The following is a 288358-nucleotide window of genomic DNA, read 5'->3' on the forward strand; positions in this document are numbered from 1 at the left end:
ACCTGGCCAGGGAAGGCAACCCAGCCAGAGACAGAAAGAGACAGAAGGGAAATCAGGGCCCTGTATAAGGAGCAGCTGGCCCAGAACGCTGGGGGGGGGGGGGGGCCCGCGGGGGGGAGGATAAAAAACAAGCCTTGTTTTTAAATCACTGCAATGACCACAGTTTTGAGGCTATCCTGACCCAAGTCTCCACTCTAAAACTCCAGGAAAAATAATGTTAAGGCTGGAGAGGGTTGGGGGTGGGGGGAGGTAAGAGATCAGCCGAAGGACTAGCATGCATGCATATAAGCATAACCAATGGACGCAAGACACTGGGAGGGGGGTGAGGGCATGTGAGGCTGGGAGAAGGTCAATTGGAGGGAAAGAAAAAGAGAGACATATGTACTACTATTTTTAATACTTTAAACAAATAAAAAAAACCCCACAAATATCGAACTGTCAATTGGATATCCATTTGAAAAAGCAGTTCCTACAGCACAGCTAACTCGGATCTAGATTTTTAGACCCACATGTGAACTGAGCACCATACGATGGTTTCCCCTACCCTCATCCTGGGGGGGGGGGGGGCACATTCCAAGGCCCCCAGGCCATGCCTGAAGCCACGGACAGGACTGAACCCGATACACAGGCAGTCCTCGGGTCACGTCAGACTCGGCGTCCGTCGTTTCGTGGTTATGTCGCCATCTCCCATTTATTTATTTAAAAAAAGTTCCGTCATTTCCACGTATGTACATATGTGCTTTATGTTTTTTTTTTTAAATTATTTACTGTATTTACCACAAGTAAAGGTCAGGAATTATTATATTTCTTTAAATTTTTTTACTGTTTCACTTCATGACTGCTATGTGTGTGCTCCACGTGAGTGACGTAGGTGCTTATGTAGGTGGGTTTCGACTTAGGGCAAAAATCGCCTTACGTCGCAAGCCGTAGGAACAGATGTCCGACATAGAGGACTTACAGTATTCTATATTTTCTTACACAGACATACCTCTGAGAAAGTTTAATTTATCAATTCAGCACAGTAAGAGATGAGCAACAATAATTTTAAAAAAACACAGAATAACGCTATGCTGCCATACAAGTTACGCGAATGTGCTATTTTACAAAATATCTTCTTTTCCTGTACTCACCTGTGGGGAAGCCTCCAGGGTGAGATGATATCAGGTGACGGACCCAGCGTTTGGCTGGTACTTGACCTTCTGAGGGTCTCGGGCCCTCTGGGGCCTGGGGGGGGGGGGGCTAGCCGGACTGCCAGCATCACTACCCTGGCGCTTTAAGGCCATTTTTAAGTAAAATAAGGGTCACTTGAACACAAGCACTGTAATATGGTGACAGTCCCCCCATAACCACCGGGCCGGCCTCTCAGGAAATAACCTGAAAAGGCCAGGACGCAATAACCGCGAAGCCGGAGGGGAAAACGCAGACGTGGAGGCGCCAGCCTACGCAGCACGCAGCACGTCGTCCCGCGAGATTTTCTCCCGGCCGCTGCATCACGCGAGATTTTGTCGTGAGATTTCTCACGCGGGATTTCATCCCGTTCGCTACCCAGAAGAGCGTGGGTATCAAAACCTGCGCGTTGTTTATTGAATTGCTTATTTCTGCAATTTTATTTTCTTTTGTTGTTAATTCTCACCCGAGGATATTTTTCCATTGATTTTTAGAGAGAGTGGAAGAGAGCGGGAAAGACAGGGAGAAACATCGATGTGAGAGAAACACGTCGATGGGTTGCCTCCTGCATGAGCCCCGACCAGGGCCGGGGCGAAGGAGGAGCCTGCAACTGAGATACGTGCCCTTGACAGGAATCGAACCCGGGACCCTTCAGTCCACAGGCCATCGCTCTGTCCTCTGAGCCAAACCAGCCAGGGCTATTTCTGCAATTTTCCGTTTAATATTTCTAGACCTCAGTTGATGGCGGGTAACTGAGATCGGAGAAAGCAAACTGCCTATGAGGCGACCACGGTTAAGCCCTGAGACAAAACACAGAAAGTCTTCATGACTCCAGACCAGTGGTTCTCAACCTTCCTAACGCCGCGACCCTTTAATACAGTTCATGTTGTGGTGACCCCCAATTTCATTATTACAAATTGAACATAATGAAAGCATAGTGATTAATCACAAAAACAACATGTAATTATTTCTGTGTTTTCTGATGATCTTAGGCGACCCCTGTGAAAGGGTCTTTCGACCCCCAAAGGGGTGGCGACCCACAGGTTGAGAACCGCTGCTCTAGACAAAAATTCCTTAAGCAAGGTGCACAAAGTACATTCAACCGAAAACTTCTTTCTGTTCAAAGATACCATTGATACAGCACAAAAAGCAAAAAGGCAATCAGACTATGGGGGGAAAAATGCTTGCAAAACCTCCACCATTGGGGTTCCGTTATTCCTATTCTAGAAATAAAGAAACTGAGGCTCCGGGAAGACCAGTGTGTTGACGAAAGACACTCAGGGAATTGTATCCCAGTACAAATCTTGGACTTGAACGGGTCTTTCTGGCTCCGGGTCACTGAACTCAGCCAACTCCAAGCCAGCAACAATCAAACACGAACGAACAGCAAGCAGGCGGAGAAAGGAGACCTGGCTTTGATTTCGGCATAGTCCAAATTTGGGGTCGACCAGTCCTCCGAGCTTTCATTCTCCCCTTTTAAATGAGGCCTATTTAGGACCTGTAACGTTTTTGTTGCTTTCGAATTAGAGAACGGGCAGCTATAACAGAGAGAAAGTGGGTAAAATGCAGATAGAGGATCAGGATATGGGGAGAGAAGTTGGAAACTCCCAGGGGTGCAACGTACTGGGAAGTGTTGGGACCACAGGTGAATTGCGTGCCTGCATACTCCCTCAGGACTATGACTAACCCAAATCGCGGCTGAAAACCAAGGTTAGGAGAAAAGGGGGCATTCATTATTAAAACGAAAGAGGCACTTCATTTGGAAACCATTCACAGAACAGCCAAGATGAATACTCAGTAGAAATGGGCCGCTTGACCAAGTAACCATGTATAGCAGCGGTTCTCAACCTGTGGGTCGCGACCCCTTTGGGGGCCGAATGACCTTTTCACAGGGGTCGCCTAAGACCATCGGAAAACACATATATTATTACATTTTGTTTTTGCGATGAATCACTGTGCTTTAATTATGTTCCATTTGTGACAATGAAATCGGGGGTCACCACCACATGAGGAACTGTATTAAAGGGTCGCGGCATTAGGAAGGTTGAGAACCACTGCTGTATAGGAAGCAAGGAAAAGGACTCTGGGGGGGCGGGGTAGCCTCATCATTTAAAAGTCAGTCGTCCTAAAATTGCTCAGACCCAAGAGTATTTGCCCCCACGCCCTGGCCCCCCAAACCGTGACTCTTTGAAGGGGTTCATGTAAAAATCAAGAATTGGAGCACAGGTCAAAACCTTCGGCCCAAACAGACCCTGTTCATTATGCAAAACATCTTTGTAATGGACGGAAACGATGGTTTCCCGAAGTGCCTTGACTATAAATGACCATCAGTAAATGGTACCTACTGGGAGGATTGCCTCTAGCAAACGAGAGGCCTGGTGCACGAATCTGTGCACGGGTGGGGTCTGGCCAGTCCACCCCAATTGGGGCTGATCCTACAGGGCCGGCCAGGGGGAGGGGCTGAGGGCGGTTGGCCGGCCGGCCCCGCCCCCTGGTCAAACTCCCCCGTCAAGAGGATAATTTGCATATTAGCCTTTTATTATATAGGATAGGAGTATATGGGATATGCTACTACAAATGATGAAGCTTACCCTTGAGAACAGTTGAGTGGAGGGCGGTTTTTCTAGAAATAACCGTAAGATCTGTTTGCTGTTTAAATATAATTTGTGCCAGATTCAGCGGGATCTCACGAAGTTCCAAGGTTAACTCTGCTGGAGAAAAACCGAACGGGTAGGTCGCGAACCACTTCTGTTTTTGAAGGTGGTGATAATGATAGCTACTACCGGGTCTAGTTCAAGACAGGTGCCTGGTCAGTGGGCAGATGGGACCAAGGTCGTGTGCTGTCCGGTTTTAGCCTCTTAATTAATGATTCGGAGGAGAAGATACTACAGCACAAATATTTCAGGTAATTTTAAGTGAAATTATCTACCTATCAATGGCACAGACACTATTATTCTCATATAATAAGGGGCTTTTTTTTTTTCTAATCAGAGACCTATGCTAGGTAACACTTAAATCAGTCTGCTGTCAAAGAAAGTTCTGCTTGTCCTTTTTTTTTGGGGGGGGGGGGGGGCTGGACCACTTCGGCTTATGCAGGCCTTTTGGGAGTAAAAATACAAAAAAATAAAAACAAATTCAAGGCAAGCCTTAACCATTAAGTAGGTCAAAATTACCACTGCCAGATCGAAATCTGATGGATGCATACAAAATCAGTCAGGCTAGAGCTATCTGTTATGCAGTTCAACAAATGATTTCATGTGTTTTAACTTTCCCCAACCATTGTTTTGATCTAGTAAAAACAATACATGCAAAGGCAGGGCTTGTATGTATTATCATAATGAATTAAAGGAACAGGGAGAGAAATGGAAACCTCAGGGTTTCTCAGCTAGAAAGACAGGCCTAATAAAATATTTCCCAGAGAAAAGCTGGATTAAATAATAAATGAGTGAATTCTGGGAGGGCGCAGGCCACTGACACTGGGCTTTCGGGAAACGTTCTTTCTTCACCCTGAGGTTTCAAATGCAGCAAGAGGCAACGTTGAATGTTTTGCCTGAACCCACAGGTTTTGAGTTGGAGTCCGTGGACCCATTTTGAGAGATGTTATGTAATTTTACAAACATGTATGTGTGTCTGCAGACAGGGCTTATGGAAGGAGTCCAGAATATGCCACTGTGGCATGAAATTATTTGGAGCCGAAAGCATTTGAGGATCAACAGATAGCGGAATCCCCTCCCCACCCCGAATTCCTTTATCTGGATAAAAGTAGAGCCTCCCAGAGGAACTCAATTGTTCAAATTCCCTCTCCAACAGCAACCTGGGAAGACAGACTGTCATCACCTGAGACAACAAGAAGACATTGCACCTAAAGAGATATTGCCTCGCAGCCATCCTCTCTGTATTCTAAGGACACACCTGCTTTCTCTAAAAGTCATTTTCGTTCCCATGAGCCATTGGGACCTCCTTCCCTTTCTAAGAAGCCATTTCTCTTCCTGTTATAAGTGCCTTTCTTCTCCTGTAAAGACAGCGTAGAAGCCTTTTTAATGCTTTAGTAGGTGACCAGTTAGTACTGATAAAAAAACAAATCTTTAAAAGCTGACGATTGACTAAACTGAATTTCACACATAGTAAGATGGCGTGGGACCCGTCTCTTTTTGGTTTATTGTGGAAAATGACTCCCAGCTCTTACACAATTTTAAGTGTTTATTTTCATTGGTTCTCTTTCCTGTTTTTTTCTTTCTTATGTTTTTATTGATTTCAAAGAGTGGAAGAGGGTGAGAGAGAGAGAGAGAGACATCGACGATGAGAGAGAATCATGGATCGGCTGCCTCCTGCACGCCCCACACTGGGGAATGGAGCTTGCAACCGGGGCAGGTGCCCTGACGGGGAATTGAACCCTGACCTCCTGGTTCAGAGGCCGGCCCCACACAAATTCCTGGTGACGTACAGAAACCCTCGCATTGCCCTTACAACTCCCATTCCGCTTTTGCGTCCAGTGTCTACTTAATCGATTAACAACTGTTTTCCACAGGCAGCTTTTAAGGGTTGATTTGGACCAGCGTCCCAGTGGCGGGTGGTGGCCTCAACTTGACGCTGAGAATTCCAGTCGGGGGGCTGCAGAGGAAGCAGGTCTAGCTGACGATGCCTTCTGGTCAGGCAGTGTTATTTCATTTTGAAGTTCTATAGAAAGAGAACAACAATAAAGCATCGGTTCCGCGTTTAAATAAATACGGGGTTGTTTTGCCGCGGAACGTTTTCCTTCCAATGACTGATCCGATCTCGCATGTCTGTTTAAAAACGCCTGACTGGGGCCCTTACGAAATGATAGACGGGGACAAAGGAGATGATAGCTGGGAGCGAGACAATGAGGCATTGTTTACACAGAAGGCTGAGTAACTGGTTTCACAAAAGAGGTTCTTGGGTGTCTATTGTATGTACAACTAAGAGATTTACTGGAGCTTTTATAATTTCTGCAGGACTCCTTGCCAGCCAGCGTCATTAACGTGAAGTAAATCAAATCATGCAGAAATCTGGCTCGGCCGAAAGCAAACCCGGGAAGATCTAATCCGAAGAAAAACAGACACGGGGGATGATAAGGTTTAGAATCTTTGGCATGTTTCATAAACATTTTGTTTGAAGATTATTAAATTACAACCCAGAGGGGGAGGATGGGGGGGAGAAACACCATAGTAAAACTCACTATTAAATCTGATCTTTTCCCCCCTCAAATTTCCTTTACAATATATATATTACATATACATATATATATAACGGCACATAGAAAGTATGTGTGGACAAATACAGTCTTTACAACTTACATGTCGCTTGAGAAGAAATTTTCAGATCATATATGTGCACAAAGTTGGAACTTTTACGGGGGGAGGTTACTGTGAAATGCCGGGGCCGGCAGGAATCGGGGACTCTTGATGGAAGTGGTACTTTTCTAGGAAAAGGGCTGAGAGATACATTTTTATCTCGGGTAACTTACTGTACCCTTACGAGGAACAAATGATCAGCTGGGGCTGCTCAAATATCTTCACTTTCTGCTAAAAAATGCGAGCAAATGAGGTGATGATGGCCCTTGGGTAAGCAGCCTCATGTATTCATCCCTTGCTCCCAGGCCTTGACCTAAGTACTCTTGAGTTCATTCCTTCCTTCCTTCCTTCCTTCATTCAGTCCCTCCCCTTTCCTGAAGCCGTCACGTGGACATTTTAGTTTGGAAATAAGCACAAGTACAATCGGAAGAAATGGTGCTTTAGGACACCCAAATACTTGCAGGAACCCTTCACTTTTGGGACGAGTGTTCCCTTTCGACCTTCCTGGCACCCATTGCCAGCAATGGGCCCTGAGGCAGGATGGCTCCCAGCGCCGGGGACTTGACTGAGATTTGGCATACAGATCTTCAGGAATCACGGCTGAACCCTTCCCCAAGGATCGGGGCTAATCCTGGTCATTACTGAAAAATCTATAATAACAAAAGCATAATATGCTAATTAGACTGGACATCCTTCCGGACGTCCTTCCGGACGTCCTTCCAGACCAAGCTGGGGCTGTAGCCGCCTCGGCTGTGAGGGAGGGATCGCGGCAGCTGCCACAGCTGGGAAGGCCTACTCTTGCACAGATTTCAGGCATCGGGCCTCTAGTCTGTTGATAAGATGCGTTCCTTGGGTAGATGGTATCTATCAAGGACTTGCTAGCTCAAAGGGGAAAAAACCAACAACAACGGGCTCACAGGAACCATCGTGGGAAAGGAGCGTGGGGGCGGGGAGCGAAAATGAGGGAATCCTCACGGGAACCGGCCGCTGGAGGTGTGAGCACGAGTTCAAAGTCCCTCTCGGATGCGAGGGGTCTCCTGGCTGTTCAGTCCGGCGGCAGCCTTGCTTTCTCTCCTCTAGGAGAAGGGATGTGAGTCTTTCAGTCTCCGGATCGCCTCCCCCTGCTGGGCTGGCCGCTGTGCAGCTAGGACCTCCACGCGTGTGCACGTCCCCGTGTGCGTGTGTGCATCTGTGCGCTTGAAGAAGGGGGGAGACGACAGGCAGGGCACCACACGACACGTGTGTCCGAACGGCACTGACCGCGGTCCCGCCGAGAGAGCCATACCCTGGGCCCCATCGCCCAAACCCAGAACGGGGTGCTGGCGGCCACGGGCGGCGCGGGTCCTAGAGCCCACTGCGCTTCTTGCGAAGGGGGCTCTGGCTGCTGCAGGGCTTCAGCTCCGCGTACTGCACCTGTGAAAACAAACAGACGTGACGCTGGCGGTTCGGTAACCCTAGCTCCCCGCACCGTGTGCTAATGGCTCCCCCGGGGGCAGGCCGAGGCAAAGGAAGGAAGGTTCAAAGGTAATGAATCATTTTCTAAACACAGGAACATGGGGGGATTAATTACAGGAAGGATTTGAGGAGTCATGCATCATTTCTGGAAACCAAAATATTAAAAGCAGATTTTTAAGATTTTTTCTAATGAGATGCGTGGGGTTCTTCTACCTGCCCTGGGCACTGCTGGGGGATTTCAGTGGTGTGTGCGCGCGACCCTTCTGCACCATAAGCAAGCTTCGTAACAGCCCTTTGGGAATGTCTGTCTTAGTATATGATACTTACTACGAGTTATTCATTTAAAAAGATCTAAAATCTTGGGTGGGGGGAGAAATATCTGCAAATGATATACCATTTATTTTGCCAGAGAGGGAAATAATGTTGAAATTGATACTGGCCCCAGACTTCTATAGATTTCTCTTAAAAAATGAATTTCATTTCCAATGGAATGGCTAAAACATCTGTGATAACTATGAACGGGGGTGGGGGGGGGTGAGTGCTTAGTGGCAAACTGTCTATTGTGTTATTAGAAAGTGCTCTTGGCGCTACACGGAGGGTCTCATTGGCGAACTATCTTCCTGGGACGTTCTTCTGTTGTGTTTCTGTGTGTTCCTGCCGACGCTAACTGGATGACCGCTCTGAGGGCTGCTGTGTGCGCAGACAACCCCTGACCAGGCTCGATGGCAACTGGCATGCTCCAAGGATGTGGGCAAACCCTCACAGTGCCACTCAAGTGCCCGTTCGCTGCAACCCTGCTGCTGTCGTGTGTGAGCTTGCACAGGCTGATGGCGGGATGGCTTTATGTACAGGACTGCAGGGCAGACCACCTGTGCTCACCGCCTGGAGCATCTGTGCCAAACTCTCCAAGGGCAGCAGGACCCATGACATAAGCTGAGCTACAGTAGGTCAAGAGCAGATGCATGAAATACCAATAAAGCTCGATGTCCTCACAGTGCTTTGTGAAGGTGCCCTGGGGGACGGGGGGGGGGGACATACCTGTTGATCTTCAGTGCAGAACAAGCAAGGGCTAGGTGACTTTTTTAAAAAATTTTTTAAATTGATGTTTTACAGAGAGGAAGGGAGAGGGATAGAGAGTTAGAAACATCGATGAGAGAGAAACATCGATCAGCTGCCTCCTGCACACTCCCTACTGGGGATGTGCCCACAACCAAGGTAAGTGCCCTTGACTGGAATCGAACCCAGGACCTTTCAGTCCGCAGGCTGACGCTCTATCCACTGAGCCAAACTGGTTAGGGCCCAGGTGACTATTTTATAATCGTGCACTGCAAATGTCAACGAGTAAATTCCTATTTTGTAGAATACATTTTTAAAAAATATATGTTGACTGATTTCAGAGAGGAAGAGAGAGGGAGAGATAGAAACATCAATGATGAGAGAATCATTGACCAACTGCCTCCTGCACGCCCCGGACTGGGAATCGAACCCACAACCTGAGCATGTGCCCTGACAGGGAATTGAACCAGTGACCTTTCGGTTCCCGGGTTGATGCTCAACCACTGAGCCCCACCTGGCTGGGCTGTAGAATACATTTTAATAGAGAACTATTTCAAAATGAACGTTAAAGGGATATAGCATCACGGAGTCTGTTTTAATCTCTAGAATTTGGAATGAAGGGGAAAGAAATGCTAGGGCTTCCCAGCCCTACATCCTGAAAGCCACCCAGCGTTCCCGAGCACCATCATGCCACAGTGGCCGGAAGATGAAAGTCGATACCTGCTCTCAGATGCTAACACACTGTGTCTTCGGTCACCGTGATGCCGTTTCACGCCACGGCCTCCCGTCTACCGGCTCTCTGATCCCTAATTCTCCATTACCGAGACGGCTGCCTGCCCCCTGGGCTGACAGCAGCCTGATCGGTGGGGGCCCAGATGGGGCCACTTGAGGGGACTCGCTGGTATTGTTCCCGTAGCTAATCTCTGTGTCTCCACAGAAACAGGACGCCGCGGGCCTAAGTGGCCATTCCCTGTGGATAATACTTCTGATTGATCTCAAATCATTTCCCGCGTCTCTGCCTCTCCGCGCATTCGAGTAAGTCTGGGCTTTTGCCCTAAGCAGCCCTCAATCTTTACAGGGGACGAGATACCAGGGGGGCCTAGGGGATCATCAGAGCCAACAAGAATAAAGAGAGTAATCCTCCTCTCCCCTACTCCCCATAAAACGCCGGCCACCCCTTTTCGGACCTCCCACTCGCCCACGCACTGAGCCCATCTTCTCCTCTTTGGGGGCGGCGAGCGATCCCGACAGGGACCGAGACCCCAGCGTGAGTTCCAGACCGTTCTTAAGTCGCTCTTTTTCAGGATAATTTCCCCCAATCATCTCATGCTTTTGGGACAAAGGTTTCCTGGCCGCCTCCCTGCAAGCCAGGCCTCTGTAAGCATGTTTCCGAAGCGTGATCGCAATTACTCACACGCTGGCACAGCCTCGGGCTCTGGGGCTGGCCAGACTCCCGGGGAGGTGGGGGGGGGGGCTGGGGGGGGACATTGATGGTGACCCCGTTTGTTCATTACATACCTTTTGAACATCAGATGGTACCCTGGAGAGGAAGTCTAGTAGCTCGTTATTGTCGATGGCATAGGGATTTCGGAACTTCTTAGTAAATTTATTGATGCCTGAAAAATAGAAGAGACACAGGTTGATCTCTCGTCTGTCTGTCTGTCTTTCCAACTCGCCCGACTGGGGGAGGAGGGGCCTTCGCAAGTAAGAAATTAGTGTGAAAACAATTCCTGGACCCCCAGCCAGGCCCACGCTGCCGTCATGCGGAATCCTTCACAAACGCCTTTTCTTGCAGGAAGGATCCAGGAGGGACTGCGGGAGTGGGGCCCTGCCTTCCCCGGCTGTGAAAATCCCATTACGATCCCAGCAGCAGGGCGGCAGGGACACCCACGGAAACCGGGGAGCTCATTGGCGTTTCGGGGCGACACTGATTCACAGCCTCCTCTGCCAGGGAAACACGTGTCCCAGGTGGGAAAAGACCTTCACCAGCCCAAACAAGTCACAGCTTGGGGGCCACGGGCCCAGCGCGGCCGTGGGAGGTGTGAGGCCCGAGTTGTGTGTGTGTGTGTGTGGGGGGGGGTAGGGGCGGGGAGGGTTGGGGGGGGTTGGTGTTGTTAAAAAGAAGCTGCAGAAATCTATCTTTTCCTCCCTCCTCCAACTCATTTTCACAGGTTTCGCCTCTCTCCCTGCAGAACAGAACTTGACATGTTGATTGTACTTCGAGGCGGCAGGAAACTGTGAAGAGTTATTATTGGAAAATTACCTTCCCAGGGCTTGCTAACTTAATTTATGGACGGCAGCCCGGGGGGTGTGGGCTGGTCTAGGCAACGGAGTCCATGCTCATTTCAGCCGGGGCCGGGGCGACTGGGAGGGGGCTCTGTCCATGGCTTCCTCCTCATAATGGCGCTCCTCGAACCCCCTTCTGGCTCCCAGGCTGCTCCTCGCCTGCACCCACGACGCAGAAACGATATTCTTTTCAGCAAATGCCAGCGCTCTTTCACGCTGAGTTTGAGAGGGTGAAAAATTAAGGTGGCCTTCTGAGGCTCTGCCACCGAGAGCTAGTGTAACAAGGGCCGTAGCGGGAAGTCTTGTTAATTTCAGCGACGCTGAGTGAATTGTCGCCTGAGGTGTGCACCTTGACTGGCTCCTATTCCCCAGCCCAGGTCACGTTTCATTGTATGTGTTTGTTTTTTGTTTGTTTTTACTTTTTATTGATTTGAGAGAGGAAGGGAGAGGGAGAGAGAGAGAGAAACATCAGTGATGAGAGAGAATCATTTGATTGGCCGCCTCCTGCACGCCCCTTACTGGGGATCGAGCCTGCAACCTGGGCATGTGCCCTGACTGAGAATTGAACCGTGCCCTCCTGGCGCTCACCGCTGAGCCTCACTGGCCAGGCACACTGAACTGTTTAATGATCCCTAACACAGACACGGTTTGATGTTTTTCTAATTTCATTGATGATTACTTTACGTTCATCGAAGGGCGGGACTTCCTGGATGACCCTGTACCTGACACAGTGCCAACCTCGAGGCAGTTCCTTAGAGCAGCGGTTCTCAACCTGTGGGTCGCGACCCCTTTGGGGGTCAAACGACCCTTTCACAGGGGTCGCCTAAGACCATCGGAAAACACATAGATAATTACATACTGTTTTTGTGATTAATCACTATGCTTTCATTATGCTCAATTTGTAACAATGAAAATACATCCTGTATATCAGATATTTACATGATGATTCATAACAGTAGAAACATGACAGTTATGAAGTAGCAACGAAAATAATGTTATGGTTGGGGGTCACCACAACATGAGGAACTGTATGAAAGGGTCGCGGCATGAGGAAGGTTGAGAACCACTGCCTTAGAGAGAGAGGGTCAGGTGACCATCTGCTTTGCAAATGGCGGCCAGGCCACTGTTCACGGGTAGATGGAAGCGGGGTGGTTGGGCCTGGGAAGACGTCTTACAAATGATCCCTTTTCTCCCAAGTCAGAGCTGCACTGTCTTTCTCCCCTCTACCCCCACAGAAGCCTGATGTTTCTAGCTAAAACTACCCCCTCCCCTTCCCCCACCCCCTCTCCCCTGCACGTTCCTTTAAACTAAAATCCACGGGCTGTGTTCCTCTAAAGGCATTAATTGTAGCATGGGCTCTTTGGCAAAAGGAAACAGACGAGGCAAACCGACGCAGGGAGACAAAGACACGCGGAGAAAGGGTATATCTTCTGTGGTTAATTATATACAGTGTGCGCATCTGGAGTCTTTACAATGAACAGCCAGGCAGGGATAATACCCCAGCCGATCAAAACACCACATTCTTAGTTACTGAGAAGATTATAAACCTGCATCGTCGCTCCGATGCACCAGAGAGGGCAGGGGTAGCCCACAATGCACTGAGACTGACTACGGAAAACTTAGCTGGAATAAAAAGTTATAAGGCACTCAGATTGCAAGCTTCAAAAGCACGCCTTTGAAAAATATATATATAGCCCTAACCGGTTTGGCTCAGTGGATAGAGCGTCGGCCTGCGGACTGAAGGGTCCCGGGTTCGATTCCGGCCAAGGGCATGTACCTTGGTTGCGGGCACATCCCCAGTAGGAGATGTGCAGGAGGCAGCTGATTGATGTTTCTCTCTCATCGATGTTTCTAACTCTCTATCCCTCTCCCTTCCTCTCTGTAAAAAAAATCAATAAAAATATACTTAAAATATATATAGTCCACTCTGATTTCAGAGTGGAAGGGAGAGGGAGAGAGAGATAGAAACATCAATGATGAGAGGGAATCGTGGATAGTCTGCCTCCTGCACGCCCCCGACTGGGGATCGAGCCTGCAACCCGGGCATGTGCCTTGACCGGAAATCAAACCATGACCTCCTGGTTCATAGGTCGATGCTTAACCACTGAGCCATGCCAGCCGGGCCTGTCTGAACGCCGCAGCAGTCATAGGAGCCAAGTAACCGCAAACCAGGCCTGACACAGACTCCCGTGGGGAAAGGTGGATGGCTTCTCCCACTTAATTTCCTGCAATGCACCCTCCCGCATCAACTCACAGCCCACCCAGCGACCATCGCGAATTCTCACCAAGCTGCTCGGATTTTGTCCGACTGCTGGCCGGGGTAGTAAATCAGGTCACGCAATTTACTTCCAGTTTGCCATTTTGGTATCTGCTTTTTTAAAAGCAGCTAACCTGCATATGGGCGCACCATTTCCCCTGGTAAATTATACCTTCCTCTCCTCCTTGGCCCTCCCGTACCCCCACTGCTTCTGGGTTTAAGTATTGGGTTGGGCTGTTTTTTCCCTCCAGGAGAGATGAAGTGCCAGGAGCAACATGGCTACTTTCACACGCTACGAAGGGCGAGGTGCAGGTGTTCGCTCACTGTTTGAACAACAGTGCAAAGGCAAGGCTACGGGACCACAGCCATATATTATTCCAGGGGATTTATGGCTACGAAGGCCGAAGGGAAGTCACACGCACGATCCCATTTTCATTGGATCACAGTTATGCAACAGCCCTTTCAATAGCGATGCTGATGGTTCCCCCAAGCTGGTCTTTTCAGGGAGGTCCTGGATTCCTGGTCGCCTATATGCGCTCTTTAAGCTCGTGTTTAATTGCCGGCAGGAGCACACTGAAAGTTTACAGTCACACTTTAAAAAGTGAAGAATAATTGGCCCTGGCTGGTGTGGCTCAGTGGATGGAGCATCGGCCTGCGGACTGAAGGGTACCAGGTTCGACTGCAATCAAGGGCACATGCCCGGATTGCAGGCTCGGTTCCCGGCGGGGGGCCAGCAGGAGGCAGCCAATCAACGATTCTTTCTCATCATTGATGTTTCTCTCTCTCTCTCTCCCTCTTCCTTCCTCTCTGAAATCAATAAAAAATATATTTTTTTAAAAAATGAATGAGTAATTGGTTCTTACCTGGAACGGACTGCTAGCCAAAGGACCGGGCCACACTTACCCCAGATCAACACGAGGTACCGAAGTGGGACGAAGTATAAAGTGACGGTGGCGACCGCCAGCACCACACAGGCCAGGAACGAAAGGAACGGCACCGTCCAGTTAAACGTGCTGCAGGCAAACCACAGAAATGTCCATTACTGAGGCGGGAACAGCTACAGCGATTCATTGCTCATGTTAACTTCTTAGTCACACAAGTGGAAACGGTCTATGGCAGCGGTTCTCAACCCGTGGGTCGCGACCCCTTTGGGGGTCAAACGACCCTTTCACAGGGGTCGCTTAAGACCATCGGAAAATACATAGATAATTACATATTGTTTTTGTGGTTAATCACTATGCTTTCATTATGTGCAATGTGTAACCATGAAAATACATCCTGCATATCAGATATTTACATGACGATTCATCACAGTAGCAAAGTGACAGTTATGAAGTAGCCACGAAAATAATTTTATGGTTGGGGGTCACCACAACATGAGGAGCTGTATGAAAGGGTCGCGGCCTGAGGAAGGTTGAGAACCACTGGGCTATTGGGAAAGTTTCTTTGAAAACCCGGAGAGAAAGTCTGCCGGAACGACTGGGCACCGGAAAAACGTTCTTCAGGAGAAGGTCACCAGACCAATGGCCACTGAGCTTCCCGGACCCGGCAGTTCCCAGGAGAAGCTTGGCTCTCGAAAGTGATTAAAGACTGCAATACTGCCCGGCCGGCGTGCCTCAGTGGATGAGCATCGACCTAGGAACCGGGAGGTCACAGTTCGATTCCCGGGCAGGGCACAGGCCCGGGTTGTGGGCTCCATCCCCAGTGTGGGGCGTGCAGGAGGCAGCTGATCTGTGATTCTCTCCCATCATTGATGTTTCTCTCTCTCTCTCTCTCTCTCTCTCTCTCCTTCTCTCTTCCTCTCTGAAATCAATCCTATATAATAAAAGCCTAATATGCAAATTGACCAAACGGCAGAATGACCGGTCGCTATGACACACACTGACCACCAGGGGGCAGACGCTCAACGCAGGAGCTACCCCCAGCTTGCAGGTCCCAGGCCAGCCAAGCGGGTGCCAGCGGGGGTCCTCCCCCTCACCCCCTTGATCACCCCACTGGTCGCCCCGATCACCGGCCAGGCCTAGGGACCCTACCCATGCACGAATTTCGTGCACCAGGCCTCTAGTAAAAATATATTTAAAAAAGAAAATACAGACCATCTTCTGTAAATGCAACCCCATAAGGAGAGCCTCGCTCTCGGGGTTTTATGCAAGTCGTTTATGTGCTGGTTGCCAATAGCTGGGAGAAAGTCTTCCGTGGTCCCTAAGCCCCGAATTACAATGGAATTCCGACAGAGTTACCCAGGACAGCCCCCTGGAGTGCCCAGCGGGGACACGAAGGTCACTGTCCTCATGAATGGCCCAAGAAATGAATAGGAGCCGAGCCTTCCTGTGTCGCAGCTGGGCGGAACAGTGCCCCGTTCATGGCTGAAAATATGTCCTGGACGTGGCCACCGCAGCTGTAGCCGCGGAAGCGCTGCAGAGAGTGGGGGCCTGTTCCCGTCACTCTGCCCTCGTCTGCCGTCAGACACATTTCCTTGCTCATTAGCAGCCACACAACAGCCACGTTTGTCTGCAAGAGACGTTTAGGCACGGAGATGCTTTCACCAAACATAGGGCCTTCCTTCCTCGGGCTTGCCCCGACTCCACAGCCTCTCATCCTCACTCAATTTTTTTTAAAAATATATTTCTATTGATTTCAGAGAGGAAGGGAGAGGGAGGGAGAGAGAGAAACATCAGTGAGGAAAGAGAATCATGGATCGGCTGCCTCCTGCATGCCACCTATTGGGGTGGAGACCACAACCCGAGCATGTGACCTTGATCAGAATCGAACCTGGGGCCCTTCAGTCCTCAGGCTGATGCTCTATCCACTGAGTCACACCAGCCAGGGCTCAATTTTTTTTTTCATTGACTTTTGCAAGCCACTCAAGTCCCTGAATGACCCGCCTCACCTCCAGGCATGCCAGGACCATGGCCTATGGCACAGGCACGCTAACTCACCTACACGTCCCTGTACCTAGCACGGTCTTGGGCTCTCAGCCTTGGCGCAATGGTCTGCACCGACTGAAGCCGCCAATCAACGGTTCTATGCCCAGCTGTCTGTCTCTCCCCATTCTCAGAGAAGCTGACAACGTGTGGCATCCTCAGCATAGCCCTCTGTCTGTCTCTCTCGTACATCTCTTTCTGGGCGGGTCCGATCTCTCCCCTAACATCACGTGGTTCCGACAGAAAAGACTCCTTTAAAACCTATCTGCTTCCCTTTTTATTTGTGAATAGGAAGTTATTTTTTTTTAATGTAGTTCATCACCCAATCTAAGGTCTTTTTGAGAGTGAGCGGGACACTATTCATCGTTACGCTGGGCCATCTGGTCACCCCAGGTCTGAGGCATTGCCCAGCTGTGAGACTGACAAGCCCAAAGGGCACACCAGCCAGAGTTAACAGGGCTTGCCTGGCACCCTGGCGGCAGTTTTGGGGTTCTGGGTTTTCTGACCTCACGCTCCCCACCCACACTCGCCCTAGTGGATGGCCACTCTAATCCAAACGCCACGATGCAGAGGTAGGACTTACTTTTTAATTCTTTCTCCAAAGGAAGCTACTTCCTCCAAGATGTTCTGAACTGTGGAAACGATATCCTGTACCATGTAGATTCTTTCGATGATGCCCTTTTTCTCAGATTCCTAAGAAACGTAAAAGAGAGATTGGACGCAGTTACACTCTCGTTATTGTTCCGGTATAGAAAGGAGTATGGCCAGATTATTATGACCGGCCAGATTATTATGACCACCCCATCAGTACAATGAAGTGAATTAGTTACACAAATAATAATAATAATAATAATAATAATAAAACCTTGAGAGTATTTGCCTAGGAAGTTTTCAATATTCAGTATTTTGGGGAGTGTCAATGAGGTACTGATGGGGTGGTCATAATAATCTGGCCAGTCATAATAATCAGTGTGTGCGTGTGTGCGTGTGTGTGTGCGTGCGTGTGTATACACCTGACATTTGTAGGCAAATTAGTTATAATTTTGCGCTGAAGTTGCTAGAGGGCCAGATCATTATAAATGTCTGAATAGCACAATATACCTAAGTATCGTTGCTGATCAAGTTCATCTTATCATGTTGATGGCGTATCCCAATGGAGATGGCTTCTTCCAACAAGACAATGTGCCATGCCACGGTGCTCATATTGTGCAGGAGTGGTTTCAAGAACATGAGGGAGACTTTACCTTGCTTAGGTGGCCCCCATAATCTGGCTACTCAGTGTACGTGTGTGTGCATGTGTGTGTGTGTGTATATGTATGTATGTGTGTATATATATACATACACACACACACACACACACACATATATTATTGATTTCAAGGAAGAAGGGAGAGGGAGAGAGAGAGAGAAACATCAATGATGAGAGAGAATCATTGATTGGCTGCCTCTTCCAGGCCCCCTACTGGGGACCAAGCCCGAAACCCAGGCATGTGCCCTTGACTAGAATCGAACCCAGAACACTTCAGTCCTCAGGCTGACGTTCTATCCACTGAGCCAAACTGACTAGGGCTACATATATATTTTTTATTATTAATTTCAGAGAGGAAGGGAGAGGGAGAGAGAGATAGAAACATCAATGGTGAGAGAGAATCATGGATCGGCTGCCTCCTGCATGCCCCACGCTGGGGATCAAGCCTGCAACCCGGGCATGTGCCCTGACCGGGAATCAAACCATGACCTCCTGGTTCATAGGTCGACGCTCAACCACTGGGCCACACCAGCTGGGCCGTAAGTATTGACTGAATCCACAAAATGTCCTGCCCATCCATCCAGATGCAAACACTCTCGGGGTGCAAGCTTCCCGTGCTCCCACGATGAATGGAAGCCGCATGGAGCCAAGACCTTCGTCTCCCCGTGGAGGCGATGCGTCTGCCAGGGAACTCTGTGATTCCCTTTGGCTGACCCTGGCTTCCTCTTTGTCTTCACCAGGCTATCGGCCAGCTCCCCTGCGCCCACCCCACCCCCCGTCACAGTGCTTCAGAGAGGGTTCCGGCAGGGAACAGCATGGCATGTTGGCTATGTAGACACTATGGTTTCCTAGCACTGTGGCTTCTTAGCCAAACGCTGCTGCATTTAAAAAACGTATATTTTTGCCCTGACTGGTGTGGCTCAGCAGATAGAGCATCAGCCTGCTGACTGAAGGGTCCCAGGTTTGATTCCGGTCAAGGGCATGTACCTTGGTTGCGGGCACATCCCCAGTAGGAGGTGTGCAGGAGGCAGCTGATCGATGTTTCTCTCTCATCGATGTTTCTAACTCTCTATCCCTCCCCCTTCCTCTCTGTAAAAAATCAATAAAAAATATTAAAAAAATATATGTATTTATTGATTAACGCTGCTCTTGTGCTCTCCTTGCTCTGTGATAAGGCAAGTTCCTGATCCCTTTCTGAGTTGCAAATTTGTTATCTAGAAAAGGGAGATCACAGGGAGCCCTTGGAGAAGTAAACAACACATCAGCACTTGGTATACTAGGCACTTCACACACGTAAGCCCGTCCCCTGCAAGAATGCAAAGAGCCGGCCGGTGTGGCTCAGGGGTTGAGCCTCGACCTATGAACCAGGAGGTCACAGTTTGATTCCCGGTCAGGGCACAGGCCCGGGTTGCGGGCTCCATCCCCAGTGTGGGGCGTGCAGGCGGCAGCCGATCCATGATCCTCTCTCATCATGGATGTCTCTCTCGCTCCCTCTCTGAAATCCATAAAACATATAAAGAGAAAACAAAAAGGAATGCGAAGGGACAAAAGGCTGAATAAGCAACTTTCGGTCCAGCCAAAACAGCCCTGGGGTTGATTTAAGTTTCAGAAGCAATGAACTTCCAGGACAAGCCTACTCATGTCGCCCGGCGCTGCCTGAGCTTATCTGGCAGCTCTCTCGGCTACACGCTGGCTTTATTTACACGTTTCCGACGGAACCGGGGAATGCGGGGGTAACACAGTTTAGCAAACACAACGTTACATCTGCGGCTGCTACCCATTCCCCAGGAGGCCTGGCGGGGACCCATTCAGAAAGACAGACCTGCCGCCTCACGCGCTGATGTTTTCCTTAGCATAGGACGCTTCCAATTATTTCAGGGAAATGAGTAATAAAAATTGTGATAGCCGCTGGGGCCGTTCAACCAGCAAGCCACGTCACAGCGGCCGACAACTTTTTTAGATTTCGAGGGAGAGTGGATTTTACCTCTTACGGATTTGAAAGCACACAGGGGCATGAGTAAGAGTCACATGACTTAGGGTCTCGTTTACGGCATGATGGGAGAGACGAGAGCATGGAACTTTCCGAGACCCAGGCTTCAGATTTCATAATGCTCCTCTGTTCTGTATAAAGCAAGAGTGGCACTTGTCGTCAGAAAAAGAATGAAAATGCCAACTCTATAACCTAAACATAGAGACTACATACAAATAAAGGCAAAATCACCTTTTTTTTTTTCATTGTCCATTTGTTTCTAAAATGTTAAAAAGAAACACACACACACACACACACACACATGCACACACAAAGAAAACCGGAGTCTTTAGGCCAGCCGTGGGCAAACTACGGCCCGCGGGCCGGATCGGCCCGTTTGAAATGAATAAAACTAAAAAAAAAAAAAAGACCGTACCCTTTTATGTAATGATGTTTACTTTGAATTTATATTAGTTCACACAAACACTCCATCCATGCTTTTGTTCCGGCCCTCCGGTCCAGTTTAAGAACCCATTGTGGCCCTCGAGTCAAAAAGTTTGCCCACCCCAGCTTTAGGCTAAGTTTCGGAAGCAGCTGAAATAAGAACAAAGAGTGGACCCGTGTGTAACAGAGTTGTTGTGTGTGTGGTTTTTTTTTAAGAACAAAAATGAAATAAATCAAGAAGCAAATATTTCGCCCTAACCGGTTTGGCTCAGTGGATAGAGCGTCGGCCTGCGGACTGAAAGGTCCCGGGTTCGGTTCCGGTCAAGGGCATGTACCTTGGTTGCGGGCACATCCCCGGTAGAGGGTGTGCAGGAGGCAGCTGGTCGATGTTTCTCTCTCATCGATGTTTCTAACTCTCTACCCCTCTCCCTTCCTCTCTGTAAAAATCAATAAAATATATATATATTTTAAAAAGAAGCAAATATTTCCTTCAAGGCTCCATTGCCTTTCCCATGCCTCCAATGACTAGAGCAGTGATGGCAAACCTATGACACGCGTGTCAGAGGTGACACGCGAACTCATTTTTTTGGTTGATTTTTCTTTGTTAAATGGCATTTAAATATATAAAATCTTTGTTTTACTATGGTTGCAAAGATCAAAAATTTCTATATGTGACATGGCACCAGAGTTAAGTTAGGGTTTTTCAAAATGTTGACACGCCGAGCTCAAAAGGTTCGCCATCACTGGACTAGAGGATTGTGGGAGAGAACTAACACCATCACAATCCATTTACAACTAAGAATTAATTATATCATCAGTATGTGACTTTAAATCTTTCCTACCTGTTCTGATTTAGGAAAACTCCTCTCTCTCTCTCTCTTTTTAGAAATATGTTTTTATTGATTTCAGAGAGGAAGGGAGAGGGAGAGAGGGAGAGAAACATCAAAGATGCGAGAGAATCATGGATCGGCTGCCTCCTGCACGCCCCCTACTGGGGATGGAGCCCACAAGCCGGGCACGTGCCCTGACCGGGAATGGAACTGTGACCTCCTGGTTCACGGGTTGACACTCAACCACTGAGCCACACCGGCCGGGCGCACCTTTGTCTCTAATTACCTAAGCAAAACCAGAGACATAGTCCTGAAAGTTAACCACAGCAGGAAAAACCTTTCTGACACGCTGAGACATTGCGTAGTATTTGTCACAGGATGCACAAGGTCCCCGAAAGCCATCCATGCCTCATTTCTACCCCAAGATCTCCCCAGTCATTTCAGCCACGCAGAGCAAAGAGGCAAACATGGAACGTTAGACTGCAAAGGGGGGTGTGTTTGGGCTGTCTCCTCCCACTGCATAGTAAAAGCCTGCCATTTGAAGACGTGCAAACACGATAAACATCGGAAATAGATGGAGTGGCATTCAGCAGGAAAAAAACACACAAAAAACAACAAACCCCTCTCAACATCTGTCATAACAAAGACCAAGAAGCAGTATTTCTGATAACACAAGATTAAAAACGGGTCTTTCGGAAGCCAGGCTTACTGACTGGGAACTGTCTTCAGACACAGAACCGATGAGATGGGTTGTGTGTGCACGGAGACAGACAGACAGACAGAGACACACACACACAGTCAACTCCACGGTGCACGCTGTTTCCAGGAGGGAAAGAAAATCATTGCTCTTTCCGGAGAGGCATCCCGCTCCAGTAGTCCATTTGCTTTGGGGAAATGAACAGAAAACAGACTGTTTGGGTTTTGAGTCAATAGAATTCCTAAGTGGATTTAAACGGCTCTCCCTGTCTGCTCACTGCACACCGCGCTCCCACGCTGACAGGTACTTGCCGGCGTGTGCTTCTGGCTTCAACATCTCATTAGGAGTTTCTCTCACCCACTGACAGATGCCAGGCCTGCGACCACCAGGCAGGGCTGAGGGCTTCCTGGCCCTGGAACTACTGCAGCTCAACACGCCAGGAGCCGCAGCTGCTGACTGACCAGGGTGCCCTTTCGTGTTGAGGTGGGGAAGTGAGGCGGGTGGAAGGAAAAATACGTGTGTGACCAAACAATGCAATAAGAAATTCTAACATGTTGGAATTAGAGAGAGAAACATCAATGATGAGAGAGAATCATGGATCAGCTGCCTCCTGCACGCCCCCCCACTGGGGATGGAGCCCCCAACCCGGGCATGTGCCCTGACCAGGAATCAAACCGTGACCTCCTGGTTCCTAGGTCGCCGCTCAACCACGCTGGCTGGGCTCAAGTTCATTTCTCTTAATTCGGGTTTAATCATTTGTAGATGGGGGAGGTAGCTAATTTAATGGTTTATTTTGAATGCTGAGTGGGCTGAAACATATAAACACAGCCTGGAAATTGTAAACACTCTACAAATATTATTTTTTAAATCTAATTATACTGAACTAATTCTTACTGCAAATGATGTTGTTTTAAATTATTACTCTTGTGTCATTTGTTACTTATGTTATTTTCCCTTGAGGAAAAAAATGGTGTGCGCCCCCCCCCCCCCTTTCTTGTAAATTATCAATTAGCTTCTAAACTCACTGGATAATTGGGAGTTAGTGCAAATCACACTGAAACAAGGGGTTTCATGAGGAAAGACAAGAGGACTAGCTACTACCACCCTCAGAAAAGCAATGACCTGTGGGTAATGGAGAAACAATGTCCAATGCAGTCCACATCAGCATGATGTAAAAATTTTAAGCAATGGGAAATTAAATATCTAGATTCGTTATCCTATATAATATAAGCCTAATATGCTAAGTGTCCAGTCTTCCGGTCAGCCATTCAACCAATCAAAGCGTAATATGCTAATGATATGTTAAGGCCACTCAACTTCTCGCTATGACGTGCACTGACCACCAGGGGCAGACGCTCCAACCGGTAGGTGAGCTTGCTGCTGGAGTCTGGCCAATCAGGACTGAGTGAGACGGGCTGGACATGCCCTGGAGCCCTCCCGCGGTCCCTCCCCAGCTGGCCAACCTCCCGTGTCCCTCCCTGGCCCCCATCATGCACCAGTGGGCTCCCTCGGCCTGGCCTGTGCCCTCTTTGCAATCCCAGCTGAGGGAACTCCCCCCACCACCACCCCGGAGTGCACGAATTTCATGCACCGGGCCTCCAGTATTCTATAAAATCAGAGCCTCTGACTGTATTCTGTTAGACAGTGCACATTAGCTAACAGAAGGATAGATAATCCATCTGATTTAGAGTCTGGTATATCGTATTTCACAATATTTGGGAGTGAGATAACAAGTATAATCCTTACAGTAGAAATATCAAAGCAAACTCACAAGTGCCAGGGTTAGTGAGCCTGATAGGAAGTAGGATGAATACTGCCTCAAAAGGTCAGATTATGAACATTCCAGGATTACCTCTCAAGGCAATGAGGCCAAACCCTCTTGAGAACGGAGGTTTCGTGTTGAAAATGGGAGCTAGTCAGCGTGTCAGGGAAAAGCCTGCAGGAAGTAAGGAAGCCAATCCCTTCTCATCGGAACATGCATAAACCGATCATTAAGAATTGGCTGGAATCCATTTTTAATATTAAAGTCTCAAAGCTAAGCTGGGATGGTAGAGATGCTAGCAATTAAATGACTTCATCACTAAAATTCATATTAAATCAAATTAAAAGCAGTTACATCAGAATGGCCATTTACTTCATTCCCCTGAAAATCATCCCTGAGCAGGTCCTCTACATATCGTTCCCATAGGCCCTGAAATGTGTAGGAAGATATTCAATTATTGTTCATCTTTCAAAGGTAGTCTTTGACTTTTTTATTTTCTTTTTTTAAAATATCTATTCTTATTGATTTCAGAGAGGAAGGGAGAGGGAGAGAGAGAGAAATAAACATCAATGATGAGAGAGAATTAACCAAAAAAAGAAGAAAAAAAAAAGGGGGGGGGGGAGGCAAAATTGTGGAGTCTAATTCGGTTCCTAATACAAGTCACTTCCATGGACTTTTAACAATGAGGAGGGAGCACGAGGCTATGGTGATGTCATTTTACAACAATCCCTGACGGAGACAATAAAAGGGTGACAGAGCCCAGGCCTGGGCCTGGTCTGTGCACGGGAGACAGGCGGGAACATGGGAAAGCGTCGGTCTCCCCAGAGAGCCGTGCCACGGGGGCCGGCCCGCTTTCATCTCCCCAGTTGTCTGCGATGGTATTTGGTGGGAAGGGGGTGCTGGCAATTAAGGGGTGTCACTTGCAAGATGGATAGTTTGGAGAGAAAGGAGTTCCCTCTCTTCTTCTGGTGTGGAAGGAAACGACCGTGTGTTTACCATTTGTAAACAGTTCCCGTCTCGCTGGGTGTGTTACAGTTCCCAGAAGCGTGGTCTGTCATGTGTAACACGCACCAGGAGCCAGAAGGGCCACGAGAGCGACCCCTGTGATACAGCCTGTGCGTGCAGCTCTATGAGCACAGCTCAGCGCTGGAGGCTGACAGACATGGAGAAGAAATAATGGATTGTAACATGGGTGCGAATGATGCGTGCTCCGGAGGCCTTACTGTTGAAAATCCCCCTAGTTACAAATCTCTGAAAGAAGTGACAGTGAGCCTGGCTGGCGTGACTCAGTGGTTGAGTGTCGACCTATGAACCAGGTCACAGTTTGATTCCTGGTCAAGGGCACATGCCCGGGTTGCGGGCTCGATCCCCAGTAGGGGGTGTGCAGGAGGCAGCGATCCATGATTCTCTCTCATCATTGATGTCTCTATCTCTCAATAAAAATATATTTTAAGAAAAAGAAGTAAGAGTGAGAAGATATGGAAGAGGACTGGAAAGTTCACCAGGCTCACCAAAGACTGTGTTAAGCGGAAGAGGCATAAACAGTTACATTTCCATTTTAGACGAATTCCTCTAGAACAGCGGTTCTCAACCTGTGGGTCACGACCCCTTTGGGGGTCGAACGACCCTTTCACAGGGGTCGCCTAAGACCATCAGAAAACACATATTGAATATATAATTACATATTGTTTTTGTGATTAATCACTATGCTTTAATTATGTTCAATTTGAAAATACATCCTGCATATCAGATATTTACATGACGATTCATAACAGTAGCAAAATTACAGTGATGAAGTAGCCACGAAAATAATTTTATGGTTGGGGGTCACCACAACATGAGGAACTGTATGAAAGGGTCGTGGCATTAGGAAGGTTGAGAACCACTGCTCTAGAAGATTTCACAGGAATATGAAATTGAGGTAGCAAAACAACCATGGCTGTGCTGAGGCTATTAAAGGCTCTATGATGTGGAATCTAATGAACAAAATAAACTGATGAACAAAATAGATCCAGAGACACAGAAGCATGAACAGCCTGTATAATCTCAAAGGGAAGGCGGGGGAGGGTGGGTGGGAAGAGATCAACCAGAGAACTTGTATGCATATGTGCATCACCCGTGGACACAGACAGTGGGGTGGAGAGGGCCTGGGGTGGGAGGTGGGCTAGATGAGGTCAATGGGTGGTGGGGGCGGGGGGAGGGGGACAGATGTAATACTTTCATCAATAAAGATTTAAAAAATAAATAAATGAAGACCCTCTGAAGATACTACACTCAAAGGGTCTCAAGAACAAAACTGCCCAGGAGGCAATGGGGGGAGACCGAGCACAAGGCTCTCAGTGTGGGACAGGCTGACACCACAGCTCCACGGCTCATCCCTGTAGATCAGTGGTTCTCAACCTTCCTAATGCCGCGACCCTTTCATACAGTTCCTCATGTTGTGGTGACCCCCAACCACAAAATTATTTACGTTGCTACGTCATCACTGTAATTTTGCTACTGTTATGAATTGTCATGCAAATATCTGATATGCAGGATGTATTTTCATGGTTACACATTGAACATAATTAAAGCATAGTGATTCATCACAAAAACAATATGTAATTATCTATGTGTTTTCCGATGGTCTTAGGCGACCCCTGTGAAAGGGTCGTTCGACCCCCAAAGGGGTCGCGACCCACAGGTTGAGAACCGCTGCTGTAGATGCTGTGGTTCGACTCAGTCATCCTCGCCTGGAAAGGCTAGAAGCGCAGCCCCGATGACTCTGCCTCCAGACCCTGAGTTAGACCTGGAGACACCCAAGAGTAAGGTTTGACCTTGACAACCCATGGCCTGTAGTCCAAGGGCTGAAGTTGTTGCCTCTAGTTGACTGACCTCCGACGTCTCACTCATTGCCTTCCTGTCCCTGGGTGGGTCATTTAAAAAGGGCTGGCCAACGGGAAAGAAATCTTCCTCACTTTCAAGCCTTGGTTAATAAAATGTAGGCTAGTTCCTAGTACAGATTTAAAATAATTTCATTAAAACGGAAATTTTCATTTAAAACTGTGTTTCCGCCTGGCTGGTGTGGCTCAGTGATTGAGCATCAACCCAGGAACCAGGAGGTCACAGTTCCATTCCCGGTCAGGGCACATGCCCAGGCTGTGGGCTCAATGCCATGCAGGAGGCAGCTGATTGATAACGTTTCTCTCTCATGGATGTTTCCATCTCTCTATCCCTCTCCCTTCCTCTCTCTCCAAAAATCAATAAAAACATGTTAATGAAAAAAAAAAAAGACTTGTTTCCTTTGAGAAGCCTTCCCAGCATGCACTGGGGCTTGGCTATCTCTGCTTCTAATGTTCAAAGAGCTACGTCACCTGGCAGCCACTCAACATCAATTCATCAACAAGAAAGTTGCATCTGTGTGACCTTTTTTTTTTCTGAAAAAGGGCAATTTACTTAAAAAACATATTTTACTACTTGATTTCATTATTTTGCTACGAATGGTCATTTTAACACCACAAGTAAGGTTTACTCTGGAATCCCCTCACTGCGCTACGAATGGGCAAAACCACCTGCCTCTCTCGATTCGTTTGAAGGCCCTCTGTGTCACGGAGCCAGTGTTTTTATATTCATTGCTATTTCCTGGGCATTTTATATTGGATTCTAACTGTTAAGACCTCCCCCTCCCCCTCAAGCATCCGAAACGCTATACCATGCGTCTCTCCCAGCACCCCCCCCCCCATACCCACAGGTTCTGGGGACTGAAGTCCATTAAGCTAGTAGCATCGCATTTGGCATGTCCCTTTTTTTTTTCATTTTATTCCAGAAGGTTTGTCTGAAAGCGTAATGACAACAGAAGCACCGGCTTTGAGAGCCTCTCCCAGGAGAAGGGAAAGGACAGATGTACCCAGACGGAGAGCTGCACGCGCTGCCAGCAACAGCTGGGGAAGTGACAGCTCTGAAGTGGGTGGCCAGCCCGCAGCGCGCGGGCTGGAGCCTGAAGGAGGAGCAGTGTCACTTGATTTACTTGTGACTTCCCCGGCGACCCTCCGTCGACCTTCCAGACGCCATGGAGAAGCGCACCTTCGCCCGCAGCCAAGGACAGCCCCCCTCCCGCTCTGCTGTTTTATCTTTTTAATATATTTGTATTGATCTCAGAGAGGAAGAGAGAGAGAGAGACATCGATGATGAGAGAGAATCATGCATCAGCTGCGTCCTGCACACTCCATACTGGGGATCGAGCCCACAACCCGGGCATGTGCCCTGACCGGGAATCGAACCGTGACCTCCTGGTTCCTAGGTCGATGCTCAACCACTGAGCCACGCCGGCTGGGCCTACAGCTATGCTTTTTCTACTATTTCAATTATTTCTCACATTTTGCCCCTTTTCATCCTCATTTTTACAAATGAATGAAAAGAAACAAATAGATATATCTTAGAAAGGGATATTCTTTGTAAATGATATGAATATTAATCTGCTGGTTACTCTATAGTCCAAAAAAATAAAAGCATCTGACACAACCTGGAAGGAAGCTATCTGCTGAAAACATGAATGTCCCGCCCTGGCTGGTGTGGCTCAATGGATAGAGTATCGGCATGCAGACTGAAAGGTCCTGGGTTTGATTCTGGTCAAGGGCACGTACCTCGTTTTCAGGTTCCCCGGCCCTGATGGGGTGCATGCAGGAGGCAACCAATCACTGTGTCTCTCTTACATCAATGTTTCTCTCTGTCTCTCCCCCTCCGACTCTCTCTAAACATCAATGGACAAATATCCTCGGGTGAGGATTAACCAAACAAAACAAAATAAAAGAATGACCCCTCCCTGTCGAGAGGTTCCGTGGACACTCACCTTGTCATCTTCATCCTCCTCGTCATCGACTTCCGTGCTCTCCTGAAAGGAAGCCCCATAATTAGTTAATAAAATATCAGCTGAAATGACCAAAGGCAAAATAAACTCATTCACATGAAAGAAAAATGTCTCCAGCCCTGGCTGGTGTGGCTCAGTGGGTAGAGCATCAGCCTGCAGACTGAAGGGTCCCGGGTTCGATTCTAATCAAGGGCACATGCCCAGGTTGCTGGCTCCATCCCCAGTAGGGGGCGTGCAGGAGGCAGCCGGTCAGTGATTCTCTCTCATCATTGATGTTTCTACCTCTCTCTCCCTCTCCTTCCTCTCTGAAATAAAAAAGAAAAAAAAAATGTCTACAGCCCTAGCTGGTTTGGCTCAGTGGATAGAGCATCAGCCAGCGGACCAAAGGGTCCCGGGTTTGATTCCGGTCAAAGGCATGTACCTCAGTTGCAGGCTCCTCCCCAGCCCGAGTCCTGGTCAGGGCGTGTGCAGGAGGCAACCGATCGATGTGTCTCTCACACATCGATGTTTCTCTCTGTCTCTCCCTCTCTCTTCCACTCTCTCTAAAAATCAATGGAAAAATATCGCCGGGGTGAGGATAAAGAAAAAAATGTCTACAGAATTTAAGCGGTCATCTTTTTAAAATCCAATATGCGAAAACACGCTTAATGAGAACGCTTTGAGAGTTCAGGGGCACCAGGGCAACAGCGCACACAACATGCCTCATCTCCGTTAAACTTCGCGATAAACACAGCCATGAGGCGAGCGGCCTTGGACGGCGCCCAGCTTCCAGGCGGCTCTGCTGAGCTGAACCTCCCCTAAACAGTTCCGTTCTCCTGACAGATGAAGCGGCCGCTACGTTAAGGCGGAGAGGACCGCTCTCCGTTTGTGCGGGGTTCACTGTGAGAGCGATTTCTCAGCTCCTTGGGGGCCATTACGGGAACATCAGACAGTAGATGTGCGTGAGTCTGGGTATCATCCACCCCGAGAGTAAGTTAGAGGTTTCTTTACGGTTTCACTGTCTTCCTAGGGCTTCGGGTTTGGGTGGGAGAGCAGGTGAGGGAGGGAGGACAAGGCCTTGATCTGGCCTAAAGGGCGCCCCGCTTTCGTTTGGGGGGTCACAGCACCGGCTGAGATGCGAGCAGGTTGGTTCAGATTCGTTTTAAAACCTTGTCTCTAGCCGAAACCGGTTTGGCTCAGTGGATAGAGCGTCGGCTTGCAGACTGAAAGGTCCCAGGTTCGATTCCGGTCAAGGGCATGTACCTGGGTTGCGGGCACATCCCCAGTAGGAGATGTGCAGGAGGCAGCTGATCGATGTTTCTCCCTCATCAATGTTTCTAACTATCTCTCTCCCTTCCTCTCTGTAAAAAATCAATAAAAAAATATAAAAAAAAAAACAAAAACAAAAACCCTGCCTCTAGAACAGGTAAATTTCAATCATACCGCTGCACTATTTATTCATTTATTATTTTATTTTTTAATTGATTGCAGAGAGGAAGGGAGGGGGAGAGAAAGAGAAACATCAACGATGAGAGGGAATCTTTGACTGGCTGCCTCCTGCACGCCCCCTACGAGGGATGGAGCCTGCAACCCGGGCATGACCGTGCCCTCTATCTGGGAATCCAACTGTGACCTTCTGGTTCAGGAGTCCGCGCCCAACCACTGAGCCACACCAGCCGGGCCGGAGATGATGTTTTCCATCACGAGAACCTGCTAAGGGAAACTCTGTGAAGAGGGTGTCCTTTTGCGTCTAGAAAAACCCAATGTGACGCTGATCTGCTACCAAGTCTCAAAGCCTTAGACTTTTGTTTAAAAAACTGCTGGGTTTTTGAACCTGGAATGCCAGGATTGTACCATAAAAGAAGCCAATAGATACAGGTTCCTGCTCACGGGGGGGGGGGGGGGGGGGGGGGAGGGGCGGGAGTGGAGGCGGGGAGGAGAGAGCCCCTGGTGTGCGAGGAGAGAGCGAGGGAGGGAAGAGCTGGGGAAAGAAGGACAGGGAGTGGAGGCCGGTGTCTCTGAGGGGAAGCCTTGCGGGCAAGTCTGAGAATCGCAGCAGAAACATGGGCACAGGAACAGAGGGACACATGCCCACACAGGCTGGGCCTTCCCTGGGAGTCGGCAAGCCTCCGAGAACCCCCTGCGCCTTCAGGCCGGAGGTGAGCACTGAAGGGGGAGCCTGGGCGGAGGGGCCGAGGCAGCCTCCAGATGCTCTGCATCCCCTGGAAGGACTTTTCTCTCGTGGCTGACAATGTTCTTCACCTTAACCTCACGGAGCACAGAGGTGCCCGCGGACACGTGCTGCTGGCGCGGGACAGATGACCGAGCACCACAGGGCTCTCTGGACTCTGAGGAAATAGCCCAAGACTCAGAAACACAGAGGAGACCCCAGGCGACACCTGATACAAGATCTCTACTACAGCCCTGGCCAGTGTGGCTCAGTGGGTTGAGCATCATCTCATGCACAGAGAGGTCGCCGGTTCGATTCCAAGTCCAGGGCACATGCCCGGGTTGCAGGCTTGATCCCCAGGCATGGGGCATGCAGGAGGCAGCTGACCAATGTTTCTGTCATCGATGTTTCTCTCTTTCTTTCCCTCTCCCTTCCTCTCTCTCTCAAATCAGTAAAAACATATATTTCTAGCCCGGCCGGGGTGGCTCAGTGGTTGAGCATCAACCTATGAACTAGGAGGTCACGATTCGATTCCCAGTCAAGGCACATGCCCGGGTTGTGGGATCGATCCCCAGTGTGGGGTGTGCAGGAGGCAGCCGATCAATGGTTCTCTCATCACTGATGTTTCCATCTCTCTTTCCCTCTCCCTTCCTCTCGGAAATCAATTAAAAAATTAATATATATATTTTTTTCTATAAAAAAGATCTGTGCTATAACATGGACATATGTGCAAGGTGGATCCTCCAGGATCAAACCAAATGGACTTGGGCCATGATTTAGTGGTGGTGCTGGCGGTGCTGGCTTATCATTGTTAAACACCTTTGTCTCGAGTCAAACATCAGAGCTATTGGCATCTTGGCTTACCTGGGAGTCGTGGGTACTGCTCGCCTTCCCCTTCGTGGGTTCGATGAAATTGTAGGCAAAGAGCAGCAGCAACGCCAGGGGGATCATGTACAGCTCAAAATTCCACACCGTGACCAGGAACACCTGAGGGGAAGACAAGACCAAATCACTGCTTGAGAACATGGAATGGCAACCATCTTCCATGCCTCCTCAATGACTTCAGGGAATTAAATCCAGGACTCTCACTACAGCAGCTTTTAGAAACGGTTACAAACAGGCACACACACATACACACACACACACACACACTGATTAATGCAGTTGTAGAACTGGTAGAATGAGGAAGAAACGATTGGCCAGGTACACGCTGGAGCACACCGATATGGCCCCATACCTGGAAACCCCATTCCCTATCCTATCGACTCAGCTGTCTGCTCCTAGCTGTATTGTACCAGAGCCGAGGGACGGTCGTATGCTAACACCCACGGTCCCCGAGAGGCCGGACACATGCCAAATTTTGCCAACCATAAGGCTTATTTTAACTGGAGAGGGGATTACTTTTTAAATTGGCTTCCAATATTTTAAAATCCAAGTATTTCAGGTAAGACATTCCAGATTTTCAAAGTCTTTAAGAATCTTAAAATCGTCACCCTAGCAGGTTTGGCTCAGTGGAGAGAGCACTGGCCTGTGGACTGAAGGGTCCCAGGTTCGATTCCGGTCAAGGGCATGTACCTTGGTTGCAGGCTTGATCCCCGGCCCTGGTTGGGGCAGGTGCAGGAGGCAATTAATCTGTGTCTCTCTCTCACATTGATGTTTCTCTCTCTCTCTCTTTCTCTCCTCCTCCTCCTCCCTGCCACTCTCCAAAAATCAATGGAAAAATATCTTTGGGTGAGGATTAACAACAACAAAAAAACCCATATCTTAAACCCATATATATGTGTATATATATAACATATACATATGTATACACACATATATATATGTATACACATACATATATATATATATGATAGAATTTAAAAATCTTAAAGTCTTCCAATATTAAGGCTGGATGGCCCCAACAAAATGATGGGCCGGGAATGCCTACATCAGACAAGCTATGCACGTCACCTGCCCAATTTCTATCCGCCTCTGAACTTGGGACCCTCCCACAGGAAGGACAAGCGAGAGCTTGGGTTTGAACCCAAGTGCCTATGCCGCCATGGTCGCCGGAAACAAGAACGCCACGAAGACACGGCCCTGCCTCCACGTAACACGCGGGTTAGCAGGACAAAGAGGAAAAGAACACTTGGCAATTATTTCACGAGGCAGGAGTGACATCTCGGGCACATTATTTCCAGACCTAACGCCCCACTTTCTTTTCAAACTCACAGGTGGTCCCACACGATGAAATACGGTAACTTGTGGTTATCAGCTGTCAGCTCGCCAGGGCTGGAAAAAGTCACTCATGTAACTGATCAACTTAGAACAAATTAGAGACTTTCAGGCCGCATTCTTTAAGGATGGAGTTTCTGCTGGTTTTACTTTCCCCTTTTGCATGTACGATAGGATTCAAGAAAAAACAACAGGAAAAAAACGCTTCTAATCTGTATTTATACACAAGCTTCTTTCCTAAGTACATAATCTGTATTCTCATCTGAATAGGAAACGTTTATTAAAATCCCGTGGTTTGCCCGGCCAGTGTGGTGCAGTGGGTTGGGTATCTTCCCATGCACCATGAGGTCACCGGTTCCATTCCCAGTAAGGCCACATGCACCAGTTATGGACTCGATCCCCAGTAGGGGGGTGCAGGAGGCAGCCAATCAATGATTCTCTCTCATCAATGTTTCTCTCTCTCTCTCTCTCTCTCTCTCTCTCTCTCTCTCTCTCTCTCTGCCTTCCTCTCTAATAAAAACCCAATCAATACAAATATATTTTTAAAATCCCCATGGTTTGCATCATGCCAACTGGCCACCCTCTACATTTCTTGATGACTTTATTTAAGTGGGAAAAGTCAACCGCTCATCTATGGCCTAATAAACACCCACACCACTCATCAAGGCAGAGCTGCTAGTTGAAAAAGTTGAACAGCTCAAAATGAAATAAGAAAGAAGGCATTTAGTATGTTGCAACTGTTGGCTCTTTCCCTCCTAAAATGATCATAATTTCTGGTCAAGGATCAGACAATGAATTTCTCATTATGTGCTTTTTTGTTTGTTTGTTTTTTGCAGAAGCTGGTAATTGAGCAGTTGAAAGTCCGATTTGGGTAAATACATCTTCCAGAGCCATCAGCAAATTCTCTGCTCTGATTAAAGGAAGGAAGGAAAGAATCCTCACACATTTATTCCCCATAAAGCTGGGTATCCTGAAGAGGTCAAGACAAAAACAATTCCATTAAATGTACCAGCAAGTGTCTCACTCATTTCTGAAGCAGAATTGTTGGCACCGGAGCCACCCTCTGTGGTACAAGTCTGATGGGGCTCTAACTGTCCGCTAAGTGGACAGAACGTTCTAGAAAAGTGTTCTCTGGCCCTAGCTGGTTTGGCTCAGTGGATAGAGTGTCGGCCTGCAGATGAAGGGTCCCAGGTTCGAGTCCAGTCAAGGGCACATGCCCAGGTTTCAGGCTCGATCCCCAGTAGGAGGTGTGAAGGAGGTAGCCAATCAATCAATGATTCTCTCTCATCATTGATGTTTCTCTCGCTCCCTCTCCCTTCCTCTCTGAAATCAATTAAAAGAAAAAATAAATACACACACACACACAAACAAAATACACACACACACACACACACTCACACTCACACACTCCCTCACGTGAACCATCAATGGATCACCAGAATAAAAGTTTAAATGCAAACCCAGCAACTACCCGTTCAAGGTTTGGCCCGTTCTGTTAAAAAAAAAAAAAAATCTGTTGCACCATGAAAATAAATGTACAACCGAAATACACGTGAAAACAACCACCACCAGAAAGAAATCCCCGAAACAACATTTCTGTCTAATTGTAAACCCCCAAAATGAAGAGTCAGATGACGTGTAGAGAAGAGAGTCTCCCTCCACTTTTTTTTTCTAGGATCCGATCCATGTAGGCACGGAGGGGAAATATTGGCAAAGGCCCTTGAAAAACCAGGAGGCAGATGTTCAGGTAACCGCGAAGCCAGGAAACGGTTTATTTTAATAAAGCTATTCTACGCGGCGCCCCAAATCGGGAGTGGCAACGAGGCTGGGGCAAGTCTGAGCTATCACCACCTGTTAGCCCTGAAAAACCAATTAAAGTCACACTTCCATCGAGAGTCCCTTTCCAGCCAATGAAAGTAGCTTCGCCCTGAGACTGGAGTGGCTGCGGAGAAATGTACATGAAACCTACACTCTAGGTCTTGCATTCCTGCCCTGCCCACTTTCATATAAACTAACCACTGTAAGACTAGCCTTTGAGGGCAGTGGTAGAAATGGGGGGGAAGGGGAGAGGGGGAGAAGGAGACAAAAAGAGAAACGAAAAGAGAGAGAAATCCCTGCTGCTATCCGTCTCATCCCGAGAATCATGTCTCCTTTTGGTGAATTCCAAAAATTTCTTCAAAAGCTCTCTCTTTTTTTTCCCCCCACCCCTCCTGCAGAAGACAGGGCTGTGCTCCATTTTCTGTGCAAGAGAAGAGATCTGACTTTGCGAGTTGAAAGCGAGGGCAGGGAAGCCATCCCAAGTGTTTTAGTAATTAAACGAATATGCATAATGAACCATATGCCCAGAGGGCCTGTTCTTCATGTGGGCCAGATTTTTGTTTGAATTTTTAATTTTTATATACAGATGAGACATCCCGTGTCGGCGCCCGACAGCGTGAGGGAACATGCCATCGGAAGCAGAGACGGGGAACGGTCCGCGCAGGGGCCGGAACAGGAGACGCGAGAGAAATTCGCTTCTGAAGATGTGGGTTCGAATGGGTCCCCCCTCGCCTGCAGCCCCCCACCCCCCCGCCCCCCCTCTCCCCGCCCGCTCTAGCAACTGTCATCTGCTCAGCGGCTGTAGGAGATTCGTATAACGAACACACTGACAGCTCTATACAGTTTGAATAAAATACAGTGGCGTCAGTTGAAAAGTGTGAAAATCCCAATATATTTTTATTGATTTCAGAGAAAAAGGGAGAGAGAGAGAGAAATATCAATGATGAGAGAGAATCATGGATCGGCCGCCTCCTGCACGCCCCACACTGGGGATCGAGCCTGTAACCCGGGCCTGTGCCCTGACCGGGAATCGAACCATGACCTCCTGGTTCATAGGTGGATGCTCAACCACTGAGCCACACTGGCCGAGCAAGGATTTCTTTTTTTAAAAAATACTTCTACATCCATCATTCCAACTGCCATCTTGAATTACAGGAAATCCTCCCAAAGAAACTACATAAATATGGTATTGGAGGCTCTAGGCCAGCGGTCGCCAACGGGTGGTCCCGGACCACTGGTGATCCGTGAGGTCCAAAAGGTTGGCGACCGCTGGTTTGAGGAAACCTTTGGAGCAACCAGTCTAGGCCACATATATTAGCGATGAGAATTACAGGAATTCATACCTCTTTTTAAAATACATATATATATATATATATTATTGATTTTAGAGAGGAAGGGAGAGGGAGAGAGAGACAGAAACAGCAAAGATGAAAGAGAATCACTGATCGGACGCTCCCCGCCTCCCCCACACTGGGGACCACGCCTGCATCCGGGCATGTGCCCTGACTGGGAATCAAACTGACACCTCCAGGTTCATTGGTCGATACTCAACCACTGAGCCACGCCGGACGGGCGAGGAATTCAGATCTCTCTATGATGCAACTGTGCACAGTGGGTAGAAAATTCTCAGGGTGAAATGCAGGCTTGGCCTCCTCATTTCTACAGCAGCATAGACTGTGACTTAAAGGGATTCAATATCTCCTCTCACACGTACAGATCCCCAGTATTCCCCAAACCGCCATGGTAAAGGAAGAGGTACAATCATCCTTGAAGCTTTTCAGTCTCATTTAGAAAGTACTCCGTTATAATCAAAGCAACATAAGACGTACAGAGTCTGATAACATTACTGCCATCGCCCCTGCTAGTGTGGCTCAGGGGATAGAGCATAGGCCCGCAAACTGAAGGGTCCCAGGTTCAATTCCGGTCAAGGGCACATACCTACGTTGCGGGCTCGATCCCTGACCCTGGTAGGGGCGAGTGTGGGAGGCAACCAATCGATGTGTTTCTCTCACATCAATGTTTCTCTCTGTATCCATCTCTAAAAACCAATGGGGGGGGGGGGAAAACAAATAAAATAAAATAACAAAAAAATTACGGTGTCATCTCTGGACACTCAGGATCCAATAATCATTCTCTAACACAGAGAAGAGCTTTTTATTTTATTTTAAATATATTTTTATTGATTTCAGAGAGGAAGGGAGAGGGAGAGGAACAACGATGAGAAAGAATCATGGATCGGCTGCCTCCTGCACATCCCACACTGGGGATGGAGCCCACAATCTGGGCATGTGCCCTGAGTGGGAATCGAACCGTGACCTCCTGGTTCGTAGGTTGACGCTCGACCACTGAGCCACACGGGCCGGGTGAGAAGAGAGCTTTATAAAAAATGTTTTGCACAACATTTGAAATATACAAGGATGATCTGGACAAAGTTAGTAAGTCCTACATGTGGGTCAGTCTTGCATATGCCTAGTTCAGGATCAACATTTCAGAATGCAGTGACTTTGTGTTTGTCTGTGAGTGTGTGTGTGTGTGTGTGTGTGTGTGTGTGTGGGTGTATACATTGGTGGGGGAGGCAGCATAGAGGAAATGTTTCAAGTCCACTCTTCCCAAAGTCTTTTTTTTAAATATGATTTTTACAGAGAGGAAGGGAGAGGGATAGAGAGTTAGAAACATGGATGAGAGAGAAACATCGATCAGCCGTCTCCTGCACACCCCCTACTGGGGATGTGCCCGCAACCAAGGTCCATGCCCTTGACCGGAATCGAACCCGGGACCCTTCAGTGCGCAGGCCAACGCTCTATCCACTGAGCCAAACCGGTCAGGGCTCTTCCCATCGTCTTTAACCAAAATAAGTGAAACGGGAAACGCCCCCATTGGGCATTAGGGCCTTCAGAAAAGACTATGAAAACAAACATGATGGAAAGTCAACGTCAACCCCTGGACTCTGTCCGGCCCCCCCTTCCGAACACAGATACGCCCCCGTTTCCACAACGTAAACACCAGAACGGAATGCAAAGTATGTAGAGGGCAAGTCGTCATGGAGCTGTAAATAACTTCTCCCGCCTCCCTCCTCTGTGCGGCGTGGACGCCTCTGATCCTGGCGGGGCGACTTGATCTAGTGGTCTCAGCGGCCAGACAGATAAACTCCCACGGCAGGCCGAAGACAAAAATTGACAAGGAGAGTCACCTTCCTGGCTGTTTAAATCCTTTAAGGAAGTGTGGGAGCAATTAGAGAGGGAGGGTAATCTTTGCAGAGTGCATTAACACTCTCCGACCTCTGGGACAATAGATCAGGCCGCAGACACATAACACTTCCCTGAGGCTTTGCAGCCAGTGCCTGTGATCTCTTGTCACTGGTGTGTGACCACAGGTGTCATCTACTGAGGAGGCATCATTCATGAGCACTGCTGTCCGCTAGCTCTGGGGCTGGACCGCAATCAGGAAAAAGCAGGAAGCCCTGGCTGGTGTGGCTCAGTGGATAGAGCGTCGGCCTGTGGACCGAAGGGTCCAGGGTTCGATTCCGGACAAGGCCATATGCCCGGGTTGTGGGCTCAAGCCCCAGTAGGGGGTGTGCAGGAGGCAGCTGATCAATGGTTCTCATCATTGATGTTTCTCTCTCTCTCTCTCTCTCTTTCTCCTTTCCTCTCTAAAATCAATAAAAATATTTTTTTTTAAAAAAGAAAAAGCAGGAAAATCGCTATAATTCTCAGCAATGTTTCTTGTATCTTTAAGATGAGGGCAAAACTGCTGGGCCATAGTCTTTCACAACTGTCTTATTTTTTATATATATATATATATATATATACACACACACACATATATATACACACACACATATATATACACACACATATATATAATTTATATAAATTATATGTATATATAATTTATATAAAAATATATATATAATTTCAGAGAGGGAGAGGGAGAGATAGAAACATCAACGCCCCCTACTGGTGATTGAGCCAGAAACCTAGGCATGTGCCCTTGACCGGAATCGAACCTGGGACCCTTCAGTCGGCAGGCCGATGCTCTATCCCCTGAGCCACACCGGCTAGGGCTGTCTTACTATTTTTTCAAGCTACAACGTCCATTCTGAAAAAGTGACTCAGTCCCGTTACTATGTGTAGGTCATTCGATGAGCAAGGGGCATGGGGTGGGGGACATTTTCAAAACATTGGATGCTTTTTGTCTATAAAATGAGTCACCGAGGGAAGAAACAACGCTGACATATATGCAAAAGAAAGCCAAGAGGGGAAATCAAATAAACTCCTCGCACTGCACGCTGTTAAACCTTCATTTATCCTGCAGGCTACACGGCAGGACACTCTGCTCAGCCAGTAACCTACTTCCTGACAAACATCCTGTCCCAACGGCTAATCTCACGGTGGAAGCTTGGCCTTGACCATTTATCATAAACATTTTCAAGAACTGCTTACCACGATATATATATATTTTATTTTTTTTAATGGATTCGATGTTGGTCAGCTGCTAACAGAGCAAGAACTGAATATTCTTTCTATGAAGGCAGCGAAATAGGTTTTCTGAGGGTCTGACTTGCTTTCTACTCTCCTCCCTCATGAGTAATTGGAATAGCAATTGAAATAGGATATGAGAAGGCAAGGAGGTTTCGCTGTTCTTTTTTCTTTTCTTTTTCCTTCTCTCCTTCTTTAATTATCAGAAATTCTGGTCCGACAGACGTGGCTCAGTGGTTGAGCGTCAACCTATGAACCAGAAGGTCACGGTTCAATTCCCGGTCAGGGCACAGGCAAGGATTGAGGGATCGATCCCCAGTGTGGGGTGTGCAGGAGGCAACCAATCAATTATTCTCTCTCATCATTGATGTTTCTCTCTCTCTCTTCCTTTCTCTCTCAACCTTCCTCTTTGAAATCAATAAAAATATATTTTAAAAAAAATAAGAAATTCTGTATCTAACAATATGGTATATACGACCTTACTGGTTTTTAACTTCCCCATAAGACTTAGTGAAATGTTCAGAAGAGAGACAAGACTGAAATAATTTGCTCCAGGCCATCAGTCGTCTGTTGATGACACTCAATATCTAAAGCCTAAAGCATTTAAACCAAAATAATTATATTTTCTTAGAATCAAGGCAGTTTCCCTCGCAAATGTGCACTGCAAAGGTTTTTAAAATGAGACGACAAGAAAAGAAGAGAGCTGAAAATTAGCTTTATGTTTAAGCAAAATCACTTTCGCCTTAGCATTTTCAGACCCAAACGTAAGAAAAAACTGCAAGTGAAAACAGATATAGTCAGAAAAAGCAATTCAAGAACTTTTGAACCTTAACTAGCAGCAAAGAAACATCTACTGACTGCTTCAACTTTGCTTTGACCATGTCTAATGTCCAAAATAAAATAACAAAAATAATTGAATAAAATGTTATCATAGCCACTATGCCTGGTCTGGTATTTTAAAAGAAATTGTGCATGTTGTACGTTTAACTCTGGATACAATGGCTTTCAAGAAATGTGTGATCCTGCTCCGATTAAAACTAACCTTCTACAAATTAGCTGTGGGATGAAATGTCCTCTGGATACAACTGGATTGGACACTTTGATTTGAAGATGTGTCTGTGTGCGACACACACGCACACATACACACACACTCTCACTGAGCACATTGCCTAAGCAACTTAATACTGAATAGCAAACCATTTCATAAACCTTATCAATGGCATAGGCACCAAATTTTTTGGCTATAGGCTAAGTAAAAATAAAAGGGGGGGAAAAACAGGCTTAAAATGGTAATTTGTGCCTGGCCAGTGTGGGTCAGTGGTTGAGCATCGACCTATAAACCAGGAGGTGACAGTTCGATTCCTGGTCAGGGCACATGCCCGGGTTGCGGGCTCCATCCCCAGTGTGGGGCGTGCAGGAGGCATCCGATCCATGATTCTCTCCCATCATTGATGTTTCTATCTCTCTCTCCCTCTCCCTTCTTCTCTGAAAGCAAATATATATATTTTTAAATGGTAATTTGCCAGAGAAAAGCTGTACCCACTCGGCTAGATCTTCCCCGTGCAGAGAGATGAACACAGCACAGAACCGCTGAGAAAATTATTATAGAAACAGAGGAACACTGCACAACATGAGAATTTCATTTTTTCACTAATGATTTCTGCATGGAGATGTCTGTATCAAATTAAAAATAAATTGCTGAACTTAAAATCCCCAGGCAGCAGTCCACAGGAATGCACCTTCTGGATTTTCGTCATTTATGAGTCTCTATCGCCACCTGCAGGACTATCTTGAAAGTGAACTTGAGCAATGGGCAGGCTATTTGCTGTACATATTCCTATCTTTTTCTTTTCTCTTTCCCTCTCTTCCCTTCTTCCTCCGTGTGTGTGTGTGTGTGTGTGTGTGTGTGTGTGTATGTGCGCGTGTGCAATAAATTTCCAGGAAAATATTTCTTTTTCTTTTGAAAATACGTACACTAGTAAAAGTTTAAAAATCCCCAATAAAATGCAAAGTGAAACTCACAGAAAGAACTGTAGTTACTTGATGGAGGCCACCAGCAGCTAATTTTTTAACAGCAAAACCCCCATCGCACTGTCCATTTTGCAAAGCTGCATGCTGAGGAGGGAATGAGCCTACAGGGATTTCCTTAGGAAAAATGTGAGGGTGGCAATCCATGGGTTCCAAGGAACGCAGCTTTGGCTATGGAATCGCTTGGGAAAAAGTTTATCATTGCATGTACGTGCCTTAAACTAGAGCAGGGGGGGAAAAAAGGCTGCTATCAGTAAATTCATACTGAGTATACTGTAGCTCTTCAAATAAACCAATGTAAGATAAACCAGTTTGGTTCAGTGGACAGAGCGTCGGCCTGCGGACTGAAAGGTCCCAGGTTCGATTCCGGCCAAGGGCATGGACCTTGGTTGTGGGCACATCCCCAATAGGGGGTGTGCAGGAGGCGGCTGATCGATGTTTCCCTCTCATCGATGTTTCTAACTCTCTATCCCTCTCCCTTCCACTCTGTGAAAAATCAATAAAACATATATTTTTTAAAAAAAGAGATTATTTCACTACAAGTGCCACAAAACACAGACTATCAGCAGCAGCAGCATGGTCATGCCAGGCACCTGACTTATTCCTCCAGGGTGTATCAACCCTGCAAAGCAGTCCCTCGACAGACTTTTAAATATTCTCCGGCCCTAGATTGGTTTGGCTCAGTGGATAGAGCGTCAGCCTGCAGACTCAAGGGTCCCTGGTTCGATTCCTGGTCAGGGCACATGCCAGGGTTGTGGGCTTGATCCCCCGTGGGGGGCGTGCAGGAGGCAGCAGATCCATGATTCTTTCTCATCATTGATGTTTCTCTCTCTCCCTCTCCCTTCCTCTCTGAAATCAACAAAAATGTATATTTTAAAAATATATACATGTTTTCCAAATGTAAGACTGAAGGAAAAAAAGTGTTTTTAACTTTTAATAACAAAATGCATGGGTACTGTGTGGATGCAACTCATACGCACAAACCCAGGATTCCAGAGTTCATGGCCACAGGTCACACACTGCGGACACGGTGGAGGGGCTGGGACGAGCCAGGAGGCCTCGGGAGATCACGTGACAAAGCCTTCAGTTTCTCCCCTGATGGGCGAACATGAAGGCCCCTCCGATTTCCCATTCTGACGGCTCTGTGCATTTCCAGACTATAAACCAGCGGTTCTCAACCTGTGGGTCGCGACCCCTTTGGCGGTCGAACGCCCCTTTCACAGGGGTTGCCTAAGACCAACCTGCATATCAGATATTTAGATGACGATTCATCACAGTAGCAACATTGCAGTGATGAAGTAGCCACGAAAATAATGTTATGGCTGGGTCACCACATGAGGTACTGTATTTAAAGGGCCGGAAGGTTGAGAACCACTGCACAGTTGCCGCGGGGTTTGGTTTTAACCCCAACCGAGCAAAGCAGTGTATTTCTCTCCTTTTCCTTTCTATTTTTTTTCTTGGCAAAACGAAGCATCTCTGGCAACGAGTTGGAGCAAAAAATTTGAAAAAGCTTGGGCAGAAATAGAAGTCATTTTAAAGGGCCAGAAAAAGGTGGACTGGGGGTTTGAGGAAACTTCCAGGGAGATTAAAATGTCAGTAAACACTGGGGGAGGGACGACCTTTTTTCTGCCAAAGGCCATTTGGATATTTATAACCTCATTTGTGGGCCATACAAGATCATCAACTTAAAACATTACCCTGCTCTGTATTCCGTCAAACCTTTAACTCACCCCTAATGCCGCGGCAGGGCTGGACCAATCGATTTCTCAGGCCTGATACGGCCCGGGGGCCAGACGTTCCCCACCCCTTCTGCAGACAAACATGGCTTAGTCAGTGGTTCTCAACCTTCTGGCCCTTTAAATACAGTTCCTCATGCTGTGACCCAACCATAACATTATTTTCGTGGCTACTTCGTCACGGTCATGTTGCTCCTGTGATGAATCGTCATGTAAATATCTGATCTGCAGGATGGTCTTAGGCGACCCCTGTGAAAGGGGCGTTCGACCGCCCACGGGGTCGCGACCCACAGGTTGAGAACCGCTGGCTTAGATGGCGAAGTCTTCAGTGGAATTTCGATTTGCCTTTGTACCTCTTTTTCCTAAAAGTGAAAGCTAGGCTATCAGGCCAATGAAACACGTCCCCCCGGATTAGACCTATTATTGAAAAAGCCGACGACACAACCCCAGGATAGCAGGCGGGAGAGCAAGCACACATCTTCCTAAATCATAAATCAAGCGGCAAAACACTAAACCCAGCGCAGTAAACCCTCACCAGACCACAAAGAAAAGAGGGTTTCTCTCCATAAACATCGGAGCGGGCGGGCGGCCAGAATGGCTGCCAGGCTCCCTTGGAAGTGTCACCCGGGGTGGGTCTAATTACAGGCCCCCCAGCCAGCGCGCCTGCCTCGCACAGCAACGAAAGGGCCATCGGCTCGCCAAGCCCAGCCCGAGAAGGGGGGCACAGGCCACCTGATGGGGAGCCCAGAGATCAGCCGGGTAGGCTAACGCAAGGACAGCTCAGAAACAAATGACACAGCTCGGACTGAAAAAAAGAAAAAAAAAAGGCCGTATCAAATTAGCCAGAAATCAAAGTGCTGAGCATGTTGTTCAACAGGTCGAAACTGACGCAGGAAATTGGTTATAACTGCTTTCTCACACACCAGCTGCCTCCCTCCTCTCTCTCTCTCTCTTCCTCTCTCTCTCTCCCTCCCTTCTTCTTCTTCTGTCTCCCTCCTTCCATTCCGCCATCTTTTTCATTTCTAATATTCTTTTCAATTTCTGTACCAGACAAAATGCTTGCTCATTCCCAGTATCCCATACACAAGCAGATGGAAAGGGAAGGGAAAGTACTCAGCTCTGTAAAAAATACGAAATTAAATCTCCCCGGATCCGGGGCCTGTGGATCAGGGTTAGAGATCTGCCAGGGCCCTCCCTCCTCCCCCAGGTCTCCTTCTGCTGGTCACCTTTTGGCCACTTGGCTCATGGGCACCAACCCCAGGGGAGGGGCAGGATTAAGAAAAAGCTAGGAAAACGCACGTCCAAACGATGATGATGATGATGTTGTTAGTTGTCTATGGATTTTGCCCTCTGATGGGGTCCACAGGCGGTCAGAGAAGGAGTTGGAATAAAAAGAAAGCAGTGCCCAGCCCCCGTGGTTGAGTGGTTGAGCATCGCCCTATTGGAACCAGGAGGTCACAGTTCAATTCCTGGTCCAGGGCATATGCCCAGGTGGCAGGCTCGATCCCCAGGAGGCAGGCGATCCATGATTGTCCCTCATCATTGATGTTTCTATCTCCTCTCTCTCTCCCTTCTGCTCTGAAATCAACAGAAATATAAAAAAAAGCAAGGGGTGTAATCTCTGTCCACCCCCTTCTTGTGTTTCTTCGGCACTCAATTTGACCACAAAGTGGAGAGAAGCTGGAGGAAAGATTGGGGGAGGGAGGGCGAAGGAGGTGGGAATGGGTGCTGGGGAGAGAAGAATAGAGGGAGACCATAAGATTGATGACTGCTTATATGAAAATGTCATCTCTGCACCTCAGTGTCTCACAGTGTATGAGACGCTGGACAATAATGGTTGTGGAAAGGGAGGGAGGGAGAGGGCAGAACCTGAGGACAGTGGCCAAGCATTGGCTGGGTCAAGGAATGGCATGACTTCCCAGGAGTCTTCTCTTCATTCTCTGAACTTCAGGATCAAGTTCAGATCAATAGTCGCGATTCTCGGCCCAGCAGAACCAGACTGAATGAATCCACTGGAATCTGCAGAAGGCCATGGCTCCTCACCAGACCACGCACAGAAAGCAGAAAGTGTGCTGGCATCCCAACAGAAAACTCAGGGTTGGCATGGCTGTGACAGAGGGTCCCATATAGGGCTGGACCTACAGTACACAACGGGGCATTAGCCATTCACCTCTTATCTAACGGGGCCATGTGAAGATCGGCATGTACCTAGGATTAAAAAATCCGGGGTTAAAATAAAATAAAGATCTAACGCTTGCTAGTCAAAATCAAGATGCTCCCAAAATGCCAACTGATTTTACTCGGTGGAGCCACGATTCTGTCCGGAAGTAAAATTTAATTATGGAGCTGAAAATATAAACACGAAAATATGCTCAAATAGGTAAGACTCTCCTTTTACACTTTCAACAGATAGTCTTTTAATGCAATTACTGTAATTTTATTAAATGGCATAATTAGTTAATGCCTGAGAAGTTGTCAATGGAAGGTGCAATTATGTTGTAAAAATTATAACCACAATTTGCAATAATGGATTGTTCGTAGAAAAAAATGCTGAGAAAAACCTTTAACATATTTTGAAAAGTATATAATGTGGTCCTTTGTGGAAAGGAAAGTTTGGGAAATCATCTGAAATGTTAAATAAATCAAATAATAAGCTGTCAAATAGTTTAAGCATTTTATGTATTTATATATTTTGCATATAAGCATATAAAGGTATGCATTTAAAAATATTTTGCCCTAGCCGGTTTGGTTCAGTGGACAGAGCATCGGCCTGCGGACTCAAGGGTCCTGGGTTTGACTCTGGACAAGGGCATGTGCTGGGGTTGTGGGCCCGATCCCCAGTAGGGGGCGTGCAGGAGGCAACCGACCAATGATGATCTCTCATCATTGATGTTTCTCTCTCTCTCTCTCTCTCTCTTCTTCTCTGAAATCAATAAAAATGTATTTAAATATATGTATATATATTTATATCTTCCCAGCCGGTGTGGCTCAGTGGTTGATCCTTGACCTATGAACCAGGAGGTCACTGTTCAATTCCTGGTCAGGGCCCATGCCTGGGTTGTGGGCTCGATCCCCAGTGTGGGGCGTGCAGGAGGCAGCCAATCAATGATTATCTCTCATCATTGATGTTTCTATCTCTCCCACCTCTCCCTTCCTCTCTGAAATAAAAAATAAAATCTTCTCCTCCAGGGAAAGTGATTATTGTAACTTTTTTCAGCTTCAGGGAAATCCTGTGAGTCTTTGAGCTACAACTGCACAAACACCTACCAAACAGACAGTGAGGTCTGCTCTGCACATGTGACTGTGACTTCCGGTGGACGGAGAAACAGCTGCTGAAATTTAATCATAGGCAGGTACATCTAGTTGCGAATACACTGGTGATAGGACTTAAAGAAAAGGTACATTTTTTAGACACAGCTAACCCACAAATATCTAGGGCTTCAAAAAAAAATTGTGACCAGCACTATGTTAATAGTCCATTTGAAAACAGATTTTCAATTAATGTTGAAAATTAATGTTGTCATTAATGTTCCTTGGGCCACGGAAGGGATCCTAGACAAGCGATCCTTAAGATTTCATATTAAAATTGTTCCTAAACTGTACTCACAAGATGTTACACAGAGAAATGTTTTTGTTTCCCAAATGCCCCCTGCTTGTGTGTGTGTGCGTGTGCATGCATGCGTGCGTGCATGCGTGTGTGTGTGTTGGAAGGGTTAGTTCTGTTATTGCTGCTCTTGCTTTTAAGTTATTTTTACTCTTTTTAAATATTTCTTTCATTGATTTCAGAGAGGCAGGGAGAGAGAGATAGAGAAACATCAGTGATGAGAGAGAATCACTGATCAACTGCCTCCTGCACGCCCCCTACTGGGGACCAAGCCCACAACCCGGGCATGTGCCCTGACCGGAATCGAACCCTGGACAGGCCAATCCTCTATCCACCAAGCCCAACCAGCTAGGGCTAAGTTTAATAGGAAATCATTTCTCAAAATTCTGGGATCTCTACACACGAAGATTTCTGAATATGCTAAATATGGGATACCACTAAGAAAGTCGAGAATTGCATTTTTAACTTTATTGGGGTGAGTGGGGGGGGGGCGTGATTGATGCTTTAAATTAAGCATCATATTACAGGCCCTGTCAGCTCTGAAGAATACGTTCTTCATTTTTCTGCACTCAGAACATTCAGGGAAAAGTCACAGATGTGAGAAGCCCAGCTTTATGAAGATGCCCATTGATATATGGCAGATTTAGATTACTTCTTAACATCAAACGTCCAAGAAAAAATTTAATAAAACAAGGAATCTATCAATGCCCCACAGACTTGCCGCCCTGGCTGCAACAGGTGTGGGCCTGTGAGGCTGGCAGGACAGCCAACTACACAAACGCAGCCCTTTTTTGCAGCATGAGGGGGCCTTTGGGGCCTTAAATAATCTTCTGAGGATGCCACCTGTCAAATGAAGGCTGTATTGTCCTATGAAAAAATTAACGCATTTATGCCATAATGTATCTTTGGGTCTTTTAACATATAATATTGGGGTGTGAGAAATTTAAGTACCCGATAGAAAACCAAACCAAACCAAACCCAAACACCCACAGATATAATTGATTCTATAATGCCCATATCACAATGCAACATTACCTTTTAAGAACAAATTCAGCCGAAACCGGTTTGGCTCAGTGGATAGAGCGTCGGCCTGTGGACTGAAAGGTCCCAGGTTCGGTTCCGGTCAAGGGCATGTGCCTGGGTTGCGGGCATATCCCCAGTAGGAGATATGCAGGAGGCAGCTGATCGATGTTTCTCTCTCATCGATGTTTCTAACTCTCTATCTCTCTCCCTTCCTCTCTGTAAAAAATCAATAAAATATATTTAAAAAAAACAAAAAAACAAATTCAATTCGTATATATATATATATATATATATATATATATATCCCAAACACCCACAGATATAATTGATTCTATAATGCCAATATCACAATGCAACATTACCTTTTAAGAACAAATTCAATTCATATATATATATATATATATATATATATATATATATATATATAACTTATTTATTTTATACCAAACCAATAAAGCTCAGAAAAGGACATAAAAATGTCTAGAAAACGTAGAGGAAAGAGAAAGACTTAAAAAACCTAATGAGCAAACTTTCCCATCGTCACTCTAACAAAAACACGGAGCCAGCAGAAGCGTGGTCTGGAATGCTCTGGCCACTCTAAGAACGCCCAAATTTAATTTCTTACAATAACAACGAATTCAACAGCACACAGCAACATCCACACTTGTAGTGTATTAAAGAGAATGCGAGCGAACTTTCTTCGCTCACTATTGGGAACACAACCCCAATGTCTGTGTGGGTAGGACTGACCCCCCCGGTGGGGAGGTGTATGCCTGGACCATCCAACAAGATTAAAGTTATTTCATGTCGGCCCATCCGCTTCGGACCGGCCACCACGTGGACTAGGTCTTAACAGACTGCTTTTCTGCAATGCCTGCTTTCATCAAGCTATGATATATTCATACACACATCCAAAGGAATCTAGAAGACGGATGGTTTGCGTGCATCAAGTCTTTAAAATTAACAGCCAGAACATACGAAACGTGATCCTGTAACATTCTTGCTTTGTGTCATCTGAAAACAGAGACATTAACATGATATTAACAGGCTCTTGCATGTTATCGGACAAAACAGAAGGGAGAGCGAAATTCCTCCACCTTTGCCCTTCGCGTGTGGGGCTCGTGGGACTCCCAGGACCTGGAGGAGAAGGAACGGCCTCCTGGGGACTGCTTCACCCAAAGGGTCCTCTTCACACCTGTGGAGGGAACCCTTACACACCGAGCCCAATCCTACAGAACGGAAGCCTCATATGCAAATCAACCATTTTGCAGAATGACCGGTCGCTATGATGTGCACTGACCACCAGGGGGCAGACGCTCAATGCAGGAGCTGCCCCCAGTCCGCAGGCCCCAGGCCAGCCAAGGTGGGTGCCAGCAGGGGCCCCTCCAAATGCCCCGCACATCGATCCTGATCACCAGTCAGGCCTGGGGACCCTACCCGTGCACAAATTTCATGCACCAGGCCTCTAGTTTCTAATATACAAAGGCCTCCAGCCAGGCCAGTGTGGCTCAGTGGTTGAGCATCAACCTATGAACCAGGAAGTCATGGTTCCATTCCCAGTCAGGGCACATGCCTGACTTGTGGGCTTGATCCCCAGTGTGGGGTGTGCAAGAGGCAGCCAGCCAATGATTTTCTGTCATCATTGATGTGTGTGTGTGTGTGTGTGTCTCTCTCTCTCTCTGCAATAAAAAAATATATATATTTAAAACTGAAAACAGCGTGTTTAAGTGAGCACTTTCTACCCCAGTACCTTCAGCACAACCCAGAGAGAGAGGTTATGCCTGCATCATTCCTACTTGATTCTGTACTTTTTTCAATGATGTCCAATGGAAACTACCTCCCCCCCACCCCATAGAGTGGGGCCTCCCGCAGTCTCATGAACCCAGGGATCCTTGCAAAATCACAGTCTGGAGCCCAGCACGAAGTGCACCCCTTTATCTTCTGTCCCGCGGGCCCCCGAGATTTGAGGACGACATGGCAGCCTGCGTCCGCACAGGGAACGGCCCAGCAGAGGGAACAGACCATGCACCCCCCGTCCAAGCTCCGCTCCCCACCAGAAGTCCCCACACAAGACAACCTGGTCCTCCTCCTGGGGTATAATCTTTCCTCAGATCAGCCCGGCAGCCCATTAATCATGGCTGTCATTCTCCTGCATGACCCCGGGCAACAGAGCTGTTTTGCTACAACTTCTGGTGCCAGAAACGAAGCTCAAGAGAGAGGAAACGCTCTGCTCCTGGCAGAGGCTGGCCGGGGTGCCCACTGGAAGAAGCCACCAATGGTGCTGACTTTCCTTTTTTTGCCCAGAACATTCCATGGAAAGTTTGTAAGAGAGCTCGGGTAGGAAGCGGAGGTAGAGAGTCTGAAGAGGAACCCAACATGTGACCGAGGTGCGTGCCCTCGCCCGGAATCGCACCTGGGACCCTTCGGTCCCCAGGCCGGCGCTCTAACCACTCTCACCCATTTAGGTTTTTCCGTTTCCCGCCAGGTGTGAACTGCTACGAGGTTCTGTGTTGCATTTTGCTTCCTGCCCGTTAACATAAAGCCCGTGTTCTGCACGTGAACTTGGGCCCCGTAAACGAACACCACGAGCCCGAGAGAGGCCGCTCACCACAAACGCGATGGAGCTCCGCAGCGTGGACTCCCACTGGAAGCAGCTTTTCAGGAACTGGAGTGTGTGCCATATCGCCATGGAGATCCTTTTCACGCGGTCCACATCTCTGGATAAGATCTGGTCGGAAGACACGGGAAACAGGGAAGGAGATTTGAATGCTCCACGTATTCCCTGTGGATCAGGCAGCCTGGTCGTCTCCATTGTATTCTGTATGGCTGCCCATTAGAAAACAGAGGGGAAAAGTCCTCGTGCTTCTTCTAAAATTCTTTTTAAAGTCCGATCATCCAGCCCTAACCGGTTTGGCTCCGTGGATAGAGTGTCAGCCTGCGATCTGAAAGGTCCTGGGTTCGATTCCGGTCAAGGGCATGTACCTTGGTTGTGGGCACATCCCCAGTTGGGGGTGTGCAGGAGGCAGCTGATTGATGTTTCTCTCTCATCGATGTTTTTAACTGTCTATCCCTCTCCATTCCTCTCTGTAAAAAATCAATAAAATATTTTAAAAAAAGAAAGTCCGATCATCCAGACAGGAAAAGGGGAATGCGATGCATTGGATGGCACCTTTGATGGAGGAGGAGCTGTTTGAATCGTGTTCATCACCAAACCGAGCTAGAAGAAAATGACAGAAGCCAGGCACTTGGGGGGTGTGAGTGTGTGTGTCTGTGTGTGTGTGTAAGAGAGAGAGAGAGAGAGAGAGAGAGAGAGAGAGAGAGAGAGAGACAGAGAGTGGGAACAAGTGGCTACCTATTTTGTTTAGAAGGAAATGGACTATTTATAATAGCAATGTACAGGCACTTAAACCAATCGGGTCTAGAGGGAAAAGTCTATAGGAGTCCTAGCCGGTTTGGCTCAGTGGATAGAGCATCGGCCTGCGGACTTAAGGGCCCCAGGTTCAATTCCGGCCAAGGGCACATGCCGGGGTTGTGGGCTCAATCCCCCCCACCCCCCCAAGTAGGGGACATGCAGGAGGCAGCTGATTCATCATTCTCTCTCATCATTGATATTTCTCTCTCTCTCTCCCTTCCTCTCGGAAATGAATTTTAAAAAACGTCTACAGGCAAGGCTACTCTGGCAAAGGAATGCGGCTCTCCCATCTCCCCGCTGTGGCTGGTTTCTTAACCTCTCTCTTAGGCCCTGGACCAATCTTGGCTGTGGAGAGAATTGACGCACTTGCGGGTGCCTGTCACATAGTTAAGTGCTTTTAAGCATTTGCATCAGAAGCAAAAGTTCCGATCTTATGAGAAGGAGGGGACACCTAGTGGTGAGAGGTACCTGGGGAGGATCCTATCAGACCCCAGGACCCCAGGACCCCAGCCCCACCCCTGGCGCTCTCAGAGCCCGAAGCCACCCCACCACGCGGTGGCCCCTGTTTGGCAACGGAAATGTCTTTTCTCCCAGTTGCAGGCGGATTCATTTCGGTTTGTTTGCCAAAGCAGCTACCCCACCTCAGGGTTTAACGTTCAAGTAAACAGAGCCCGACAGGCAATACTAATACTAATAAAAATAAAAAAATAAGAGGTCGCCTCGGATTACACCAAGTAAACATGACAGCCCGCGTTACTGCAGACGAAGCAAAACCCTGGGACGTTCTCTCCAGAGGGTGGCAGGGGCCTGGCCCGAGTGCGCCCAGAAGTTCATGGGAAACAAAAGGACGGTAAGACGCCCTCTCTATGTAACGGCTTTATGTCATCCACAGCTGCTCACCCCACAGGACGCGGGGGAAGCCATAAATACTTTGAAAAGGGGACACTTTGTTCTGCGTTGCAGGACGACAGAGGGACAATAGGGACAGAGCGAAACCCCGAAGGTTGTCTGCACAGGGCAGGGAGGGGCCCGGAGATAAATGGGAGAGTCACGCCTGACAAAGAATGTGCCACTTCCCTTCCTGGGCTCCGGGCCTCACTTTTGGTGGAAGTGAGGACAGAAGAATTCAGGGCAACAGACAGAGAGAGACAGGCCATTCCGAACGGGGGGACGTGGCAGCGCCCCCCGAATTCGGACAATACGAACGTGGTAGGAGAAGCTGTGGGAGTCCCAGGCTAGAGGTCTCTAAAGATCCACTGGGTTAATCTCTTTATGGCTGGAAAGGCCAGAATATCTCCCTGAGACTCTGAAGGACGGGGACAGAGGAAGGTGGGCAGGGCACGCAGATCTGGGGAAAGCGTACGGGGGCCTGAGGCTAGGAATTCTGTTCATAGGATGATTCAGGAGGTTAACGGGCGGCTGACACCTTCTATCTCATCCAACAGATATCGGCTGCGTCTTTCCCTTCTTATTAAGCTGACTGAAGTCCTTGTTTTGGGAGAGAAGGGGGGAAAAGGAGAAAGGAGTGGAGAGGTGGGGACTGAGAATGATAGAAGAGATAGAAATAGAGGTAAATTAGATAGAGATATAGAGGTGCAGAGATAGAGATGGTGATAGAGATAGAAATAGAGATAGAGATAAAGATAGAGGACAGGAAAGAAAAGGAGGAGGAGGAGGAGGAGGAGGAGGAGGAGGAGGAGGAGGAGGAGGAGGAGGAGGAGGAGGAGGAGGAGGGAGATGGGAAGGGGAAGGGGAGATGCGAGCATATAATGACAGCCAGCACTCCAGGTCCCGCCTGCTGAATGCACCCACAGCCAGCTCACCACAGAGACCTACCTTTTTGGACAGCTTGCGGCTGTCTTCCACAAAGCGCTTTTCCCTGGGCGTAAAGGTCCTGATACTGGCTTTGACCTAGAAAGACATCCTTGTTAAAAAGGGAGGCATTTCTGTGGATTTCATTCCTCTCCTTCTCCTCTTCTTCATGAACCGGAAGGACCGGGAAACCAATCTGTTATACCCCTAAGGCCCTGGCGGAGAGTGGAGAACGGCGGTCCCCCCCCCCCACGCTCTGCATGTGTGTGTGTGTGTGTGCGTGCGTGTGTGTGTGGGAGGGTCTCATTGCATGAACTTCACTTGGGTGGGGGAGACCAGAACAGGTCTTGGAAAGCGACAAGATGTCTGCAAACCAACGGAGATATTTAAACCACCGCAGAGATCAGCTTCATGAAGTTCTCAGGCCAAAGTCTCTGAATAGGAAAACCTCCCTTCACGTCACAGTTTTGAGCTATGTTTTCACCAGTCATACCTGGCATGTGAAAATGAGCTTCTGGGTTATAAACCTATTTTGTACAGAAAAATCTCATTTCCTCTCCGTGATCTGGAAAAACAGGATGAATACCAGTTGAGAACTGGAGTGTCCAGCACGGATTTAATGGTTGAAGGGTTTTTTTTGTTGTTGTTTGTTTTAAATATGTTTTTGTTGATTTCAAAGAGGAAGGGAGAGGGGGGGAGAGAGAGAAACATCAATGATGAGAGAGAATCATGGATCGGCTGCCTCCTGCACGCCCCACATGGGGATCAATCCCACTACCCAGGCATGTGCCCTGATTGGGAATCGAACTGTGACCTCCTGGTTCATAGGTGGACGGTCAATCACTGAGCCACACTGGCCGGGCAATGGTTGGGTTTTAAAACACTGTTCTCTTTCTCTCTCTCTTTCCCTCTCTCTCTGTGCAAACCTTCTAAAACATTTTACATGGATTTGAGTCTCTCTTAGGCTGGCCACCTTTCCCATTAGGTCTATGACCCAGCTAGACTTACCGGATTATAGATGAGATCCATCTCCAAGTAAATGACCCCTTTAAAAGCTTGTTCTAAATCTTTATTCTTCAATACGTAGCAATTCGTTTGTCCATCTCGAATCTGTTTTAAGAGATAGATAAAATACAAACGTTTGCTGGGGTTTACACTAAACAAACTCACAGAGTTGAGGATGCAAGACGCACACACAGATGAAACACCTATTAGGCAAATATTAACATCATCTTAAATCAACTTGTCATCATAGAGTGCTCTTACAGTCGATTAAAAGCTAAAGCAACAATTACCTGGTTGATACTGATGATCTAAATGGAAAATTAGTGGCCTGGATTACGGCATCTCCATGGGCTTTCCTTCAAAAATCTCAGAGGTTATACATTTCTATTTATTAAAACAAGATAAATATTCTACAAAATCCCTGGCCAGTATTCCTCAAGACGGCCAAGGTCATGGGAAAACGGAAACTCTAGGGAACTGTCACAAATCGGAAGACTTTGGAGATAAGACGACGAAATGCCAAGTGTGGCAGGTCCCCTGGGCTGGATGCTAAAACAGAAAAAGGGACATCATTGGAAAAGCTGGTGGCATTCAAACAAAGGCCACAGGTTAGTTAACAGAAATGGACACTGTCGGGTTTTGTGGAATTTTAGTTTTTGTTGTTGTTCTTCTCTTTCTCGTTGTTGTTTAGTTTTGACCAGTGCATCATGGGCATAAAAGTTGTCAACATTAGGGGCAATGAGGAGAGAGAATCACGAATCGGCTGCCTCCTGCACGCCCCCTACTGGGGATGGAGCCCGAAACCCGGGCCTGTGCCCTGACCGGGAATGGAACTGTGACCTCCAGGTTCATAGGTCGATGCTCAACCACTGAGCCACGCCGGCCGGGCCAAGCCATATTTTCATTGACTATCGCTGTCACTCCAAGCGTTCGGCACAAGGGTTCTTATAAACAGCGGTGGAAATGAGTCGAGTAAGTCAGGGCGGGAAACAGAGCCATTCCACTTTACAAGGGCGGGGTCACCTTCCTTCCCGAAGTCACCCCACCTCTCCAGATTGAATGGGTCCTCCGTAGAGAGATGGCTTTCCTGGCCGGCGGCGAAGAGGAAGGGGGTGCCCCATAAAGACCTGGTTTCCTTCCGAAACGGGTTCCAAACAGGATTCGGAGCTTCCTCTTGTGTCCGCGGTCTCACTTAATAAATTGTGGGTGTGAAAGTTGAAAGAAATAAATATAAAAGCGGCGTGACCGTTTGCCAAGCTGACTGGCGTCCATGTGAGCTCTGCCTCAACTCACAGGCATTGTACGCTGTTATCTTAAAATTTCCATGATTTCTTTAGGGTCAGGGGAGGTCAAACAGAAGAACAAGAGGTATCAGTATAAAAAGAAATATTTTATAGTAAAAGAAGTTTTTTTGTGGGTTGTTTTTTTTTTTGGTGTGTGTGCATGTTTTTTAATTTGGTAAATGATCGTTTCCTCTTTCTCAATGTCCTACCATTGTGTCAGCAAAACACAGACTCCACCTAGGGACATTAAAGTAATCAGACTGTCCATTTCCTTGGAACACTGGGCATTTTTATTTAACACACAGCAATTCTGCAGTAATAAAAAGGCCTCAGATATAATTAGGGCTATTCCTGTTTGGCACTTGAATATCCTATTACCTCAAAATATATAGATTACAAGGTGAAACATTTTTTTTTTTAAAGTTTGAAAAATAACGAAAAAAAAATGAAAGTTTCTCTGAACTTTCAGAGTTCTTCCCCCCAGATGGAAACTAGATAGAAATTTGGCACAGATCCTTCCTAAGTTTTTATTGAGACTTTACATTCATAAACTATATGGACTTTGCAACTTCATTTTAGCATCTGTCAATATGATTCAGATTTAAAAGTTTATAGTAGTATATGGATCTGCCTCATTTCTTTAAATTGCTATGTAATATTCAAAATATAAATAATCCACACACTTTCTGAATTTTCCTGTTGATTCCACTCTTTCTGGCTGGCTGCTGGAAGGAAAATCTTCGGGGAAAAGGTCGCGTAAAAGGGGAAATATGCTACTTTGTATGTGGAATAGGCTGGGTTTAGGAGTAGATCCATGTGTTTAAATATTTAGTATTATAATTAAACACTGAAAAATAATAACCTATTATTACAATGGGGAATGTTTCCCATATATTTTTTAAGCATAAATGATTTTCTGTATTTTGATCAAACATTTTCTAGGATAGAGTCCAAGAAACGGAATGTAGATAGTTCATGAATATGATCTTTTTTTTTAAAATTTTATTTTATTGTTTAAAGTATTACAAATAGTAGTACATATGTCTCCTTTTTTTCCCCCATTGACCTTCCCCCCGGCCTCCCCCACCCCCCATCACATGCCCTCACCCCACCCCCAGTGTCTTATAGTATCTTTTAAATTCAAAAGATAAGAGAGTGAAAATATATACCTTAACATAAGACTGAAACCTAGGTGTCATTCACAAGCCATTTCTGTGTACTTGTCACTGTTTTCCCTGATTATTGCACACCCACCTCTGAGACATATAAACTTTTTAAATTCACATTTTACAGATTAGGAAACTGAAGAACAGAGGAGTTATGCATCCCCAGAAATAAATCCCTAGAGGTGGAACTGCTGACTCACAGGATATATCTATTTTGATGGCTTTTCCCTCCTACAGCGCTGTATCCATTTATACTCCTAGCCTCTGTGAACCAAACCAGCCATTTCCTTACAACGCTGGGCACCTTTATTTCATATAGAGCAATGTCACAGGAATAAAAAGGCCTCAGGTTGTTTTAATATCTACTCTTTTTATAACTAATGAGACTGAAGATTTTCTCTCCTAAGTTTATTAACAGTGGGCCGTGGTAGGGCTGGGAGACCAGACCAGACTTAGATTCAATTCCCACGTCTGCAATTTAGCATCTGTGTGGCCAGGGGTAATTATATCTCGTCAAGTCTCGGATGCTGCTCTACAATAGATAGCCAGAATACAAATGCTCCAAGATACGTGTATGTTACATCTTAGTCCATTTTATCAAGGTGCCTTCTACAAGGCTTGTACCAAGTCATGCTCTCTCTGATAGTATCTGAGAGTCCTTTTTCTCTTTAAAATATATTTGTATTGATTTCCAAAAGGAAGGGAGAGGGAGAAAGAGAGATGGAAGCATCAATGATGAGAGAGAGTCACGGATCGGCTGCCTTCCGCACGCCCCTCACTGAGGATCTACCCCGAAACCGGGGCGTGTGCCCTGACTGGGAATGAACCGTGGCCTCCTGGTTCAGAGGTCGACGCTCAACCACTGAGCCACACCTGCTGGGCGAGAGTCTTTTCCTACACTTAGTGCTCACTCCTAGTGAAAAATCTTTACTATAGGTGTCAATCTGACTGCTTAAACTAATTTAATGATTTGATGTAAAGGTGATGAAAGTGATAGCTTACACTGTAAGTGCTTACGGGATGCTATACAGCAATCACTTTACATTGGCCAAACTATGTAAACCCTCACCCTAAACCTCCAACGTAGGTATCATGATAATTATCTTCATCTCATCAAGAAGGAAATAGAAACAGAGAGGTATAGCAACCTCAAAAATCACACAGCCCGATAAGGAAAAAGACCGGATGCCAATCCAAGTGGCCTGCTCCCTCGTCTATTCTCCAAATAATCATAATCTCGTCTGAATAAAGCACAAGCCATTCATGATTATTAGTTTAACTGTTCTGATCCCTACCTCTTCAAATTAATGTTTCTGCTGGGTAGACATGTCTTTTCTTTATTGATGAAAAAAACACACACCTTTTCTATGTTGGTGATATTATTCATTTTTTTTTTAAGTTTCCACTCATACTCCTCAATAAAATTTAGGTGTGTTATTCCTAGTGATCCCTATATTTCTTGTTCTTTCATAATTCCTAATGTGTTTTTCTCTTTTTTTTCACAGCCTTGTAAATGGCTTGCCTGCTGAATTACATTTTACAGAAGTAATCACTTGGATTTGTCAAATACACCATGTACATATTTTACATGTTGCTCACTTTTTCATGTCCATTAATTCCTTTCTAATGTCCTTAGTTTTATTTCCTTTTGCTGAGATGCTTAAATGATTTTCAACCTTTGTTGTTTAATTATGAAAACATTCAAGTTAAGAATTTCCTCTGAATAATACTTTTGGCCCTTCTCCGCGGTTGTTTGGTTTTTTTTTTCATTGTTATCTTTTTATTTGTTTGAGGAGAAAACATCCATTTCCAAGTGGGACATAATGTAATCGGGTTATTTTTAAATTGCTCTGAATGAAATCTGAAATTAGAAGGACCGTACTTTCATTCATTATTGAATTGAAATATCACACGGATACCTAAACATACATATCCCTTGGAAAGTTTGGTGTATTATCACAAAGGGAACATACCTAAATAGCCTTTAGGAATCCTCATGGAATTACTAAGTCCTCTTTCCTTTCCCAAGGTAATTCTCCACGGTTTTTAAATGTACTATTGCACTGTTCTTTTCTAGAGCTGCAGTTTTGGTATCTACATTAGCTACTTGGGATTTTTTCCTCCCAACAAGTGTTTTGATACTTGTTTCACTTTTGTTATTAACTTCTATTTTCCCAGTACTGTGATCACAGTAAAGTCTCTTTTTATTGAGGCATTTGGGACCTACAACATGATCAATACATGAACGTGTCCAATGGGAATTTGATCAGAATATTTTACATATTTACGTGTGTGTATGCACACACAGGCATGAATTAAGCTCACTGCTCATTCTCTAAAGTTGGAGACCGATCACTTCGGTACGCCTAAAATGCATCTGAGAACTTGCTAGAAAAGGAGACTGCAGCCCGGCCGACATGGCTCAGTGGTAGAGCATCAATCTATGAACCAGGAGGTCATGGTTCGATTCCCGATCAGGGCACATGATGCCACGTTGCGGGCTTGATCCTCAGTGTGGGGCGTGCCGGAGGCAACCGAACCATGATTCTCTCTCATCATTGATCTTTCTCTCTCTCTGCCTCTCCCTTCCTCTCTGAAATAAAATATATATATTTACACATCTATTTATTTTTTTATTTTAAAGGAGACTGCAGCATCTCATCCCCAGAAATTCAGTAGCTATGGGATGGTGTGGGGGGCCTTTCACTATTAACACACACTGTGCAACTTGGACTTTCAAAATTTGGGCTTTCAAGAAATATCACAGCCTTATTTATTTTTTCCTTCTGATATTTTTAAAGCTGAATAGATCATATGTGTGATCATTCTGTGATTCTAATTTTGTAATATTTCCTGTATCTCTAATACCACACACACATTTCTATGCAAAATCATTCACATAGACCAGTGGTTCTCAACCTTCCTAATGCCGCGACCCTTTCATACAGTTCCTCATGTTGTGATGACCCCCAACCATAAAATTATTTTCATTGCTACTTCACAACTGTAATTTTGCTACTGTTATGAATCATAATGTAAATATCTGATATGCAGGATGTATTTTCATTGTTACACATTGAACATAATGAAAGCATAGTGGTTAATCACAAAAACAGTATGTAATTATATATGTGTTTTCCAATGGTCTTAGGCGACCCCTGTGAAAGGGTCATTAGACCCCCAAAGGGGTACCGACCCACAGATTGAGAACCGCTGACATAGCCGTTCAAATGTGTTATAACCTTATTGATACTGACATTGGCTCTTTGAACCCATAAAACAGCCTCCTCTGTATGTCTGACTTGTATTTACAATTATGTCATTGCTTTTGTTCACCCATTTCTGTGTTACCATGTCGAGGTGTTCCACAGATGTGTAGCAGTTAGGTTTCCTCTTTGAATCACTGTAAGAGGTTTTTCCATCTAATAGAAAAGTTTAACCCATTCAGCATTTACCATCATGCATGCTATGTTGAGATTTATACACGCCATCTTCTTGTTATAGGACATTAAAGAAATCCTACTGATTATTCATCTTCCTCCCTTAGCTGTCTATCCTAATCACATATCATCCACCCTATAAACTACACACACCATATATATTACATATGTTTCGTGGTAACTCCAGCATGTCAAAGCTACGCTCATAGTTTGAAGGGCCAATAGAGAAATTTGCCTTACTGTATATCTTTGTTTATGTATTTCAATGGACATATTGAACCAAAATTAGGCAAGGAGGAGAACTGAACATCTGTGTTCAAAATTCACCATGTCAGCCCTGCCTTGGGACTACTTTTAATATTTTTTTAAATTTAGTTTCCCATATATAAGTATTAACACAAAGTAAAAGATCAATGTTATTTATTTTAATGGCCAAGATTTCAGCATTAACCACAAAGCAAAATGATGGTGTAAATGTGTCCATTCTAATGTGCAAATCTCATCACAGGTGCACCGTGGGCAAATACGCGATTGGAAATGCAAATGGGGACTTGCATGGACACTTACTATTCGGGAGAAGCAATTACAGGAAATTTGTCCCATAAAACTAATTAAGGGAAGCTGTTGCTGGTGCCGCTCGCGACCGCGCACATGGATTCACAGAGGAAGCTGAAGGCTGCGTGAGGCGTGCGTCGGATTACAGATTCACATGCTGGCATGGATTGCACCGAGAATTAGAATTTGTTTCGAAATGTAGGGCCTCATCATGCCGCAGACATTCGGAAATAATAATAAAGAGATGGTCTTCTTATTTTACAGAAATCTGATTCTCAAAGCCTTCCTAGGTTGGCCCATTAGATCATTCTGAGAGGGTAAACATATCCTATATAATAAAGAGCTAATATGCTAATTAGACCAAACAGCCGGACGACCTCAGGATGAAACCAGGGCTGCAAGGGCTGGACAAGACTGCGAGGGGCTGTGAGGGCCGGCCAGGGCTGCGAGGGCCAAACCCACTGCACGAAATTTGTGCACCGGGCCTCTAGTATTTAAATAAAAAAGAATGACCTAGATCGATGAGAAAAATCCAGCCGGATTTTCAGGACAGAATTAGGACCGCTTAGTTGAAGATAGACATGTTAAATAAACCTACTGAATCAGATAATTATTAGGAGATGGTGTCTAGCCTGGAAATGTTTTAAAACTCTCCAATGGGTATACTATTTTCCAACGCATATTTACTATGTTATCGATCAGGAGATTTAAGGAATAAAATGTTTCTTGTTAGAGATACTTAGCATTTTGGCATATTTTTCATTAGAATTATATCTAGACCAGTGGTCGGCAAACGGCGGCTCGCGAGCCACATGTGGCTCTTTGGCCCCTTGAGTGTGGCCACGAAGTTTCAATCGCACTGTATGTGCGCACCCGCACGTGATATTTTGTGGAAGAGCCACACTCAAGGGGCTGCAGTTTGCCGACCACTGATCTAGACGTTAGGTAGAGAATTAGTTCAGTTGGAGAGCGTGTGCTGCAGGAAGAGCCCCCATAGACCCTCTGAGGAGCTGATCACTTCCCCAATTTATTGATCAAGGAATCAGAAATCAATCTGAATAGCAACAGCCACACCTTGCCTGACCCGCGTGGCTCAGTGGCTGAACACAGACCTATGAACTAGGAGGTCATGGTTTCAATTCCTGGTTGGGGCACATAACCTGGTTGTGGGCTCGGTCCCCAGTAGGGGGCGTGCAGGAGGCAGCCGATCAATGATTCTCTCTCGTTATTGCTGTTTCTCTCTCTCCCTCCCTTCCTCTCTGAAATCAGTAAAACCATATTTAAGAAAAAAGAAAAAAAATAAGGCTGGTCAAAAAGCTTTGGTTGGTTCAATCATACTGGCCAAAGCGAGAAAATGATGTCACTTTATATCTGAAACTACTGGAATGAAACAGTTGTTTCCGGCTAGAGTTTAAAGTGTTCTCCTGGCCCAGGTTGAAAAGATGAAGCAGTTTAGACCATAGAAAGTTGTCAACCGCACAATGACTCACAAACTGTGTATTAACAAAGGCAACTTACGGACAGCAAGGGAATGGAGACTCTCCCAAGGAAATCCGGGGGTTTGTCGCCGTCCTCATCAAACACTGTCACTTCCAAAGCATCGTGGACGTCTTTAACACGGCTGCAACGAGAAACACACCGCGGATCACATACAAACACACACACACACACGCACACAGGCACACACACGTGGAGTCGGTTCCGTGAAGATCTGAAAACACGGTTTCACTAATTAAGTCTGCACGTCCTCAGAGTATAAAACTACCATTTAATTAAACTCCAAAAATTAAATCAAACTGACGATATTCCCAAGCCTTCCATCAGAGCAGATTCAGTCATCCATACGAGAAAAGGCCAACTTTCTTACTAGGTGACATTTTCCGTGTCTGCGTGCACGCAGGGTGGGGCTGTTAAAGAAACAGGATGGAGAGGGAATGGGAGACAGAAGGAGGGTAGAAGGATGGTGATTTCAAAGTCGCTTCCGAGTAAGAAAAGCAAAACTAAGATTCTTTTTAAATGAATGAAGAATTCACTTAAAAATCAGTGGCTATGCCGAAACCGGTTTGGCTCAGTGGATAGAGCGTCGGCCTGCGGACTGAAAGGTCCCAGGTTCGATTCCGGTCAAGGGCATGTACCTGGGTTGCGGGCATATCCCCAGTAGGAGATGTGCAGGAGGCAGCTGATCGATGTTTCTCTCTCATCGATGTTTCTAACTATCTCTCTCCCTTCCTCTCTGTGAAAAATCAATAAAATATATTTTTAAAAAAAAATCAGTGGCTAAAATCACTGTTTGCTGCCCTCGCTGGTTTGGCTCAGTGGATAGCGGGTTGGGCCTGTGGACGGAAGGGACCCGGGTTCGATTCCGGTCAAGGACACAGGCCCGGGGGATGCAGGCTTGATCCCTGATCGCGCAGGAGGCGGCTGATCCATGATTCTCTCTCATCGTTGATGTTTCTGTCTCTCTCTCCCTCTCCCTTCCTCTCTAAAATCAATAACTTTTTTTTAAAGATGCCCCCGGATAGTCCAGAGGCTAAAGGACTTACAACGTGAAAACTTTGTTCCACTCGGGGTTGAGGGTCTTGTAGATGGTGTGTGTCTGCAGCCGGTCGTTGCCCAACTCCAACAAGCAGAAAGGGTCGCTCTTCCCTGGAAGGAAAACACAGACGTCGGTCAGAGACACAGGGATCTCAGACATGACAGAGGCCAGTGAACCAAGGCCACGCGCTTCCCTGACGGTGCCACTGTGCTGGCTGAGAGGTGAGAGCGAGCCGTCTCCCCCGCAAGCCGCGTGGGAGCCGTGGGTCCTGCCAATGCTGCAAGTGTGGCATCGTCAACAGGCTGGCACTGACACGCAACCCGGTGCCCGGGACCACACAGGTGGCATAGGAGCAGGTGGTAAACTGTCACGTGAGCGAGTCCACTTTTGTGTGGTTGTTTTTACATGTTTATTGATTTCAGAGAAGAAGGGAGAGGGAGAGAGAGAGAAACATCAATGATGAGAGAGAATCATGGATCAGCTGCCTCCTGTAAGCCCTACACTGGGGATCAAGCCCACAACCCGGGCATGTGCCCTGACCGGGAATCGAACCCAGGATGCGTGAGTCTGCAGGCCAATGCTCTATCCACTGAGCCAAACCAGGTAGGGCAGGTGTTTTCTTTTAAATCAGAAGCTCATCTCTGTTCCCTTTTTAGATTCTCTTAGAGTTACTATAGGTCCTTATTCTTCTATAACGGGAAGCCTATGACAGCTCACAGGCCTCCCATGGTGTGAGGGAAGCGGGAAAAAGTATAAACATGGCTATTTAGGAGTTAAAACAGCTTTGCAGGGAGTGGCCACACACATATAGGATCCTATATATGCAATACATTGTGAGCACATATGCTATATGTTTGTTGCTTGCAAATGAGCAAAACTTCAATCCCCAAAAGTCAGTTCCGAGTTTTTGCCTTAAAAAAAGAAAAGCTTGCATGGCCGGGGTGGCTCAGTGGTTGAGCGCTGACCTATGAACCAGAAGGTCACAGTTCGATTCCCGGTCAGGGCACATGTCCCGGTTTTGTGGTCTCAATCCCCGGTGTGGGGCGTGCAGGAGGCAGCTGATCCATGATTCTCTCTCATCATTGATGTTTCTATCTCTCTCTTCCTCTCCCTTCCTCTCTGAAATCAATAAAAATATATTTTAAAAAATAAAGCCCTAGCTGGTTTGGCTCAGTGGATAGAGCGTCGGCCTGTGAACTGAAGGGTCCTGGGTTCGATTCCAGCCAAGGGCATATGCCCAGGTTGCTGGCTTGATCCCCAGTGGGGGGCGGGGGAGGAGGCAGCCGATCAATGATTCTCTCTCATCATCGATGTTTCTCTCCCTGTCTCCCTCTCCCTTCCTCTCTGAAATCAATAAAAAAAAAATATTAAAATAAGTAAATAAAAATAATAAATGAATGGCCCCAATGTTCCCCAATGGCACGGAGGAGACACATACACGCTCAGGGCGTGTCACCTTGACAGTTTCAAGGTGTTTTAGCACCTTGCATGCCATCGCCTTTGCTCCGTCCGACCCCACTTGACAATTCATTGACATGCCTCGAACAGCAAGCGGAGGTGTCTCATTTAAATGATTTTACCTTTATATGAGTTACAGAAGTAATAAACGGATTTTAGAGGTCATTTCATTCATCTGACAAATATTTATTAAGCGTCCCCTCGACGTCTGGCGTGGGACCAGGCCCTGATGTACACAGACCACCAGGTCGTTACCTTTATGGAACCCTCATAAAATCTCGCCTTTTTTTTTTTTTTTTTTAGCAAATGTCACCTTTTCCATGAAAACTGCCCCCATGTTCCCGGCCAGTGGGCTGCGTGCTCCCACCTTTGACCCCTGGCTGTGTATTTTCCCTGTGTCTCCTACACCCCACATCTATGCATCTCTGTTCCATAGTGAGCCCTGTATTTCACAGAAGCAGCCCGAGGCAGGCAAACCCAACATATGCCCACATGGGCCAGTGACGAAGGACAGCGGGGACGTTGCTGGCTGCTGGGGACGGGTGTCGGCTGGAGAGAGCTATGCGTCACGCGGGTTCTCATTTAACCCTCCAGGAGGTAAGGGATGTTGGTGCAGAAGAGGAAGCTCAAGTTCAAGGAAATCTAATCTGGTTGATTAACGTCTACACGGAATTCACAGTGCAGGTGAATTTTAACCAAGGTTTGGGAGGGGGCTGATTTGTTTAGCAGAAACGGGTAGGTCTTTCCTAATGAGACAGGGACAGATCAGAGCCTTAAAATGATTAACAAGATAGCCTGGCCGGCCTGGCTCAGTGATTGAGCGTCAACCTATGAACTAGGAGGTCACGGTTCGATTCCAGGTCAGGGCACATGCCAGTGTGGGCGCGTGTAAGAGGCAGCCGATCAATGATTCTCTCTCATCACTGGTGTTTCTATCTCTCTGCCCCTCTCCCTTCCTCTCTGAAATCAATAAAAATATTTATTTAAAAAGGCACAGAGCACCTCAATGGAATAAAGGCAACAAGTAGATTCTGTTTCTATGGCGGTACCAGAGAAAAGTCTTACCAAAAGGTTAATTTAGCAAAGTCATGACACTAAGAATCCATAAATATCCTGGAAGCTAAACGCTCAAGTACATTATCGAATCACAGCACAATTATTTGAAAAATAATAATTTGGTGAAGAAATTGTTCCTTCCGTCAAAAAAATGGCTTATCTGCATCTTATTTTTTTCTGCTCCTCTATTTCAGCAATTTTTCAAATGAAGTGCCAGAAGAATTTTTAAAACATGCAATACTATGTAATCAGGGGCCCTGACCTCTTTTCCCTGAGATTATCAAATTTTTAAAAATGACAACAGCCAACACAACAATAGCCAGCTGGTGTGAATTCCCTGTATTGAGCCATAAACATATAGGTCATATAACGGAGCTGCATCTTATTGGTCATGTCACCTAATAAAATTGTATCTGACTGGTTAATTCCTGGTACCAGAAATCCTCATATACACAGTACAAATATAGGCACCTGATTTTTTTAAGAAGTCACTTTGGAGCAAAAAGGAAATCAATTACTATCATTTTTCCCTGTAAATCAATCCAAACTGTACCTTTTTTGTGTGTCAGATCAGCAAAAGGTATAATATACTTTTTGAATTTCAGGAAATAGTTTACGTGTGCCGTGAGATGAAACAGGTCGAAAACCGCTGCTTTATTTGGAAAATGCATGATTGCTGTGTACATGCTTCTAATTCAGCCGTGGGCAAACTACGGCCTGCGGGCCGGATCCGGCCCGTTTGAAATGAATAAAACTCAAAAAAAAAGACTGTACCCTTTTATGTAATGATGTTTCCTTTGAATTTATATTAGATCACACAAACACTCCATCCATGCTTTTGTTCCAGCCCTCCGGTCCAGTTTAAGAACCCATTGTGGCCCTCGAGAATCTAATTATTAAAACACTAGAGGCACGATGCATGAAATACATGCAAGGGGCTTGGCCCTCGCAGCCCGGCTTCGTCCGGAAGGTCGTCGTTCCGCTGTTCGGTCTAATTAGCATATTAACTCTTTATTATGTAGGATTTTGCTTTGCCATAAGGTGACATCAACGAGGGCGATAAATAAAAATAAAAATGCAGCCCTAACCGGTTTGGCTCAGTGGATAGAGCGTCGGCCTGCGGACTGAAAGGTCCCGGGTTCGATTCCAGTCAAGGGCATGTACCTTGGTTGCGGGCACATCCCCAGTGGGGGGCATGCAGGAGGCAGCGGATCAATGTTTCTCTCTCATTGATGTTTCTAGCTCTCTATCCCTCTCCCCTCCTCTCTGTGAAAAAATCAATAAAAGATATATGGAAAAAAAATAAATGAAAATGGTTCCTACCTGAGAAGTCAGCCGCTAAGAGGTCCACAGCCTTTAAAACCTTCACTTGTAAAATGCCGATGTCCTTCATGTCTTTCAGGGAGTTCTGCAAACACTGAGGGGAAACAACAAATACACACGTGGATCACAGATGACGCAGCTTTCTCCTACCCCCTCAGGCCACAGCGCCCCCGGGAAAAGCTTTCTCCACGGACCGCGGCCTTTCTCACGCAACCGCCCGGAAGCCTTGCACGGTGCACCGTATCCGTCACCGGGACACTGAGGCATCGACAGCAACCAGATGACAAGCGCCGGAGGGTTAATTAACTCCAGCTCCGAAATGAACACATTGCACACACAGACAACCGGCTTTTAACACGGCCCCGTGGCGACAGCGCAGGCATCCCGCCGGGAAGATGCGTGTGGAGCGGCAGCCCTCCTCCTCGTCTCCGTCTTTCGCTGTAATGAAACTTTTCAACCACCTGGGAAGGCACCATTACTCTGACCTCGTTTGTGCGAACTTTATGGAGAACCAGAGGACAGCACGTGGACCGTCTGTGGATGCTCATTACCGCGGGAAAGAGAGGAGGGATGGAGATGGAGAGTGAATTTTCTGGCCCACGCTTTAGCTAGTTCATGGCATGGGAGAGGGAGCATCCAGCATCGGGTTTGCATTTGCATTTATGCTAATTTTTCCTTTGCCGAGACTTCGACACGGGGTGGGGTAAAAGTAGGTTTATAGTTGTGAGGATGCGAAACACATAGTTTATTCTTGCATTATAATTCATTAATTATTGTAGTAGTTGCAATATAAACAACTGTTACCCTATGTTGGCCCACCCGGTATATCTACTGATATACGGCATTAAGTAAATATCTATCCAATATACCGTCTAATTCTTAAGCATGTACACAGCCAATATTCAGAAGTCTATGTACATTACGTCCTTCAAAACGTGAGTATCAAAGAGATATAAGCAGATAAAATCATTCAAATGCTTTCAGCCACACTCACTGAACAGGATGCCGCTTTCAAACCTTTGGATATAGTGTTTGTGCCATCATCAAATAACTAAAAACCTGCGATAGGTTGATCCTGGGGGCTTATGACAGGATTAAAAAAAAATCCTTGTCATTGAAGCATTTCAGGGTAGAATAATAAAAGCTTCATAATAATTAAGGTTTGCTTAACCTCACATGCACTGTTGCTAAGAACTTTCTAAAGCTATTTCTGATCTACATTTTCAACAACAACAAAATAAAAAAAAAGACTAGCGTTTAAGCTTAAATGAAAACATATTAAGTGAAATAATTTTCAACTTTGAAGACTGTCTATTCTGACGACATAAAAAAACAAATCCAGCCCAGCCCAGCCAGTGTGGCTCAGTGGTTGAGCACAGACCCATGAACCAAGAGGCACTGGTTTGATTCCCAGTCAAGGCACAAGCCTGGGGTTGCGGGTTTGATTCCCAGTAGGGGGCGTGCAGGAGGCAGCTAATCAATGATGTTTCTCTCTCATCAATGTTTTTATCTCTCTATACCTCTCCCTTCCTCTCTCTCGAAAACAAATAAAAACATTTTATTTTTAAATCCAGGTGTCTGAAACTTGTGTCTTGTAATACAGCATTCTTTTCTGAGGCAGATCAGAAACGGCTTTAGAAAGTTCTCAGCAACAGTGCATGTTAGGTAAGCAAATCTTAATTATTATGAAGCTTATATTATGAAGCGGCTCACTAACTAAAAAAAAAACTGTAGCCCTAGCTGGTTTGGCTCAGTGGATAGAGTGTCGGCCTGCGGACTGAAGGGTCCCGGGTTCAATTCCAGCCAAGAGCACGTGCCTGGGTTACGAGCTTGATCCCCATTGGGGGGCGTGCAGGAGGCACCCGGTCAGTGATTCTCTCTCATCACTGATGTTTCTATCTCTCTCTCCCTCTCCCTCCCTCTCTGAAATCAATAGAGAAATATATAAACAAAAAAATTAAAAATAAATACTGTATCTCTCTTGATCAGCCTTTTCAAATCTCTTTTCAATTAGTACTCTGGAAATCTTGAGGCATTACTTACAGCAGTCATTATGATCTCGTCTAGTGCCACCTTACAAATATATGACACACCTCATGAATTTGGTAAAACTTCCAAGTTATCCATGGGAAAATTGGAGGAAAGTTTTATTTTTCATCACCAATCCTTCACTCGTTTACCTAAAGCCATCCGAAAAAAATATGAACAGTGGATTGTGTCGAAACGTCTTTGGAGGACGCCAACCTTGCCTGCAGAATGCGTGTTAACAATAAGATGTCTGGCCACAGGTTTTGTACTCCCGAAGACGGAGAATTTTTCAATTAATCAATACACCTGCCCGGGGAAGGGATGGGAGGCACTGAAGTTTATGCCGAGAATAATATTCCCATTAAATAAAGATTCGTCTTTGCTTCATTTTTTATGCCACTTTCCTAAAGCGTGTCTTTCGTGGGTGGCAACAAACATATTGATTTACCCAGAAGATGAGATAAAAATGGAATGCAAATAAAGACACCGAGAAAGCCAGAGGAGAAAACAATAGATGAAGAGGACAGAGCCACCTGATTTAAAAGTGCTGCGTGGACTTCTAAGCACATGGCAACGACTTAGACAAAATTCTCAGATGCCAGTATTATCCCGGGTGGGGTAGCACAACAGTCCTCCCTGCCTGTGAAGGGCTTGGCTTGGTAAGACACAAGCACTGACTCACTTGCATCTAGAAGGTTCTGGAAAAGTATCTATAACACTGTGACCATGAATAGTCGCTTAAAAAAACAGCTATTTTGTGATGAAGGTGTATTAAAATTCCCATACACCTGCACAGACCTGCTAAACAGTAGTTTGTCTACTCGAGGACTTCAATTTCCTCCAAAGACTTCCTACAAGCTGCAAATTCAAAATCCGTTGGTTGGCCTGTAGAATAGCAGGAGGGTGAATTCTAACCTGCTTCCACCTCCTCACAAACACATCAACCTCTAGGTCTGATGTCTTGTTTTACGGGACACACCAATAAACTTTGGACAAAGATCTCTTTCTATGCAGTTTCTCAGTTCATGGACTTTGGTGCGACTTAAAAGTGGGGGTGGGCTGCCCGGCCGGGGTGGCTCAGTGGTTAAGCATCAACCCATGAGCCAGGAGGTCAGAGTTCGATTCCTGGTCAAGGGCACATGCCCGGGTTGCAGGCTCCATCCCCAGTGGGGGGCGTGCAGGAGGCAGCCCATCCATGATCCTCTCTCATCACGGATGTTTCTATCCCCTCTCCCCCTTCTTCTCTGAAATCAATAAAAAACATTTTTTAAAAAGTGGGGGTGTGGCCGGAACGGTGTCGCGGGGCAAAGCACTCACATAGCGCTGGGTGATCTGCTTCCTCTCGCTGGGGTCCGCCAAGGGGCACACACACAGGTCGGACATGGAGACCCCCCCGCAGGGCGTCAGCGTGATCAGCACCAGGAGGGCGCCCAGGCAGCTGTCCAGGGGCAGCTCCAAGCAGTTGGCTTGCTTGAGTGGGAGCGAGGCGATGTCCACTTTACATCTGCAAAAGCGCACACCGGGGAGAGGAGAGTGAGGAGCTAACCCATGGCTACTTGGGGGCCTCCAAAGAACCTATGTTTACTTATTACCCGAACCACATTCTACGGGGCCTGGGTTTCCTGGGCAGGGAAGGTCGAGAGGGCTCCTCTGGCTTAGAATACTCACTCCTAGTCCAACACACTCTAAAATGAAGGAGAGGAGCCCGGCCGGTGTGGCTCAGTGGTTGAGCATCGACCCATGAACCAGGAGGTCAGGGTTCGATTCCCGGTCAGGGCACATGCCCCGGTTGCAGGCTCGATCCCCAGTGTGGGGCGTGCAGGAGGCAGCCAGCTGATCAATGATTCTCTCTCATCATTGATGTTTCTATCTCTTTCTCCCTCTCCTTTCCTCTCTGAAATCAATACAAATTTTTTAAAAAAAATAAAGTGTAGGAGAGGAAAGGTAAGGAATGGAATGGCAGATGGAAAAGAAGAGTCGGATCCTTGCCCAGTAAGGTCTGCAGAAAGACAATGAGGTCAAGAATTAGGGAGAGCCCGGTCTGCGTGGCTCAGTGGTTGAGCATTGACCTTTGATACAGGAGGTCACGGTTCGATTCCCGGTCAGGGCACATGCCCAGGTTGCAGGCTTGATTCCCGGTGGGGAGCGTGCAGGAGGCAGCCGATCCATGATTCTCTCATCACTGATGTTTCTCTCTCTCTCTCTCTCCCTCTCCCCTCCTCTCTGAAATCAATAAAAATATATTTTAAAGAAAAACAGAATTAGGGAAAAAGGACTTTACAAGTTCAAGTATCATGGCTGTATGGGGCTTTTCTGCACCGCGTCTTTTTCCAGCAAAGAGAATAGAGGGTTCAAAAACAATTTAGAAAAGACCAGAGACGCGTAAGTGGGAGAGGGTTAATGAAAAAAACATTTTCTTCCGGCTGAACGCCAGCGGGCAGGCGCGTTTTTATTCGCACCCGACGTGTTAAGGTGCTTTCCTAACAGGCGGGTTCCACGGGGCTTCCCCAGGCGGGTCTCTTTCTGGACAAATGGAGCATGAAGTGCTGCTGATGGATGCCACTTCAGCCGCGCGGCTCGCGAAGGCTGGCCCCATCTGCTATAAATTGCGTGTTTTCCGTCTCTTCACAGCCAATGTTCTGGGCTGTTGAAAACCTCAAGCACATTTAAATACGGGAGCAAACACCACGAACGGGGGGGCTGGGTGCTAGGCGCTGATTTGCTTTAACACTGAGAACTCTGGGCTTGCCTGGGGGTGGGGCTGGGACGCCTGCTTTGTTGATGCTTAGAAGGGCTGCGGGGTGGGGGTGAGGGTGGGGGTGGAGGCAGGAGGGAGGGAGGGAGTGACCTGTTTGGAGTCCCAGGGGTCCTCACACTTTTTAAACAGGGGGCCAGTTCACTGTCCCTCAGACTGTTGGAGGGCCGGACTATAGTTAAAAAAAAAACAACAACTATGAACAAATTCCTATGCACACTGCACATATCTTATTTTGAAGTAAAAAAACAAAATGGGAACAAATGCAATTATTTGTATTTGCATGTGGCCCGCGGGCCGTAGTTTGAGGACCCCTGGTTTGGACAATCATTCAGAGTATGCTGCATTCAGATCTTAGAATATTTAGTCAATGACAGCTCCAGGCCTGGCCAGTGTGGCTCAGTGGTTAAGTGAAGACCCATGAATCAGAAGGTCATGGTGCAATTCCAAGTCAGGGCACATGCCCGGGTTGTGGGCTCGGTCTCCAGTAGGGGGTGTGCAGGAGGCAGCTGATCAGTGATTCTCATCATTGATGTTTCTCTCTCTCTCTCTCTCTCTCCCCCTTCCCCTCTGAAATCAATTAAAATACACACACACACATATATATAGAAAGGAATATAGGTCCCTCCCATATTGAAAAGCCCATGGTTTTATTTGTCTAAAGAAAACAAGGCTAAATCACTTATTTTTTCCTCAGCAGCAGGCATATATTAAAGCTATGCTCTGCGGCCCGCAGCCAGTTAATGTGCTGAGATAGCATTGTTTCTGACCTCCTGCGCACGCCTTTCTCCATTAATCCCACCGCATTTTATTGTTTTAATTCCACACATAATTTTACCGCATCCGTCAGCCCAGCCTGCTCAAGTGTCCCTTGCCATGATAGCTTTTAACCTCTCGCTCATTACCATAAGTCTATGTTTTATATTTCAGGCTGGCCAGCTTTTAACTTAAATGCACGGGGCAGGAAAGAGTGCTGTAGTTTTCGAAGCCGTAAATCTCAGAGGCTAAGGAAGGGGGGGGGGGGGGTGCGGTGAACAGGAGAAAAATGGGGAGTGTGTCAAGCATGGCTGTAAAAGCAGGTCAACGACATGGGTGCCATTTGTCCAGGGAAATACTCCATCCCTGATTCTCCACGGATAAACCGGTGGAATGTCAGGGCCCCGTCCAAGTCACCCTGTGGGACTCGGAGGCAGCCCGGGCTCCAGCATCCTCCTTCTTGAGTTGCCCAAGCAAAAGTAAGTCTAGAAGATTCCATAACGAGTTCATCTCTACAATCGCCTTGAAATGTAAAACACGTGTCAAGAACACGATTATTTTGAACAGTTGGTAGCAGTTTAAAATGGGAGAGTCTACAATCTATAGTCTTGCCATTTTGTTTAAAAGTTGGAGCAGGTGAGACTGGCCGGTGTTACTCAGTGGTTGAGCGTCGACCTATGAAGCAGGAGGTCATGGTTTGATTCCCGGTCAAGGGCATAGGTCAAGGTCAAGGGCATACACCTGGGTTGCAGGTTCCACCCCTGCTCCACGGTTAGGGTGCGTGCAAGAGGCAACCAATTGATGTGTCTCTTTCACATTGATGTTTTTTTCTCTTTCTCCTCCTTCCCCTCCTTTTCACTCTCTCTAAAAATCAATGGGAAAACATATCCTCAGGTGAGGATTTTTATAAAATATACATTTTTATTGATTTCAGAGAAGAAGGGAGACAAGAAGAGAGATAGAAACATCAGTGATGAGAGAGAATCATTGATCAGTTGCCTCCTGCAAGCCCCCCATTAGGGATCAAGCCCACAACCTGGACATGTGCCCGTGACTGGAATCGAACCTGGGACCCTCCAGTCCGCAGGCTGACGCTCTATACACTGAGCCAAACCGACTAAGGCAGGTGAGGATTTTTATAAAAAAAAAAAAAAAAAAAAAAAAGCAACAGAGAAGACTCAGGAGACTGTTATGACTGACTCTCACTGTCAAAGGGACTCCTGATGCGAAAAGGTGTTTCCCAACATTTGGGAGGTCCGATAACTGAGCCCTGAAATGACAACAAAGAAAAGAAAATGGAAAAAAATAAGTGAAAAATGTAAAATAAAAAACTGTAAGGAGCGTGTGTGTGGTATGTACACGCTCGCACCATCTCCCCGTTAACTCTGAGGATCCGTCTGCATTTCAGGGTACGTCTCACCCCACTCGGAGGTTCGCTGCAGCTAATGCCCTGTAACCGGCTCCCGGGAGACACTTTTGTGATCTCTTTGACTGCGGGAGAGGAAAAAGGAAAAAGATACAAAAAAAAAATCCTTTAAAATCCATAAAAAGGAAGGACAGAACGGCCTCTAGGACAGGCACACAAACAAGAAACAGCTGAAGTCATAAATAAACACCCGGGTGACAACACCCGGCGTGAAAGGGACATCGGAAACGAGCGTTTCTGTCCGAAGACACCTCGCACTCACAGGAAAGCACTTCCTGTGACGAGGGGCAGCCGTGACAGCACAATGCATGGGGCGGGGCGAGAGGGTGTTGCTCTTTGTACCGACACAGCAGGTCGGCCGTTCATCACGGAGGGCCTCGCTCCCACCACTCGGAGGACAGGTCGGGACACAGAGTGCTCTGCGGCTCACTGACGTAGCGGATCCCTGCCCGGGGCTAGCACAGCGTTTCTGATCCCCCCGTGGACGGGTGTTGGCGGGACACGGGCGTGTCACAGCGGTGCCCAGGGTCAGGGGTAATGACAAGTGTCTGAGGTGTCGGTCACCCCGAGTAGGTGAAGGAGGGGGAGAAGGGGCCAGACTAGGAATCGGACCCACAATATCCTGAGAGTATGGCAGGACCTACTTTCTTCTGTTTTGATCAGTACTAAATGGCTTGCCCAGCTGGCATGGCTCAGTGTCTGAGCGCCGACCTATGAACCAGGAGGTCACGGTTGGTTTGATTCCCCCATCAGGGCACATGCCCCAGTAGGGGGGCTCGATCCCCAGTAAGGGGAGTGCAGGAAGCAGCTGATCAATGATTCTCTCTCATCATTGATGTTTCTATCTCTCTCTCCTTCTCTCTTCTTCTCTGAAATCAATAAAAATATGTTAAATAAATAAATAAATGGCATAGGATTGCATAAAACGTAACACTGCCTTGTTCAATTCAGAACATATACAGATGTAATGTATGTGACAACTAGAGGCCCAGTGAATGAAATTTGTGCACGGGTAGGGTCCCTAGGCCTGGCTGGTGATCAGGGCTGATCGGGGCTTTCTGGCTGCCGGCCAGGGCCTCCCTCCCCAGCTGCCAGCTGCTGGCCAGGACCTCCCTTCGTTCAACACCATCCCCTGGTGGTCAGGGCATGTCATAGCAAGCAATCAGTCCCCCAGTCAAACTCCTATGGGGGTAATTTGCATATTAGGCTTTTATATATAGAGATAGGACAAAGGATGGGAAAGAAATGGAGATAGATTGACATTTCTTTTTCTTTTTAAAATATGGTTTATTGTTTTTTTGCAGAGAGGAAGGGATAGGAATAGAGAGTTAGAAACATCGATGAGAGAGAAACATCGATCAGCTGCCTCCTGCACACTCCCTACTGGGGATGTGCCCGCAACCAAGGTACATGCCCTTGACCGGAATCGAACCTGGGACCCTTGAGTCCGCAGGCCGACGCTCCATCCACTGAGCCAAACTGGTTAGGGCTAGATTGACATTTCTAATCTCTTTCTCTCCCTTCCTCTCTGAAATCAATAAAAAAATTTTTTTTAAAAAAAATACTAAATGCCACTGACCAATAAATAAATAAAAACTGCCCCCAGGGGAGGTTCCAGCGTGCTTCTGGCTCCCTGGGGTGGGCAGGTGCGGTCTGACCCCCAGCCCAACAGACAAAGACCAGCCTCGTGCAGAAGGCGCGGTGCACGCTCCCACCACGAGAAAGCAGAGCGGACTCACGTGCCCAGTCGCTCCTCGTGCTTTTTGCCGTCCTTTCCCCAGACCTCAATGTCCAAGATGCCCATCCTGTCAGAGAAGTAGTGAAAGTCAAACTCTTCCCGCCACTGCGGATGTGCACTCTTACACAGTGTCTAGAAAACATGCGGTTACAACGTTTATTGTCTTCGCACTGCCATGCGTCGCCACAGCAGCTACACATTTCAATTCATCGTTCTACACGGCAGGGGCAGGAGCTCGGGGTGACGTGCCTGTCTGTCCCTTTCCAAGTGAAACTTTTCCCCTTTGGGGAAGGAAAGGGACTTGGAGGTGCTGGGGAATTGGCAAGAACATCACCACTCTTTTAGCCGACCCCCAGATGCAATAGTGGATCCCACCAAGTTAGAAAGAATAGTTACCCCACGAGAAACCATAACTTTTATATATATATATATATACTAGAGGCCCGGTGCATGGATTTGTGCACCGGTGGGTCCCTCAGCCAGGCCTGCGGGAATCGGGCCAAAACCGGCTCTCCGACATCCCCCCAAAGGGTTCTGGATTGAGAGAGGGAGGTTCTTGGGTGATGCACCCTGGAATCGGGCTCCCTCCTCTCTAGTTCCTAGTGCATCACGAGAGAACTGCAGCTGCCAAGTCACCGAATTTCGGCAGCTTCTGCGCTGAGCGTCTGCCCCCTGGTGGTCATTGCGTCTCATAGCTACCAGTCGGATGGTCGCTTACACTTTTATATATATAGATATATGCATGTATATGACATATCTCAATGGATGTTTTACAGCTGTCCAGTGTTACAGGAAATATATTCATTGGTTCATGAAATCATTTTATTGGCACATCCATTCGGCACTGGCTTAAGAACCATATAAATGAACAGGTTGGGGTCCTGATTACTATCTGTCAGGTGCATTTCACAAGAAAACCATGAGTTCAGTCGTTCATCGCTGCCTATTTTTTTAAATCCCAGTTTGCTGACTCCAGTCCCTAGAGCAGTGGTTCTCAACCTTCTGGCCCTTTAAATACAGTTCCTCATGTTGTGACCCAACCATCAAATTATTTTCGTGGCTACTTCATCACTGTCATGTTGCTCCTGTGATGAATCGTCATGTAAATATCTGATATGCAGGATGGTCTTAGGCAACCCCTGTGAAAGGGTCATTGGACCGCCAAAGGGGTCGCGACCCACAGGTTGAGAACCGCTGCCCTAGAGGGAGAGAGAGAGGCTAGCCAACCCCACTGCCGCCACATTTGAATATGAACGAGGGTGGTTTGTGTTTTCCAAGCGGGACTCCAATAGGCCCGAGTGTTTGAATCCCTGGCAGGGTTTATCTCTTCTGTTTCATTTACATAGAGATTCAATTTGTGGCTTAAAAAGTGGGCAGGAATGCTGGTCCCTGAGTACCAGCCTCAACGAAGGGCACAGCATCCACCATTAAATCTTAGTGCCCGCTAGTACCGCATGGGCAAACAGGGACCAGCCAGCCCTGCCTGGAGCCAGCATCACATCACGAAACATCACTTAAGCTGGTGGTCACATTGGACTTAATATGCCAGGTCACAGAATTTAGCAACCACGAAGGAAAAAAAAAAAAAAGGAACTACTAGACCACAAATTAAATGCAATGTCCCCCAAGAGGGGACAGAGCAGATATCGGACTAATTCTCCACTTCACCTTAGCTCCACAGGGCTAAGTGTACCCCGTGATGAATAATTTTTCTATAAATCCTTCGCCCGGCCCCGGCTGGCGAAAGGGATCTCAGCCAGGGATGTGGTTACCCTGGATACAGTCTCTGGGAGGTACGGCCTCGGACTACCTGGCGAGTAACATCTGCCTATGTCTGCCGGAACTCGCCCTCGATTTTTCACATTTTTTTTTTATGAACTGATTCGTCAGCGTGAGCTCCGATTCTCTAGTCCTTGTCCTGGTGGAAATGACGCCTCATGTTTGATTTTGCGCTGAAATTTGTTCAGCAGAGACAAACTCTTGGCTACTAGAGCATTTGCCAACGTGTCTGCGTCTGTTATGCCTTCCACGCGGCAGAGGCCGATCTGCAAATATCCTGTTTTTGAAAACCTTCCCCTGATGTTTTTTTTACGATGTGGCTTTTGGCAAGGGGCTAAACTTTCAAGGACCCCGCTTCCCTCCATCCATAAAACATAGAACAGACTCCTGTCTGACACTTATGTAAAACTAATTAATTACCATGGTTTGGAGACTACGGTTTTTGAAATAGAAACCACACCAAATTAGTAAGATTAAAAATTAAATGGAATTCGGATCAACAGAATCAGATGACTGGTTTGGAAAGGCAGCTAAAAATGCCAGGGTTTTTGTTCATAACAAATCACTTTTAATACGTTAGATAGTTTGGTGTGTTTTTTTAAATCATAGCAAAAAAAAACCAAAACACCCCCCCCGCCAGCAGCACTCAAAGTCTATTTTTGCTGTAAAAACTAACAAGAAAGAGAAAGAAAATTGTCTATAATTTTGAAAATACTTTTAGTTATTGCAAAACTGTAACCCAAGTATAAGATATATTACTCGTTTATTTGAAAGCGTTTCTTTCCTTTTCCCGCATCCTATGAAACACGGTTTTTGCTTATTTTCAAAACACAATAAATCATGCATTCAAAACTATTATTTAATGAGCTTTCTGCAGCTCTAGTTACTGGATGGAACTAAACTCAGCAAATACTCCTACTAATTGACTGCATCCGTACTGTTATTTTGCTTTCTGGAATAATCCGAACATAGTCAAGAGAAGCGGTTCTCAACCTGTGGGTCGCGACCCCCGTGGCAGTCGAACGACCCTTTCACAGGGGTCGCCTAAGACCATCCTGCATATCAGATATTGACATGACGATTCATCACAGGAGCAACATGACAGTGATGAAGTAGCCACGGAAATAATGTTATGGTTGGGTCACAACGTGAGGAACTGCATTTAAAGGGCCAGAAGGTTGAGAACCGCTGGTCAAGAGGATTAAAAAGAAATGACTTCTATTCTTGTAGACATGGAGCGTGGGGAAACCATTTTTTTTTCAAAGGAAAAAAATAAATCTTTTTGAAGATGTTGTTCTCCTTCGGGAACGGCCAACTCACCTTGCTTTTGTACCTCTGATCCCCCAGTTTTAGCAGGACAAACATCTCTGCCACATTTCCCACCGAGACGTTCTTTCCTTCCAGCAACGCGATGCTTATGATCCCGTTCCAGAGCTGGTTCTTCCTCAAGGCCTCTGAGAGCCGGAGGCTGCGGATCAACGAGGACTAGAGCAGAAAGCGAAGGGGAGAGATGAGCTCGCCGGTCATCCCTGAGTGCGACGCTGGCCATCACAGGCGTTCCCGCTGTCAATATTCAATGACAGGGAGCACGTCTGCCTGGAGAAAGGGCTGTTACTCCTCACTGGCTGTGCAAACCTGCAGTCACAGTTACGGGATCTCTTTCTCCAGCCCTGGGCTCGTAGCGAGACAGGGAGAGATGAGTGTGAGCGGCACTGGCTTTTGGCACTGGCCTGTCCTCCGACCCAGCTCTTGGAAAGGCTTCCTTCACCTGGGCCTTTGGCTATTTTAACAAGAGGAAGGGAAGAGAGGCATTCTGGGAAACAGGTATCAGAACAAGGCATTGCTTTGCAGGGAAATGAAATATCTATGGGCATTCAGAAATAGTGGTGTGTGTTTTTTTAAATATATATATTTCAGAGAACAAAAGAGAAGGAGAGAGAGAGAGAGAGAGAGAGAGAGAGAGAGAGAGAGAGAGAGAGAGAAAGATCAAGGATGAGAATCATTGATCAGCTGCCTCCTGCACGCCCCCTACTGGGGATCGAGCCCGCAACCCGGGCATGTGCCCTGACCGGGAACAGAACCGTGACCTCCTGGTTCCTAGGTTGTTGCTCAACCACTGAGCCACACCAGCCTAGCAGAAATAGTGGTTTTTGAATTTATCCTTCACACTTGAATCTGTCCCCACTCCCCTTTGTTCCTTGGGCGACTACTAAAGAACTCATGACCTTGCAAGATTCCTAACTCCAGACAGAGCCTGGGATTGGCCAGCCAGATGAGCTTTGCAGATGGGGGGGCGGGGGGGGGGAAGGAAATAATGTATAGAGGACTTAGCACAGGGTCTGGAACCCAGGACAGTTCAGTGACTATTAGCTTATTTTGTTCCTCTTCTAAATGATGTTACTCACGCCCACTCATACACACCTTAAACCGAATGTAGAAAAAGGGCAAACATCCCCTACTAGTAAATTATCAAGTGGACAAGCACACTTTAATTCCCATTATGTGAGTTTCCAAACATATACAAAGGTGGAATGGTCCATGAAATCTCCACGGATCTATTCACCAGAGTCAACGATTTGCCAATCTTATTTCATCTATCCCTTCACTACTCGCTTCTGGCTGAAATACTGGAGAGCAAATTCCACATTTGTGTTTTTCTGTTGTTGTTTTTTAAAAAATATATATTTGTATTGATTTCAGAGAGGGAGAGGGAGAGAGACAGAAACATCCATGATGAAAGAGAATCATAGATGGGCTGCCTCCTGCACGCCCCCTAGTGGGGATCGAGCCTGCAACCAGGGCATGTGCCCTTGACCGGACTCCATCCTGGGACCCTTCAGTCCGCAGGCCGATGCTCTATCCACTGAGCCACACCAGCTATGGCCCACGTTTGCTTATCTATAAGCACGATGCTCACAAAAGCAGCCATAATTCCCTTCATATCCTTAAGTACCTAGAGCCTCTTTACATTTCCCTGACGGTCTCAACCTTGTCTTTTTTGCGATGAGTTGGTTTGGGTGCGAATCCCAGTGCGACCCACAGACTGCATTTAGTTGGCGGAGTTCATTTATGCTCTCCGCTCAATAAATGAAGTGGCGCAGGCACACACGGCTTTCTCTGAAGGAGAAGTAAATGGACTGAGGAATGTAAATGGCGCCGAGTATCATAGGAAAGCAATGAATTTCTAACGCTATAGATTCATCCTGTCACCGGCTCCATAGATCTTCCAGGTCGTTTAGACACCGATTTGCTGGGACACCAGTTCGTCACAATTTATCACAACAAATGGTACGTCAGGGCCGTATTAATTACAGACCGGCTTACCTCATCCGGCACAGGTGGCTCTGCCACTCCGAATACAGGATGCAACGAGGCCACACCAAGCATTCGGCTGATCGTTTTATAACCTCCTTAAGCACTGAGAGAATCTATTCTCCCAACTTCATATCGATATCGCTGTTCTCATAAAATGCACACACATGCGTACACACACACACACACGCACACGGCTTGTGGAGGTGCTGAGACAGAGAAGGGAGGGCAGACAAGAAAAGAATTAATTTTAAAGAGAAGAAAAATCCCTCTCCGCTGGAGAAAATAATAAACCTTCTTTGGTAACTTCTACCTGCCCTTGGGTTGTGGATCGAATATACTCAGAATGAAAGCTGATAAAATAGCTAAAAGCTAAGTTGATAAAATAGTTAAAAGCTAAGCATATTTTTTTAAAAATATATGTTTTTATTGATTTCAGAGAGGAATGGAGAGAGTGAGAGAGATAGAAATATCAATGATGAGAGAGAATCATTGATCAGCTGCCTCCTGCTCACCCCCTACTGGAGATCGAGCCTGAAACCCGGGCATGTGCCCTTGACCGGAATCGAACCCAGGACCCTTCAGTCCACAGACCGATGCTCTACTCACTGACCCAAACAGGCTAGGGCAGCAGTTTTCTCCTTGTTAAGAACCACAAACACCATCACAATCTCTAGACAGACAGACAGACACGTATATAAACATCTAAGTGTATGTGTTTCTACGCCTATAGGTGTCCGTACAGATGTAGCGGCACTGAATACACGATAGAGCTTATTAAGCACGCGGGCTGCGGTCCTCTCCGTTTACAAAGGAAACGGGACTGTGATTCATCCGCCCCGCTGCCATTTCCTGTTTTTGCGTGTGTTTTTCTTCTGAAACTCTGACTTGCCAACCAGCACGCTAATGCATGAGCTGTCCCGTGGCCATGCTTCAAAGCCCCGACAGATACATTCCTCCCTAAACACTGAAGCGATTTCAAAACCCTTTTTATAAAGAAGGGAGGCATGTCCACCAGAGATCAAAGGGCATCCCTACAGTCTGGCAACAGGCTAAGAAAAATGGCCGCGCTCCCATGAAATATGCCCTTAAAATAATTCCGGGGCTTGGTATGTCCTAGTTTCAAATGGGTTGTTTATCTTGGACGGGCTTCTATCTAACTTGTCCAGAAAGCAGCCCCACTTAGCTCGATGAGCTCTGTGAAAAGGGGATCCAAAGCCGGTCGTCAAGGGGGCTGGGAGAGAGGTTCCATCTGGCAGGACAGCCTGGGAGGGCGCGGAGCAGGCCTCCAGCGGGCGCGGCTTGGCTGGGGCTCCCGGGCCGGCCCGGCCGCGGACACCCGCTGCATTACAGCGTAACATCTGGATGATTGCTCGCCGCGTCCCTGGGAAGTATCCGCTTTCCATCAAAGCCTTTATCTCTCTCTCGGTCGGACTTTGAACATTTCGGTCTGTAACGCAGTCGTGTTGGATGTGACGGACTCGCTCTGTGCTGTCCAAGATTTTTTTTTTCTCCTTCCCCTCTTACTAAAGGCAGGCTAGGAAAAGAGCCGTATGCATTGCACAGCTCAGAGAGAGAGAGGAGCATAAGACCTTGCCCCAGCCGGTGTGGCTCAGTGGATAGCACGTCGGCCTGCAGACCAAAGGGTCCCGGGTTTGAGTCCGGTCAAGGGCAGGTACCTCGGTTGCAGGCTCCTCCCCAGCCCAGGCCCTGGTGGACGAGGCTTGTACAGGAGGCAACCAATCGATGTGTTTCTCGAACATTGATGTTTCTCGAACATTGATATTTCTCTGTCTTTCCCTCTCTCTTCCACTTTCCCTAAAAATCAATGGAAAAACATCATCGGGTGTGGAATTAAAAAAATCACACCTTTATTCTGCGTATTTCACCCTAAATACTCCCGCCCACTCTAAGGTTATCTATAATAATAAAAGCGTAATATGCTACTTAGACCGGCCAGAAGCCAGGGCTGTGAGGGCCGAGCCCCTTGCACGAATTTCGTACATTGGGGCCTCTCGTGTCTAAATTAAAGTTTCATCTGCTCCCAACGCATTCTGGGATATGTGCACGGGCTTTTTTAAAAGTTTCTTAATTAACTGAACATTTCTCTTCCACCCTGGAGAGCTGCGATGAAGCTTAGAGCCGTCCGGCCATCCCGTGTGAGCCGCGGGGCACAGCCCGGCTTGCCAATGCCTTTGTGGTCTTCAAACGCCCTCTTTCCCTCCCCAGGATAAATCGACTCCTCTGCACTCACTCTGTTAGCTCAAAGGCTCAGGTTTGCACAGCCGAGCCTGGGAGTGAAATTTGTCATCTTAATGCCGCCTGGAATGTGAAGGGAGAAAAGGAAATGACCCATCAAAGCAGAGGCCGGCCCCACCTGCGCCGAGACAAACACCCCGAGATGCAGCAAAGTTTCTGGGTCCTGACCCTAATTTCTCAGCAGACATAACGGGTAAAATATGGGGCATCGGGGTTTTGTTATGTTTCTCCTTCCTCCCCAAGGATCGGAACCTTTTACTATTTCTATGTTGATTCATTCATAGGTTCTCTCTCTCCCTCTACCCCCCTCCCCCCGTTGCCCCCACAAACCCACAGCATTCTTCCAGATAGTGACTTCCCTCTGAAACACACGTTATTACTGGTGAAAACAAGGTGTGATATTTAACTTTGACATATAGTGACTTTCATTAAGAAACCAGACAGTTTGGCCCTAGCCAGTGTGGATCAATGGATAGAGCTCCAGCCTATGGACTGAAGAGTCCCAGGTTCGATTCACTTCAAGGGCACATGCCTGGGTTGCGGGCTCGATCCTCAGCAGGGAGCGTGCAGAAAGCAGTCCATCTATGATTCTCTCTCACCACTGATGTTTCTATCTCTCTCTCCCTCTCCCTTCCTCTTTGAAATCAATAAAAATATGTATTTTTTAAAAAAAACGAATAAATGGCTCTTACCTGGAATGGACTGCTAGCAAAAGGACCGTGCCAGACTTGCCCCAGATTGAAACGATGTACCGAAGTGGATTACAGCTTGACCAATATCAAAGTAATCCTTTGGGTGTAATAAAATACCAAAAATGTTTTTTTTTTAAAGATAAAAATTAAAGAGGGGCAGTGAGAAAAGAGTTTCACGAGATTTTGCTGGTAGGTACCAAAGACTCGGTGGGTACGTTTTATATCATCTCACTCCTGGAAATATAAAAATGTGCTCCAATCTCGCCCATGCATCTTATGGTATGACGCTCATTATTTTGTCTACATCGTTGTAAGAAAGCAAGCAGTCCATGAAAACAAATGCATGGAAAGATGAACTTGGTAAGTAAAACGACAGGAAAGCAAGATTGCGGCTATGTCGGCACTATTTAGAAACGCTAAGAACCCTGGGTGTCTAAAACGTTTCCCTGAAATATTTCTGTCGAGTGTTTTCAACATGTAAAACTACTGCTCATTGTCAACAGCTTTTATAGCGTGACATGAGGAGAGCCATACATGCGAGCAGAACACCGCCTACCCACAGTCCCTTATATCATCTGAAGAGGATCCTGTAGGCATAAATCCACCTAGAGCTACACACAAATCTGCGTAAGAATATGAAGAAAGCCTTTTAAATCCCCCACATGGACATGGACAGGAGATGAGATTTATATCTGCAGATGAAAACGGTAACACAGTCCCAATGGTAGGAGCAGTCTGTATGTACAAAAAATATTAGCTCTGGAAGTTGGATATTCAGTTGACTATTTTGTTTTAAGTATGAGGGAATATCATCGCTCAATTGTCACACTTAAAAATAAAAATTACGCCGAATTACGGTGTGGCTCAGTGGATAGAGCGTCGGCCTGCGGCCTGAAAGGTCCCAGGTTCGATTCCGGTCAAGGGCATGTACCTGGGTTGCGGGCACATCCCCAGTAGGAGATGTGCAGGAGGCAGCTGATCGATGATTCTCTCTCATCACTGATGTTTCTCTCTCTCTCTCCCTCTCCCTTCCTCTCTGAAATCAATTTAAAAAAAAAGAAAAATGCCGGAAGCTAGGGCTTGGTCCCTCTAATTTGTACTGTGATCCAACAGGAAAAGAAAACTATTTCTGGTATTGAACACGGAGGGCACACAACAGAGAGCACTGTTTTCACAGCTGAAGGGGACGCTGAGAAGCCAAACAGAAATCAGAAAACCTCGGGGAAGCACAGTAGGGAGCGTCTACGACTCCTTGGCTGGGCCAGGGGCGGTGGCCTTTTCCTGTGACGGTCCGGACAGTCAGCATTTAGGCTTGTCGGCCACTAGGTCTCTGTCCCAAAGACTCCACACGGCCACTGTCAGCCCCAGACGGTTTAATACATATATTTTTATTGATTTCAAAGAGGAAGGGAGAGGGAGAGAGAGAGAGAGAGAGAAACATCCATGATGAGAGGGAATCATGGATCGCCTGCCTCCCGCATGCCCCCTACTGGGGATCGAGCCCACAACCCGGGTATGTGTCCTTGACCAGAATCGAACCCTGACCTCCTGGTTCATAGGTCAATGTTCAACCACTGAGCCACACTGGCCGGGAGCTCGAGATGGTTTATACATCGATGTGCGCAGCTGTGTTCCAATACAGCTGTTACTTGGGAAAACAGACACAGGGCTGGGTTGGCCCGCAAGCTGACATTCTAATCCCCTTGGGCCACAGAGACCAAAAAAAAAGTAAATACTGAGTCTCCCGGTTGAAGCTGAAAACCAGCTGGTCTGGCTAATGGGAGATGCAAAACGTAGACACACCCGACCTCCCCCTCTCCCACCCTAGGATCCTGCCGATTCCTCCCACTGCACACAGCCAGCTGGAGGCCAGCTGACAGGGTCCCGGGAAACCCTATCTGCGGAGATCAGCCTCTGAACTAACAGAGGAACAGAGATAAAAGGATGTGCAGTCAAACAGGGCAAAGGTGGCACCGCTAGTCAACTAATTTCATACAGAAAAATGTTAGACCAGGACGGGCACAGCTCTTACCTTGGGATCGCTGACATATGACTGCATGAAAGGGTGTGGGTTGAAAGAGGGGCTAGGAAAGAATATACACTTATCTCGGTGCGAATTAACCGAAAGTGAGGGAACACGTAACTAAAGGGGTGCTGTACTCGGCCATCGTACCGGTACAGACTCAAATATCTCAAATGATAGCAGGCGGGTGTGTGTGTGTGTGTGTGTGTGTGTGTGTGTGTGTGTGTACGTGCGCGCAGATTTCTGAATACACTCAGTAATTCATCAATTCCATTATTGCTTTTTTCCCAATAGACTCTTGCTGTAAAAGAAGTGACTGCTGTTCATTATTTATCTCTATAACTGTTGCACACATTACAAAGAGAGAAGCGAGGTTTAGAAACAGATGGATTCACAGCGAAGATTATATGCAGCCAATATTCAAAAGGAGCCCTGACCGGTGTGGCTCAGTGGATAGAGCGTCGGCCTGCGGACTGAAGGGTCCCAGGTTCGATTCCGGTCAAGGGCATGTACCTTGGTTGCGGGCACATCTCCAGTAGGGGGTGTGCAGGAGGCAGCTGATCGATGTTTTTCTCTCATCGATGTTTCTAACTCTCTATCTCTCTCCCTTTCTCTCCGTAAAAAAAAAAAAATCAATAAAACATACTAAAAAATATTCAAAAGGAGGTAGGCACCTGGTTCAGGCCATCTTACATCAAATTCTCGATGCTCATCTTAACATGCTCATCACAAGATAAACGAGGCTGTGGGGGACACCTGACCCTATATTTGAAGACAATCTCTATATTTAGTATATTAAAATCAAGGTCGGTGTAGGCAGGAAACTCTTTAGTAACGACTCTAAAAAGACTGCTACTCTGGGTTCCATTGGAGGATGCAAACTTATAAATGTATGGATTTAAGAAGCAATAACACTAAAAAAAGTTATTCTCAGAATATGACAGAAGTGAAAAAGTCAATGACATTTTCTAGGTAACACATTACTTAGAATTAGTACCTGTTTAGATACTCATAGCTAAGTGATAATCTTCTTTATATCACACTCCTACTACCTAATTTTTAAATAGAACATGGAAATCTTCAAAAATAAGCTTATGGGGGTGGGCAAGAATAGCTTTACAGTTGTAATACAAATAAACAACACAATCATTAATAAGTAGCCCTAACCGGTTTGGCTCAGTGGATAGAGCGTCAGCCTGCGGACTGAAGGGTCCCAGGTTCGATTCCGGTCAAGGGCATGTACCTTGGTTGCGGGCTCATCCTCAGTAGGGGGTGTGCAGGAGGCAGCTGATCGATGTTTCTCTCTCATCGATGTTTCTAACTCTCTATTCCTCTCCCTTCCTCTCTGTAAAAAATCAATAAAATATGTTTTTTTAAAAAATAAGTAATAATACAAGGATACATTCTGTTTCATATACTCGCAACTGCAAACCCTACTTTTGCCAACCCCTGTAGTTTAAAAATACCAAGAAAGGTTCATCAGGGTACCTTTTCTTTTTCTTTTCTTTTTAATCCTCACCTGACGATATTTTTTCCATTGATTTTTAGAAAGAATGGAAGGGAAGGGAGAGACAAAAGAGAGAGAAACATCGATTGGTTGCCTCCTGCACCGGCTGGGGATCGAGCCTGCCACTGAGGTACGTGCCCTTGACCGGAATCAAACCCGGGACCCTTCCGTCTGCAGGCCGATGCCCTATCCACTGGGCCACACCGGCCGGGGCTCATCCGGGTATTCCAACAACTCTTACAGAGGAATCATCACAGCATCTCTAGACGTTCCCAGGGACTCATTTTCATGAGCCAAATGAGAAGCCCGTCGCATTCGCCTCTCCAAACTGCACACGCCAAGTCGTCAAGAATCAACCGACCAGTTGCAATTCGTCACCAATCCTAGATCAACTGCATCTCAACTAAAGGTCATAAGCCGCTTGCAGAGAGCTGTGTGCCTCTGAGGTTTTATGAAACACAGCTACGCGCTCTGGACATTTACGATGTCCCTGAGCCCAGGGCACTGAAGTCCAAATTCTAGAAACTATCATGGAAGGGAGGGAAAAAAAACACCAAACACCAAAAAAAAAACAGACAACAGCTCAGTGTGAAGACACAGCTCTGGAGCCGGGAAATAAATACTGCTCTCCGGGCCCCTGTGTGGCTCCCATATTTTTGATATCTTTATCCGGGCCGTCAACATTTTCTCTCTCCTCCTTCCTTGCTGGGCCCATTCTTCCATAACCTCTCCTGTCCTCCCCAGCTACACTATTCCCCAGGCTCACAATTTCTCCTCCCAGCCTTTATGTTCTCCCACAAACTGCCCGGGCTGGTCCGCAGGCCGGGGCTCCCTAACTACACATGGTTATTGATGTCCAGGCCGGTGTTTTAGTGCAGCACAGAATCAATAAACTGAGAAAATACTGCTTTGTCAGGCTTCGCCGGGGCATGCCGGGAACTTTTACTGCCTGGGATGGTTACAGCAACTCTTCAGTGCGGGAGCGCCAGGGCCGGCCTCCCTTCTGCGGCCAGAAGTGAAGTTCTTCTCCCCTCTAGTGACTATAAAGGGAAAAGACAAGAGCGTGGAGGGAGTTCTGAGGCGCTTTCACATTATTTATTGGCCCTTCGTTTCGAACAGGGAGCCGGAGGCTTGGGCACCGAGGGAACTGGCAGGGGGACAACACACCTTATCACGGTTCTTTCTTAAAGGGCTCAACATGCAAAGGGGATATGCTTTAGGAAGCATCGGGACCTGGGATGCCTTTGAATTTTATTTTATTTTATTGATTTTTAAAATATATTGATTTCAGAGAGGAAGGGAAAGAGAGAGACAGACATCAAGGATGAGAGAGAATCATGGATCGGCTGCCGACTGCACGCCCCCTAGTGGGGATCGAGCCCGTAACCCGGGCAGGTGCCCTTGACCGGAATCGAACCCCGGACCCTTCGGTCTGCAGGCCGATGCTCTATCCACTGAGCCAAACCAGCTAGGGCTCTTTTGAATTTTAAAAGGCAAGGTTTGTAAAGTGTGCCTGTCTTCCTAAATGACTAGGGCTGGTCAGGTTACAAATCTCTCCGTCGCTCTCTCTCTTCTCTCTCTCTCTCTCTCTCTCTCTCTCTCTCTCTCTCTCTCTCTCTCTCACACACACACACACACACACACACACACACACTCTCTCTCTCTCTTATAAATTCACAAAATCTTTGTCTCATTCTCCTTATTTCACACAGGAGGAAGCGGCTGAAACACAGTGAGGTCAGAAATCAGAGCTGGCATATGTATTTGTGCAGGTGTTTGTGTAAATAAATGCATATAAGTAACTGACACAGCCTCCCTCCCCCTCCCATGCACACATAAACCACCGCCATTCCCATGTGGGTTATTTCTCTTTAACAAAGCAGCCCGGCTGCTAAATGAAGTTTTAATTTTTAAAAATGTCTTGTTGGTTTCATTTCACACTCATTTAGGCATGCAGTCACTTAAGTTGCGAGGTGCTAATTTCCTAACCTGATAACTCAGAATGCATTTCTACCTCGGTACCGACACTTTTTTACAAATTGGACAGCCGTGGACATAATTGCTTAAGTATAAACTAACCATGTAAAAAAATCACCAGTATTGGTATTAAGAAATACCTAAAGAATCTCACCAAAAAAGCAATAAGTGGTGTGTTGTTTTTTCCCCCCAGAAATTATAAAACACGTAAAATCCTTTTAATGTATATTTTCTTTGTCCCTGTAACACCAAAGCTAATCTCTACCTAACGGTAAATAACTTCCTAAAAGACTCCATCTAGCCGCGCGACACCCCGAATAATCTAAACTTAATGAAGTGGAACGTTCCAGCGTGGCCGGGACATATAAAATGTCAACACCAGAGCAAGGGGGCGTGAGTTCCAACATCTGGCCGTGCCCTGATTGAGTGAAATTTTAAAAGGGAGGTTGTGTCCTCCGGCCGAACAGCAGGGAGAGGAACAGAACCGGCTCCCTGGGAGGGGTCGGCGGTATGACTCACGTGTGCGCTTGTGTTTGTAATGAAGGTGAACTCCTAACCCAAGGATGTAAATAACACATTAAAAAAAACACAAAACAGTGGTATTTACCTTGCCTCCGCTTATCCGCTTGCGATTCGACCAACGCTGAGGATGGAGTCCATTGAATGGTGAAGGAGGGCAAAAGGAAAGAGAGAAACAGAACCGTTAGCCACACAAAGATAGCATTCTACTAGTCAGATGGTAAAAATGACTGGGAATGACGGACACCCCACCTTTGTCTGAGGTTACAGAGAAAACACGTGTGAGCAAGGAAACAGTTAGAAACAGAGAGAAATCACGTATCTGTGGCCGTTACACCATTTGTTCACAGTACTTTCAACAAGGAACGGCCAAGGTCATAGAAATAGTGCTCAGTCCGTATAAGTCCATTTACGCGTATGTTCTGCAACGCCTGAAAACAGTACAATTTCACCTCGAAAAGGCAGAGTTCTCCTACTTGAAATATTCAGGTGAGGTTACAAAAATATTTAAAGAAATTCAGGGACAATGTGTGTTCATGTTTAGGTTTCCAGAGTTTTAGGTACTAGAAAAATAATTCCATTTACCTCCACGGATTAAGTCTCAATTTAAAAAAAAAAAAAAATGGAGTCATTCCTACACAATGAAGAAAAATCGGCTAACACAGCTCTGAGGAGAGAAGAAAAAATTTCTAAACAGCAAGGAATTTCTCCACCGGTCTGTTTGGCGCTCTCATGGGTCCTGCTAAAACTAAGGCTGCTGGATTGCGTAGACAGTTAACATTCTCTCCTAGCAAAATCCTCTCGTTCCCTCCATCACTGCCCAGGACTGTGGCTGGTTAGCCACCTAACTGGATGTTGATGTTCAAACTCGGATAAATTTGGGAGATTACAACTCAATTATGAGCCTAATGGAGCAGCCCACATTGATTATTATTGCTTAAGGAAAAAATACCTTTAGGCAAATGACCCGTCCATGTCACCAACACATCTTCCCAGTAAATTATAAACCAGGCAATATATAGTCTTTGGGGGAAATCCACTTATATTCTAGTGACCAGCAACTAGAAACGTGGATACGGAAGTGACTTGAAAATATTCTTTATTTAAAAACACTTCTGCTGGTGCAACTGTGAGTTCAGCATTTAAGCACGTGACATGGGTGCTAAAATCAGTTCTTTTTCGTATTATCCCAGTAACACAATGACATGTATTTCAACCCAAACATACATCAAAATTAATTACCATCTTAAAGGTACACAAGGCTATTTAGGGCCTGTTGACGTATGATTCTTTTGATCTCTATAATGACCATAAAAGACATATAAAATGGATATGGATATAAGTGCAGAATGACTGTTACTGTCTGCTTACTACAATACGAAAACTACCATATAGAGAGTGCCTACCCCATGCCAAACTCTGCACCTGATCATCTCAATCTTCACAATTTTGTAAAATAACCTTTTTTTTTAATCCCCATTTCACTCATGAGGAAATTGTCGCTGAGAGGCGTTGGGTTAGTCTGTGAATTTGACCTGCTCGCTTCATTCTCAAAACTCGAAAATGTGGGAGCCGGGATTCAAACCCAGGGAGTCGGATGACAGGGGCTGTGATTCTAACTCCAATCCTATTTTTGCCAAGAAAAAGAGATGCCAGGTTGGTCAGTTTTCCAGCCGTTCACTGCCTTACCTTCTCACTGTGCTCTGCCCACATACACAGCAACCCGCGCCTAAGGGTCAATTCATAGACATTTTGCACAGGTTAAGGTTTTTGTCATCTTGGTTCTACAGCAACAGCGATTGCCTCAATGAGGATGGTAAGAAATATGGGTTCAACACTGAGAATTCAAACTGAAATCTCTCCATCAGACTTTAAAAAAAAATTGAATTTATAAACAAAATATTCCCTATCAATAAATCACCGTCTTCCCAGTTTCGTGTTATTACTCCCATTTAAAAAACCTAATATAAAACTTTAGTAACTTAACTCAATTTTAAAAAATCCTCAAAAGGGAAAACACTCCATGAAAATACCTCCCTAGGTTCCTGGACCATGTGTAGAGTCATCATTCATCAAAAACATCCGCATCTTTGAAATATGGGTTGAAACTGTTTATTGGAGACAAAGAGGACCCCCATAAACAACGTGCCATTGCTGACAGACTGAGCTAAAAGAATTGACTAAGGAGATTCAGAAACATCTGACTCAAAGATCAGTAAAACTATGTGAAATTGTCAGAGTTTCCCTATCAATTGGTTCAATAAATATTTATTGAGTATATTTTATTTTTAAAAAATCCTCAGACATTTCCTTTTATATCCAAAAGGTCCCCGACAGGCACTGTGAGTCGAGTAACTACCCATGGCCTGGGATAAATTGTTCCTTGCAGGGGTACACTTTGGTCAAGTACAGAAACAGAAAAATAAAACTGCCAGTTGGAACGAATGAGAGCAGGCGGGGGTTTTTCCCTGCATTATAATACCCACAGAAAACATATACAAAATAAGTATTTTGCACACTAGACCTCTGCCAGACAAGCAAAGAACAAAGAAAATGAGAAAAGTACGTGAGCGAGCACATATTCAGCCTGAAAATTTCTCAAAAACAGCAGGTGGGGCCCGGCCAGTGTGGCTCCGTGGTTGAGCGTCGACCTATGAACCAGGAGGTCACGGTTCGACTCCTGGTCAGGGCACATGCCCGGGTGGCGGGCTCCATTCCCAGTGTGGGGTGTGCAGGAGACAGCCGAACAGTGATTCTCTCTCATCATTGATGTCTCTCCCTCTCTCTCTCCCCCTCTCCCTTCCTCTCTGAAATCAATAAAAATATAATTTTTAAAAAAATTGGAAAGCCAAACCAAATAACATGACAAGTGTGGCTACTTTTAGGACTCTGGAAAGATATTCCTTGAGATGCTTTATATAAAAAACAACAACTACAAAAACTCAAGCTGTACTGAATATTAATATCTCTGCCATTTGAAATAATTTCTTTTTAATTCTTTATTAGTTAAGGTATTACAAATGTGTCCTTATTGAAATAAAAATTTTAACTAAGGTAGCATTACTTTCAAACTCCAAACTTTGGCAATATTTAAATATATTGTAAGGGTCAGTGTCACTGCTAAACATAATCTAATCTGTCACAGGAAAATTTACAAGGGGAATAAGTATGCAGCTAGTATGCTGCTTAAATATGCAAGTGTTTTCATGGGGAAATTATCCAACTTTACAAACCCCACTTACACATGTAAGAAATTATTGGAACCTATCAGCTAGCAATTGCTCACCCATGTGGCAAACGATACTGGCTCACATTCATGTATCTTAACCCAGCAACCAGCTCAAGTGACTGGTCGCCTTCTGCTCACCGTGACACTGACTCAAGTGCCAATACTGTCAAGACTAAGAGAAGCCGCAGAAAATTCCTTCTTCGTGACGTTAGCTAGAAAAATAGATTCATTTTCAACAGCAACTTGAAGACATTTCAACATCCAAACGTCAGCGTTAAAGAGGCCTCAAATCTGAACGCTGACACTTTTTAAAAAATCGATGGATTTTTTTTTTTCTCCGTCATTGACCAGTAAATCCGCGTACGGTTTTGAATTAAAAATAGCAACTATTTAGCTGACCCTCTGGCATTTGAAAAGTCACAGTGCTGTGTTCCTGCTTCCTGAAGCCGTTTTTCTCAGGTCACCAGTAAATCAGTCATGATTTTCATCGTGAAAATAAGTTACAACGACAAGCAAAGATGATGTCAAAATGAAGAATACTCTTGTCGCCGACCCCAGTGACTCAATTCGAGAGGCATTAATGGAGGCCTAATTTATAAACAGGCCCGATTTGAAACACGCTCCATTTTCACACAGCTTTGTCCCTTTTCGAGAAGGTATTTCGGCTGGCTTCAAAAATACCTTTCGAATAAGTGACAACCAAAGATGCTTTTTGTCCTTATATTAATTCTTGGAGTCTCATTATATGCTCTGAATATAAAATAAGATTACTATTTGCATTCACATATGTGCTCAAAATGACAGAACCCCAGCCATAGCATCACAAAACCCAAAGCTGTGCTGGTATTACAGGAATCTGCACCAGGTTGTGCATTAGCTGGAAATTTCTATATAACGGACCACAGAACATTAAAATCTCTATCCTCCCAAAAGTATTCTCCGTAGAAAACTTGGTGGCTAAAAGAAACAGAAACGGAAATGCTTCAAATATATACTATACTTGGTAGCCTTAATAATGTACAACGCAGTAATTAAATCCTGGAAACTGCTTTTCGTAACTGAACAATACCCAAGTTCTCTAGGATCTAAGGAGATGGTAAGTAAAAACCTGAACACGTAGTAAAATTGTATTTCAGATGATCTGCTAAGAGCAAACCATAAGCCACATACACATTTTAGTCATAGCAGCGCTATCTATATCCCTAGTCCAAATAGGGAGAATTCTTTTTTTAAAAATATATTTTATTGATTTTTTTACAGAGAGGAAGGGAGAGGGATAGATAGTTAGAAACATCATGAGAGAGAAACATCGATCAGCTGCCTCCTGCACACCCCCTACTGGGGATGTGCCCGCAACCAAGGTACATGCCCTTGACCGGAATCGAACCCGGGACCCTTCAGTCTGCAGGCCGACGCTCTATCCACTGAGCACGATAATTCTTAATTGATTTTCTTTCCAGAGATCCAAAAGAGAGGATATATATGTATGTATGTATGTATGTATGTGTGTGTATATATATACACATACATACACACACCACAGATAGGTTCTTTAAGTCTCTGTTAAATTATTTGTTTCCCCCCCAAAACAATTACAAAAAAGATCAATCCATCTGGTCGCCCAGTGATCCAGGGACGAAGGCAATGGAGGATTTCAAGAAGAACAAAGTGGGGATACTCACATGTCTCTTAAAGTCACCCTGTTTCACGACGAGGTTCAGGTTTAACACAATCACTCCCATGTCGTCTTCTAAACTGTTTGGGTCTTCCAATTTTAAAATATGTTCAGTCGTTCTACAAGCAAAAAAATAGAAAACCAACAAAAAAACCAACAAATAATGTGAGCACTTCCTGGCCGTCCTGTGTAGTCTTATAATGCATCAGAAACCCATGGTAAAAGCCTCCTAGCTCCGAATAAGGGTTAGACACAAGTTTAAAAAGCACCAAATTCAGGAAATAAAACAACCGCCTTCAAGGCAGAGAAACTGTGTGGTATTGCCTCATTCAACAGCTGGTTAACTGCTTCTCACCTCCCCCCCCCCCAATAAAATGTAAATACTTGTTTTAACTTCAAGTCAGGTAGGTGAACAGAAACCTGAATATTAACAAGTGAGATTGAAAAATGCACTGCACACGGTAGCATGTATTATGGAGGACTTCATATCTGACAAGTGCGTTTGGGAACTGAAAAGCAGAAATCATTCATCTAAGACATGTTCAGCCCTCTTTCATAGATGCAGACTTTTCTGTCATTTGATCTAAGCAAATGCCAGTTAACATGATCTCGAGTTCCCTCTAAAATTCATTAATAGCTGTTAGAAGGTAAAAGTACAATACCTGTTCAGCTCAAGTTCGCTGAGGATGACAAACGCAGAGCCCATGAAATCAGATGTAGTTAAATCTCGATCATATACCTTTAAAAGCGGGCCAGGAACACACGTTAATGCGGTAAAACCACGTCTCTCAGATTATTCATACATGTAATAGGCTGAGAACTTTACATTCAGTCTTCTAGCTTTAAAAATAATTTGCATAGTACAGTTCAGGAGGAATTTCGCCAAGCCGATGGAGAGGAGAAAATTATTCTAACTTGCCCATTTTGCCCGAAACAGTAGCAGAATATACTTTTAAAAGGCAGTGTTCATATGCATTCAGACGTTATGCACAATGGACTACTCTCCGTCGTCTCAAACGGGCTCTCATTAAAATTTAGTATTTTCCATGGTGAGTTAGGTCTGCCAATTAAATAGAAATTTGCTAAATATTCTCTAGCAATCTCCTCCTGCACTCAACTCAGGCAGTTTTCACCCAGATGTTAGAGCAATTAATGCTTACAACCAGGAGCTTAAAGCTCTATTAAGTATAAAGTTATTCCTAATGAGAGAGGCTGTAGGACGCGTCGCTCCTGAACTGCTGGTAATAATTCTTCCACATCCGGTAAGTTTAAGTACAATCAGTGGAGATGTGGTTTCCACGCGGATGTTCTGTACAGTCTATATCTCATGGGTCGGAAAGAAATAACACATTGTCGGCGAGGCATATAGACAGCCCTATCCCTGCTGGTATTTTTAACCCAGCGCTTAAGAACAATAAAAGAATGAATTCAGGGAGGCTCATTTTGAAGAGGGTAACGATCGGCCTACAAGAGCAGATCTGAAAGCCATCTGTGATTGATTACCTTCACACGGAGCTTCTGATCAAGGCTCTGTATTGGCAAGACAACGATCTCATCCCAGACCGGGTTCAAGTTCTTATATATGACTTTACTTTTGTACAGCGTCTTCCCGTTCAGCTTAAATTTCACGTAGGGATCGCTGGTGCCTTTAAGAGAGAAAGAGAGCGAGCTAGACAGGTTTGTGGTTTTTTTTTAAAATGTACGCGAACGCCTGGGTGATCTCTCCATTAAGTAAAGTTTCTTTCCACACTCCCGGAGCTCAAAGTATTTCACCACGCGCACCCAGGACGGATCTGTCCCTGAGGAACCCCGAAGGCCCAGAGGTGGGGAGCAGGGACATACGAAACAATTTGGGGTAAAGGACGGATTCGTCTCTGCCGTCTGTGGCGGAATATAAATGGGCTCCTTGAGCTCTTTCTGTCTTGTTTCACTGGGGGCATGTCATCACCACACTGCCCCCCAAAACTCCCGCAATCAAATCCACTGGCGACGTTGGGAGTCCTGGGGAGAAGCCCACCTCTCTTTAAGAAGGGCTGGGAGGCAGTGAAAAGGGAAAGAAACCACTTTTTGGTGTGTTTTTTGTTTTGTTTTGTTTTTTTTCAAACATTTGGCCAGATGGCGGACTTGACAGAACCCTGCATGTCAGAACATAATCATAATAAATCAATCAATCTCTGGGACCGCTGGCTCAAAAGATGGGGCGAGGGGATGGAGCCTGGAACCAGGGGGAGGGGGAGGGGGAGGGGGGTAGAGATTAAATGGACAAAGTTGCCATTCTTTGCTGCCTCCCGCACCTGCAGGGAAGCAGGGAGCATTGTTCGGCCCCGGCCAGCTGAACGCCACACCAGCCAGGCCCTCCGTGGGCCGGGGCGGCACCCCTGACCTGCCCGCCCCTCCGGGGAGCTTTGAATCGGACGCCAAAAGAAATGAATAAGGTCCCTCCAGCCACGGTGTCCAAAGCAGAAAAGAGGGCCGATGACGGGCCCTCGTCCACACTTCTGAGATCAATGGAGAAGGGGTGGGGGGGGAGAAATGCCTGCCAACATTATGCCTGGGTTATGTGTGGTGCATGTGGGTTACATGCATGCAAGTATGCCATCATGCCTAGGACACGTAACAGAGACAGGAACACATGTGCATTAATACCTGGTGAATTACGACTAAAGAGGGCTTAAACGAACAGCCAGCTGGAATGGCTACAAAGGAAGAAAAAAAATCGAATTTGGTGTTATATTATCGTAATTAATTGTGAAACAGCCCGAGCCGGTCTGGCTCAGTGGATAGAGCGTCGGCCTGAGGATTGAAGGGTCCCGGGTTCGATTCCGGTCAAGGGCATGTAGCTGGGTTGTGGGATCGATTCCCAGTAGGGGGCGTGCAGGAGGCAGCCGATCCATGATTCTCTCTCATCACTGAAGTTTCTATCTCTCTCTCCCCTCTCCCTTCCTCCCTGAAATCAACAAAAATATATTTGAACAAACAAGAACTATGAATAAGTACACCAAGACCCCGATTTACCACAGTACACCCCTGCTATGGGTACTGAAGTGAATTCCTGATATTAACAGCGAGCCAAAAAGCCGAAGTGTATTCAATCACAAATTAAGGAAGTTACTCTGTCATTAACATGGGCCAAGCTGTTAATACCCATCATGAATTACTTGAATCCGTTACTTTTTTAACTCCATTTTTTCCCCACGTTTCTATTTAGCTGCAGAATTAAAAACTAGTGAAAAATGAAGGTAATACCTTTCCCAACTATTTTCACCCAATGCCACGTGCCTGGAAAGCAGTGGTTCTCAACCTTCTGGCCCTTTAAATACAGTTCCTCATGTTGTGGCCCAACCATAACATTATTTCCGTGGCTACTTCCTAGCTGTCATGTTGCTCCTGTGATGAATCGTCATGTAAATACCTGATAGGCAGGATGGTCTTAGGCGACCCCTGTGAAAGGGTCGTTCGACCGCCCAAGGGGTCGCGACCCACAGGTTGAGAACCGCTACTGTAAAGCAAGATGTTACGTGCATACTGTATCACGAGCCTTGCCAGGCAGGCACAGGGATCATTTTGATGTTCGTCTTCTAATCTCGCAAGGCTACGAACTTTAAAACAAAGAAAAGAGACGACAAGGACCCACGCAGACGTATCAAGTGTCACACTGTGAGTTTGGCAACACGGGGCGGGCAGAAGCCCAGCTGCCTTTAGTTGAAACACGGACACACACACACACACACACACACGCACACGCACACACGCACACACGCACACACGCCAAGTTAAGTGCAGTTCTGGGTGGGATTGTAAAAATGAGCCCATTCACAGCCACTACCCTGTGAGCAGTCTGCCCCCCACACCCCACCCCTTGCAAGCCGGACTGTAACAATCATTCTGGTATCTCTCTCTATTTAAATAAATAAAAAGTGGGGGGGAAACTATAATAAAAAGAGGCCCTTAATTAAATGGAAGTGCCACTGTGGGATCAGGGCTTCATGCTTGTCAGCACACTCTCCAAATAAACATCTCAAGCCCAGGCCTCGCTGTACCCCCTGCTCCCCGGCAAAGCACCCTGGGTAATCCCCAGGCACCCTGACAGCCACATAATGTCCAAGCTGTTTCACGGGTGAATGGCGGCCGTCGCGTGAAAGGAGATCTTCATGTCTGGGATTCGCCGAAGGGGGGGCCTGGCCTCACGGAGCCCGGCGAGGAAAGGGGGGGTCAGGTCCGTCCAGCGCGGCGTTAATTGTTCGGGAAAATCCGAGAAAGGGGGGGCAGTGGGGTGATCTTTTTTTTTCTCTCTCTCAGAGCCTAAGTGCCTGGCTGTCAGGGATGAAACATCTCAACTAGGCAGGCTCTACAAAGGGGTCGGCCGCTCCGAAAGGCAACTCCCAGATTATACAGATGACGAGATGACACCTGAATGGGTGGACTTTAACCTTTTTTCACTGGGAGCTTCTCCATCTACAATGAGGCTCTTGGGAAGGAGGAGGCAGGGTGGGGCCTGGGGAGGGGAAGGATGCTAAGAGGCTGGTGACGGTGCCTCCGGGCTGGGGTGCCACTGATTCTGCCATGTGGACCCCATGGAGTGACACAACCTCCAATTCCCAATACCAAGGCCGCCCCCGTGGGTGTGCTCAGTGGTTAGGGCGTCAGCCTGAGGACTGAGTGTCCCGGGTTCCATTCCGGTCAAGGGCATGTACCTCGGTTGCAGGCTCCTCCCTGGCCTGGGCCCTGGTCGGGGCATGTGCAGGAGGCAAACTATTGATGTGTTGCTCTCACATCGATGTTTCTCTCTGTCTTTCCCTCTCTCTTAAAACAAAATATCAATGGCCCTAGCTGGTTTGGCTCAATGGATAGAGGTCAACCTATGGACTGAAGGGTCCCTGGTTTGGCTCAGTAGGTAGAGCATCGGCCTACGGACTGAAGGGTCCCGGGTTCGATTCCGGTCAAGGGCACATTAGGTTGCGGGCTCAATCCCCAGTGTGGGGTGTGCAGGAGGCAGCCAGTCCATGATTCTCTCTCATCATGGATGTTTCTCTCTCTCTCTCCCTCTCCCTACCTCTCTGAAATCAATAAAAATATATTTAAAAAATAAAAGTAAAACCAACAAAAAATGAATAATGGTACTGCCTGTTTTTCTCTATTTCTAACATTGGAGTAAATCATGTTTTAGGGACCTACATTTCTAGTTCTTGGTCAGGAAAATTCTTGTTCAAATCCCCTGCCCCTTTCCCTCTGGGTGTACAGTTCACGATTTGTTTATGAATTTGAATGGGTCCTTCATTATGGAAATCAGCCATCGGCTATAGAGATCACGTCAAAAACTGTTTAACTTTACGTGACTTCTTGCAATAAGTAATTTTCATTTTTATTTGGTCAAATTTTGGCCAAATTTACGGCACTGTAGTTTGACATTCTGCTTAGAAGCAATTTTCTCTACGAGATTTTAAATGAGTTCCACCATGTTTCTTCCACTGATTTTGTAGTTTTTCTTTCTTTGTTTTTTACACGTAAGCCTTCGGTCCATCTGGAATGACTTGAGTGTGAGGAGGGAAGGGAATTCAGGTTTGCTGATGAGCAGGAGAGGAAAGTGATGGGCGCCAAGCTGCAGAAATATAAATCTGGCAGCAGCTTATAACTCAGAAGGCAGAAGAAACCGGCAGCAGCAGGGGAACCTGGGAGTTGAGAGAACACAGCACCGGGGCACGGAGCACGTGGAAGAAAGGGGCCCCAGGCCCCAGACGGGAGAACCCGGAGTTTCACACGGAATGTTCACCTCGAGACATGCTCCTTCGTGGAGGGAGAGGGTGACGTCCCCGAAACCACTGGGAAAGGCACTTGACCATTTTCTCACTTAGAGCTTCGCATCACAGACTAAGACATTCAACTCTGCAAGAGCCGCATTGAAGACAGACAGTCACAACAACAAAAGCTGAGAACTTTTCTACTCTGTATCTCATAAAATTATTATTATTATTTTTAATCCTCACGCGAGAATATTTTTCCATTGATTTTTATGAAGAGTGGAAGCGAGAGGGAAAGACAGAGAGAAACATGGATGTGAGAGGAACACATGGATTGGTTGCCTCCTGCAGGCGCCCCGACCGGGGCCCAGGCCGGGGAGGGTCCTGCAACCAACGTACTTGCCCTTGACCAGAATCAAACCTGGGACCCTTCGGTCCGCAGGCCAATGTTCTATCCACTGAGCCTAACCGGCTAGGGCTCTCATAAAGTTATTTTAACATCGAAAATGTTTGGCTGGGACCATCTATGAACATAATATTAAACTTCTCTGATTCAAAGCTCTGGAAGGTAAATCTTATGCCCAGAATTGCCTGCTATGCATGGTGGATGTACCACAGATAGGTGACGCTTGAATGGATGAACGCTGAATGAAGATGGGAATGGTGGATCTAAACCCCAGACCTCCCTTTAAGTGACTGTATCACCTTTGGCAACTTAACACATAGCGGACCAGTAGTTTCATTGCTAGCTTTACCCAGTGGCCAGATAAGTTTCTATTGAACGAGTACAAAAAACTGAAAACCAGCCCTAGCTGGTTCGGCTCAGTGGATAGAGCGTCAGCCTGCAGAATGAAGGGTCCCAGGTTCGATTCCGGTCAAGGGCACATGCCGGGGTTGGGGGCTCGGTCCCCAGTGGGGGGTGTGCAGGAGGCAGCCGATCAATGATTCTCTCTCATCTTGGATGTTTCTTTCTCTCTCTCTCTCCCCCTCCCTTCCTCTCTGAAATCAATAAAAATCTTTAAGAAAAAACACACACCTGACAATCACTAAGTATTCATAACCCTTGGCCACCACCCTACTCCAAGCCTATGGTGACGCACTGAGGATTCCCGAGCACTTTGCCACTTAAATTGGAGATGAAAATAACAGGCAGCTCAGTGAGAAGGCCACACGACAACTCAAATCGATCCTCAGGAGTCATCAGGAACCATATTATTTGACCATTTTGTTCTCATCTGGAGATTTTTGGAGCAGCTGCTGCTGCCCTCTAGTGGCTGAAGCAGTAAGTTCCAGCCCGCACAGCGGCCAAGTGCCTGCCTCATTCTAAATGGACGGACCCCTACAGAAACCACAGTGGGCATTCTGGAAATTGAGAGGGAATTTCTCCTGGGTCACATGGGGAAGAAGAAATTCTGTTTTTCTTTGTCGAGCAAAATCTCTCTCCCTCTCTCTTCCTCTCTGAAATGAATATATATATATATATATATATATATATATATATATATATATAGTCCCAAAATTCACGCAAGATTTGAATTTTGCATGAGCATTAACAACAACAACAACAAATAAAAGCCTAATTTTACTTGGTTTATTGAATCAGATCCTAATATCTGTTGCCCTTTGATTTCAATCCCTTCAATTTGATAAGCATCACCAAGTACCAATGATGGCCCAGGAGCAGGGACCATGAAGACCAATGAAGACCACAGCTTTGCGTATGTGCCAGCAAAGCCATGGAGGCCATTTACCCGATGTGCTATTCCGTACATAACCCTATACTGTATTCTTTAGGAATCAATAAAAAAATTTACAATTTTTAATTATAAACCTGTGTTTTCTATCAAAATTACTTCTTGCGTGAATTTTGGGACACCATATATACATATATAAAGAATTTTCCAGCGCTTCTTTCAGAAATTGGGTTTTGGTCAATTACTCGGAAATTATTACATTACAGGGTCCACCCGTGGGCAGGGCTTGTTCAAGGTGCCTTTGGGGTTCTACACATGGTGGTCCATCTGGGGAGGGGGGGTGCAGTCAGTTGTACTCCGGAAGTTCTGGAATATTTCAACCAGGATGGCAAAACGGAGAGCGCAGCCTGCAGACTGGAACGAAGAGATCCTTTTATATCACTGTGAGTGCAGAGGAGCTCCTAGAAGCAGCAGCCACCACGTGCAGAACACGGCCAAGGGAGAGCCCAGGCCAGCCATGCCCCCTTCGTGTCAGGTCAGGGGTGCCACCTGGCGTGGAAATCTGCTAGAATCGAACCTACTTTGCCTTCCCTTCAGGAACAGAGACTTTGTCACTGACCGCGGACCACCGGTTGGCGACTGCTGGTCTAGACAGCAAGCGAGCTCCAAGACCTTCTCATCAACCCACCAGGATGCTCAGTCCCAAAGCAAAGCCCAACTACAAACATCTCCCGAGGAAAGACCTTGGTTTGGGGACACGCTGAAGGCTGTGAGGACAGACATGGCCGATGGGCGGTGATCGGTACCAACGTGGGAAGAGAATAAAGAGAAACAGGTTTCAAATGCCAGCTCCCCTCGCGTGCTGTGCGCCTGAGCAGGCTACCAAACTCAACGCGTGGAGGAGAGCCCACCCCCACCTGCGCTTCAGGGGGAGCGTCTGCACCTCTGAACGCTTCAGGTTTGCTCTGGAATGACCATCTTTCAGAGACGCTGGCCAGCTGTGGTCGGATTGCTCCCTCACAGCACCCAGTGGTCTCACGCCACCTGGTGTTCAGAGAGGGTACTCCCAGGTGAAGCAAACCCCAGATTTTTTGCAAAATTACCTTTCTATACAATTAAACTGTGGTGTGGTGCTGGCACCTGAACAAAACAGCACACCCGTGGGAATCAAAGAGAAACCCTAGTAAGTATTGCATGTTAATGTGCAATTAAAAAGTGGCAATCGAATCATTGGGGAAAGGAAAGTTTAGTCCTAGTTAATTAAATAGCCATTTGGCAAAAAAAAGTAAAACTAAGTCCCCACGCTGGGCCAGAAATCAAAATAAACTCGAGCAGATCAAAGCGATAAACGAAAACTGTCAAACCGCGCAGAAAAGAGAATAAATACTAGGCTAATGTGCCTCTCTCTCGAGACACACAACGCCTTTCTAGGCACAAAAACAAAGAGAGAAACTCTTTAGAACAGAATGTAAGACTCGAAAAGATTTTAGCAACAAAAAATGCATAAACAAACTCATTGTATACTAGAGGCCTGGTGCACGGATGGATTCGTGCAAGGGTGGGGTCCCTTGGTCTGACCAGCGATCAGGGCCACAGGAGGCTGGCTGGCTGCGGGGAGGGGCCCCGGGAGGTTGGCCGGCCAGGGGGAAGGGCCGCAGGAGGCTGGCTGTGGGAGCGCCCTGACCACTAGGAGGCAGCTCCTGCATTGAGGGTCTGCCCCCTGGTGGTCAGTGCGCATCACAGTGACCGGTTGTTCAGTCGTTCGGTCGTTAGGGTCATTTAGGCTCTTATATATATAGATTACCATGTGACCCCAGACCCCACACACATCCTCACAAGTCCCCACAAGCACGCACACTCCAGGTGAGTCCTCAGCCATTGCTACCTGGTATCCGAGCTGGTATTCACACCTGGGTGGTCTGTGTCCAGCGCCTATGACCCTTAGCTGCCGCCCATCATTCCCCGACCAAATGATTTCGCGGGCCAAGACCCGCAGGCCGACATTCCCCACCCCTGGTCTACACCAAACGGGAAAATGATTTTTTCCTGCCCGTGTATTCTTCCTGGAAAGTGTTCTAGAAACAACACTCAACTCTATCTGTGCCGGGAACGGAGAGGGAGAACAGGCTGCGGGAAGCATGGTCCCCAATCTCCATCGCCTAAAACTCACATGGACCCTCGACCTTCCCGCCACAGCCAGGCGATGATGTTTCTGGCCCTGGTCAGGTCACATTGAACGCCTTCCAAAGAACTTCGCTTTCCCTTCTGCGATACTGCAGTGTGGCCACCAGAGGGCACCAGCAGCCCAGCCTTCCACAGGTCTATAGTAGGAAGCTGCTCTCTCTACCTGTCTTAATAAGGGAACACATATGCAAGGCTCGTTTTCCAGGAATTAGTGCTCTAGGATTTAAGGGGAGCTGAGCATCCTTCCCAGAAAAAGAGGCCTGGAAAACAGGGCTGCTGGCATGAGCACTACCAGCTCTAAGACACACTCCCAGTGGCCAATAGGGTAGGTCAGTATTACTGTGAGGTCAAGGATTTGGGGGCAGGATGTGGGGGGGGGGGCAGGCACTCAGAGGGCATTGCCATCTACCTGCATGCTGGAAAACTTTATAATAAGAATTATTCACATCTTTCTCATGGATAATTGAAGTAGGACCAAGGGAACACTTTCTTGTGTGGCTACTATAGGCTGGGCATCAAGCCGTTACAGTGAGCTTAGTTCAATTCAAACAACTGTAAGTATATGGTGGTGATTATCATTATCACTAGAAGCCCAGCGCGCAAAATCGCACGGCCCCACCCAGCCACACACGCCTCGCCCCGCTCACAGCCCCGCCCACCTACGTCGGTCTTTGGTCATTACGACGTTGGGGCCATGGGCTTTTTATATATATAGATTATTCCTAATTTGCTACTAACAAAGGATAACAAGGTTCAATATGTTCACATAATTTGCTGCAAATGTCTTGGTTCCTGAGGAGGCTTAGATTTGAGGTCCTATGTGTTGCAAACCATGCTGGGATAGAAAGGGGTGGCTGCCTGTCCGGCCGCCGGCGTGGCTCAGTGGTTGAGCATCGACCTATGCACCAGGAGGTCACGGTTCGATTCCCAGTCAGGGCACATGTCTGGGGTGGTGGGCTTGATCCCCAATGGGGGCGTGCAGGAGGCAGCCGATCCATGATTCTCTCTCGTTGTTAATGTTTCTGTCTCTCCCTCTCCCCCCCTCTCTGAAATCAATTTTAAAAAGTTGAAAGAAAAAGGCTGGCTAACCACATTGACACCAGGGTGGAGAGAACAAGGCTACGAAGAGAGATGTGGGGCCGGGCCTTACCGCAGCGGTCCCGGACGACCAGGTTCCGGCCCTCCTTCAGGTGGATGGTGAGGAGGTAGGCGAAGGGGCTGGGCAGGCCGCTCAGGCCGTCGCTGGCTTCCCCGGGGGTCTGCAGAGGTGGAGAAGTAAGGTCAGTGGTCTGGGGAGAGAATTTCCGAAACACTCCTAATTGTAACAGGGGGAAATGGTCACTCCAATGGCCAGTGTTCAAGACTGAGATCCCACTGGGCCCCCAGCGTGGCTCAGTGGTTGAGCGTCGACCTATGGACCAGGAGGTCAGGGTTCGATTCCCGGTCAGGGCACAGGCCCGGGTTGCGGGCTCGATCCCCAGTGTGGGGTGTGCAGGAGGCAGCCGATCGATGACGCTCTCTGATTGTTGATGTTTCTCTCTCCTCCCTCTCCCTTCCTCTCTGAAATCAATAAAAATAATAATTAAAAAAAATAATAAAATCACTTCTTTTAAAAAAAAAAAAAAGAGTGAGCTCCCACTCACTTGGAGAACTTGGTAACACTTGCTTGGTGATCATGTTCTCTATGTTTCTCCCCAGTGGGATTCCGTCAGAAGTCAGAGGCAGCCAGGGTAACATCCTCACAATGTTAACTGTCTGAGAAGGATGAGGTCAGTGACACCTGGATCACCCTCCCTCCATTCACTGAGGGCCAGGTGCTTTACTCAGTCACTCACAGGGACGCCCAAGAGAGGAAAGCGCACTCAGAAGTGAGGCTATGCCCTAGCTGGTGTGGCTCAGTGGGTAGAGCGTCGGCCTGCGGACTGAAGGGTCCTGGGTTCAATTCCATTCGAGCGCACATGCCCAGGTTGGGGGCTGAATTTCCAGGGTGGCGCGTGCAGGAGGCAGCCGACCAATGATTCTCTCTCACCACTGATGTTTCTCTCTCTCTCTCCCTCTCTCCCTTCCTCTCGGAAATCAATAAAAACATATTAACAAAAAGAAAATCATTTCGGTACATAACCACTCGGCTGACAACCCACTGAGCCTGCCCGTCCATCCGACACGTGGTCCTCGTCTGTGTCCACATGGGACACACGGTCTCTGTCCAGTGACCCCCCGTCTTTTACATGCTTTTCTTTCATTCCCTGACCCCCACTATGGCATCTCTCCCACTCAGCCTCAGTCTCACCTCCCCACAACACTGCTCACTCCCCTCTCTGGGACTGAATGCTTCGACCCTTACAGGCCACCATGTCCAAGTCCAGTCTAGTTTTGAATATTTATTCGGTGGATGCCATTCAAGTTTGGAACGTGAGTTGTGCACTAGTTCAAATGTCTGCCATTCCAAAGAGAGAGGGCAGACGCAATGACTTCTTGTTCACCTATTTGACCTTCAACTTCATCGAGCCTGTGGCTAAGGCCCTTGCCGGTCGGTCTTCTTTGGAAAGTGTCCCCACCCCTGCTTCAAAGCACTTTGAAAATGGCTTTTGTCTCCTGTTCTGTATCACCCAATTTCATAGCTTCTCTGTATTTTTAGAAGGATCTATCCCAGGCTCCCAAATCAATAGACACTGAATTAATCTCTTCCAGCTATCATCTGTAAGGCCCGTCTTGGTAAGGGAATACCGTGGAGCATTCTTTAAAAAGAAATGAGGCCAAGCAATGCAGACCCGAACATGCAGTAAGAAACACGGATAACGGGGACGTGTCGGGTTTATTGGTTCTAAAGGAATGTCACTCACAGACTGTTCTTCAAACTGCTGGGACGTTGTAGACGCATTGAGATCGCCACTTCCACACAGCTTCTGTCAATAAAAAGAAAAGATAACCCTGCTTTAAAATAAAATAAAATAGAATAGAATAGAATAGAATAGAATAGAATAAATAAAATAAAATAAAATAAATAAAATAAAATAATTAAATAAAATAAATAAAATAAATAAATAAAATAAAATTAATAAAATAAATAAAATAAAATAATAAAATAAATAAAATAAAATAAAATAAAAATAAATTAATAAATTAATAAAATAATAAATAAAGTAATAAAAATACATAAATAAGTAAATAAAATAAAATAAGTAAAATAAAATAAATAAAATAAAATAATAAAATTAATAAAATTAAATTAAATTAAATAAATTAAACAATATAAAATAAAATAAAACAATAAAATAAAATAATAAAATACAAAAGAATACCAACCCCCAAGGAAATCCTATGTCAGGTCCTTCCCTTGGGAATCTGCCATTTGCATGCCCGGTTTCAGGTGTGTGGGCTGCCTCCCTGCCTGGCAAGTCCAGAGTGACTCAGTGAAGTCCCCTGGCTGGGCCTCTGCCCGCTTAGTCACTGATCAGAGCGGAGATACGGCCCAATCTGCTTTCCCACTGGCCGCTCGCCCACCCCTCCTTCATCCAACAGGGCCATTCTCCCGGGTCCTGCCCAGGGTGGGCCTGTCCGCCCCCAGCCATCAGGGGGAGCGGGCAGCGCAGGAACCCGAGAGCCAAGCTCCCTAATTAGGTAGAAAACATTTCCAAATGGGATGGGAAAGACCTTCCCCAGAACAGACCCTCTTGGGTCTGGCACCTGTACAACCAAAAAGTAGGAAACGCAGGTTCTTTTTTTTTTTTTTTTAATACATTTTTATTGATCTCAGAGAGGAAGGGAGAGGGAGAGAGAGAGAAACACCAATGATGAGAGAGAATCATGGATCAGTTGCCTCCTGCACGCCCCTTACTGGGGTCGGAACCACAACCTGGGCCTGTGCCCTGACTGGGAATAGAAACGTGACCTCCTGGTTCATAGGTCGACACTCAACCACTGACCCCTGAGGGCTGGGGAGTTCTTTTCTTAAATGTTACATCTCAGAAGCGGCCTTTCCTAGCTGTTCTGTTAAAAACTGAACACCTCGCCCTGGCCGGTTTGGCTCAGTGGATAGAGCGTCGGCCTGCAGACTGAAGGGTCCCGGGTTCGATTCCGGTCAAGGGCATGTACCTTGGTTGCAGGCACATCCCCAGTAGGGAGTGTGCAGGAGGCAGCTGATCGATGTTTCTCTCTCATGATGTTTCTAACTCTCTATCCCTCTCCCTTCCGCTCTTAAAAAAATCAATAAAATATATTTTTTTTAAAAAAACTGAAAACCTCTGCCCCAGCACCCCCAATCTCTTTTCCTGCATTATTTTTCTCCATTGAATTGATTGCTCTGAAAATATCTGTAGCCTGCCATCGCTCCAAATAGGGTCTTCATGAAGAAGTGGGTTTTTGTCTGCTGTTGACGGCTGTGTCCCCAGGATCAGCACATAGTAGGTGATCAACAGCTGGGAAGGAGGGAGGGGAGCAGGAAAAAGAGGCCAGGTGCTCCGAGGAGGGGACGGGGGGTACGGCTGACACGCCTGTGGCAGGAACACCATGAAGGTGAGTGATGATTTCTGAGCTGGAACAAAAATAGTCAAAGAACACGTGATTGACGTGGGGAGCGAAGGACGTGCCGGTCTCATTCCGCGCGCGGCAGGCTGCCGCTCCTCTGTGGTTTGTCATTCTGCGTCTCTGTGGTCACTAAACTGACGCTCTGCGGTTGCCAAGCAGCTTCTAGAAATATCCCACTAGGGCTCTTTTCTCAACCGCTCAACTCATCCACAGAAGCGAGAGCGAAAGCTAGTCGTTTAAAACTCTGACTGCAAGTAAAACATGAGGGGAGGACGTGCCCCAGGGGGAGATGGCATGGGGAGGATGGAGAGGCAGTGATCCTTCTTTTCATGATTATTAGTTATTGATCATGATGAAATGCCCATTCAAACATTACCATTATCCCTGCTTTTATTATTTTATTTTATTATTTTTTTTTACTGATTTTAGAGAAAGAGGAGGAAGGGAGAGAAAGAGATAGACTCATCAATGATGAGAGAGAAATATCATCCATTGGCTGCCTCCTGCACGCTGCCCCCCGCACTGGGGATCAGCCCCCAACCTGAGCATGTGCCCTGACCAGGAATCAAACTGGCAACCTCTTGGTGGGTAAGTCAACGCTCAACCACTGAGCCGCACCGGCCCGGCTTTCCCTGCTTTTAAAAGGGCACAGTGGACACAGAAAAATAATGTCTTCTTTTGATGACCAACTTTGCTTTGATCGCCAGCTGTGGATTACAATTGGAGGTTGTTAGTACATCTCAGCCAAGAAGCCCATCCTATATAATAAAAGCCTAATATGCAAATTTTCTCCTCAACTGGGAGTTCGACGGGGGGAGGGGAGGGGCACGTCCAGCAGCCAGGGGAAGGGAGGCCCTGGGCAGCAGCTGGCAGCCACTAGGAACCCTACAGGTGCATGAATTACGTGCACTGGGCCTCTAGTTAAGTCAAATGTAACAAGAAGCCAAGATTCACGTAGGTCCACTATTCAACCTGTTACCTCCTTCCTACTGACCTAGTTTAATAATTCACTTAATTTCTATTTTGATTAGTGGAAACACATATTTCCAATGTATAGGTACAGTAACAAGCATAAAATTGTTACAGAAAGGATTTCATAAGTGTTGATGGCAATGAAAAAAAGTTAAGTGAAGTCATTTAATGGGTAGTGGTGTCTTAATATAGTAACGCTTCCAAGTGAATCAAACCACAACATCCTCTGAAGAGCCACGATGCCATTCCCCAATTAAAGTAAAATAGATGGCCCTGGCTGGTGTTGCTAGGTGGTTAGAGCACCTGACTGTGCAGGAAGGGTCACGGGTTCCATTCAAGGGCATGAAGCTGGGTTGCAGGTTCGTTACCAGGCCCTGGTGGGAGTGTGTGCAGGAGGCAACCAATCGATGTGCCTCACTCACATCCATGTTTCTCTCTCTCTCTCTCTCTCTCTCTCTCTCTCTCTCTCTCTCTCTCTCTCTCTCCCATCTTCCCTCCCACTCTCTCAGTCAATGGGAAAAATATCCTCTGGTGAGGATAAAAGAATAATATTAATAAAATAACATAAAGGGAAATATGACATAATTAACAGGCTTTGGTTCCAAAAGTAAAATCAAAAATGCCAGTGGAATAACCAGCTTTCTATGCAGTTATCACAATGACCTGGAATAGAGAAAATTTAACCCCTTTCCTCAACATTGCAACCTACTTCGGTGCCTTTCATGGAGGAATTTTTCAAAATCTGATTAAAGAGATCATCAAACCATGACTTAATAATCTGGTGATTATACTTACATTAAACTCTTCTGAGAAATGTAAGATTTGCCTCATAATTCTATTTGGCTGTTTTAGCTTATTGAAATACTGAGGCTTTGTAAAATCACTCTATTGGTAAGAATTTGTTTCCGTTGGGTTTTTTTGGTTTTTTTTTTAGAGAATGCAGGTGAAGTTGCCCACAGGTAAGTGCACACAACATACACACACACACACACACACACACACATGCATGTACATGTATGAAATAGAACAGAATTCAAACTCCTTGGAAGTCAAGGGGAAACATACATCCATACATTTCTAGGAGTAGTAATGCGCATGTTTTATCTACATTAGGACTAGGCAATGGTGGGGAGAGAGAGAGAGAGAGAGAGGGGGGGGGGGAGGGACGGACAGACACACACTCAGCAAATTTAGAGGAAGAGTGATGTTCTTACTTTCTTTGCCAGGAGATGGGAAAAAAAGGAAAACTCATCCAATAGGGCTTTTAATGCCTTAAAGTGTCCGAGAAAGGGTTTTTGTAATAGTTTCAAAATACACAGAGGTCAACCCCAAAACTGATGGGAACACTTGGTGCGATCAATACACCGATCATTTAAATTCTTGTAAATGACGCTGTCTGCATCCAAGCTAACCACGGAAATAACTCCTCATCTGGTTTTCCACCAAGGGCACTCGGTGCAATGAGAAAGAGGAAAAAAGCACACAGATCATTGTGTGGTGTGGGCCTGGGCAGGGAGTGGGGGCGGGGGCAGGCTAGAAGGGGTTACTGGGGGGAATCAGGGGACATATGTACTACTTTCACCAAGAAAGATAAATTTACAAATAAACAAGTATAAAACTAGATAAATAAATTGATTAAATTAAACATAAAAATAGCCTGGCTGGCATGGCTCCGTGGCTGAGCATTGACTTGTGAACCAGGAGGTCACGGTTCGATTCCCGGTCAAGGGCACATGCCCGGGTTGCGGGCTCCATCCCCAGTAGGGGGCGTGCAGGAGGTAGTCTATCAGTGATTCTCGCTCATCACTGATGCTTCTCTCTCTCTCTCCCCCTCTCCCTTCCTCTCAGAAACCAATAAAAATATTTTTAAAAATTAAATAAATAGCTCTCTATATAAAAGCCTAACATGCAAAGTGTCCCCGCTGGATTTCGACCAACTGGGAGTTCCATCACTCGCTATGATGTGCACTGACCACCAGGGGGCGGCGGGGGACGAAGGAAGGCCCTGACCAGCGGCCGGCAGCCACTAAGGGACCCTACCTGTGCACGAATTTTGTGCACTGAGCCTCTAGTAGATCAATAAGAAGGAAAAAAGCAGTGAGACGGATGGTGCTGGCCCGGCCTCACCTCTGGATCCTCCGAAGCATCCTCTCCCAGGGGCGCCGCCTGGAGCAGATCGAAGAGGCCACTGCTGGAAGCCCTCCTGCCCGCGGCCGGCGAGGCGAAGGTCTCCTCAGAGTCCGTATCCGCCGCGTGCAGGGGGCCCGCCTCTTCCTGGCTCCAGTCCAGCTCTTCTTCCGACTGTTTCAAGGAGCTGCTGCAGCTCTTGGAGACGATCCCTGCCGTGGACAGGCTGCTGGGCACGGAGGTGTAGGACGACTGGGCCCCGGAGTACGGCCCACCCACCGGGGCCAAGGCCTGGGCCTCCAGGAGGTCAGGGACCGAGAGGCTGAGGCGGCGATCCAGGCGACGCCGCTGCCCTAAGCCTGGGGGTTTGTCGGGGTGCTTCTTCACCTTCTTTTTGCTCAGGTTGAGCAGCAAAGGCCTGGTCCGCTGTTTGAGGGAGCCCCAGACGGAGGGTTTATCCAGATCCATGGCTGCATGAAGACCCCGGAAGTGGCTCCGCGAAAGAGGCCGCCTCCCCTGAAAAGCTCAGTGGCACCTAGAAAACAGAACATAAGGAGAAGGGACATGAAACGTCTTTGTGGCGTCAGGGCCCAGGAAAGTGGGAAAGGTGACTCAAAAATGGTACCCTTTCCAGTAAGTGATCGAGATGGAAGAAACATCTGATTGGTCACATCTACAGAGATCAGGAAAAGTTTAGAGAACTGAATTTTTAAAGATTTTGTTTAGAACTGAAGAAGTTATAGAAAAGTTAAAGCAATGAATGAAATGATCAGGTTGAAACACACACATACATATAAATGCTTCATAGAAAGACGGCTTATTTCACTCAGCATAATGCCCTCCAGGTTCATACATTCTGTTGCAAATGGAAGAGTTCCCTTCTTTTTCATGGGTATATAATATTCCACTGTATATACAAGGGAGGGCAAAAGTAGGCTTACAGTTGTGAGTACGCAAAACAGAATTTATTCTTGTATTACTATTAATTATTGTATTCTTCTCCCTATGAACAACTATAAACCTACTTTTCCCACCCAGTATTTGTAACACATTTTCTTTATCCATTCATCCCTCGATGGACACTGAAGTTGTTTCTGCATTTTGGCTACTGTGGATAAAGCTGCAATGGACAAGGGAGTGCAGAGATCACTTCGAGATACTGAGCTCATTTCCTTTGGATAAAAACTCAGTAAAGGGGGAGCTGGATTATACGGTATATGTACTTTTAATTTGTTATTTTTTAACTTTTTTTAAATCCTCACCTAAGGATATTTTTCCACTGATTTTTAGAGAATGTGGAAGCTAGAGGGAAAGACAAGGAGAAATACTGATGTGAAAGAAACACATGGATTAGTTGCCTCCTGTACAAACCCTGACCATGGCCCAGGCCAGGGATGAGCCTGCAACCGAGGTACATGCCCTTGACCAGGATCGAACCCGGGACCCTTTGGTCCACAGGCTGATGCTCTATCCACTGAGCCAAACCGGCTAGGGCTAGCTGTTAATATTTTAAGGAAATCCCGTACTGTTTTCCCTAATAACTATACCAATTTATATTCCCACCAACAGTGTATAAAAGGGTTCTCTACTCTCCTCACCCATCAGCACTAGAAGCAGAATGTCTCTACAGAACAAGAAACCTACGCTACCGGTTTTCATTTATGGAGGGACAGTAAGCAATCCCCTTCTTCAAACCACCGAGGGCGGAAGGAGGTCTCTACAGGAAGTGGTCCCAAGCCACGGCGCCTAATGGGAGTTTCAATCCGTATGGTTCTACCCCAGACATCCTCCCAGCAGGCTGCTCCCAATGGGCCAAACGGGAGAAGGAGAAATCTTTTCAATACCAGCCCACGTTTCTGAGAAAATCTGGTCCACAACCACCATCTGAGCAAGAAACTCAAGAAAGGGGAGGGGTCAGGAAATAACAGCTTAAGCCAGTGGTTCTCAACCTTCCTCATGCCGCGACCCTTTCACACAGCTCCTCAAGCTGTGGTGACCCCCAACCATAAAATTATTTTCGTGGCTACTTCATCACTGTCATGTTGCTGCTGTTATGAATCGTCATGTAAATATCTGATAGGCAGGATGTATTTTCATGGCTTCAAATTGAACATAATGAAAGCACAGTGATTCATCACAAAAACAGTATGTAATGATAGATGTGTTTTCCGATGGTCTTAGGCGACCCCTGTAAGAGGGTCGTTCGACCCCCACAGGGGTCGCGACCCACAGGTTGAGAACCGCTGACTTAAGTTATGTGCACTGGATCTCTTCAGTGACACAGATGCCTATGATTTTATTCATTGATTTATGTTCTCATTTTTACCATTTGTTTCTATACTCTTGGCGTTGATTGGCTATTCTTTTTTAAAATTCTTGACATGGAGAATTAGATACTGATGGTCAGACAGTATTATTTTCTCATTTATGAATTTAATACTATAAATTTCCCTCTAAGTACTAAGTGTGTTTACAACTTTTGATATGTCGTATTTTCATTACCATTTAGTTACAAATCTTCCCACCTTGCCCTAGCTGATTTGGTTCAGTGGATAGAGTGTCAGCGTGCGGACAGAAGGGTCCTGGGTTCCATTCTGGTGAAAGGGCAGATGCCGGGGTTGCAGGTTTGATCCCTAGTGGGGGGTGTGCAGGAGGCAGCTGATCAATGATTCTCTCTCATCATTGATGTTTCTATCACTCTTTCCCTCTCCCTTCCTTTCTGGTATCAATGAAGATATATTTTTTTAAAAAATATTTCCCCCTAGATGGTGTGGCCCAGTGGTTGAACATCAACCTATGAACTAAGAAGTCATGGTTCAATTCCCAGTCAAGGGCACATGCCCAGGTTGTGGGCTCAATCCCCAGCAGGGGGCGTGCAGGAGGTGGCCGATCCAGGATTCTCTCTCATCATTGATGTTTCCATCTCTCTCCCTTGCTCTCTCAAATCAACAAAAATATATTTTAAAGAATATATATTTCCTACATTTCATTTTGAGTTCTATGGGGCATACAGGATGTTTGTTTGTAGTGCTTAATTTCCCAAACATAACGGATTTTCTAGTTATGTTCATGTTTTGACTTCTAATTTAGCTCCTAAGGATTAAGTCAGGGAGGGAAAATCCCTAAGTCTTCATTCCTCTGCAGTTGGAGGCCTTTTTTCTGGCACAGCTTACAGTTACCTCTGCAGCCGCTGGGCTCTGTGCATGTCAATTAATTGAAACTGATTGACTGTATTGATTAGATCTATGTTCTTCAGCTTCCTCCTTGTTCGATCAGTAAAGAGGACAGGTCTGAGAAACAGCCATGATGTTGAGTTGCCAGAACTCAGTGAGGAGAGTGAGAGAGAGGGAAGTGTCCGGATTGAGCCCAGCTCCACTGACGAGCAGTGGGACCATTTGCTCAGACGCCCGACTGAAAGGGCTATTCTGAGCTCCGCGCTGGCTTCTCTGTGTTGGGGAAGTTCAAGTGGAGAAGCCGCGTTGGCAGCTGGGCACATGATAGCAGAGCTAAGAGGGAGGTGGGGTCTAGAGATAGACTTTGCAGAGACGGGACTGGCATTCAGACGCTAATGGGGGGGCGTGGAAATGCCGAGAAGCACATAAAACTGAAGAGACAGGTATGAGCTTGAAGGAACTCCGGCACCTCACAGTCTGCTCAAGTAGGATCAACTTGCAAAGGAGACTAAAAAAATTTAAAAATAACTAACACAGCTAGAGAGCGGGTGGGAGAAGTGTGGTGTCACCTTAAGACAAATAAAACAAGACAAAGGAAGGGCGTTCTGTAAAGGAAGTGGTCAAGAGCATGACATGTTTGCAGGTTAGCTGCGATCAGTCCTGAGCCCACCAGAGATGATTGGTGATCTCGGTATGACCTGTTCCGGTGGCTTCAGGGGCTAGAGAATCTGACTAAAATCGGTCCAAAAGGGAGGGGGAAAGGCAGACATGGAGGCCACAGATGAGATGACTTCCTAACAGTTGGGCTGGAAGAGAAGATGGATGTAGGTTGGTCATGTTAAGGGGGTTTGATCAGGGTTAGAGTTAGGCAGATGCCATACTCTGGATGCTAAAGGCACCAGCTTCTTGGGTGACAGTACTCAATCAGTAACTACTTGACTGGCCCAGCCGGTGTGGGTCAGTGGTTGAGCATCAACCTATGAACCAGGAGGTCACGGTTCGATTCCCAGTCAGGGCACATGCTAGGGTTGTGGGCTGGATCCCCAGTGTGGGGCGTGCAGGAGGCAGCCGATCCATGATTCTCTCTCATCATGGATGTTTCTATCTCTCTCTCCCTCTCCCTTCTTTTGTGAAATCAATAAAAATATTTTTTTATAAAAAGAAACCGTTGCCGAAACCGGTTTGGCTCAGTGGATAGAGCGTTGGCCTTCGGACTCAAGGGTCCCAGGTTCGATTCCGGTCAAGGGCATGTACCTGGGTTGCAGGCACATCCCCAGTGGGGGATGTGCAGGAGGCAGCTGATCGATGTTTCTCTCTCATCGATGTTTCTAGCTCTCTATCTCTCTCCCTTCCTCTCTGTAAAAAATCAATAAAAAAATTAAAAAAAATGTTAAAATAAAAAAGAAACCGTGAAAATTCATACTGAGAGATCAGTTTTCAATCAGTCTGTATAAGGCAGGCCTTGAAAAGATATGACTCAAGATACTCAAAGCTGTAGGAATAAATCTATGTTATTATCTAAGATATTAATTATGCTTACGATTGAATTTCGTCAGAACTTGAAAATTTGCAGAATTTGAAACCAAGCCCAAATCAGAATGCCATCACTGAAAAGATATGACGCAAGACAACCCATGCTGTAGGGATAAATCTGTATTATTATCTGCCTCAAACAGTAATTACAGTAAAAACAGTAATAGCATGATTACAACTGGATTTGAAGAGAACTTGAAATCTGGCAGATTTTGAAACTAAACCCAAGCAAGCCTAATTGCTTCAACAGGCAATTCAACAGGCTTTCGATGGGCACTTTATAAACAGCATCTGATCCTAAGAGAGGAAGGCATGGCAACGTAGCTGGAGATAGTAAAAAAAAAAAAAATTAGCCCTGGCCAGTTAGCTCCGTGGTTAGAGCATTGGCCCATAGACCGAAGGGTCGAGGGTTCAATTCCCAATCAAGGGCACATACCTTGGTTGTAGGTTCAATCCTCGCCCCAGTCAGGGCACAAGCAGAAGGCAACCAGTCAATGTGTCTCTCTCACATCAATGTCTGTCTGTCTGTCTGTCTCTCCCCCCCCCCCACTCTCTCTTTAAAGATCAATGGAAAGAATATCCTCAGGTGAGGATTAAAAAGAAAAACAAAAATGTTTTTATCCTAATCCTATATAATAAAGAGCTAATAGGCTAATTAGACTGAACAGCAGAACGACCGTCCAGAAGACCGTCCGGACAACCTTCCGGACGAAGCCGGGGCTGCGAGGGGCTGAGCCCCTTGCATGAATTTCGTGCATCGGGCCTCAGGTAGCTTCATGATATTAATAACAGTGTTCCAATCGATCCCTGATTCAGTACTGAAAATCCATCAAGTGCTGAAAATCCGTCAACTAGACCTCTCTTAAATCCTAAAAGTACAACGATCCATCACATCTATATAGAAAACGATGCCATATGTGCATCTTTTAAAAATAATAGTCATTTTCCCAAGGCTGGCTCCACGAAACCAAGTCCCTGAAATCAGGGGGCATTTATGCTGAAGGAGGAGATGGATAAACCTTGTAACAAAAATACAAACCAAGGGCAGGGTATGCACGTGCCATCCTGGAAGCTATCAGGAAGAAACAGGAAGCCAGCCGAGGGCAGACACGGGGGTCCTCCCCAACCTGTCAGCCAATCACAAGTCGTTTTCAGCCACTCTGAGGGCGACATGGAAGTTTCACAGTAGAGACAGGTGGATCTTGGCCACGTGATCTCAGAATCGTCCAGGTGTGCTGCCCAGGGAGAGACCTGGAGGGAGTGTGTGTGTGTGTGTGTGTGTGTATGTGTGTGTGTGTGTATGAGCACCCATGTGTGTGTGCCTGCATGTCTGCCTAAAGAGATTTAAAGATATTATCTAGCTTAACTGAAAGAAATCCTTGCAAAGAAACTGTGGACAGAAGATAATCCTAACAACGAAAAATGGGCAAACGTATTAGAGTGGTAATTATATTCCTACAATGGGCTTTATTTCACAAACAATGAAGGGCTTTAGAACGTTAGTGATGACATGCTTAACCACACTGCCTTAGTAAAAATGAGTACTTGATTATTAATAAATTGGGTGAGAGCAGAAGGTTCTTAATAACCATAATAGGTTTTTAAATGCTTATATACTGCTCATTTCAGCTCCACCTCACCCTTCCTATTTTAATCATCTTTATTAAGGCATCATTTACATACCCTAAAATGTACCCATTTTACGTGTGCGAGGGAATAGCAACTTGTAAATTTCCTGAGTTACGCAACCACCTCCACAGCCTACTTTTACAAGTCATCCTGCCCTTTCAGCGTCTTGTTTAATGCAAATTAGAACGTGTGTGTGTTATATTCGCTCTGAGCTATGTGTATGCAATCTCCAGGTAAATAAACGCATACACTTACAAGTGCAGACAAGCGGGGGATGTGTGTTTAAATATTTAATAAGAGAAGCGTGGACTAAAAGATGGGGTCTGCGGCTTTGCAATCACAACATCCCCTCAAGTCCACGTCCCCCCTCCTAGAAGCCACACTGTTCTCCGTTCCCTTATCTGCCTCTCCAGTGCTTTCGCTATCGTTATGGAAAACTCAAGGCCGCCTTCTGCACTTGGAGCTGCGGGCATGTGATCCCCGATAAAATCAGAGAGGCAGCAAACACACAGTCCTTGTGGAGACAAGTGTTTTGGCAATCACATCATCAGAGAGGAGGCCCCAGCAGAGTTAGTGCCTGGAGGCTAGACATGCAGACTTGAAGTTCAAGGAGATAACGCACCATCTCCAAGGCTGAACGACAGAGGACAGATCAGCCTACATAACTAAGTACCCATCAGTAATAACCTTAAATGTAAATGGATTCAGTGCTCCAATCCAGAGGCACTGGGTAGATGAATGGATACAGAAACATGACCCAATTATATGCTGTCTACAAGACACCCACCTCAGGACAGAAGACACACACAGGATGAGAGTGAAGGGATGGAAAAAAATATTCCATGTAAATGGAAATTAAAAAAAAATGGGGGAAAAAAGCCGGAGAGCAATACTCATACCTGACAAAACAGACTTCAAAATGAAGGCCATCACAGAGACAATAAAGGCACTACATAATACTAAAGGCATCGATCCAACAAGAGGATATAACCCTGGCAAACATATATGCCCCCAACAGAGGAGTACCTAAGTATATTTTTTAAAAACCTTCTACAGGACTTTGGGGGAGAGATCGATCGCAATACAGTCACTGTAATCGACTTTAACACCCCACTGACATCACTGGATAGATCTTCCAGACAAAAACTTCACAAGAAAACAGAGACTCTAAAGGACACACTGGATCAGATGGATTTCATTGACATTTATAGAACATTTCACTCCAAAGCTGCAGCATATACATTCTTCTCAAGTGCACATGGGTCATTCTCAAAAATAGACCACATGTTAGGAGACAAAACAAGTCTCTACAAGTTCAAGAAGACTGAAATCATACCAAGCATCATCTCAGATCACAATGGAATGAGATTAAAAACCAACCACAGTAAAAACAAACCTCAAAAAACATTCAAACACATGGAGGCTAAATAGCATGTTATTAAACAATGAATGGGTTACCAATGAGATCAAGAGAAATCAAAAACTTCCTGGAAACCAATGAAAATGAACACACAACCACCCCAAACCTCTGGGACACAGCAAAAGCAGTCCTGAGCGGGAGGTTCATAGCACTACAGGCCCACCTCAAACAGCAAGAAAAATTAACAATAAACTATTTAACCCTATAAAAGGGGGTGTGGTGAAGGGGGGTTGGAAGAGGACAATGGGGGGGAAAGGGGAACATATGTAATACTTCCAACAGTAACAATTTTTAAAAAATTACAGCCCTAGCCGGTATGGCTCAGTGGATAGAGCATCGGCCTGCGGACTGAAGGGTCCTGGGTTCAATTCCTGTCAAGGGCACATGCCTGGGTTGCAAGCTCGACGCCCAGTAGGGGACGTGCAGGAGGCAGCCGATCAATAATTCTTTCATCATTAGTGTTTCTATCTCTCTCTCCATCTCCCTTCCTCTCTGAAATTAATAAAAATATATTTAAAAAATAAAAAATAAAGAACAGATCAGCATAACAGGCATCTGAACATCAAGGGGTCCCATGAAGCAGCCAGAAAAAAAAAGGCTCTGTCCTAAACATAGCAGGCACACTTCCTAAGCAATTGCTTTTATCTCAAAGATAGTGAGAATCAGGCCTTGCTTTTTTGGAGCTGGTTGGAACTCCAGCCAAACTGAGAGTCCGTCTCTCCCTAACCTAGTGTAACAGGGCCTCATCTCCACCTTTTCTTATGAGAACTTGGCGCCTTAATTATTTTCCTTACCTGCTGGGGGAGAGTTTTGTTGTTGGTGATGGTGCATAATAAAAGCCTCAAGTAAAATAAAAAGGAAAGTTGAACATGGATAACTGAGTTGCTTACTATTGTGGGCTGATGTGTGGAACTCTGCCTTAAATACGTGTATGTAAGTCAAGATTCAGCCCCAAGTCCAAGGGCATATTGCATCCTGCCTGCTCCTGAAACAGGCTTATGGTCACAAAGATTGAAATCAGAGCCCATTTTGCACCACAAAGAAGAAATAATAATCTTGGTTTCTTTTCCCATAAAGGAGTTATACGCACAATTCATTCTGCAACCAACGGAACATAATACAAACCTTTTCAAATATGTTTTATGGAGCCGTAAATATCTTAAACGCATACTAAATGGGGCATTTAAACAAGGCAGCTTGCCCTTTTCCCGGTTCGTTTTTATTGAGATACTACAAACCCATGAGTAGGCTGGGAGAGGGTGTCCCCAGGGAGGGGCCGGCACACCACGGGGATTGCGTAGAAAATACTGGAACTTCCATTCCGACTGACCTAACGCGCCCTTTGAATTCCCATTTTTGCGTCTGTTTAATAATACATGTCATATCGGTACCACCGCACAGGTGCATAATTTATAAGGGAGGATGTACACTCACACTGGGTGTGCCTGCTGACTGGATGTATTATGAAAAAAAAGAATGGGGGACATTTCAAAAGCGCTTGGCGCATTCAACCCTTTAATCGGCTGGAAATACAATACCAACCTGCGACGCCAAGAAAAGATCAGTGTTTCCCCTCCAGGCAACGACTGTTTTCAGAACCGCGTCTCTCCTTTCAGAAAGAAGTAGCAGGGAATGAATATAATACACACCAGACAAGCTGAAATAGGCAGGATGCTTGTTTTTAGGAGGGGAAAAAAAATTGCAAGTGTGACGTAAAGAGGGATTTCGGTAAACACTGCCGTCACCGCCCCTAAAGGGTGGTTCTCTTGGGGACCCGTTAAGCATTCATTTCAACAATGCTCTCATTTGTCTCAAGTTTATTCTAACATTTACGGACTGCATTATGGTGCTTCCTCCGGCCCGTTCATTTCATTTGCATTTTCAACAGCAGACACACAGAACTTCCTGTGCACATGCCCCGGTGAGGAGGCAAAGGTAGGAGGGGAAAAAAAAAAAAGATCTGCATCCCCTTTGAGAGCGGACTCCCTCACAATTAGAGCCCGAATTCACACTCACAACATTAAAACTGAACCCATGTAGCTGGTGCTGGGAAGCCGTGATTTAGCGGTGACATCATAAATAACACCGGGGGAATGGACGCGCTCAGGGGACCGCAGCACAAGGACAGGTCAATATGCAGAAATGACCGTAAATATTCTTCAAGTGGCAATGCTGCCAGAAACGAAACGGCTTTTCCTTTTTGGTGCTCCCGGGTCACCATAGTTCTTCTGCCCAGGGCTGCAGGTGCAAAACCTACAGGAGATAAGGTTGAGTTGGGCCCGATCTGTCACCAACCGGGCAAGTTCCTCTTCTGAATGAACTCCCAGGGTTGGCTTTCCACTCCCAAGGTTGGATTCCAGTCAAGGGCACGTGCCCGGGTTGCGGGCTGGATCCCCACTGGGGGGCGTGCAGGAGGCAGGCAATCAATGATTCTCTTTCATCATGGATGTTTCAATCCCTCTCTCCCTTCCTCTCTGAAATCAATAAAAACCTATTAAACAAAAAAGCAAAAATAACCCCAAAAGACACCTTTTGGATGACATTATAATTATTGGTGCATTAGAGTGGAAAACAGCACAGAAAAATACAAAGGTTCATTAGAAAGTCATGGGATTTAAATATCCTATGAAAGAAGTACCCATAATACCCAGAAGCGATTAGAAAGGAACTACACGAACATCTAAAGCTGTGGAGAAAGCATTTGCTGTCAGAGATCTGCCATAGGGGCACTCAAAGCTCTCTCTCTATCCCATCACCTGCCCCCGCCCAGGTCTCTGTGCGCACATGTGCAACCCTGATTGATTTCTACAGTTTGAAACTGGGGCTATTAAAGGTGAAAGTCAACAGCGTCCTTCCTTCCGACCATAAAGAACCACATTCGAAGCAGATGTTGATTTCAACCCTCCCAGGAGCTAAAACACCAGGTTTTTTTTTTAAGCTGCTGAAAAAAACGATCATTTTCCATCCTGGGATGTTAATGGTTCTAATCGTACGAATATGGCAAATAAATCAGATCTGTGACATAGAACCTCAAGGAACTTTCGTACTGCTCATGTTTTTTATGAATTTAAAAAAAAAACCCACAACCTCACAAACAGTAATGAAGGAATAGAATAAAATACACAACACCCATTCTCCTAAGGTACGCAGAGTCCAGTAGGATGAGAGATAACAACGCAATCACAGTACAGCACAGTGTGAGCTGTGAGCTGTTTATGAATGAGAGCGTCATGGAGCACACAGTAGGCACATTAACCTAACATAATAAGGGCCTAGACCAGTGGTTCGGCAAACCGCGGCTCGCGAGCCACATGCGGCTCTTTGGCCCCTTCAGTGTGGCTCTTCCACAAAATACCGACTTCTGCGCATGGGCCACAAAGTTTCAATCGCACTGTGCATGGGCGCCCGCACGTGGTATTTTGTGGAAGAGCCACACTCAAGGGGCCAAAGAGCCGCATGTGGCTCGCGAGCCGCGGTTTGCCGACCACGGGCCCGGACCAAGGAAGGAGCAAGCAGAATGGAGGTGCGGAGACCGACTGAGAAGGTGAATTATGTAACCTCCTGATGGTCTGTGTTGGGAGGGTAGGGTGAGGCAAAGGAAAGTGTGTAAGGTTTCCAGATGGGAAGCCGGGAGGAAAAGCGAGTAAGACCAAAACAGCTGAGAAAGGGAGACGTTCCAAAGAGGGAGTAATCATTTCAAATCCTCCAGAGAAGCTGGCTGAGGAAGGCGGAGGCACATCCCTTGTTTTTGACTGTTGAGAGGGGAGTGGAGACCTTGGGGACCCCAGAAGCCAGAATGCAGGGTGCTGGGGAGGCAGGAAAACAAGATATGACAAGAGACAGCTTTTTAAGGCGCTTGGCTATGAAGAGGAGAGAGTCCTATGCCAGTGGTCATACCATAAGTAGTATCATCTGACTGAGATAGGTTACATTTTCAAAATCAAACCCATAAACTCAAACTAAGTAGAAGTTGTAAATATGTGAGATTCGGATTTTAATGTCAGACCCCTCAAAAAAAATCTCCCAATTGCCTTTCCCCTGGCTATCATCGTTTCCTTGTCTTATTTCGATGGCAGGCAATTCTACCTAGTTAGAAGAGATGCTGGCTTCTACTTACAAGCTTAGATTATAGATTATAGGTTGAAAACTTTGGAATTAGAAAAGATTTAAGCTTTTTTTTTTTCACTTTCAGAGACAAGAAAACTAAACAAGAGACATGAATGGAAAAATTGTGGTTTATACATTTCTCGTCTCTGTGGCACCCATTGCAGTGATCGGCTCTTAGTAGAGGCCTAATTAACATTTATTAAATGGAACTAAAGGCCAAATGGCTAATTAGGAGAGATACACGGCTAGAATCTAGATATTTTGACTCTCCAGGAAACACTTTTCAATGACAACTCAAAAAGTTATGCCTTGCATATGCAAACTTAAAAGAAGAAACTATACTCAATGTCATTAATCATTAGGAAAATGCAAATCAAAACCACAATGACATACCACCAGACACCCGTTAGAATGGTCACTATGGGAAAAAAAAAAGTGTTGCCCCGCCACCGTGACTCAGTGGTTGAGCGTCAACCTAGGAACCAGGAGGTCACAGTTCAATTCCCGGTCAGGGCACGTGCCTGGGTTGCGGGCTCCATCCCCAGTGTGGGGCGTGCAGGAAGCAACAGATCAATGATTCTCTGTCATCACTGATGTTTCTATTTCTCCCTCCTCTTCTCTTCCCCTCGAAATCAATGAAAAAATATATATTTTTTTAAAGTGTTGGTACTTTGGAACCCTTGCGCAGTGTTGGTGGAGTGGAAATGCAAAATGGTGCAGTCACTATGGAAAACAGTATAATGGCTCCTCCAAAAAAAATCAAACATAGAATTACCCTATGTTTCAGCAATTCCACGTCCGGGTATACACCCCCCAAAAGAGTAACAGCAGGGACTCACAGGTATCTGTGCACCCATGTCTGTCAATCAAACAGAAGTCCTCCAAGGGCCACTATTTTCAAATCATTTCCCAGAGCCATGCTTTGGAGGCCCTTATATACAAATCAATGCACTGCTTCTCATCTGGATAAGAAACTTGCTAAAACCTGACCCTGGAGACATTTCCTTCTGCTTCTCACTCTATACATAACGGATCCCGATTCACACTGAATGATACAAGGGGGGTTCTTCGCCCGCCCCCTCCCCCCCAGAACAGATCATGTTTGTGCTAAAATTGTGGGGCTGTGCTGTCCCCTTTGCAGTCTTAGCCCCTTCATGCTGAATTCTATAAATAAGCGTAAAATCCAAAATGTATTCTTCCAGAGTCCACTTTTCTCTTAATTTTATGATGGTTCCCTGAGCGATTTCTCCTTGCAGAGCTCATGTCATTTAATACAAAGACCCTCACCGAGCTAATAAGAGGGAACACGCACAACTCTCGGTCTCCGTAGCGAGGTACAAATTCACTTCGATAAATTTCTTGTGAAGGTTATTCCATGGTGTTAGCTCTTCCGAGAGCCCAGTGATCTGCCTTCATGTATTTAGAGTACTTTAGAGAAAATCCACACAGAAATACATGGCCCACTGGCTCCAGGGCTAACTCCCAAAACAAGCTCACGGGGTGAAATATGAAATTATTCCAGGTGAGGAACAGCATGTCTTGCCGTTTGCACAAGGTGACAATTGGGTTAATGCAAACTACAATGGCACTCCTAGGCTAGGAGATTTAGTGCAGAATGCTCACTATTCAGTGATATATTATTAGAGATATACACACATCATAAAGGGAAATACAGAAATATACACACATCAGAGAGGGAAATATAGACCACTAATCCCCATTAATGCCGCCATTAAAATTTAAATCTCCGATGCTGGATAGCCACCCAGAAAATGATTTATGATATAACTGTAAATGGAAAACACACAAACTATAAAATGGCACCTAAGCTATGCTTACAGTTCTATGAAGTTCTGTGTAAATATGGACTAGAACAGTGATGGCGAACCTATGACACCTGTGTCAGAGGTGACATGTGAACTCATTTTTTTGGTTGATTTTTCTTTATTAAATGGCATTTAAATATATAAAATAAATATCAAAAATATAAGTCTTTGTTTTACTATGGTTGCAAAGATAAAAAAATTTCTCTATGTGACACGGCACCAGAGTTAAGTTAGGGTTTTTCAAAATGCTGACACGCCGAGCTCAAAAGGTTCGCCATCACTGGACTAGAATATAAGGACCATGGAAACACTTTTTTTTCCTTTTAAGTATATATATTTTTTAAATATATTTTATTGATTTTTTACAGAGAGGAAGGGAGAGAGATAGATAGTTAGAAACATCGATGGGAGAGAAACATCGATCAGCTGCCTCCTGCACATCTCCCACTGGGGATCTGCCCGCAACCCAGGTACATGCCCTTGACCGGAATCGAACCTGGGACCCTTCAGTCTGCAGGCCGACGCCCCATCCACCGAGCCAAACCGGTTTCGGCCTTTTAAGTATATTTTTATTAATTTCAGAGAGAGGAAGGGAGAGAGAGAGAAACATCAACGATGAGAGAGAGTCATTGATAGGCTGCCTCCTGCACACTCCACACTGGGATCCAGCCTGCAACCCGGGCATGTGCCCTGACTGGACATCGAACCGTGACCTCCTGGCTCATAGGTGGAAGATGCTCAACCATTGAGCCACACCGGCCGGGCTGGAAACACTTTTCATGGTTGTTTTTTCAAGGCAGGGAATATTTGATTTTTTTCCTAAATGTTTTATTTCTGTTCCCTTTAATACTGACATCATGCGCTTGTGTAATAAACAGCCATAAAAAATCAAGGTAATGTGTGCAGTGGTATTTTCTGTTAGTGTATGTTTTCCTCCAGCAGGAAGGAAAAATCCCATCCAAGACGTTCTTGGATGAAACGAGGTTTCCGATGGCCAGCTCAGCTCCACTGAGGCAGCTGCCTGAAGAGCCCTTACTGCCAAGGATCGGGAGGCTCAGTGGGAAGCGTGGCGCCATCAGCCTGAGTATGGGCTCTGGGCTTCCGGAGGTAATGCCCAAAGGAACTTCCCCCCGTTTTCTACCATCTCTCATGCCCTGCAGATCAGCTAGGGAAAGACTCGGAGAGAGCAGAACCATCAGAGCAAATCTCCCCACTGAGCTAAAACACTGCCCGATGAAGCTTTTAAACATGAAGGAGCATTAGGTTCTGTTAAGATAGGCAAGTTCATTAAGGCCAAAACGAAGGGTTTCAACCCTGGGACGCACAGAGCAGCGGCTGCAACTCCAGCATTCAGAGACTTTCCTGGAATTTCGGTTGAAATGGTTCTTGGGGACCATCTCGTGACTCTAGTCTTATGTCTGAACACCTTCCCTGGGAACCTGGGCGGAGTAGGATGGTTAAAAGGAGACGTTGCATGGCTTGGAATGCAACAGTAAGGGGGGTGGGGGGAAGGTAAAATTCAACGGGGTGACCTCGTACAAGCGACTCCACTTCTCAGAGCCTCAGTATTCCTTTCTATACAATGGGGATGAGTTTACCTAGCAGATTCCTGAGAGAATCAGGCATGACTTAGCGATTTAGGATGTTGAGCGCATGCTGATAAAGCTAGACACATTGACCCGGGCTGGACGCTGGGGAGGAAACAGTTAATAAATATCTGAACACCAATCGGGGCCACACCTATGTGTTCACACTTTTTTTTTTTTAATGTCACATAAAGAGTTCATGATATTTAAAAACAATTCATCACTGGGGAGGGGGTGGGAGCGGCCAGGGGTGCTCTGGGGGGGTGGGGGTTTAGAAGGAGACTCACGTAACACTTTAAATAATAAAGAATTTAAATTTTTTTAAAAAATAGCTTTTGTGCCCGAAGATTCAGAAAAATGAAGGGACATCTCGCTTATAACATTGTGCAAAGGTTTAAATGAGAAGCTGGGAAAAGCAAACAAGATGTGTGGCTGAATTATCAAAAAAAAAAAAACCCCAAAGAATTCATCATGGACCGGCTCGGTTCTGCATGCTTCCTGGTTCAATGTTAGCACAGGGGCCGTCTCTTATTCCTGGCTCACCCTGCAAGTCTCCCCGCCAGCTCGGGAGGTGTGAGACAACGAAGGAAATGTCGGAGGAAGCTTACCTGTTTAGACAGGCCTAAACAGCTGCAGGCAGCTTCCACTGAAAACTCCCGCAAAGTTCAACACACGAAACTATGTCGCAGAAAGTGCACACGCACAGCAGGGAAAGGGAAGGAGGAGCATGGAGGCGGCCAGGAGCGGGTCAAGGCTCCAGAGATGGAGAGACGTCTATGTTCCAGCAACAGACAAGAAGATTCCAGAAAAACATGGCCCTGTAGGCCAGGACGTGCAGACACATTTGACTGGACAGGCTGTGTCACCAACGGACCACGTGGGAGGGTAAGCCGGCCTTCGGCGCCTTTGGGCTCCAACTGGTTCCATCAGAAGGTTGAACAGTTGACCCCAACAGTCATTTTCAGACTACAAGGCTCATTTTTTTTTAATCTTCACCCGAGGATATTTTTCCATTGATTTTTAGAGAGAGGGGGGGGGGGAGAAAGAGAGAAACATCGATGTGAGAGAGACACATCAAACTGCTTGCCTCCCACATGAACCCAGGATCGAGCCTGCAAGCAAGGTATGTGCCCTTGACCGAACTCAAACCCGGGACCCTTCAGTCTGCAGTCTGATGCTTGATCCACTGAGCCAAACTGGCTAGGGTGAATTTTGTAGATATAAAATATTTTGCATTGGGCACAACACTTCTATCTATATAAAAGGCTAATATGCAAAGTGTCCCCGCAGGAGTTCGACCAGGAGATGAGAGTTCCATCGCTTGCTATGACGTGCACTGACCACGGGGGCAGCACGGAACAAAGGCAGGCCCCGGCCGGCAGTCGGAAGTCCCTGAACGGCTCTGATCGCCAGCCAGGCCTAGGGACCCTACCCATGCCCAAATTTCGTGCACCGGGCCTCTAGTATAACAATCCTGTTGGTTGTTGTCATTTAAGTAATGGTGTTCTTTTCTGATCTATTACCTAAGTCCGCAGACTCAACCCCACATCTTTCATAATGCTAAAAATAGTTCCCCAACCACCACCAAAAAAAGAAGAAGAATTACACAAGAATTATTTTTGTTTGTTTCTGGTTTGGTTTGGGGTTTTCTGTTTGCTTTTCTGCTTTATGCATCGTCACCTCGGTTGCCACTCAGACCTGAACATGGTCACGGCCACACAAATAGGTTGAATCCTTTCTTTTTAATTTTCCTGACCAGTTTGCAGACGAATATTCTCATGAAAACTCCTGTTTATCAGCTGCCTTTCCATAGACAAAGTTGAAACAGGCTATCCTAAGCTTTCAGTTCCTCCAAAGCAACCACCCATCAATTATATATAGAAGAATAGGGTTAATTTACGATGAACATAAATGATAAGTGAGTGTTTCTAATAAAATACAAAAATGAAGAGGTTCACCCTAACCGGTTTGGCTCAGTGGATGGAGCGCCAGCCTGCGGACTGAAGGGTCCCAGGTTCGATTCCGGTCAAGGGCATGTACCTTGGTTGCGGGCACATCCCCAGTAGGGGGTGTGCAGGAGGCAGCTGATCGATGTTTCTCTCTCATCGATGTTTCTAACTCTCTATCCCTCTCCCTTCCTTTCTGTAAAAAATCAATAAAATATATTTTTTTTTTAAAATGAAGAGGTTGGATAGCAAGCATTTGACCTTGTGACAATGATATGGGCTCAGATTCTAAAAACCAGGCCCTGTCCAGGTAGCTCAATTGGTTAGAACGTCGTCCCCATGCAATGAGGTTGTGGGTTCAATCCCCAGTCAGGGCACATACATACAAGAAGCAACCAATGAGAGATCAACCAAAGGACTTGTCTGCATGCGTATTAGCATAACCAACAGACACAGACACTGGGGCGGTGGGGGCTTGTGCTGGGGGGCGGGAGTGGCCGGGGAGGGGTCGATGGGGGAACAAAGGAGACATATGTGATACTTTAAACAATAAAAAAAGAAATTTAAAAACAACAACCAATGAACGCATCCATAGGTGGAACAACAAGTCTCTCTCTCTCTCTAAAATCAATCAATAAATTAAAAATGTTAATAATTCTGAAAACCAGCTTTCAACAAGCCCCTTGCCAGGGCCCTACCCGGGCCTGTAGTGTTTGCTTTTGCAAGTTGAGAGCTGCCTCCCACACCCGAGCTGGGCAATCAAAGGCATGGAAGGCCAAAGGGAGTGGCCATTCCTCTCCACCCTCTGAAGAATGAGCGGAAGTCAACCTTCCCACCTTCCCTCTCCCGCTGCTGCCGGGCCGGGCACAATGTCACAGGTCCCTTGTGACCTGCTTCTCACCTACCTACCCCCGCTCCTCGAGAGTCCGCAACATGCAATTGCTGATATTATTCAATTCATTGACTCATTCAGTTGTCGTGTCAGCTGTCTTATTCAACCGGTTGATAGTCAGTTATTCAAGGACCAACCCAAAGACGGGCTCCCTCGGATCTCTGTATGGCCAACCTCCTGCCTGGGCTGCAGACCCTTAGCCCAGCCAACTGTCCACCCAACACCTGACATTTCAAACCTCCAATGTCCACAAGACTCATATTCCTCTCTGAAAACAGCCTCCTCTCGTCCTGAGTTGTGTTACTGGCACCAACCCAGGGGCCCAAGGCAGACTTTATCCTGATGGTCCCTCTCTCTCCTCACCCCCCTCCACCTGGTCACCTCGCATCTCCCAAACCCTCCCACCCTCTGCTTCCTACTGCCTTCAGCCGAGCACTGTAACTTGCACCTAAACTAAAACTCCTTTTTTAAAAATATATATTTTTATTGATTTCAGGGAGAGAGAGAGAGAGAGAAACATCAATGATGAGAGAGAATCATGGATCGGCTGCCTCCTACATACCCCCCACTGGGGATGGAGCCCGCAACCTGGGCATGTGCCCTTGACCAGGAATCCAACCGTGACCTCCTGGTTCATAGTTCAGCGCTCAACCACTGCGCCACACCGGCAGGGCTATGGTAACTTCTGAACTCCTCTCCCGCCACTGCACGGCCAGAATCAGGGCATCTAACCCAGTCACCCAAATCATTGCCCAGCAGGCAATTCCCTGTTGCTGTCAAGGGATCAAGTCTATCTGGTTACCACTGTGTTTGCTCTGGTGCCTAACAGTTAACACTCAGCACAGCGAGGCCAGCGACAAATGACCCCATGAATGAACGACTGAACGGACGAGACAGCTGGTACTCCCAGAATTAACTCTGCCTCCGGCCATAAGCTCAGATTAATGTTTGTCTAAACATTTGTCAACCGAAGTAGAAGACACGGTCACCTGAGGTTCTCAGCCAAAGGCAAGCCACCTCTGAACACACTCACATAGATGCTGGTAGCCACAGCTGTATCCTCTTAACTCAGGCTGCCTGACAGGATGGGGCTACTCTGTGATAAATGAACAGACTCGGGGCGGTAATTATTTCTTTCAGGAAAAAACAAAACAAAAAATAATTACTGGAAATGCAAGACAGTTCTCCTAGGTTCTTTCAAAACACACCGTCGCCGCCCTGGCTGGTGTGGCTCAGTGGATAAAGCGCCGGCCTGCGGACTGAAGGATCCCGGGCTCGATTCAGGTCAAGGGCACATGCCCGGTTGTGGGCTCGATCCCCAGTGGGGGGCGTACAGGAGGCAGCCGATCCATGATTCTCTCTCATCATTGATGTTTCCCTCTCTCTCCCTCTCCCTTCCTCTCTGAAATCAATAACAATAAAAACTGTTTTAAAAACACACACACCTTCACCTTCAAGTCCCCTGTGCGGTGGGCAGGGGGTTGGCCTTTAGCGTGAAACCCCAGCGTTCTGAAACAAGGCCACGTCCATTGCCACCCACTGGGGAAACCCGGAAGCCCACAGTCACGCAGGGAGGGAGGCAACTCGCTGTTGTGCAACCGGCTGTACGCAATCGTGTCCGTTCCCTTGCGAAACTTTAAACATTTGCAGGAGGAGGAAATGACATAACACCCTTCCCCTCCAAGATTCTGGCAGCTCGTCCCTAAAGAAAAACGAGTGGCCCTCACCGGTTGGCTCAGTGGATAGGGCGTCGGCCTGAGGACTGAAAGGTCCCGGGTTCGATTCCGGTCAAGGGCATGTACCTTGGTTGCGGGCACATCCCCAGTAGGGGGTGTGCAGGAGGCAGCTGATTGATGTTTCTCTCTCATCGATGTTTCTAGCTCTCTATCCCTCTCCCTTCCTCTCTGTAAAAAATCAATAAAATCTATTTAAAACAAAAAAACAAAAAACGTGTGAACCCCAAGAGGTGAGCAAGGGGCTCTGCCAGCTGAGGACTGCCTTTCCCATCAGCCCCTGGCCTGCCTTCCAGACCTCCCCCGAAATACCAACACAGGACAGGGACCTCCTGCAAGCTGCCCCTGGGGAGGCTGCAGGGGAGACCCCGCCTGCCTGCACTGGGTCCTTACAGCCCTGGCACCTGGGACACGCCCCTCCCGTCTCTGTGCCTCAGTTTCCTCAGGCTGAAATGGAGGTGATCAGAGCCCTGCCGGGTAGGACTGTGTTAATGATTAAAAGAGTTAATAATGATCAGCACACGGCCAGGCCAAGCCCAGTAAATGTCAGCGACAGGAATGTAGATGTAACTCAAGCACAATCATGACACATTAGCCCATATTCATCTTCTTCCCTCCCTTTCCCTCTCCACGGGACAGGACAGGACGGGGCGGGGGGGGGGGGGGGGGGGGGAGGCATGCCCTCCCAGTTCTCTTAAACGCTAGGGGCGTTCCCATTCCCCATTCGTTAGCTCCAGAATCATCTGGAAGGAAGGCCTCTCATAGGTGGGGCTGTGACATACATTTCTAACCCGGTGACCTTGGGTGTGTGGGTGCTGAGGGTTTGCAAGGCACATTGAGAAACACTAAGGGCCTCAGTGCATCCGTGGAGGGGGTGGGGGTGGGGGTGGCCCCAACCTCCAGGGCCCTCCACTCACCCGGGGCCTCTCTGCACACCCCGGGGGCCCTCCACACACCCCACCCGGGGGCCCTTCACACACCCAGGGCCTCTATGCACACCCAGGGGCCCTTCACACACTGGACGGTGCTCAGGGAAACCAGCTCCGTGAGCCCGGCTGGCATGGCTCAGTGGTTGAGCCTGGAGCTATGAACCTGGAGGTCAGGGCACAGGCCCAGATTGCAGGCTCCATCCCCAGTGGGGGAAGTGCAGGAGGCAGCCGACCCATGATTCTCTCTCATCATTGATGTTTCTCTCTCTCTCCCTCTCCTTCCCTCTATGAAATCAATAAAAATAAAATAAAATAAGATAAGATAAATAAAATAATAAAATAAAATAAAATAATAAAATAAATAAATAAATAACATAATAAAATAAATAAAATAAGAAACCAGCTCCGTGAGACCAGGAGCCCCCTGGCAATCGGACTGGCCTGCCTCCGTGCCCAGGACACAGAGAACCCTCCACAAATGGTGCCGGAAAGGATGACATCTGAGAGCCCAAGGCAGCCCTGGAGAACCAACCCCCTGGAGACCAGCCCAGGGGCCTCCATCTCAGACTGCTGGCCGGACTGGAAGTGCCCCAGCCCCCATGGGCCCAGGACCCCTGGTCCCTCCGCCCCAGCGAGCAGTCTCCTCCATGTGCCCTGGGCCCTGAGTCCTTTGCCTCCAGGTACCTGTCACTCTGGGAAGGGGATGGAGGTGGCTTCTGCTTCTCCCAGCACAGGCTGTGGCCCGCCGAGTGCCCTGGGGGCAGGGGAAGCCAGCTGCCATCAGGAAGCCCTTGTTCGTAAGCATTTCTGGTAAATCGCCCACAAAGATTTCAGCAGAGACAGAGCCCTCTGGCGAACTGTCATCTCTCTTTCTCTTCCTAAAGAAGGAGTCCCACACCCTGTGCTCCAATGACAGCATCTTAACCAAGCCACCCACACTTTTTTTTTTTTTTACTATATATATCTTTTATTTGATTTCAGAGAGGAAGGGAGAGGGAGAGAGAGAGAAACATCAACGATGAAAGAGAATCATTGATAGGCTGCCTCCTGCACATCCCCCCACTGGGATCGAGCCCACAACCCGGGCATGTGCCCCGACCAGAATCGAACCCAAGACCCTTCACTCTGCAGACCAACGCTCTATCTATCCTCCGAGCCAAACCAGCGAGGGCCCAACCACACCTTTATAAACACCTTCCAGGCAGGGTTTTAAATGCTCCTAAACAGGAGTTCAAGGTGTGTTATCAAGGTCACGGTCAAAAGCAAGACCCAGGCAGAACAGCCTGTCTGATCCTCCCAACACAGGCATAAAAACTTGCTTCAACAAAAACCACTCTCTTCAATTCCTGCTGCGAATCCTATATAATAAAGAGCTAATATGCTAATTAGACGGAACACCAGAATGACCGTCCAGACTACCTTCCGGACCAAGCCCGGGCTGCGAGGGCAGAGCCCCTTGCATAAATTTCATGCACTGGGCCTCTAGTTTAAGTATAAAAGCCCTCAATTTTTGTGTGCAATCAGCAATGATTATAAGGAAGGATTTAAGAAAGCAAGTGTTCTCCGGATCAGGAGATATTAATTAAAATGCTAAGCACTATTTTCATGCTCATCCCATACAACAGTGTCATTTTAATTGGAAAATCACTTTTGGGGTGTACACACACATAAAGAAATTGTCAGCTGTTACAGATCCGGTACTCACAGACTAAATTAGGGATCTCAGGATTTCTTTCCAAATAAGTTGTAGCAGTCTACCTTTCCAGAGACAGACTTAAGGAAAAATAGATACATCTTTTCATATAAATATTAGCGATAGTTATCGATATCTGATTATAGATTTTTACATAAACACTACGTCCTTCCTAGGAGACACTGTTCTCTATGCACTTGGAAGCTATGGAACAAATCACGCTGAATTATGTAAAGTCAAGCTGATTTATATAATTTATATACCTACAACTTATGTAAGTGTGTATAAATTATAATATATATAAATATACGATGTAAAATCAAGCTGACTTATATATAGTATCTAAGAATTGCAAATGTATAGATATTATATAAATCAAGCTGAATTAGATAAAGCACATGAATAAAATGAAAATTCACTGTGACTTCAATGCATGATCCACAAGGATATATTAGGGAGCCATGGGCAAACTACGGCCCGTTTGAAATGAATAAAACTAAAAAAAAAAAGACCGTACCCTTTTATGTAATGATGTTTACTTTGAATTTATATTAGTTCACACAAACACTCCATCCATGCTTTTGTTCCGGCCCTCCGGTCCAGTTTAAGAACCCATTGTGGCCCTCGAGTCAAAAAGTTTGCCCACCCCTGTATTAGGGCCTTAAAAATATGTTAAGGAAGACACAGAATAAATCTTATTAAAAACAGCTGTTCTTCTTAGCCCCAGACTGGTCATGGTTTTAACCTCACGAGTAGAATGAAAACAGTGCTCGTTTTATTCATGAAGTTACTTTAACTCCCAGCATGCCGACTGTGGATGAATGTGAATTTAAATTCTCATTGCCGTGCAATCGTCCAGATGTGCCATCTCACAGCGGCATGGGTTCTATAGCCAGAAATATCCACAATGAATTCCCAGGTCTACCAGTTACCTGGAACCAAATGCCAGCTTCTTCCCTGCCTCAGTTTCCCTTCCATACAGGGGGAGTAATAATATCTGCCTTGCATATTTTATGCAACGAGATAAAGGGCCTAGTGAGGGCCCTGGGCAAAGGGCTGATGCTTAAAACCTTATTTAAGGGTGGTTTGGGTCCTCCTTGTCACTTTAAATGCCAGGCCAGGCCGATGACCTTCTTAGCTGTGCCTTTCAATGCTTCTGACCGTCCATTCTTGCGACTTTGAAGCAAATGCTCAATGAACCCTTTCTAGGTCTCTCTAAACCTCCACCTGCCCGGAAGGAGTGTCCTGACCCTCCCTTGTGTCAACACCTGCGCACACCTGCCCTGCTGGCTCAGAGGCCCCCCCCCCCCCCCCAACAGACGCACAACAAATATTTGCTCAATGGAGAGGCTGCTGACCCCGGTGGAAAATGGATGCGAGTGGAAGTCACACTCCACGGCCCTGTTTGCGACTCGGGGTGTCGCTGAGGCAGGTCTTCCTGGTCCCTGGAAGTGCCCTCTGCAAAGGTCACCCCCGCGCACGCTCCGGGGAGCCTCTGGCCACGGCTGCAGCCCTCCACCTGGGCGCAGGAGCCGGTCCGCAGGTTCTCACCCGCTTTGGAGAAACGCGACCATTTGTAAAAGCCACCTGCGCGCTATTTGCCTAACAAATGGCCATTGCGCTGGCGAACTCGCAATTTCCCCAACTTCACCACCATCACTTTTTTCTTTCTTTTTCTTTTCTAAAGTGACGACGCATCGGAACCCCCGCAGCGGCCAGACGTTCTGCTTCGGTGGCGCCGAGCCCAGGTCTGCGGAGGGGACCAGAGAGGAATCTCCGGGTCCCCCCTGACCCCCGGGCACCGCATCGGACCCCGCCCCAGTGAGGGGCTGACCTCTGTAGAGTGTCCCGACGGTGGAGGTGGCGGTGGCGACCCCGCAGCCCGCCCCGAGGTGTCCTACTCAACGCGGGCAGGTCCCCACCACCGCGTGCGCTCCCGGCACCCGCGCCTGGGGTCCCGCCCCCGGCGCTCCGCACCCTCAGGCCCTGAGCCAGCTACTCCCCGGCGGTAGCTCCTCCGGGTCCCCTCCCGCGTCCCCATGTCGGCGGAGAGGGGAAGCCCCCCCGCAGGAGGGAGCTGGCAGGGCCCCCCGCGCCCGCCCGCGCGCACCCAGGTGAGCCGCGCCCCGCGCCCCGCGCTCACCTGTCCGGGCTCCGAGGCCGATCCCGGCTGCGCTGGGGGCTCCGTGCGCCCCTCACGTGCCCGGGACTTGCGCCGCCTTCGCCTCCGACGCCCGGACGCAGCGGGGCGGGGGCATCGCCGGGGCCGCCCCACTTCCTCGGCCCCCGCAGGCAGCCCCGCCTTCGGAGGGAGGAGGCGGCGCGTCACCTGGCAGCCTTTCGCCGCCCAGAGAGGAGGGCGCGCCCGCCTGCGCTCCAGCTGATGCCACAAGCGCCATCGCTGGGCTCTGGGCGCTGGGCTGGGCGCTGAGGGCAGGATGATGGGAGCCCTGTGGTCTGGGTTGGCTCCTTGGAGAAGGAAGGTGTGTCCAAAAGGTATGGCCATGACTGGGAGTGCAGGTCACCGCGCTTTAGTTCAAAGGCAGTGGTTTGCACACTTTACAGCGCTTTGGAGTTTGCCTTCTCTGATCCTCATAGGTCTGTGCTCCCATAGGTCCCGGAAGGGTCCATGGTGACATAGCAGCCTCCTTTGAAAAAAAAAAAAAATATATATATATATATACACACACACACACACACACACACACACATGTGTGTGTGTGTGTATATATACATATGTGTGTGTGTGTGTGTGTGTGTGTGTATATTGATTTCAGAGAGGAAGGGAGAGGGAGAGAGGGATCAGTGATGAGAGAGAATCACTGACTGGCTGCCTCCTGCACGCCCCACACTGGGGATGAGCCTGCAACCTGGACATGTGCTCTTGACTGGAATCAAACCAGGGACCTTTCAGTCTGCAGGCGGACACTCTATCCACTGAGCCAAACCGGCTGGGGCTAGCAGGCTCCATTTTTACCACCATGATCCTGGCAAGAGGTACAAAGCCAGGCAACCCCTAGAACTGGTGCTGCGTGCGCACATGGCATATGACATGGTCATATTTGATTTTCAGACATGAGTGAGGCAGTTCATAATACCCCTGGTTTCAGAGGAGGAAACTAAGGCCTCAGCAGCACGAAATAACCTGAATTAGGTTAGCAGCGGACTCAGAGCAACCTGAGGCCTATGACACATCTAGATTTTTCCACTGCTCCGGGAAAGGCCGCACCTCCTACCTTATAGGTAACGGGGGGAAATGAAGGAAAGAACCCGGCTGGTGTAGCTCAAAGGATTGCACGTCATCTCATGGACCAGGAGGTCCCAGGTTCGATTCCCCATCAGGGCACATGCCAGGGTGGTGGGCTCCGTCCCCAGTGTGGGGTGTGCAGGAGGCAGCCGATCCATGATTCTCTCTCATAGATATTTCTGTATCTCCTCCCTCTCTGAAATCAATAAAAATATATTTAAAAAAAGAATAAAGGAAAGAAGAGAATGAGCCTTAAGGAGAAACAGCAACCACACCTTTAAAGCTGACTAACAAGTGAATTAAAATAGTAAGTGAACCCACAATAAAAGCTTTTTCCTTTTAACTCCGCTGCTGGGCAGTTCCTGTTCTGTGGCAGCCCAACCGCAAGTCAACATTGACTAACAGCCTTTTTCGATCATCAGATGCTACGGAAAGTGAAACGTCTACAGACACAGAAATCTAAGGCCAGGCCTCATTCCCCTCATCGCCACACACGCCACCTTCCTGGAGGACTTTGGTTTTTTTTTTCTTAATCGTCCAAACATGGTACCTGCCTCTTTCTAGTCTGTTTTAGCCAAGGAAGGGTGGAATAATGCTGTTGCTTTAACTAAGTTAACTTCCCCCCTACAAAACCGCAAGCTGCACTTAGAACAGTAGTGGGACTCACGGGGTGATAAAATGTTCACTGCTCTGATGTTACATTCGATTTCTTCATTTAAAAAGGTTCTGAACCAGGTCTTATGTTATAGACACTGTCAATGATGTCTTAATTGTTACTTTTTAAAAATTAAATCTGCATTTTTTAAAACATTTTTTAATTGATTTTAGAGAGGAAGGGAGAAGGGAGGTAGAGAAACATCAATGATGAGAATCATTGACCGGCTGCCCGCACGCCTCCTACTGGGGATCGAGTCCACAATCGGGGCATGTGCCCTGACTGGGACTCGAACCGTGACCTCCTGTCCATAGGTTGATGCTCAACCACTGACCCACACGGGCCAGGCCAAAATCGGCATTTTTAATAGGTGGTCTTCTCTGTCTTGCCTTCTGAATTTTCCACTTCCTAACAGGTATTTGGCCTCTGAAAAACAACTCTATTGTCAATATGATGAGGGAAGTAGAGATTTCTCACTCTCCATGCCTCTATTAGTGTCCTACCAGATACAATTGTTTTATGTCTTAGACAACACGTGCATGGCTGCATGGCAATCTAATAATTTAAAAAATATGTTTGTATTGATCTCAGAGAGGAAGGGGGAGGGAGGAAGAGAGACGGAAACATCAATGATGAGAGAGAATCATGGATTGGCTGCCTCCTGCATGCCCCCTACTGGAGATAGAACCGAAGACTCCTGGTTCATAGGTCGACCCTCAACCACTGAGCCACACGAGCCGGGCACAATCTAATAATCCCACCTGTGTTTTGAGATCTGAAATGGCAGGGGTGCCTTCTGTGGGTCCCACATGCTCCCTGGCTGTCAGAGATGATGACACACATTCAGAAACCGCAGTGCAGGTATGCTAGCAATGTCACTGCGCCTGCTGTGTGAGCATCAGCAGTTTATATAGGATGCGTTGCCATGGCTGTAGGCACCTAGGATCTAGCGCATACGTGCAAGGAAACTTCTCTAAGAGAAGACTCTGTTTGCCAATGCTTAGAAGCCAGAGCTCCGACCCCTCTCTGGCCCCAGGGAAGCAGGAAGGGGTGCCTGTGTCACCCTGCCTGAGCTGGGCGTGAGTTGGTCCAGGCCAGAGCTCGGGGCGAGTCTTGTGAGGATAAGTCTCTCCAATGCCCAAGAGAAAGGCTTCTGAGATCTGCTAACAAGGGCAGGCGGCGTTGGCACCTGCATCCCTCATATTTTCCTCCATTGCTGCTGCTTGTCACTTCTGGGCCAATAAAAGCTAAATAGAAAAAAAAAAAAAAAAAACAACCGAGTCCAGCCGGTGTGGCTCAGTGGGTTGAGCATCAACCTATGAACCAGGTCACGGTTCGATTCCCGGTCAGGGCACATGCCCGGGCTGCAGGCTCGATCCCCAGCAGGGGGTGTGCAGGAGGCAGCCGATCCATGATTCTCTCTCATCATTGATGTTTCTCTCTCTCCCTCTCCCTTCCTCCCTGAAATCAATAAAAAATATTTTTTTTTAAAAAAAAGAAAGAAAAACAACTGAGATATAAACATGTAGGTCTAGACCTCGCAGGGTGTGAGGCCAGCGGGATGGTCCAGGTAACAGGGCGTCCATTGTTCCAATGGCAGATGGCGAGTGCGTGTTATCAGGAAGGCTATGTGCTTGGTTCACGGCGTGGAGGAAGTGGCATGGCTTTTATTGTTGGTGCAAAGAGTTTTGGTTATTATCTTGGCATTTTCCCTGCCCTATAAGCGTCATTATGGAAAGCACAGCCCCTTTTTATAGTAGCAGGTGTGGGGAGACTACATTTAGTGACTCAGTCCAAACCCAACTCGGCCACTTACTGTAACGAGCTGTGGGCTTTCTCGCAGGTGGCTGGTAGGGATTCAGGTTGTTGTTTTTTTTGTTTGGTTGGGTTTTTTTAATAAAGGAGTTGCCCTGACAGAAAAGGAGTCTTTCTTCCCAATTGTTTAGAAAGAAGACTCAATATAGAGCCTTTCTTTGGCAACCAACACCAGCGTTTCATTGTCTTATTAATAATAGCCCTATGTGGTAAGTTTTTTTCAAGTGCCTAGACGTATATTGAATATAAGCTAATTAGCTGGAAATGTTCACAATTAGTAAGTTGTTCAATGTTACACTTTATGGGCATTGGAGCTTTTATGGGTAAGAATTCCATGGTCAGGATGGACATCTGGTAATCATTGCTTTTAAAAAGTTAAAATTAGTCCCAGCTGGTGTTGCTCAGTGGATAGAGCATCGGCCTGTGGACTGAAGGGTCCAGGTTCAATTCTGGTCTTGATTGCAGGCTCTATCCCTGGCTGGTTGGAGTATATGTGGGAGGCAACCAATCGATGTGTGTCTCTCACATCGATGTTTCTCTCTCTCTCCTTTCTCTCTCTCTCTCCCTTCCTCTCTGAAATCAATAAAAACTAAAATAAATAAAATGAAGTCCTGGTGACTGTATTGAGATGATCCAGGCAGAGGTTCATTCTGCCCCGGAAGGCAAACCCAGGCCTCCCCTCACAGCAGCTGGAGGGTTTACGGCCTCCGGGTTCCAATAACACCACCGACTTTGTTTCCGTCTCTGATTTGACTCCCGGATGCTCGGACTGGCTGCCGCTGTCCCAGATCCAGGAATGCTTTTTGGTCCATTGTGTAACAGAGGTGTCTTTTTCGACCTTGTTTTCCTAAGTCTGAGATGAAACTGAAGGGATTGCTCGGACCAGAATATTAGGATAATGACCAGTTCTCACGCAATACGATATCCATTCAGCCTAGCCGGCGTGGCTAAGGGGTTGAGCATACACCGATGAACCAGGAGGTCAGGGTTCGATTCCAGATCAGGGCACATGCCCAGGTTGTGGGCTTGATCCCCAGTGTGGGGCGTGCAGGAGGCAGCCGATCTATGATCCTCTCTCCTCATTGATGTTTCTCTCTCTCTCTCCCTCTCCCTTCATCTCTGAAATCAATAAAATATTTTTTTAAAAAGAACGTGCCAAGCTCTACGGTAAATATCATGGCAATGAGACAGGCCCTGCCTTCCGGGACCTCACATTTCCGCGAAGGGCAGAGACATGGAAACAGTAAGACAGTGTCCGAGGGGGAGGAGCTGACAGCGGCTCCTGCAGGCCCAGCCGGCGGAGTAGAGTCAGGGACAGGAGGGCAGGTGGGAAAGGGACAAGGCAGCCAGCAGGCACAGGGACTCCACGCAGCCCCAAGCTGAGGAGGGAGATCCCCAGGGGTGACCTGCGCTCACGTCACTGGCAACAGCACCCCCTCAAACAACGGGAGAAGATCCATCCGAAGCCAGACTTGTTTAGAGCTATTTCCATAAATTATTCCCGCAGGCAATCAGAAAATTAAAATATAGCTGCACAGGGAGCAATCAGAACAAGACTCCGGGTGGAAGACGCTAACGCATTTTGGACTTGCCGTCTCCAGTCGATCATGGTGACTGCCCGGGACGTATAATTGGAATAAGGTTTCATTCTTCCGGCCTCCGGTGATGGCTATAATGATGACCTACAAGGACAGCACAGAATCACTGATGAATGGGTGGAGGAGTCGTCAGGACACGCACGGGGCTTTATTAAGTGCATAATAACCATGTTCTCAAGCTGGCTTCCCCTACAATTACCTGCTTTACAGTTTGGGTTTTTTTTTTTGGTGCATCTTGATAATGACTATTGTTGATACTTCCTAAGAAAATGTGGACCCAAAATAAAAATAAAAAATGCTAGTAAGGAACATGACTTTAAAACTAAATGAGCCCGGCCGGTGTGGCTCAGTGGTTGAGCATTGACCTATGAACCAGGAGGTCACAGTTCCATTCCGGGTCAGGGCACATGCCCGGGTTGCAGGCTCCCTCCCCAGTGGGGGGCGTGCAGGAGGCAGCCGATGCATGATTCTGTCTCATCATTGATGTTTCTATTTCTCTCTCTCTCCTTTCCTCTCTGAAATCAATAAACAAATATATTTTTAAAATATATTTTATTGATTTTTTACAGAGAGAAAGGAAGAGGGATAGAGAGTTAGAATCATCGATGAGAGAGAAACATCCATCAGCTGCCTCCTGCACGCCCCCCACTGGGGATGTGCCCAAGGCCAAGGTACATGCCCTTGACCGGAATTGAACCCGGGACCCTTGAGTCTGCAGTCCGACGCTCTGTCCACTGAGCCAGACCGGTTAGGGCTAAAAATATATTTTAAAAAAATACTAAATGAATTTTTTAATTTCCAGTCCACAAGTGCTCAACCTTTTTTTCTTATTGGGAAACACCAAACTAGACTGAAAAGTATACATTCTACATAGGTCTTGCTCTTTTCAAAAATAACTCTGCTTAGTCTGAACTTCCTATTCAGCTGATTTTTAAGACGAAGAATGGGGAGGCTAAAACCCAGTAAAATGCAGAATAATATTTTAGGTCATTTATAGGGAAGGGGGTTTCTCAGCGGGTGCTCTCAAGGTCAGACATAGTTGGGTGTGGTCTTGAGCTTTGACAATGACCTTTGCACCCACCCTCGGAATGGCTTGTGACCCGTCTCCTTATGGCCGGTGGTGGCTGGGGAAACTGAAGAATTTGCAAACTGTGGCCCTATTTCCGGTCCCTCTCAGTTCCAAATCCCAGCCTTCTATTGCAGACTGAGTATGTTTTGCCAGGGGACGTCATTGGTAACATGCCCCAGATTTCCAAAAGGGTAAGACAGGGATCCGATTGCAGGCTGACTCAGATGAAAACATTCTGTGGTTTTGTGTTTGTAAACCCTTCTTTCTTTTTTAAATATCTTTTTATTGACTTCAGAGAGGAAGGGAGAGGGAGAGAGAGAGAGAGAAACATCGATGGTGAGAGAGAATCATGGACTGGCTGCCTCCTGCACGCCCCCGACTGGGGATCAAGCCCACAACCTGGGCATGTGCCCTTGACCGGAATCGAACCCTGGACCCTGCAGTCCCCAGGCCGATGCTCTATCAATGGAGCCAAACCGGCTAGGGCTACACCCTTATTTCTATGGACTCTCCCTTTTTTCCTAAGTTATAAAAACTCATCACTTTTAAGAATCAAGCAAATGCCAACATCCTGTTACCTCACCTGTACAAACTGGATTCCAGTAGATTACGCGAGTTCCAATTTTGTTAAAGCATCTCTCTCTCCCTTGCTGGTGTGGTTCAGTGTCGAGCCTCGGTCTGAGGACTGAAGGGTCCCGGGTTCGATTCCCCGTCAAGGGCATGTACCTCAGTTGCAGGCTCCATCCCCAGCCCTGGCCTGGTCGGGGCGGGGCGCGTGCAGGAGGCAACCAATCGATGTGTCTCTCTCACATCTCTCTCTCTCTCTCTCTCTCTCTCTCTCTCTCTCTCTGTCTCTCCCCCTCCCTTCCACTCTCTCTAAAAATCAATGGGAAAATACTCTTGGATGAGGATTAACAACAACAAAGTTTATCACTCTGAGAGTGAGAGTCAGAAGGAGGAGGCTCGGAGGGGACCGGCCCTGTTGCCTGCTAGTGCTTTGTGTGGCTCTGAAATGCCATGTTAGCAAGGGGGGTGTCGGGGGGCTGTGTCCCCAGCGTGCTGGCAACTTCCACGGTCACCTGGTGGTGACACGTGGGAGCAGAATCAGCAACACCATGAAACATACGACTGACAGGTAAAGGGTGGAAATTAGAAATGGAAAGGCAAGTGATCGATGAAAATGTGGAGAAGCAAATTGGAGTTTAAATCGGCGAGGCAGCGCTATAAACCATCAGGACCATAAAATCAGAAAGTCTAAGTGTAACTAAAATGACACATCAAATGGGCCCGGTATAATCCAAGTGCCTACTGCATGTAGCTGTAAATCAGACCAGAAAACGGACTTTTCTTTGTGGTAACATCTCTCTCTCAAGACATAGCTGCCACTGCTGTTGGAAACATAGCAATATTTGTCTGTTTTCTTTTTAATATATTTTTTATTTCAGAGAAGAAGAGAGAGAGAGAAACATCCATGATAAGAGAGAATCATGGATCGGCTGCCTCCTGCACGCCCCACACTGGGGATCGAGCCCGCCACTGGGGCGTGTCCCCTGACCAGGAATCGAACCGTGACCTCCTGGTTCATAGGTAGACGCTCAACCACTGAGCCAGGCCGGCCAGGTTGAAGGCTACATCTTTGAAAATGACTCCCACGGTGGGGACAGTGGGCAGAAGGTACATTCCTGGGAAGCAGAGAGTCTCTGATGGCCTGGGCCCAGCTCAAGGGATAGCCGGTGGTCACATTCTCTCACTGACTTTCTCCGACAATGGAGTCAAAAAGATGTGGAAATGAACTTGCAAATAGATGCAAAACCACCTTTTCTGATGGGGGGTAGGACATATTTGTTCCTCCACTGGACAGAAGTAATTTGCATAACTCTTCCCAAGAATTATGTGGCGTTGTTACGAATCATCTAAATCTTACCAAGTAATTGCCCTGGCTGGTGTTGCTAAGTGGATAGAGCGTCAGCCTGCAGACTGAAGGGTCCCGGGTTTGATTCCGGTCAAGGGCACATGTCCAGGTTGCAGGCTCGGTCCCCAGTAGGGGGCGTGCAGAAGGCAGCCGGTCAATGATTCTCTCTCATCATTGATGTTTCTCTCTCTCTCTCTCTCCCTTCCTCTCTGAAATCAAAATATATTACCAATAAATGAATACGTAAATAAATTTTACCAAGTTATAATATAGTTCAAAGGCAAGGAAAGGCTACAGTCAGGCAATCTGGAAGGTTGTGTTGTAGACAATGCCTCGTTTTCCATGGAAGTGCTTATGTTTCTCTGCACCTTAATGAGAAAAGATATTAACAGCCCTCGCCAGTTTGGCTCAGTGGATAGAGCGTCAGACTGTGGACCGAAGGGTCCCGGGTTCGATTCCGGTCAAGGGCACGTACCTCGGTTGCAGGCTCCTCCTGGCCCAGGGCCCTTTCTCTCACATCGATGTTTCTCTCCGTCTTTCCCTCTCTCTTCCACTCTCTAAAAATCAATGGAAAAACATCCTTGGATGAGGATTAAAAAAAATAAGGTAGTAACATGTATCGAGTACCTATGTGTGGTCACAGGGTTAAACGCTATGAAAGCCTCCTGCCCACCGCGGAAGATGAGTGATTAGTACCCGATGTTATCATTAAAACACGCCTCAGGTTATAGGTTTTATTTAGATTTCTTCCGTGTTCCCATGAATGGGCCTTTTATCTTCCCAGGATCCAGACGCAGGTACCCATCCTATGGTCGTCTCTCCGACCTCCTCTGGTCTGTGACGGTCTCCTTGTTACCATGACCTTGACGGTGCCGAGGCGTCCCAACCAGGGGTGTTGGACAAAGTCCTCCCATCCGGGTTGGCCTGTTGTTCTTCTTTGGATTAGAAGGAGGTCTGGGTTTTCAGAAAGATGCCTCTGGGTGAAATGCCTGTATTTTCACATCCGATCGGGGGTTGCACGAGGGTCCATGATAATCAGATATCCCCGGTGATGTTTGTCACGTACTAGAAGTTCTCTGAATGTTTAAGAATACATCTTGGGTCTTGTTTGGGTATTTTCTTGTTGTTGTTGTTTTTTAATACTTTTTAAATTTATTTTTATGTTTCACATCTGTATTGTTGAAAGTATGACAGATGTCTCCTTTTCCCTTCCATTGATTCCTCTAGCCCGCATCCCCCCTCCACCACCACCGCCCCAGGCCTCCACCACCCCATTGTCTGTGCCCATGGCGTATGCACATATGCACGCAAGGTCTCTGGTTGCTTATCCCCCACCCTCCCACCCATCCTGGGTCCTTTAGATGTGGGGAAATTTGGACTAGAAACGCCTGGTGATTTCCCAGGCTCTTTGTCTGCTGGAGTTGAAGAATGCAATCACAGAGGAAGGATGGTATGGCAAAGGTGTAAATTGATTGAGAAACAAGAACAGACTCCCACGTGGGGAGGGGGAAAGAGAACCGCTAAGTCCCTTTCTCCATGGCTTATAGGCTGCAATTTTTTATGCCTTGATATCCCCTCTGATTGGTCACTATTCCCCTTTGATTTGGTCACCATAGCAACTCCTGAGCTCAAGTGTCACGTGAGGTAGGTGAGGTTCCCTCCTTCTTCTCAGATTGTTCTCCTATTCCCTCTGAGCTTTTCTTCCTACCTCTTTGAGTGAGGGGCTTCCTTCCCTTTATTCTGTAAATGTGTACCTTCTGCTGCCCCCAGCTCCCTTGTCTTACGGAAATGTACCCTTTGCTGCCCCCAGCTCCCTTGTCTTATGGAAATGTACCCTTTGCTGCTCCCAGCTCCCTTGTCTTACGGAAATGTACCCTTTGCTGCTCCCAGCTCCCTTGTCTTATGGAAATGTACCCTCTGCAGCTCCCAGCTCCCTTGTCTTATGGAAATGTACCCTTTGCTGCTCCCAGATCCCTTGTCTTACGGAAATGTACCCTTTGCTGCTCCCAGATCCCTTGTCTTATGGAAATGTACCCTTTGCTGCTCCCAGCTCCCTTGTCTTACGGAAATGTACCCTTTGCTGCCCCCAGCTCCCTTGTCTTATGGAAATGTACCCTTTGCTGCTCCCAGATCCCTTGTCTTACGGAAATGTACCCTTTGTAGCTCTGTAGCCTGTGCTTTTCCCATGGACCCCTTCATTTCTACCATTTCCGAAACCTGCCTATTTCACCCCTAAAACCCCTCTCATTTTCCTAGGAGTGTGGAGAGCATGAAGCTATGGAGGTGGATCCGGGCCTCTGCTCCTCGCTGGCTGCTGCCACCGTCCGTGAGTCAGCGAGCTGAGCTGGCTGCTCCCTGGCCAGGATCCTTGTCCAAACAGGAAAGGGCGAGCAAAACCACCAGCCCTGTGAATCGGGCTGGGTTTGTCCCTGCACAAGCCAGAGCGGGAGGAGAGCTCGGGCTTGCAGTCATGTGCAGAGGAAGTCTGCACAGTCATGCCTCGCCGCCCCCCGCCCCCCTCCCTGAAGCAGGGCCCGTGATCTGAGCAAGCACAAGGCCCCATCGCAGTGACTTAAAGGGACCAGGTAAGTTTCAAAGTGAAGGTGACCCAGCTGTGTCTCAGAGGCTCACCCCTCCCGGTCCTTGTATTTTTATATTTTTCGTCCAATGTTATTGATGGTTTTATAGGAATCTCTGTGGCCCTCTTTTCAAGGATAAAAAAGATCCCACCTCAGACAGACCCTCCTAGATAAACTCATGTGACTAAGGTGGGTTTTGCTTTCTGTTTAGTTTTTTAAAATATATTTTTATTGACTTCAGAGAGGAAGGGAGAGGGAGAGAGAGAAACATAAACGATGAGAGAGAATCATGGATCGGCTGCACGCCCCCTACTGGGGATGGAGCCCGCAACCCGGGCATGTGCCCTGACCAGGAATTGAACTGCGACCTCCTGGTTCATAGGTCAATGCTCAACCACTGAGCCACGCCGACCAGGCCCCACTGTGTCTATTTCAAGGGTAAACTCGCAGAAAAACTAAAATATCTGCAGGAAACGGTGAGGAATTTGTCACTGCTCAAACCTGGTTGCTCAGCCTGGAGCTGAATCTAATAGTCATTTTGCCAGAGATATGTTTGCAGCGGGACAGAGAATAGGAGAAATGCAGCGAGGATTTATTGAACAGGCAGTTAGCAAACCATTTCTGCAAGGTGATTGTTCTTCTGCAAAACACGATCAGGGGAGGGAGAAGGGAAAAGCTTAGAATTGGTGTCAAGCTCTTTATTCCACCGTTTGGGACTGGCCGGGAGAGAAATGAGGCTGTGGATGATGCATCACTCGATGGAGTCGACGAGATTGAGGTTATGGCTAGAAGCTCTGAGCAGGCAGGGCTGTGTGAGGAATTTGCTGAGGTCTGTACACTTCTGACTAGAGTTTGCCAAATAGTTCCAAGAGCTATTCTACCAGAATCCCCTCCCACTCCCCGAATTTGATACACAAGCTGACTACATCCTCAACCAACTCTATGAGGATATAAATGTTACAAAATAAGAACATATTACTCCTCCCTGCCTAAGATTTACAGTGAGCGGCCTTTTTCCCGCCTGTTAACCGAATCTGTGATATTGGGAAATATTGATCCCCGTTAAATGCGTGTTAAATTGCAAATGTACAATCAGGCTGGTAGGCTGTTCCTCGCTGTTTCATGTTAAGAAAAGAAAAGCTACCAATACCGCACACATTTTTTCACAGACAGGCTTTCATACGGCATCTCAAAAAGTGTTCATTATTCTCCTGAGCTTTGGGTTGAATCAACAGGTATAATTTGGGACAAAGATGGCAGCCACAGTGATATTCTCTTTTCAAACTGCACGCAGGATGCCCACACTTCTGCTGCTATTTGGGGGTATTTATAGCTTTTCTCTTCACTTTCCATTTTCGTGTCGATTTAGGCATGTCCCGATCAGTGCTCACCAAGTCATGGGGAGTAAAAATACAGATTTTAGGGGTTTCTGAGGTAGAACCCACGGCACAGGTATCTAAGAAGCCCCCTTGCTGATTCGAACACAGCCAATGAGGATGCATTTGGGAATCAGTCATCTACACCATCTCAGAGGCACGGACGCCTTCTCTTTGTCTTGACAAGACCTGGTTCTCTTTTGGGGGCAACACAGCATTCGTGTCCAGCAACCACACCCTATGACGTCACAGGCATTGAACGGAAAGCAACACTACTATCCACAGGTGAGAAGCCACTGTCAGCAATCACACATGAGTAATTAGACGGACATTTCAGCAATCCTGTTTTGTGCTGATGGGTTCTTTTATAGACGATGAAAGGCATTCTCACCAAGTGATTTTATTGGGAATGCTTGAAATGCCTTCTCAGGATTGCCCACCAGATGGCAGGCTTGAGAATGCATTGCCAGCATCCGCAATAAAATCATTGGGTGGGAAAGTGCTGCCACCTGGTGGACAAGCGTGAGAATGCATTGCCGGCATCCGCAATAGAATCATTTAGTGTCAGTCTGTTTCCTAACAGAGCAGTGTGCAAGAGATAAGATGTAAATGCCTAATTATGAAAGGATGTTGATTTTATATGAGTTCTAATAATAATATAAAAGTACTAGTACAGTCCAGTCACAGACCATGAGATACTATCAAATATTTTTAAAGGCTGTTTTTAAAAGTTTGCTATTAAAGATTATAGATCTCAAAGTCAGAAAAAAAAAAAATCGTGTGTGAAAGTGCTGCCACCTCGTGGACAAGCGTGAGAATGCATTGCCGGCATCCCCAATAGAATGCATTGTCAGCATCCGCAATAAAATCATTGGGTGGGAAAGTGCTGCCACCTGGTGGACAAGCGTGAGAATGCGTTGCCGGCATCCCCAATAAAATCATTTAGTGTCAGTCTGTTTCCTAACAGAGCAGTGTGCAAGCTATAAGATGTAATTGCCTGCTCATGAAAAGCTGTTGATTTTATAAGCGTTCTAATAAGGATATAAAAGCACAGTCCAATCACAGACCACGAGATACTATCAAATATTCCTACAGGCTGTTTTTAAAAGTTTGCTATTAAAGATTATAGATCTCAAAGTCAGGAAAAAAAATCATTTGGTGTGAAAGTGCTGCCACCTGGTGGACAAGCCTGAGAATGCATTGCCAGCATCCCCAATAAAATCATTTGGTGTGTCAATTTCCTAACAGAGCAGTGTGCAAGTATAAGATGTAAATGCCTAATCATGAAAGGCTGTTGATTTTATAAGCGTTCTAATAAGGATATAAAAGCACAGTCCAATCACAGACCACGAGATACTATCAAATATTCCTAAAGGCTGTTTTTAAAAGTTTGCTATTAAAGATTAGAGATCTCAAAGTCAGAAAAAAAATCATTTGGTGTGAAAGTGCTGCCACCTCGTGGACAAGCGTGAGAATGCAATGCCGGCATCCCCACTAGAATGCATTGCCAGCATCCCCAATAAAATCATTTGGTGCGACGTGCTGCCGCCTAGTGGACATGCGGGAGAATGCATTGCCATTGACCCTAATAAAATCAATATTGATTTAATGACAAGCAAATATGATTTTATTGGGGATGCTAACAATGTGTTCACGAAATGATTTTACTGGGGAATGCTGAAGTGCATTCTCACGTATGTCCACCAGATGGCAGCATGACCTCACCAAATGATGTTACTGCGAATGCCCAGTCAACCCCAACATTTCAAGTTTGGTTTTCTTTCTTAGAAAGCCCACTTATTTTTATTTATTTTTTAAAATATATATTTTTATTGATTTCAGAGAGGAAGGGAGTGGGAGAGAGAGACAACATCAAGGATGAGAGAGAATCGTGGATCGGCTGCCTCCTGCACACCCCACAGCCCACAACCCAGGCATGTGCCCTGACCGGGAATGGAACTGTACTCTCTTGGTTCATAGGTCGAGGCTCAACCACTGAGCCACACCGGCTGGACCTTAGAAAGCCCATTTAATCTCAGAAATAGTCATCACTAGAAAAGACCGCAGATTTCTATGAAAGAATTTCTTCAAAGAGTGTCCCCAAAAGTAGTCTTCACTATTTGTTTTTAATTAATGTTAAAAGTGTCCCCTCAGATTAGTTCCTTTGCTTTTATTGGTAGGGAAATCATGTTTCTACTTGTGCCATACAAATATTTCCATAAATAATAATTTCCATAACATTTATGTGTGGCTCATTTGTACTTGTCTATATTGGAAATTGTCTTGACAGGGTGTAGGGGGAACCTCAAACACTACATGAATACTTTATAAGCCATAAAATATTGAAAATCAATGGCTCCTCAACATGCCCCCTCCACCCTTATGTCTGCTTTTCCAGGCTTTTGCTATGCATATCAAAATACAGCAATAGGAGATCACTGCAACTCTTAAGTATTCATGGTTTATTTTCTGAAAAACGAATAATGCTGGCTTATAACTCATGTTTTCAAACAGGATTATCATTTGATGAATTGATTAATATATTGATTGTGTTCTTCCTCGATTAATATATTGATTGTGTTCTTCCTCTTGGCTGTCTCAATCCATGATTTATCAGTAGGGACAGATGCTATCCTCATCTTATTTCTGTCTTTTATGAAATATTTCTGGCTTTTCACAATAAGTATAAGGCTGGCTTTGGTTTAGTATGTGTGATATTATTTAACACGGAGAGGAACCATCTGTATTTAAATGAAACAATCGGTATTTTAAATCATGGATGGACATCAGCTCTTATTAACGTGGTATCTTGATTTCTGTGACATAGTTATGACTTTTTTGACCTTCTACTACGGTTATTTCAATAGATTTCCTATTCAAGATCTGTCCTTGCACCTTGGTACAAATTTTATTTCACTGTAATAGTTTTTTAATAGTGTTATGTGGAAATTTGTTTGTAGTGGGATTAGCCTGGGGTTTTCTTTTCTTCAGTATTTATGCAGACTGCCTAAGATTTGGTTTTAAAATTCCCTGAACTAAGACCCTAAGTGGTCGGTCCTTCCTCCGTGGAATGTGGCTCTTGGGTGACAGGCCTGGTTGGTGCAGACCAATCCCAGGTGCTGTAGGATTCTGGTCTCATAAACATGATTTTGAATGTTGTTTTTTCATTTTTCTCTGGAACATTAAAATAATATCAAGATAATCTTGGATAATTTTGATCACTTGACAGTGTGAGAGGAATTCTCACCATTGGGCCTGGTACTGTTTATGATGAAGCTCTTTGAATGCTTTCTTATTCATTTTAATGTTGACTTGGTTTTAAAGCCATCCTCTCCCCTCCCCCCATAATTCAAATAAGTGGGCAGGATTGAGAAATGCAGCTTAGCTCTCTATCTCCTCTTCTTTGTTTCTTTAAATATATTTTTATTGATTTCACAGAGGAAGGGAGAGGGACAGAGAGATCGAAACATCAATGATGAGAGAGAATCATGGATCGGCTGCCTCCTGCACACCCCCTACTGGGGATCGAGCCCGCAACCCGGGCATGTGCCCTTGCCTGGAATTGAACCCGGGACCCTTCAGTCTGCAGGCCGACGCTCTATCTATCCACTGAGCCATACCAGCCAGGGCTCTCTCTCTTCTTGAGTCAATTTTAATAAGTGTCTATATGTATTTAAAACACGTGTTTCTATGTTTATTCATGCATATTAAAAACAGATATGTTTATCTGCTTGATTTAGTTGCTTGTGCTATAGATATCATTTTCCAAATTTCATGGAAGACTTTAAAATCGTCTATTTTTCTAATTTTCTACTTCTCTGTTTTTCAGATTTGCCTAAAGCAAGCAGAGATTTCTGCAACCCCAGAACCCAGCAAGTCCCAACTGTGTTTACATTCTTTCTTGCATATTTCTTTGCCCAGCAGCGCCTCAGCCTTGAAGAGTGTTCAAGAGTCAACAGGCTTCTTTATATCGGCCTGGAGGAGAGGTAACCCAGGCAAACAGCATGTGACTCCCAGCTCTGGAAAGCTAATATTTACCACCTCTTGTGTTCCTCACTTTCAAAATGTTTGCCTCTGAAAATAATGTGAGAACGAGTTTGTCGAGGGGGAGTCAAAGGGGCAAAACCCAACGGTCCAATGGTCCTCGCTCTGGGTGCCTGAGACCCGGACAGATCAAAGGGGCACCTACAGCACCTGTGAGTGTCCTGCATCAACCAGGCCCGTCACCCGAGAGCCGCACTCCTCAGAGGAAGGGCCACTTGGGGTTTTAGTTAAGGGAATTTTTTAAAATGTTTTTATTGACTTCAGAGAGGAAGGGGGAGAGAGGGAGAGAGAGATAGACATCAATGATGAGAGAGAATCATGGATCGGCTGCCTCCTGCACGCCCCCCCACTGGGGATCGAGCCCACAACCCAGGCATGTGCCCTTGACTGGACTCGAACCTGGGACCCCTCAGTCCCCAGGCCAACGCTCTATCCACTGAGCCAAACCAGCTAGGGAAGTTCAGGGAATTTTTACAAATTATTTGAGTCGAATGAAATGATGTGGCGTCAAGACAAGGGCCCTGGCTGCCAAATTTAAAGTTATTTTCAATGTTGGTGTCCAATTAAATATTGATAAAGGAAAAATAAACTCTTAGATGATAATAAGTCTTGCTATCAGATTTGTTTTTAATTAATTTAATGTTGATTATATGAGTTAAAAGAAGCATAAACTTTTTTTTAAAATATATTTTGTGGGGGTTTTTTTTATAGAGAGAAAGGGAGAGGGATAGAGAGTTAGAAACATCGATGAGAGAGAAACATAGATCAGCTGCCTCCTGTACACCTCCTACTGGGGATGTGCCCGCAGCCAAGGTACACGCCCTTGACCAGAATCGAACCCAGGACCCTTCAGTTTGCAGGCCGACGCTCTATCCACTGAGCCAAACTGGTCAGGGCATAAAAGAAGCATAAACTTTATATCTACATCCTATTCTAAATGACTTAAAAAAAAAAGGGTGATAAAATAAGTCCAACAGAATACAACCTTTGAAGCCAGTTAAAAAAACTTAGTAAAAGATCATTCAAATCTGTTTAAGGGGTTGACGAATTTAAGGTGACAACCAGATACAGACAGCGGTCGGTTCTTGGCTCTGAGGGGCCATGTGAACTCAAACCCACTTTTCATCATAATTCTTGCAAGTGAAGAACCAAATGTTCACATCATTAACAGGAGAATTAAAGTGATCTTTCTGAACTCAATGCAAGTTTAAGAAAAGCAAACCTCATCTCCATGCACAGCTTTAATATTGCCAGGAGAGGTGTGAGCCCTGAACTAGTGTTCTGTAACTCCATCCTTCACAGTCATTCATTCATTCAACAGGTCTTTAAGGATTGAATGGGTGTGTTCTATGCGTCAGGTTCAGTGCGAGGGGGCTGGGTAGGGGGCTGAATACGGTAGACGAAGTCCTTGCCTCTTGGACTTGAGTGTTCAGCTTGGGAGGCTAAATAGAGGTGCGTAGGACAGAGGTGAATGCCATGATGAGGGAGGGAAAAGGCCCATAGGGCATGCCCCCCACCCCAAGTCTACTAGGGGGTTATTCAGACCGTGGGTGGTTAGGGGTCAGCCAAGTCAAGGGGAATGTGACTCCATTGTTCTTGTTTGTTTTTTAATTTCTTTGACTTTTCTCTTTTTTTATCCTTTTTTAAAAAAATCTTTATTGTTGAAAGTCTTACACAGATCCTCCTTTTTCGTGATTCATGCCTTACCTCCAACTCCAGATGGGCTGACACTGACTTCACCTTCACGTCCTATGAATTAGTAAGAGGAGCTGGGCGTTGAGACACGGCGGTTGGTTCTCCTTCAAGGTCAACAGGCACGTGGAGGCCTCGGGGAGGGCAGATGGCGCAAGGGGACAGACATCCAGGTCCCACAGTGCTGGGGTTCGAGGGACCTGTGCCCCCATGTCCAGCGGGGCTCGGGGAACTCAGGCTCATTCAGGCCGATGGTGATTTGCTCCTGGCGACAGGGGAGTGGATGTGTCTTGGCTCCCGTGAAACTCAACAAGAGGTAGAGCCTGCTGTGCAGGTGTGGCCAGCGCTGGGCGGTGAGAAGGACCGAGTGTAGGGAGACGGTGGAAAGTTCTAGGCTGGACTCGGGTGATGAGAGTCACGCAGGTGCCGCTGGAGCAGGTTACCTCACAGGGGAGGGTTCCAGGGGGTGGCTCAGCTCGCCCAGGAAGGAGTGGCCTCCAGGACTGTCTCAGACCCTCGGGAATCTTTGAGGTGAGCTGGGCTGGGAGCGAGGAGGCACGCAACCTCGTTCTGGTTTAACTGTGTTTCTGCTCATGTTTCACTTGAACAAAGGCTGGTGTGGGTTTCTAAAAGCTTGGTAACCTCACATCTAATTGTCAAGGTACCCATCTTAATTTGGTCAGCCGGTAGCTATGAAACCTTGGGGAACATTTAAAAATATTTTTTCATTGATTGCAGAGAGGAAGGGAGAGAGAGAGAAACATCCATGATGAGAGAGAATCACGGATCGGCTGCCTCCTGCACGCCCCCTACTGGGGATCGAGCCCACAACCTGGGCATGTGCCCTGATTGGGAATCGAACTGTGCCCTCCTGGTTCATAGGTCCATGCTCAACCGCTGAGTCATGTCGCCTGGGCTCTGTGGGGAGTTTGATCTCTCTGGGTTTAGTGTTCTGGGAGAATTTAGATATTAGCACCTTCATGATAAGGCTGTTGTGAGGATTATATGAGCGACAGCATGTAAGGAGGCTACCAAATACCAGCGAGGCCACCATATAGGGTTGTGTAGGTTGGGTGCTGCACGCCTTGGGGCCGGGGTCCATCTGATGGTGCCCGGATGAGTTATGAGATTGGAAACCTGCACCATCACAGACATCAGCAGTGGCACATGCACAGCGAGAGGGTGGTCACGGTAAGCACTGTGCTGAGGAGGAGGCATAAGCCTTGTGCAAGAGTAGGATAAACGGCCCAGCCAGTGTGGCTCAGTGGTTGTGTGCCTTATGACTTACGAAGGAGGTCACAGTTCAATTCCTGGTCAGGGCACATGCCCAGGTTGAGGGCTCGATCCCCAGTAGGGGGCGCGCAAGAGGCAGCCGATCCATGATTCTCTCTCATCATGGATGTTTCTCTCTCTCTCTTTATCTCCCTTCCTCTCTGAAATCAATAAACATTTTTTTTTTAAAAAAAGAGTAGAATAAACACAGTGAAAGAGGGAGGGGTGCACCAGTGAGGGGTGTGGTGGGGGGTGTATGATGTTCAGGGCACAGCCAACCACAGCTCGACTGAGCGAGGGCAGAGATGAATCCGCCGTCGTGGCTGTGGTGTGAGTCCAGCTCACGGACTGGGGAGGACAGAGCTGGGCCAGAATATGGGGAGGACCACGCCGGCTTCCGGGAACCTTCTGCTAACGTCCCTTTGAAGAAGGGTCTGGCCGCCATGGAGGACTTCCGTGGAGGTCCAAACTCGAGCAGGCAAGGATTCGGTGGGGTTGGGAAGACGGGACGCACCTGTTCTGTGGAGGGATAGACACAGGAGGTGACCCTTGTGCGCCCATGTCAGCAGGTGGGCGTGGCCCCCTCGCCGGGGGTATCAGGGAGCGGCTGCTGTCAGGACCCCTTGGTGACTGGCAGGTTGCCATGGTGATGCGCAGGGCCCGCCTGCGGCTGCTTCTGTTGGGCTCAGCAGGCGTTTCCTGGCAAAACCCTTATGTCAACAAGTGATTTCCCTCCCAGAACAAGTTCACAACTGAGGGTGAGGAGGAAAGGTGACAAGGAAGGAACCAGCCCGGAGACACTCAGAGGCGATTTTACACGGCGCTGGGCGAAGGGACACGCACGGCCACGTCAGCGGAGGGGGTAGGAGAAGGCGTAAGATACACGCTGAAATCACGGCTGATATTTCATTCTAGTATCAGCCTCCACCCCGGGCTTTCCCCCGCGCACAATTAGATTATGACACATCTATGGATTCTGTGTGTCTGTGTGTGAATGTGTGTGTGAGTGTGTGTGTGTGAGTGTGTGTGTGAGTGTGTGTGTGTGTGAGCGTGTGTGTGTGAGTGTGTGTGCGCGCGTGAGCGTGTGTGTGTGTATGTGAGCGTGTGTGTGAGTGTGTGTGTGTATATGAGCGTGTGTAAGTGTGTGTATGAGTAAGTGTATGTATGAGTGTGTGTGTGTGTGTGTGTGTGTGTGTGTGTGGTTACAAAGCCAACCAGCAGTGACCACTTGGAAGTGAGCATGACCCTCTGAGATTGTAAGACCTTGTAAGTGAATCTTAATAAAAACAGTTCTTTAAAAAATTAAGGAAGGCCTTGGCTGGTGTTGCTCAGTGGATAGAGTGTCAGCCTGCAGACTGAAAGGTCCCAGGTTCGATTCCAGTCAGGGGCACATGCCCAGGTTACAGGCTCGATCCCTAGTGGGGGGCATGCAGAAGGCAGCTGATCAGTGACTCCCTCTCATAATCGCTGTTTCTATCTTTCTCTCCCTCTCCCTTCCTCTCTGAAATCAATACAAATATATTAAAAAAAATTTAAGGAAGAACCAATCTTAACTTTATTGCCATGAAATGACCCCCAACCAGGGATGGAACCTGCAACCCAGGCACGTGCCGTGCCCAGGAATCAAACCTGCAACCTTTTGGTGCACGGGATGACACTCCAACCCACTGAGCCACCCAGCCAGGGCACATCTTTATATTTTTAAATAAAGGGGTTTAATAGGATGAATTCAAAGGTCATTTCATGGCAATGAAGTTAATAGTTTCTTCCTTAATTTTTAAAAATGCATTTGTATTGATTTCAGAGAGGAAGGGAGAGGGAGAGATAGAAACATCAATGATGAGAGAGAATCACTGATTGGATGCCTCCTGTACCCCCACTGGGGATGGAGACTGCAACCCAGGCCTGTGCCCTGACCAGGAATCAACCCTGACCTCCTGTTTCATAGGTTGATGCTCAACCACTGAGCCACGCCGGCGGGGCCGTTATTGCAGTTGTGTTGTGTGGTGCTGCTGATGTTTGCCTGTCTGGGGGGAGGAAGGAATATTTTCACCATCGTCTAGCAAATTAAAAGAAAATTCCATGTGGGAACAGAAATGACTCCCGAAGGGAAACTGCATTCTTACTTTTAGCAAAAAGTATTTTCTAAAATCACACTATATATATATATATATATATATATATATATATATATATATATATACACACACACACACACACACATATTTATTGATTTCAGAGAGGAAGGGAGAGGGAGAGAAACATCAATGATGAGAGGGAACCACTGATTGGCTGCCTCCTACACGCCCCCTACTGGGGATCGAGCCCACAACCTGGGCATGTGCCCTTGACCGGAATCAAACCCGGGACCCTTGAGTCCGCAGACCGACACTCTATCCACTGAGCCAAACGGGCTAGGGCTTGCTCATTCTTTTTTTTTTTAAGTCTTTATTGTTCAGATTATTACAGTTGTTCCTCTTTTCCCCCCATAGCTCCCCTCCACCCGGTTCCCACCCACCCTCTGCCCCTACCCCCCCGCCCACTGTCCTCATCCATAGGTGTATGATTTTTGTCCAGTCTCTTCCCGCACCCCCCCACCCCTTTCATCATCCTCCTCAGAGGAGAGAGAGGAAAGGAAAAAAGGGAACATTGATGTGAAAGAGAAACACTGATCAGTTGCCTCCTGTATTGGCCCCAACTGGGGATGGAACCTGCAACCTAGGGATGTGCCTGATCAGGAATCAAATCTGCAACCTTTCGGTGCGTGGGATGGAGCTCCAACCAACCCAAGCTACAGCAGCCAGGGCTCTTATTTTTACAGACATCTGCTAGGAAGGACAGCCAACAGTGTTTATAAACCAAAAACGAATCGGATTTTTCTGGTTTCTTGAGTGAAATATGTAGTGCTCCCCAAAGTTCAGAAATCATTTTGTTACTGAGATCAAGAAGAACATATATGATTTTGTTTCTTTTCTGCCCAGGGGTTATGTTGACCTGGCACCATATATAATTTCTATGGTTGCATGGGGTCATGACATGGTTGATGAAAATGGCACGAGCAAGGATTCTAAAGATAGCGCAAGTACCGAAGACAACGGCTTACCTCTCTGAGACTCGGCTCCCACATCCGTGAACTTGGCCGCTGCTGGCCTCGGGATTCCTGTGGGAATGAGACGAAGGAGCGTGTGTGAATCTGTAGGACGGTGCGTGGCAAACAGCACGTTCGACAAGTGAGATGATTATCTTGGCCTGCGGAAACGTTCCGGTAACCACGTGGTCTGAGTCCTATTAACCATTGGAAAGAATCGTTCATAATCTAACTTAAGAGTGCCTGTAAGTGGGAAGAAAAGTCTGGCGAAAATGTACTGATCCAAGATTTCCCTCTTTATTCTGGGAACTGCACACATTACTGACCCGCTGAGGAGTGAGCCTGGTACAGGTCGCTGGAAATGCTTTTCTCCCCCTCCGTCCCTGGTGTTAAGAAGACACTTAACCTGCTTCCTTCTTATTTAAAGCATCTGAAAGGCAGGTACAGCGGGGCCTTGACTTACGAGTTTAATTCGTTCCGTGACGGAGCTCGTAACTCAAATTACTCGTATATCAAATCGAAAAGTGAACGAGTGAGACACGTGATGCTGGGCTGATGTTGTGGGGTTCACTGTGACGTTCGCTGCGCCAACTAGTGGTGGGGTCTGAAGCTGGCTCGTAACCCGAATTTTAGCTCCCAACTTGAAGCAAAAATTCGGCCGAGACGGCTCTTATCTCGGAAAACTCGTTAGTCAGGACACTCGTAAGTCAAGGCCCCACTGTAGTGTGAATGCACTCATTAGAACTTGCGACATGCTTTCTTGTAAGTGCTTGGTACCAATGTGATCATGGCTGACCATCTTGACACGAAACGGAGACAAACACAACATCTAAATCCAGTAGCGGGGACAAGAGCTTTCTTGAATGGGTGCGGGGGGGGGGGGATTATTACAGGCTAAATAGAAAGATATCTTAGTTTAAAGAATCTAAAAAATAAATAAAAATCACGGTGCACGCTTAGAGCTAACGTGGATCAAATACGACCATAGTCGGTGCGTCTGTGTTACCCGTGGTTATTGCCAACTGCAGGTAACACACTTTCATCCTTCTAGACTTGGCAACGTTTAGAAAAGCCAAGTTGAAATCTTTATGAGCCGCTATGAGCTAAATTCTTGGTTAAAGAAGTAAAAAAATAATAATAAATTGGTGACATTAAATTTTCACGATAATCTTGTAAGTTTGCTATCATACTCCCTGTGTGACAGAGAAGGAAACTGAGGCTCAGAGGAGGCCAGGGAAGTTGCCAAAAGCCACCCAGCCAGTTCGCGGAGCGGAGGGGAGCTGAGCAGGAGCCCACGGGCACCACGATTCGCACTGAGGCCGCGCGGAGACCCCTGGGTCCTCCAGGGCCTGAGTTACGAACACACAGACCCTGCGGTGGGGAGATGAGTCGCTTCCTCTGGGAAGGAGGCCCTGCGGGTCCAGGCGGCCGCTGGGTGAGGGAACCGTCCCTGTGGGCAGCTGGTCCACGCGGGTCCCCACGCGGGGTCCTGGCCCGCCAGCCACTCCCCTGCTGCTTCAGGCGCAGAGGGCTGCGCTGCGGGGCTGACGCTGGCGTGGCCCCGTTTTGCAACTTCAAGTTCAAGGTAAGGACAAAGTCCAGGTGCTCAAGGCTGCTCCTCAGACAAAGCTCTCGCCCAGGGGTGGGCAACCTTTTTGTGAGTGCGTGCCCAAACCAGCAACATCTCTGACTCAGAATTCTTCTGCGTGCCAACCCTAATCTTTTGAGAACATGTTAGGCCTACTTGATCTCTCTGAAGGTGTAACGCAGGGGTCCTCAAACTACGGCCCGCGGGCCACATGCAAATGCAAATATTGTATTTGTTCCCGTTTCGTTTTTTTACTTCAAAATAAGATATGTGCAGTGTGCATAGGAATTTGTTCGTAGTTTTTTTTTTTTTAAACTATAGTCCGGCCCTCCAACGGTCTGAGGGACAGTGAGCTGGCCCCCTGTTTAAAAAGTTTGAGGACCCCTGGTGTAACGTATGTGAAAAACCTTGAAGAAATAATAAAATTCATTTGAGCGACAAACACACAGTAGATGATGATGAAAAATACATTTATTTTTTAATGTATACATGTACACTGATAGTCCGACAGAAAACTTTATGGCTCCGTTTGATATTATCAGTGGGACTTTTGCTGCTGCATCGCTGATGACAGAGATTTTACATCAGGTTTATATTTCGTGACCTTCAGAGATATGCACAAGCTGCTACTTTCATCCGTCAGGCTACTCCTATTACGAGACTTAGCAAAATTCATCCCTGAGAACAAAGATTCACAAGTGTATGTGGATGAAACCAAAACACTGGTCAGATCTAGGAAGGCAGGGAGAGTTAAGGCAGAGGCATAGAAATTGTTCTTCCCTTCTCTCATCCATCCATGTCTATGGCCTTTAAGATAACTTGTTATGTAAAATTATTTATTTATCTAAGCTGCACCTACACTGAATTTATTGGAAAAATAAAAAAGTCGGTATTAAGAAAAAAATTGTAAATGGAAGATTATAAGAGAGGGTTTCGCGTGCCAGCATAAGTTACCGGCGTGCCATGTTTGGCACGCGTGCCAGGGGTTGCCCACCCCTGCTCCAGATAATGTCTGGGAAAGGGTTTTGGACGTTGTGCAAAACCAAGCCACCACTGGGCTGGTCTCAAATGCTGCAAAGGGGGTGGGAGCTATGCTCTCCTTCCCCCTCCCCCCCCCCCCCCCACCAACCCTCCGCCTGGCAAGTAAAATCAGAGCTATTCATTGTCCGTCTCTCGCTCACACACACACGCCCGTTTATGAGCATGAATCAGAGATTTCCAAATAACAAGTATGAAGTATTTTTTTAAACACCCACCGCCTCGCCCGGGCCTCCCAGCCTTCCTTCCAGCTGCCCGTCTCGGCGGCTCTGGCCGGCCAGGGGAGGGACGGGGTGCGGAGCGCTTATGTCTGTCCCCAGAATGTTCAGCACGAGCCATTTGTAGGGAAATCACCAGCTGGACTTGGTTTGGGACCAGGCCGGCCCTCCCTGAAGGACCTGGTGTGAGCCCAGCAGTTGGCTGAGGGGTGGGGGAGCCTCGCTGGGGGTGGCTGGGCTGAGGGGTAGGTCGGGAACTGGAGGGGACGGAGGGTGTACCAGCAAGGCTTCCAGCAGCAAGACGCTGTGCCCAGGGCCCCTCTAGCTCCGTGGTCGGCAAACCACGGCTCGTGAGCCACTTGGGGCTCTTTGGCCCCTTGAGTGTGGCTCTTCCACAAAATACCACGTGTGGGCGCACGTACAGGGCGATTGAAACTTTGTGGCCCGTGCGTAGAAGTCGGTATTTTGTGGAAGGGCCACACTCAAGGGGCCAAAGAGACGCATGTGGCTCTCGAGCCGCGGTTTGCCGAGCCACAGTTTGCCGACCACTGCTCTAGCTCCCTTTCAACCTTAGAAACACATGCTGTTAAGTCCAATAAGACTATGAGAGGCCCAGGCCGACAGGCTTGCAAAACAGTCTCCCCAGCTTCTTGTTTGGGGTAGAGGGTGGCTCACAAGTCAGATTTACATAAAGGCCCTTGAGGGGGTCAGCTCGCCCTCCCAAGCACCCACGTCTGCCTGTCCAGAAGGCTTCTGTCACCCAAAGAGGGAGGGAGGGATAAAATCTGAAGGCTGGCCTGGCCGGTGTGGCTCAGTGGTTGAGCGTCGACCTCTGAACCAGGAGGTCAGGGTTCGATTCCCGGTCAGGGCACATGCCTGGGTTGCAGGCTCGATCCCCAGTAGGGGGCGTGCAGGAGGCAGCTGATCAGTGATTCTCTCTCATCACTGATGTTTCTATCTCTCTCTCTCCCCCCTCTCCTCTCTCCCTCCCTCTTCCTTCCTCTCTGAAATCAATAAAAATCAATCAATCAATCAATCAATCTATCTGAAGGCTCCTCCCTCATCTTTTAGTCACTCACAAAATATGAATTAGGGCTCACACTTCATAATGGTAACGTGTATTTACTGAAGATAAGGTACTTTCTCCTCTTTAAGACTGACAGCTAACCTGGTGCTTAGAAGTCTCAGAGGCCAAAAGATCAAAGAACACCCACGTATTCAGACCTGCTCAGCAACGGACAGCATAAAATCAGCGTTGATGGCTTTGGTCAATGTTCACCAATACCCCCTAGAAAATAGCTCAGATCGGTTCTTTTAAGAATTCAGGCTCAGAAAAAAACCTACCCAGAAAGCATCTTGCCCTGGGAGTCCGGGTTCCTGGCTCTGATTAGTGGGCATCGTGGTCCCCTGTCCCCCAGGCGGCCAGGAGGACCAGGGCAACAATTAGGGGGCAATTATTGCAACTTAATTAGCCCTCATGTAGCGTGTTTGCTTTCTCCTTTCTTTTTGTTTTTTTAATCTATCTTCACTGACCTCAGAAAGGAAGGGAGAGAGAGAGAGAAACATCCATGATGAGAGAGAATCATGGATCGGCTGCCTCCTGCACATCCCCCACTGGGGATCGAACCCACAACCCGGGCATGTGCCCTGACTGGGAACTGAACCGTGACCTCCTGGTTCATAGGTCAGTGCTCAACCACTGAGCCATGCCCGGCCGAGCGGCTTTTTCCTTTCTGTTTGCTGCCTTTTTCCTCCTCCTTTTTAACCTGTTTGTATACAGAGATCTCAGATTCTTGGAGGACCTGGAGGTCAGCTGCCCGCCCCCCCACCTGCCCCTGTCCCCTGCCACGAGCACTCACCTGGGTGGACAGCAGGGCGCTCCGGCCTTATCAGAGCCCGATGGCCTGGAAGCTGCCGGCCACATGCCGTGGACAGTCCCTCTCAGGAGCAGCCAGCAGTCCTTCCCTGGGGGGACATTTAATTACAAGAAATGCGTTTGGAAAGGTGGAGTGGTTATTCCTCAGTGAGGGAGAAGCTGGTTTCAATCGCCTTCCGGGCAGCGTGTCCCCCGGGAGGGAGGCAGGTGAAGACGGAGGGAGGGTGAGGAAGGGAGTCCGGGCCTGGCTGCCCCTCCCGGGCTGTGCTGGCTCCACGGTCAGCCCTAGCCTCAAGGCGTGGGCTACGTCCCGCTCTGGAAGTCCTGCTGCCAGCACCGATGTTGCTTCATGTCTGCGGGGGCCAGGGAGCCTGAGCAGCACCGGTTCCTGGGTCTGAGGCTGCGGGGCTAGAACAGGCATCTCAGGGCTGCTCTGCTGGGAAGGCCCTCGTCCTCACGCACCTTCCGGGAAAGGAGCCTGTGTGAGAGTGAGTGTGTGTATGTGAGAGTGTGTGTATGTGAGAGTGTGTGTATGTGAGTGTGTGTGTATGTGTGAGTGTGTGTATGTGAGTGTGTGTGTGTGTGTATGTGAGAGTGTGTGTATGTGAGTGTGTGTGTGAGTGTGTGTATGTGTGTGTGTGAGTGTGTATATGAGTGTGTGTGAATTGTATGTGTGTGTTTCTGAGTGTGTGTGTGTATGTGTATGAGTGTTTGTGTATGTGAGAGTGTGTGAATGAGTGTGTGAATGTATGTGTGAATGTGTGCTGGAGGGTGTGTCTGCACATGTGAGAATATATGAGGGAGCATGGGTAAGTGTGACTGTGTGTATATGAGTACATGAAGGTGTGACTGTGCATATAGGTGCATGCATGGAGAAATGGGTGTATGAGTGCATGTTGGAGTGAGTCAATGTGTGTGCCTGTGAGTGGGCCTGGGATTGTGTGTATGTGTGAGCGCGTATGTGCACGTGTGTCTGTGTGAGTGTGAATTGCATGAGTGGGTGCGACCATATCTGAGTGAGCGAGTTTTAGAGCGAGGGTGTACGTGGATGTCTGTGCGTGTGTAACCCCTGCCTGGGTGCTTGCTGGCATCTCTCTAGTTGCATGAGTGGGGGGCTGTGGGGGGCAGTGAAACCTTTCGGTCAGCTGGCCTGACCTTGCCCTGAAACGACAGACATGACGGCCTAGAACAACTGATCGCAATGCAAACGCCTCCCTCGCCCTCACACACCTCCCTGTCCTCTAATGAATGAGGGAAGGCAGGCAGGCAATTCCCTGGATAATAAGATGACAGAACAATCTCCCCATTACGTTCCCCACGGGCTCACAGCCAGACAGCAGCCAGGTTCCCCGCGCCCCGCCCAGCTCGCTCTGAGCTTCCCAGGAGGGACCGTGGAGCTGGAGAAACCTCAGGGAGACATCCGTGAGCCCAGCGGTGTCGCCTTAGCTGTGCAAAGTGCCGAGCTGCGAGGATGCATGGTGTCCCACCCTGTTTAAAGGGCTGAGTTCTTGGTGTCCGCTGAGAGCAAGCCTTCTTTCCCTTGTGATTTTGGTTAAAATCCTTCGAGGAGACCAAGGTAAAGCAAATGCATTCCACGCCAGGGGAAAGAGATGCTTTCGGAATCTATTCTTGCAAAAGCTAGGAATGTTTCTCCCCGGAGTAGCAATCTTTCAGGAACAGGCTGATGTAATGACTCGTGCTTAAATAAGATCTTTGGCCTTGGGAGGGGATTTCTGTCCGTGCCGGTGCCTTCCTCCATCTATTTTCATTCATTAATAGCCAATATGTCAGACTTGGGAGAATTTATTCCTTTTCCTGGTGTTTTGCGGAATGTAAATATTCGATAACCAAACCCCGGGCAGTGCTAACAAGTGGAAGCTGACAAAGCGTGCGTGATGTCACGTGAGCCCCGAGTTATTTAGTCGCGTATGATAGCCCATCAGTGCTTTTGCCTCTAATTGATTTCAGCTTAACTCCCGGGGAGCCCTGGCCGGGTTCCAAGCCTGCGGGATTCATATTCGCAGGGCCAGGCCGCTCCCAGAGGGACCACTTGCTGGTAAGCTAAGAACTTATTTACCTCATATGAATTTCTAAACATATTTTCCAAATTGATTTCACCAAATGTCACAGAGGCTGAGGTAGTGTCTGCGTGTGATTTATCGCCGAAGGAGGCTCCTGTTACACAGGCTTCCCATATTGTATACATTTCCTATTGCTGAGGTAACAAATTACCACGATTTTCGTGGCTGAGAAAGCTCATGAATGTATTCTCTCGCTGCTCCGGAGGTCAGAAGTTCAAGATGGGACTCACTGGGCCAAAGGGAGGGTGTCGGCGGGGCGGCGTTCCTTCTGGAAGCTCCGGGGTGGGCCGCGTCCGTGCCTCGTCCTGGTTTCAGAAGCTGCTCACATCCCTTGACTCGTGGCCCCTTCCTCTGTCTCTCCGAGTCCTTTTGCAAGTTGCCATCTCTCTGCTTCTTCCTTTCGGATTCCCTCTTTAAAAAAAAAAAAAAAAATATATATATATATATATATATATATATATATTATTGATTTCAAAGAGGAAGGGAGAGAGAGAAACATCAATGATGAGAGAGAAACATATGTTATTTACATGTGAGTTTAAATGTAACCTCCCCCAACAGGCTTTCTCTGCCTTCTCCCACCCTATTCGACTTTTTCTGCATAGAACTCATTCCTGTCTGATTTTTTTCTTTTCCTTCCTCCCTCCGTATGTCCCTCCCTCCCTTTCTTTCTCTCTCTTTTCCTTCCTTTCTTCCTTCTTTGCTTCCTTTCTCCCTTTTTTTAAAAAAATATATTAAGGGAGAGGAAGGGAGAGGGAGAGAGAGATAGAAACATCAATGATGAGAGAGAATCACTGATCGGCTGCCTCCTGTGCGCCCCCTACTGGGGATCAAGTGCACAACCCAAGCATGTGCCCTTGACGGGGAATCAAACCGTGATCTCCTGGTTCATAGGTCGAAGCTCAACCACTGAGCCATGAGGGCTGGGCTCTGACATCTTACACAGTTGAGTGTCTGCAAAATTATGCTCTCCAAAAACTGATCAGCTGTCTGAGGTCTATAGCTTATGCCGGGGGCGGGGGGTGGGGGTGGTGAGGGGGGCAGCTCTAGCTCTACGTGACCCTAGACATGCGATCGGTTTCTCCAGAAACAGGGAGCGGAAGCCAGCTCTGCCCGGGGAGCCTCCTCTGGCTTCCCCATTCCATGCAATGACCCCCTGGGGCGCCAGAGCCTGAACATTCGGAAGGCAAATTGGAGACGTCTCTTGAAAAGCATTTTCCCCTCCGTGGCTCCTGCCCTGTCAATTGCATCCTGGCGTAACTCCGCTGTCAAGATGGGCAAATTATTTCCTCATCGTTCTCCCTAAAGTGCTGTGAGAGGTGGAACGCTGGGAATAAAGTCCTCGAGGAGGTCTGGGATTGGTGACGCGGATAGAGGTGTTCTCGGAGAAGGGGCGGCATTTGGAAGGGGACACTGGGTGTGACAGCCAGGTGGGGTCTCGTAATTCCCTTTGCAATGCACCCCTCTCTCTCCAAACTCTCCATATGGAGAGAGGGGGGAGCTCTATCCCCACCAGGGACGTATAGGAAGGGGATGCTGCAAAGAAGTAAAATAATCAATGCACGTCTGCAGCGTGAAGTACGAGGGTGATTGATGCGTGACAGTACTCAGAGGCCGGCTCTCCCTCGGGGACGTTAACTAGCAGCCTGCAGGGGAGACCCTGTGTAGGATGCTCACAGATCAGAACATAATGAAAAAAAAAATACGTATGAAACTTGCTGAGGAGAGGGGGCTGTGGGCAAGAAGAAAGCAGGAACTCAACTATAAAATGCTGAAATGTTGATGGCAGCCTGAAGGGGGGGATGATTGTATATCCTATATATTAAAAGCCCAGCAACCGAACGGCGGAACAACCAGAACGACCGGTCGACCAGTCGCTATGACGTGCACTGACCACCAGGGGGCAGATGCTCAATGCAGGAGCTGCCCCCTGGTGGTCAGTGTGCTCCCACAGTGGGAGCACCGCTCGGCTGACCGGGATGAGCGGCACTCCCACTGCAGGCCGATCCCCGCAGGCCACGCCCCCCACCAGTGCACGAAACTGTGCACCGGGCCTCTAGTATACTGGTATATATATCACATCTGGAAAGCTTATTCTGTGATCATTACTGGGCCTGGAAGCTTCTGTCACCTGTCTCTATTGTCACTGTGTGACAAGTTTGAATCAAGGAGGCTCTCTACCTTCATTAGGTCTAAGCTAGGCACATGTTGTTGGTGGAGGGGTTCATTGTTCTACGCTGGGTGGAGAGTGAGCTAGACATCTTCTAGGAAACTCGGTGCTGCAAACCGCAGGGAGTATCGGGGACCCTGAGTGAGGAGGCAGGCATGGTGACTATTCCACACACAGATCTGGAATGGACCAGGCGTTCTGAACTCAAGTAGGTTTCAGAAAGAGGAGTCCAGCGTAGCCAAGAGTGTCCTTGAAGGGAGACGTTAGTTAAGCTACTACCTTTTCCAGCTTGGAAAGAGAACAGCTTACAGGTTGTTATTCTATCTCAAGTACAAATTCTAAGGCTTTGCCCATTTGTATTTGATTGATGGTTCTTTGCTGTGACTTTGAAAGAAAATTGAACCCGATTTACTAAACGTTTATTGAGCACCAACTAAGTTTCTAGCATTAGGGTTGGCTCAGGGAATACAATGGTCAATATAATGTGTGTGTTTTAAAGTATTTTTTTATTGATTTCAGAGAGGAAGGGAGAGGGAAAGGAGATAGAAACATCAATGATGAGAGAGAATCATGGATCGGCTGCCTCCTGCACGCCCCCCATTGGGGATCGAGCCCATAACCTGGGCATGTGCCTTGACCGGCGATCGAACCTGGGACCCTTCAGTTTGCGGGCCGACGCTCTAGCCACTGAGCCAAACTGGCTGGGGCTGCCTGGCACAGATCTGACATGAGTATGTGCCCTATTGGTGTTGGCTGCACGCCAAGACGGCTGTTCATGTTTACATCAAGCAAAACAGTAACTGTAAGTGTCACCTGGAACAGTCAGGGGGACACGCTGAAGGAGAGCGTCCCTCGTCCCCTGGTGACCGCTGGAATCGAACAGCGACTCCCCGGTTCATAGGTCAATGCTCAACCACTGAGCCACACCAGCTGGGCGGAACAGTATCTTTTTGATGGTGAAATAATCCACTGTAGAATACTGTGCTAATATACCAGGGAAGCCAGTGTCCAGGGCGTGGGGCTCTATCTTACACCCTGAGGAGCAGCAGGGACCACGGGACAGAAGGGGACCGTAGTTATCCACGCCCGGGGCCCTGGGCCCTCACCCGGAGGCTCGCCAGGGTGATGTTATCCTCTTAGCAAAGGATAACATCATCGTGAGCCACTTTATGGAAGTAAACTCAGAGAAGCAGGCGTGTTCTGTTGACATCATCACAAGAATGTCCATCGAAACCTCTTGAGAAATGACCACAACGGGTGACAGGACAAACCACTCAAACGATGAGTCTAAACAAACAAAGCCAAACCAGACGCGCCAATCCGCGAGCGTGAATGGCATCGCCACAGGAACTGGGGGCCCGCGAGGCGGCAGCTTGCCAAGCAGTCGGACTCCATGCCCTGAGGCCCCCCGATCTGAGGCTGGTGTTCTAGATCTGGGACTCCTCTGTCCGGGACACAGTCTAGAAAGGGGGTGCTGTGCTCAGGCTGGCTGGCCTGGGAAGCCACTTTTCTAACCCTCCAGTCACCGACACGTCGGCTATCGCAGAAGTTCGGCCGTGGCCTTTCACTGATTGGATCTCCATAGGCCAGGGGTGGGCAACCCCTGGCACGCGTGCCAAACAGGGCTCGCCAGTAACTTTTGCTGGCACGCGAAACCCTCTCTTACAATCTTCCATTTACAGTTTTTTTCTTAATATCGACTTTTTTACTTTTCAGATAAATTCAGTGTAGGTGCATCTTAGATAAATAATTTTACATAACATGTATACATTAAAAAATGTATTTTTCATCATCATCTACTGTGTTTTTGTCGCTCGAATGAATTTTATTATTCCTTCAAGGTTCTTCACATACGTTACACCTTAAGAGATATCAAGTAGGCGTAACATGTACTCAAAAAATTAGGGTTGGCACGCAGAAGAATTTTGAGTCAGAGATTTTGCTGGTTTTGGCACGCACTCACAAAAAGGTTGCCCACCCCTGCCATAGGCCCCTGCCTTCAACCCTGGTCATTTCTAGCCCTCAAGTCATGGGTGGTTCTTAAGCAGACTGTTTATGTCATGTGCCTTTTACAGGATACCAGGCAAAGCAGGGCTCGTCTGATCCCTAAAGGGAACGGAGGAGGCAGGCTCTTTAACAAATGCTTGAGTCTGATGTGGGTCATTTCAGAAAGCAAATCTATGGAGGCTCATCTTCTGCAAGAAATGCCTCCTTGAGTCTAGGCCAGTGGTTCTCAACCTTCCTAATGCCGCGACCCTTTCATACAGTTCCTCATGTTGTGGTGACCCCCAACCATAAAATTATTTTCGTTGCTACTTCATAACTGTCATGTTGCTACTGTTATGAATCGTCATGTAAATATCTGATAGGCAGGATGTATTTTCATGGTGACAAATTGAACATAATTAAAGCATAGTGATTCATCACAAAACAATATGTAATTATAGATGTGTTTTCCAATGGTCTTAGGTGACCCCTGTGAAAGGATCGTTCGACCCCCAAAGGGGTCACGACCCACAGGTTGAGAACCGCTGATGCAGAGGAATAGTTACATGGAAACAGTGACTTCAATAATAAGATTTTTAAAATCTAAATTCGAATAATCGTTCTAAATGAATCCTTTAAGTTTTTCTCCTATTCCTCTTCTATTGTCAAATCTGTCTTTTTCTTAGGCTTATTTTAATTTCTATACATTCTCTCTTGTTTGCTGAACATTTCTTTAAAATCAATCTTTATTCATGGAAGCAGCATCTTCTCTTATAGCCCCAATCATATCTATATCTATATCTATCTATCTATCTTTCTACACATATATATGACACTATATATATACACATATACATATATATTTAAATATATATATATTTTTTAATATATATATATTATTGATTTTTTACAGAGAGGAAGGGAGAGGGATAGGGAGTTAGGAACATTGATGAGAGAGAAACATCAATCAGCTGCCTCCTGCACACTCCCCACTGGGGATATGCCCGCAACCAAGGTACATGCCCTTGATCGGAATCAAACCTGGGACCTTTCAGTCCGCAGGCCGACGCTCTATCCACTGAGCCAAACCGGTTAGGGCTATTTAAATATATTTTTATTGATTTTAGAGATGAAGGGAGAGAGAGAGAGAAACATCAATGATGAGAGAAAATCATGGATCAGCTGCCTCCTGCACACCCCCTAACTGGGGATGGAGCCAGCAACCTGGGCATGTGCCCTGACCGGGAATCAAACAGTGACCTCCTGGTTCATATGCCTATGCTCCACCACTGAGCCACACCGGCTGGGCCAGACAATATATTTTTAATGATAAAATAATCCATGGTATAATATTGTGCTAATATGCCAATAATCCTAGTGATGAAACATACCCAGGTTTAGTTTTCTTTTGTATACCTTGATTTTCAAACAATTTCTTAAGAGAGATAGGAGGCCCCGAGGACAATCTTCCAATCCTAACGTGGCATCTGGCACCTCCAGTGGATCAAAGTATTTGTTGGATGAATGCGTGAGAGGAAAGGTGGCCGAGGACAGGAGAACAGGCCCGGAAAGAGGGACTGTTGGAGGGAGTGGCCACGAGAAGCGACGCGGTGACTGGGATTTCAGAGACAAATCCACCCGTCTTTACAATATGTTCCTGAGCTGGAAAAAAAAATTAACCAAAGAACAAAAGAAAACTAATTTTTAACATCCGTATCTGAAGAATTTTTATCCATATTCCTCCAGAAAAGGACAATGGCAGAATTCCTCCACCCCCTATCCTGTGGGGAGGTGGAGACCAATAGATAAGACAAGGCCCAAAGTCAATGCCACTGAGCATCCAGGAAAGCAAGGCGGCCAAGGGTGCTCCCACATGGCCGTCCCCGTTAACCCGTTTACACACCGATGGGAGGAAAAATTCGATCATCACTTTCAGATCAACTTCCCGCCAGGCCGTGAGAGAGCCTCCGATTTGATCCCATCTCCAGCGGGCTGCGTGGAGAGACACAGGGCCGCTTTTTCTCGCAAAATCAGATCCAGGCCCTTCAGACAGATGACGCAAGAGGCAATGACGTGCACGCCAACCGCTCCCACAGCTCGGAGGAGCGGCTGGTGACTGACCCAGCAGCAGTGCCTTGCAAAGAACGCCCCGCCCCAAACTTATCGGATTGTGCAGGGCCTCCTCCCACGCCCATAGATTTTCTTTAAACAGGGACCCTGCCAGTCGGGGCAGGTGAAGGCAGGCTTTTTGATGAGGGACCCAGTTGTGACTTGGGCACAGCTCAGGCGTGGTAAACGCAGATGCAGTGGCAGGCATGGTGCTAAGGAGATCTGGCCCCTGGTGCCTTTTCAAATACTTCTACCAGGTTTGCAGGGCGAGCGAGGTCTGCTGCCAATCACAGCGACTCAATGGGGAGGACCGCTAAGAGGGGGAATAAATCATATGCTAATTCCCTACATCGGAGGGCGGCAGGGAGGTCAAGGAAATAGATTCCTAAACAAGTACATTTCCTAGACAGTGAAGTGCGCCTTTTGAAAACGCGCAGACTAGTTATCTGTACAGGTTGCCAGGTTTTTCCCCTCCTGCTAACCATCTCTCTAACATCCTTATTTCCTAAAGTAAATGAGCAAAACAGAAGTTCTCTGAAATGAGCTCGGCCTGCAGAGCAGAGACAACCCAGGGCTGCTCGACATGAGTCGGAGATTTGGAAAGACTCAGAGCTACGCAGGAAAGAACAGGTCATTGTTCCTCTCGTACAGGCTCCGCACAAGGGCTCCTGTCCACCCAGCGTCGGAAATGATCTGCCCAGTCATGTATAGCAAGTCAAGACAAAGGCTTGACCACAGGCCTACTTGGGGATAGGTTAAGCTGTTTCTGGAACACAGTCTCTGCTTTCTTTTTTTAAGTATATTTTTATTGATTTCAGAGAGGAAGGGAGAGGGAGAAATAGAAACATCCATGATGAGAGAGAACCATGGATCGGCTGCCTCCTGCACGCCCCCTACTGGGGATAGAGCCTGAACCCGGGCATGTGACCCGACTGGGAATCGAACCAACTGGAATTGAACCATGACCTCCTGGTTCATAGGTCAATGCTGAACCACTGAGCCACACCCATGGGGCCCTGTCTACTCTTGCAGTCCTCTGAGGCTCCCGCTTGGAATTCTGTAACTGGACTCTCGCCTTCCACTTTTCCCATCTCCAGTGAAGTCAGGTGTGAATGCTGTGGGCAAGGGGCCCACGTGGCCAGTAGGGGCATGGATGTGTGCAGAGGAGCGAGCACAACTGTCTTCACAAAGGAGCCGGTTGGAGCCAACTCTTGGAGAGAACTAACTCATCACAAAGGAGGTGACCCAAGACAGAGGGGACAGGGTGTACCCAGGCATAAGGAGGGAAGGTACGGCTCAGGATGGAAACCGTGGGTAACCCAGCACGGCCGGGAGGGAAGGGGTGTGCGAGGCGGGGGGAGAGGGGGGAGGGGAGAGCAGGGAGAAGCAGGAGGCACCACCAGGAGCCAGATCCTAGGAAGCTTTGTCTGTGTGCTAAGCAGCTCCGAATTCACCCTGAAGGCAGTGGTGACTCTCTGAGGGTTTTCAAACATGGGGATGACATGATCAGTAAAGACTAACATTTGGGGAGACCGTGCCAAGCAACAGCCTAAGTCCGTGGTTGGCAAACTGCGGCTCTTTGGCCCCTTGAGTGTGGCTCTTCCTAAGCCTTAGGAGGACCCTAATGAAGTTAATAACAATGTGCCCACCTATATAGTTTAAGTATAAGAAATGTGGCTCTCAAAAGACATTTCAATCGTTGTACTGTTGATATTTGGCTCTGTTGACTAATGAGTTTGCCGACCACTGGTCTATGTGCTTCACATGGATTAGGTCATGTAATCCTCATGACAATCCGATGAGGCAGGTGCTAGGAATATTCTCAATTTTCCAGTAAGTTCCTCGAGGACTGGTTCTTCATCTCTTTACCGATGGGTCCCAAGGCTTTATTGTTGGGTCTGGAATGATGAGCAAATGAGTGAAGGAGTGAATGAATGAAGGAGTGAATGAAGGAGTGGATGGAGGAGCGAATGAATGAATGAGGCACAGAGGTTATATTCCCAGGGAAGGGCAGAACCAGGATTTGAAAAGGGGTGGCCTGACCCCAGAGCCCTCACATGTAACCACATGACAAAGAAAAAAGATAATGGGGGGGGGGAGGGGGTAGAATAGCATGGAATGTGAAATGCCTGGCAAGTCTTTTGAGACATGGCTTAAAATATGCATCGCTCACCACTTTCAAGAGAAGCTAAACTAATAGCTTGCATCCATTATGAAGAATGGAAAGCATCCTTCTCATCGGTCATGAGTGCCTGAGCTGCAGGGTGAACTGCTACCTTCCTGAACTGAAGACGCTATACATGACATTTCCTAAAGTGTGGTCCAAGGCTCGTCTGCTTCTGAGGCCCCTGATTAAAGGCACATATTCCTGGACTCATCTTTAACGTACTAATTCTGGGAGTGTGACGAGGGAGTCTGAAGTGTCATCAATCTCTATGAGATGCTTATAAAAATAAATCTTGAGATCACGTGGTCTTCCATCTTTGATCTTCTGAATGTTTTGCAGGGAAGTGCCGTGTGTGTGTGTATGTGTGTGTGTGTGTGTGTGTGTTAAGGTATTTTGAAGGATTTTTCATTTACTCTATTTCAAGAGATGCCACCTGTCCAATAAAAAATTTAGATAAATTTGGCTAATTTTTTAAAATGTCACATTTTATGGATCTTCCAGAAGTTAACTAAGTCTTAAGCAATAGTAAATATATTTCACCCACATGTAAGGAATTTCACGATCCACAAAATAGTGGATAAGGAACTATACAACTATGTGCATGAAACTGTAACATTTCATTGCCTTTCCCGCTAGGCTAGCAATCGCCAAATCTGATATTCATCATATGAGAAAAATTGACTTATGTATTTGGGTATATTTCCAATAAAAATAACTTTTCAGACATTGCTTTAAACATGCATCACCCGACACTTTCAAGAGAAGCTAAACGAATAGTTTGCATCGATTATGAAATATGGGAATGACCTTTTTTTAGCTCAGTTTCTTCTTAAAGGCAAAGCTCGAGACAAGCCCTTCTTAGATACAGTGTGGAGAACTGAACTGGTAGGTTCTCGAATGGCTGTACTAAGCACAGCAGGGGCTGGACCCCAGTAGGAACACTCTGATGAGATTAACAGGATAAATGCTTTTCCAAAGCGCCATCTAGTTGGACAGGAGAGGGAGGCATTGAGCCACCAGTCCTGGCCTTCAATGATCAAGGGTTGTCTAATGGCTCGTTAACCCCTGGCACTTCCGGGAATGTGCCTGGTCAGAATGGCTGAATGGGTCTTTGTACTCACTCTGTGCAGTGGTGGCCAGCTGACCCTGGACAAGTTGCTGAGTTTCCACCTGTACACAGCTGTTGCTATAATAATGACTTCTGTAAAAAGGTGGGCAAACCCAGCCAGCATGGCTCAGTGGTTGAGTGTCGACCTATGAACCGGGAGGTCACGGTTCCATTCCCAGTCAGGGCACATGCCTGGATTGCAGGCTCAATTCCCAGTGGGGGGCGTGCAGGAGGAAACTGATCACTGATCACTGATTCTCTCTGATCACTGATGTTTCTATCTCTCTCTCCCTCTCCTTTCCCTTCTGAAATCAATAAAAAAATATATATTTTTGCCTTGACCAGTTTGGCTCAGTGGATAGAGTGTCAGCCTGCAGACTCAAGGGCCCCAGGTTCGATTCCGACCAAGGGCATGTACCTTGGTTGGGGGCACATCCCTAATTAGGGGGTGTGCAGGAGGCAGCTGATCGATGTTTCTTTCTCATCGATGTTTCTAACTCTCTATCCCTCTCCCTTCCTCTCTGTAAAAAAATCAATAATATATATATATATATATATATATATATATATATATATATATATATATATATATGGTGGACAAAATATGACGTACATTCCAAGAGGAGTCTAATAATTCCTTTTTTAGATATTTAATAATTATCACAAATTATTCCTGAGGCCAAGGAGTGTGAGGTTTTTCAAATGCATGAATTATAAATATTTTCTCTCCAGAGATGCCTTGGGATTTTTAGTCTGGATGATGTTTATGCCCCATTTCTTCTCCTCCTGGCCTGATGAGAAACATTTGTCCCTCCGCAGTCAACATGCAAGACTTGGAAAGCACCCACGAAATAAAAGCAGGTTAAAATAAATTCCCTGTGAGCTCTGCCTGGAGATTGTTTACTTGGTAACTGAAGAGAGACTTGTTGGACACTGAGCAGATTATGAAGTTGCCACCGAAACGACTTCTAAGCATACGTTGCTTTAAATCACTCGGATGGTAACGTAAGCTACGGCGGGCTGGGGCCATTTGAAAAAGTGCAACACACATCCCCTCCCACGTTCTTACGGTAAGCCCAGTGAGTCACTTTCCTTCTCTGGATGGTCTCAAAGTCCTCCGAATCGCTTTCTCCTCCAGCTCTCCCTGTGTTTCTCTCTGCCCCTGCCATGCTCTCTCCCTGTTTTCCACTATTTTTTTTTAAGCAGGAAAGAAGGGAAGAACATTCTCAATCTTTCTATTTTTTTCTGCTAGCGTAGATCCACTTATATTCACCCATATCCACCCTGTAGTCTTTCAGAAACGACTGATGTTGTGGAAGCTGGTTTACAATCTGGCTCTTGGATACTAGTGAGAACATAACGCCTGGGGTTTGTCAACCCTGAGTTTGAATTCTGGCTCCACCTCTTATAAACTGTGTGAATTTGAAATGTCCTGTAACTTATTTGGATTCATGCTTTCTTCTGGGAAATGAGGCTAATAATATCATCGCTCTTATAGGATGACTAGAGGCCCGGTGCATGGTTTCGTGCACTGGTGGGGATGGGCCCACTGTGGGAGCGCACTGACCACCAGGGGGAAGCTCCTGTGTTGAGTGTCTGCCCCCTGGTGGTTGGTGTGTGTCATAGCAACTGGTCGATCAGTTGTTCTGGTCATTCTGCCATTCGGTTGCTGGGCTTTTATATAGGATTATGCAATGTAAATGAGGTCATAGGTGAGAGAGCGGGGACATGGTGTCTGACACAGAGCAAACATTTGACAAAGCATCATCATCATTCTTTCGTGCTGTCCAGAGTTTGTGTTTCCATCTGCATCCCCAGATGTGGTCGACGAGTTTAACAATAAACGTATAGATGAGCGCTGGCCTCGGCAGTCACTGTGCTATCAGTACATCTGAAGTTCGTTGCTACACCTGGCGGATATCATATTCTGATCCGTAAGCCTGGGAAATGCCTCCATTTTTATTTCTGGGATGCATGCCTAGCCTTGGGTCTTCATGAAATGATGGCCACGAAGAATGGTCTGTGGTGTCGGTCACTCGGCTGCCCTGGGAGGTCGTCTGATGGTTTGGCGTTGGGACCCGCTCACAACAGCCCATTGTGTCAGTCACCCTTGGGCTTTCTTGTGTGCTCCGTGTTTGCAGCAGCAATTACAGTCCAGGGTCAGGCACTTTTAGGCAGTTAATAACCAGTTTGACTCCAAGTCCATCAGCTCCTTCAGCCATTCATTCGATGCTGGGAAATGCCTTATCCCAAGGTCAATACTGCTTAGCTCAGTCATACTTCATGACTGAAAGAAAGAACGCTTTCCTCTTCATTGTCAATGGTATTGATTGGCACTTCTGTGGGTGGCCCCGGTCCTTTCTAGTTGCCCCCCTTTTGTTCTCAGATGCCAAGGAGGTGACATCATCTTTCCCTTCACAATATGGACATTATGGCAACGCTTAAAAGCTAGCACAAGGCGATCCACTGTCAGACACTGGACCTCACCTCTTGATTATGATTGAAAGTGACTCACGGGGGGAGAAGGAAACTCAGAAGAACAAGGAGGCCACGCCGTGAACTCCCCAAGTCACCGGCCTAATAAACTCTCATCCTTACCGCCAGCCACAATGCCCCCATTAAATGCAAAAAAGAAGAGTAGGTCTGACTAATTCCTCCCTTTACCCGCCAAAAATAAATCACAGCACGGAGCTGGAATGGGACACAGACTTTTCCAGGAGGAAGAGTTGAGGTGGAGGCTGAAACACTGGAAACATTCTGAACGCGAGCCAGCTGGCCCGAGCCGGGGATTGCGAACACACTCCCCAGACCAGGTCCTTCCCCGAAGCTGCGTTGTCAGAGGCAGCTGCAGTGACTTGGAGGATATGGTGGCATCGATGGAATTCCATGAGATATTGGATATGCACTGATCTTTCAACAGGGCACTCAATTCATTGACACGAGTTTCTGTCCTTCAAAGACCTTCCCAAATGACTCATGTTTACGGATCCTTCCAGATCCTTCCAAAAGCCATGCATCTAAAATGCACAGCAGCTTATAGACAAATATTTTGTTCGCAGCTGATTTCACTGAAGTTCAACTACATGACTAAATGCGAGCAATGCCTCGGACATAAGAGGTAACAGAAAGAACTTGGGTACTGGGGCCAGACACATGGCAGATCAGACTCTAATTATTTCATTTTGTGCTTGGATTCTCCATCTATAAAACCGGAGCATTAAGAGATATTCTGGAGGATACACTACACAAAGGACCTATTAACAGTGCTAGTACCTTACAGATGTCATCATAGTGAGTGGGGTTAGCCCACGGTGGAAAAACACGGATGAAGCTTTTTATTCCTTTTAATCAGAATCAATATATTTATGTGGCTGGTTTAGTGTCTGACACACGAAGGACCAAGTAACTATATACAGGTGCCAACTACTGGGTTACATGATGAAAAACACTATCCCATAATCCACGCAACAACAAAAAGGTAAAGAGATTGATATTGTTATTCTGTTTTATTTTACATTTTTAAAATGTGGTAAAATACACATTGAAAAAGTTACCAACTCAACCATGTTTAAGTAAAAGGGTCAGTGGCAGAACCTATATTCACATTGTTGTGCAACTATCAACACCACCCATCTCCAGAACTCTTCTCATCTCCAATCTATATATATAAAAGCCTAGGTGACTGTCTGACCGGTAGCTATGATGCAAACTGACCACCAGGGGGCAGACACTCGATGTAGTAGTGGAAGCCACAGGCATGGACACATAGAACAAACTGATGAATCTCAGAGGGAAGAGGGGAGGGGGAGGGCAGGAAGAGAATAACCAAAGATCTTATATGCATACTAGAGGCCTGGAGCACAGATTCATGCACCGGTGGGGTCCCTTGGCCTGGCCAGTGCCCTCGCACAATCCGGGGCCCCTTGGGGGATGTTGGAGAGCTGGTTTCGGCCCGATCCCTGCAGGCCAGGCCGAGGGACCCCACTGGTGCATGAATCTGTGCACCGAGCCTCTAGTATCTAATAAAATTCCATCAATGCCACCATACCCTCCAAACACTGCAGCTGCCTCTGACAACTCAGTTTTCATGGAAGGATCTGGGAGAAGGAGAAGGAGGAGGAGGAGGGAGGGAGGGAGGGAGGGGATGATGATCTTCTAAGTCACTGAGGTGGTTGGGTACCTGTCAAGTTAGCAGGGTCCACACCCAGCTGGGGCTACCTAAGGTCAGGCGGCACGGATTTTTCTCGAAGGGCTGGTTCAGTCTGCTTCTTCAGCTCCCTTGCACTATCCCGGCAAATTTGGCCACACTTCCTGGCCTCCTGATCTCAACTATTCCAGTTTTTAATTAGTTCCAGGCCAGGCGATGTGACTGCCCCATCTGCGCAACACACATGTGCCAATTCAAAGTCTGAAGCCATGAACTAATCGAGCCAGCTGAAGATCTGCTGAAGGAGGCGAGCGGAGCCACCCTGAGGCTGGAAAATTCACCCGGGCGCCTGCCAGCACCGGCCCCTTCCAGGCACGCTGACCCTCAGGCCTGTTAGGAAAGGCCTGCTGAGCTCCATGCTCTGGCCCTGGCTCTCCAGAACCCAAAGGATGACTGCAGTGTGGGGTGCAAACTCCCACTAATCTAGGGGATGGGACCCAGGATCAGTACCATCCTTGGCAGAGCGCATAGTAGCAGAGGTCATGGCCAAAATCCAGCCAGGGCGAGCACACGGAGAAAGAAAAGGATGCAGGTTCAGTTTCTTTGCAATGTGCAGCCTCACTTGCCCTTGAAATACAGCCAAGCCCTTGAGCCCGCAGCTCAGTCTCACCTGGCCCTTTTGGGTTTGATAGTTTTAGGGATTTTGTGTTCAATATTGTGCCTTTACAGTATTCCTTTCCCTTCTCAACTATAAATAAAAGGAAAAGCGCATATACACATAACACACACAAACACGCGCACGCGTACTAGTATATATGCTGTAGTCTTATGTGTATTTGTGTATTTATACACATATATATTTATATAACATTTGAGTATGAATTAACGCATTTAAATCCAGTGTGTTCCTCCATAATACAAATGCTTAAATCGTAATTCCAGAAATAAAATAATATTCGTCTAGTAAAAATTTCTATCGCAAGGATAATGTTTGGTAGAGTTCAATTTAGATTTTATTTGACATGCGATGGATGCTACATTTTGCCATTTTCAGGGCCCTCAACAAACATGCTTTTTATTAATTAATTTATTAATTTATTCAGTGTGTATTTATTGTCTCCTATGTGTCAGGCTAAGTCTATTATCTAGCACTGAACAATACAAATAAAAAGATAAAACTCCTTATTTTATGGGACTTGTATTTTCAGGATGTCTTTTACCTTCTACTTCCTTTTTTTTTGTTTAACCTGAGGATATTTTTCTATTGATTTTCTCAAGAGATTGGAAGGGAGGGGAGAGACACAGAGAGAGAAACATTGATGTGAGAGAGACACAGATTAGTTGCCTCCCCCACACACCCTAACCAGGGCCAGGGATCCAGCCTGCAACCGAGGCACGCAGGTGCCCAAGACCTCAGGTTGACCCTATCCACTTTGCTCTATCCACTCAGCTAAACTGGCCAGGGCTATTTTCTTTAAAACAAAAGAAAATGAATGCATCCAGAATACTTAAGATTCTCAGATGATTCTTGCCAGCTCATTGTCACAGCGACTTCTCTTAGCTTTAAGGTCACGATTATACTCTGTGTCATCCTCCTATTCCAGGGGCAACAGCATGGTCCCCCACCCCTATGCCGTCCTACACCTCACTGACCCGTCCCCCAAAGACTATGTGGGGCTCATAATGGTTGGATCGCACTCCCGTGGCAGGAGGGTCCGCTTCCCCAGCACATGCACAGGGTCGTGTTGAGATAGTGGGAAAAAAGAGTCACTTCGGCTGCACTGAATCCAACAGCGGGCACAGGATGGCTCACCGCACACACCCCTTAGGGGGAAACATCACAAAAACTCCTTGTGCCCCGGTGACACTGGTGCGCAGACATCAGTGTCGCCTCTGGTTGGCTGTTCCCCTGCCACTGGCTCTCGAGTGTCCCACTGAATTGCTCCTGAACCGCCCAGGTCCTGGTTCAAGTTGGAAAACATCATGTGACACCTCTCAGGGTTTCTGACACTAACCGCCTGCTCCATTCCTGGGGAGCGACCACTCCCTGTCACTGACCCCGCAGGGCCCTCCCCAAGCCTCCATACTGGTTTCTGAAGGGCGTCATCGCAAATTAGCAAGGGCTGACGGAAGAGAATCGGTGAAGGCCGGGATGTTTGATCCGGGATGAACCTGCAGAAACTTGGGAAGGGAGCCCGCCTTGGACTTGGCTTTTCTTAGGAGGGATCAGCCAGCTTCCCCACGACCTGTGGTGCTGACCAGGCCTGTCGCTGAAAACTAAACACGGCCCCCCGTGGCGGCCGGCCAGAAACATAAATTCTGCCCCAAACTAAACACTGCCGCGGGCCTGCCTCGTTTCGGAACAGCCATGCCGGCTGCGCTGTACACCGTGTGCTGGGGGGGGTGGGGGGAGGGAAGGGGGATTTTGCAGAGGCGTTGGCCGGGCGGTCTGCATTCAGGGGGGCCCGCTCCTGAGGCCACCAGCTCCCTAATCTTTGGAAGGGTGTCAGGATTTGCCTTTACCTCCTATGAAATCATTGAGGCTGGGTGTGGGGAAATGGCTAATAAAAAGGACCATTTAACCTGGTAATGCGCTTACTGAGTAACTTCCAGAAAGGAAGTTCATGGAGATTCCCCAGGGGCCCCGAGGGTGGGGGGAGGGTTGTGGGGAGGGGCAGGGAGTCTGTGTGGGTCACTCCTGGACGATATTCGAGGTTACAACTAAGGGCAGAGTCCAGGGATGTAAGAGAGTTTTGCTTAAGGGAACGAGGGCTGTTGTTTTAATTGTCCTTAGGTTAGTATTTCTTTTTAATATATTTTACTTATTTCTTACAGAGAGGAAGGGAGAGGGATAGAGTTAGAAACATCGATCAGCTGCCTCCTGCACACCCCCTACTGGGAATTGAGCCCACAACCATGGTTCATGCCCTTGACCAGCATTGAACCTGGGACCCTTCAGTACGCAGGCCGACACTGTATCCACTGAGCCAAACCATTTAGGGCCGTAGTTTAGTATTTTTTAAAATATATGTATTTCTATGGATTTTAGAGAGGAAGTGAGAGGGAGACATAGCAACATCAATGATGAGAGAGAATTATTGATCAGCTGCCTCCTGCACGCCCCCTACTGGGAATCAAGTCCACAGCCCCGGCATGTGCCCTGACCAGGAATCGAACTGTGACTTCCAGGTTCATAGGTCGACACTCAACTGCTGAGCCACACCAGCCGGGCCATAGTTTAATTTTTTATTTTTAAATATATGTCTTTATTGATTTCAGAGAGGAAGGGAGAGAGAGACAGAGAGAGAAACATCAATGATGAGAATCATTGATGGGCTGCCTCCAGCACATCCACTACTGGGGATGGAGCCCACAACCCAGGCATGTGCCCTTGGCCGGAATCAAACGTGGGACCCCTCAGTCTGCAGGCCAATGCTCTATCCACTGAGCCAAACCAGCTCGGCAGTTTCATATTTTTATGGATTGTTTATGGTGATTTCTAGTGGGTTGTGGTTTGTTCCTTAAAAGCAGTTATTTATGTGAAACCAATGTCGATGACAAGGCATGTGTTATGTTGCTTTTGTCATGTTGACATTCGGGGGAGAATCAAGCAATGGTGATGATGGCGAGAACATACCCTTTCTGAAATAAAAAGCAATTCCTGCCACATAATTGGGAACAATTCACCGCCTTAATTGGGGAAACAGAGTTGAAATGCAGAAATTTCCCTGGGAGACAAGAATTCTAATGAGCCCAACTTGGCCTGTGAATAATGACCCCAGATGTCAAAAGACATGTGAGATCTGTCCGATCGCTGACACATTCTTGTGGACCAGTGGTCGGCAAACTCATTAGTCAACAGAGCCAAATATCAATAGTACGACGATTGAAATTTCTTCTGAGAGCCACATTTTTTAAACTTAAACTATACAGGTAGGTACACTGTTATTAACTTAATTAGGGTACTCCTAAGGCTTAGGAAGAACCACATTCAAGGGGCCAAAGAGCCGCAGGTGGCTCGCGAGCCGCAGTTTGCCGACCACGGTTGTGACCACGCTTCCCTCCTAACCCCCACCCGCCTCATTTTCAAATCCGCTCTCCTGGGAGAAGTTCCCTCTACAGTGGTTCTCAACCTTCCTAATGCCACGACCCTTTCATACAGTTCCTCATGTTGTGGTGACCCCCAACCATAAAATTATTTTCGTTGCTACTTCATAACTGTCATGTTGCTACTGTGATGAATCGTCATGTAAATATCTGATAGGCAGGATGGATTTTCATTGTTCGCGACCCACAGGTTGAGAACCGCTGAAGAAAACAGCAGGTCGGGCCCTCTTTTCTGGTTTCCTCCTGCAGTTGTGTCTGCGTTTCTCTTTACAGTGGTCTCAATCCGAACAGCTCTCAGTGTGTTAGCAGGTAGCATCCCAGGAAGAGTCTCAGGTGAACAAAACTAAACAAAAAGCAGGTGACGGCCCTGACCGGTTTGGCTCAGTGGATAGAGCGTTGGCCTGTGGACTCAAGGGTCCCGGGTTCGATTCCGGTCAGGGGCATGTGCCTTGGTTGCGGGCACATCCCCAGTAGGGAGTGTGCAGGAGGCAGCTGATCGATGTTTCTCTCTCACCGATGTTTATAGCTCTCTATCCCTCTCCCTTCCTCTCTGTAAAAAATCAATAAAATATATATATAAAAAAAGAAAGCAGGTGACGTAAAAGCTGCGAAAGGAGCAGTGGCATCTTGAAGAATTTCCGAGTTGAAGGGAGGAGGTCGGGCTGCCGGCTTTGGCAGGTTCATCGGTAGAGCTGCCAGCGAGCCCCCCTGGCGGACATCTGCGCTGAAGCACAAAGACCTCTCCCTGGGCTCACGGAGAACAGGAAACATCTCGTCTCCAGCAAATCAAGGCGCAGGACGTTGCCAAGTTTCGCGGCTCAGGGGGCTGGGGACCCCTCCGTTATCTGCAGAGGCACCCGTTCTCCCAGGAACAGCTGCACATCCATGTCCGCAAGGCATCAGTGAAGGGCAGTTGACCTTTGGCACAGCCCACAGTGCCAGGCCCCGAGAGACCTCAGAGCTCAGCTACTCAAGTACTAAACTGCCAGAGGAGAATGGGGCATTCAGAAAAGTATCTCTGTGATTCTGAAACTTCAAAGGCATGGGGGGAGGGGGTATTTCATCATTCATGTCCATCTTTTCACTTTTTTCTTTTTAAAAAATATTTTTATTGATTTCAGAGAGGAAGGGAGAAGGAGAGAGAGAGAAACATCAATGATGACAGAGAATCATGGATCGGCTGCCTCCCACACGCCCCCAGCTGGGGATCAAACCTGCAACCCAGGCATGTGCCCTTGACCGGAATCAAACCCGGGACCCTTCAGTCCGCAGGCCAACGCTCTATCCACTGAGCCAAACCTGCTAGGGCCATCTTTCCACTTTAGATAATGCTCTCTTCGTAAAAATAAAGCTACCAGTTTTTTATAAATTACCTACAGCAATCCAGGTCTTAAGCAATTTATATTCTAACCAATGATTTTTTTCACAGCCCACCGTTAAGGAAGTCCAGAATTTTGTGTAGTGTGCTAACATCCATACCATCTGCGCATGATAAGGCCGTAGCCCAGTGAAAATGTTAACACGTTATGTCTAGTAGCATTTATCTTTTAATATTTACAAAATTATTACAATGGCTGGTAGCAAAACAAAGAGTCTTTCCATTTGATGGGTTTTTTGTAAATTTTAATCAGTGCCAGGTTCTATTATTTGAGTGATAAGTACTGAATAGTTTAATCTGTGTATACAATTTGCATATGTGCATATATATGTGTATATGTGATGTGTGTTGTATGTGCATATATATTATATACTATGTTATATATGTATATTTTCTTCTTAAGCAGAACTTAGATTTTGAAATCAGACAAATAGGGTCTAAATTAGACCATTTCTCTTTATTTTTTATTTTATTTTATTTTTTTTATTTATTTTTTTAAATGTTTTATTGATTTTTTACAGAGAAGAAGGGAGAGAGATAGAGAGTTAGAAACATCGATGAGAGAGAAACATCAATCAGCTGCCTCCTGCACACCCCCCACCGGGGATGTGCCCGCAACCCAGATACATGCCCCTGACCGGAATCGAACCTGGGACCCTTCAGTCCGCAGGCCGACGCTCTATCCACTGAGCCAAACCGGTTTCGGCTAGACCATTTCTCTTTAAATGTTTTTATTAATTTCAAAGAGAGGAAGGGAGAGGGAAAGAGGGATAGAAACATCCATGATGAGACAGAATCATGGATCGGTTGCCTCCTGCACACCCTCTACTGGGAATCGAGCCTGCAATCCGGGCATGTGCCCTGACCAGGAATAGAACCAGTGACCTCCTAGTTCATAGGCTGACACTCAACCACCAGGCCACGCTGGCCAGGCTAAATTAGACCCTTTCCAAAGGCCCACACCGGCCACCTGACCCCAGTCACTGCGTTTCTTTCTGATTTACATTGCTGGACCCACGTCTACAACAACACTGTTCCGTGGAATTGCGTGGCACCAACTCTAGGACAATACAAATTCTCTTTGAGTCTGTGAACTGTGTCCTTGTGTTACCATGAAGGTGAAGGATGTACCCATGGAGACTGTCCTGGGCACTTCGATGGCACCTCCAAAGGGCTCGCGGCTCCTCTTTGCAGATGGGAGAGAACCGTGCCAGCCTCCGTGGTTAAACGTGCCGCCCTCCTGGTAATTTTGTGTTTCCTGGATGTACAAGGCGTGGGACTGGAATACCCGATCGTAGCGTTTAAACTCCCCACATCGTCAGCAGGACCTGCAGGGTGTCTTGAATGTGAGTTTTCAAATGGAACTTTCTTGGCGGTGCCAGGACACACTCTTCAAGGTCAAAGTTGACAGGATGGGAGAGGCGTGCTTCATGCAATCGACTTTCCAGAGAAGCGTCGGTTCCACCGCACAGGCCAAAGTCAGCAGAGCCGGGAGCCATAAACAGGAGGCCTGGATCAGCCCCCTCAGGCTGAGGCAGCTGGAACCTGGCAGGCCGGGTCTGACAGGCCCTTCAAAAAGGCCCCCCCACACATCTGGGGGAGCCAGGAAGGATCTAGCGGAGCTAAGTCAAAACCAGCAGGGGGTGCAGAGAGGAAAGGCTGAAAATTGGCCTCTTGGCACAAAAGTTAACCGACAATGTGTGTCAAATGCCCGAGGCGCATGCAGGAAGGGAAGGTGGGGATGAGCCTTAGACTGAGCCTTAGAGCTTCCATCTAATCCAGTGGTCGGCAAACTGCGGCTCGTGAGCCACATGCGGCTCTTTGGCCCCTTGAGTGTGGCTCTTCCACAAAATACCGACTTTTGCGCATGGGCCACGATGTTTCAATCGCACTGTACGTGTGTGCCCGCACGTGGTATTTTGTGGAAGAGCCACATGTGGCTCGTGAGCCACAGTTTGCCGACCATGGAATCACTTTGGGAGACGAGGGGAAGTCGAGGCCACATGTCACCTGGGACTTCCCTGTCACGCTGATCCTTCTGACACTGTATTTCCTCGCGAATAGTACGAGTTTCAAAGGCTTGATTTGCCGTCAAATCGTAGCCAATAATAATTTGCAAACCTCGGTCTCTTATCATGCTTAAAGATTATCGGAGGAGGCCAAGGGGAATGCTCAAAATAAAAAAGACAAGGGCAAAGATGGTTAAAAGTTGCAATGTTTTCATTAAAAGAGTGAAAGCATTAAGCCAGACTAGTGTGGCTCAGTGCTTGAGCATCGGCCCATGAACCAAGAGGTTGTCCCCAGTTCGATTCCCAGTCGGGACACATGCCCGGGTTGTGGGCTTGATCCACAGTAGGGGGCGTGCAGGAGGCAACTGACTGATGTGTCTCTCTCATCGATGTTTCTATTTCTCGCTCCCTCTCACTTCCGCTCTTAAATCAATAAAAATATATTTTAAAAAATGTGCCTGAAGCTTACCCAACCTCCGGACGTCATCCTTGCATAAGCCCATAAACACCCTGTAATATTTGAGTGACTTTAGGCTATTTTTTTTCTCTTTCACCCTGAACCATCTTACTGCCACTCAAGATGTGACACTGGGGTCTGGGAAGCGCATCGGTCGCTCAGCCTTGGGAGGAGGAGCCAGCATTTGCTCCTGGTCCTCCCTGCATGTCCCTCCTCCCAGAGCTCTCCTGGCCTCTGCCCGCCTCTCCATCACTCCCCCAGGGCAGACAGGAGTACCGCTCCCTCCTTCCAGCATCCTTCTCCCATGGTCGCTTCTTGTCCCCAACGCCGCACAGTCCCTCTACGTGTTGTCCAAATAATCACTCAGTCTCCCTTCGGAATAAGAGGGGAAGAAGTGGGAGGCGATAGGGCAGGAGGACCAGCCAGCTGCATTTTTTGACAATTAACAGAAACATCTGAGCAGCGCAGATCCGGCCCTTTCCTGTTACAGAACACTGGCCGACGACGGATGTTACTTTTCTTTTTGCGACATATGCTTCTAATAATAACGATGATGAGATGAAATCCCCCCTCCCACCCCCAAAGTTGATAGCACATAGAAAAATGCTAGTACGGACCAGGATTATTGTCCCCTTAAAGCCGGAGATCGCATTCCGAGGACGACCTAGGGTCAACCCCCATCGGCAAAATCTTGCTGTTTGCACACTTCTCTTCCGAAGACATTTCCTTTAGTGAATAGAGGGTCATCCACTTAAAACCCCTCCTCTGAGCCTTTGCTTCAAACTGCAACCACCACAGTGTAGAGACGCTCTTATTGGGGACATCTTTTCCCCACTGTTTGCGATTTCTTATCGCGTTGTTCAGAGCCTGTTTCTGTATCTGATTATTCTTCCCGCAGATGAAGAACTCTGTCAGTGGTCAGACAGAGGAAAGCTGTGGCCACACTGAGACAGGTGGCTTAGCCCTCGCCTGTTTGGCTCAGTGGGTGGAGCGTCGGCCCTGGGACTGAAGGGTCCCGGGTTCGATTCTGGTCAAGGGCACAAAACTCGATTGCAGGCTTGGTCCCGGGCCGCCATCCCCCACCCAGGTCGGGGTGCACATGGGAGGCAACCAATCTATGTCTGTCTCTCACATCGATGTTTCTCTCTGTCTCTCCCTCTCCCTTCCGCTCTCTATAAAAATCATTGGGAAGATATCCTCAGGTGAGGATTAACAGCAACATAAAAAAGACAGATGGCTTAATTACAGGGGCAGCTGAAGCTAGGCCTTTATTTCAAAAGAGCGTCCTACTGCACAGCCTTGCTCTATCTTTTTAAAAACATATTTTTATTGATTTCAGAGAGGAAGAGAGAGAGAGAAACATCGATGATGAGAGAAAATCATGGATCGGCTGCTTCCTGCATGCCCTCCACTGGGGATTGAGCCTGCAACTGGGGCATGTGCCCTGACCGGGAATCGAACAGTGACCTCCTGGTTCATAGATCAAAGCTCAACCACTGAGCCACACTGGCTGGGCCACACAGCCTTGCTCTTGACACGGCAGTGGAAGTGGTGATCTTTGACGCCCTACCTCCTCACTCTGTAATGTCTCTACTTCTGAGCATGTCCCCAGCCCACACTGTCACCCATCCCTCCCATTCTGGCTGCTGTCCCAGCCCAAGCACGTGGGACCTGGCCTGCCCTCTGTAATCTGCCAGCTCTGGGGGCAGGCCCGGCCCTGGATAGAAGCCACCCTTCAGCTCTGCATCTGACCTGTACCTCTCACCTACATTCTTCATCAGCCAAACAGCTGCGGTATAACAATAACTTACATTAACTTAAATATTTATAAACTGGAGGGTTCTTTATTCACAGTGCATGTTCAGTGCAGAAAATGTCAATTAGAGAAAAAAAAATCCCCAAATCTCACATATTCCAAAGATAACTGCTACGAACATTTGATGTATATATTTCCAGATTTCTTTGCATATGCATATCCGACAACGCGTGTTAAATCTTAATCCATCTATCTATGTGAATTGGATAGATATATTTTAAATAATATGAATATAAATTAGATCCCAATGTGAGGTCTATGTGATTATACGATGCATACGTTTGCTAATTACTTTTTCATTTGTCACAAATAGGTCAGATTTTCGTTCCAGTAAACAGACATGAGCTTCATCACAGCTAATGACTCTGGGGCAATCAGTCATATTAATATAACAATTTATTTACCTGCAATAAATGCCATTTCATATAATCCAGGGTTGTTTTTTTAATCATGAATGTTGCTGGCATGAATGTTTGAGTGCTTTATTGCCTGGAATGCATTCATAGAAGTGCATTTTCAATGTCAAAGGATATGGATTATTTTTAGAGCTTTTGATCCATATCCATATTTTGCTCCAGAAATGTTGTACAAATGCATGCTTGTAGCGGTTGTCAGGTTAAGCCTTGCCTATAGCTGAGTGTTGTTACCCGGGTAAATGATTAGAGGGATCATGAAGATTTGTTGTTGCTGTTATGAGTCAATTACTATTCAAACTGATCAATGGTGGTCAGTACCATTAATCTGACCAATGCCTTGGACAGAAAATAGAATTTTTGACTTTATCAGGGACCTGAAGTACTTACTAAAATTAAATAAATTAGTACGAAATGACCACGAGCTTAAAATAACTCAGAGGATTCAAAACATATTCATAGAGCAAAAAATCACTTTAGCAAAAACGGAAAATGATATTTATTTCATATAATTCCTGTGTCAGAGATAAGCACGTATATCCGATATACTCAGGCAAGCTCCCCATAGGTAGGTCTTGCCTAAATTTCCTCTATCATTCCAGGCCTCCATTTTCCTCTCAGCACAGAATCATTTATTTAATCTACAGAGTTATAGAATTCAGTACCTCCAAGTCCCATTTCCAAGTCTTCTTTCCAATTTTTAAAAAAATATTTTTTATTGATTTCCTTACAGAGAGGAAGGGAGAGGGATAGAGAGTTAGAAACACTCATCAGCTGCCTCCTACACACCCCCTACTGCAACCAAGATACATGCCCTTGACCGGAACGGAACCTGGGACCCTTCAGTCCGCAGGCCGACGCTCTATCCACCGAGCCAAACCGGTTAGGACTCCAATTTTATTATTTCTGGAGTAAGTGCCATCTATAATCTCTTTTCCCGGCTCAATGTGCTCTCTGAGCTGTCGTTAGCACATTAAAATCATCAATTCTCTTCACTGCCCTCCACTTTCCTATCTCCCCCAAACGAAATCCGGGCCTGGCATGCTTCTCTGAACACCAGATAATCGCTGATCTCCTTCCTCCCTAGGATTTTCCCATTTCTCACTCACTTGCTATTTATGACTAATTGGTTATTTTTTTTCTAAGTTGCAACTGTGACTCAGTTACTCCCACATCAGACGCTATAACTGACTCCCGCCTGCTTACTGATGACGCCCAAATCCCATAACCTGGAAGGGGATATGCACACTTCCGCCTAATTCAGTGGTCCCGGAATGTTGCACATTCCCTCCTACCCCTCCACACACTCTCTGGTCTCACTGAATCAGACTGTCATGTTGTCTACGCTTTTCTGCTCCAAAGTTTTCTTGCATTATTTCTTGTCCTGGACGCTTCCCCTACCCATCTTGTACATCCAAGTCTTCACTCTCTCTTCTACCTTTAGCATTTCTTTATTGTTTGTTTCTGCTGGTGAATGTCCACTATGCTTTGTTTAGGCCCCTTGGCCTTAATCGTTACTTTTCTTATCTGATCCCTGTGTTAGGTCTCTCCAGTTGTTCATGGGCTTGGGCTAAAACTGGTTCTTCTGCCATTCCTGATGTCTCAAATACAGTATTTGCTCTATAATAGCTGTTGGGTACCAGGAAGATAGGAAAGGCGAGAATTCAGTGGGCTGGTGTATATGAAAACATGCTTTAATTACAGAAAGAGTTTAAAAGGACTTTTCTTCACAATTGATGGAACTAAAGTTACACGAGACACTCCAAATTACATGATATAGTACAAGATTTTAGAAATCCCATCATCTAGGAAGTGATCGTGAATTTCCCACAAGATAGGTGAACTCTGTGATAGAAAGTTTTTATTCTAAATGGCCGTGTTTTCAAAGGCCAGTATCATACTATGAGCTGATCTGATTATCCTTTACAATGATTGATAACACTGTCCAAACTCCCCACCCTCCAACAGATAGCATGACTATCATTAGCTTAGCTTTGATTTTTCCAAAAGAAAGACAAAATAAAAAGAAAACTTCCCTTTTAATTTCATTTATTTTTTTCTCTAGATCTCATTTGTTGGAAACCTGCAATACCTTGCCTTTGATAACTACCATGCCCCAAATTAGATAAATCTAGAAGGAAAACCAACTTCCATTACTGGCCAAGCTTCTCCTCCAGTCCCCAGCCCCCAGCGCATAAGAGAAAAACAGAGATAAGATAGCTAAAAATGATAGGACTTTACTTTATTTTCATATTTTTACTCTAATTTTGAAAAAGCATAAAAATTAGTATTTTAGCCTGGCGGTGTGGCTCAGTGGTTGAGCATCGACCTATGAACCAGGAGGGCAGTGTTTGATTCCCGGTCAGGGCACATGCCCGGGTTGTGAGCTTGATCCCTAGTGTGGGGTGTGCAGAAGGCAGCCGATTCATGATTCTCTCTCATCATTGATGTTTCTGTCTCTCTCTCCCTCTCCCTCCCTAAAATCAATAAAAATATTGTTAAAATTAGGATTTTACTGATAATTTACATACCTATCAATCACGAAAGTGCGATGAATCCATTAGGCCACTCAGCGCCTCAAAACCTTCAGGGGTTCCCACTGTCCCTGAGATACAGACCATGCCTAACCTGCTCGCCCCTCTCACAGTTCAAGCCCCAGAATAACTCCCCATTATTATTTCTCCGTCAGAGCGCCCAGGCCTGCAATGCCAGGCTGCAGCGTTTAGTTTAATGCAATAAGCAGTGGGGGTCATTTACAACCCTTAGTATGGGGAGGCGGGTAGCCTGAGAGTCACAACCTGAAAGGTTCATTAGGCAGGAAGTAGCAAACAGGAGGCCACCTTAAAGGAACATGGGCGCATTCACACCTTCTCTTCTCCATTGTTTTGTTTTCCTTGTCTCTAAACCCCACGCATCCTGCAAGGTCCCTATGATGTGCACGAAGCATTTCCAGTTTATTTCACCTCAGAGGGACCACGTCATTCCCTTCTCGCGCAATCGTTAGCACAAATGGTCTGAGCCGTCCACGAGACATTCAATTTGCCATTGCTTTGCTATATATCATTGTCATGCATTATCATTTAATGGGTTTTTAATGCCTGTTATGTGTTCCTTCCATTAGATTACACGTTTCTTGAAGCCTGAAATTACATTGTACACATCTTTGGAGCCAACTAACAACTTTACATAACAACGTATTTACTGCAGATCCGTTATTGGAATTTGGCAAATAACGGATAATGCATAATGAGGTTTGGGAAAGATGGCTGCTCAGTTACCTCTGGCTCCCTCTAGTGGTGGCCAAAATATAACATGTGGCCACACCTCACTTCACCCGGTCCGTTCTAGTTTTACAACCATCCGGTATGACTCAGAGAACACATTCAGCTACCACAAATGAACAGCAATTATTATAGCCCACGTGTACCAGCCTCTTCTTGTATGCCAAGAGTTATGAGAGACGTTACACAAATTATCTCACCCTCACAAACATCAGGGGAGATGCTGTGACTGCTCTCCAGGTTATAGATTGTTCTCTCTGTCTCTCAAGTGAAGAGATAGAGGCACCGTGAAGGTCAAGGGATTTGCCTAAGGTCAAGCGCTGGGGATCTTCTCTCACTTTATCTTATTTTCCAGCTTTACTGAGATATTGACATATAAGACCGTATAAGTTTAAGGTGTACAACATGATGATTTAATATATGTATATTATAGCAAAATGATTACCACAATAAAATTAGCTCATCCATCACCTCCCATAGTTACCATTTTTTTTAAATATATATTTTTATTGATTTCAGAGAAGAAGGAAGAGGGAGAGAGAGATAGAAACATCCATGATGTGAGAGAATCATAGATTGGCTGCCTCCTGTACGTCCCCCACTGGGGATCAAGCCCACAACATGGGCATGTGCCTTTGATTGGAATCGAACCTGGGACCTTTCAGTTCGCTCTATCCACTGAGCCAAACCGGCTAGGGCTCATAGTTACCATTTGTGTGTGCAGATTTTTTTAATACCTACTCTCAAAGATACAGCACAGTGTTGTTAACTGTACAAGGTACCATGGTGCACATTAGAGTTTTAAGATTTATTCATCTTATAATGTACCCTCAGGCCACCTTGAAACATTTCCCTCACTGCCCCCTTCTCCCCCCCCCTAATCTACTCTCTATTTCTATGAGTTTGATTATTTTAGATTCCTCATGGAAGAGATCATTCAGTATTAGTCTTTCTCTATCTGACTTACTTTGCCTAGCATAATGCCCTCAATTTTCATTCATGTTGTTGCAAGTAGCAGGACTTACTTTTTATCACTGAATAATATTCCTGTATGTGTGTGTGTGTGTGTGTGTGTGTGTGTGTGTTCCACATTTTCTTTATTTCTCAACTAGAGGCCCAATGCACGAAAATTCGTGCAAGAGTAGGACTTTCTTCCCCCGGCTGCTGGCACTGGCTTCCGTCCAGCACCCGGGACCCGGGCGTCCCTCCTCTGGGTGCTGGCAGGCACCCCAGACCCGGGCTGTTTCCCCCCTCTGGCCACTGGCAGGAACCTGGGACCCAGGCTCTTTCCTCCGGCCCTGGTTTCATCCAGAAGGACATCCGGAATGGTGGCAGGAAGGACGTCCGGTCTAATTAGCATATTACCCTTTTATTATTATAGATGGGCAACTTAGGTTGTTTCCATGTCTTGGCCATTGTACCTTCATTTTAGATGAGGTATTTTGGAGTACTGGGGCTATTGAATAATTGGGCTATCTGGCTGGTGTGCTTTATTTTTAAATCTTACACGACTGCCAAAACCGGTTTGGCTCCATGGATAGAGCGTTGGCCTGCGGACTGAAAGGTCCCAGGTTCGATTCTGGTCAAGGGCATGTACCTGGGTTGCGGGCACATCCCCAGTAGGAGATGTGCAGGAGGCAGCTGATCGATGTTTCTCTCTCATCGATGTTTCTAACTCTCTATCTCTCTCCCTTCCTCTCTGTAAAAAATCAATAAAATATATTTAAAAAAATAAATAAATCTTACACGACTTAACCAAGAGCCCATGGTTCTGACAAACACATGAGCATAACAGGCAGGACTTAGTTCACTTTGAAAATAATTGAACAACTGCATATGGAAATGGAGACGAGGCAGGGGAAAGCACTGTTCAAATGGCCAATGTATTCCTAAATCTCCAAGAGGAAACTATTTTAGAATAGGCCGCACTTTGTCTTGCTTTGCATATAAATAGGGTTCATTTAAAAACTAATTCTTTATTATCACTTGAAAATAGTCTCCTTTTGAATGTTCAATTTTTAAATTAGTGACCTATTCATTACAAGAACTGGTTATAATGGATAATGTTTTGACACAGTAATAATAAGATTGAAATGCATGATTTTTATTTGCAATTAAGTAATTTGCATAGTGCAACTATACTTTCTCATCTATTCGTTTCACAATTTATATGGAATTAAGATTGAGAAAGTGCCATTTTAAGTGGGAAAAGCAATATACGATGTTGACATTAGTACTGATCTCCTATTTTGGAGGGAGGGAATCATATCAATAAACAACAAACCAAATATATAAATAGAAATAACTTTCCAATGGTATGTTACCTCCTTCACAGGGAGGTAAATGATGCAGGTGCCTTATATGGATAATGGTCAATTTCCAGCATAAATATATTTTGAAATTTTACATTGTCTCTAGCTAGACAAGGGAAAACAAAACCAGACCTAAAAATAGCTCTCTTGCTCCCCTTCTCCCTCACCACCCCCCCCGCCCCCCCAGCATGCATCATTATTAACAAGAGGCAGCTGGTTCCCATTAACACGGAGAGAAGGGGTCTAGCTCAGGAATTATGATTTCAGTTGAGTCGTAGGCCAGGAGAACTAGCCGGCCCTTCTGCGTCACATGCATTTGTAGTCATGCTAATCACCAGCAGGAAACAGATGTAATGGTCTTTCACTGAACTGTGGGGTGAGTCATACCTGCATGTGAGACTCAGAGCCTGTGTGTGTGTGTGCGCGTATGTGTGAGTGTGAGAGAGAGAGAGGGAGAGGGGGTGGGGAAGGAGACAGGAAGGCACTGCAAATAAACTATCATGCCATTCACAACAGTCATTCCATCTCCTACAAGTTCAGGTCATATAACTTCTCTATGGTCTTGTAAAAACGACATTTACGTATTGCCCAGATGCTTGGAAATGCAGTTTAGAACTAAGTGATTTCTCATCTTTAAAAATGTGGAATGGGCCCTACCTGGTGTGGCTCAGTGGATAGAGTGTCGGCCTGCAGACTGAAGGGTCCCGGGTTCGATTCCAGTCAGGGGCACATGCTAGGGTTGTAGGCTCGATCCCCGATGGCGGATGTGCAGGAGGCAGCCAATCAATGATTCTCTCTCATCATTGATGTTTCTCTCTCTCCCTCTCTCCCTCTCCCTTCCTCTCTGAAATCAATAAAATATATTTTATAAAAATGTGGAATTTTAAGGTCTGAACAAGAGGTGTCTGGGGGAGGGGGGGATGGGATAGCCACGCTATACAGTGAGTGGTGACAGAGCTGTTTGGTGTCCAGAGCCCTGAAGCCTAAGCCGACAGACCTAGATTTGCAGCCCATCTCTGCCAAGCACCTGCTGTGTGACCCTGGAGAAATTACTCAGCCTTTCTGAGCCTCCTTTTGCTCACCTATAAATTACTGATGCTTATTTCATAGAACTGCGGTGAGGATTAACCTAAATCAGACCTTCCCTCTGAAATACCTTTAAGAATGCCAGGCCCACAGTATATGGCAGTGTGCTCGCAATATAAGTTTGTTTTCTATTTTGGTTCCTTCTAATACCATGGGAAGGCCCCGGGTTTATCACCTGCTTAAAATAGCTGCCCGCAGCCAGGTTATTCTCACACAAGGCAGAACCCGCATATCTTTGCTGTAGTCAGATAAACAGATTAGAACAGCGGTTCTCAACCTGTGGGTCGCGACCCCTTTGGCGGTCGAACGACCCTTTCACAGGGGTCGCCTAAGACCATCCTGCCTATCAGATATTTACATGACGATTCATCACAGTAGCAACATGACAGTGATGAAGTAGCCACGGAAATAATTTTATGGTTGGGTCACAACATGAGGAACTCTATTTAAAGGGCCAGAAGGTTGAGAACCACTGGATTAGAAGCTTCAGTTCTCCCTGAATAAAATAATGGCTTACTCATCGACAATCTGGCCCCTGAGCCAGATGGGAGTCAAATACATCAGCCTAGCCATTCCTTATAAAGACGCTCAGTTACCACTGTTGCTGAAGACGGATGAACAAAGTTAATGCCTAGTTCCTGTTTTTAGGGCCCTGAGTCAAGAATTTGATTATAGAAAAGGCCCGCTAATTCCACGTGTTAAGAGAATACACACAAAACCTAACTGGAGGGGAAACGTTTTGAGAAACTAGGCCTCTGGGATGACAACCTTGCTTATGAAGAGGAAGTCTTCAAAACAACGCGCTGAACGTCTTGCAACAACGAACTGAGTGTCCCGGAGCAACGAGTCTAAGGTAGAGGTCGCAGGAGGAAGAGGCTGCTTTTCAGGCGGCCCATTCGATATCCCCACGGGCAAACTGTGATGGTCTCATCACTACACGCCGTTGAAACCAGCAGTGAGCGGGGCGATGAAATAAGGCTCGTTTCACACTCTTGCTTCATTTGATTTCGGGTTATGATATGCGATCGGCCTGGCCAGGGAAGCAGTCGAAGGAGGAAAAGAGGCCTCAAGGAGAGGTGAGATGTGCAGAGTGAGAGACTTCCCACACAAGCAAATGGAAACGCAAGTGATGCCATGGCGGATGCAGCAGGGACCTAATGAGCCTTGATCCGTCCACGTCCACGCGGTACAAGAACTGTCACATCCGCCCAGCTGGTGTGGCTCCGTGGTTGAGCATTAACGCAGGAACCAAGAGGTCCCGGTTTGATTCCCAGTCAGGGCACAGGCCCGAGTTGTGGGCTCGATTCCCAGCAGGGGGCGTGCAGGCAGCAGCTGATCAATGTTTCCCTCTCATCGATGTTTCTCTCTATCCCTTTCCCTTCTTCTCTCTCTAAAAATCAATAAAAACATGTGTGTGTGTTTTAAAAGAGAACTGTTACATCCTGTGCCCGGCAGGTCCTGTTTGTGAGACGGTCCTTGGATGAGCACCATTGACAAGGGTTGTCTTTAGAGCAGTGATGGCGAACCTATGACACGCGTGTCAGAGGTGACACGCGAACTCATTTTTTGGGTTGATTTTTCTTTGTTAAATGGCATTTAGATATATACAATAAATATCAAAAATATAAGTCTTTGTTTTACTACGGTTGCAGATATCAAAAAATTTCTCTATGTGACACGGCACCAGAGTTAAGTGAGGGTTTTTCAAAATGCTGACACGCCGAGCTCAAAAGGTTCGCCATCACTGTTTTAGAAAGTACCTTCGGTAGTCCAGGGAGGGGACGCAGGCCCTAACTGAGTTGCCGAATGAGAAAGGAAAGGACTGATCCTTGACCGAACGCCAACTGTCTGCCAAGCACTATGCTAAATCGTGCTCAATCCTTTCCATTTCGCTCAATCCTCGCCAACCATTCAATACTTTTGAAGTGTTTTATCCCCTTTTTCACAGATGAAGTAGCCGAGTCCTGGTGCTATTAAATAATGTGTCCAAGAAAGCATGGCTGGTGAGTGACGGAGATGGGATTTTAACCCAGATCTGGCTGAATGTCATGCTTGCTTCCCCCATTACAGCGAACTGTGTCCTGAAGGAAAGAATAGAGATTTGTGTGGAATCAGAGATGGGTTTCCAAGGACAGCTCTAGGGAATGCTAGTCTTAGGATGTATTCTCCCCAGATTATTTGTTGGTTGTTATTAAATAAATGTGTGTATTTTTTATATTCAATGGTGCCTTTTCAGAGATTCAAATGTATATTAGCTTGTTGCAATCTCTGACAACTCCTATGCTAGGAGAAATAAAACAATTTAACTTGGTTTAACTAAGCTTCAAAATTTTCTTTTGACAAAGGTGTAGGTCTCTGATGAAATTAGTGCTCTATCCAATATAGTTTTTTTAAAATATATTTTTATTGATTTCAGAGAGGAAGGGAGAGAGAGTGAGTGAGATAGAAACATCAATGATGAGAGAGAATCATTGATCACCTGCCTCCTGCACGTCCCCATGTGGGGATTGAGCCAGCAACCCAGGCATGTGCCCTAACCTGGAATCAAACCTTGACCTCCTTCAGTCCTCAGGCCAACGCTTTATCCACTGAGCCAGACCAGCTAGGGCTCTGTTTCTTTAAATAATATCATTTTTCCTTCATGTGTCTTTTCTTTGACTGGTTAAGAGAGGAGGTGAAGCCAGTACTAGGCCTCTACAGACTTTTACTATCGGGTCAGCAGGACAGTAAGACACTTCCTCAATTTGCTAAGGATTCTTGACCTAAATTCAAGTCATCATCAGGCCTAACACTGAAACACTGGACTCAAGGAATTCTCACTAAAACCTGCAACAAGATTGCCATTATTACTACTGTCATTTAGTTCTGTTCAGAAAATTCTGGATGACATGGAGGTTGAATTAGATGAATTTGTTTTTGTAGGTAAAAAATGGGCTGATGTTAGCAATTTCCTACTGTTCTACCTAAAACATCGCTGAATACCCTTCTTTGGACAAATGGAAGGGTCCTCACGATTCACATTTCTGGAGTAAGTAAGTAACTGGGAAAAGGTACAATCTGTCAAATTTGAAACTTACAGATTTCTTCTTCATGAAATTTTGACGACATACTTAAGACGATACAGTGACCTGGACCTTCACGGGAGACATGGCATGACTTCCTCACAGAAAGGCAGACCTAGCCTGACCCTCTGCTCATGTAGAAGGTTGAAAAGAAGATGGAGATTTTCATTCACTGCCCTGCCCACTGTCTGAATTTGTTAATGAAGTTGTTAAATGAACAGACAATTATAATAATCCCAGTGTGAATACTGTAGGTATTTATATCCAGCAAGGTCAAAGCTCCTCATGCTTTTCATACTGCCCATGCCAACTCATGTGTCTCAGCCTAACTCAGTCACTAACTACATGACAATGCTCCCCTTGATTTCCCAGTTCACTGAGACTCTTGGCTTCTGTTGTCTTTGTGACTTGGGTTTATAATAATTACTACACTAGAGGCCCAGTGCACAAAATCCGTGCACTGATATGATCCCTAGTGGCTGCCTGTTGCCAGCCAGGTACTCCCTCCTTCCCCCCAGCTGGCCCTGCCTCCATGGTCGAACTCCCATACAACTCCCCATTGAGGGGGCAATTTGCATACTATGCTTTTATTATATAGGATGTGCAAGTATTTAAAAAGTTGTCCCACATGTAGACTGTAAGGCCTCTGGGACAGAGATGGTTGGCAGAGGTGTTTGTAAGACCCTTGGCAGATGGTTGTTAGGTTGAACTTGTGTGCCTCCAGGGGTCCGTGCAGCACCTCACTGATGCCTAACAGGGTAGGAGGCATGCCGGTCTAGGATCTCTTCAATCAGAACCTCAGAGGCCCCGGGCAGGAGGCAGAATCAGCTTCCATATCACTCATGGGCCTTGGCCTCAGGGATCTGCTCCTCGGATACAAAAGAATCACTAAGCAGATGTCGATGATGGCCTACTTTGTGTTTGGGAAAGAAACTTTGGACACTTGCGCACAAAATCAGCCCAGATGCCCAGCTCATGACAGGCCTCCAATGCCGTCCTCCTGCCTCCTGTATCCATCCACCCTGTCTAGGTTTTGGAATAATCAGAGGGAGCCTAGAGATTCCAAATGAATTCCCAGTGCAAAGCAACTTGAGTGCCAGCAACGCCTCTTCTCTCTTCCAATTAGGTCATTCTCTTTATATTTATTTTTAGGTTCCATGTAGAAAGTGGATTGAATACCCAGGGAAAGTAAGTTTGGAGGTACAGAGCCCCAGCTGACCTGGTGGATAGAGGTTAGTTCTAGAGTTGAGTGAAAGGGGAAGGGATAGGAGTGTGGGGAAAGGAAATTGATCGAAGTTGACCCTTTTATATTCAGATTTGGTTCTGACCAGAGATACAAAATCCAGATACTTTTTCACACCTCAGCTCTTGGGACCTAGCTTGGATTATTGTTTCTAAGGTTATTCTGAAACTTTTGTGTGGCTCCTAAAAGAATCTGTGATATTCATTCATATTCTCTCTCTCTCTTTCTCCCTCTCCTCTCCTCCCTTTCCCTCCCCTCCTCTTCTCTTCTCCTCTCTTCTCTCTTCTCTCTCTCTCTCCCCTTCCATCCTTATCCTCAATTCACTTCTTTTCATTCTTGCCATCCTGAAATTGGTGTATAAATGTTATGGCAGAGACTACAGACTGGCTAAGTCAAACATTTTCTCACAAAAAAATCAATCACTAGGACATAATCCCCCAAATGCCCCCTTTCAGCCTGAGCTGGAATCCCCAGGAGCAAGTACGACTGTCCAGTATCTGAGAGGAATGTTTGAGGACAATTGACCAGAAGCAGTGAATCTTGGGAGCCTCGAAGGTTCCCATAAAGTCAAGTTCTCAGTCGAATACAAAGGCGAATGAAAGGCATTTCATGCCGACAGAATGGGGGGAAAGTCCCATTTTTCTCTTGCCTTCTGCTCCCTGTGAGAATCAGAGTGCGCTCAAAGCCTCGCATACAATAGGCCCAGCTGCAGGGGCAATAAGGCAATTTATTAGCGAGATGACATTTTTAATGAGAAACACTTGCTGGAAGAGAACAAAAGGTCTTGTTTGGTCAGAAGGATGCTCTCGGATCTCCTCTGAAGTGCATGAAAAAGTCATTTCATTTACGCATCCTACCCCGAGCGGGGGCATTTCCTCAGCTCCAGATGTTGCCCGACACAGATGCTGAACAAATGGAGCAAATGTCCTGAGATCTCACCAAAATAAGTAACTCAGGGGAATTTTATGAGTTTTGTAGCCAAGAAAAGCATTAGCAAATAATGAACTTATGAGAGGGAAAAAAAAAAAAAAAAAAAGGCTGAGGTTGGCAATAGGTTGCTGGCTATCCAAAATTATCCCTAGCCATCTGAAATCGAATACGGAGCTCAGTTGTCAACTAAGAAAAACGGAAATGGTGGGTGTAGCTGCTGTCGTGTGGACTTGGTCGCTGGCCTTCCGAAAACGACCTGGGGACTATTGTTTTGGCTGCATGCTCAGAAATGGTTAAAAGTCAGATACTGATAGTTTGAGACTTGACAATGTGAAACACAAAGACTGTTTGCCTTATAGTAGTCATTCAGATGCCTCCAGAAAGGGCAAAACTCCCAATTCGGCTTGAATTTCCCTTTGAGAAGCATTCACTGTGTCCTAAGTCCAAAAACCCGCACGCGCGTGCGCGCGCGCGCACACACACACACACACACACACACACGGGTGACACAGATGCACCCAGTGGCAGCTTTCTAGAACAACAAGAGCCTGATCACATGCCCTCTGAACTCACTGCAGGGCCTGTGCCTGCACAAACATGGGCCAGCGTTGCCTGAAGAGCCACAGGGAATTCTATGTGGGCTTTTCCAGGCCGGCTTTTCCCGCACCAGCTCGGGCAGAGGCCTGTGTGCGTGTCTTGGGAAGACCATGGTTCACACAGGGTGTGTTACATCATGATCGAAGGACCAACTGTGTTTGAACATTCAGAACAAAATAAGCCTCCTAGTCAAGTGTTAAATCAATTCATAGGAGCCATGTTATGAGAGCAACTTCAGTTGGGAGGGTCCTGTTAGGAGAGTTAACAAAGACCCGGGTATGTGCGGTCGATGGGGCAGCCCGGGGCACGAAGGTAAAAGGAGCCAAAGATAGTTACTGCTGTCCCTGGGCTGCAAGGGCCAAGTGTCCTCCAAATGTCCCAGCAACCCCTGCGTAAGAGGACTGGTTCAGGTGTGGCTCAGTGGCTGAGCGTCAACCTAGGAACCAGGAGGTCACGGTTCGATTCCCAGTCAGGGCACATGCCAGGGTTGCGGGCTCCATCCCCAGTAGGGGGCGTGCAGGAGGCAGCCGATCCATGATTCTCTCTCATCACTGATATTTCTATCTCTCTCTCCCTTTCCCTTCCTCTCTGAAATCAATAAAAAAAATACTTTTTTTTTTTTTAAAAGAGGGTTGGTTCTAAGGTCCTTGCCATTACCACTATGACTACCATTTCACCACCATGGCCACAGCTATGTGCTTTTCAGCACTTACCAGGCACTAGTTGCTATCTATAACGAAAATAATCCTGAATCCGCACCAGTCCTCCCCAAATTAAACTCTATGATCCATCCTCATATTTTAGAAAGATTTGGAAGGTTGTCCCAGGACCCGCACGCAATCAGTGACAGGGAAGGAGGGGTTATGAGTCCTCATCAGTTGATAATCCAAACAAACATACGATCATGGGCCACAGTTATAGTATTTGGGCCGAGCAAGGAGCATCTGTCAACAGAGGCCAGTATTGGAAATCCGGCCGGAGGTGCCCCACAGAGTGGCTCTCCTGGCCCCAGGAAGTGGTTTTAAAATAAACCTCTTGGAAGCAGTAAATCATCTTCCATCTCGTGAGCAGATGGGTGATAAACAAAGTCAGTGAAGTAATGCCCACACATATATTAACCTCGCGCTGAAACCTGTGTGATCTTTCATCTGGCCGTGAGCTGGAGTAGGAATGCAGCCAGCCAAGGCCACGGCTCTTTGTTATCCTCCGTCAGGAAGCTCTCAATGTCGTCTGCTGACGTGTGCCCACCTGGCTTTGGCTCAGTAACGCGGCAGAAAGTGAGGAGGATCAAGACCAATTAGCACGTGCCCGGCAGATGTTCGCTGCTATCTGCCGTGAAGACAGCATCTGAGGAGTTGCCGGCAGCTGCTTCTTTTACAAGCAAGAGGCAGCCTCCAGTGCAGAAAGCAGGCTGGCCTCAAGCCAGCGAGGGTGATAGCGCTTTCAAGGATGAAGGACCATGAGAGTTCTAACCCGAAAATGAGTGAATTCTTGAGCAGTGCTTTTGAACTCAGGAAATTGGCCAAAAATTACGATTCTATTAGGTCTCCATCTACCTAGTGCTTATGAAAGGGCAGAGAGAGTGACGATTATACAACCCAAATCCAGAAAGACAATTTCCAACTAAAACTGACTATAATATCAATGGCTACTTGACAGCCCTATAGAGTGTTCCTATAGTTTTTCTACATTGAAATTGGGGATGAAACAGACAATATGTTCAAGGTGACAAAGCTAGTCGGATATGGAATCAGAACCGGCCCCAGATCTGTCTGAACCCAAAGCTAGTAATCTCAACCACTTCGTAATAAAATTAAGACCAATAATCAACCAAAATAACTAATGACCACCCAAAAAGAGCAGTTGAACACAGAGGCTAAGAATTTGAGCTTGGGGATGAGAATGGGTTGTTTTGCAAAGGGTATAGTAAGCTTTGGATAAAGTAATGCAAAAATCACTCAATATAGGTCAAGCAATGAATGGGGAGGCATCCAGGCTTGTTTTTGGTACCAAAAAGCAGAAAGTGACTTTGACCTTCAAAGGCAGTTGCAGCTAGATATAGAAAGCCATGGGCATCTTCCTTCATCCTTTCTTCCTTTTGTCACCTGGTCTCACCTCTGCCTCTTTCTGACTCTCTGTGCATCTCACTTCCTCTCCAGACCAGCTTCCCCACTTGGCTGCTGACACCTCCACAGTGTCCCCTCCCAGTTCACACAGCCAGTCCAGAGAGGCAAAAATCACAGCTTAGCAATCAGAACCTCCCAGAAGAGAATCTGATTGGGTCAGCTTGAGTTAGGTGCCCATGACACCCTGGGACTCCTCCCCGATTTCATCCAGCTAATGGGCCCACCAACCTGGTGACCAAGGTCCCTTCTCCTGAGATGGGGGTGTACACTACAGAAAATAAAAATTTCTCACACTTGTAGAGGCTTCGCTGCGATTTTGAATTAGTCCATTGGCTCATCTGAGCAGAAATCCTAATGGTTAAAAGCTTGCAAATTAGAGTCAGACTGAATAGAATGTGTGGCTCTTACCAATGTTCTCGCCAGCGGGGCCACATTATCCTATACATTAAAAGGGTAATATGCAAATTGACCAAATGGTGGAATGACTCGTTGCTATGATGCACATTTACCACCAGGGGGCAGACGCTCAATGCAGGAGCTGCCCCCGGTGGTCAGTGCACTCCCACAGGGGGAACACCGCTTAGCCAGAAGCCCTGAGCCAGGCTCACAGCTGGCAAGTGCAGCAGTGATGGCGGGAGCCTCTCCCACCTCTGCAGCATTGCTAAGGATGTCCAACTGATGGCTTAGTTTGGGCCTAAGCCGTCAGTCAGACATCCCCTGAGGACTCCCAGACTGAGGGGACCCCCCTCTTCCCTGCCAAGTGCATGAATTTCGTACACTGGGCCTCTAGTTTTTAAATAAGGTTTTCAACTCTATGGAGATGTCACAGATAGCCATTTCCTTTTCTCCACCTCTAACAAGACTGGAAAATGTAAACCTTGGGGAAATCTCAAGCTGGATCTTTGGGTTGATAATGAAGCTGTCTGAGATCACGGGGGAAAAGGAAAGATTTATATAGTCAAAGTCTCGGGGAAATTCATGCATTTAGCGATGTTTCAGTGTTATGTATCTTTAAAACGTAAGCATACGTAGTGGGTTTACTTTTTATGTCAAGTATTTGTTCCTTCTTTCTAGATTCTAGATCACTGTCCGATAGGATCTCAGTGGGCCAGGGCTCTATAAATGGATTAGCAAAGGACATCTGGATGGTCCAGTATGATTTCCTCAAACGAGGCGGGCAGCCAGCCTTGCTGTGGACCTTTCCATTATCCATAGTGTCTCTCTTGCTCACTGATATGCAGCTGAAGGAAGTATTGGGGGGAAATGAGACCTTAGGGAGAGCTAGAGGAAATTCACATTGTAAATTAAGAGGCAGTCATGGTTTTTCCAACCAATCAGAGCAAGATAAACAGGGTCATGATGCATAAGAATCTGCCTGGAGTATCCCGTGTATTCCCAGAAATTTCCTTTTCTTCCCTAAGACTGATGAACTACGTCTCCAACATAGTAACGGACATAAATATAGAACTTCACAAAAGTACATGTATTTCCTAGGTCTTAAAGGAGATAGAGACTTGTAAGCAATCACATATTGGTAAATGAGAAATGATAAAGGTATATGTAAAGAGGATAAAAAGTGGGGTAAAACACTTTCAGAGAAAGAAATTGTAAGCAGAGAAAAAAATTTCATTACTTCTTTGGTTGTTGTTAGACGAGAGAACTGGCAGCTGTATTCTAAGATGTGATATCAGTAGCAGGAGTCCTATATTTTATTATTATTTTTATTTTGCATCTCCTCCATTTAAACTATCTTTAAAGTAATTGATCACTGATGGCTAGTGAAGACAAATGTAATATTCTCAGGGACATCCTATATAATAAAAGCCTAATATGCAAATGGACCGAATGGCGGAATGACTGGGGGCAGACGCTCAATGCAGGAGCTTCCCCCAGGCTGGCCAAGGCAGGTGCCAGCAGGGGCCCCCCAATTACCCTGCTGGTCACCCCACAGATCAACCCTGATTGCCAGCCAGGCCTAGGGACCCTACCTGTGCACAAATTTCATGCACCAGGCCTCTAGTATTGAGTATAAAAAGTTTACTGAGTTGCCCGGCTGGCATGGCTCAGTGGTGAAGCATTGACCTGTGAATCAGGAGGTCACGTTCGATTCCCAGTCAGGGCATATGCTCGATTGGGGGCTCGATCTCCAGTGTGGGGTATGCAGGAAGCAGGCGATCAATGGTTCTCTCTCATCACTCATGTTTCTTTCTCTGTCCCTCTCCCTTTCTCTCTGAAATTAAAAAAAAAGCTTACTGAGTTTGGAGATAAGTACACACCTGTTAACCCATCACTACAATCATGCCATAAACATGTCCATTCCCTCTGCAAGTTTCCTCCTGCCTTCTTTCATTATTATTACTATTATGATTTTATGTGTGTGATAAAAACACAACATAGGATCTACCATTTTAGCAAAATTTAGAGGAGATGATACGGTATTGTTTACTAGAGACCCTGTTCTGGGCCGTAGGCCTTCGGGACTTTCTCATTTTGTGTAAGTCCTCACATTGTACCTTTTTTGCCCCCTCCAGCCTCTGGCAAACACCAGTCTTCTCTGACTTCTCATACAAGTGATAATATGAATTTATCTTTTGGTTTCTGACTTACTCCACTGAGCACAATGTCTTTCAGGTTCATCCACAGCATTGCAAATATCAGGATATTTTTATTTATTTCAGAGAGGAAGGGAGAGGGAGAGAGAGACAGAAATATCAATGATGAAAGAGAATCACTGATATGCTGCCTCCTGCATGCCCCCCACAGGGGAATGAGCCCACAACCCGGGCATGTGCCCCTGACCGGAATCGAACCCGGGACCCTTCAGTCCGCAGGCCGACACTCTATCCACTGAGCCAAACCAGCCAGGGCCGAAGGCTACATTATAGTCCATTGTAAGTAGCGGCCACATTTTTTTTTTTTATCTACTCATCTTTCCATGTCTTGGCTATCGTGACTAATGCTGCCATGAACATGGTGCTGCAGATGTCTGTTCAAGATGCTGATTTCAATTCCTTTTGGTATATACTCAGAAGTGGCCCTGCTAGACTGTATAACAATTCTATTTTTAATTTGTTTGAGGAAGCTCCATGCTGTTTTACTTGTGTGGCTGTACCAATTTACATTCCCGCCAACAATGTACAAGGGTTCCCTTTTCTCCACATCCTCGCCACTTATTTTTTTATATAATAGCCATTTTAACAGGTGTAAGGTGACATCTCATTGTGGTTTTGATTTGCATTTCCCTGATAAATAGTGATGTTGAGAATTTCTGTGCTCCTAGCAAAAGCCAAATTATCACAGACATAACGATATTGCTCTTATAGTTTTCTCTCTACCAGTAGCAAAGAAACTTCCTCTTACTGTCCCTATTTTAAAAAATCAAAACAAAAACTTTTGACCCCACTTCTCCCTTCAATGACTGTGCCATTCCTCTGTCCCCCTCTATAATAACACACAAAATGTGCCTTTACTTGATATTTCTAATTCCTTCTTCCCATTATCTCTTAGTAAATCCAATCAGGGTTTTGCCCCCCAAACTCCACTGACAATGCTCTTGTCAAAGGCATGCCTACATGGGTTTGTTAACTCCTGTCCTCACCTTCCCTGGCCCATCAGAACATTGGACAGTGTCCCTCCGTCTCTGCTCCTCACGGCTTTCCTCCACCACCTCTCTCTACTGCTTTTCCTTCAGTTCACCATCTGCTCCCCTCCATCCTGTTTCCTTTCTCTGCTTGTGTTGCTGACCTTCGATCTGCAGAACATTCTGGGGTGCAAACTTTGGGCTTCATCTCTCCTCTCCCTACAACAATGACCTGAGTGAACTCATTCATTCCATGACTTCAAATTCCATCAAAGTGCCACCGTGGTTGGGTTGCTGGTGAGGGCTCTCTTTCCGGCTTACAGTCGGCCACCTGTGTTCTGTGTCCACATGTGGCCTTTTCTTGGTATGCGCACATGAAGAACAATCTCGCCTTCTTCCTCTTTTTTTAACATTAAAAAAAAATATGTATTTTTATTTACTTCAGAGAGGAATGAAGAGAGGTAGAAACATCAATGATGAGAGAGAATCATTGATCAGTTGCTTCCTGCACACCCTCTACTGGATATTCAGCCTGCAACTCGGGCATGTGCCCTGACCAGGAATCAACCGTGACCTCCTGGTTCATAGGTCCACGCTCAACCACTGAGCTGGGCCTTCCTTTTCTGATAAGGCCACCGATTCTATTAGCGAGGACCTCCTCCTCATGCCCTCATTCAACCATAAAATTGCCTCCTCAAAGCCCTATCTCCACAACTGTTCCGTCGGGGGCTTAGGGCTTCCACCTGTGGATTTGGGGAGGACACAGTTCAGCCCATAACAGGGGTGTCTAATCCCAGACTCTCCCTGCTGCCTGATATGCAGCCAAGAGCCAGCCCCCTCTCTTCCCTCCTTTCCCAGGGGCTGGAGGAACACGGGTCTCTCTGCTGGGACTCAGCCATGGAGACAGAGTCCGCCATCAGGGAACTGACTGAGGCCTAAAGGTACGAGTGTCGCCTCGCCACTGCAGCCCTGACCTCCGGTTTTCCTTCCCAGCCTGGACACTGGAGGTCAGACGCCAGACCTGTGAGAGCTGACGACTGTGGGAGGGTGAAGAGTTGCTGGGAGCTGCTCAACGGCCTTCCAGTCCACGGCCAGGACCCCCGCCCTCCGGCTGACACACACAATTCGGACTCTAAGAAATCCCCTTTCAGTTCAAAGCAATAAATCTCCCTTTGTTTGAGAAACAGTCCCCTGGGATTTCTGCTTCTGCTCGCAGCGAACTCGTATGAGGGAAATTGAATCCACATGCCGGAGAGAAGGTGACAGGCTGAGTAACAAGACGAGTCCCGATTGTCTGATCTCCTCGCAGCCAGGCTAACGATAGGAATGGAGGAGGCTGGTGTTTTGTGCTAGAAACTTCCTTGAGTCGGGACTACTGAAGACCCAAAGGTGGTCCATTCTTCCCTACCCGGGTCTCTCCCCAGGCACGGCCATGCCTCTTTCCCAGGGCCACTGGTCCTGGGTTTGATGATCCCAGGGTCACTTGGCAAATACCTCATCCCAGTGTTAACCACCCAAGGTGTCATGTAAGTGCATCCTCCATCAGTAGAGGGGACAGCACTCTATGGAAATTAATTTCTAATAGTAGGTAAATACAAAAAAATTGAATGTAAGTGAATATATATGAATATGTATTTTTTTTATTTTAATTTTTTGTTAATCCTCATCAATGCGAGGGGCACATCGATTGGTTGCCTCCCACACGTGCCCCGGGATCAGCCTGCAGCCAAGGTATGTGCTCTTGACCGGACTCGAACCCAGGACCTTGTAGTCCACAGGCTGACAGTCTATCCACTGAGCCAAACCCACTGGGGCTGAATATGTGTGTTTTTTTTAAACCCAAGACCACTTTTTTGTGTTCCATGTATCACACTACTACAGCTTCTTTTCCTCACTTAAAATCTGACCTACATTTAGGCTCATTAAATATTGAGTCAAGTCCTCTCTCTCCCGGCAGTTCAGCAAAACGGTGAACGTGCAAGACATCCATAATGTTATCAGGGTCAGAGCCTCGATTGCTTCTTGAACATCAGACAACTAACACCACTGAGTCTAGGTCTTCTGGTCTATAAAACAGACAACATGATAGCCCTTCACTAGTACGTGTCCTCAGACACTTGGAGGTCATTCATATGTAGCAATGATTATGGTGCCTGCTACGTAATAAATGCTCAATAAATGTTATTATTTTCACATCTCCACTGAACCATTTCAGAGCTGCAAGATAGGGTGATATTCATAGTCACATCACAGGATGCTGTCTGATTATATGAGCACATGTACAGACATGAACAAGGATCTAAAACATTTTCTGACTCCTAGATACATATTCTCTTAAAATGAGATTTTTCTCCTGCTTCACCTGTTCCTGGCCAGCCAAATCATTCACTCTTAACATACTCTGTTTGTCTTAAACAGTTGTAAAGGATAAATGCTTTTTTTTTGTAGTTAAAGGACCTCTTAGGTTTCTTTTCCCAGATCTTTTCAAAGCGGTATCAACCCTAAGGAGTACCAACTAATACAGGGGTCCTCAAACTACGGCCTGCGGGCCACATGCAAATACAAATATTGTATTTGTTCCCGTTTTTTTTTAAAATATATTTTATTGATTTTTTACAGAGAGGAAGGGAGAGAGATAGAGAGCTAGAAACATCGATGAGAGAGAAACACCGATCAGCTGCCTCCTGCACATCTCCTACTGGGGATGTGCCCGCAACCCAGGCACATGCCCCTGACCGGAATCGAACCTGGGACCCCTCAGTCCGCAAGCCGACGCTCTATCCACTGAGCCAAACCGGTTTCGGCCCGTTTTGTTTTTTGACTTCAAAATAAGATCTGTGCAGTGTGCATAGGAATTTGTTCATAGTTTTTTTTTAAACTATAGTCCGGCCCTCCAATGGTCTGAGGGACAGTGAACTGGCCCCCTGTTTAAAAAGTGTGAGGACCCCTGAACTAATAATAGGAATGACTACTTCTTGCTCTGAGCATAATTTGGAAAAATTAATCCCATCCCTCACTTTCACTCTCAAATGTTTATATTGGGCAATGACCCTCTCAGGCAAACAGGTTATACTAAAATTAAAATGACTTTTCATGGCTGGAGGACAATTCACCAATAAGAAAGATGATTTTAAAAATCATTAAGGGCAGTCTACTTCCCTGTTACAATCTATGTATTTCAAAAATTAAAAGTGTCTTGCAAAAAAAAAAAAGTGTTCCAGTGTCTCAAGATCAAGAACCAACTTTATTTAATCTCTGGAACATAACTGGCCTTGTACTACTAATTCGTGGATTCTGTGACCAATTGGTTTTGATTGGATAAAGCTTAGGCAGGCAAATTGGTTATTATTTCTCCTGGAAGGCAAATATGGCAGGATGGACTAGATATGACAGATGGAGTCTATTAAATTTACAAGTCTTAGTCAAACTGGCTGGTTACAATGGAAAGCCTTAATGACTTGAATCATAACTGATACTTCCATCAACCGTGTGTGAAAAGGAATTGAGAATATAAACCGTCTTAAAAGACCACCATCTGAAGTGCCATGGACCTGCTGAAACCGGTTTGGCTCAGTGGATAGAGCGTTGGCCTGTGGACTGAAAGGTCCCAGGTTCGATTCTGGTCAAGGGCATGTACCTGGGTTGCGGGCACATCCCCAGTGGGAGATGTGCAGGAGGCAGCTGATCGATGTTTCTCTCTCATCGATGTTTCTGACTCTCTATCTCTCTCCCTTTCTCTCTGTAAAAAATCAATAAAATATATTTTTTAAAAAATAAAAAAAATAAAGTGCCATGGACCAGTGCATTGGTATGTTACAACATCCATTCTAAACATATTACCTTCAGACAAACCACAGTTTTTCAAGCATCTTGATTCTGTATGAGTTTTTGAATGCACCTTGATGGGCAGAGTTAGGGTAGGGTGGTGGCCAATTTGTCACATGGTCCTCAGAGTCAAGGCTAGGGTCACGTCTGACGTAAAACCATGGGCAATTCTTCAAAATTGAGAATCAAGTAGGAAGCTGGTCAATAAGACAGAAAGAAAATCTGAATGGATCACTTAAGAACAATGATGGATCTGATAAGGTGGAAGTATTTAACCCTAAAATACAGAGCCAGGGGTCATGCCTTGAGGGAGCTGAAGAAATGGAGAGCAACATTCCAGGCAGGGCGACTGGGATGGATGAAACATGAGATGTGCTATCGCTGTGTCTGGCTTCTGGTATTGTACATGACTCTCACATGTTTAATAAATCAGAAATGGACCGGAGACCATCTTGTAACATAATTCTCTGAATGGTGGACATAGTGTATCCATGTTCTAACCAGGAGCTACTAGAACCATATCTCTTAATTATGTTCAGTTCTACTGCATATAGTAAGAGTTGAGCATGGACATAAAAAGGAAGAAAAGATAAAATTATAAACCCCTCCTGCCATCTTTTTAAAAAAATAATTTATTGATTTCAGAGAGGAAGGGAGAAAGAGAAAGAGACAGAAACATCCATGATGAGAATCACTGATCGGCTGCCTCCTGCACGCCCCCTACTGGGGATCAAGCCCACAACCCCAGGCATGTGCCCTGACTGGGAATCGAATCTTGCCCTCCTGATTCATAGTCTGACGCTCAACCACTGAGCAACACCGGCCGGGCTGCCATCTTTACTTCAGAAATCATTCCTTCCTCAAACTCCTTGAAAACAGAAACTATGGTTTAGTCACCTATGTAAGTGACACAGTGCTAAACAGTATCTGAACTATACTTAGCAAATGAAAAGATAGTTATAAGATGGTATACATGAGTTATCAGTGCCAATGGACAAGGTATGTCCATTCCTTATTGTGCAAGTTATTATTACTTTTTATTGTGGGTAGGGAGTGTGCACTAGAATCTTTGCATATGAAACACATAGCATATGAAAAATCGATGTATAGAAAATACATACAGCCCTAGCTGGTGTGGCTCAATGGATAGAGTGTCAGTCTGTGAACTGAAGGGTCCTGGGTTTCGATTTCAGCCAAGGGCACATGCCTGGGTTGGGGTCCCCAGTGGGGGGGGGGGGGCGTGCAGGAGGCAGTCCATCAATGATTCTCTCTCATCATTGATGTTTCTCTCTCCCCCTCTCCTTTCCTCTCTAAAATCAATAAAATGTATTTTAAAAAATACATACAAATAAATTAGTTTAAGAAAGGACTTGAGAATATTGTTTATCAAGAAGACTATTTTTGCTTCCCATGAAAGTCCCTCCAGAAGCCTATATGTGGGAGACTGCGAGCAGCATCTGGCAGACCAAACCTTTCTGTGGTCCTCGCTGGCTTGGCCAGGAGAAAGTTTTTCTAACTTGACATGGGAAAGCTTTCACCAGGACGACAGCAGTAACATGAGTCCATGACTGAGTGAGATTCCCATGCAAAGGAAAGAGACGTAAGGAGGAAGTGACAAGTTATACAGGAAACTGAGTTAACTGATTCTACTCATATGGGCCAGGGTATAAACTAAATTTATTTGGAAAAATTCAAATTTTAATGATAGCCACGAGAATAAACATTTAGCTGCTAACTTTCTATTGCCATTTAAAAAAATATTCCTCTTGTTTATGTATAAATATCCTTTTACCCTAAAACTGGTAAAACTATTTTTCTCTCCATTTATTTATTTATTTTTTAAAAAATATATTTCTTTATTGATTTCAGAGAGGAAGGGAGAAGGAGAGAGAGACAGAAACATCAATGATGAGAGAGAATCACTGATTGGCTGCCTCCTGCACACCCCCTACTGGGGAACGAGCCCGCAACCCAGGCACACACCCCTGGCTAGAATCGAACCTGGGACCCTTCAGTCCACAGGCCGACACTCTATCCATTGAACCAAGTCGGCCAGGCCTCTCTCCATTTATTAATAGAGACCTGGATTCTTTGTGGGTTAACGGGATCCTACTCTTCTGATCAAATGAAGCAAAGAGGGAGAAGGAGAAATGGGGACCCTTTTCCTTCACTTTTCAGTTCCATCTGAGACCAGAACTCCATGACCTTTCTTCTTGTCAGTGTTTGTCTTATCAGAAATACCACCTACAAATGACTGATCTCATTTTCCACTGGAAATTATTTCCACCAAAGAAACTGAAGTGACTAATTCCTCATGCTACTCCCCTCCCTTCTCTTAGGCCTTTGGATTCAACCCTGACCTTAGAAAACACATGGGATCTTTGGACTTAATTACCCCTTCATTTTACTCCATAAATGTTGTTTTCCGCCCACTTTTCTACTTTTTTAAAATTAACCAAGTCCAATTTATTAAATTCTTTTCTTTTTAAAAAATGTTTTTTATTGATTTTTGGAGAGAGAAGGATAGGGAGAAACATCTATGTGAGAGTGAATCATCAATGGGCTGCCTCCTGCAGGCCCCCTACTGGGGATCGAGCCCGCAACCCGGGCATGTGACCTGACCGGGAATCAAACCCTGACCTCCTGGTTCATAGATTGACACTCAGCCACTGAGCCATGCCTGCTGGGCCATTTCTTCTTCTTTTTTAAAAAAATATATTTTTATTGATTTCAGAGAGGAAGAGAGAGGGAGAGAGATAGAAACATCAATCATGGGAGAGAATCATTGATTGGCTTCCTCTTGCACCCCCTCCCACTGGGGATTAAGCCCACAACCTGGGCATATTTCCTTGACTGGAATCGAACCTGGGACCCTTCAGCCCGCAGACCGACGCTAGCCACAGAGCCAAACCGGCTAGGGCTTGAGTATCCATTTTTGATACATCTTCAGTTGGGAGAGGTCCTAGAGTCGTAGGGTCCAGACATGTATGTTTGGGATAGAAACGAGGGCAGAGAAATGTACCACCAAATAGTACATCGGTCTGGGATTTCAGGACCAGGCACCTGAAGCAGCTAGTGGGTGAAGCAGGGAACAGCTACACCTTTCCCAGCGTGCAGACCAGAGAGGGAGCCACGCTGTAATGTGATCAGATCTGACAACAGTACGGACGAAGTGCCAAGAGCAATTACCTCCTCCACCCAGGCAGATAAACAGGCCCCTGCCCTCGGGGTTGGATGCAGGCCTCAGGACAGGGAGATGCTGAAGGAAGTGTGGTACTGAAGTGTCACACTCCGACACTGCGGTTTCTTAGGACAATAATAAAACGGTTCCTGGTAAAGAATGAAACCTACATTATGTTGGGATAATTATAGTGAGTAAATCTCCCTTTCCACTGAAATATCCATGAACATCATTTTACAGAGAATGAAAAATATAATTGCAGATTTGATCTGGACGGGGGATGTGAAGAAGCTAAAGGGAAAGAAAAGATGGGCTTATTTGGATAAAGTTACATTGTTTATGGGTGAGAGTTAATAACTATGAGGTGTTTTTGTGTCCTCTGTAATATCAATTATTTTAAAACTAGAGACATGGTGCACAGATTTGTGCACCAGTGGGGTCCCTCAGCCTGGCCTGCAGGGATTGGGCCGAAACCGGCTCACCAACATCCCCCAAGGTGTCCCGGATTGGGAGAGGGCGGTTCTTGGGTGATGCACCCGGGAATCCGGATTCTTCCACTATGGTTCCGGGTGGGTCACCCATGAACTGCAGCTGCCAAGTCATCGCAGCTCGGCAGCTACTGCATTGAGCGTCTGTCCCCTGGTGGTCAGTGCGTCTCATAGCGACCGATCAGACGGTCAGACGGTTGCTTAGGCTTTTATATATATATAGATAACAGTGGAACATTCATTGAATGCAATCTAAACTTCTTAAGGGATTGACCTGGTTAATATGCTTACTCTCACCATTGTGGGTTTTGTTATAAACATTGAAAACACTTCCGGAGATAGATAGAAAGAGATGATAGACAGGTAGGTAGGTAGGTAGACAGATAGATTGACAGATACATGAATGTTTCAAGCCTCTTTTCCTTGCACTAAGACGAATATCCTTTTTACACTCAACCTCCCTCTTCTGACTCTTTCCAGGACGCCTTTGGCAGGTCAGCTCCTGGGATCCTTTTAGATTCCAACAGGTAAGAGCTGGATTTAGAAAGATCAGGAAGCCACTGGCAGGATAGGTAACATGTTTATGGAAGGAACTGGATGGGACTCGGGGTGGAGGATTGGGGTAGGGAGAAGGGAGGGACTTTTGGGCCGTGATAAATGCATGTCAGAGTCAGCACGTGGAATCCGTACGCCACAGTGCTGTAAACCCTGTGCATGCCAGACACTGAGCAATAAACGAGGAAAAGTCACTGTGACAAATCACATAAAACACAACCACCATCTTCTGTGATGTTATAATCACAGATGCTCACAAGTAGGGGCTGAGGAGGAGACATATTGTGGCGGTGGGACTGTGGCTGATCTACTTGATCACTTTCAACTTTCATAATATTATGATTTTTACAAACAAAAGCACAAAAGCGAGGTAATGAAATGCAAATTTAAAAGCCTATTCCGATTATTTGCATTTCCTCCATATGTTTAGTTTTATGTACTTATTTGAACATGTTTTTCCTTGCTGCTTTTCCCCTTTTAAGATACTGTCACATACATCTTTCCTGATAGGATTTTTAAAGATGATAATTAAATCCACATATAAACATATGGTTATGCCTAGTTACACAATTAATGTTAATATATGGCATGTAATCACCATCTAATTTGAATTATATAGCATGTGGAGACATCATTATCACATGCCACGATGCAAGGGTCCCAAGTTAAGCCGAGTGAAGTGACTGTAGGTTGCACTGGGTGATTCTTAAATGACAATTTGTTAGTTGCTGTAGGGGCCCCCAGGGGACGGGGCCTGCCTATTGTTTGGAGGAAACAATAAAACAATTTAAATACAGAAGAAAAGAAGGGGGTGAGAAATGGGAGGTTTCTTGTTTTGAATTAGAAAAAGGAAGAGATCTACCAGAGGTTATGTTCAGACTATTTGTTAAACAGAAATGACTTTCAAGCTGAGATGAGAAATAAATTATTTCCGATGCCATTTCAAGTTCACTCCATCGGTCCATGGAGAGCTCACCCATTAATCACAGACGGGGGCGCAGAATGAATCTCCCACAATCTGGTTATCTCCCCCCCACTTCATGCCGCTCCCGTCCCCCCAACCCCCTTCACTCCGGTCCCTCAGGACCGTTTTTCTGGGCCAGGCGTCCTGTTACAGATGTCTGGTCCTCTGCAGAAGTGCCTGCTTCTGGAAAGGGCCGAAGCGGACATCCCACCTCAGAGCCGTCGCTGAAAGGAGGGACGTGAACTTGCCCTTGCTCTGGAGAACGTGATGAATTCCGGAGGCTCCGGCTAATGATAGGAAACGCGTAAGTGGACGAAGGATCAGGTAACGGAATATGAGTCTGGGAGTAAGGAGACAAGTTAGGAGGGAAAATGTAAGCTCCACGTGGAGGTGTCCCCTCGAGCCGGCTTGGATTAAGCTGTGGAATGCCCGCCAGGAAGGTTCTGAGCCTCCACGTTTAATAATTGAAAACCCCCCAGGTTTAGACCCTGGAGATGAGATGCAGAATGACCCGAACAGCGACCCTTACACTTGCAGGCAATGGGATAGTTTTGCTTTGGTTTCATTTCTTAAAACCTCAGGCACTGCCTCAGCGAGGGGGCCTGGAGGCTGGCAATAGAAGGGAGGGGGAGAGGCAGAGAGAGAAACATCGATGTGAGAGAGACACGTCGATCGGTTGCCTCCCACACTCGTCCTGACCGGGGCTACAACCAAGGCACGTGCCCTTGATCGGAATTGAACCCAGAACTCTTCAGTTCACGGGCCGACGCTCTATCCGCTGAGACAAACTGGCCAGGGCTGTTTCTTTCTCTAATTGAGTGGCCAGAAACGCGTTCAGGAAGCCCGTGGGTCTTGCAGAGTCCCGTTTAGGAACCCCAGCCGAGGCCTGGGCCTTCTCGCAGGGTATCGGCCCCAGAGCCCGAGCGGTGAGGGGGACCCCGTGTCCCCCACATGCTGGAACCCTGGCTCCATCCCCGGCCTTCTCTGTGACGGTGGGTGAGTCACTTCATCCCACTAGATTTTTTCCTCCCGTGTCACATGGAGCATGAACCAGGCAAGCTCCACGTGACCTCAGAGCAAGACAGGCCTTTGCTGGTAGAAGCCCCTCTGGTTCAAGTGCACGGCCATCCAGAAGGTCAGCTTCCGTGTCATCCTGGGAGCTCCCTCCTCTGACTATATTCAGCTCCTCACAACATCATTCCCTCGCCCAGCAGATTGAGGCCAAACCAGCACTAGCGTTAACTCTGAAGAATACAGTGGGATGGGACTCGAGACCGTGCTGGGAAGAAACCGGCCTGATCTCAGATCCAGGGGAGTGAGTCCCAGTTGGGGGCTCTGTGGACCCAAGCCCACCCAGGACCAATTCAACCCTGGGGCGTGCAATGATTATCTGTCATTTTCTCCTTCGGGTGGGTGCCTCCAAGGGTGGCCCCTGACCACGGAAAGTCCTCCCCGAGTCCTTTAAGGCTAGAAGAGCCAGAGGGTCCTCAGGCTCTTCTGTGAGTGAGCAGGGAAGGCAGAAGGGGCTGTCGTCCAGGCTCCCAGGGGTGCACGGCTGCAGGATCAGGGGCTCCAGGCATTCCTGGGGGGCTGCTGTTTCCTGTTCTGCCATGAAGGTGACCCCTCCAGACATGGGGTGAATGGGGCCTGAGAGGGTGAGAGGAGGGTGGGAACGGTAGAGCTGGCCCCTTGTTTACTGGGGCACCCAGATACGCCAGTCCTAGTGCAATGGTGATTCCCCATAGACCTGCCCATGACCAACATCCCCCAGGCCCCAGAGTGGTTAGTTAGTTACAGCTGATGAACCTACACGGGAACACACCAGAACCACCCAAGTCCACCGTTTACATGAGGGCCTCCTTGTACAGTGGGGCCTTGACTTATGAGTTTAATTCGTTCCATGACGGAGCTCGTAACTCAAATTACTCGTATGTCAAATCATTAAAGTGAACGAGTGAGACACGTGATGCTGGGCTGATGTTGTGGCGTTCACTGTGACGTTCGCTGCGCCAACTAGCGGTGGGGAATCTGAAGCTGGCTCGTAACCTGAATTTTAGCTCGCAACTCAAAGCAAAAAATCAGCCGAGAGACGGCTCTTATCTCAAAAAACTCGTTAGTCAGGACACTCGTAAGCCAAGGCCCCACTGTATTCTAGGGGTCTGCATCCTAGGGGTCTGGACACATGTATGACATGTTTCCACCATTAGAGAATCGTACAGAATAGTATCGCTGCCCTAAAAGTCCTCAGTGCCCCACCTGTCCATCCCTCTCCCTTCCCCTCAACCCCAGCGACCACTCATCTTGGCCCCGTCTTTGAAATTCTACCTTTTCCAGAACATCCTGTCGTTAAAACCATACAGTCTGCAGCCTCTTCAGATGGGCCGCTATCACTGAGGAGTATGAATGGAAGTCTCCTTCAGGTCCTTTCGCGGCTTGAAAGCTCATTTCCTTTTAGTGCTGAATACATCCCATTCTCTGAAGGGACCACAGTTTATTTATGTTTCACCCCGAAGCACATCTCCCCGGTTTGGGCAATTAGGAATACAAGGGCTCTAAACACCCATGAGCAGAGCTTTCTGTGGACGTGAGCTCCCAGCTCCACCGCTGTGAGATAGTCTGATAGGGACATGCTTAGCTTTGTAAGAAACGTCCAGACCAGTGGTCAGCAAACCGCGGCTTGCAAGCCACATGCGGCTCTTTGGCCCCTGAGTGTGGCTCTTCCACAGAATAGCACGTGTGGGTGCGCATGTACAGGGCAAAGTTGACTTAAAACTTTAAGTAAAGTTTATTGAGTTAATTTTAGGGAACGCTGTGGAGTGAAAGAAGATGTAGTGTCGAGGATGGAGAAAGGTGTGTGGAGATGGTTTGGACATACAGAGAGGATGAACGAAAGGAGACAGACGAAACAAGTATACAAGACGCGTGTGGATGGGAGAGTTGGAAGGGGTCGACCTCAGAGAACGTACCTCCATCAGATTGAGGACATTTTTAGCAAAGGCCAGTTTAGGAGTACCCTAATGAAGTTAATAACAGTGTACCTACCTGTATAGTTTCAGTTGAAAAAATTTGGCTCTCAAAAGAAATTTCAATCGTTGTACTGTTGATACTTGGCTCTGTTGACTAATGAGTTTGCCGACCCCTGGTCCAGACTGTCTACTGAGGAGGCTGTGCCATTTTGTTACATCAAGTTTGGATAGTCAGAACTTTTGCGACCGGAAGTGACCTGCCTGGCTGTCTCTTACCCAAGAAGAGAGTGAGCCCGGGTCCTGCCAAGGCAGTGAAATGATAATGAAGTTGTGCGACAGACTGAACTTGGCCTGCCCCTGCTCGTGAAGTCTCTACCTTGAAAAGCAGGCGGCAGACACCACGGGCTCCCCTTGTCACGTGACTGAGTGAGTCCAGGGAAGAGACCCTACAGTTTGCATTCTGCCCTTATTGTCCTTAGAAAAATGTCTCATCTTTCTCAGCGTCTCCATCTATCACACAGAGGTCACAACACCTGTTGTGTAGGGTCATGAGTCCAATCAACAAAGGGAAGACACTTAACCCAACATAGGTAGTCAGTAAATGCTAGTTCTAGTTCCTTTTAAAAAAATAAGTATATATATATTTTTTTATTTCAGAGAGGAAGGGAGAGGGAGAGAGAGATGGAAACATCAATGATGAGAGAGAATAATGGATTGGTTGCCTCCTGCATGCCCCACACTGGGGATCAAGCCCCCAACCCGGGCGTGTGCCCTGACCAGGATTCGAACCTCAATCTCCTGCTTCATAGGCTGACGCTCAATCACTGAGCCACGCTGGCCGGGCTATTTCTTTTTTTATTATAAAGAGAGGGGGAACATTTTCGAATAAAAGCCAAACCACAGGAAAGCTTTAGGACCAAAGATTGTATTGGAGAGGAATTCATCATCAGGTTTCTTAGAAAAACGAAAGCTTAGGATCCATTTCATTATGTGGAACAATTGGATTGAACATGTGACTGAGAATGTGAAATACTAAGTGAAAGCCCAGCTTTGTGGGAAAAGATATATGTCCTCAGAGGAGTCCCCAGTAAGGGAAGCGGCCATATCAGAACTTCCGTTTAAAATCAGATTAACAGCCCTGGCTGGTGTGGCTCAGTGGATAGAGCGTCGGCCTGCAGATTGAAAGGTCCCAGGTTCGATTCCGGCCAAGGGCACATGCCCGGGCTGCCGGCTTATTCCCTAGTGTGGGGCATGCAGGAGGCAGCCAATCAATGATTCCCTCTCATCATTGATGTTTCTATCTCTTTCCCTCTCCCTTCCTCTCTGAAATCAATAAAAACATATTTTTTTAAAGGAAGAAAAAAGCAGATAATAATAGCTCTGCTTTATGGAGCACTTGCCATATCCACGATACTGTTCTAATCCTATGATTTCCAGGAGGCATGATTTCCCCCACCACCATCGAGGAGGAGGCTGAGGCTCAGAGCAGCCCAGCCCCTTGCCCAAGGCAGAAACTGACAAAAGCAGGTTCTGCATGGAGATCAGCCTGCGCTCTAATCAATAAGGTGTAGACCTAGGACTGACTCGTCCTCAAGCATCAGATGAGCGAAGCCCTGGGAAACAGTTTAGCAGGGCCGGTCACGTCTCAGGAACGGCTGCTGCTTGGAAACAGAGGCAGCCAGACAGCTGCTTCCTGATCGGACGGCCTCCCTTTCTCAAGGCCTGGCTCCCGCATCTATTAGGTGGATCACATCGGAAAGCAGGGCCGTGCTACTCCTGGGTCCAGGCAGCTACCTTGAGCACAGAAATCACGCGGCCATTCATTGCCGTCATAAATGACTCCTGGCGAGTCGTGAAAGGCTGAGGGTGTCACCAAGCAGGTACCTGTCCATTCAGTCAAGAGCCCCGCACCCCATCCCAGCCCCAATCTGTTCACTTCATTTCTATGACGCCAGGAAAAAAAATAACATTTTAAATGAGCCTTAAAAATGAAGTCCAATGCTGCCCACTAAGTACATACACGCCTAAGTGTGTTTAACATGTTAATTTACAGTCAAAAGCCCGAGTCTGTGCCTTCAATCAAACAGTAATGTGTCCCTGTAGGAAAAACTGATACTTACTCATGGCTGCCCACGGAACAGCAGCATTTGCAATATGACTGTGTTACATGTAATTTGGGTCATTTATGAAACAAATACATAAAATATATTAAAACCACCCAGCAACAACGCGTGTTTCCTAATGGTATCAGAAGCCAGCATCTGTGAGTTATACGACTCATTTTAAAAGGCTAAATGGTTGGCTGGCGAGTTAAGGACGTTATGTCCTTCATGGAAACATTTGCTTTGGGTGGTTAATCAGGATTTTGTGTTTGAACCCTATACCACATTAGCATTTTAAACATTTTGATCAGTCTAATTCAAATATCATTGAATATCATAATCACTCACTAATGCATTTTCCAATTTTTGCTTATTTCGATAATGATAAAGAATTCAACAATATGCCTTTCAAAAGCAGGCTTTCTTTCTTATGCTTTTGATAAAATGTTTTATTGTGTGATTCTTACTACATTACATACAAAGCTAATGATGCTTATGGATTCACTCATTGATTCATTCATTAAATGGACATTAAGCTAGAAATTCTTGCCAGGATGTGTGTTAGCTACAGGGGGATAAATTGATGAGCCACACCGACACCCTCCCTCTTTGGATGGAGCCTGAGGTTTTGAGTAAGAGTCGGCAAACTGCCTGGCCGGCATGGCTCAGTGGTTGAGCATCGACCTATGAACCTGGAGGTCACCTATGATTCCCGGTCAGGGCACATGCCCAGGTTGCAGGCTCGATCCCCAGGGTGGGCTTGCAGCCAATCAATGATTCTCTCATCACTGATGTTTCTGTCTCTCCCTCTCCCTTCCTCTCTGAAATCAATAACAATATATTTAATTTTTTTAAAAAGGAAAGACTTGGCAAACTTTTTCTGTAATGAGCGAGATAGTGCAGGTTTCGGAGGCCACACAATCTCTGTTTCAACTAGATAACTCTGCTGTCACACTGTGAAAGCAGCCATGGCCAACACTCAAATGAATGAGTCCCCCATATGGTTGCAGGCTCCTCCGAGGCACCAGGTAGGTACCAGAAGTAACTCCGTGAACTGTGAGCTGCAAATTGTGGTTAAGAATTGCAAACTGGGATGTCTTGTACACCTAACTCAGCTATTATTTCCTCTCCTCTTCTCCCAAGTGTGGCTCTGGGGTTCGATGCTCCAAGTCAGAAAAGCCCTATGATCTTAACACAAACGCTATTGATGTCAACTAGGTCCCTTCTTATCCGGCTCCTGACTCCACTGGGATTCATGCTGTCCCGGTACATCATGGGTGGCATCTCATCACGACTCCCCCTGCGTCCTTTGGATCGAGTGCCTTGCTACCAGACCCCTTGCCTTTGGCTGCACAGACAGACCTGCAAAGTCTTGCCTCTGTTGGTTCATGCCAGCATCAGGCCAACTCTGGCGCATAAAGGACCACACGCTCTCATTCCTGAGGTCGGGCTCAGCTGCACTTAAACCCGGTCCATTCCCATTTGGAAATGGACTGAATCTCCCTCCAGTTCCCTCTGTCCTCGTCTCTTGACCTCTATGGGCTAATATCCAATCGCACCAGCAGCAAACAGCTCTGACTTTGCCAAGCTCTTCTGGCCAGAAACTGGCCTGGAGCAGCGACTGCCAAAGCAGATAGGTGAGCCCGTGATTTCAGCCGCTTGGCACTTTAAATGCAGACGGCCTCATTCTCCAGCTCCTCTGCTGAGCATCTGGGAGACAGACAGAAGATGCCCTAATAGCCCATCAGTAACATCCCCGTCTGTGTGAGCTCACAGAGGTCCTTGTCTCTGTGTTAAGCCGGGCCCTGCCTCTCAGCGTTGCTGTTGGCAGCAAGACAACGATGGGTGCCTGCAGCTGGTCCTCAAATGTGCTGAGCTCTCTCCCTCGGCCGGAAAATTGGAAAGCGGTCACGACCGAGAGCATCTGCTCTTTGGATTCCCATGAGGCAGTATCATAAAATATGTGCTTGTCAGAGTTTACATCGGCTGATTCTACGTGTACCCATTACGCCCCCACTGCCCTGAAAAGGGTCAAAAACAAAAGAAGTCTAGTGAGTTTCAAGAGGATTGGCCATATGGGTGTCCTTTCCAAATTTATGAAACTAATTTCCAATATGAGTGCTTTAGAGTAAGGAGGATAAAGACCTTGAACAGAAAAAAGCACAATGAAAACTGCACCCTGAAGAATTTTTTTAACCTGCTGCTATGGGAGAAGTAAAATGAGGCAAGTGAATTTTTTTTTTTTTTAAAAGCATGTTTTTGAGATTGATCTTTAAGGAGAGAGACTTCTAATGGCTGCAGAAATGTGTATTCCCGAGACAGAAAAAACAGATTGATTTATTAGTTGTGTGATAATGTATCATTTTCTACCAGCATCAAACTCTAATGTGAGGCTGAGCATTGAGATTCTATCTCACCAGGGAAGGCTTTAGTATGGCTCTTGGTGCAATGAGGTGTGAGAAGGTAGAGAGAGAAATTCACAAGGGGCTTGCTAATGCTTCCCCATCAAGATGCCACCTGGAGCAGAGCAAAGAGCCTGAATTAATTTTAAAAATCAGTGTACCAAGCACTTTATGTGCATTCTCAAAATCTTAGAAAGGTGTGTTCAAGTCAACTTAGAATAGCTCATGACAGTTGATTTTTAATTTTCAGAAACTTAGCAAAATAGCTGTTAAACAAGCCATTATTTAAAAAAAAATAAAGAATATAAGTGTACTATTACATGATATAAAATAAAAAGGCAATACTCAAAACTTATCAATTCCTATTTTACTACATTTTATGCTCAGAAGATTATTTGTAACTATTATGTTACAAATGTTGTAAAGACTGGTGTGATAAAATGTATCTCCTCCCACCTCCCCATATACTGGGATCATCTTGTTGCTTGAAATAGACCACACTAGAAATATTTACACCAGAGAAATCGGCAGTTGCTACAAACAACAGTGTAACTTATTATTTTGTTGCTTGTCTACACCCAAGAAGTTTATGGAGAAAATAATAATGATTCCAATTAAATTTAAAAGAATACGGTGCCATCAGATCATAAATAACACACAAATTAATAAACTATTCTTTCAGGACTCCAAAATGATCATCATTCAATTCTGCAAAAAATGTCACTTATGTCACCGATGAGCAAGTGACATCCTTGCGTATGTCTCTGGCTTCACTTTCATCTCACTTGTAAATGCAAACTAAATTATCATCCACCCTTGACTTCAGAACTATACCTGCTAAACAACTGCAACCTCAGGTTGGCTATGGGTATAAGAATTTGGCAAAAATCAATGAAAGTATTTCATGATAAACTGGCTAGAGAAAATTTATAAGAAAGGGTGTTATATATTTATTATTATTTACAAAATGCATGCTGCACATCTTTTATGTCAGTAAAATTAATAATCAATTTCCTTATGCATATATGTGTGTATATTCTTTTAACATTCACCAGCACACAAGGCTCAGAGAGACTATCTTAGCCAACATCACATGGTGAGCAAGGTTATGGGACTAGTGTGGGGAGTCGAGGAAAACCTGTCGGAGAAGGTGAGCTATTTCTAGGCCCCACGTGGATTTGTTTTCATTCTCTCTGGCTCTCAAAGGCCTGACTTTTGAGATCTCACCTCTATTTTTTTAATGCAATTTCCTGTTCGTTTGGGGGTTTTCTGATGGTTCCTGGGAAGGGTTGGTCTCATAAAACACATCCCCACCTCCATCGAAACTCCCCCTCCCCCGTTCTTCAGATTTTATAATTAAACTAGAGGCCCGTTGCACGAAGAGATTCGTGCAATAGGCCTTCCCTTCCCCTGGCTGCCGGCATCGGTTTTCCTCCAGCACCCGGGACCCCGGCCTTCGCTGCTCCGGCTAGAGCCTTCAGTCTTTGCTCTGCTGCTTTGCGCCTACGTATGCAAATTAACTGCCATCTTTGTTGGGTTAATTTGCATACTCTCCTGATTGGCTGGTGAGTGCAGTGGAGGGACGGTCAATTTACATGTTTGTCTATTATTAGGTAAGATATGCACAAGCCTCACTAAATCTGGTATAAGTGGGTCTTACAACTGATATTCCCAAGAGCCATCACTGTCAGCCTTCTGACTCTTTCTCTTTCCTATAAAGTTTAACAAGGTGTAGACACAGATGTTCAATCAGTCATTTTCTGGCTCTTTTGAAAGGGCTAAACAGGTTCTTCCAGTCCTTTACTGGGGGAGGTAGCAATCAGAACTGACGGGTGATCACTTTTATCTATATCTTCTTCCTTATCTTATCTCAGCAATAAAGTAATGAAAAGAGCTTATTATTTGTTGTAATCCTCACCTGAGGTCATATTTTTATTTATTTTAGAAAACATAAAGAGGAAGAGAAGGAGAGAGGGAGAGCTGGAGGGAGGGAGGGAGGAACATCAATTGGTTGCCTGCCGTGCCCACCCCAACTGGGGAATCGAACCCACAACCTTTCCAAACACAGGACAATGCTCCAACCAACTGAGCCACCCGGCCAGGGCAAGAGCTTATATTTTTATAGAACTTTAAGCTGCATAATGTACTTGACTGCCATCGTATCTGTTGGTGCTCATAACAGAGGTAAGATATGCGGGACAGGTCTCATTTAACTTAAAAGGAAATTGAGGCTCAAAGAGATGAAAGACGTCTCCATGGTTATAGCCTTATTACATGATAATTCAGGTCTTACTTTCCATCGTCGCAGCACCACGTGCCCCTGTAGTGGGAATGTGACCAGAATCCCTCAGGTTTATTGAGCGAAGCAAGGCAATAAAGAGAGATTATGCAGTCCAAATAAATGGAGCAGCAAACAGCCCATCAGTCTCTCACTGTAGAAACAGGGCACTAGGAAGGGAGAGAAAAGACATCGGAGGTAAAGTTCTGATCCTTCCAAGTGCTATTTCTATAATATATTTTTATTGACTTCAGAGAGGAAGGGAGAGGGAGAGAGAAATAAAAGCCTCAATGATGAGAGAGAATCATGGATCTGCTGCCTCCTGCACGCCCCACAGTGGGGATCGAGCCCACAACCCAGGCATAAGGCCCGACCAGGAATTGAATCTTGACCTCCTGGTCCATAGGTCAACACTCAACCACTGAACCGCACTGGCCCACCCCAAGTGCTTTTTCTCACAGAAATAAAGGACTCAACTAACTGTGAAAGTCTCATCAAATTCAAATCACACATCTGCTGATGCTTCCATGGTAGAATCAGTAGCATGGGAAGTCATGGAAAAAGTAACATGTAAGATTGTGTCTGTGAGCAGCTACCATGTGCTACATGTTCTACCTAGTGTTTGAGGTCCATCAGCATTGATTACTGAAATATTTCTTTGGGGGGGTCACTATGATCATTCCAGTTTAGAGGTGCAGAAACTGAGGCTTAGAGGAATTACATCATTTTCCACAAGTCACTCGGGTAGCAAGTCTCAAAACTCACATTCAAACCCAGGTTTGCCTAACTCTATTACCTGCACTTTTTTTTATTTGATTTTTTTAAAAAGAGATAGAAACATCAATGAGAGAGAAGCATCATCAACCAGCTGCCTCCTGCACGGCCCCTCCTGGGGATCGAGCCCACAACCCGACCGGGAATCCAACCAGCGAACTCCTGGTTCATGGCTTGATCCTCAACCACAGGACAACACCAGCCGGGCCATTTCCTGCACTTTTAAACCCTCTGTGCTGCCCTAACCAGTCTGGCTCAGTGGATAGAGCGTCAGCCTGCGGACTCAAGGGTCCCAGGTTCGATTCCGGTCAAGGGCATGTGCCTTGGTTGCGGGCATATCCCCAGTAGGGGGTGTGCTGGAGGCAGCTGGTTGATGTTTCTCTCTCATCGATGTTTCTAACTTTCTATCCCTCTCCCTTCCTCTCTGTAAAAAATCAATAAAATATATTAAAAATAAAAAAATAAACCCTCTGTGCTAATCAGAAAGCAAGTGAACTGCTCATTTGTGAACTCCTTCCATGCAATCTCCTACTCTCTGCACACTGTTTGTGGACGCAGCTCCAGGAAAGACAGTCCCTGCCGGAGGGCTGGGACCGGCCCCAGAAACACTTCCATCCGCCTCTGACTCAGGCTGGAAACAGATGTTGCCAAGACAGCTGTGGAGAAAATAGGAAGAAAAGCCCAACGTTGCAAAAGGAAACGCCTACGATTTAAATGAGAGTGAATCAACTGGTTGCGTTTGGACAGAAATTGAGGTTCCTGTGTCGAAAAAGCAACATGCTTGCCCAACACCGCCAGCAAGTCGGCTCCCAATGCCGAAAGCCCCAGAGACGGACTCGGCCGGCTCTGCTGGTGAGTCTAAGGGACAGCCACGGGGTTCATTACCTCTTGTCATGCAGTAACTGTCCTCCCACTCTAAGATTTCAGTGACTTAGCGTTCATTCAACAAACAGTCACTGACTTCCTGCACTAGTTATTGGGAAAATATAGTGTTAAAGGAGACACTGTTCTGATTCATTAATTTCTTTAAAAAAAAACATATATATATATATTCATTTATTTCAGAGCGGAAGGGAAAGGGAGAGAGAGAGACAGAAACATCGATGATGAGAGAGAATCATTGATCAGCCGCCTCCCCACACACCCCGCTACGGGGATCAAGCTTGCAACCCAGGCGTGTGCCCTTGACCTGAATCGAACCTGGAACCCTTTAGTCCCAGGTTCTTTACTGAAGAACTACTTGCTAAATACCAAATGTAGTCATGGGTCCAGATGTTAGAGAACAAGGAACAAAATGGAAGTGGTACTTGTTTTGTAGAAATACATGCTTCGTGGGCAGATAGAAGATAAACACTGAGCAAAGCAAAGACGTCCTACAGTGTCAGGAAGTGACTAAGGCCATGGGGAAACCGCAGGGTGAGGGGAAGACCTGGAGGATGAGAGGAATTTAAACGAAGACAAGGGGGAAGTGAGGGAGTGAAGCATGTAGCTATCTGGAAGAGAGCACTGTGCAGCATATTACAGTCCAGAGAGGGATACGGCTATAAGCCTGTAGGAGAAGGAGCCAGAGCAAGGCCGCAGAAGCAAGGACATACTCGTGATATGGCCTAGGAAGAGCGAGCCGTCAAAAGTGGCTGTGGGCACAGGTATGGTGGAGGAGACACAGCTGGAAAGTGGATGGGAATCACATTAGGATGAACTTGAATGTCAGAGATCGTCTTGAGGTAGTTAAAAGCTTTCTAAACATTTAGTTTATAATCTAAATTCTAATCTATGATAATAAAAGCGCAATATGCTAATTAGACCTGAGGTGCTTCTGGATGAAGCTGGGGCTGAGAGGGGAACTGGTACCAGAACCAGGAGAAGGAAGGCCTACTCTTTTTTTTTTTTTTAAATATATTTTATTGATTTTTTACAGAGAGGAAAGGAGAGGAATAGAGAGTTAGAAACATCGATGAGAGGGAAACATCGATCAGCTGCCTCCTGCACGCCCCCTACTGGGGATGTGCCCGCAACCAAGGTACATGCCCTTGACTGGAATCGAACCTGGGACCCTTGAGTCCACAGGCTGACACTCTATCCACTGAGCCAAACCGGTTAGGGCAGAAGGAAGGCCTACTCTTGCACGAATTCCGTGCATCAGGCCTCTAGTGAGGTTATAAAGGAAGTGATGTTTAGAACTCAGGAGCCATAAATGTGTTTCTAATAATGAGTAGTACTGATGAACAACTGAGAGTCAGCATAGAATTAAAAAGAATCCTAAGACTGCTGAGACAATAGGTTTCGATGAAGAGAGCCCGAATCATCCTTGATCACCTTACATGTGGCCATTCAATTAAAACACTTTTTAAAAAACGTATTTTTTTTTTATTGATCTCAGAGAGGAAGGGAGAGGGAGAGAGAGAGAAAAACATCAATGATGAGAATCATTGATCAGCTGCCTCCTGCATGCTCCCTACTGGGGATGGAGCCTGCAACTCAGACATGTGCCCTAACCGGGAATGGAACGGTGACTTCCTGGTTCATAGGTCGACACTCCACCACTAAGCCACACGGGCGGGCCTTAAAACACTTCTGATACATATTTTATCGCGTTTTCAAACGGGCCATCTTGAGAAACGTCGCGATGCTAGGCATAGTCTGACGTCTCTACGAGCACTTTGTGAGTGTTGGGTACGGTCTTCCTTGAGAGTGTAGTGAAAGGACCTAGACTCTGTGTGGAAAATGTGTCTCCTCAGACAGATGGCCTTTGTTCCGCCTTTACATTTGTCACTCCAGGATTAATTTTTTAATGGACTGCACGATCTTTCAACAGTGCGAATTCTCCTCTGCTGTTAATCATCACACAGATGAATGTGAGCTTTGACTTCAGTAACTATTTTTCATCTCTGGGAAAAAGAATACAAAGGGAACGGGGAGGGTGAAGGGCAAAGACATAGTTAGAAGGAGGAATTCTGAATTTTTATAAAAAAGGCAATGCTCCAAATGTTGGATTAGGAAATCCCTGTATTTGTGTTATAAAAAGCATGATAAAATTAGCAAGTAAATTTTCTGTGGTAGCGTTTGTGCCAGTCTCATACGTCCATGGAATAATGGAGACAAGTATAAATCCTGAGAATTATATGCTATTACTGAATTCTGCACTCCTTGCTATTCTCCATTTTGTAGAAAACCTCTTTGTAATCAAAATAGGACAATGCTCGGTTGATTAATTTTAAAATTGGATTAGAGAAAGAAATCATTTTTAAAATGACATGCATGTCACACAGAATGTATTTTAAATTAATAACTTATATGATGTACTCGTTTGCACAATACAATGCGGAACCAGAGTCTGTGTGTGTGTGTGTATGTGTGTGTGTGTGTGTGTGTGTGTGTTTACTATGGATGGAGTCTGCTATGTGAATATTTCTGTCATCATTTTTGTACAAATTATATCCACGATTCATTATTTAAGATCTCCAATTTTCGTTTCTTTAAAGGATGTCTGGAACTGAGAGATAAGGCAAAGCTACATAAGTGCAGAAGTCTTCTAAATTTTTAATTTTTCCCCGTAATCATTCTTATTTAATAAGATTTTTAAATGGATTGCCTTTGTCAAGTTCTTTTCTAAAGCTTTTAAGTTAGCTGCAGAAAAACAAATTTCTTTTCGTGTTCGTATTTTATCACTTTGAGTACTTCCTATTTAAATCAAGTAATTAAATAACAAATATATCCTACACAAATAACCTTGGAAGGGAGAAAAAAAACAAAAGCCATTTCTTATGTGAGGAGTTTATGGACATTCAGTGTACTGTGAGCTTCCATGAGGGGCCAGTGCCCTCCTGGAAGTGAAGGTCACTTAAAGAGAATTTCTATCATAATTTATGAAGAGCAAGACATTTTTAAAAGTTTCAAAGGGGCAAACATTGTAAAGGACAATTAAGAATTTTTTCCTTTCACCTGGCGGTGTGCCTCAGTGGTTGAGCCTCGACCTATGAACCAGGAGGTCAAGGTTCCATTCCTGGTCAGGGCACACGCCCAGGTTGTGGGCTCGATCCCCAGTGTGGGGCGTGCAGGAGGCAGCCGATCAATGATCCTCTCTCATCATTGATGTTTCTCTGTCGCACTCTCCCTTCCTCTCTGAGATTAATAAAAACATATTTTTAAAAATAATTATTTCCTTTAAAGACTTTATCACAACCTTCAAAATTAGACTGTAATTAATTAACTGCTAATAATAGAGAGTGGATAAAATCAAACATTATTGCAAGAAGGTATGACAAGGTGACAGCATGCCAATTTAGGAGATAATTCCTCTGAAGTAATCTTGAAAGGGCAGCAGGCAACTTACTACTTTATGTCAAATATATTGTCTTTATAGCATAAAATCCAGATTTATCTAACAGCAGTGCTCACTTTTCATCAAACTATAAATTCTTATTAATGGCAAAGTGTAACCCCAATATAAAGAGAGGTTGATATAATGATATGAAGTAGACTTAAAATATGCTAACACCAAGTTTGGGCAAAAGTGAGGAAAAATGGCCAGAGTCACTGAGTATTAATGGAGCATAAGTTGATAATTGTCCCTCAAGGAAAATCTAGGAATGTTTGTTTTAAATGTTTTTAGCCCTGGCTGGTTTGGCTCAGTGGATAGGATGCCAGCCTGTGGACTGAAGGGTCCTGGATTCGATTCTGATCAAGGGCACATGCCCAGGTTGTGGGCTCAGTCCCCAGTGGGGGACATGTAGGAGGCAGCGGATCAATGATTCTCTCTCATCACTGATGTTTCTCTCTCTCTCTCTCTCCATTCCTCTCTGGAATCAATAAAAATATATTAAAAATAAAATAAAATGTTTTTAAATGCATACACCCATTACTTAGTATCTCTAATTCTTAAAATTTCAAGTAAATAACCAATCAGAAAGAACAAAAAATATGTATTAAAAGTTCTCAACAGAACAATATATACAAACAAAGAAAGTAAGGAAAGAAGAAAACAAGTAAATGTTATTACCATGTGCTTTGTTTTGCAGAATCCTGTTTTCAAAATGCCTTTCTATATATTTTAATATATTTCTATTGACTTCAGAGAGGAAGGGAGGAAGGGAGGAAAGGAGGGAGGGAGTGAGGGAGAGGAAGGGAGAGAGAGATCAATGATGAGAGATAATCATTCATCAGCTGCCTCCTGCACGCCCCCACGGGGGATCAAGCCTGCAACCCGGACATGTGCCCCGTCTGGGAATCGAACTGGGATCTCCTGGTTCATAGGTCGATGCTCAACCACTGAACCACGTAGGCCGGGAGCCTTTTTATATTTTGCATAAACAAACAAGCACAGAGAACCTGCAAAGTGCTGGCTCTGCTGGGATTCCTGCTCCAGGCTAGTCCAGCCCACCTTCCCGTTCGTCTCTCGTGACTCAAACTAGAAACTCCACTGAAGGCTACGGTGGAGAAGGGAGTGGAGAATGGGGACAGCCTGGAGCAGGAAAGACAATTAGGAACCTGTCTGCTAACCAGGACAAATGATAACGGCTGGCATCAAAGTGGTAAGAGCAAAAATCGATTGAAGGGGAGAGATTCAGGAAACACGTAGAGCTAGAAATGACGGCACTTGGTGACTAGTTGGACTTATTTGAGAAGTGTGGGTAAGAGGCAGATATGTGAAGGCTACATCTGAGATTACTTTTTGGTTCTTTGGGAATCTGTAAACGGGCTGAAAATGGGCCACTCTGTTCATTGCAGGCTGATCAGGCTGAGCTGCCTGATGAGCAGTCAAGTGGAAAAGCCTCAATAGCAGCTGGATTATAGTCCAGGAGAGAAACGGTGTTGGAAAGACAATTTGTTTTTGTGTGTTTTTTTGTTCATCCTCATCGGAGGATAGTTTTCCATTGGTTTTTGGGGAGAGTGGGAGAGAGAGGGAAAGACAGAGAGAAACATCGATGTGAGAGAAACACAGTGATGGGTTGCCTCCTGCATGAGCCCCAATCAGGGCCGGGGCCAGGGAGGAGCCTGAAACTGAGGTACCTGGAATCGAACCTGGTGCCCTTTGGTCTGCAGGCCGATGCTCTATCCACTGAGCCAAACTGGCTAGGGCTGGAAAGACAAGTTTGAATGAACATGTAAGAGAAGCGAATGGATCACCCAAGGGGAGTTCGTGTGGTAGCTGAGGAGAGGACAAAAAAAACCCAGTGCTGTAAACAGCCCGTGCCTGGCACACAGCTGCCGGTTGACAAGCGCATGACATAATGTTGTTGTTCTTGTTGTTGCTCAATGCATGAAATAATTTAACTAATAAAAGAAGGAATAGACACAGAGACCGATCTCTTTCTAATGAACGGGGAGATGTGCAAACCAGTGATGATCACTCCGTGTGTTATAAATAAAGTGCTATGGGAATAAAATTAAATGCCTCCTACAAGAATTCCTTCATCTTTACAATAAATAGAGTGGGTTAAGCCTGGAAGATATTATTCTTATTTTCATCACAATGCAACTGAGGCTAAGAAGAGTGTTTTGTCCGAGTCTGCAAGGATGCCATGCATAATGGTAGACCCAGGAGTGAAACCCTGAACAAATACCCAATGAGGAATTATTAAAGTAACAGTTTGATTAATTTCACTGGACTCAGCAGAGAGGAGGGGGGTGAAGGATGGAGAATTTGCCCCTTGGACTATGATGCAGAATCAGAAGCGTCTGAAGGCAGCTGCGCCCATTGAAGCCACTGAAGGTCATGGATGAAGACGGGAGAGTTCCGCCTTCTCAAAGCCAGCAGCGCGCCCCTCAGAGCCCCTCCCAGAGGTTCCAGAATGAACTCCTTTCCGGCTGGGCTTACAGACCCCTGGGTCTGGCTCCTGTCACTGCTGGCACGGCAAGATTTGTATTAATAATCCTGTTCCACAGACAGATGCCCTGAAATTCCTTTCAGATATTCAGGCTGTTGATGGGAGTTTTGCTTGGAATTTGAAATGCATTACAAACCGAGGGCCCCTGTGCCCTCTTACATCAGAGAGCCTCTCTGGAGTGGTTTGAATTCTCTGAATTGCACGAATGGGCGTTTTAACATGTTGCGAAGGCAAATATTCTTAATGTGGGTAATTATTCTCTTTTCATCCATCAACTACCGACTCGTTCCCAAACACCGTTTGCTTGGAGGGTATGTGCCTCTCTCCACCTGCCTGAAGGCTGTGGGAGTAGGTGGAGGGGGAGGGGCAATCTCTCTCTTAGTCCAATCAATCATCAGGCCAGGAACCCTAAGGAGTTAGGTTACAAGGGACTTGAGAGCACATTTCTCTTTGGTTCCAAGGGGGAGTCCCATGTTTATAGAGTGAGCAGGGCCCAATGACTGTCAGTGCAGACTCACCGCATTTTGCAGGACAGGGTATAGCACTGCCTCTCAGCATAGCACTCACTCTAAGGGAGGGGATCTCACATACAACATCAAACAACGTAATGCTAATTTCATAATCCTTTGGGGAAAGAATCTCAAACATGGAGTGCTGTCATTGACACAGTTCTCTAGTGGTTCTGGCCATGGGACAGGTGCTCAGATGTGGGGACCTCCTCTCAATTACTCAGAACAAAAAATCAGGAGGTATTTATTCAGGGAGCTTAGCTATGGGGATATTCCTTAACAACATCCATTCCCCCACTCCTTTTTAAAAAATATATTTTATTGATTTTTTTACAGAGAGGAAGGGAGAGGGATAGAGAGTCAGAAACATCGATGAGAGAGAAACATCGATCAGCTGCCTCCTGCACACCCCCTACTGGGGATATGCCCGCAACCAAGGTACATGCCCTTGACCGGAATCGAACCTGGGACCCTTGAGTCCGCAGGCCGATGCTCTATCCACTGAGCCACACCGGTTAGGGCCATTCCCCCTTTTATCTAGTTCTTTTTTTTTTTTTAATTAATCCTCACCGAGGACATTTTCCCATTGATTGTTAGAGAGTGGAAGGGAGGGGGAGAGACACACACAGAGAGAAATACCAGTGTGAGAGAGACATATAGATTGTTTGCCTCCTGAATGCGCCCCAACCTGGGCTGGGGATCCGAGCCTGCCACCCAGGTATATGCCTCCGACTGGAATCGAACACATGACCCTTCAGTCTGCAGGCCAACGCTCTATCCACTGAGCCAAATCAAGTAGGGCCTTTCATTTAGTTCTTGGTGCGGCATGCCACCCTCTAACATCGCCCTGAACGAGTGCAGTTTCTCCTGTCTGCCTCTTGGGATGCAGCCCCTGTGCGAAAAGGGAAACTTCCTTGAAGCGTCTATGCTGCAAGATGCTAAGCCCGGTGGAGAAACTCCGAAGAAGCCACCTGAGGACGACCCGGGAGCTCTGAGACCCCAGATAATGCGAGTAAAGAAGGCATCCGAGAAGATGCTTCCACTCGAACTGATGCAAAGGGTTGATCAACAACGGCCACCCAACACAGCCAGCGCTGCGTCCTGGCTCACAAAATCACCAGCGAGATGACAATGGGCACTTCACGTTCCTAACCTTGAAGGCACTAAGATCATTAATAACATGAGCGTGTTGCACAACACATCCAGGAAGTCATCTGCAAGCAGCTGCTGAACGCAAGAGTGGGGCAGAAGAGCATCATGGGAAGTGGGAAATTGTTGGTGTGCCCTGGTAAAGCTATTTAGGGAAAGGTGGGCGTTGCCAACTCTTCCAATTGGCAGAGTGACACACGTTGATTTGTGATTAGATATGGTCAGATCAGGGTAAATGTGGACGATGGGCAACAGAGAGGAAAGGCTAGAGGAAGGCAGAACCACTTAGATTTCTCGACACTGACCATACAAGAATGATGAGCCCAGCCGGTGTGGCTCAGTGGTTGAGCATCAACCTGTGAACCAGGAGGTTGCGGTTCGATTCCTGGTCAGGGCACACACCTGGGTTGTGGGCTCCATCCCTAGTAGGGGGCGTGCAGGAGGCAGCCAACCAATGATTCTCTCTGATCATTGATGTTTCTCTCTCTCTCTCTCTCCCTCTCCCTTCCTCTCTGAAATCAATAAAAATATATATTTTTTAAAAAAGAATGATGAAGACAGATGTATGAAAGTATCCTGTCATAGGGAGGAGCAGACACCATCAGGAACATTTAGTGATTACACCTCTTTTATTGGAAGGAAGAAGCTAGAAACAATGGTTACAGATGATTCCAGAATGCCTAGCCATTATCTAAGACAGCAAACACAGAGAAGTAGCAGTTAGGGGGGACGAGGTGTAGCTAATGAGTTTGGGTTTGGTTGTGTTGAATTTGAGTGCCTGTGGGACTTTGAATGATTGCGGTCAAATCCTGGAAAAGTGATTGTACTGTGCTTTTATTCCACCCTAATTTCCACCTTTCTCTCAAATTTCCCAATTATTTTTAATAGAGGACAGCAGTCCAAGAGATGCTGGTCGCTGCTGTATTCCCACTAACAGCTCCACACAGATCCTTACATTATACTGGTCCCAGCAGCCCCCCAATCCACTTTTTCCATGTGGTATATTTGATGATCTCTAATTATAGGCATAAGATCCAAGTAATGGCTGGGTTACATTTTCTGCTAGACAAATTATGTACATAATTATAGGCACATGTTCACTGAGATATTGGAGCATCTGATGCTTCTATAGAGAAGATAATTGTCAACCTTTGCACTGTAATTAAGTCTAAATGGGAAGCCTAATCATTTTTCAAATGAGCCAACGGTGAGCCAGTCTTCATCGGCTGTGTCATGGCAGCAAATAAAATGGATTTGCTGCACAGGTTAATTAGTCATCTCTGAATGTCGCAACCCTCAGGAAACCTCGCATTAGATCTAAGCACTAGAGCTAATCAGCAGTGCATTGCTGAAAGTCTGTATGATTTTTACCTGGCTTATCCTTGGAATTCTAGCTTTTCCCAGTTCTCCCCGCCCAACCTCCTCCCTGAATCTTTCTTTTCATCGTGATTCATATCAAGTCATTTAAATTTTCTACCCATTCATTCCAGTACAGGCAGGAGAGAATGGAAGAACAAGGATATAGAGCAGTGGTTGGCAAACTCATTAGTCAACAGAGCCCAATATCAACAGTACTTCTTCAAATAGACTCGCCCAGGCCGAAAACTGACTTCTGCGCATGGGCCACGAAGTTTCAATCTCACTGTACGTGCGCCCGCACGTGCTATTTTGTGGAAGAGCCACACTCAAGGGACCAAAGAGCCGCATGTGGCTCGCAAGCTGCAGTTTGCCGACCACAGATATAGAGTGAAACACAACTGGGATCAAATGCCACCCAGTTTCATTCTTACTGGTGAAAATTTGGACAACTTGTTAACCTCTCTCAATTTCAGTAGTTTATCTATGTGACTCATCTCATTTTGATGCATCTCCAAGTAAACTGTAGACATAAGTTTTGCAGCATACATAACATGAAGACAGTTCAGTATTTATTTACAGCTGTTCTTTAGGTGTGAAATTCATACACAAGGAAGTGCACAAAATACTATACATTTGCTGACTTTGTAAAATGCATAACCGCATAACCTGTGCACCTTAAACTTCTATCAAGATAGAGGACATTAAGATAGCTCTAGAAGAGAAAGTACAGATTATGTTTAGTTCTTTCATTCCAGAGATAAGGAACTGGAGGCCAAGAGCACTCAAGTGATGTTTCTAGTGTCGAAGAGCTACAAAGGGCTAGAGCACGCCAAGTCCGGGGCTTTGAAATATCGCTCATGACCATAAACAAAAAGTCGACTAGGTATTCTGTCTGCAAAAAGAGTTCATTAGTGAAAAAGAAAGGATTGCAATCTGGTATGTTCAGCACTTGCAAGAAGAGAGAGCAAGAAGAAGGAAGTTCCTTATGGAGGGCAGAGGAAGTTAAGGGGCGGGGTTGGTATAACCATAGAGTTCGTGCTGCAGGGCTTTGGCCGCCCACCTACCTGTGAGAGCTCCTCCTACTGGCCTTTGTAATTTCTGCTCTGGTTAAGGTCCCTGTCATAAAATTTGACATACATATGGCCGACCCCTGCACTGGGCCTGCCTTGATTCCTGGTTGACAATCACTAGTTGGGCAGCCTCTATTTAGGGGTCACCTATCACAATGCTCTCAGTTTCCACCTGAATGCTGATGTTCGATCAACCAACTATCTCCCTGAAATGATCACATCTACTTTGCCTTTGCCAAATAGTTTTTCCTTTTCAAGTCTCCCCAACACCTGTTTAGCAGAGGCCAAAGGCCTTTGACAAAACTATTTCCTCGTTCAATGGCATGGAGTCACTGTTTTGTCTGCTCATGTGTCCATTGCAATCGGAAGGGTGTTCTGCCTCAAGAATCACCCTGTTGCATTTACTAACTTTGTTTTTATTTTCTGTGAAAAGATCTATCTGGCTCAGTACTGACCACATGGAACTACTGCAAATATGTTCTCTTCATAACTGTGTCTTTTCTTTGCTATAATAAAGGTGATAAACGGGCGTAGGTTAGGTAACACCTACATACCAAAAATGAATGTTTCTGCCAAGAAAATAAAATATCTTTGGAAGGCAAGGCGTGACATTGCTTCTGTGTTTTCCTGGTTGGGGGCCTTGTACACACCAAAATGGAGCCCCCTGGGGTTCGCACCTGTGAAGATATGGATCTAACTGGTGAGAGTAAAAAGGGAAGAGAAAGATTTGGCCAATAAAGACCAATGATGTACACTCCACGAACCAGTCGACAAAGCACTTTCGGGAGACAGCACTTGCGGAAGCGCTGTGCAATTTGTGGGAAGCCACTAATTGCAACTTAAATAATGGAGCTTTATGTCCTTTCAGAAAAGTAGACTGTGTGTCAATGGGACGCATTTCCAAGCTGCCAAGCTGCCAGAAGCTCTCGCCCGAGGGGACTGGCATCCCCCATCCTTGCGGGGGAAGAATCGGTTGAAACTGCTTCTATTGAGAACTGGCCCTCAGTGGCCCACCTGGTTGGTGGGGACGCTGGACAACGCTGAAATGAAGGTTCAGACCCTCCCTGCAGGGAGAAGGCTCTGCTGGGTGTCCCTCAGAAAAAAGAAAAAATTTAAGAAACATCAGTTCTAAAGTGTTTACTGTTGAGACCACCACTCACTTCCCAGAAGCCAACGGTTCTTGTCTGACATCTCATCACGCTGTCAATTTTATTACAAAGAATTAGTAAATCTTCATCTGAAGCTGACTAATGAGCAAGTACGTAAGTAGGAAAGCACACAGCTGCTCAAGAAGCCAGTCTCTCGGAGTTCTAGACCAGAGATCAAGTCCAAAGGCGTGCGGAGTCCCTTCAGTGTGACCCAGGCTCTCCACCACACGGCTCGCTTCCATGCATTTCATTATAAACCCCAAAATATGGTGTTACCCCAACACATGGAGGGTGTGACCCAATGGTGACTTGAGCAACCAATTGAGCAAGAAGTGGGACTCCAGGGGGACTTGTTGGGCCAAAGATGAGAGCGATGGAACAGGAAATGGGCAAGACTGGAAGGCAGGGACAAAGGATTATAGGAGGAGCATCAAGTCCATGGCCAGGAACTAATTTTGTTCACGTATTCAATAAACACACACGACACATTTTATAAGCCGGTTTCAGGGACATTGCTAAATCCCGGGAATATGCAGAAACAATTTCACAAGGTAATGAACGCATTCTTTTTCTCCAGACAAACTCCTAGTTTAACGAAAACTCCGGTTCTGTGGAGAGACGCTTATATTATTAGCAGAGAGGAATTCACACGATGCTATATGGATGCACCAACCCGCCAAGTGGAGGACTTCTGAAAGTTCTTATGCAAGCAAAGTGACCCTAGAGAAATATTATTCTGAACGTTAGTTATGTAAGACGTTGGAACAGGCCAGTGCTGAAGGGAGGAAAATATCCTGAATTGCTCTTGTAGCAATTCAGGTTCCAGTGGGGCAATGTTAGAAGAAATAATATTTGGCATATGAAACTGACTTCATGAGTTTGCAAGAAGAAATCTGCTTTCCTGCCCATCCCGTGCAGGGCTCACCCCCTCTCATGGTCTGTGAGCACCTCAGAATCCAAGGTGCTCAGAGCCATGGTTCTAGTTCCATCCATCCATGCTCATTCAACAACTATTTTTAAAATATATTTGTATTGCCCTAACTGGTTTGGCTCAGTGGATAGAGCATCGGCCTGCGGACTGAAGGGTCCCAGGTTCGATTCTGGTCAAAGGCATGTACCTTGGTTGTGGGCACATCCCCAGTAGGGGGTGTGCAGGAGGCAGCTGATCGATGTTTCTCTCTCATTGATATTTCTAACTCTCTATCCCTCTCTCTTCCTCTCTGTAAAAAACCCAATAAAATATATTTACATATGTATACATATATGTATATGTATATATATACATATATATATTAATTATTGATTTCAGAGAGGAAGGGAGAGGGAGAGAGAGAAACATCAAGGATGAGAGAGAATCATATATCGGCTGCCTCCTGCATGTCCCATACTGGGATGGAGCCCACAACCTGGGCATGTGCCCTGAGTGAGAATCGAACCGTGACCTCCTGGTTCATAGGTCAACGATACTCAACCACTGAGCCACATCAGCCAGGCTCAACAACTATTTATTAATCATTTATTGTGTTCCAGGACCCAATCTAAGAACTACCAGGGCAAAAGTAGATAATATAAGGACTCCGTACAATAGATGAAAAGAGTTGAATGTCTGTTACTTACCTAAAATGCTACCTTACATTGACCAAAGCCTGACTCTGGTATGACATCACTACGGGAGCGCCATGATGCAGTGGAAGGGCGTGGCCTCACTACACAATGGGTCTCAAACTTGAAAGTGGGCGGATCACCGGGAAGGTGGACACAAGGACCGCTAGACCTACTCCAGAGTGACTGATTCGCGAAGGCTGGGAGGATGCCCAGGAGAGGCTGCTGGCCCAGGGACCACACTTGCAGAACCCCAGGAACCAGACGGCTTTCCCATTTCTTCTCTCCCCCCACTCTCGCCCAAAGAGGCTGTCCTTCTTGCCAATGCCAGTCACACCACAGATGGACTTTTCTAAGTCTAGCTCTCTCTCTGCTGAATATGTGGACTTAACTCTCCACAGGACTGACAGGAACCTGCTAGATTTCTTTGACTTTCCCTCTCGCTGAGGGGTAGATATTCATTAAACATAGGTGATACAGGAAATGTCATGGCTTCCAGACCCAGAGGAAGAGAGGCAGCCGCTTGGATGAGGGTCTAGAGCAGTGGTTCTCAACCTTCCTAATGCCGCGACCCTTTCATACAGTTCCTCATGTTGTGGTGACCCCCAATTTCATTGTTATAAATTGAACATAATTAAAGCATAGTGATTAATCACAAAGACAATATGTAATTATATATGTGTTTTCCGATGGTCTTAGGCGACCCCTGTGAAAGGGTCGTTCGACCCCCAAAGGGGTCGCGACCCACAGGTTGAGAACCGCTGGTAGAGTTTGGGCAGCAAACTTTCATTGAGCACCCGCCAGCTCACAGCTCTGCACTGTGATCGGAACACATGTACCCTGGGCAAGAAAACATCTTGTACCCACATGGCATCAAAAAAAAGTTTTCAGTGTTCAGAATGTAATAAAACTTAGGCCAATAGAAAATATATTCATTACAGAAGAAAACAAAATTTAAGTCTGCAGTTCACCTAAATATCCGCTAAAAAGAAAGGCCTTGCCTTCAACCTTAGCACAATCACTAATGACCTACCTACATGCATCTCTATGTGCTCTTAGTCAGGTGACGAGCTGGGGCCCAAGGAGTGGCCTCCCCTAGCCAGGCTTAACTCACATAACTGGGGAGCTTGCAAGGAGAGACTCACTGCCTTCATTTGCATGCATTTGCATATTGAGGTCAAAAGTTTCATCTGTAAACTGATAAGAAATTAATTAGCACAATTTCCTGCAGGCCTATTTGGCTTGGAAACAATAGCAGTTTCGGCTCAATTTAAGTGTGCACTGGTGTTCTCCCTCAGTTCAAGTCTGTCTGGATCCACGAAAGCCTGTCCTGCTCCCACATGGGGCAAATCATCCTCTATGCCAACACATGTCCAAGGACCCGTTTGCTGCATGTGCCCAAACCTGAGGCATTGTGGGAAGTGGGGGCATTTCATCTGGCCGAGCTCCGCGAGGGTGGAGAAATTGCTGGGAACACTTTGCAAACGCGAGGCTTCCACTTAGGGGAGTGAGGATGCACAGGTTCCCACTTGAATTATCTGTCTTCAGTTCCCACTTGAATTATCTGTCTTCAGCCCAGTGCTGGGCTCATGGAGGCGGTCCATAAGTACTTTTTAAAAATATGTGTATTTTTTCATTGATTTGAGAGAGAGAGTAGGGGAAAGGGATAGAGAGATACAAACATCAATGAAAGAGAAACATCCACTGGCTGCCTCTCGCACGCCCCCTACTGGGGATCGAGCCCGCAACCCTGGCATGTGCCCTGACTGGGAATTGAATCAGTGACCTCTTGTTTCATGGGTTGACGCTCAACCACTGAGCCATAACTACTTATGAATGTGGACGACAGTGGAGCAGTAAAAAGCCCAGGTGAGTTGGGTTTTACTCATGAACCTGCAGTTCATTTGGCCTTAAAATATTCCCCCGTAAGAAGTCTTGGCCATTCATGCATATATGTCTTCATCTTCCATGATGAGTCCTTCGCAGTGTAAAGCTATAGAAAGGTGAGTGTTGTGGTGTCCTGCAGAGGAAATGTCTTAAATAAGAGGTCACTGACCAAGATGCTTAGGGACCCTGAGCCTCAGCAGCCCATCAAACCTTCTTTTCCAGATGGTGCGTGGATGTGAACATTTTTATAAGCCCTTCTCGTCCAAATATTAAAGAACTTCGATTTTTTTCTTGTTATAAAATGCTGATGCTCCAGCCATTAAAAATAGTGCAATATGAAAACTTGCTGATCTGCTTTTTGTCAAGAGAAGAAAACAACGTGTTTGGCAAAAGTCATTGATTTTCCAGCAAAATGAGCACTGAAGGGACTAAATTCTTAGAAAAGTTCCAAATTCAACCCCACCTGCCTAATGTTTCCAGCAGATCCTGGACATTTAGCTCAGAATCTGGAAACATTTATAATTTGTAGTTCTTAATGAGCTGATGGAAAGAGGAAGGAAGATGTTGATAATTTCTACATTTTACAAGCTATAGCTATAGCCGCCACTCTTAAGCAATTAGGAACAAAATATTTAAACGCTTGGCCTCGATCTGCCCACCTATAAAGTAGGTGAGCCAAACTACCTGCTTCTCCAAGCATCTTAACAAGTAAGGATGGTGATAATAACTCCTATTTTTTAAATATATTTTATTGATTTTTTACAGAGAGGAAGGGAGAGGGATATAGAGTTAGAAACATCAATGAGAGAGAAACATCGATCAGCTGCCGCCTGCACACCCCCTACCGGGGATGTGCCCACAACCAAGGTACATGCCCTTGACCAGAATCGAACCTGGGACCCTTCAGTCTGCAGGCCGATGCTCTATCCACTGAGCCAAACCAGTTAGGGCAATAACTTCTATTTTTTAACGTTAGCATTTCCTACATGTTAGGAATTATGCTAGAATTCCTATTTGCACGAGCTCATTTGCTTCTTACTAGAAGTCTAAAACATGTTCTATAACCTTCACTTTATAGATGAAAAAACAAGACTGAGGCTTTTAGAGAATAAACAACATCTCCAAGTCAATCAAATGGATGTAACATAAAAATTTAAGTCTATCTCACTACAAGACTAGTGTTCATAAACACTTCGTAAATGAAATACAGACTCTCAAATTAAAATCATTATTTCCCTTCTTACCAGACCTCTATATAATCACGTATTAGCAATTAAATACAGATAGATAGCGCGCACACACACACACACACACACACACAGTTTACTTTCAATCCCAACCGTCTACTCTGATTATTTTCATGACCCAGAATAGATTTTTTTTTCTGTGACTCTGAATACATGGATCAATTTCATAGCGCAGGGGGAAAAAGAAAAAAGAGAAAAGATGATCATAAAATGACTTTTTAAAAAATTAATATGTTCAGTTAAATAATAAAAATTAAAACTTGTGTCACACTTAAGACTTTTCCTTCCCCCAGCCAGGACCAAACTTAGCTTTTGGGGTAGAAACTATTTACAAAAAGATACACAATTTTAAATATAAAATTAAGCACGAAAATGAGTAAAAATTGTAATATCATCTCCTGGCTGGTGTGGCTCAGAGGTTGAACGTCAACCTATGAACCAGGAGGTCACGGTTTGATTCTCAGTCAGGGCACAGGCCCAGGTTGCGGGCTTGATCCCCAGTGTGGGGCGTGCAGGAGGCAACCAATCCATGATTCTTTCTCATCATTGACATTTCCATCTTCCTCCCCTCCTTCCTCTCTAAAATCAATTTTTAAAAAATATTTTTAAAAGGGAATTTTTTTAAAAAAGGGAATCCCTCCCAGTTCTTCCTTCACAAATGTGTGAAAACGTCTAAACTATTGTGATATCCTCAAGATGGTGAACTCGTATGCTCCCGGTCCTCATTCCCCCAAGGAAATATCAAATAAACAGCTAGAAACAAATAGCTTTATGAGGCTCTGGAAATGATCAGAAATCTGTAACAACCATGCAGACACCCAAACAAGAAGAAGTTGCAAGCAGCCCGGCCAGAGTGGCTCAGTTGGTTGGGCATCTGTGCACTGAAAGGTTGCAAGTTCAATTCCCAATCACGGCACATTACCTGGGTTCCAGGTTTGATCCCTAGTTGAGGAGCATACAGAAGGCAACCTATCGATGTTTCTCAATCACATCAATGTTTCTCTTTCTCTCCCTTCCTTTCTCTAAGCATGTCCTCGGGTGAGGATTAGGAAGGAAGGAAGGAAGGAAGGAAGGAAGGAAGGAAGGAAGGGAGGGAGGGAGGGAGGGAGGGAGGGAGGGAGGGAGGGAGGGAGGGAGGGAGGGAGGGAGGGAGGGAGGGAGGGAAGAAGGAAGGACAAGTTGCATTCCAAATGGTAAGAAATCGTCTGGCATTTCTATTCATCCTCGCCCCATCTCTTGCTTGGGATGGCATGGTTGGGAGGAAGTGGCCCAATTCTCAGTTTCTTCCCCTGAGTTGAACAAGATCTTTTATTCTTGATCTTTGCAGCTTCAGGCAAACCTGAGAGGGAAGGGCCTATTTCACATCCCATCCCAGAGCGCAAAATGGTAGAATAGGGAGCAAAATACCACTGGGTCAAAACTACTCATTTCATATAAGCAAATCAATAATGCTGGTGTCAAGAGGGGTTGACATGGACTCTGCTATCCAAAAAGAGGCCGGTCCTACTTCACAGTAAAAGATTTCATATGGCCATCACCGCCACACAGTCTTCATCATCGTAAGCCATTTAATAATTTCCTGGCTGAGCAAAATGATTATCAACAATTCTGGACCCAAAAGCAGTGTCATCATTCCAAGACTTGCAAAATAATGAGAGACAGAGAGAGAGAAGGATTGGCAGGAAGTCCAGCGGATGGCCAGGCCCCGGGGAAAGCTGGTAACATGAATCACTCATCCCAGCAGCGTACCATGGCAGCGAGCCTCATCAAGGTGGGTCAAGAGAGATGGCACCCCTGTTCTTCCACCTCCACACCCCCCCACACCTCCAAAGACTACAAGAAGAAAATAAGACACAGGGAGAAGTCTTTCCTTAAAATAGATGGTAGCTACTTCAAGCACTAAATATTTTGAAAGTGCATGACATACTATTCACATCTGGAAACTGGCTCCTTGCCATAAGTACCGCAATATTTTAAAAATAGAACCATCGACAACAAAGGATATCCAAACTGACAGCAAATATTTATGTCTCCTGGAAGGCCATCTCCAACACAGCAGAGAATAAATCAATATTGGGTGTTGGAGATTTCAAATGTGTGAGGAAGGGCTCGGAGCTAGAGAAGGGTGGCTTCCGCATACATTTAAAGCAACAAAGAAATCTCCAGTAGAACAGACTCGGCAGGCTGTGAAATCAGTGACACTCAGGCCAAGGAGAGCTGGCTCCGGCCACGGCTGACAATGGCTCCCAACCTTGGATGCACGTTGTAAAAACTTATGGACCTTCACATATGCTGGATCCCATCTACAGAGATTCTCACGTGTAGGTCTAGCATGAGGCCGGGCTTGAGCGGCTGGGAATGAACCTAGGTTTGAACTTGCATAACCAGATAACTGGATGGACGGTCATTCCACCCACTGAGCAAGAGTTCACTGAGGAATCGAAGTTAGGTTTTAGGAAATGGGAGGAGAATTACAAATTTTGTTTTAGTCATGTTTAGTTTAGTTGAGTCATAGTATTAGTATGACTGATATGTCCAGAGAGAAGATGGTTATGTGGGTCTGGTACCTATAGGAGATGGCAATGCTACTGATAAATTATCTGTGTGATGGTGGTAAACAAGGCATGAGAATGAATGAGCTGACCTAAAGAGAGTAGAGGAATGGGTCTCATCTTGGGGTGATGTTGCCCCACCTCCTGGGATATCTGGCAATGTCTGAAGACTTCTTTTGATTGTCATGACATAGGGGATGCATCTTGTGGTTAGAGGTCAAGTATTCTGCTAAATGTCCCAAAATGCACAGGATATTCTTCCACTGATTTTTAGAGAGAGTGGAAGAGAGGGGGAGAGACAGAGAGAGGGAAACATCGATGTGAGAGAGACACATCAATTGGGTGTCTCCTGCATGTGCCCCGACCAGGGTCGGGGATCAAGCCTGCAATGGAAGTACATGCCCTTGACTGGAATCGAAACCAGGATCCTTCAGTCTGTGGGCTGATGCTCTATCCACTGAGCCAAACCAGCTAGGGCTAACACTTCCTTTTATAATGCTAAGCTCCGCAGGGGCCAAACAATGGCCGCCAATATGGTCTCCAACGCCAGCAAACAAATGGTGGTTTAAAATGAACCAGAAGATCATACAAGATAATCAAAACAAGTTCCCAAGTGTGCGGCCCAGATGCAAAGGACGCTGGGAGCCTGGACAGGGGAACGAGGTCAGAGTGTCCTAAAGGCCTCGGGCAGGATTCCTGGAGGAAGAGGAGGAAGACGGGGTGGGAGCTGAGAACTATTTAGACAGCTGGGGGAAGGCGGCCACGGAGCTGCTCCTTGGCTAAGCAGGTCTGTGAAATGGCAGATCTTGTTCAATCTGGAGATGATGAGATTAGGTTGCTGTTTCCTTCCTGCCTGCCAGGGGGAGTGTATGGCGAGAGGGGCTCCTGCTTCTTCTCAGGGTGCATGATTCTGCACAGGCCCTGCCTGGACCACTGACAACTCAAGGGAAATCTCAGAGTGGTGAGTGAAGGCCGTTTGATGTTAGGAAAACGAACACATGCGCTTTAGCGGTGAAGAGTGGATTTCTTACAGCTGAATGCATTTACTGGTTTTATTTAAAATTTCCCCGCCAATCTGTGTTCCTTTGGGAACAGACACGGGGAGTGACAGACTCGTGCTTTGATGCCAGGCAGGATGAATGAAGTGCACTGGGCACTGTGCTGGGTGGACACGAGCCTTCCACGGGCTACGCCACTTGTCCCACGATACAGTGGCGATTCCGGGTTCCAATAGGCTGAGTGGAAATCTGTTACAAATTCTCAACGTGACTGCAGACACCAATGCCATAAGCGAGTGAGGCCACTGGACTTCCTTCTGCCATCTGCACAGTGGAGACCGGGAGAGCTTCCGGAATGACGGGGAGGATCCCATGAGAAAATATGTTCAAGGCCCCTCTCGTCCAGTTACCTGCTCACACATACTTACTGAGGAGGCACCAAATTTTCCTCTCATCATCCCCTTCTCCTGCACTGAGCAGACTCCCTGCCTGCCCAGCCGAAGCCCTCAGAGAATGGGATCTTCTTTTGTTCTAAACCCAGTGGGCCCCCCCAAAAAGAGAGAGTTGCTCTGAGATGGTATTTCTTTAAGTAAAAACAATGACTATCAACTACAGCAATATCAAGTAGGGAAGCTGGTAGGCCTTTTCTATGAGCTTCTATTTCTATCAGATCCTCATGCTTTTATGTTATGTATTTATTTAATATATTTTTATTGATTTTGAAGAGGAAGGGAGAGGGAGAGAGAGATAGAAACATCAATGAGGAGACAGAATCATTGATCGGCTGCCTACTGCACGCCCCCTACTGGGTATGGAGCCCACAACCTGGGCATGTGCCCTGACCGGGAATGGAACCATCACTTCCTGGTTGATAGGTCAATGCTCAACCACTGAGCCACACTGGCCGGGCAGATTCTCATGTTTTTCAGATTGGTCCCTAAAATTCGAGGTTTGAAACTTCATCAACCCCTCAGCCCCGTGCTCATCAAGGTTCCTAAAGACCATTCCTTCCCGGGAGTTAATCACTGATTTTGAAACTGCATCGCTCATTTGTGCACTATGGGAGACGGAAGAGAAAAGGCCCAATTCTTTTTTTTTTTTTCAAGAACAGCTGTCTCCCTGACCCACTGGCAGCTGCTTTACAAATTGCCCAGACATTAAGTCATTATTTCCTCATTATAAGAGCAGCTGGGAGAAATCGCCTGCATCCCTCCCTCCCCAATCCCACCCCCACTTCCTTCTGTCTCCTCCTCCACCTGCCGTGAAACGGGCCAGGCCTAGAAGAGGATGGTATTGGTTTTCTTCTTTAATGGAAGGTTGTGACTAAGCATTCTGAGCCCTGGTTATTTTCAACAGCCCTTAGCAGCGGTTCTCAACCTGTGGTCGCGACCCCTTTGGCGGTCAAATGACCCTTTCACAGGGGTCGCCTAAGACCATCCTGCATAGCAGATATTTACATGACGATTCATCACAGTAGCAACATGACAGTGATGAAGTAGCCACGAAAATAATTTGATGGTTGGGTCCCAACTTGAGAAACTGTGTTTAAAGGGCCAGAAGGTTGAGAACCACTGCCTTAAAGACTTCGCGGTATGAGATGCTCAATCTCGAAGCAACATGTAATATTGTCTAGGACGCTTCCCTTACTTTGTTGGCAAGGAACTTAACACATTGCGGACCAGTAGTTTTACATAAATGTTAAAGGCACGCTTTAAAATTCAATACCCATTGCATTTTGAAGTTATTTATAACATGTTCTTACAAGCTAATATCTTTTGAAAGTAGGATACTTTGTAAAACGCTGTGTACTAGGAAGCGAGAATTCTCGTGATTCGTCCGCCATGTGTTAAGTGCAGAGCAGTGGTTTGGTCAAGGTCCTGCCTACAGGTGGCAGAGCTGAGTCTCGGATTCATGTCTTACCACATCTGGTCCAGTGGAAATGGGTCTGGACCATGAACTTGCCTGGTTTTCCTAATAGTCGTCTAGTGTCCGTTGTTAGAAGAAACATATGCAATGAGATACATTCTCTCTTTATGTTCCAAGGAGAATAACTTTGGAATTTTAGCAACCTACATAGACCTTTTTTGGTATAGTTGACACATAACATTATATTAGTTTCAGGTGTATAACCTATTGATTTGTATATATTGTGAAATGACCACATGATCAATCTACTTAACATCCATCACCACTCGTAATTACAATTTTTTACTTGTCATGAGAGCTTTTAATATTTACTCTCTAAGAAAGTTTCAAATGTGCAACGCAGTATTTTGATTTTCATTTTGTATTAGGCAAACGAAGCTTAACCAGGCTTGGTATATCCCAGTGGTCGGCAAACCGTAGCGCTCGAGCCACATGCGGCTCTTTGGCCCCTTGAGTGTGGCTCTTCCACAAAATACCACATGCGGGCGCGCACGTAGAGAGCGAAGTTGACTTAAAACTTTAAGTAAAGTTTATGAAGTTAATTTTAGGGAACGCTGTGGAGTGAAAGAAGATGTAGTGTTGAGGATGGAGAAAGGTGTGTGGAGATGGTGTGGACACACAGAGGATGAACGAAAGGAGACAGACGAAACAAGTACACAAGACGTGTGTGGATGGGAGAGTTGGAAGGGGTCGACCTCAGCGAACGTACCTCCATCAGATTGAGGACGTTTTTAGCAAAGGCCGGCTGAGGAGGACCCTAATGAAGTTAATAACAACGTACCTACCTATATAGTTTCAGTTTAAAAAATGTGGCTCTCAAAAGAAATTTCAATCCTTGTACTGTTGATATTTGGCTCTGTTGACTAATGAGTTTGCCGACCACTGGTATATCCAGGCTACTGCTGGTAAGATATTGATATACTTCTATACCAGTGGCAAGTCTGACATGCTCCTGTACCCTGGCTGCTACAGGCCCTACCCTGGGTCACCGCCCCCCCCCTCCCCCGCCCCTTTGACCCTCTTTGACCCCTTCCCACCGCTGCTTTCCCATGATTCAGTGACTCCCAGGTTAGTATCTGCCGCTGGGTTATGCTGCCATCTGTTCGTGCCTCCCTCATTTTACACATTTTGATGATCACTCCTGAGTAAAAGTAAATTTTCCAGCTATTAAGTGGTGAGCTAGAATTTGAACGGAGGCAGACAGATAACAAGCAAAAATAAAGGGCAGATGGAATATGTTGTCCAAAAGAATTAAAAAAAAAGAATTTAAAAAGAATCTTTAAAACGGTCATGTGATGAATTATTATAAAAAGAGACAGAGGGTCAGGTAGGAACTAGAAAATGAACAGGGAGGGCCCCATTTCAGCCAGTGAGAAAACAGATTCGACGGTTTTTCCCATCATCCCACGGGGTATGCCCAGGCTGGAGATGGTCAGACTTCCCATCTCTGCTCTCTCCAGCCTTGGGAGGAGAATGACATTCTTTTTCATACTGTGTCGACAGCCATGGCAGAAACCATGACAGTAACATACTAACCAAACAGAGAAACTGCAAAAACTGCAAGTGTAGCAGATGTGCTTAAATTAAGAAAATGGCAATACAGTTGAGGTAGGCCATATTACGCCTTAGTTATAGCACTAAACAATTTACATACCTCCCATCAACTCACAAATCTAGGTCATTTAGTGTGAGAAATACATCGTACAGGCCTGATAATGAAAATCTATATTCCACCATGTGCAACCTGCTGACTACGTTATGCCCAGTGCATGTTAAACAAGGTAGCCTTTAACTTCATTGCATGTGATTGCTCCACATTCAAATTCTATTATGAAAATACATCGTTCTATCTCACTCATGCACACCCAGATCACACTGCTTTTTCCCCTAAAGCACAGCAGCAAAATAAAACAAAACTGGTGCGTTTTAATTTGCTAGGCACCCAAGAATCCCAAGTAACAGTATAATGAAGACGCTGTGTGTGTGTGTGTGTGTGTGTGTGTGTACTCAGATGTTGGGATCTGTTATTTGTTTCCAAGCTTACAATTGCAAATAACAGCAATCTGGCTCCCAAAGATAAATGTTTCAGGCAGTGGGTCTCAACCAAGGGCAATTCTGCCCACCTCTCCAGAGGGCATTTCTGCTATCACCATGGGGAGAAGGCTTCTGGCATGGGGTGGGTAGAGGACAGAGATGCTGTCAAATAGTATACAATGCTCAGGACAGCCCCCCACACAAAATAAATATTCTACCCAAAACATTTAATAGTCACCCAGTCAGCGTGGCTCAGGGGTTGAGCGTCAACCTATGAACCGGGAGGTCAGGGTTCGATTCCCGGTCAGGGCACATGCCCAGGTTTTGGGCTCGATCCCCAGTAGGGGACGTGCAGGAGGCAACGATCAATGATTTTTTCTCTCATTATTGATGTTTCTCTCTCTCTCCCTTCCTCTCTGAAATCAATAAGTATTTTTAAAAACCCATTAATAGTAAAGTAATAGTGCCAAAGCTGAGAAACCCTCACATAAAGTAATATTAAAGGCAAATCAATTACACGCATCCATCATGACGCACTGCTTACATCCTTGTCCATGAAAAGGCAAAGAGTTTTATTTGAAAAGACCACTGGCCCATGTGAAGGGAATGCATAGGTTGTGTCCGTCTCTGGGAACCAAGGCTGAGTCCACAAGGGCCCCTGCCACGTGACCCACAGCCTCAGAGGCCACGGAGGTCTCCTCCCCCTGTCAGCTGACCATGACCAGCACCCTAACAGGAGGCTGGAGGCCAGGCCAAGACAAGGACGGGCTCGTCAAGTCCACCATCAACAGAAAGAGGCACAGTGTGGCAGCAACGTCCTTAGAGAGCCTCGGGGAAGAGCTGGCTTCTCAAATCCAAAAGAGTTCAGGAAACTTGTCTTTCTCGGACTGGCTCGTTTCGCTTAGCAGAATACTCGCCAGCTCCCTCCACACTGTCTCAAACAGTAAGAGACCCTTCTTTTTCACAGCTGCATAGTATTCCATGGTATACATGCACCACATGGTCTCACTCAGAGGTGGAATCTAATCAACAAAATAAATGAACAAAATGGATCCAGAGACATAGAAGCATGAACGGACTGCAGAATCTCAGAGGGAAGGTGGGAAGGGATAAACCCAAGAACGTGTATAGCCGAAACCGGTTTGGCTCAGTGGATAGAGCGTCGGCCTGCGGACTGAAGGGTCCCAGGTTCGATTCCGGTCAAGGGCATGTACCTGGGTTGCGGGCACATCCCCGGTGGGGGATGTGCAGGAGGCGGCTGATCGATGTTTCTCTCTCATCGATGTTTCTGACTCTCTGTCTCTCTCCCTTCCTCTCTGTAAAAAATCAATAAAAATATATTAAAAAAAAAAAAAAGAATGTGTATGGGTATATGCATAACCCAGGGACACAGACAATAGGGTGATGAAGGTCTGGGGCGCGGGAAAAGGGTGGGCTAGAAGGGGTCAATGGGAGAAAAGGGGACATATGTAAGACTTTTAGCAATAAAGATAGAACTTTTTTAGAAAAGAGCAGGAATGTTCAAAGATGGGTAGAAAGGTGGCAATGTCAAGCATAACACCATTGGCTTAAACAGTGGTCGACAAACTCATTAGTCAACAGAGCCAAATATCAACAGTACAATGATTGAAATTTCTTCTGAGAGCCAAATTTTTTAAACTTAAACTATATAGGTAGGTACATTGTTATTAACTTCATGAGGGTCCTCCTAAGGCTTAGGAAGAGCCACACTCAAGGGGCCAAAGAGCTGGATGTGGCTCGCGAGCCACAGTTTGCCGACCATGTGCTTAACGTGTTCCCTCTTTAGTGAATGACGATAGCAAAGGTGGACAGTTGGCCGAGTGTAAAATCTATGTGAGCACCGGAGTTCAGCTCCCACGGGATCGTTCTGCAGCCTGGCACTCCGCTCACTGCGTCTCTACTTGCACGAAAGGTCACGCTTTGGCCAAATGGGGTGCTAGTAGCACAGAGAAGGCAGCTCATTGACGTCAGGCTTGCCATCACTGCTCTTTTTTGGGGGGGAAGGCACTCCCTTCCAGCCATGCCCCTCACTGCCTCTGGGTTCCAGGAGAGAGAGGGCTGTCTTAGTCACAAAGGCAAGTCGGTGCCTGTGAGCTGGGATTTGTGCTCCCAATTTGGGTCCTTGGGGTTGAAGTGGAGCCAGACACGGTGGAGTGAGCCCTAATCCCTCAGCGTTTGGATGGCTGTGCCTGGAGAATCCAGTGCTGACTCAACAGACAGGTTCTGACATGTTGCTTAAGAGGGGCGGCGGTGAGTCGGGGTGGAGGGAGAAGACAAAAAAATTGAACCAAGCCCTTACAAGAAACTTTGAAGAGTGTCCTCCTTTTGGCAAGAATATACCATAGGAAACCAATATAAGTCCAACATATTTCTCCAAACAAGTATTACAAATGATTTCCAAACTTTTTAAAATGTTTTTATTCATTTCAGAAAGAGGAAAAGAGAAGGAGAGAGAGATGGAAACATCAATGATGAGAAAATCATGGATCGGCTGCCTCCTGCACGGCCCCTGCTGGGGATCGAGCCCGCAACCTGGATATGTGCCCTGACCGGGAAACTGAACTGTGACCTCCTGGTTCATGGGTCGACGCCCAACCACTGAGCCACACCGGCCAGGCTGATTTCCAAACTTTTAATGAAAGCACTTCTTTCTGGATTTTCTGAGATGATGAACAACTCTATTTTTCCTTGGCATGTGTATTTTCCAAATCTTCTTCAATGATCTTACTCCCAGGAGGATGGTAACAAGGAGAATCAGGTGACTTCAAACCTTGCTACCTAGGACTCCTCAGTTCTATCTGGGTGGCTGCAGCTGGACATCCACTGGCCTATTTCCTGAAGATCTCTGGGTTGAGGAGACCAAATTTTAAATGAATGAATGAATGCATGAATAGTAATGAAATTTTGCTCTTCAAATTTTTATAGAAACAAGAAAAACACGGTCTTAAGCAAACGGAAGAGTATAAATGCCAGCTGAGAGTGAGAGAATGAATCCCAGAGAGGGCCTAGGGCAGTGGTCAGCAAACTGCGGCTCGCGAGCCACATGCGGCTCTTTGGCCCCTTGAGTGTGGCTCTTCCACAAAATACCAGCTCTTCCACAAAATACCAACTTCTGCGCATGGGCCACGAAGTTTCAATCGCACTGTATGTGTGTGCCTGCACGTGGTATTTTATGGAAGAGCCACACTGAAGGCGCCAAAGAGCCGCATGTGGCTCGCGAGCCGCAGTTTGCCGACCACGGGCCTAGGGGGAAATGGTGCTTGAGTCACGGATATGCCTAAGCAGATCATGGCGGATCTGGAACGGGTCTCTAACCCAATTCTGCCCCAAGAGCTGGGAGTCTGCCAGCCCGAGGGGCAGGCTCGCGCGCCGGCTGGCAGAGCAGAGATGCATAAAGAGCTGGATGACAGCAACAAGCCCTGTTACGTGAAATAATGCCTGTCATCATTGTGGGAGCCCTAGCAAGGTGTGTTCTCCGTCGCTTCCTGCCCAGACAGCCCTGTGGGCATGAATGCTAAAGCCACCTTCTTCACCATTTCACTTAAAGAACGGACTTACCACGTCATCCCCTGTATCTTGACAATTTGTTCCCACTTGCGTTTATTAACTTGTTATTCTTCTTCAAGATCATTTCGCTTCCTGATCTTTTTATGTCTGGGCACTGCACATCGTGAAAACATAACACTGTGATTTATTGCCATTAGCTAAAGGATTATGTACCTAAACCACCTATTAGCATGTTAACCTATTTTGACTAATTGAGTCATTGAAGTGGGAATTTTCATTCATTTGAAGGATTACGTGTCAGTCTTGCTCTGGGGAAAAAAAAAATACCGGCATGCAATCTAACAGTAAGGAAATACACACACACCACAGTTGGTACTTTTTCACGGTTTCTATGCCATTTCTAAAATTTTTGAATTATTTAATGAAAAGCAAAAAAAAAAGCATAGAGAACAATGTAAAACTGACTTGTGGACTCAGATGAACAAATCTTAAACATTTTACCAATTCTGATTTAAAGTGTTTCACATTAAAAAAAAATAGGGGATTAAAAAAATAGGGGATTAAGTATAAAACTGAAGTTTCTTACTCCCTGGACTCATTTCTCTATCTTCCTTCCCAAAGTAACCATCATAAATTATTTCTTAAAATATTTGAATATACATATGTCCCTACAAATAAATTATAGTATGATTTGTCTCTCTTTTTAAATTGTTGTATAAAAGTTCTATAGCCCTGGCGGGTTGGGCTCATTGGTTGGAGCATCAATCCAAGGACTGAAGGGATGCAGGTTCGATTCCCAGTCAAGGGCATACGCCTCCGTTGCAGGCTCGATCCCCAGCCTCGTCAGGGTGTGTACAGGAGGCAATCAATCAAGGTGTCTCTCTCACGCTGATGTTTCTCTCTCTCTATTCCCCCATGTCCTCTCTCCCCTCCACTCTCTCTAAAAAAATCAAGGGGAAATATATCCTCAGGTGAGGATTTTAAAAAAACTTTCTTTAAAGTAAATACCAACCTTCAATCTACTATATCAGTTGTACATATATTCTCCCTATTTGTAGCTATTTTTCAAGTTCGATTAGTGCTTTACTTCCCTTCCTTCCCTCCCCCCTCTCTGTAAGGATACCTTTCATTTGAGTTATTAAACTTATTTATGTTTTAATTTGTAGCTTGGGGTCATTTTGTCTTGTCTAAGGAATCCTTTCCTATTCTCAAAATCAAACAGACTTTCATATTTTCTTATCAATTTTTAAAGTATTTCTTTTGGGATATGTGTATATGTGTGTGCTTATTCTAAATGCTTTTTGAAAAGTTATCATTTTTGTACCTATTTCTAATGTAACAGAGTTGTTAGCAAAGCATATAATGTGCATGATACTGATACTTGGAATCGGGATAAAGTTTTATCAAACAAGATAAAATTAATGACCATCCCACAGATGCCGAAAATATGAAACTGCTTTTAAAGCCCTTTACCTTCAATCCATTTCCTCCACTATTATTGCTATGCCAGCTTTTCTTCAGTTAGTGTTTGTTTAGTATAGACTTCCCTACCACTATATCTTCAACTGTCTACATTGTTTTGCTTTAAGGATGTTTCTCGTCAGCGATTATATATTTGACTCAGATCTTGCCACTTGTCATGCTATTTGTTCACTAGTATTTTAATGAGCCCGTTTTCCTCTCTCAGAAGTCATTAGCTTCTATAATTATTACTAGAGGCCCGGTGCACAAAAATTCGTGCACTCGGGGGAGTCTCTCAGCCCAGCTTGTGCCCTCTTGCAGTCCGGACCTCTTGGGGATGTCCACCTGCTGGCTTACGCCCGCTCCCTGGGGGGATGGGGCCTAAGCTGGCAGTCAGACATCCCTCTGGCAGCCCGGGAGACCTGGGGCATGTCCAACTAACAGCCTAGGCCTGGGGGAGCAAGCCTAGACCATTAGTCGGACATACTTAGTGCTGCCGCGGAGGTGGGAGAGGCTCCCACCACTGCCACTGCGCTGTCCAGCCATGAGCCGGCTTGTGGTTGAGCAGAGCTCCCCCTGTGGAAGCTCACTGACCACCAGGGGGCAGCTCCTGTGTTGAGCATCTGCCCCCTGGTGGTCAGTGCACATCATAGCGACTGGTCGTTCCGCTGTTAGGGTCAATTTGCATATTACCCTTTTATTATATAGGATTATTTAATAATTTATCTGTTCTTTTTTCCATATGCCACTCTTCTATGTTGATTTTTTTTTCTTTCAAGAATTATATTTCACTGATTAAAAAAGTCATTCTTTTTCTCATCCTGTTGCTGGCTTTGTAATTCTAAGTTGAGAGTTATTGATCTTCAATTCTTGCATATACTATTAGCCTGCTGGCTCTGAATTATCAGTATCCCAGCAGGCACTTAAAAATATAAGTAAAGAAAAAAAATACATATATAGTTGATTTCAGAGAGGAAGGGAGAGGGGGAGAGAGATAGAAACATCAATGATGAGAGAAAATCATGGATCAGCTACCTCCTGCATGCCCCCCACTGGGGATGGAGCCAAACCCGGACACATGCCCTGACTGGAATCAAACTATGACCTCCTGGTTCAGTGGGCGATGCTCAACCATTGAGCCATGCCAATTGGGCCCAGCAGGCACTTTTAAATGTGCCCCAACCTGGGCCCTATTAAACCAAGAGCCTTCTATTTCATTTTTTTGGCTCGGGGTCACTGCCGTATTAGTCGCCGGAATTCAGAATTCACACCTCCTTATGGTCCTGGCCGGCCGACTCTTTTTCCACCCCGGCCTTGGGAGGCTTCAGGTTCTTTGCCAAGGACAAGAGTCTCACCTTGGGCAGCAGTGAGGGCCCTCCCCCCTCCCCTGCAACCCCCCCCCCCGCCCCCTTCCTGCCGGTGCAGCCTGTGCCATTCCCTGCTTTCTCCAGGAGATCGTTAGCTTCTGTTGCCAGGCACCAGAGGCTTGGGGTTCCCTCTTTAAACCTTGCCCCTGGTCACCTTAGGTGGGGGATTTAAACCTTGCTATACACATTTAACAATTTTCATTTCTTTCTTTTCTCAGCGTTTCCCTGTGCTTGCGATGCCATGGGGGATTTCTCCTGGCAGCTCAGTCTCCCTCACTGACCACATGTCCCTGCAGCGTCCTATGTATTAGAACAGAACTCTCCAAGAAACTGACTCTTAATAGGGTCCATCTAAACAGCTGAAGAAGGGCTAGACCCTTATCACCCACCAACGTGTGTGTGACTTTCGCTCTCCCACGCACTGAGGAAGGCGGGCACAAAAAGATCAATCAAGCCCGGTCTAGTGTTCCTGCGGGAGACCCCTGCCCCGTGGATTCCAGCAACAGCCACCAGAAGGAGAGAGAAAGGTTTTGAATCCCCCCAGGCTCTCCCTGGTCCACTTCTCCTGTTCGCCTAATTATGTCCTTTAGCCTCAGGGCGGGCCGAGCTCTTGCCAGCAGAACAGGTCAGGATGCTGGCAGGGGGTCCCTGTGTGCCCTGATCCAGCCCCGTCATTGACAGCTTAACCCCTTCCGAGCGAGCGTCATGCCCACTGTCCCGTGAGCCTCATCTCGGAAGCCTCCTCTCAGTTACTTTGAGCCTCGAGGGAATGGCCTGGCTTCCTCCTCTGAGGACACGTGCCATCGGATTGAGGGCCCTCGTAGGCAATCCGGGATGACCGCCTCAGGTCAGGGTCCTTAATTGTGGCTGTTAATACCCTCATTCCACCCGGCCATTAAAGAGTTCTGCTCCTTAATATAGGTCTTTTTTTTCTTTTTTTTAACATGTATTTTATTGATTTTTACAGAGCGGAAGAGAGAGGGATAGAGAGTTAGAAACATTGATGAGAGACATAGATCAGCTGCCTCCTGCACACCCCCCACTGGGGATGTGCCCACAACCAAGGTACATGCCCTTGACTGGGACCCTTCATTCCCCAGGCTGATGCTCTATCCGCTGAGCCAAACCGGTCAGGGCAATATAAGTCATTCTTTTTAAAAAAGGAGGCTCTGCCCCGCAGTGACCAGGGAGTGGGAGGCAGAAGGAACAGCAAGAGCACAGGCCCCAGAGGGTGAGGTGGAGCAGCATTCCTGGGCTGGGAGGGAGCAAGAATTCTCCTGCCCGCTGATTCGATCCGAGAACCAAGATCAAGGAGCCTGCAGCAGCGATGAACTTGACTCTAATTTGGGTGGTCTGTGGTTCTTTTACTTTTTAAAAAATATATTTTTATTGATTTCAGAGAGGAAGGGAGAGGGAGAGAGAGAGAAACATCAATGATGAGAGAGAACCACCAATCGGTTGTCTCCTGCACGCCCCCTACTGGGAATCGAGCCTTGCAACCCGAGCATGTGCCTTGACCGGGAATTGAACTGTGACCTCCTGGTTCACAGGTCAATGCTCAACCGCTGAGCCATGCTGGCCGGGCTGGACTGTAGTTCTTTTAACCTTGATGATGTAACGCATATGTCTCCATATAAGACTGATGAGGACTTGGGTCTGTCAATATTTTGGAAATTAGAGCCATTCATTCAAGAGATAAAATGAAACTCAAATTAGCTGGAGAAACACTTTCTTGGCAGTATCCATGTGCCTCTGAGTTCTGTCTGCGTGGATTCCTTTTGGGCAGCTCAGAACCAATGCGATAGGGCAGTCTTGTTTGCAGGAGTTTCATCGCGCAAAGAGGACCTCAGATTTAAAATCGAGCTGTAACACTTAAAACTAATGGGTCACTGCTGTTAGCAGCTGGGAGGCCTCTGTGAAGTTGGCACGAGTCATCTCAATCATTCCCACCAATAACCGTCCCTGTGGGGTGCCTCCCGCTGTCCCTGCAGATGCTGTCACCATGTGGGAGGATTAACCATCCATTCGGATGCTTAGCGTTCGTGGAGCTGCTCTCGAACATATGAAAGAAATCCAAAAAGGATTTAGTTTGCAGACAAAGTGCAGACTTGCGCAAGACTGTCAGCTTTCGGAGTCTCGGAAGGCATTAGGTAGGCACTGAATTTAGGCTCACAAAATATTTCTAGGACCTTCCAGGAAGTCACACGTAGTAGCATTTTTGTTTTTATTATCTAACTAGAGGCCCGATGCATGAAAATTCGTGCAAGAGTAGGCCTTCCTTCCCCCGGCTGCCGGCACTGGCTTCCCGCCGTCATCCTGGACCCAGCTGCTTCCTTCCTCCAGCCGCCCGCAGGCACCCAGAGCCCGGGCTGGCTTCCCTCCTGCCCGGCTTCATCAGGAAGGACATCTGGAATGATGTCCGGTCAAATTAGAATATTACCCTTTTCAGCTGATCAATGTTTCTCTCTCATCGATGTTTCTAACTCTATCCCTCTCCCTTCCTCTCTGTAAAAAATCAATAATATATATATATTTTTTAAAAAGAACATATTATTCTTAGGAGGGGAATGGGAGCTATCTGTAATACTATCAACAATAAAAATATTTATTTAAAAATAAAAATAAATAAGACAATTCTTTCACCAATGGGCCGTCAGCGGAACAGCAACACTGGGCCTGTCCCCTTCTGTTTTGTGATGGGGGCGCTACTCGTACAATATTCAGCTGCTGCATGTCATTCTGGGATGCCCCAGGCCCTGGGTTTCCTGGGAACTAGTCTGAAGTTCTCCAATCATATGTGTTCGAGGGAGAGGCCCTGAGCTGTCCTGCCCTAAAGGACACAGTGTTTCTGAGCAACATCGCCGAACTGACTGGAAGGAAGAAAAGGGAAGTCTGCCCTGCTGATGCTGAATGTGTGAAAAGGAAGAGAGACAGAGAGAGGAAATCAAGTGGTCCTCTGTCCTCACCCCAAGTGACTAATAAATGGCGGAGCCTATGCATTTTTTATCGAAACCTAGGCCTTGTAGCCAATGTGACTTTCCTTACCCCTTCTCTACTTCAACAACTGTGTGTGTGTGTGTGTGTGTGTGTGTGTGTGAATCCTCATCCCAGGATATTTTTCCATTGGCTTTTACAAAGAGTGGAAGGGAGGGGGAGAGAAACATCGATGTGAGAGAGACACATCAATTGGTTGCCTTCTGCCTGCATGCCCTTGACTGGAATCGAACCGAAGACCCTTCAGTCTGTGGGCCAACACTTTACCCACTGAGCCAAACCAGCCAGGGCACAAACACTTTTTTAACTTTAGAAGAGATCTAGAAACACTAATTTCATTGTTGCTGTTCAGAATTCAATGCAAAGTGCCTATAAACACAGGCTCAAGACTATGGGTGATACTGGTGAGTTCACTATTTCATCCAGGAAAAAAAAGATCAACTGTCTTGTTTTGGAAATAAACACTCTCAGAATACGGGGTGAAGCAAAAGTAGGTTTACAGTTGTGAGTCTATAAAACAGAGTTCATTCTTGTATTATTTACTAACTATTGTATTTTCCATATGAACATCTGTAAACCTACGTTTGCCCCACCCTGTATGGAACCCACATACGAACATTTCCATGTCCCCAGGGCCTTGCCCTGTCATACATCTGGGGGTGGGGAGGTCTCTGCTTGGCTGTATGGGCTTCACACTGTAGCTTCTCTCACCTTCACATTCACCTTCCCATGAGCCCTCACTCATCTTTCCCTGGAAAGCAATTGGGTCCTTTCTCCCAAGTGCCACTAAACCAAACTGTATGCAGCTTCGGTAATGTATTGTAAGACTGGGATGCCTAGAAAGATTGAGGGGGGAGGATGCTTAAGCATTTTATCAGAAGCCTGTTCACATTCACACACACACCAAGAAATATGAGCATTACATCTCTTTGTTGAAATCTCTCCTTTTCTGAATATCTCTATATTATGTGTGTGTGTGTGTATATAGATATATAGATATATATCTATATATCTATCTATATATATCTATATATATCTATCTATATATATAATAGAGAAATATGCTAATTAACCGGGACACGGTAACAGGTCAATCAGACAGGAGGTTGCGAGCACAGCGTTGGGGGTGGGGCAGCAGGGGCCTCTGCACACCTGCGCCGGGGGAGGGCCTGATCAGCAGTGGCCACAGCTGCTTCAAGGGCGGGAGAGGGAGGCAGGGCTGGACTGGAGGGTGGGCGGTGCCGCGCAATTTCGAATCGCGTGCTGGGCTCCTAGTAGCCAATAATATTGTAATAACTATGCCTGGTGCCAGGAGGGTACTAGACTTAGCAGGGTGATCATTTCATAAGGAATAGAGCTGTCGAATCGCTATGCTGTACACCTAAAACTAATCTAATATTGAATGTCAACTGTAATTGAAAAAAATTAAAAATTAATTTTAAAATAATAAAATCCACCCTGCCTCACTCTCTAGCAGAGAACCATGTTCTTCAAATTTTAATTGTAGCACTTCTTACCCTGTTTAGAACATTTCCATCCCATATCCAGAGAGAGGATTTTTTTCTAGGACCCATTTCATTCTCCCAATGGAGGAATCTGGGGCACGCAAATTCCCTGAAATACGTTTCCCCAATTACAAATGATTCAGCTCGTTTTAATAGAAGGCGCAGAGTGCTGGCCATGATAAATGCATTAGCACTCCAAGCCCAGCGGCACCTTCCAGGAAAATGTTCCTGTTCTGGGCTTATGTCTCTCACGACTGTAATGGGGACAGACTCCCCTCCATGCTGTCTTCAGGAATGCCTCCGTTTCCCCCCCTTCATTTCTGGATAAAGTACAACCTATACACGTACACTCAACTGTACCCACATAGGTTCCTCTCGCCAATTCCTGGAACAACACCCAACATACCCACACACTTTCCAAGGACGAACAACAATGCGTAGAGAGAAACTCAGTGTCCAGTTAGGATGTGATGAAGGCAAAGGACTTGTACGTCCATGCTGGAACAAGACACAGGAGGAGAAGAACAGTCCCAGTTTTCTACAGGACTCGGGGAGAGAGAGGACTGGAGGAAGCCTTGAAGAATTCCAGAGGACAAGGCTTTCTTAGGCAAGAGGACACACGGAAGTTGCCACAACGGGGGGCAGGAGTCAGCTGTGCCCTAGCCAAAAACTGAAACCAAGCCACATACCCTTGGCAGGAGAGTGCATAAACACACTGGCACAAGCATACAATGGATTATTATTTGGCAGTTAAAAATGAAGTATTGGTACATGTGATGATGTAAGTAAATTTCAAAACCATTATGCTGAATGAAAGGAGTCAGACCTAAAAAGGTACTCATTGTCTGATTCCATTTTTATGAAATTTTGGCCTTTTATGTTGGCAAAAATCAGAAGAAAGCCTGTCTCTGTGACATGGGAGTGGACTGGAAGGACGTCTACAGAAATGTTCTGGATCAATATATTTTGTAATATTTGGGGGGGGGTTCACTGACACGTTTAATTTATCAAAATGTATCAAGTTGTACTTAAGATCTGTACATGTTGCTATCTTAGTTATGCCTCGATTAGAACAAACACACAGATATGTATCAAAATGCATGTGTAATATTTGTGCATTTCACTGTAAGTAAATTATACCTTAATGTTAAATGTGGTACATAATGGAACACTGCTCAGCCATAAGAAAGGATGAAAAAATAGCATTATTTGCAACAATATGGATAGACCTTGAGAACATTATGTGAAGTGATATAAATCAGTCAGAAAAAGCTAAGAACTATATGGCTTCACTCATATGTGGGATATAAAACTGGAATTTATGAACACAAACAGCAAAGTGATGGTTGCCAGCGGGAAGGGGGTGGGGTAAAAAGGGGGTCCTAATACAAGGTGACAGGAGAAGATCTGACTTGGGGTGGTGAGCACATGGTGCCATATACAGGTCTTGTAACAGAAACCCACACCTGAAACCTGCATGTTCATGTGGACCAATGTCACCTCAATCAATTTAATTTAAAAAGGGGGAAAAGAGATTTTTAAAATCCATAACTTTTCCTTATATTTACAATATCCTCTAAATTAAGGAACCTTATTATCCAGGATACCTTCTGTACTGTTGTGAAAGGCCTGTTATAAATACTTATCAGATGCGCATGCGCACACACACACACACACACACACAGCCTACAGCCATTCTGGTCCACCCTCCCCTCAAGGCAGCTCTGACCCCTGCCCTTCCCAGTGGCCCTGTGTGATGAGCCCAGTGGTGACAGTTCCAGAACCACAGACCCGGGGACGGCTGCTGTCTGAGACGACGCCTGGTCACCTACTGCGGCCACTTCCCGCGGTGCCCCTGTCTACTCATTATGGCAACCGGGGCTTACAGGGTAGAAGATTTTCACAACTTCAAGTTTGAGTGACAGCTGACTTCCCCACATCCTAGCTTCCTGATTAAAGAGACAAGGTTGTCCAGCTGGCATGGCTCAGCGGTTGAGCATCAACCTATGAACTAGGAGGTCACGGTTTGATTCCCGGTCAGGGCTTACTGGTATACCCCGGTTGCGGGCTCCATTCCCAGTAGGAGGCATGCAGGAGGCAGCCGATCAATGATTCTCTCTCATCATTAATGTTTTTATCTCTCTTTCCCTCTCCCTTCCTCTCTGACATCAATGAAAACATATTAAGAGAGAGAGAGAGAGAGAGAGAGAGAGAGAGAGAGAGAGAGAGAGAGAGACAAGGTCATCAGGAGCTCAGATGTACCAATGGCCCAGGGACACCCACTGGCTCTGTAAACCTCTGACACTGACACACAGTGAAACTGGGAAAAGCCAGAAAGCTGGCTGCTCCGTGACCAGCAGCACTAGACGCCCTAACTCTTCCCTGCACGGCCTCCCAGAGGTGCGACAGGAGCTCCCAGCAGACGATCAGGAGAGAATGCGTCAGGCTGTGCGCCTGCCTGGCTAGTCGGGCGAGGCTGCTCTGGTCCACGGACTCACTGTTTCCTCTGTGAGAAGCGGCGCACAGATGTCATAAATCTCCCCTTAAGCCACCGACAAGGGGCTGACTCTGAACTTCGGGTTTCAGACTCCCAAACAAAAGAAAAGTTCCTGGAATTCCACTCGGTCTGAAGGAGAAAGAACAGCAGGCAGGCGGGAGGTGAGAAGACGTTTGCAGGGAATGTTTTTCCTGACTTGTCTGAGAGATTTTCCAGAAGTGACGCTCTCCAACGCTCAGGACATCCAAATGCACAAATATGGGCTGGAAAGGCAGGAGCTGCGCGCTCAGCGTGAGGCTGGTGCCGGCACACGGAGGAGGACACAGCCCGGAGCAGCCCAGAGAAACGGGACCAGAACCACTGGTCTGAGTGCACCTCCAGGCCCGCTTTTCTTCTGGGTCTCCAATCACATGAGCCTGAAAGGTGCCTCGTAGCCACGGGTCTCAGTGGTTGAGCGTCGACCTAGGAACCAGGGGGTCACGGTTCAATTCCCCGTCAGGGCACATGCCCGGGTTGTGGGCTCGGTCCCCAGCGGTGGACGTGCAGGAGGCAGCTGATCAGTGATTACCTTTTGAGAAAGATTGGTCAAAACTGTCATATGTACGGTCTGCAGGGAGCTCAAATCAGCATATTTGGTTGAAATAACCTGATATTCAGAGTAAGCCGAAGAAAGAATGTGAGGGTTACTCCTTAAGCAGCTTATATTAACTGTATGAGGACTTGCTAATGAGTTTGCCAGAATGACCTACAAGGGTACTAGTGACAGCTGGTCATTGATGCTGGTTCTGGGAAAACCCTTCCCGGTTGTGTGAGCTGGTCACGCACTGGCTGGACTTACTCGGTCTCTCTGAGTGACAGTTGCTCTTACAGATCCTGTGAGGACGGAGACGGAGCGGGGATCAGGAAAAGCCATCAGTGTGTGCACATGGCAACCATCCCAGGCGCCCACTGCTCCTCACGGCCTGAGTTCACTTCCCTTCCCCACACGCCTGCCCTCCAGAATCATGTGGAGGAAGCACACTTAGGCACGTAAAGACAGACCATCTGTTTTCCTTCTCTGCCAAGAGAGAAATTCCTTATTAAAATGAAAGCCTTGGGTCATCGTAGGAAGCAGAAAGCAAAGATAAATGTCTTTCCTCCCCTTCCCCCGCCCCCCCCCCCCCAGCACATGCACAAAACGTTTCCCATGGCCACTCAGTGAAACAGGTGGACGCAGTTAACGCTCACACACAAGCCATCCCTCAATGCAGAGCCACAGCCCAAGATTCTGTAAGAGAAAGGCGATCCGGCGGATAGAACAATAGAAACAAAAGCGGAAATGTTTGAATTCTGGGTCAACAGAGCAAGAATTTCTGGAGGTGAGACCTTTAGGGCAAAAGTCTCTGCATTCCTCAATCCTAGCCCTGCCGGGCTTGGAGCAGGCACAGTAAATATTTTCCAAATGCATAAAAGTTAAAGGACCCATATTTCGAGGCCAGTGATTCCAACCACTGGACTTTAAAATCACCCGAGTCATTGCTGAAACATACCGGTGGTTAATATTCTCCCCAGATGAAGGCGGGACCGTCTCTCCCCAAATCAGTCTGATGAAGTGAGCATCTGCATATTTAACTTATACGGAAGAAAAATGTTTAAAAATGATTTCTGAGGTCCATCTCCTTCTCGGAGCTCAGCACGGAGCCTTAGTTGTTGGGGACATTTATGGAGTTATCTTGGAAAAGGGAGGAGCTTAACAATTGAGCCAGATGTGCTTGAGTCTCATGCATCATGAGGAAAATCTTGGGTTAGGTCAGTGGTCGGCAAACTCATTAGTCAACAGAGCCAAATATCAACAGTACAATGATTGAAATTTCTTTTGAGTGCCAATTTTTTTAAACTTAAACTGTATAGGTAGGTACACTGTTATTAACTTAATTAGGGTACTCCTAAGGCTTAGGAAGAGCCACACTCAAGAGCCAAAGAGCCGCATGTGGCTTGAGAGCCGCAGTTTGCCGACCACGGGGTTAGGTAATAGAACCAAACCTCAATTTAAATCAAGTTGGGATATGGTGCTAGAAGTGTGAGAAATAATTTTGAAGTTTAGGGATTTTTAAAAAATGATCTTTCCTAAGTAAATGTCAGCAAAACTCAGGAACGCTGTAAAAATCAATTGATTCCCAACCTCTCAGATTAGACCAAACTGCAAACAGAAGATATGCCATGAAAATAATTGGTTTTGTAGGGTTTCCAGATGAGGAATGTTAACTCTTGGAGACTTTGTAGGCCTTCAAATTGTTGAGTTTAACCCATCCTGAAAATTGTTCTTTTTACTAAGACCTTTGAGAATAGCCCAGCCAGTGCGGCTCAGTGGTTGAGCGTCGACCTATGAACCAGGAGGTCACAGTTCAATTCCAATCAGGGCACATGCCCGGGCTGCGGGCTCCATCCCCAGTAGGGGGCATGGAAGGGGCAGAAGATCAATGATTCTCATCATTGATATTTCTATTTCTCTCTCTCTCCCTTCCTCTCTGAAATCAATAGGAATATTTTTAAAGGACCTTTGGGAATACACTCTGCTTTTATTACATGATATCAAACATTATATCAACTAGATCATGCTGTCCTTTACCCTGAAAATAAAGCTCGACTCCTGGTAGGCATGCTGTGTACTAAGCCACACCCACCGCATTAGAGCCCACATTTTAATAAGATCTGGGGCTGGCCCTGTGCACAGGCGCAGTCTGCGGAGAGCTGGCCCAGGCTAAGTGGATCCAGACCGCTCCCCTCTGCGGACCTCCACAGCCCCGATTCTGTGCACGGAGGGACTGTGGCCATATGAACTGCTTGGAACTCAGCACAAGCCGCATTCTTAAACGGAGGCCCTTGAAAAAAAAAAAAAAAATCTTTGCCTTTACATCATCTGCCTGAAGACCGGGCTTTCTGGCGGAGGCTCACAGTCTCAAAATATTTTGTATCTCTGGAGAAAAAGACATCTTTTTCCATTTTGCTTTTGGCTCGGGAGTGAGGCCCTGGGTTATGTTGTGTGCGGGGCCAGTGTGCATGGACCGGACAGAGAGCACAGCCCATGCCCCATCAGGCAGCTGCTCTGAAATGAGGATTAACCCCACCCCCCCAAATTTTTTTTTTTAAATCTCTAAGCCTCTATTCCTCATTTGGAAAAAAAATGGGATTATAAGAATGATCAATCCCTACTTCATAAGGATGCTGAGAGGATAATATTAGGTGGTCCACATGAAACCAGCATTCGAATAAATCTTTGGCGAGGCAGAACCAGTACCCTCATCACTAAAATAATTTCCCAGTTTGCCTGCTCTGTAAGCTCCCTTTCCCGGCGAGATAAAAGCATGCGGTCCCTCCCAGAGAGCATCAGTGCAGCCAACATCATCTGGTTTGATTAAATGAGCAACTTTCAACAATGTGAACCTCCGTAGGACACCAACTCCAAGGGACGTTTCCGCTTCACTTACAAAGAGGTGGGGCTTGCCTGGAGGAAAAGGGGTCCTGCGACAGGAAGAACTTCATTTAAACAACCCCCAAAACAGTGCTCAGTGAGAGAACTCCACGGACATCCGGACATCCGCACTAACCCGTGGCTTTGGGGCGAACAGGACGGACTGGTTTCTCCATGAGCTTTTCACATTTTGCCAAACCCAGGGAGTAAGATGGATTCAAACAAAATGAAAGCATGCATGGGGGGGTGGAGGGGTGCCTGGGATGCTGGGGTGGGAGCTCAGCGCAGTGCCTTAGCTGTTGGTGACATGTATGGAGAGGCCTGGGGAAAGGGAGCTTAGCAACTGAGCCAGATGTGCTTGCGCCCCTCCCACTCGGGCTGCATCTGGAGCCTGCGCACAGAGGGGTGGCTGGGTGCACACGCATCCCCCGCACGGGCACACTCGCGGAGCACAGTGCACAATCGCGTGCCAGGTGCTCCAGGTGAGTGCTCTCTGCTTGGCTGCTGGGGCCCAGCCCAGAGCCAGGCCCGGCCGCGTTCAGATGGCTTTTCCTTCAGCGCGAGCAGCAATCCCTCCTAAATGAAACGCCAGGTGCGAACCAGGTTTTCCTCTTCACGCTCCTCGACTGTGAATAAACAGAAATGCCTGTGCAAGTGCAAGATGATCCCTGCATAATTCATCCTGGGGCTTCGTTTTCCAGATGTGCGGGCCCCGGCCCACGCCTGGAGACGGCCGGCAGCCGGCTCTGACTCCGGCTCCCCAGCCTTCCCCCGGCCCGGCCTGAGCTCCCCCGTGTACTGCTGTCTGGACCCTCTGTTCTTTGGCTTATGTTCACTTTTCAGACTTTGATTTTTATCCGTCAGAGCCGAAATGGATTGCACCTTTACAAAGAAAACGTTTCTTTTGTTTAATGGGGAGGATTTTTGGTTTCCTGTGGAAGGCCCCTTTCAAGAAGAAACTTCAGAAGTTTTAAAGGTTGTTTTTTTGCCCAGCCAGTATGGATCAGTGGTTGAGTGTCGACCTATGAACCAGGAGGTCATGGTTCGGTTCTGGTCAGGGCACATGCATGGGTTGCAGGCTCGATCCCCAGTAGGGGGCGTGCAGGAGGCAGCCGATCAATGATTCTCTTTCATCATTGATGTTTCTATCTTTCCCTCTCCCTTCCTCTCTGAAATCAAGGTTATTTTTATTGTAAATGACAGGAGCTGTAGAAACTGGCTTTTCCCCATCAGTATTTTTGTGCTTACCGTGTGCCAGGCACAGCTAAGCGCATTGCACATGTCATTTACATGTAACCTTTCAGGAAGACAAACATCACATGCTTACGCAGTGCTATTCAGCATCCTATCCATCTCTCTAGTGCAGTGGTGCCCTGACCTGGAATCAAACCATGACCTCCTGGTTCATAGGTCAATGCTCAACCACTGAGCCACACCGGTTAGGCGTGCCTGCACCTTAACCATGACCCTCTGGGCTTGAGTACATCTTAGAGGTACGTACGTTCTCTGCATCTCCGGTACAGCTAATTCATCGCCTCAATATTAACTTTGCCCTGGTCACAAAGTTTCAAGGGGAGACAGCTAAGAAGGCAGATGGGGGAAGGGATGACATGACAAACTACACAGAGCTGATTTCTTGTTGAAAAGGTGGCCCTGGAGGGAAATTTTAGATAGAAATCTATAGTCTGGCATCAAAGTGAACATACATCATTTTGCAATTCATTTGGAGGGTTGAGAAGAAACATTAGCTATTGATTCCAATTAGCTTTGGGGTCTAAATTAATTGTTTTCTTACTTGAAAATTCCTCAACTAATGGCAGGCAGGGAGCGGGGGTAGGGTGGCGAGGAACTATGCTCTGAGCTCGTAGTGTGGAAGCAGAAGAGCAGCTCAGAAGATTCCTTTGTCTGATTTTGCAACCGCTTTTCTGACCACCAACCTACTCAATGCTATTCCTTCAGGAAGGACGAGGAGTCAGGGGTCTTCAGCCACGTTGCAGCCATAGTCCCCGCCAAACACACAGTCATTTAGAATGTAGTCGGCTTCGCCATTGATAAAACGTTGGCATGTGGATGTTAGAGGTCACTACAGCCAGGGGTTCCTGGAACGCCCTTTCTTACTTCCTGGTCTCTGCGGGAAAACCACTCTATCTGTGAGAAGATCTAGGTGTCTGGTGTCTGAGGGCTGATGTACTTGGTTCCGGGCGTGAAATTCACCTGCCCGCTGAGGCCCCTACAGTGTTACTGACTATAAATCCTTAAGCCCAGGGACCTTCACATCTATCTCTGTGAGCCTCTTCCAGCGGCCTTTATTTATGCTTTCAAATGCATTCATCTCTCCTTCCCATTAACCCGTCAGGGATCTTATCCAATTCTTGGTTGACAAGATACTAAATTGGCCCAGACACAGAAGATAATCAGATATCGACATGCTGATCACTTGCAAATACTTAGCTTTGTTGAGGGGGAAATGGGATTTCTTAGTACTTCTACGACTGACGTTGTTGTTGTTAATAATCAACCGAGGATATTTTTCCATTGATTGATTCTTAGAGAGAGTGGAAGAGAGGGGGAGAGACAGAGAGAGAGAGAAACATCAGTGTGATAGACACACATGGATTGGTTGCCTCCTGCACATGCCCCGACCAGGGCTGGGGATCGAGCCTGCAACCGAGGCACGTGCCCTTGACCGGAATCGAACCTGGGACCTTTCAGTCTGAGGGCTGACGCTCTAACCACTGGACCACACCAGCTAGGGTTAGACTAATCTCTTAATATTTGGAGCCAAGACTAGAAAACTGGAACAAAGAGGTCTTGTATATTCCTAAATAAATACAATCTGAAGAATGGGAGGTTAGATGCCTGTCACATCTGGGAAAACCCTTCATGATGTGCAAAGGAACACAGGTCAGAGAAAGAGAAAGAGGGAACAACCATTCCCACCCCATGTGCTGGCTTCCCCTTTAGAACAGGAGCGTAGCGGGCAAGGGCCTGGCCCCTGTGAGCATGCGCTGCCGGTGGGTGGAGACAGGCTCCCAGAGAAGGCCAAGGTCGACCTCCAACAGGGTGCCCAGTGACACGACAAAGGCTGATGGAGTTTCTCAGGCGGGTGGTGCTGAAGCAGAAACACAGGGGTCTGCTTGTTCTTCTATGAGACAGAGAGAGTGGCCCGGAGTTACTGAGACCCCCCAGGATAAACCTGGGACCAAGCAGGCTGTGGACAGGGAGGGGCTGGGGTTGGTCCACAGGCTGGTTCACAGGGTGCAGCACCTTCAATACCCGCGTACATGGGGACCTAAGGTAACGTGGCAGGGAAGCCATATCGTTCCTCTCTAGGTCTCCTTGGGTTCGGGCCACTCGGCTTTCAAGAAAAGTATTCAATGATTTTCCCCAGAGAAGCAACATGGAAAAGACAAGTGAAGAAATACCTAGATTTTTTTTTTTCTAAAAGCGGACAGTGTCATTAAGGGGGAAAGTATGATATGGAGAAAGGAAGTATCCAAGTGACAGGTTTATGTTTCCTCCCGAATGATAAAATGGCTAAAATTCAAAAGGATACTGTGTGTCTCAATATATTGAATTGTTTAACTTTGCTGACTGACAACCATGCCACTGATGTCAGGGTCCACCTGTGGAACTGACCAGGGCAACCGACCAGGGCAAGTAAGACCCCTGGACTGAGTGACAGGCTAGGAGCAGGGCTGTGCCAGGGATGCCACCCCCTCCCTGGAACCCACCTGTCCACTCACACACATACCCCTCTCTACAGTGACACAATATTATTTACTAGAGGCTCGGTGCACAAAATTCGTGCATGGGGGAGGGGAGTCCCTCAGCCCGGCCTGCAACAACGCCAGTGTCCCTCGCCCTCGTCTCCAGTCCAAGGCCCCTCCCCGCCCTCCACGTGGCCAGGGCGCGGACACTGAGCTCGCATTGCTGGGGCGACGCCGCCAGCATCCCGCCCCAGCCACTATGGGCGCCGCCATCTTTGTCGCAGTGACAGTTAATTTACATATTACTCTTTTATTAGCTAGGATTGGTTCACATCATCGAAAGAAACAGCAGTAAAATGGAAGAGCTGCTATTAGGCAAGTTTTTTCTAAAAGCAGCAGACACTGAAGCCATTTCTCGAACTCTCACACATACCTGGGCTGACAATTCAGCTCCGAGTAAACGCCAGGAAATTGGAAAGGTACCTGTCTGGCTTTTCCATACTATGCATTTCGGGGCATTACAGTCAGCACGCTGGACTGAGACAGAAAAATGTCCCCGGCAGCACAAATGAAGAAGAGCGTGTGATTGTGTGCTAAAAGTTGTATGCCATATCTCTGAGATATGCATTGTATTTTTGCTGGAAGGGACGCGGGGCAATCATTTCATACAGTAGGAAAAAAATGATACTCTGCCTTTTTTTCTAGTATCACTAAATCCTTCGTATGCCATGATCAAGAAAACTAACAAAAAATACTTTGCCCTCTGAGAACTCTAGGATTTAAAGCAAAAATAAGAGAGTCACCCTGTTTCTGCTCCCCCAAATAAAGCCTGGACTATTTCCCATGAACCCACACTCAGTCATCATGCAAATCAATTGCTCTTTTCTAACTATGAACAGACTCATATCAATGTAATAACCTTGGGAATTTAAGTTTTTTTCATTAAATACTTGTGGTTTTTATTTGATGACGGAAGATTTCAGTCTTTCCAACATTCTACTCATGGACACACACTGGAAATGGACTTTCTTAATATTTCTAACTGGGAGTCTTCCTTGTACAGTAATTCCTGGAAGTTCCAGTGAGATGAAGTCTACATGAGCCCAAAGGGTAAATAATTTATCCTCTTCCCCATCAGAATATAACGGGATAAGTGTGATTTACACATATAAGCAAGCACAAACATTATTTCAGTAAGTCAGGCACGCTCACTATTAAGGAGTGGAAAGTCGGTTTCATGTATAGAAATTATGTCTACCAAGTACTCACAGGAAAAATGGACTGATTATGAAATGTCCTCACCACAGGCAAAGAATGTCACCTCCTGGCTGGCCAGGGCAATTAACACAGGCGTGGAGGTCACAGAGAACAATGACACCCCTTGCTTAGAGGTACACAGGTGCAATCTACAGAGGTCCATGAACAGGTTCTTGGGTCCCAATCTCAATAAAGCTGACGTGTACGGCAAAAGACTTCTGACATCAAAGTAAATTACAGCCCAGCCGGTGTGGCTCAGTGGTTGAGTGTCAACCCAGGAATCAAGAGGTCACTGGTTTGATTCCCTGTCAGGGCACATGCCCAGGTTGCTGGCTCAGTCTCCAGTGAGGAGCCTGCAGGAGGCAACCGATCGATGATATTCCTCTCTCTTCAATGTTTCTATCCCTCCATTCCTCTCCCTTCCCCTCTCTCTAAAAATCAGTAAAAATAGAAAAAAATTAAATTACAAATCCAGGTCTTTTTCAACTTTCAGACAAAAATTAACTTTTAAGTTTAATATCACATGTCTCTAGTTTCGTGAATGATACAAAAGAAAAGTATGTAGGTATTAATCCTACTTTGTTATTCCTATATTAACAAACTATTCGAAAACCACAGTATCAAATGAATGATACAAAATGAGAAAATTTCTAAGCAACTTTTGCAGTCAAATCAACATCTTGATAACAGGAAATTAACTATGAAAAGGGATTATGGAAAGAAAAAAGTGATACTTGTACCACGTCCAATATGACTAAGAACTCCATAAACCACAGGTAGACATAAAATAAAACATCTTGTACTTGACAGAAACCAAACACAGCGGAGTCACCCTGACTTGGTCTGGATTCCAAATAACAAAATCTCCACTGTTTCCTGTAAATCTGAACTTTGCAAAAGCATTTTTACTCCTGATGTTTGCTGTGCTAATGTCTAAAGAGACATCTTGACACTTTCAAATATGATAATCACGTGAGAAAACTTGTTTTGTTTGGTTTTCTTTTGCCTTGGACAAATGAATATAACTTGGAAACCATGTTTGTTTTTTTCTTTTCATTTCTGATTGCATTTCTTTTTGCTGAGCTGTTCCTTCTGAATTCTGACTCCTTTACACTCCTTTCCTTCATCAATGTTTCTGTCTCTGCGTCTCCCTTTGACAATACACAGTATAAGTTCTTTCCTTTTTTGTTGCTGTTAATCCTCACCAGAGGGTATTTTTTTCCATTGATTTTAGAGAGAGTGAGAGGGAAGGGGAGTGAATGAGTGAGTGAGAGAGAGAAAGACATCGATGTGAGAGAGACACATCGATTGGTTGCCTCCCACACACACCTTGACCAGGGCTGGGGTACATGCAACCCCAGGTACATGCCCTTGACCAGGAATTGAACCAAGACCCTCAGTCTACAGGTCAATGCTCTAAGCCCTCAGTCACGCTGGCCAGGGCAAGTATTCCTTAAATGATGTTTTAAATGGGATGCCACCAGTTATCCGCTATCTGTAATAGTTACCTAAAATGGTTTTAGATTAGACTATATTTTTATAATGGGAAAACCTTTATTTTTCTAATTTAAAGTGGATTGCATGCAGCCTCCCTTTGCACTCCCACTTTCTCTAGACATCGATGGAGAAAATATCCTCGGGTGAGAATTAAAAAATAAAAAATAAATAAATAAAGTGAATTGCATGTACATTTTCAATTAGAGAATACAAAATCATTTTTTTCAAAAAATTATAAACCAAAACCAGAAAAAAACCACTGGTATATAGGATATACACTATACACTATATATATATATATATATATATATATATATATATATATATATATATATATAGAGAGAGAGAGAGAGAGAGAGAGAGAGAGAGAGAGAGAAACTTTATATGTAATATATATTCTCTTCAGCAAATTCATATTGGGGGACATTTATGTTGTGTTCACAATTCAGTGTAATAGATTAGGCTGTTATTAATTCTCATGTATCTGAAACTTTCCTCCAACTCTTTATTATTTTCTTATGTTAACTTTCTAGAAATAGGATCACTGATACAGATAGGATCACAGAACTAAGCATTTGAAACATATTGCTAATTTGTCCTGCATAAAAATAAAGGTTGTGCCAATTTACACAAGTTAGGAAATACTGTTTCTCCTATCTATCTCATAAGTATTAGAAATGCAATTTATTTTTTCCAGTAATGGAATCTGTTTAAAATAATTATAGCATTAACTTGTTAATGCTAGTATTTGGCAATATTGTAATAAAATAAAAAGCATATTTATATTTGGTTTTACTTACACATCTATTATAAAAATTTATTACAAATACATTATCATGCAGTGATTGTCAGTGTTAGCACTTAAATATCTTGACTGTTTAATAAATGTTCAAGATTTTGTATTTTCATGTGTACCCACAGAAATTTCAATATATTTGTCAAAAAAGCTATAGCTCCTAGTATGCATATTAAGTTGTGGTGACTGTTATTTAAGAAACAATTATCTTTTGAAATATTAGTTTTAATCAAAACCACATGTGTGAATTTGCAAGTTATTCTTTCCTACTGTGTAGAGCAATTGCCACGGGAGGTTTATCCCTGACACATATGAAGCCATGTATACAGCCCACGTATAAACACACAAATCATAGTCACGGTAATACCAATTCAACCCTCAATTCTGATTCTCGGGGGAGTCGGCTTTGTAGTTGGAGTCCGTATTGTGTTAAAGGTCAGACGAGTTATGGGATTGAGTAATAAATATTAACTCAATTTCCTGGTCACCCCTCTTGTACTAAAGACCTGTTGATAACTGGTCCACACAAAGGCACCTTGAGCTTCTAATATTTCAGTGAGGCCTGGTCGCCGTTCACTCATCCACACCAATACGCACAAACCACTTTAAGAGGAACCAGATGCGGGGTGCTTCATGGGGTGCCTCACGGCTTTCGAAGGGGCAATTAATTTCCTCCCAGCACGAGGCCAAACACCACGGAATGCCAGGGACCTGGCTGGTTTTCCTGCTGTAATACTGCATTCACACGTGTTGTAAAATACGACTTTAATATAAAGCAGGACAGCGTGACAGCAACGGTCAGGAAGTCACCCACGTGGTACGCGGGTCACTCCGATTCCACGCTGCGAATGCATGTGGCCCAGGCCGTGGCCTGGTATGCGTTAGCCAGCTCGCCGAGAAGCGGGGGGGGGGGGCGGGGGGGGGGGAGCCAGCGTGTGGTGTCCTCATTTACCACCGCCGCTTGGATTTTTTCTCAAACTCCCCTAAGTGGTTTCTTAAAAATGCAAATTAAGTCTCCAAATGAAATGTGAGAACCCCAGAGACACACTGAGAAGCCAGATTAAAGTACCGCATGTGGCTTATAGATGCCTCACACTGATTCGTTAAAAGCAGAGAAAGAAAACCTGGTAACAGGCACAAATATGCTGCCACTTTAATACACAAAGGGCATTTCTTAAAAAACAGGATTCTATGCTCCTAATGGATAGGCTTTTTAAAAAATTGTTATTTGTATTCCTTTTTTAAAAAATTATTTTCCTTTTATTTTTTAAATATATTTTTATTGATTTCAGAGAGGAAGGGAGAGGGACAGAGAGATAGAAACATCAATGATGAGAGAGAATCATGGATTGGCCGCCTCCTGCACGCCCCCTACTGGGGATGGAACCCACAACCCAGGCATGTGCCCTGGCCAGGAATTAAACCGTGACCTCCTGGTTCATAGGTCGATGCTCAACCACTGAGCCACTCCTTTTATTTTGCCTCCCTTTTATTTTTACTGCATGGCACGTTCTGGGTAAGGAATACATTCTTTCCTTCTAGGTTTGGCTGAGCTCCTTCCATTCTACAAGGATCAGTAAGTGCTGTTTCTTGCTTTTGAAGACAGTGTCCATCATGCTTCCTATGGGCAGAGACAGGGAGCCTCTGAAACAGCTCACACACACACACACACACTCACACACACATGTTCACGCGCACACACAGAGGCTCACACACGCTCACACAGTCCTTTATCTTTACATGACATTGAGCTGGAAAGCATTAGACATGCTCACTCTTACACATTCGACAAGATGAACCAAGTAAGGTTTTTACCAGTTCACCGAACAGCCCCGGTTTAGGTGAGGTTGCCAGGTCAGGATGTGACCCATCCAGGTTAGGTTATTAACCCTCATGCCCAGATGAAGCCCAACCACATTTAAAGTACCATCTGACCAGATGGTCCAATGGTCTCAGGTACCTGCACACCACCCTGCTGGTCTCCCCTCCCATCACCCCTCCTCAGGGACTGTTGTCCCCGCTAAGCCTGGAGGAGGCAACCCTCCCACCTGTTTCTCCTTCGCTGTGGGACCCAGCCCAGGTCCCCACTTGTCCAAACCTCAGTTTCTTCATCTTCAATGAGAGACAGCAACCTCTCGCGAAGATGGGGTTTCTATAAAGCACTTGCGTCTTTCCCGGCACAAGGCAGACAGTGACCACACCACAGTGAGTTTCACTCTTGACTTCAAAGGGCCACCGTAGAGCATTTAGTGCAGCCACTCTGGCTGATCCCCAACTGAGCAAAGTGTCCTGGGGACTCACGTAAGGGCTGTTGAGAAAAACCAATGCTAGAGGACATATATTTTCCCTATGACAATGGCAGGATTTGTCCTACTTTTGCAGACCTGCAGTGTGTGGAGTAGCACCCGATGTGAGTGTTTTAGGCGAACACATGCATGTGTGTGTGTGCGCATGCATGTGCATATGTGTGTGTGTGCATGTACATTAATACCCAGGCATCATCCTCTCCCTCTTCCGAAGCTGCTTCCACACTCCCCTCAGCTTTTAACCTGAACATGGCGAGAAATCGGGGCCAATACTAAGAAAAAGTTCACCCACATTAGAAACATCTGACCCCATCATTCCATCAGCAAAATTAAAAGAAAAACCACACACGCTCAAGGCCAGCCCACTGCATGCCCTCTCTCCGGAGCCCCAGACGATCTGAGTGTGGTAAGAAAACATGATAAAAATTGATAGCACGCCCCCAGCTATGATTGCTTGGAGAAATCACCCCTTTCATAATAATCTTATTAGGGGAGGAGAGTGGGTGTTTTTGTCTCTCCTTTGTGAGGGGCGATTTATTTTTATGGAAAGAAGAGGAAATACATTTTCCTGCAATGGCGCCTTGGTGGATCAGGATCCCCGAGGCTCATTCTGCATTTATGATAAGCGAAAGGTCAGCTGAATGTTATGTCTTTTACGTGAGGCTCCGTTAGACGCTGTGCCACGAGGCATGGGGAGGGAGCTAGTGGGCAGATTCAAGTGATTCGAGTCCCCTGCAGAGGCTGGTTTGAGGGGAGATTTCTGTGCCAGGGGCTGTCAGGGGAGATGCCTATCAATCTCTACTCACCAGGCATTTGTTTTGCTGGCGGGATTTAATATTCTGTAGGGGAAGCGAATGTGTTGCTTTTGTCACTGCGCAAAGTACACAGATAATTTTTCAGGCATGTGTGTGACAGGTTTCAAAGGACTGGCATATGTGTGTCTGATGAATGGCTTCCTCCCGAGTTGCCGAGGCATTGAGACATTTCATTAAAATATACAAATGGGGACCTGTTTGGAGATAGTGGAGAGAATTTGGGTCCAGAGCCCGTTCTGGGAGAAACTGGGAGTTTCCGACTCAATTCCTCTCCAGACACAAATGCAATCAGAATCAGCTCTTACTTGGGAGTGACCTCGCTTTCCTAACCATATTTCCCATTTTTTCAACAAATTTTTAATTATTAGATACTGCGCACAGGGCTCTACATGCCAGACCCAGAGAGGACCCTGCCGTTAAAATGTTTCATTTCTGCCCAGCCTGCATGGCTCAGTGGCTGAGCGCTGACCTATGAACCAGGCGGTCACGGTTCAATTCCAGGTCAGGGCACATACCCGGGTTGTGGCTCAATCCCCAGTAGGGGGCGTGCAGGAGGCAGCCGATCAATGATTCTCATCATTGATGTTTCTCTCTCCTTCTCCCTTCCTCTCTGAAATCAATAAAAAAAATTTTTTTTAAATGTTTAATTCCTGAGAGAGAGAGAGAGAGAGAGAGAGAGAGAGAGAGGAGAATTCAATGAGCTCTGAGTGTCTTGTAAGTGAACACACCAGCTACTGGAAATATAAAAGGAAAAGAAAGGTCACTGATATTCAGTGAGCACCTGGAACCATCTAGACCAGCAGTCGCCAACCTTTCGGACCCAGGGGTGGTCAAACTTTTTGACTCGAGGGCCACAATGGGTTCTTAAACTGGACCGGAGGGCCGGAACAAAAGCATGGATGGACTGTTTGTGTGAACTAATATAAATTCAAAGTAAACATCATTACATAAAAGGGTATGGTCTTTTTTTGTTTGTTTGTTTTATTCATTTCAAACAGGCCGGATCCGGCCCGCGGGCCGTAGTTTGCCCACGGCTGTTTTGGACCTCATGGACCACCAGGGGTCCATGGACTACTGGATGGCGACCGCTGGTTTAGACCAGTGATGGCTCAACCACTGAGCCACTCCTTTTATTTTGTCTCCCTTTTATTTTTACTGCATGGCACCTTCTGGGTAAGGAATACATTCTTTCCTTCCAGGTTTGGCTGAGCGCCTCCTTCCGCTCTACAGGGATCAGTAAGTGCTGTTTCTTGCTTTTGAAGACAGTGTCCATCATGCTTCCTATGGGCAGAGACAGGGAGCCTCTGAAACAGCTCACACACACACACACACACACACACACACACTCACACACACACACACACATGCTCACGCACACACAGAGGCTCACACATGCTCACACAGTCCTTTATCTTTACATGACATTGAGCTGGAAAGCATTAGACATGTTCACTCTTACACATTCGACAAGATGAACCAAGTAAGGTTTTTACCAGTTCACCGAACAGCCCCGGTTTAGGTGAGGTTGCCAGGTCAGGATGTGACCCATCCAGGTTAGGTTATTAAGCCTCATGCCCAGATGGAGCCCAACCACATTTAAAGTACCATCTGACCAGATGGTCCAATGGTCCATGTTTGTCATGTGTGTCAGAGGTGACACGCGAACTCATTTTTTGGTTGATTTTTCTTTGTTAAATGGCATTTAAATATATAAAATCAATATCAAAAATATAAGCCTTTGTTTTACTATGGTTGCCAATATCAAAGAATTTCTATTTGTGACACAGCACCAGGGTTAAGTTAGGGTATTTCAAAATGCTGACACGCCGAGATCAAAAGGTTCGCCATCACTGGTCTAGACAATATGTGAGACATTTGTACAAGAGTTTCCTCATTTCATCCTTGTAAATATTATCTCCATCTTCTTGGGTACAAAGGAACTGAGACACAAAGAGATCTTGGCAATCACAGGTCGTATCAGAATCCAAACCCGGATGATCTGCCCGCCACTGAGAGAGAAGGATGGAGTGGGTGGGGGTGGCAGGTGGGTGCGCACAGAAAATGTCAGTATTTCCCTGCATACTTCCCGGGAGGCGCTCCTTTTCTCCACGGTAAACACCATGAGGGCCAGCACCCACAGCGTATCTGTGTCCCCGACGTGCCCTGCACCAGTGCAATGCTGAGTGAGGCTCTCACAATCCCGGAACTTACTACAGATAACTCTTCAAATGCACCCTTTCCTCCTCGCCTGAGTCAGGTTCCAGTCATCATTCCACACGCACACGCAACGCAAGTCAGCTCGGATCCTGCGAGCCAAGCCTTGGCCAGGCTTCCCCGAGGTGCCCTGTCTGCGGGCACATACCTGCCTGGGGAGACATGGGCTGGGCGTGTGCATGTCAGGGGCAGGTTTAGCGATGCAGGGGCCGGCGATTCAGTTACAGCGCTGGACACCGGTAATGGGAGCCACTTGCTCTTGTGAAGTGAATTCTGGGAAACAAAAAGCAGCCTTCTTACAATCAGACGTTCCCGCTGAGTCAGTCCTTGGGCCCCTTTGCGTCTGTCCTTCTGCTTCATGAGGAAATTCATTCTCTGCCGGTGAGACATTCTGGCCCAGAGAGCAAATGGCTGATGCTAGAACATGCTGCTGGGAGCTGGTACACCGCCTTTCTGAGCTGAATTAAATATCTGCCTGGAGGGATGACCGCCAAGCAGGGGCTGAGGCCTGAAATCCTACCCCCTTGCTTTTGCCTGCTCCGTGCACCTGAATGGCCTGCCGAAACGCCCAGAGAAAGAGGCTGTTGTTGTGAAATGAGGCTGCATTACCTGCCCATCCAGTGGGGGTGGGGGTGGAAGTGGAGGTGGGGGGTCCTCTTGGTGGAAATCTCCAGCTGAGCGAGGTTCTGGAAGCCTCACAAAGGTGAGCGGGAAGTCGCAATGACTTTGCAAAGCAGTATCTGCCCTGAACACTGACAGGGAGCCGAGTCCCCTCTGAAGGGAATGAGAGAGGAACTCAGGATTAGGGGAGAGGGTGGGATTTCTTTCTGGTTTTTTTTTTTTTAAATATATTTTATTGATTTTTTACAGAGAGGAAGGGAGAGAGATAGAGAGCTAGAAACATCGATGAGAGAGAAACATCGATCAGCTGCCTCCTGCACACCTCCCACTGGGGATGTGCCCGCAACCCAGGTACATGCCCTTGACCAGAATCGAACCTGGGACCCTTCAGTCCGCAGGCCGACGCTCTATCCACTGAGCAAAACCGGTTTTGGCAAGAGGGTGGGATTTCTATTGGAGCCACTTTTAACGCTTCGGAACCTGGCAGAGTTTCCCCCAGACAATGACCTTGTACTTCAGAGCCTCATCTATGTACCAGTTTGCTCTTCTATCAAGTATTTTCAGGTGCATGTGCAGTTTGCCAGTTGAAGGGCCAGTATCTAGTCTTCCGTGTCAATTCACTTTCCGCTCCAAGTGGCCGCTGACAGCACCCTGGTCATCACGTCATTCCCAGGGTGACACACAGAACTTGCTACCTGAAGGTGGAGCAATTCAAGTGAATATTAAGGTCTATATTCATAACTGGAAGGCGCTGTGTAATTGTGGTGCTGTTTCTAAATGAGAAGTACTTTCATTCACATTTCAAGTGGCTCTGCATCTTGCCTGATGGGCAAGCCTGTGATGCGCAAATCCGTATCTCATATCCGCCTTTCTTAAAATATATTTTTATTGGTTTCAGAGAGGAAGGGAGAGAGAGAGAGATGAGAGAGAATCCTTGACCGGCTGCTCCTACACACCCCACAGTGGGGATCGAGCCCATAATCAGGCATGTGCCCTGATTGGAATCAAACCATGACTGCCTTGTTCATAGATTGATGCTCAACCACTGAGCACACCGGTCAGGCATACTTTTACTGATGGCTCAAAGTTAGCAGGGGCAAAGGTCATGGCATGTGGGATCAGATGAACAGGAGTTTGAATCCTACACATGAGACTTTGGGGAAGTCCCTTGATGTCTGTTTCTTCCTCTATAAAGAGGGGAGACAATACCTGGTTCCCAGGACTGTGGTGAAGATTAAGGGAGACAATGGTTTCAAGGTGCTCTGTACCATGCCTATCACATAGCAGCTATTAAATAAATGGTACGATTTTGTTCTTTCTCTTGTAGCAATGAATTAAATGGGATTCATGTAATGCCAAAGGAACTGGTTACTTTAGTCTGTAAATACTTTAATAATTTACGCCAATGAATAAGGAAGAACTATGGCCTGCCTACTGGTGTCTCATACAGCTTAGAGCACAATCAATCACTGAACTGTTGTCTGGTTATGGCTGTCATATCAGGAAGGAATTATTAGTGAGTCCCAGTTTGGTGGAAATAGATTGAAGAAATAAGAGAGACTGCTAATAAAAAAATAAAATCTTTGGCTAGGCCAGCATGGCTCAGTGGTTGAGCATTGACCTATGAATCAGGAGGTCATGGTTTGATTCCAGGCCAGGGCATATGCCTGGGTTGCAGACTCGATCTCCAGTGTAGGGAGTGCAGGAGGTAGCCGATCCATGATTCTCTCTCATCATTGATGTTTCTATCTCTCTCTCCCTCTCCCTTCCACTCTGAAATCAATAAAAAATCTATTAAACATTTTTTTGGAAAAAAAAATATATAAAAGCTTTGCATTGAGTCCCTTTTTTGATTGAAGAAACTGGTGTTTGCTCAATGGGTGCACACCTGTGTTTATTTCCCGCCTTTCTTAGTTTCATCGCATCTGTCTTTCTCAATTGCTCAGCTGCAACACAGCCTCAAATGTTTTAGGATACTTAATCTCAAGAAATTGTTTTACCATGGTAACAAAATAACAAATGTGAGGGGAAATTTATTAAATGTAACTCCCTACTGCACAGAACATTATATTAGTAAGTGCCATCTATACTTATATGACATGTAAGTGGAAAATCAAAGATTGCTGAAGCTGAGGCAGGGGGTGTATACATGCAGAGTCCCTTCGTCATAAGGGAATTTTCTCTACTTAGATTAGAGAAAACTCTTCTGGGATGTTACTTAATACAACATTTTACAACATGTCTGAAAAATTCCACACTAATCTAAATACATCCCATTTTTCTCATTAGATCAGTTATTTTTAAATATATTTGTATTGATTTCAGAGAGGAAGGGAAAGGGAGTGAGGGATAGAAACATCAGTGATGAGAGACAGTCACTGATTGGCTACTTACTGCACCCTCCCCCCCCCGCCCCGCCCCGCACTGGGGATGGAGCCTGCAACCCGGGCATGTGCCCTGACCAGGAATCAAACCATGACTTCCTGGTTCATAGGTTGATGCTCAACCACTGAGCCACACCGGCCAGGCTCAATTATTTTTTATTTACCCTCTTAAAACAAGATTTCCTTTGGCCACATCACGGTGGTATGACAAATATAACAATAGTAAAGAAACGGGGATCAGACCAAAGATTAAGACATTGTATACAGGTTTGCAATTTTCATCATCAGAGAGGACTTATTGTGTAGAAATGGGGTTAAAGCTTTGGGGAGTCAGAGTGGGCCAGCAGGGTCCTTTTCTAGGATAGCTATGGAGAGTCCAGCCTCATTGCCATGTGATAATGTCTTTGAAATCTACAATACAGGAAAATGTGTTATTCTGATAATGTAACAACCTGCCATTGCTATACTGGCCAGAGCCAAAAGGTGGCTGATCAGAGCTCAAACAGAGCTATGGTCAACTACAGACCCCTGGCTCTCTCCCTGCACCAGCGCCTCTCAGGATTATTGAAATTTACTTCCTCTGGACAAAAGGTCCCCAGACAGCTGCTGGTGGTTTGTTTTCCCAGATGGTGCTCCAGACATGGTTTTAAAAAGCAAGTCCAGCTGGTGTGGCTCAGTGGTTGAGCATCAACCTATGAACCAGGAGGTCATAGCTCCATTCCCGGCCAGGGTGCATGCACAAATTTTGAGCTTGATCCCCAGTGTGGGGCGTGCAGGAGGCAGCCGATCAATGATTCTCTCTCCTCATTGGTGTTTCTCTCTCCCTCTCCCTCTCCCTTCCTCTCTGAAGTCAATAAAAATATTTTTAAAAAAGCAAACACACATTTATCAAAGTGATGTTACACACAATGATTTTATGTTGGAGAAATAAAACTACAATATGCTGAATCCAAGTCAAATGGACTCAAGTCCGGACTCATTTGTCTCCCTGGTCCTGGTTTAAGTGTTTCTCCTCCACAGAGGAAACCTGAGAGGAGGCTGTGTGTGAACTCCGCGGCCACGCGTTTTCTATAACAGCACCTTCTGAAAGAGGAATCTCACGGACTGTTGCTGCTGACGGCCTTTTAGTCTCAGAACTAAGCACCTCAATCTCAGTCGTTGCCAGAACAAGGAAGAGGACAATAAGGCTGACTCTGGGGGAAGAGGTCATCCCAGTGCTGCCAGGAGCTGAGCTAGCAGGCAGCACTCATAAACAAGCGCTGTTACTCGCTGCCTCCTCTGCACAGCTGGCTCATTCACCATGTGATGTTCCCATCACCAGATGTGCCGACTCCCCGGCGCACAGCACGGCTCCCAGTTTATCTGACACACATGTATCCAGTCCCGAGGGTCCCCACTCTCCCAGGTCAGCCTTTTCCTCGCTTCTCAAGTAAATCAGGCCTGACACACCAGTGTGTCATCCGCGCTGTTCTCTCTCCCAAACACTCTATTCAATCAATACCAGTTCCCAGTGGTTACAAAGGAGAGTGTTGTCTTTTTTAAAAATATATTGTTATTGATGTCAGAGAGGAAGAGAGAGAAACATCAATGATGAGAGAGAATCATGGCTGGCTGGCTCCTGCACAACTCCTACTGGGGATCGAGCCTGCAACCGGGTATGTGCCCTGACCAGGAATCGAACCGTGACCTCCTGGTTCACAGGTTGATGCTCAACCATTGAGCCACACTGGCCGGGCTGAGAGTGTCTTCACTCCTGGCTGGTATGCTCTCAGCCTGGCGGCCTCAGGGTGGTCGAACAACATTGAATGGACACGTTAGAAGTAACACCCCACCCAGTGTGAAACGCTCGGAAATGCTCACCTTCCTTCAAGTACTACAGCCCAGGAATGTCAAAGTTATAAAACTTTTCCCCATCTCCCCTGTCACCAGCCCTCAGAAATCTTTCTCAACAATCAGACTGTAAGGTAACATTTTTCCAAGTAGATGGCACAACAGAATATCGGCTTGAAATTCTGTGAGTTGAGCATAACGGAGTTACATCTATATGAGAATCACGATTGCCGAGGTCCACTCATAATTGCCTCTGACAATATCGGCAGTGTAAATGGTTATCTATTAGCAAATGGCTTATTAAATCATCAAAACAGAGATTTCGCCTTTATACCTGAAAACGAGTCTCAGGTTCTGTCTTTTGAGAGAAACTAAAAATGGGCAAGGGGTCCCTTTCACAAGGAATTCCTTTATCTTGTTCTTATTATGGCCAGGATGCTTATTTGTTCGTTTGGACATCAGTTTGGAGCTGGTGGGGTTTTGCCTGTTTCCTTGGTGAGTGTACCCCAGGGGTAGGAATGATGCTCAGCATTTGTACAATGAATGAGCTACTGAAGGTCCCCAGTGACAGAATTGTGCCTTTCAGCCCTGACTTTAACCGTTTATGATAATCCTACACTCACTGGGGTTGCTATACATGCTGTCCGGCCTACCCCCTCCTCTGTCTTGGTCACCCCCTTATCGCTAGCCTGTGTTCCCACCAATGGTAGTCTGGAGATGCTGCCTCCAATCCTCTGATTTAAAAGTTTATACTCTATATGCCCAACCAGCGAGGCTCAGTGGTTCAGCATCGACCTATGAACCAGGAGGTCATGGTTCAATTCCTGGTCAAAGCACACACCCAGGTTGTGGGCTCGATCCCCAATAGAGGGCGAAAAGGAGGCAGCCTATCAATGATTCTCTGTCATCATTGATGTTTCTATCTCTCTTTCCCTCTCCCTTCCTCTTTGAAGTCAACAATAACAACAACAAATATATATATATATATATATATAGATAGATAGATAGATAGATAGATAGATAGATATAGATATAGATAGATATAGATATAGATAGATATATACACACACACACACATATATTTAAAGTTTATATGCTATAAATATATGTATGCATCTGGAGCTATTTGCTGAATTCAAATCCCCTCCTGTGTTTATGCATAATGTTACATATGTCCTCAAATGCTTCAAAGTATGATTTTTGATGCTTTTTGGTTTCAATTCATTGTATCATTACATTTTAATCTCCCGGAAGGGTTCAGAATCTCCGGGAAGTAAAAGGGCACATCAAGGGATATAAGCCTCAGAACGTGGGGAGGCTTGCCGCTCCGATCACCTGATAACACCCCAGTCTCAGCGTAATGCAGCTGAGCCTTTATCAATGCTTTTTCAGTTTGAGCATCATCTCCCTGGAAGGTTCTGAATCTTATCCTTCACGCGACCTTGCGAGAAAGCAGAGTACGCAGAGATTCAACCTGGGAAGTGCTGGGTGATCTGTTTCAAAAGCTCCAGGTAAAAGTTAACAAGGATTCGAACAAGGGGGTGACTTTGAATTCCAAGGGTTACATTGCCCTTGGAAGATGGTTTCTTAAGGATCAAGACACCATGGCTATTTCACTAGAAATAATCCTATCTGGTGTCTCACAAACTAGAGATAAAACCTTAGATTTTCAGTGCGGAGACTTTCTATTCCAAAAGAGAGCTCCATCCATGCCTGTCTCAAGCTATAGGACCTATGAACCAGAAGGTCACGGTTTGATTCCTGGTCAGGGCACATGCCCGTGTTGTGGGCTCCATCCCCAGTAGGGGGCAGCCAATCAATGATTCTTCATGGACTTTCTTCCCAGCTCTAGGAACTTGATCTAGTTACAATCTCTATTTCTCAGCTTCCTCACTGATAAAATGAGGTTCCTAACAGCATTCACTTCATACAGTTGTCAGAAATAAATGAGAGAAAATACACAAGTGCTTTACACATAGTGAGTCTGCAAGGGGCACACAGTGAGTCTTCAATAAATGCAAACTTTTTGTGATAAAAAGTTTCCCTCTTCTCAAAGAAATAATGTCAGGGGTTGGGATGAGGAAAGTAGGTTTCAAGGGGAGAATAACCTGGAAACTAGATGTGATTAAAAATCTAAAAGTAATAATGTGGTGGTGAAATATTCTGGACCAGGAGGCATGAGGGTTGGATAGAGTTTGGGCTCGGGGGCTAATTAACTGCGTGACTTGGGCTGGATGAGTATTTTCTGAGCATCTACCGTTTGCCAGGTACTGAGGACTCAGAGGCCAATTAAACACTGTCCCTGTTCTCCAGCCTTTCACAGGCTTGTGAGGGGAGGTTGTGAACACAGAAATAAAGTCCCACGTGATTCACACAATAAAGCAATTATAGAAAGGGGACTCATTTACATTCTCTGGAGCGTCAAGGAAGGGTTTTCTGGTTGGCAATGACACTGGAGGGGGAGTCACGCACACTGGGGTTAAAAACTCAAACCAGCCCGGCCGGCGTGGCTCAGTGGTTGAGCGTCGACCTATGAACCAGAAGGTCATGGTTCATTTTCCAGCCAGGGCACAAGTCCAGGTTTCGGGTTCGATCCCCAGTAAGTGAGCATGCAGGAAGCAGTCAATCAATGATTCTCTCTCATCATTGATGTTTCTCTCTCTTTCCCTCTCCCTTCCTCTCTAAAATCATATATATATATATATATATATATATATATATATATATATATATATACACACACACACACACACACACACACACACACACACACACACACACTAGAGGCCTGATGTATGAAATTTGTGCAAGAATAGGCCTTCCTTCCCCCGGCTGCCAGCACTGGCTTCCCTCTGGTACCCAGGATCCAGGTTGGCTTTCCTCCAGCCCTGGCTTCATCCAGAATGATGTCTGGAAGAACGTCCAATCTAATTAGCATATTACCCTTTTATAATTATAGATATATTTCTAAAAAAACCAGCACCTTAGGCGTGAGTGAACCTGGGTAAGCTATATACGCTGCTCTGAGCCTCAGTTCCTTTCCTGTAAACCACCTCCTGTTCCGCAGGATTCTTAGGAAGATTAGAACTAACACATATTAAGCGCCCAGCTGGCATCAGTAACATAGTCTCAGCGCTGGGCACATGGCAGCGGCACAGTTGTGTGTCCCGTCCTCTCTGAAGCCCTTCTCAGCCCTCGCACTCCAGGCCTCGATGCCTCAGACCCAAAGGAATGTTATGTTGTCACCTCCAAGTGCCATTTTAGAAGCTGCTGTGAACTTTACTGGAACTGAAGGTTTAATATGGAAACTTTC

General features: G+C 46.3%; 1 protein-coding gene across 13 annotated transcripts; it reads right to left on the reverse strand.

Moving 5' to 3' along the window:
* Nucleotides 1-4238: 4238 nt before the first annotated feature.
* MCTP2 (multiple C2 and transmembrane domain containing 2) lies at nt 4239-136021 on the reverse strand. Of its 13 annotated transcripts, XM_059678092.1 has the most exons (24): nt 135881-136021; nt 111574-111805; nt 111271-111534; nt 106488-106550; nt 104795-104903; nt 95532-95674; nt 94691-94767; nt 94036-94147; nt 89213-89248; nt 78156-78320; nt 75058-75188; nt 69699-69885; nt 66354-66447; nt 62524-62626; nt 61499-61601; nt 53540-53641; nt 52556-52630; nt 49916-50035; nt 31268-31390; nt 28237-28278; nt 17041-17150; nt 14437-14546; nt 10509-10606; nt 4239-7892 (listed from the first exon to the last, which is right to left on the reverse strand). In XM_059678092.1, the coding sequence occupies exons 2-24, from the start codon at nt 111736-111738 to the stop codon at nt 7824-7826; spliced, it is 2601 nt and encodes an 866-aa protein (XP_059534075.1). In that variant the 5' UTR covers nt 111739-111805; nt 135881-136021; the 3' UTR covers nt 4239-7823. The 13 variants fall into 13 exon arrangements, 11 of the variants coding, with proteins under 11 accessions (XP_059534075.1, XP_059534071.1, XP_059534073.1 ...); XM_059678088.1 differs by having other exon boundaries at nt 111271-111805; XM_059678090.1 differs by lacking the exon at nt 135881-136021 and adding an exon at nt 121042-121244 and having other exon boundaries at nt 111271-111805.
* Nucleotides 136022-288358: the final 152337 nt, after the last annotated feature.

This window comes from Myotis daubentonii, chromosome 21, assembly GCF_963259705.1.
Source record: "Myotis daubentonii chromosome 21, mMyoDau2.1, whole genome shotgun sequence".
Taxonomy (NCBI): Eukaryota; Metazoa; Chordata; class Mammalia; order Chiroptera; family Vespertilionidae; genus Myotis; species Myotis daubentonii.

Coding starts and splice junctions, on each gene's coding strand:
- MCTP2 (XM_059678088.1), bottom strand. CDS start 111,738: ATGGATCTGGATAAACCCTCCGTCTGGGGCTCCCTCAAACAGCGGACC. Junction 106,551..111,270: donor ATGCTTCGGAGGATCCAGAG/GTGAGGCCGGGC, acceptor TTTTATTGACAG/AAGCTGTGTGGAAGTGGCGA. Junction 10,607..14,436: donor GTACCTCGTGTTGATCTGGG/GTAAGTGTGGCC, acceptor TCTATTTTTCAG/GCATCAATAAATTTACTAAG.